At 46.4% G+C, this 288,358-nt stretch overlaps 1 protein-coding gene and 1 pseudogene across 2 annotated transcripts; both read left to right on the top strand.

Moving 5' to 3' along the window:
- The first annotated feature begins 29,360 nt into the window (after positions 1-29,360).
- LOC146869325 (E3 ubiquitin-protein ligase TRIM39-like) lies at positions 29,361-157,857 on the top strand (annotated as a pseudogene). The gene is made up of 6 exons (XR_014980063.1): positions 29,361-29,803; positions 50,782-50,877; positions 90,825-91,055; positions 105,633-105,655; positions 129,872-129,921; positions 155,433-157,857. The product of XR_014980063.1 is annotated as an E3 ubiquitin-protein ligase TRIM39-like (transcript).
- LOC146869326 (uncharacterized) lies at positions 97,819-99,407 on the top strand. Its single transcript, XM_085649910.1, has 2 exons — positions 97,819-97,984; positions 98,285-99,407. Exons 1-2 carry the CDS (start codon positions 97,951-97,953, stop codon positions 99,274-99,276), a joined length of 1,026 nt encoding a protein of 341 aa, XP_085506036.1. The 5' UTR covers positions 97,819-97,950; the 3' UTR covers positions 99,277-99,407.
- Positions 157,858-288,358: the final 130,501 nt, after the last annotated feature.

Raw genomic sequence — 288,358 nt, forward strand, 5'->3', positions numbered from 1 at the left:
CCGAAGTCCGCAGGCGATCCTGTTGCGACGGGGGCCGGCCACGGCCTCACGCACCTTCACCACAGCTGCGACGGCAGCGACGGGGCCCCGGGCTTCTCCTCGGGCCTCGCGACGATGAGGGGCTCTCTTCTGGCCTCCGGGCCGCAGCGGTGAGCGCGCTTCAGCCTCCACGCCACAGGGGGGGCTCAAATTAAGCTGGGGAGCTCCGCGCTCAACGGAGCACGCTTCCGGGGATCCCAGGCCAGGTCAGGGAGCGCAGGGGTCACAGCGCTAAGACCTGGTTGAACCTCAGCAATACCACAATCGGTTAGGCATGTAGTTTCAAGGTTCAGTTTGGACACACAGTCTCAGCATTCAGTTCCTGCAATCAGTTGCTCTAGAAAGTCTTGATGGCGCAGATGTAACTGGCGCCCTTAAGCGGTTCTGTTACAGGGGGTTAGGGAGTGAGTTGGCGACTAGGTCCTTCGTAGTCAGGCTGGGCAGAGGTTACCTGGGTCCTCCTACTGCTGGGCAAGATCAGTGGGCTTTACAGGATCCCTCACTCACTTAAGAGGCAGCACCTAAATCACTCTCAGAGGCATAAGTCCCTGGCTAGGCCCTACCGCCTACACTCCTGCGTGGATTCTCCAGCTCTGCTTTACCCCACTGGCCAACTAACTAGAAAAAGTTCCCTCCCTCACTTAAGTAGCCCTAGGTCAGGTGACCTCTAGCCAAGGCGGCAAAAGTAAAACCACACCTCCCTTCTAGAAGGTTCCAGCACATTCCAGGAGCTTCCCCACTCTACCTATGGGACAAAAAAAGGCGGGCTGGTGTCGCAACATTGTTGTGGGGTTCCAGCCAGCTCCTGGCAGCTAGGGTGCTACTAATAAAGACCACTCTGCAGTAGCAGGGGTCTGTGGCAGCCATCTTGGGAGAAGGGAGCACCTGCACCTTAACACTGATTGGCAATGAAAAGGCGCCCGGAGACCTAAGTCCAACATCAAAATGAGAGTGGAAAAAAATGAGGCACGATCAAAAATAGATGGGGAGACCACCCTAGGGCTGACAGGTCCAACATTTCCCAAGGTGCCCGCAGAGCTAGGGTTCAAAAACTACAGCTTGTCATTTTGCCAAAAAAGGGTCATTTTTCACTGCGAAATTGAGGTGTGACCACGTTGCGTTTTGCGCCGTTTCCTGTCGCGGGCACTAGGCCGACCCACACAAGTGAGGTACCGTTTTTCTCGTAAGACTTTGGGGAACGCGGGGTGGGTGGAAATTTGTGGATCCACGCAGATTCCGGGAACTTTCCACGACAGAAATGTGGGGAAAATGTGTTTTTTTTTGTCAATTTTTTAGGTTTGCAAGGGATTCTGGGTAACAGACCCTGGTGGGAGGCAGTCAAGTCACCCCATCCTGGATTTCCCTGGATGTCTAGTTTTCAAAAATGTATAGGTTCGCTAGGTTCCCAAAGGTGCCCGCAGAGCTAGGGTTCAAAAACTACAGCTAGTCATTTTGCCAAAAAAGGGTCATTTTTCACTGCGAAATTGAGGTGTGACCACGTTGCGTTTTGCACCGTTTCCTGTCGCGGGCACTAGGCCGACCCACACAAGTGAGGTACCGTTTTTCTCGTAAGACTTTGGGGAACGCGGGCTGGGTGGAAATTTGTGGATCCACGCAGATTCCGGAACTTTCCACGACAGAAATGTGGGGGAAATGTGTTTTTTTTGACAATTTTTTAGGTTTGCAATTGATTCTGGGTAACAGACCCTGGTGGGTGGCAGTCAAGTCACCCCTTCCTGGATTCCCCTGGGTGTCTAGCTTTCAAAAATGTATAGGTTTGCTAGGTTTCCCAAGGTGCCCGCAGAGCTAGGGTTCAAAAACTACAGCTTGTCATTTTGCCAAAAAAGGGTCATTTTTCACTGCGAAATTGAGGTGTGACCACGTTGCGTTTTGCGCCGTTTCCTGTCGTGGGCACTATGCCTACCCACACAAGTGAGGTACCATTGTTATCGGGAGACTTAGGGTAATTCAGTTTTGTAAAGGAACTGTTATTATCTATTGACTTTCGATGCATTTCTGCCTTCCAAATGAAAGATATTGTGTAAAAAAGAAGTCATTCTAAAAAATGACTGATAATTCTCATGCTAGTATGAGTATTCCCAAATTCAGAAATGTGCAAATATCTACTGTTTCTAAACTCTATATTTTGTTCTCATTTCAGAAATACATAGGTGTCTTTCATACCAATTTTTCCATGTACACTTTTTTACAGAATTATTACTATATACCCGGTACAAAATAAAAAACCATTGCAAGTTGCTGCTCAGTTTTTGGCTCTGGGTTCGTCGGGTTCTTAGTGAACCTACAAGTCCTATATATCCCCACAACCAGTAATGTCCAGCGGATGCAACGGTATATTGCTTTTGAAGAGCTGTCATAATTAGAAGAAGTTACAGGTGAAAACGTTGACACAAAAGGCTGTTTTTTTCAACTAATTTTCAATTTATCCTATATTTAACTGTTTGTTTCTATAAAAAAACCTTGATGGATCTTCACAAATGACCCCTTGCTGAATTCAGAATTTTGTCTTCTTCTCGAAAATGTATAGTTTTCCAGGATCCATTATTGCTTTTGTACCCATTTCTGCCATTAACTGGAAGGAGGTCAAAAGCTCCAAAAATAGCAAAAATCGTCCCAAAATATGTCCCAAAAAAATGCCAAAACTGTGTAAAAAATGTTGGGTTTCTGACAAAAGTCTGGTATCCCCGAAAAGCTGGGAAAATGATGATTTCAGCCCCACAAACCCTTTTTTGATAACATTTACAGGGAAAATCCCAGATGCTTTCATTTGCAGCCCATTTTTCCCATTTTTCCAAAAAAAAACCAAAATGTTGCTGTATTTTGGCTCATTTCTGTGACCCCTCTGGGAGAATCCACAAACCCTGAGTACCTTTAGAATCCCCATGATGTTGGAAGAAAAGGACGCAAATTTGGCGTGGATACCTTATGTGGTCAAAAAGTTACAGGGGCCTAAGCGCGCACTACCCCAAATAGCCAAAAAAAGGCTTGGCACAGGAGGGGGAAAAGGCCTGGCAGCGAAGGGGTTAAAAAGAACAATAAAAGATGATGGTCTTGTTTCAGTGCAAGGTGCAAGATCAGGTTTGTCTGGAGTTCTTGAACTTTTAATTGTTGTGCTCTTTTCGGTCCCTGATTGATAGGGGTTGTGATGGAGGAAAGTTAAAGTGAAATTGTGCACCGTCCCCCCTCACCCCACCCCCCGAGAACCAAGAAGTTGTTGTCTGGTGAGACTGGTTTGATCTGGAGATGGGGTCTCTCCCCTTTCCTTGATAAGGCAGAGTTTCAATGGGGGAGGAATTTGTTAAGCTCTATCTAAGAGTACCGAAGAAATTGTTAGTTGATGTAGCTGGTTCAATCTGAAGGCAAGAATGTCTCCCCTTTCCTTGATAAGGTAAGGTTTACGGTTGGTAGGTTTGTTCAACCCGGTCGGACGCCTTCTTTAGGGCTCTTTCATCCCCCTGGAGGTATTTCTCTGCTCAGGAGATTGATTGTGGCTCAACTGAATTAAGGCAGACCAGTATTGCTTGTCCGCAGGAGCTCACCCCTGACTGATTCCAGAGAGGACGCAGCCAACGTCAGCAGAGGCTGCGGATAGACTTGCAAAGGTGTATAATGCTACCCTCGACCAGGGGGTGACGTGTAAACTTGAAGGCAAGAACCCAAGTCGGGATTTCACGTATCGGCCTTTTATCCTGCTGTTGAAGGCTTCTCCCAGATATTGCTGTGGTTTCAAGATCCCTAGTCAGCATTTCAAGAATCGGCCTTTAATCATGCCGTTGAAGGCTTCTCCCAGATATTGCTGTAGTTTCAAGGTCCCTAGTCGGCATTTCAAGTATCGGCCTTTTATCCTGCCGTTGAAGGCTTCTCCCAGATATTGCTGTGGTTTCAAGATTCCTAGTCGGTGTTTCAAGTACCGGCCTTTTATCCTGCCGTTGAATGCTTCCCCCAGATATTGCTGTGGTATCAAGATCCCTATTCGGCATTTCACGTACCGGCCTTTTATACCGCTGTTGAAGGCTTCTCCAAGATATTGCTGTGGTATCAAGATCCCTATTTGGCATTTCACGTATCAGTCTTTTATCCTGCCATTTAAGGCTTCTCCTGGATATTGCTGTGGTTACAAGATCCCTAGTCGATATTTAACGTATCAGCCTTTTACCCTGACGTTGAAGGCTTCTCCCGGATATTGCTGTGGTTTCAAGATCCCTAGTCGGCATTTCACGTATGATCGGCCTTTTACCCTGCCACTGAAGGCTTCTCCTGGATATTGCTGTGGTTTAAAGAACCCTAGTCGGCATTTAACATATTGGCCTTTTACCCTGCCGCTAAAGGCTTCTCGCGGATATTGCTGTGGTTTCAAGATCCCTAGTCGGCATTTCACGTATCGGCCTTTTACCCTGCTGTTGAAGGCTTCTTTCGGATATTGCTGTGGTTTTAAGATCCCTAGTCTGCATTTCACATATCGGCCTTTTACCGTGCCGTTGAAGGCTTCTCCCGGATATTTTACTCCCCAAAAACATATTAACTAGAAGAATGTATAAGGTCACGGCCACGGACTGGAAGGCTGCTTTAATTTCAGCCTCGGCCAGTAGCCTTACTGCTTATCCTACAACGGCAGAGGGGTTCTGTAATTGGATTACCAACACACTGGATACTGTTGCTCCAGTCAAATGTTGTGTCATTAATAGAGTCAAACCCTCAGCCCCGTGGTTCTTGGATGAACTTTGTCGAAAGCAAGAACGGAGGTGGCGGGCGGACCCTTGTCTTTGGGAAAAAGTGAAACAGAGATCCTTGCTGAAGGAATATAAGCGTGCCATCTTCCAGGCAAAATCCCGATTTTTTTACTGACAAGATTAAGTCAGCTGATAAATCATCCAGCATGCTCCTCAAAGTCAATAAATAAATTGCTGAACCTCCAGGAGCACCACTACTGAATCCTACCCAAGACTTTTGTGATGATATAGGCCTTTACTTTCAGGAGAAAGTCATGAAAAATGTTCAGAGCTCTCCCCTTCTGAGGAAACTGAGGCTGCCGCAGATCTTGCCTTGGCACCCTTACCTCCTATGCCCAGCCTGGCATCGTTTCCTGCTATCACAGTCACCCGCATAAAGGTACTCTTATTTGGCCTCAAATCCGGTTCCCCCACTGATCCTTGCAGGGTTTGCACACTTAGACTTGTGCCCGAACTTATAGCGGACTTCCTGTGCAAAGTTTTTCATAACATTCTTTCATCTGGGCATTATCCGAACATCTGGAAGGAAGGCAAGGTCTCACCCCTCCTTAAGAAGCCCAATGCCAACCCTTCAGAGTTGAAGAACTATAGACCTATCTCCCTTCTCCCCGCCCCCGCTAAAATGCTGGAAACAATTTATCAATATCAAACTTATTCAATTTATTGAAACTCATGACATCTTGGACAGCTCTCAGAATGGTTTTTGGGCAGGTCACAGCACTGAATACGCCTTGGTTGCAGCCTCAGATTGCATCCGCATGCAAGTTGACCGGGGCGGATCAGCGGTGTTGATTCTGCTGCACCTCTCAGCGGCGTTTGACACCATTTTCCCAGTTCGCATGTGTCAGCGACTGCAGGATATAGGTGTCACCGGGAAGTCCTTGGAGCTTCTCCACTCTTTTATGCACGGCAGAACAAATGTTGTCAGCTTCGGCGGTTTCAAAGCCATGTCCATCAGTCTTCCTTGTGGGGTCACCAGGGCTCTTCGCTCAGCCCAACTCTTTTCAGTCTCTATGTGACCCCCTTGTCTTCATTGGTGAGATCTTTTGGCTCCCAGGTCCGCTCCTATGCGGATGACACGCAAATCATAATATCCATCTCTAATGATTTGCAGCTGGTTACTCAAAGGTTTAATCTATGTATGACCAGCATAATACGTTGGATGAAGGACAACTCTCTTAAAATCAATACGGACAAAACTGAAGTATTGATTTCGTCCCTCAGTCCTTGATCTGGTCTGCCACCTGGTGGTCCGAAATCTGCGGTCCTCTTCCTGTCCCAGTGACAATGGCTAAAAATCTGGGAGTCAGTTTTGATGAGGGCCTGTCTTTTGATGCCCAGGTGAACCGCACAATTAGTACTTGTTTCCATATTCTAAAAACTCTTAAGAAAGTGCTGCCATACATGCCTTCGGATCTACATCGGCCCACCATCATTGCCCTAGTTACCTCTCGGCTAGACTATTGCAATTCATTATACCTCAATGTCAGCAAAGGCTCCTTGAACAAGCTTCTGGTGGTGCAAAATTCTGTGGCAAGACTTATTCTTAACATCCCTAAACATCAGTCCATTAGGGAAGGAATCCGTGCCTTGCATTGGCTTCCGATCAGGAAGCGCATCACCTTTAAGGCTCTGAACTTGGTCTACTAGGCCATGCATTGCACAGGATCATTACATCTTAAAACTTTGTTCCATTGGTACACCCCCCCGGGCGGAACCTTGAGGTCTTCTACTCAGGAAAACCTTGTCTCGCCTAGATTTCTTAGGTCCATGTGGGGTGGCCGCTCATTTTCAGTGGCGGACACTAGACTTTGGAATACTTTGCCTCCCTTTATCACCACGGTGAACTCACTCGAGTCCTTTAAGAAGATCTTAAAGAACTGGCTCTTTGCCTCGAAGTTGGTTATGGCTAGTCTCTCTTTCATCTCACCCAGCGCCTTGATACCTTTTGGTTTTAGTGCGCTTTATAAATAACCATCCTATCCTATCCTATATTGCAGTGGTTTCAAGATCCCTAGTCGGCATTTCACATATCGGCCTTTTATCCTGCCGTTGAAGGCTTCTTCCGGATATTGCTGTGGTTTCAAGATCCCTAGTTGGCATTCCACGTATCGGCCTTTTATCCTGCCATTGAAGGCTGCTCCCAGATATTACTGTGGTTTCAAGATCCCTAGTTGGCATTACACGTATTGGCTTTTTATCCTGCCGTTAAAGGCTTCTCCCACATATTGCCGTGGTTTCAAGATCCCTAGCCGGCATTTCACGTATCGGCCTTTTATCCTGCTGTTGAAGGCTTCTCCCAGATATTGCTGTGGTTTCAAGATTGTACAGCTATCTAATACCATCCAGGCAAGTGTACATTTCTCTAGGGTTGCCCTGTTGCCTAAAGATGACAATATTTTGGACCTTGTGTTGACAGCTCTTTTAAAGGTTTCATAACTCGCTGCTGCAGACAGTAATTCAGCTAGACCAAGCAAATCAATTGTTGCATTGAGATAGCCTCTGGTAGGTGAGTGAGATCAACACTAGGTCATCAGCGTGGAGAGGATTTGAGAGGAGTATGGAGTCAAACTTCGGGGCATTGGAGTTGATCGAGGTCAAAGAAGGGGGACAGTCTGCCAGAAATAGATTGAAAAGTGTAAGGGCCAGGACACCCTTCTGTTTAAGCCCACCAGCCGTTGGAATTGCCCTGGATACGTTGGCTACGCTTACCAGCTTGATTCTGACCCAGGTGTTAGAGTATGGATGCTCAATGGCTCCTGAGAGTACCGTGGGTACAAGCCAGCTCCTTAATTTCCTCCTGAGCCTACCTTGGTTTACACAATTGAAAGCGGCTTTATAGTCGATGTAGCAGAAGTAAAGAGGGATTTTGGCAGCTTTCGAGGACTCAAACAGTAATGACAATGCCATGATGCTTGTCAAAGTACTGATTTTTTTCTAAACCCAGTCTGGATGATCGTGATGATTGAGTTTTTTGCAGCTCAGTCGAGAAGAGGCTTCAGTAAAATGCCTGCATAGTACTTTGCTTCATTGTTGATGAGTCTGTAGTTTTCTGCTTCAGATCTGTCCCCTCTTTGAAAAGAGGCACTATAGTGGAGCCTTTCCAAGATGCTGGTGTCATGGCTCCTGTTAGGGCGTGATTAAATAGTGGGGCCATGTGCTTTGCCCATTTTGTCAGATCGGTCTTGTAGATGGCCTGGGATATTCCGCTTGGACCTGGGGCTCAGGTGGTTCTGCCCTTAGGTATCTGCCGATGTATGGCGTTTGTGATGATGGGCGTATGATGTATGGCGTTTGTGTCAATGATGTGCAAACGATGTATGGCATTTGTGTCGATGATGGGTGAACGATGAATGACGTTTGTGTCGATGATGGGCGTACGATGTATGGTGTTTGTGTTGATGATGGGTGTACGATGTATGGCGTTTGTGTCGATGATGTGCAAACCATGCATGGCATTTGTGTTGATGATGGGTGTACGATGAATGACGTTTGTGTCGATGATGGACGTACGATGTACGGTGTTTGTGTCGATGATGTGTGTACAATGTATGGCGTTTGTGTCGATGATGGATGTACGATGCATGGCGTTTGTGTCGATGATGGGTGTACGATGTATGGCGTTTGTGTTGATGATGGGTGCACGATGTATGGCGTTTGTGTCGATGATGGGTATACGATGTATGGCGTTTGTGTCGATGATGGGCGTACAATCTGCATCTTTGGACTGAGCGGCAGGCGTGCCATTTCCCTCCAGTGGAGCATCCCTTTCAGCTTCTGTTGTTACCACTGTGCCAGTGTGTCTGCAGAAGTGGGCACGCAGGAAGCTGGCCCATGCTTCCTCAGAGATGCTGGATTCCAGATGAGGCTGTGATGGATTTCTTGGGGCATTTACCAATCGCCAGAACGCCTTGTAGTTCTGCTGCTTGAAATCCTGTTGCTCCAGATAAGCCCTGCAGAAACATGTGCAGCTATCACCACAGCTACAGCACCTCGGCACTGCAGAAACATGCGCAGCTATCACCACAGCTACAGCACCTCGACACTGCAGAAACATGTGCAGCTATCAACACAGCTGCAGCACCTCGGCACTGCAGAAACATGCGCAGCTATCACCACAGCTGCAGCACCTCAGCACTGCAGAAACATGTGCATCTATCAACAGAGCTGCAGCACCTCAGCACTGTAGGAACACGGGCAGCTGTCAACACTGCTGCAGCACCTCGGCACTGCAGAAACATGTGCAGCTGTCGACACAGCTGCAGCACCTCAGCACTGCAGAAACATGCACATCTACCAACACAGCTGCAGCACCTCAGCACTGCAGAAACATGTGCAGCTATCAACACAGCTAAGGCACATCGGTACTGCAGAAACATGTGCAGCTGTCGACACAGCTGCAGCACCTCAGCACTGCAGAAACATGCACATCTACCAACACAGCTGCAGCACCTCAGCACTGCAGAAACATGTGCAGCTATCAACACAGCTAAGGCACATCGGTACTGCAGGAACATGTGCAGCTATCTATACAGCTGTAGCACCTGTACGCTACAGGAACACACACAACTATTACCACAGCTGCAGTATTCAGGATCACAGACAGCTATCACCACAGCTGCTGCACCTGGGCACTGCAGGAACATGCACAGCTATACACCCAGCTGCAGCACATCGGCACTGCAGGAAAACTTGCAGCTGTTACCACTGTTCCAGCACTTGTGCACTAGAGGAACAAGTGCAGCTATCACCACAGCTGCATCACTTGTGCACTGCAGAAACATGCACAGCTATCACCACAGCCGCAGCGCTTGTACGCTGCAGAAACATGCACAGCTATCACCACAGCTGCAGCACTTGTGCACTGCAGAAACATGCACAGCTATCACCACAGCCGCAGCGCTTTTACACTGCAGAAACATACACAGCTATCACCACAGCAGCAGCACTCGTGCACTGCAGAAACATGCACAGCTATCACCACAGCCGCAGCGCTTGTACGCTGCAGAAACATGCACAGCTATCACCACAGCCGCAGCACTTGTGCACTGCAGAAACATGCACAGCTATCACCACAGCCGCAGCGCTTATACGCTGCCGAAACATGCACAGCTATCACCACAGCCGCAGCGCTTGTACGCTGCAGAAACATGCACAGCTATCACCACAGCTGCAGCACTCGTGCACTGCAGAAACATGCACAGCTATCGCTGTTGCAGGGATTCTGCCCGGGGACAGAACTATGGTTGCGATTATGGAACCTTAGTATGAAGGGACTGAGTTATTCTACCACCTTAGTACCCATGAGCCCGGGACCGACTAGCTATAGTGTCTCACTTGCTCCCCTACTCACTCCCAGAGGAACAAGTGGTTAGACACCCCAGAACACAACACTCCAGACTCTCTCAGGAATCGCGGTTGCAGGACACACCCTTTCGCTCACGTTCTTGTACTCATCCACAATTAGATCTGACAGAGACACGAACAAGTTTAAAATGTTTATTTTAATTAACGTGCTCTAGTATGCAGTATACATGCCACAATCAGCAGAAAAATGCCTAACACAAATAGGGTCAGCATAGCAAGTAGTCCGTAAATCTAAAAAGGAGATGTCATGGTGAAGGACAGCGTAGCCGTACCTCCCTCCCTTGTAAGGAAGCAAGATGATTATATATTAGAAGATCTCTGGGCGTTATCAGCAGACCCCGTACCTCAGTCTATAGATGGTAGTTCTACATCACAGGTGCTGTCATGGTGAAGGGCAGCCTGGCCGTACCTCTCTCCCTTGTAAGGAAGCAAGATGATTATATATTAGAAGATCTCTGGGCGTTATCAGCAGACCCCGTACCTCAGTCTATAGATGGTAGATCTACATCACAGGTGCTGTCATGGTGAAGGGCAGCGTAGCCGTACCTCCCTCCCTTGTAAGGAAGCAAGATGATTATATATTAGAAGATCTCTGGGCGTTATATATAGATGGTAGATCTACATCACAGGGGCTGTCATGCTCTTCTCCCGGGAAAGGTCCCTCTCCATGTGCGTCTTACCTATCCGTGTACCCTCATATGAATAAAGTATGTGTTCCCAAACAACAGCTGCATCGGCATGCTGTGTCTAGGTGCTAGGGCCTGACCAGAACAGAATAACAAGGGGCATTGTTGTTCGACCTTGTTCACAATGTTCAGACTAAATCCCAGGAACGAGCAAAGTGTAAAAAACAACAGTAGGTTCTATGTGGAAGTTTCAGTGTGGCACAAGCAAAATAAACTCATGTAATAACGTGGGTAAAGAAGCAGACAGTCAGCAGCGTGCTCCTGCTGACATAGGGAAGACGACAATGCCCAGATGGGCCACGTGACACCCTCCCTTTGGTCAGGATGGTAGTACTAACCAGATACACAAGTCAGAGGTAAGCAAAACCAAAGCGTCACTGTCAAATGTTCAAATTCAAAAAATGTGGACAAAAGGTGAGGAAAAAAAACATTTGGGACCAAAAATATATCCAATTACAGCGTATCATCAGGGCCCAATATATAGCTCCCCAAATGGAATACCATAACGTCCACTAAGGCGTCGAGACCTGTTGGAGCTTATGGCCAACTGTTGCCATCTAATTAAGCAAATCTAATGAACAGACATGCTCCTGATTTCCTGTTGTCGTTAGGAGCATTCCCGGACTACCTGTGTCAATTTCGATGAAACTCAGATCACAGCAGCTGAATTTCCTGGAGAAAGACTGCAACTTGCTGATAGGCTACCCACTCTTCTATGGGACTTTCTTCTTCGATATGTTGTTCCTGATCACGGTTCTGCTGTATCACAAGGTACGCTGGTACCTCCTGTATCTCTACTACATGCTCAGGACCTGGTGGAACTATCGTGGGAGAAGCGACAGAAAGAGGCAATATGACTTTGACGCCTTTATCTCTTAAAGCAGCTGTGATGAGGCTTGAGTTGTCCGCGAGTTCCTGCCCAACTTGGAAGAGCGGGGACTGCCGTTCTTCAAAGTGTGTCTGCATGCCAGGGACTTCGAGGTGGGCAAGGACATCTCGGGTAACATCATGGACAGCATTTATTAGAGCCGCTGGGTGGTGTGTCTGATCAGCCTCCATTACCTGCGTAGCCACTGATGCTCCTTGGAAGTGCAGATGACCACATACCGCCTTCTGGCGGAGAGGAGGGATTCCTTGGTGATGGTTTTCCTGAAGAAAGTGTCCATGAGGAGCCTCTCCCGCTACCACCAACTGGCCAAACTGGTGAAGAAGAAAACCTACCTTGAGTGGGAGGAGGACCTGGGTCAGCAGCCTCTGTTCTGGGCCCGACTATGTGAAGACATTGGAGGGGATAGAATCGAACAACAGGACATCATAGTCAAGTGAGATTAACAGGTGTCCTTCAGCCATTGTGATACCAGAAATAGGCATGCTATGGATGGAAGAGGCAAGCATCCCGAGTAAGACCTGGTCAGCACAGAGACCAGTTCCCTCACAAATGGCTGGCTGGGAGAGAGAGAGAAAAAGTCCCTGAAAATTAATGGGATGGATAGCCGAGCAGCAGAGAAGGCTCCAGAAGATACAGAAAGAGAGAGAGAGGCCAGCTTCTCCAAGACGATTGTGCTGGACAAAAGCTCAGCTCATTGAAGGAAACCCAGCATCTGGAAAGTGGACGGTTGGGACAGACATGCTCCCCGGACATTGCACCCAACAACGCATTTATATCTCAGCTATAAAAAATGTTATTGTCAGTCAGTCACAATACTTTATTCGGTATAAAAGAATACCATAAAAGTACAAGTAAAATACATCAATTCAACAATCTAAAAACCTACATAATACATATTTAATACGTCAATCATAATAGTGGCAAATTCATTTTAGCACAATACGTTTCTCTCAATCTTCCATCAGAGAGAGACAAACAAATAGTTATCTTGAAATATGATTCCTATGACAATGGTCTTAAAAACAATATGTTAAAAAAAACAATTTAAAAGAAACCAGTGCACCAAAATTAGTGCAAAGCGCAGCCACTAGAGGCATTGGCACAGTACAACCCATGTTACTCCAAATTCTGCCTATGCCTAACAACTAGTTTCAGAAAATTAACTATCGATTTGGCAAGCGGTTCAGCATCTAAAAATTGAAGGGCAAGAAATGCAGGACGACACCTGCGCAGGCCCCATACTTTTAAAATTGGTATGAGCCACTGTTTCCTCAAGTCCAGATCAAATTTACAAAACAGTGTTATATGAATCGTGGTTTGAGGAGAAATCTCATCACAAGGGCAGGGTTGTAGGAATTTTTCCCAGGTGTTAATTTTGGGAAAAGTGACCAGATGATGGAAAATGTTTAGTCTTAATCTAATTAGCAGGAATCTTTCATAGCCCGAGAAGTTAAAAGTTAAATAGGGCTGAACTGCCAGTGTTGTTTGGATTTGTAACGAGTGTTGCACGGTAACTTTGGAGACCTCACTGGACAGCCTCAAAGATTCTAAGTGCGCCAAACAAACCTTTTTAAGCTGTTTTCTCGGTATTGCAGCAATTAGGGTGGGGGAATAATAATATTGTAACATGCCAAGGTCGCTAAGGAATCTCTTAATATAAGCAATCCATCCGATCTTGTGTGCATTATCTAGGGAAATACAGTCCTCTATGAACCCTCGGCAGAGAGTGGTTTCGTTGGACGACCAAATGCGATGCCATAGGAGCAGGGGTTGGATCCTAATCAGATCTGTTAGATAAGACAAACCCGCTTCCAGATGACATGCGTAGGTCGATGTGCCCCGCGGGACTGCCAATAGAAAACTGTTTTCCACCCTTTGCACATCCGCGACCTTGGCATATCCCCAAACACCAGCCCCATATTTTATGCTGCCTATACATTTTGCCCTATAAATTTCTAAAAGTTCTAGCGTAGGTCGTCTGCCTAATTTGTTGCCAAAATTAGCCAAGGTAACTGTTGTTCTCATAAAGATGAGTTTCCTGGATTCGATAGCATACTTCCAGGAGCATTTGTGGTCAAATACAATACCCAGATACGGATACGTAATTGTGCTCTCTAATTTTTGGTTTTCAATAAACATGGTCTTTGTGTTCTTGCTCCTCGACCCGGCGGACATTACAAAGGTTTTTTTAATGTAAATCTTCAGGTCGAGGTTGGCCATGAAAGTATGGTATTTCACGAGAGCACGCTGTAATTCCATGGGAGTACGAGCTACAATTACAGCGTCGTCCGCATAGAGTAGAACCGGTATTGGGCGATTGTTTATAATGGGGAGGTCCTGTGACCCTGTTACCATGGCTTTTTCCTGGCCATTGGTGTATAGATTGAATAAAAATGGTGCCAGGACACATCCCTGCCTTACCCCGCGCTCTACTCTAAACGACTTTGTTAACTCGCCCCCCAGGCCGTATCTAACTCTAGCTGTGGCATCTGAATATAATTCACACAAAAAAGTTATAAGGGACTCCTCTATTCCCATGTCCGCTAAGATAGTCCACAGTTTAGTATGGTTAACACAATCAAATGCTGCTGAGAGATTGACGTATGCCATATATAGAGCCCCCCCCTTTAGCATTTACATATTTGCCTATTAATAAAGATAGATTAAGGGCTTGTTCTGTTGTTCCCAGGCCCTCACGAAACCCAAATTGCAGGTCAGATAGAGCTTTGTTATCTGATGCCCATTGCTGGAGGTGTTCCAAGATAACACGGCCAGCCACTTTCCCCAGCGAATCCAACAGGGAAATAGGGCGGTAGCAGGATGGTGATTGGCGGTCCCCTTTTTTAAAGATGGGCACAAGAATTGATTGAGACCACGAGTCAATAAGTCCCAAAGCACAAGATGCTTGGAGAACCCTAATTAAAATTGGCAGTCATAAATCCATGGTGAATTTAAAAAGATCAATTGGGACCCCATTGGGGCCTGGAGCTTTACCATTTTTGCTAGCCATTAGGGCGAGCTCCACCTCCTCGTATGATATATCGATAGGCAAGGGGAAGGATGTTGCTTTTGACCCGGATAGAGTTGAATGTGTTTCAGTTGAAGGGAGGCTAAATATCCGCTCAAAATAATCAACCCATAGCTGTTCATCAATCGCAACATCGATGCTAGGATTAATCGGTGTGTCTGATAGAAAGGGGTACTTCACAACCTTCCAGAAGGCGGCGCTGTCCCTCAGAGTACATAATTTATGCAGTTGGTCCCAAAGGTCTTTTTTCAGGTTATTCTTCCTGCATTTTAAGGCCCGATTATAAATTTTCCTGGAAGCTGCAATTTCTTTTGTATTTCTGACCTTTTTATGAAGGGCTGCTTTCAGGTTCTGGTAAGCTTTTGTACAGGAACTATCAAACCATCCCTTAGTTCTATTTTTGCCAGTTTTTATGTTAACAAATAGAATTTCCTTTATTGCTGCTAGCAATATTGCAAAATTTGCCATAATTCCCTCGTTGGTAGTGGCTGGGTCAAGGCATTTGTCAACCACTGGTCTTAGATTTGCAACCAGTGTTGCTGTGATAGCCTTCTGATCCACTTCTTCCCACCTTAAAGAATAGCCATTTAATCTATCTATTGTTAACTTATTTTGACTTAAGGTCGTCTTGATGTTAAACCTCTCACATTTTTTGGTGGTTTTTAGAGTAATACTATTTGGGTAATGGTCGCTAATAGCGATATCATGAGTTTTACAGATGATTAATTCATTTCCCGCTGACACAGAGAAAAAAATAAACTCAATTGTACTTAGCCTACCTCTGCCATTAAAAGTAGGCATGACGGGTATGGGAGGGTTCACCAGATCGTTGACAAGAGCAAGATCCAGACTACAGATAGTTCCATTCAAGCAATGCCCAACTGAAGTGTGGGGAAAATGAGTTACCGGGTCACTATTTTCATCCACAATACCACAAACTGTGTTTGCGCTCTGATTGCAAAGACTTTGATTAAAATCCCCACCCCATATTATAACCAACTCCTTGTGTACCTTATTGGATAATTCTTGGAGGCATAAGTATATTTCCTTCATCGCCTTTATTAAACCATCCGCAGAAAGATTATTATAAAAGTTCACTGTTACAAGGGCCTTAATATTATTCTGATGTAAAATAAGTATTTGGAAGTTTAAGTCCAATTTAATAGGAACTATACTAGTGAATTGAAGAAGATTAGATACAAAGATAGTCAAACCACCTTTTGCTCTACCAGAGGGAGAAGGCAGTGCTGGAGAAAAATATGTTTTATAGCCCTCAACGTGTAGTTCGAATGGCGCCCATGTTTCCTGTAAGCATAAGATGCCAAAGTTGAGAGCGAAATCAAGCCAGATGCCATTCGCAACATTTGCGCGCAGACCAGCAACATTCCAGAATAATATTTTCAGAGATGGATCATCTTTGTTTGTTACAGATTCAAGATCCATTCCCGTAAATTCCTCATAGTGGGTCATCTGGGTAATGTTGGAGGGGGCTTCTTCATTCACGTCACCATCTAGGTTCGAATTATCTAAATATGCACCAGGGGTAGATATATTGATCATAGTATTAGGTAACAGGCCCTCCAGCCGAAGTCAATCCACCCTTTCCAATTCAGAAAGTTTATCGAAATAGTTAAAAGTCGGGTTGTTATATCTGGTTCTAGTCCCTTCCATCAGTTCCACATTTGCTATACCCCTATGACAGGTAGTTGACGATAAGAGGGGAAATTGGGGGTAGAAAAAACTCAAGTCCCTGGTGTGAATTTCGCTCTCACCATAATGAGCGGCCAATTGCATATATGTTGAACCACCCGCCTGTCCCTAAAATTGATGACAATACAGTCCCCCGGCAAATCCTTTCTTCTATGACCCAGCCAACTTAACCTTCTCGCAAATAATATTTCCCCAGATATCTTAGACGGGAGTGGTCTGTTCTTATTTAGCCAATGCACGGCTTTATTTCTTAGCTCAGGGTAGGGGTCTGATTTTTCTTGGGGTAGCTCCGGAACGCCAACTAGCACTATGGTATATGGTGATGATTGTGGGGGTAAATCAATGTGTGCGAATGACCTCTTAGGATTACCAGTCGGGGAGTACTCCTTAGGAACACCAAGGTTATTATACACCTGTCCCGCAGATTCTGTGTCCTTACACAAGTCGCTCACCCCTCTTTCTAAAACCTTGGCTTCAGTTGCCCTTGAAGCCATCTGGGAAGGCCTAACAATAGTTTCAGTATTCTTCGTTGTTTGAGGCAATAAAGGCCTAAGGCCAGATAATGACTGGGTAGTTTTATCGGAACCAGGTTTTTGAGGTCTGGTGCTTGGTTGTGGATCAATGGCCTTCGTGGGTGCTCTATACGTCAGTTGCCCTGGAATAGTAGAGGTGTTTTTCATTATTTTCTCAAAATTATCTATTTTTTCCCCAATGCGTTTTACCCTTTCCAGGAGTGGTATCATTAGAGATTTCATGAGATGGTTAATTTTATCCAAAAGTCCCTCACTGTCTGAGAGAAAAGGTGGTGGAGTAAAAACTTTCTCTGTGGTTACAACATGTGAACCTCTATCATTTGTTAAGGTAGATACAAGGTCAGATACATTATTACTTACATTTTTCCCTTTTGTTGCATTTGATTTAGCAGCAACTTTCTTATGTTTATTACCACCTACGTTCCCCTTAACATTTCTTACAATTTGCCCATCGTTGTTAGTGTCTTTCAACTTACACCTGGCCTTCTGCCCTCTGGTTGTCACCCGCGAGGTGACACTATTTACGCTCAGCGGTGAGGCAGGGACCAAGATTGAACTTGATGGTGTCTCAGAGGACCCATTGGCTGTAAGATCCTCTGCCTGAGCAGAAGGAACAATGATGGATTTATAAAGAAAAGTAGTGGGGGTCAATGATAACCTTGTTGAAAAGGGCAGGAATTCAGGGGAAACATTGCCCGTGGTCGGAGCAGTGTCCTGAATTATGGGTATATGATGGGCCCCTGGAAGGGCAGCAAAGGATGGTGCCAATATCGAGTCCTGGGAGTTAATCGTGAACGTCGATATATTGGCGAAGGGCAGAGGAGGAAGAGAACCGACAGGGAGGGAGAGGCGGCGCTCTGTATTTTCAATGGTATTAGCCACCACCCCAATAGTTTTCTGCAGCATACGGTCAATTGCAGTCAGACTGGGTAGTGGTTGACTTAGAACAACTTTTTGCTTTGAGGCGGGGACAGATAGCACGGGGTTATTCTTCCCCATTCTTTACGACTATGGATAGAGGAATAGATGTTGTGGACGCAGATATCAGTAGGCGAATAAATACAACACTATGTATTACACAGGAAAGATACTATAACATGATAAAAATTAACCTGTGAGCTACAATTGCAATCTGTGTTAATAGCTTTTTTACACTTGCTGCTATTTAAAAGATCATCTATTATACATAACAGATTTAGAAGGCACAAAATCACAAAACCAGGAGGGGTGGCCCGACCCGACCTCTCCCGGCCACTAACGGTCACAAACGGTCCCGCCCTTGTCCCGGGCTTCTCCCGGGACGCTCCCGCTACGCGGGAACACTGGGATAGTTAAATAGTAATATCCTTAGAGGGCGTTGATCATTCCCAGCCCAGGTGTGCTCAGTGGGGGAATCCTGGGACTTGGAGTCCGCCTCCGCTGCTCAGGTGTCGCTCAACAAGCCCCCAAAATCCAAAATACAGGTGGGAGCCCCACGTCACTCTCCCAGAGCCCACAGTCAGAGGGACAACGCTAAGGTCCAAAAATACAGCCAACAAACCTCCACGCTGCGGCACCCTCGAAGCGGGTGCGGCGAGGTCAATTATAGCAGCTGGAGGAGTGGGCGTTGCTCGTTCCCAGCCCAGGTCAATCAATCAATCAAGCATTTGTATAGCGCGCTACTCACCCGGAGGGTCTCAAGGCGCTTGGGAGAGGGGGGTCCGCTACTGCTCGAAAAGCCAGGTCTTGAGTTGCTTCCTGAAGGAGAGGTGGTCTTGGGTCAGGCGGAGGTGGATGGGGAGGGAGTTCCACATCTTGGCAGCCAGGTAGGAGAAGGATCTTCCTCCTGTTGTGGCTCTTCGGATGCGGGGGACGGCGGCGAGGGCGTGGCTGGTTGATCGAAGCTGGCGGGTGGGAGTGTAGAAGGTCAAGCGGTCGTTGAGGTATCTTGGGCCTTGGTTGTGGAGAGCTTTGTGTGCGTGGGTGAGGAGTCCGAACGTGATTCTCTTGCTGACGGGGAGCCAGTGCAGGTTTCTCAGGTGTACGGAGATGTGGCTGTGTCGGGGAATGTCCAGGATGAGGCGTGATGAGGCGTTCTGGATGCGCTGGAGTCGTTTCTGGAGTTTGGCTGTGGTTCCGGCGTAGAGGGAGTTGCCGTAGTCCAGTCGGCTGGTGACGAGGGCTTGGGTGACCGTCTTCCTGGTTTCGGTGGGGATCCACCGGAAGATCTTACGTAGCATGCGTAGGATGTTGAAGCATGATGCGGAGACGGCGTTGACTTGTCTGGTCATGGAGAGGGAGGAGTCCAGGACGAAGCCCAGGTTGCGTGCGTGGTCTGTTGGTTTGGGGGCGCTGCCAAGGGCAGAGGGCCACCAGGAGTCGTCCCAGGCGGAGGGTGATGATCCCAGGATGAGAACTTCTGTCTTATCCGAGTTCAGTTTCAGGCGGCTGTTCGTCATCCACTCGGCTACATCTTTCATCCCTTCGTGTAGGTTGGTTCTGGCGGTGGCGGGGTCGTTGGTGAGGGAGAGGATCAGCTGGGTGTCGTCGGCGTAGGAGATGATGTTGAGGGTGCGATGGCTGCGAGCAGGCTCATGTAGACGTTGAAGAGGGTGGGGCTGAGTGATGATCCTTGTGGTACGCCGCAGATGACTTTGGTGGCCTCGGATCTGAACGGGGGTAGGCGGACTCTGTGTTCTTCCGGCGAGGAAGGAGATGATCCATTCCAGTGCCTTCTCCTGGATACCGATGTTGTTGAGGCGCTGCACTAGGGTGCGGTGGCAGACCGTGTCGAACGCCGCGGAGAGGTCCAGGAGGATGAGGGCCATTGTTTCCCCGTTGTCGAGCAAAGCTCGGATGTCGTCGGTGGCTGCGATGAGGGTGGTCTCGGTGCTGTGGTTGGCCTGGAAGCCGGACTGCGAGTGGTCGAGGGATCTGTTCGTCTCGAGGAAGGTGGCCAGTTGTCTGTTGATGGTTTTCTCGATGACTTTGGCCGGAAAAGGAAGGAGCGAGATGGATCAGTAGTTTTTGAGGTCGGTGGGGTCCGCTGATGGTTTCTTCAGTAGGGCGCTGAGTTCGGCGTGCTTCCAGCTCTCTGGGAAGGTGGCGGTGTCGAAGGAGGCGTTGATGATGTCCCGTAGGTGGGGTGCGATGACGGAGTCGGCCTTGTTGAAGACGTGGTGAGGGCAGGGGTCGGTTGGAGATCCCGAGTGGATGGAGTTCATCGTGCGGATGGTGTCTTCGGTGTTGACTGGGGTCCAGGCGTGGAGGGTGGTGGTGGGGGGCGTTGTTCCGGTCGTAGGGTGCGTTGGCTGTGTGCTGAAACTGTTGTGTATGTCTGCGATCTTGCTGTGGAAGAACGAGGCGAGCGAGTTGCAGAGGTCTTGCGAGGGCGTGATGTCGTTGTTTCCGGCGCTGGGGTTCGAGAGCTCTTTGACGATGTTGAAGAGTTCCTTGCTGTTGCGGGCGTTGTTGTCCAGTCGTTCCTTGAATGCGGATTTCTTGGTGATGTCTTCGAGTGGCGAGCTTGAGGGTGGTCATGTTGTCTGTAGTTGGGTCCCTGCGCCAGGCTTTCTCGAGGGCCCGGCGGTTCTTCTTGGAGCTCTTGAGTTCGTCGGTAAACCAAGATGCTTTCTTGGTGCCGGGTCTGGCGGGGGGGGTCTTCAGTGGAGCGAGGGCGTCTGCGCAGTTGCTGATCCATTTCGTGAGGTTGTTGGCGGCTTGGTTGGGGTTCGCTGATCTGGTGGGGGGGTTCTGGCTCAGGGATGTGGTGAGCTGGTCGGCAGTGATCTTGTTCCAGCTTCTGCGGGGGACCAGTTGCGGGTGGTGGTGAGTCGTGGTCCTTCTGAAGCTGAAGGGGACGCAGCTGTGGTCTGTCCAGTGGAGTCCGGTGGCGTGGCTGAAGGTGATGTCCTTGCTGGAGGAGAAGACGGGGTCGAGCGTGTGGCGGGCGTAGTGGGTGGGGGTGGTCACCAGTTGCTTGAGTCCGAGGTTGGCGAGGTTGTCCAGCAGGGTGGTGGTGTTGCGGTCGTTGTTGTTCTCCAGGTGGAAGTTGAGGTCCCCGAGGAGGATTTAGTCAGCGGAGGGGAGGGCGTGCGGGCTGATGAAGTCGGCGATGTCTTCGCTGAATTGTGTGCGAGGTCCCGGGGGTCTGTAGATGAGGGTGCCTCTGAGGGTGGTCTTGGGGTCGGTGTGGATCTGGAAGTGCAGGTGTTCGGCAGCTGTGAGGGTGTCTTCGGAGTTGGTCGTGATGCGGATGGTGTTCTTGTGGACGATGGTGATGCCTCCTCCATTCTGGTTGGCGCGGTCCCTCCGGGTGATCTTGTATCCGTCCGGGATGGCGATGGCGATGTCAGGTGCTGAGGAAGCGTTCATCCAGGTTTCCGTGAGGAAGGCGACGTCTGGGCATGTGGCGTCGAGCAGGTTCCAGAGTTCCACTGCGTGCCTGTGGACGGAGCGGGTGTTGAGCAGGATGCACTTCAGGTGCTTCAGGTTGGTGCTTGGCTTGGTGGGTGCGGTACGGGTCCGGATGCAGGAGAACTTGCAGGATTGGCAGGTGAAGGGTCCGTGGGTGCGTCTTGGGGTGGCTCTGCAGCAGCCGGGGCTCCGGCCGGTGTTGAGTGCGATGAGAGTGGCAGCGTTGTAGGTCTTGCGGGTGAGCTGGCATCTGCGGGAGCCAGGGGGTCTTGCGCTGGGCGCGGGCCAGGCGCGGACGGGCGCAGACGGGCTTGCCTTAGGCGCGCCCGCTGCGCGCGGCCGCTGCGCGGCCTCCATATGAGTGGGAGAGGGAGGGAGGAGCAGCTGGGAGGTGGGAGCGGGGCGGCCAATAGGGTGCGAGGGGGCGGAGCTACGGGACGCGGCAGCCAATAGGGTGCGAGGGGGCGGAGCTACGGGACGCGGCGGCAGGAAACGGGCGGCGAGGGGGAGACACGGGGAATGACAGAAGAAAAAAGGGACACAATCTGGGCACCAAAGGAGAGGGGAACAATCAAGGCAGCAAAATACACAGGTACAGTGGGGGAGAATCACTCACTCGTGGGTACAGAAGAGAAGGAGGGCACAGTCACTCTAACGCAGGCAGACACAATGCAGCAGCGGTCAGTGGTCACACAGGGGGCTGCGTGGCGGTGAGGGGAGCGACCTGCCTGGTAAACAGGGTCAGAGGTCGCTCTCTCTACCGCTGCGCGGCCTCCATATGAGTGGGAGAGGGAGGGAGGAGCAGCTGGGAGGTGGGAGCGGGGCGGCCAATAGGGTGCGAGGGGGGCGGAGCTACGGGACGTGGCGGCCAATAGGGTGCGAGGGGGGCGGAGCTACGGGACACGGCGGCAGGAAACGGGCGGCGAGGGGGAGACGCGGGGAATGACAGAAGAAAAAAGGGACACAATCTGGGCACCAAAGCAGAGGGGAACAATCAAGGCAGCAAAATACACAGGTACAGTGGGGGAGAATCACTCACTCGTGGGTACAGAAGAGAAGGAGGGCACAGTCACTCTAACGCAGGCAGACACAATGCAGCAGCGGTCAGTGGTCACACAGGGGGCTGCGTGGCGGTGAGGGGAGCGACCTGCCTGGTAAACAGGGTCAGAGGTCGCTCTTGTCAGGTCAGGTGTGCTCAGTGGGGGAATCCTGGGACTTGGAGTCCGCCTCCGCTGCTCAGGCGTCGCTCAACAAGCCCCCAAAATCCAAAATACAGGTGGGAGCCCCACGTCACTCTCCCAGAGCCCACAGTCAGAGGGACAACGCTAAGGTTCCAAAAATACAGCCAACAAACCTCCACGCTGCGGCTCCCGCGAAGCGGGTGCGGCGAGGTCAATTATAGCAGCTGGAGGAGTGGGCGTTGCTCGTTCCCAGCCCAGGTGTGCTCAGTGGGGGAATCCTGGGACTTGGAGTCCGCCTCCGCTGCTCAGGCGTCCCTCAACAAGCCCCCAAAATCCAAAATACAGGTGGGAGCCCCACGTCACTCTCCCAGAGCCCACAGTCAGAGGGACAACGCTAAGGTTCCAAAAATACAGCCAACAAACCTCCACGCTGCGGCGTTATTGTCAATAATAACTTCTTTCTCTGTGCTCAACCAAATAAAACCAAGCAATGATAAATGTTAACTTGTGCCGCATAGAAAGGCATATGTGAAATGAAAAGGCAGATTTATTATAATGACCTCCCATACATAGGTAAATATGGTCTGGTTTTGCAGGTAAGAAGTGCCAAGGTGTTTACTTTATGCAGGGCACTGGTGCATCTAGGCTCATACGTTTGGTATAACTCTCTCACTGCTGCACCCATGCTCAGCGAAGTCCTTCTAAATGGATCAGAAAGCATAACCAGAGGGTTGCCTAAATAAGGAATCCAGGCTTGGGCAGTGGCCCAGCACACTGCCCCAACCCCTCCTCACTCCCTTCAACCACATTCTAACAGCTCCTCAAAGGCTGTGCATCTGGGCACAATCATACTGAGTCTGGTGAGAGTGTCATCGAGCTGTGGGAACAGCAATGGGTATTCAGCGCACTACCTAACTTGAAAACCCAGTAAATTTAGCATTATTACAAACATTCTGCAAGCTCAGCTAGAGGAAACAATTAGACCAACTTTCCCAATAATTATTTAGATCCACAATTATTAGTTAGCTGATGAATACCAGGCTCATTCAGTGATGCTGGAACGAGGGGTGCAGAAGGGGCTGCATCAACCACTCACCTCACGGAAGGAGATTCAGAAAAATGGTCAGCGTGCTGCTTACACATCTTAGGACAACAAAAGTCAAGCACAAGAAAACGGCAAAAATATTTTTCTAACAAAATCATATTTTTTATGATACAGATCTATGATGTTACATGTGACTGGGAGCAAAATCCGAGCAATTTGTAACTTGAGAGCAAACACACAGGCACATGCACAGGAATAGGTTAAAGGAAAAAGTAATTTTTAAGGTTTCCTAAATCACGCTCTTTTATAAACGTGTAGAAAATATTTTAGCATCACTCTTATTGGAAATTGAAATGGGACATGCAACTTTTTAATATGGGAAAACATATTTGAAAGGTCAGCACTAACCAATGTCACCAAGTGTGTACTTTGTGTGATAGTAACCAGATTAAAACCACTCTTTTTATTGTTCTTTTTTAGACATTGCCCATTTCACTGGACTCAACACAATTAGAGATCAACAAATCAATGTACTTTAAAGCATCTTATTTTGTGACATCATAGCAAAGGCATTAATAATGTACATTGTATGTTCGGCATCATATTATGCTACTTTATGATATTTCAGTAAAGCTTCTACCGTGCTGTTGGCATACTCTCTCTGTTTGAGTTCATGACGTGTGTGCGTGTGCATGAACCCACTGAGCCCCACTGAACTACCATGGTGTTAGTAGGGGCTCACCTGCTGGTTAACAGAACCCCCTGGGTCTAGCTGTTATAGTTTAGACAATCCTAGTACTCAGCTACTCATAGGGTCTAGGAGACAAAATATACAACAAATGTTTGCCTACAAGCTCATAATTGGTTACGGAAATGTTGGGATCCTGTTTTAAAAAGTATAGGCTTGCACAGAAAGTATATTTACATAAATATGAGGTGACTACATCGTAAATAGATATTGTGTAGCTTTATGCAATTAGCATACGTTTATCACATTTCGCTGTTAATATGACTCTGCATGCTAAGCACTGAGCACTGATACTACTGTACTCTCCATATGACAAATCTGAATCCTGGTAGGGCAAACACAGTCCTTCATCCTTCTCAGGTCAATGCATTGAGTACCATTATATTTGGTAATACTAAGACATATTTACGCTGCTTGGAACAGGTAAATCAGAGTGTTACAACCTACTTCAAATGTTATCATAAATGCCTTATTACTGTACTTATAAGCGGACACGGGGAGATTCAAGGGGTTGCTCATTTAGCCAGAGACAGGCCCAGCTCAGCCCTTCTTTCTACTAAGGGGCTTTAGTAGTGGCATTTAGACTCTTGCTGGCAGAGCCAGTGCCACAACTAGCCACTGTGCCAGCCTGTGAGGATTCCGACAAGAGTTTTGGGGAACAGACGACCACGCCGGATAAGGTGTATCCCTATCTGAAAAGGCGGACTGAGCAAAAAACAATGCAATGGAATGCGATCCGAGCCTGTGGCAAAGATTCATTCAATCATTCCATTTACCACTTGTATTTCACATTATTTTGGGGTGCCTTACACCATTGCACAACACCACCATGGGCATTGTTTTTAAAGGGTGCTCAGTATTATGTTGCAGTATTGAAGGTTTTGTAAGTGCAACTCCTGCCCTGTAGAAGAAAGGGAAGCAGTAGGTTATTCCATCTGGAGGGTACTCTGTGGGTCCAAAATGAGGGTCTAAATCAGTCTATGAGTTGTCAGTAACAGAAGCATGGATAGATTTAGGTGCTATTAACAAAGTTTTCAGTTTTAACCTGAGAGAATTTACAGTGAGGGGATCAATTATCACATTCATAAGATGGAAGAGCTCTGGGATATCACGAGTAACAAAGATCTCAGCCAAGCTGGGGACTTTAAGTGGCAGAGCTGTGAGGGCTCAGAAGTGGGAGTCTGGGTGAATGAGAGCTTTGCACGACTGGTTTGTGAATCCAGCACTTCATGTGAGCACCTACACCTTTGAGGCACCAGTTTTTTTTAGGTCTCGCGCCTAGCGTTGCACTGCGCAGCAATGCTCGTGCAGTGCGAGACCTTTAGTAGGTGAAAAACGGGGATTTAGCACTGAACTAGGAATCTCACACGCTCGTGCGTGTGCGATTCCTTTTGTGCTACCCCATTAGCCTTTGCGTGCGTTTTTTTATAAAAGACTGCACGCAATTGGCCAAAGGCGGGCGCATTGCTCCGCCCACGGTCTATTGGTGTCTATTACACGCTTGGTGCGCGTAATAGAAACCAATAGGCCATGTGGATTCAATTATCGTGCCCAGACACGAGCGCGATAATTGAAACCACATGGCTTGCAGTGGTGCGTGCACCACTCGCGGGCTTCTTTTTTTTTTTTTGATTCATTGCACATGGAAGCAACAAAAGGCTGGAGTAAACATCAAAGCTATTTTCTTTGCCAGTGCTTGATTTCATGCGTTTGGTCTGCGCTGGACTGGTCTATTACAAGTATGTGGCTACCAAGTTTGGGTAGCAGCATATCTTTTTATTTTTGTGGCATGCTTTGCAATAAGAAATATAAAATATCAATTGCATCAGATTGCTAAGGTCAGAACGCTTGGCTTTGCCGATGATTTATTGTTTTTCTTTGCATTCTTTTAGCTTAGATTTGTTCCTCGTTTTAAATTCTGATGTGTCATAACGCGGGGCAGGAGAATCTATATACGCCAGACTCGGGAGAAAATGAGTTCTCTGGGAGAACCCTTAGATATAAAAGCCATCATTTGGTCTTTTGAAATATTACCTATGACGCCATCACCAAAGACGCAGCGCTTCTGATCTGGGTTTCCATTTAGGATCACATTGCGTTCTGGGAGTTGTAATATTGGTACACATAACGTGATCTAACAGACCCAACAAACCTGAAAACAATGATGTGCAAAAGACATGCCCAGGACAGGCGCATTGCCTCAGCGGTGACGTGAAGCCATCTGGTAACATTAGTATGTCACCTTTTCTAATGGATTCGAAAATGGTCTTGGCGTTACTCCAAAAGCAGGCTTCATGTCGTGCGAGTGTAGCATACTATTATTTCCCGCTGCCTGTTCGCCCCTTCCCTTCCTACAGAAGTACGTGTGAAGTTTCAAGATGGAGGAAGCTTGCATTGCTCAGTCTATAGTAAGTCTGCCGGGGGGTACGCGAATATTTCAGGAAGGGGGATACCTGCTCTCTGATTTCTGGATGAAACCAAACCTTGACTCAAATAAGTGCTAACGTGTTCCCACTTTTCTAGTTATCAGGGCATTGAATTTATCGGAGATTTACCCATTTTCGCCCCGCTGGCCTAAGAGCTCGCGCGCTGCATCTCACTAACTTGCCCCCGGGGCTGAAAAGGCACTTGTGTCGATGTCATGCAAACACTTAAGATGTTGGAAGTGGTGTGCCAGCTGTAATGTGACTCTCATTTCAGGCTCTCGACTCACGGTGGGAGGAGCTCCTCGCCCCTCACCTACAGGTAAATGTGGATTATTCCCAAAGGCACCTGCTTCTAAAAAGTCCACAGGGTTGGCTCCATGCCAGTCGTGTTGCAGCCAGGGAGATCTGCATGCGGCTGCGCCTCCATTGGTCCCGGAGGCTTGCAGGCCTGCGCTCGGCGCGGATACACAGTTTGCCGTCCCTGCCAGGCCTCCCCTTTGACACCGCCCATTTGGCGTGAAGTGATTCTGGTGGTGTAAAGCTTTGAGGGCGTGCTTCAGGAAAGATGAAGGGGCGCGTGGACAATGGCAAAGAAATGTCTTTCCTACTGATGAGGTAATTCAGTGGGTTGAACACCTGCTCCTGTGATCTATGTGTAACCTACAGCCAGTAAACGAGATCTCAAATTGCCCCAATCGCGCGAGGTGTTCTTGTGCTGTCCAAATTTTCACAAATGTGGTACATTCAATACAACATGTATTACAGGAAAAGCTACTCCCTCTGTAACATTCAGAGACATTTTAAGGCGTGGGCACAGTGGGCGCTGGCCAAGGGCCCCAACCTTTCAGGGGCCCCTGATAGAGCCAGTTCTGGACTGCAGAGTCTTGCCCTGATGACCATGAACAATTCTCAAACATATTGATTTCAATACTCTTCTCCTTTCATTTATTTTGAATGTGGGTGATGTGTGGGAGTCTATCACATACAGTTTGCAGAGAAATGTTGTGTTTTTGTTTTATGCAACATCAATAAAAATTTCTTTTAGATCGAAACAGGACCCCGCGCGAGAAACGGGAAGGTGTCACGTGGGTAATTTGTGATATTAGTGAGCTGCTGTTGCGTTACAATAGTGAACACACACGAGACTATCACTGAATTTTAGATGTAAACACATTTCGATTTGGCCCAGTGTGTCTGTGCACTGTCAGTGACCTGCCAAAGAGGGCGCGAAAGAGCTGAAACTAGATCAAAAATTCAAAGCTGTTCGAAACAGGGCCCCAAATATACATTTGTACCAGGGCCCGTGACATTAGATCATCAGGTAGGGATAATCCCCAGTTGTAATACAAGGTATTATTTCCTGCTGCATACTGTTAGACAGAGATATATAGCAGTTGTCATCTGGCGCCAGGTGGCTGCAATAAGTGGGGTTGCAAAACTGCCAGCCACCCGAAACACGAAGCAATTTCAATCCAAGTGTGCAAGGGAACAAAAAATCTGAACGGTTCACCTTGGAGAGGCGGGTCAGTGGCCGCCTGATAGTGCACATGGGGCGCGAGAGGTGACAGGTGGGGCCAGCGAGGTGCGCAACAGTGCACGGGGGAATCCGACGGGGCATGCGGGCCCCTCCATTCTCCTCTCACCCCTCCCCGTTCCCGTCGGCGGCACTGGGCAGGCATCGACACGGGCACACGCATGGTGACGTCAAACCCAACCTGAGAGACTTTGGCCAGGTGAGACGGCTGCGTCCATGGGCGTCCGCAGTGGGGGCAAGGAGGGGCAAGCGCCCCTCCTTGCCCCCCCCCCCCCTGCGGACGCCCATGGCTGCGTCCAAGATTCCTGTTGCTGGCGGCCTGGCCCGCATTTGTTAAAATGTCTGTCATGAACCCCGATTTGCACTACTCGTTTCTGCGTGTACGTGGCACGTTATATTTCATTCTGATGCGATATCTGACTATCTCTCGATCTTTCTATCAACCTGTCTATCATTTAATTTTACAAGTGTTTTCATTATTGTAATTATTAACAAAGCAACTTCAATATTACGCAGCTTAAACCGATTTCCTCCTGCTCTAAAATACGTCCTATTTTTACCCATATCTATGGCATATTTTCTTACTGACAAGGATAAACGTTTAAGTCAGAAATGCAAGCATATAACCAAGTGACCAGTAGATCTTTAGGCAAACGCCACGCCTACAGAGATATTAAGGCACATAGTCACGCATCCACCTATCTACCCCATACCACATAATCCTGGCATTTATCCATCCATGCAACCATCAGTATAACAAGCATTTGCAATGCAATAGGTCTCGCATTATTAAAGTTTCAGCTATTGGCATTGCTAAATAATGCAACACCAATAGCGCAAACTTTAACAATGCGAGACCTATTGCATTGCATATGCTTGTTAAGTGCCAGGTCTTCAGACTTGCAGAAAGTGAGAACAAAACCAGTTCCGTCCTGCTCTGTGACTGTAATATGAACCCGGAAGTCCCAGCGCAGCCAGAGAGGGGCAGACGCACAGACACGCCCACCTAACAAAGAAAGAAACTGAAACTTAAGTTCACTTCCTGCATTTCGGCATCATGGCGGCAGCAGCTCAGCTTGGGAACCTCCAGGAAGAGGCCACTTGTTCCATCTGTTTGGAATATTTTACTGATCCGGTGATGATCGATTGTGGACACAACTTCTGCCGCTCCTGCATCACTCAGAGCTGGGAGGGGAGAGATGGAAACTGCCCCTGTCCACAGTGCAGGGAAATATCTTCTGGGAAAAGCCTCCGACCCAACAGGCAACTGGGGAACATGGTGGAAATTGCAAAACAGCTTCAGCTGCCCCCCGTGAGGCCCCCGGAGGAGAATCTGTGCGAGAAACATCACGAGAAACTGAATCTGTTCTGTGCAGAGGATCAAAGGATGATATGTGTGGTGTGCTGGGAGTCCAAGGAGCATACAACACACTCAGCAAGTCCTCTAGAGAAGGCTGCAGAGGAGTACAAGGTATGTCTATAGGCATTCAGGGATCACAGTTTCACACTATGATCCCCATTGAGGAGCCTGCATATGACTATAGGGGGGGGGAGGGGGTGTGCGTGTGTGTCAATTGAAGATCACAGGGCACAGGCGCGCAACACCCATTGAACAAGGGCTTCAGCCCCCCCCCCCCACCCACCCCCCCCCGTCGTGTGTGGCAGCCCGGGATGAGACCGCTTCCCGGGCAGACACAAAGCCGCGCCCGAGCACTTCACAGGTCTTTAAAAAGACCATGTGCATGTTAATGAGGCCTCGCTGTTGTTTAACCCCTTCTAAGAGCCCCTGCAGCTCCACTATGCCTAGATTGAGCCCCCCCACCCCCGAAATTGTTGGTTAGCCCCCTCCCCCCCCGAAATTTGGCTCTAGTTGCGCCTCTGACAGGGCATGTCTGTGGATATTCAGGGATCACAAAGTCACTGTGAGCCCCATCAAGGAGGCAGCCAGAAAGCACGAGCTATGTGTCACACGTCACTCTGTGTCCCTCATAGAGTCGGCTGCAGAAGACAACAGGGTATGTGTGTGCTCAGGATTCACTAGTGAATACACTCCTGGAGGCCTTCAGAAGTTTCAATGTCTCTGGGTCTTCAGTGATCAAAGGCGCCCTGTGAGTCCCATAAAGATAGTTGTCCAAGTGCACACGTTATGTGAGTGGGTGCTCAGAGCTCACTAATGAAGACATGCAATGAGTCATACAAAGGAATACAAGGTATATAAGGTGGATTTTAGGAAATCACAGGTTGTTCAAGCCTCAAAGAAGGGTCTGGAAAAGAGGACAAGGCACGTCTGTGGGCATTCAGGGGTCACAAAGGCACACCGAGCCCCAATGAAAAACCTGCAAACAAGCACAAGGTGCATGTGGGTGTTTAGGAGCGACAAGTGAAGAGCACAAGGTATGTCTGTGAATATTCAGGGAACACAAAGTCACCTGGTGAGCCACACCAAGGGGCAGCCGGAGAGCACAAGCTGTGTGTGAGTGTTCAGAGGTCAACAGTCACCCTTTGTATAGGGTGACCAGATGGCTCTGTGTCACTGGAACGCCGTTTTTCTTTTCCTGGACTTTGCTTTTATATATCATTTTTATCTGGTGTGTTGAAGCAGTAGGATTCAGTAAAATGAACCAAGACCACAGTGCCTGTGCCTGTGGCATGGCGTCATCTAGTCACCATACCTGTGAGTGTCATTGAGGAGACTGCAGAAGAGAACAGGGTATGTCTGTGGATGTTGAGTGAATCAAAAGTCATTGGAGAGTCCATATAGGGGGCTGCTAAGAGCTCTTGGTATGTCGGTGATTGTTTATAGGTCATAATGTGCCGGTTGGCACACAAAGAGAAGTCTGTGCAAGGAGTGTATGTGGGTGTTCAGGATTTATAAGTGAAGACACTCTGTAAGTTACCCAGATGAAGAATCTGCAGAGGAGCACAAGGTAGGTGTGTTGGTGTTCAGGTACTACAAGTGAAGTCACTTGTTAAGTCCTTAAGAGGATACAGAGTATGTTTTCGGGTGTTAAGAAATCACAATTCACCCTGTGGATCCAATAGAGAAGTGTGCCCAAGAGCACACAGTATATATGTGGGAGGTCAGGATTCACAAGTAAAGACATCCTCCGAGTCTCACAGGGAATACAAGTTACGTATGTCTGCCTGTAGGGATCACAGGTGGAACACTATGAGCCTCATAGAAGAGGATACAGAAGAGCACAAGATATGTCTGTGGGTATTCAGGGATCAAAGTGGACTCTGTGGATCCCCTGGAGAAGACTGCCCAAAGTCACAAGGAATATTTGTGGGTGCTTAGGGATCGTAAGCAAAGGCACTCTGTGAAACCTATATAAACAGGAAAAGAGCACAGTGCGGCTGTCGGAGCGCTAAGACAACAGGTGTATACCTTGAGCCACAGAGGCGGCTGCAGAGGATCAGAAGGGATGTGCGTGGGTGTTTTTGGATCTCACGTGGTACTCAAAGGGTTCAGTGTGGCAGTGACAGTTGTTGGTGTCAGAAGGCTTTATGCAGCAATGTAGGGTGTAGCACACAGGCCCACAAGGGTATCAGACACAGCAGAAGATGTGCATCAATGCAATGTGTAGCACACAGGCCCACAAGGGTATCAGACACAGCAGAAGATGTGCAGCAATGCAATGTGTAGTACACAGGCTCCCAAGGGTATCAGACACAGCAGAAGATGTGCAGCAATGCAATGTGTAGTACACAGGCTCCCAAGGGTATCAGACACAGCAGAAGATGTGCAGCAATGTAGGGTGTAGCACACAGGCCCACAAGGGTATCAGACACAGCAGAAGATGTGCAGCAAAGCAGTGTGTAGTACACAGGCTCCCAAGGGTATCAGACACAGCAGAAGATGTGCATCAATGCAATGTGTAGTACACAGGCTCCCAAGGGTATCAGACACAGCAGAAGATGTGCAGCAATGCAATGTGTAGCGCACAGGCTCCCAAGGGTATCAGGCACAGCAGAAGAGGTGCAGCAATGCAATGTGTAATACACAGGCTCCCAAGGGTATTAGACACAGCAGAAGATGTGCAGCAATGCAATGTGTAGTACACAGGCTCCCAAGGGTATCAGACACAGCAGAAGATGTGCAGCAATGCAATGTGTAGCACACAGGCTCCTAGGGGTATCAGACACAGCAAAAGATGTGCAGCAATGCAATGTGTAGCACACAGGCTCCTAGGGGTATCAGACACAGCAGAAGATGTGCAGCAATGCAATGTGTAGTACACAGGCTCCCAAGGGTATTGGACACAGCAGAAGATGTGCAGCAATGCAATGTGTAGCACACAGGCTCCCAAGGGTATCAGACGCAGCAGAAGAGGTGCAGCAATGCAATGTGTAGCGCACAGACTCCCAAGGGTATCAGTCACAGCAGAAGATGTGCAGCAATGCAATGTGTAGTACACAGACCCACAAGGGTATCAGACACAGCAGAAGATGTGCAGCAATGCAATGTGTAGTACACAGACCCACAAGGGTATCAGACACAGCAGAAGATGTGCAGCAATGCAATGTGTAGTACACAGGCTCCCAAGAGCATCTGTGCAGATGACTCCCAGCAATGCAGGGTTCATCAGGCAGAGGTTCAGCTGGACTGGTTGCTTGTCACAGACCCCGTAGGAGCCAGGTGCCTCTTTTCTGTTGCAAACTCTGTAAGGGGCTGGTGTCTGAATTGTATTTCAGATGCTGGAATGGGTTGGAACCTGCCCTGATGTAAACTCTCTCTGAGGGCAACTACCTGATTCCGGTCATAGGCCCTGAGAGCGGCTGATGTCTGCTCCCTATCTCTTATTGTCTCTTTCTTGCCTTCTACTTTGTGTGGTGTCTGCTGTCTGTTCTCTCTCACAGACCCTGTATGAGGCTGGCACCTGCCCTCTTGATGTAAATGTGTGTTTTCTGTGTACATGGCGCTGGTGTCTGCTCTCTCACTTTGGCTGTCTGTTTTCTCTGTCACAGACCTTTTATGAGGCTGGTTGCTCTCCTGATGTGCCTGTCTTTTCTCCATCTGAGATCCTATAGGAGTCGGGTACCTGCTCTCTCAATATGTCTATTCTCAGTCACAGACCCTTTATGAGGCTGGTTGCTCTCCTGCTGTGCCTGTCTTTTCTCCATCTGAGATCCTGTAGGAGTCTGGTACCCACTCCCTCAATATGTCTATTCTCAGTCACAGACCCTTTATGAGGCCGGTTGCTCTCCTGCTGTGCCTGTCTGTTCTTCATCTGAGATCCTGTAGAAGTCGAGTACCTGCTCCCTCAATATGTCTGTTCTCAGTCACAGACCCTTTATGAGGCCGGTTGCTCTCCTTTTATGCATGTCTTTTCTCCATCTGAGATCCTGTAGGAGTCTGGTACCCACTCCCTCAATATGTCTATTCTTAGTCACAGACCCTTTATGAGGCTGGTTGCTCTCCTGCTGTGCCTGTCTGTTCTCCATCTGAGATCCTGTATATTCTCAGTCACAGACCCTTTATGAGACTGATATCTGCTCTCGTCCTGTGACTGTTCTCTGTCATAGAACCTGTAAACACTTGGTGCCCGCTCTCTCGTTTTTGTTGTCTCTTCTCTGTTGCATACTCTCTATGGGGCTGGCACCTGCTCTGTCACTGTGTCTGTCTGTTCTCTGTCACAGACCCTGCCTGGGGTTGGGGCCTGCACTCTTCCTGTGCCTGTCACAGACTGATCATTTCTTTGGTTGTCTGTTCTCCCTCACAGACCCTGCATGGGGCTGGCACCGGCTCTCTTGCTGTGTTTCTCTTTTCTCTGTCACAGACCCAGCCTGGGGTTGGGGCCTGCACTCTTCCTGTGCGTCACAGACTGTGATCATTTCTTTGATTGTCTGTTCTCTCTCACAGACCCTGCATGGGGCCGGCACCTGCTCTCTCGCTGTGGCTCTCTTTTCTCTGTCACAGACCCTGCCTGGGGTTGGGGCCTGCACTCTTCCTGTGCCTGTCGCAGACTGTGATCATGTCTTTGGTTGTCTGTTCTCTCTCACAGACCCTGCATGGGGCTGGCACCTGCATGGGACAAGGTCAAGAGAGGGTTCATCAGTCAAGAGGGTGCATGTTATGTTCTATCCATTTAATGAAGCTCAATGAAGCACACCTGGAGCTGCATCTTGCCACTCGGCCTGCACATAACTCGCACCTAATAACTGAAACAGTCAGCTTTTCAACAGTTTTTGTAATTTAGCAAAATCCGAGCAGCAGCAGCTATAGAGTGAAAGCTGATTCCATGCTGTCGGACAGTGTAGTAGAACGCTCTGCCTCCATATGTCGAGGCACGAATGCGAGTGTAGGAGAGTAGAATCTGCACTTATGTTGCCCCCACTTTTTTTCTGATGTATACACTGGTTTCTGGCTATAGTCTGGCTGGGACCCTACTAATCAGGGCCCCAGCCTCTCTGTTCTCTCTAAACAACTTGGAGTGCATATTAGATGCACTAGTGATTGGATACTGTGGTACCTTATGAGCCCCTAGTATATGGTACCTTAGGTACCAAGGGCATAGGTACTTCACAGGCCTACGAGGGGCTGAAGCATGTATTATGCCACCCCTGGAAAGCAGACTAAATCTGACACCACAGGCCTGCTACGGCAGCCTAAGTGAGGTAGTGTTAGCACTCCTCACTGAGGTATAGGTTCCCTATATCTCACCTTACACACACATATAAACCTATCAGTCACCCCTAAGGCAGGCCCTATCAATCCTGAGGGCAGGGTGCTTGGTTTCCATGTGAGTGGGTGCCTCTGCCTGAGCTGGGCCCTTCTGCAGCTTTCAGAGTCTATTCTCTGTAGCTGTTTGTGGATGCGGTCAAACCATATACTCTTAAGTGCATTATAACCTAGCGGTAAATGCTAACTTTGGGATGGCTGCATCAAAACATGTTGTGTTTGGTGTAACCACCTTTCAGACAGGATTTAGTGTATTGGGGCTGGGTGGGTGCATTCCTAGAGTGCTTTGAAGTCCTGCACTGGGGGAGCAGTAGGCTCGTCTGTGCATATGCCAGCTCAAACTGGTTCAGGGGCTACCAGCCTCTGCTCTGGCGTGAAACTGGACAATGGAAAGTGGGTGTAACCACCCACTCCCCTGACCCTCCCATAGGAGTGGTCATAGAGCTAGTCCCTCCCTTTCCTTTAGTATAAGATACGGAAACCTTGCCATTGCAAACTAGATCTCCCTGGTCGACATTCTGAAGAAGAATCCTGGACCTTCGACGTTCCACTACCTCTGAAAGACTGAAGAATCTCCCTTGGAGTCAAGGAGTGACTCCCCTGCTTGGCAGGCACCAAAACTTTGCATCAACGGTCGCAAACTTTCCCGCTCCCGCTGGAGTCCGAAGTCCCTGCAGCCCCGGAAGTGGATTTCCTGACTTCTCGACGGCCATTGTAAGTCCCCAGCAAACCTGATGCGAGTGAACCCCACGAGTGACGAGGAGCAGCTATTGTCGAGTGCAACCCCTTCACGACGTTCTGTGAACTTATGCATTGGACAAGCCTCCAGCAGGAATTCCATAGAAAATCAGAGGCCTACCTCGTCCCGAGTGACCGTGGGCTCCTGTGAAGTGAATCCTCCCGAGGTGTCTTCGCGATCCCTTGCCGGTTGGCTTGTGGGTCCCCTGAAGACTTTTTCATCGAACCAAAGGGATCCCCTGGTTGCTCCAGGCCTGACCTGACTTACCCTTGCTGGGTGAGTCCCTCAGACCTTGCTGGTCTGCCCTGCTGACTCTCTTCACATTCCACGAGACTTGCTGTTGCCAAGGCTTGTTGGCTCCAATCCGGTTGCCAACACCTCAGTAAGCTGCAGACTTCGTTGGACACTCCGAATCCAGCTCCTGGTTGTCGTCAACACCTCCTGGACCTCGTGGCTGAAGAGTCAAGACACCCCTGGTCACCTGAAAACACCTGACTTCTGTGGGCATCCAGCTTCCTGGCCCCGGGTCACTGGCAAGTGACTTTGAACTCTGTCTCCACTGCTTTCAGGTCTTCTTTCTTCAGAATCCAGCCTTGGATTCCACCGGACACTTCTCCTGTCTTCACAAGCAGCAAATCTTCTTTGGCTCCCATTGAAAACGACGCAGCGACCCGACACCAAAAGACACCTATGCACCCGGCTTCCCTGGGTGAGGTAACTCAAGTACTCCGGTGCCCTAGTGTGTGTTCGCACTAGAACTACTTACCCTGTAAGTGACTTGCTTGTAGACTCTCCTGAAGTATCCTAAAACTTTAAAATTCCAACCGCGACTTGCTCCATTGAAGTCTATTGGGATCCGCGGCTGTGTTCTCACACTGCATGCGTCTCCCGCGGGTCCCTTACTTACCTGCCTTGGGTGGATTAGTGAGGCCCCAGCGCTTCTGAAGACCTTAGGCCTTCTCCCTTGTCAAGTCATTCTTCTTGTGCCTCTTTACATTCCTCAGAGACTTAGCCTGAAGGCTGCTCTCCACAGCTGCCACTAGGATAGCTTTCTTTAAAAGGTTGTCTTAAACCTATCTACCATAAGAGTCGGATTGGTGCAAGGTGGCCACTTGTAACGTCCTGGCTTTCTCGGGGTTGGGACAAACAGACAACGGACCAGAGAAAGGGAGGTTAAGGAGGATTTAATAAACAGATAAACAACTACAGACAACAAAGAATACCGGTACTGGAATCACCAGTTAAAGTACGATACCCATTCACAGCTCTTCTAACCGTCCTCCGCATGCACACCGGTCCCGGTATGCTCCAACGGAGGGCACAGTGCTAAGCAGTGGCCGACAATGCCACTCGACCGCTGTGAAGGGTAGTTCCAAGGTTGTGGAATATACGGGGGGCACGTGGGAGTCACCCGGCCGGGCTCTCTACCACCTGGGAACAGCCGCTCTACCAGTTTCCCCCAGAGTACTGCCACAACACAAAGACGCTGGGAACACCTCCTAGTGTGCGTCTCTTTTATCCGGGTTTAAGTGATGATACCCAAGGTGGTGCAGAGAATGGATGGGAGCAGCCGCTCTACCTATCCCAGTTCTCCTACGAGTGTCGATGGCTAAGACGCGGAAACACCTCCTGGATAGCGTCTTAGCTCTAAGCGTGTGTTCACCCAAGTAACGAGGGTTGGGAGCTTCGGCTCGCACCAACCTCGATTTCTCCAAATTGTCAGGCCGTTGGGAGCTTCGGCTCTACCAACGGTACTTGTGCCCAATGACGTTGAATACGGCTCTCAGAACGGGACAGGACACGGGCAGGAAGCACACGCCAGCACCTCTCCTCCGCTCCTTAGAATGTTCCTTCCGCCGCTCCACTCTCCAACGGGTCCGTGTACCTCAACCAGGTACTCCGGCAAAGATCAGAATATCCGACGCCGAGTCCCAGTGATCTTCTCCTTAAGTAGTACTCTCGGCGTTGTATAACATGAAAACTAGGCGTTACCCTTGGTGTTATGTAACCAGAACTCTTGAGTTGCATAACATGAAAACTAGGCGTTACCCTTGGTGTTATGTAACCAGAACTCTTGAGTTCCATGAGGCAATTGTTGCCGGAGGGCATTCTGGGAGTTGTAGTCCGCTCTCCTCCAAGCGCACCAGGTTCACGGAAGTGGCATCGTGGGAGGGAATCCATGTGCGGGAGGGGATTCCTGACACCACTTTAACTAGTGACCAGCATATGCCAGGCCAACTTCTCACATTGGTGGGCAGCGTGTGGGATTACAGCTTGCCCCTGTTTTACCAGAAAATCTCTATTTGAATTACTAACTGAAAACCACTAAAGGTACTCAAGGTACATATAAAGTCAAGCTTAGTATCAACAAGTTCTACTGAACTTAGAGCTGTGAGTGAAGGGATAGCACACCCTTGTTACAGCTCAAGCTAGGATCAGTAGGCCACAAACTAGTGTAGGTAGTACAAAACTGCACAACACTAAACTGTCCTTAAGCGTTGGAGCCAGTGGGTCCACCCAGCCTCAGTATAAGGACATTACTTTCTTTGACTTGAAAGCCATGTGTGCTGCAAGGCACCTGAGGATAGGACAGAGTCCCTCCACACTACACCTGATAGATCTGCTGATAGCAGATGATCTTAAGTTAGCTCTAGGAGCTAAGGGGTCTGAATCAGGGAGTGGGTCAGCTATAGTCTCTGGGTCAGATGATGAAAATCAAGATGACCTGGACTCTGTGGTTGAAGGGCCAGATCCACAGGGATCTAAAAAGGACAGAGGAATTCTCCCTAAGAGAACTGACAGAGTGGAGGAGAGGCCTAGGTCCCTTTCTAGGGAATCTGACCACTCATATCACTCTGGCAGAGAATCTGTCCACCAGAGGAGCTTATATCTTCCTAGAAGAGAGACCTCCTCTGAAAGAATGTACAAACTGCTACAGTATGAGGAAGCAAGAGTTGCCCTCAAGGCCAAGCAGTTGGCATTAGATGGAGAAGCCTTTGAGCTCCAGAAAGCTTCTAGAAAAGAGGGTTTAGAACCCCTTGGTGGCAGCAACAGTGTCCCTAGAGTCAGAGATTATATTCCAGACCATAGGAACCTGTCCAAGGTTGTTCCTCCCTACCAGAGTGGGGATGATATCCACAAATGGATAACTGCTATGGAGAGGGCCTGTAGAGTACAACAGGTCCCCCAGAAACAGTGGGCAGCAATCTTGTGGCTCTCCTTTTCTGATAAAGGTAGAGACAAGCTCCTCACTGTTAGAGAAGAGGATGCTGATGATTATGAAGTCCTGAAGAGTGCATTAATAGATGGGTTTGGCGTAACCACTGAACAATACAGGTTGAAGTTTAGAGACACCCAGAAAGCACAGACTCAGGACTGGACTGACTTTGTTGATTGTGCAACCAAGGCTCTGGAGGGTTGGCTGGTTGGTAGTAGAGTTACTGATTTTAAGGGATTTCATAATCTTATGATGAGAGAACAGATTCTTAATAATTGCCAAAACCAGTTGTTGCATCAGTACCTGGCGGACTCTGATCTGACCTCTCCCCAAGAATTGGGAACGAAGGCAGACAAATGGGTCAGAACCAGGGCGAGGCAGAAAACCCAGAACCAAGGGGGTGACACTAAGAAGCAAGATCCTAAAGGCTCAGAGAAAGGTGGGGATAAGTCAAAAGAGCAGACGTCTTCACCAGGGCCCCAAAAATCTGCATCTGGTGGGGATTCACAGTCCAACAAGGGAAAAGGCCAAAAGCAGCCCAGGTGCAAATTCTGTAAACAGAAAGGGCACTGGACTTCTGACTGTAACAAGTCCAAAGACCAAACCACCACCACTCCTGCCCCTAAGGCAACTGTTCCCCCTAGTACAGCTACTGGTGGAGGTGGTAATCAGAATAAGGGTGTAGTAGGGTTGACCCTGGGTTCTGAAGTGGACTCTGGCCTAGTCAGAGTACCCACTCAGGCATTGTTGATTTGTGATGGAGACATTGATATGTCCTTCCTAGTGAGCCCCAGTAATCTGGGCAAATACAAACAACATCCTGTAATAAATGGCAAACAGGCTTTGGCATTCAGGGACACAGGTGCTAGTGTCACCATGGTGGCAGAGGATCTTGTGGACCCTGGACAGATCATCCTGGGCGAAATGTACCAGGTTACCCATGCAAGCAAAGTCAGGACCAACCATAGCCTGGCAGTTGTGAATTTCTCCTGGGGAGGGGTAACTGGCCTCAAGAAGGTAGTAGTCAGTGCAGACCTCCCTGTCGAATGTCTATTGGGCAATGATCTAGAGACTTCAGCCTGGTCTGAAGTAGTTATGGACTCATGCTGAGATGTTGGGCATACCTGCAGAGTTATTTGCTGTGACCAGGTCACAGGCCAAAATGCATAAAGCTGAACCAGCTCTGGATCCTGAAACTATGGACCAGATGCTACCAAAGAGGAGGAGCAGTAGGTTTAAGGCAGTGCCTTCCCCTCTGCCTCAGATCACAGATTCCCCTCCTGAGGGAGGAGAAGCAGATCCTGAAGAAGGAACTGCCCCAGAGGAACTTGAGCCTGATCAGGTTGAGTTCTTGGGGGCAGGGGACCTTCTAGGGAAGATCTGAGCAAAGAACAACAGTGTTGCCCCTCTCTTGAACCCCTCAGATAGCAGGCTGCTGCTGGGAGTGCTAGTGGGTCCCATAACGTTTATTGGGATGAGGGACTCCTATATGCTGCGGCTAGAGATCCAACCCTTGGAGCCACCAGGAGGTTGGTAATACCTCAGAAGTTTAGGGGGTTCCTCTTGACCCTAGCACATGACATCCCTTTAGCAGGACACTTGGGCCAAAACAAGACCTGGGATAGGCTTGTTCCACGTTTTCATTGGCCACATATGTCAGAGGACACCAAGGAGTTTTGTCGCTCCTGTGTCACTTGCCAAGCCAGTGGCAAGTCGGGTGGCACAACAAAGGCCCCCCTGATACCACTACCTGTGTTGGGGGTGCCCTTTGAAAGGGTAGGGATTGACATTGTTGGTCCACTTGACCCTCCAACAGCATCTGGGCACAGGTCTATCCTGGTGGTAGTGGATCATGCCACCAGGTACCCAGAAGCAATTCCCCTGAGGACCACCACAGCCCCAGTGGTGGCAAGAGCCCTCATTGGAGTTTTTTCCAGAGTGGGTTTCCCTAAGGAGGCTATATCTGACAGAGGTACCAACTTCATGTCAGGGTATCTAAAAGCAATACGGAAGGAGTGTGGTGTAAATGACAAATTCACTACTCCCTATTACCCACAATGCAATGGGTTTGTTGAAAGGTTCAACAAAACCCTAAAGGGAATGATTAAAGGCCTTCCAGAAAAGCTTAGGCGAAAATGGGACCTTTTACTTCCCTGCCTTCTATCTGCATACAGGGAGGTTCCACAGAAGGGGGTTGACTATAGCCCTTTTGTACTTCTGTTTGGGCATCCTGTAAGAGGTCCATTATGTTTGATGAAGGAGGGCTGGGAGTTACCTCTCAAACCTCCCAAACAGAATGTGATGGACTATGTACTTGGTCTCCGCTCCAGGATGGCCGAATACATGAAGAAGGCAACCAAAAACCTGGAGGCCAGCCAAGAACTACAAAAAACTTGGCATGACCAAAAGGCTGTGGTGACTGTGTACCAGCAAGGACAGAAAGTGTGGATGTTGGAGCCTGTGGCACCAGCAGCTCTCCAAGACAAGTGTAGTGGCCCCCATACAATTGTTGAACAAAAGGGAGAAGTCACCTACTTGGTGAATCTTGGAACTCCCATGAGCCCCCTTAGGGTGCTCCATGTCAACAGATTGAAACCATATGTTGACAGGGCTGACATGGGCTTGCTCATGGCAACTGATGAGGAACAGGAGGAGGAGAGTGACCCTCTCCCTGGCCTGCTCTCACAGAACCCTGATGATGGGTCAGTAGATGGTGTTGCTTTGGCAAGCAGCCTCACTGATCATCAGCAAACTGAATGCAGACAAGTTCTGCAACAGTTTAGACATATGTTTAGCCTGACCCCTAGTCGGACTACCTGGTGCACCCATGAGGTGGACACTGGAGACAGTCTGCCTGTCAAGAGTAAAATCTGCAGGCAACCTGACCATGTCAGGGACTGTATCAGGACTGAAGTCCAGAAAATCTTGGAGCTAGGTGTAATTGAGCCTTCAGATAGCCCTTGGGCTAGTCCAGTAGTCCTTGTGCCTAAACCTCATACCCAGGGTGGTAAGAAAGAAATGAGGTTTTGTGTAGACTACAGAAGCCTCAATGCAGTCACCAGGACTGATGCCTATCTAATTCCCAGGGCAGATGAACTGATTGATACTTTGACCTCAGCCAAATATCTGAGTACATTTGACCTAACAGCTGGCTACTGGCAGATCAGGGTTAGCTGAGGATGCCAAGGCCAAAACTGCATTCTCAACCCCTAGTGGGCACTACCACTTTGTGGTGATGCCCTTTGGTTTGAAAAATGCACCTGCCACTTTTCAGAGGTTGCTGAACAAAGTTTTGACAGGTATGGAAACTTATTGCTCAGCTTATCTAGATGATATTGCTGTCTTTAGAAATGTTTTCTAGGCCCTGCAAAAAGAAGGCCTCACTATCAAGGCCACTAAGTGCCAGATAGGGCAGAGACAGGTTGTGTACCTGGGCCACCTTGTAGATGGAGGCCAGGTTCAACCTTTACAGAGTAAAATCCAAACCATCATGGGAAGGGTTGCTCCAACCACCCAGACACAGGTCAGAGCCTTTTTGGGCCTGACTGGGTACTATAGGGGGTTTGTTAAGGGATATGGATCTATAGTGACCCCCTTAAATGATCTGACCTCTAAGAAAATGCTAAAAAAGGTTCAGTGGACAGCTAGCTGTCAAAAGGCATTTGAAGACCCAAAGCAGGCCATGTGCACTGCCCCCGTCTTACAGAGTTCAGACTACACCAAAAAGTTCATTGTCCAAACAGATGCTTCTGAGCTGGGTGTGGGAGCTGTACTGTCTCAACTGAATGATGAAGGTCAAGACCAGCCAGTAACTTTTATTAGCAGAAGGCTGACCCCTAGAGAGAAACGTTGGTCAGCTATAGAGAGGGAGGCCTTTGCTATGGTGTGGCCCCTGAAGAAGCTGAGGCCATACTTGTTTGGCACTCACTTCATAGTTCAGACTGACCACAAGCCCCTCCTATGGCTCAAACAGATGAAAGGTGAAAACCCAAAACTTTTAAGGTGGTCCATTTCCCTACAGGGGATGGACTATACAGTGGAACATAGACCTGGGACCCAACATGCCAATGCAGATGGACTCTCAAGGTATTTCCACTTAGAACATGAAGACTCAACTGGTCAAGGTTAGTTTAACGTCCCTGCGTTTGGGGGGGGGGGGGTTGTGTAGGAGAGTAGGATCTGCACTTATGTTGCCCCACTTTTTTCCTGATGTATACACTGGTTTGTGGCTATAGTCTGGCTGGGACCCTGCTAATCAGGGCCCCAGCTTCTCTGTTCTCTCTAAACAACTTGGAGTGCATATTAGATGCACTAGTGATTGGATACTGTGGTACCTTATGAGCCCCTAGTATATAGTACCTTAGGTACCAAGGGCATAGGTACTTTACAGGCCTACGAGGGGCTGAAGCATGTATTATGCCACACCTGGGAAGCAGACTAAATCTGACACCACAGGGCTGCTACTGCAGCCTGGGTAAGGTAGTGTTAGCACTCCTCACTGAGGTATAGGCTCCCTATATCTCACCTTACACACATATAAACCTATCAGTCACCCCTAAGGCAGGCCCTATCAATCCTGAGGGCAGGGTGCTTGGTTTCCATGTGAGGGGGTGTCTCTGCCTGAGCAGGGCCCCTCTGCAGCTCTCAGAGTCTATTCTCTGTAGTTGTTTGTGGATGCGGTTAAACCATATACTCTTAAGTGCATTATAACCTAGCGGTAAATGCTAACTTTGGGATGGCTGCATCAAAACATGTCGTGTTTGGTGTCAAACGCCTTGGAATCATACCCCCACACCAGTAATGGTGTGGGAGTATGATCCTACCCTTCTAGAGGGATAGACATGTACCTACTGTGGAAACACGGTAGAATCCTGAAAGAGCCCTGGCATCACAAAATGGATGCCATCAGCACAGACACTGGGCTGCCCTCCTGCTCCTGACCGAAACTCGCAGTGGAGGAGGCCCAACAATAGGCATCCTGTGACAGGGAGGTGTAACCACCTTCCAGACAGGATTTAGTGTATTGGGGCTGGGTGGGTGTACTCCTAGAGTGCTTTGAAGTCCTGCACTGGGGGAGCATTAGCTCCTCTGTGCATAAGCCAGCTCAAACCGGTTCAGGGGCTAGCAGCCCCTGCTCTGGCGCGAAACTGGACAAAGGGAAGTGGGTGTAACCACTCACTCCCCTGACCCTCCCATAGGAGTGGTCATAGAGCTAGTCCCTCCCTTTCCTTTAGTATAAGATCGGGAAACCTTGCCATTGCAAACTAGATATCCCTGGACGACGCTCTGAAGAAGAATCCTGGACCTTCGACGTTCCACTACCTCTGGAAGACTGAAGAATCTCCCTTGGAGTCAAGGAGTGACTCCCCTGCTTGGCAGGCACCAAAACTTTGCATCAACGGTCGCAAACTTTCCCGCTCCCGCTGGAGTCCCAAGTCCCTGCAGCCCCAGAAGTGGATTTCCTGACTTCTCGACGGCCATTGTGAGTCCCCAGCAAACCTGAGGCGAGTGGACTCCACGAGTGACGAGGAACAGCAATACCCGGGTACCGTGCACTATTGTCGAGTGCAACCCCTTCACGACCTTCTACGGACTTGTGCATTGGACCACGTGTGGTCCAAGTCGCCAGCAGGATTTCCACCGAAAATCAGAAGCCTACCTAGTCCCGAGTGACCGTGGGCTCCTGTGAAGTGAATCCTCCTGAGGCGTCTTTGCGATCCCTTGCTGGTTGGCTTGTGGGTCCCCTGAAGACCTTTTCATCGAACCAAAGGGCTCCCCTGGTTGCTCCAGGCCTGCCCTGACTTATCCTTGCTGTGTGAGTCCCTCAGACCTTGCTGGTCTGCACCGCTGACTTTCTTCACATTCCACAAGACTTGCTGTTGCCAAGGCTTGTTGGCTCCAATCCGGTTGCCGACACCTCAGTAAGCTGCAGACTTTGTGGGACACTCAGAATCCAGCTCCTGGTCGTCGTCAACACCTCCTGGACCTCGTGGCTGAAGAGTCAAGACACCCGTGATCACCTGAAAACACCCGACTTCTGTGGGCATCCAGCTTCCTGGCCCCGGGTCACTGGCAAGTGACTTTGAACACTGTCTCCACTGCTTTCAGGTCTTCATTCTTCAGAATCCAGCCTTGGATTCCATCGGACACTTCTCCTGTCTTCACAAGCAGCAAGTCTTCTTTGGCTCCCATTGAAAACGACGCCGCGACCCGACACCAAAAGAAACATATGCACCCGGCTTCCCTGGGTGAGGTAACTCGAGTACTCCGGTGCTCCTGTGTGTGTTGGCTCTAGAACTACTTACCCTGTAAGTGACTTGCTTATAGACTCTCCCGAAGTATCCTAAAACTTTAAAATTCCAACCGCGACTTGCTCCATTGAAGTCTTTTGGGATCCGCGGCTGTGTTCTCACACTGCATGCGTCTCCCGCGGGTCCTTTACTTACCTGCCTTGGGTAGATTAGTAAGGCTCCAGTGCTTCTGAAGACCTTAGGCCTTCTCAAGTCGTTCTTCCTAAACCTCTTTTTTAGTATATGTTCTGGTACGCCCCTAGGGCCCCAGCCATATAAGTGCTTAATTTGTTGTGAAACATTGATTTGTGCATATGTTCCTGACTTCTAATCGCATAAAGAGATTAGTAGAGTGTGTCTAGAAATAAATACATATATATTTTATATATATACCTGTGTGGTGTCCTTTCATTTGGTAATTCAAGAGATTATAAGGTAAAACAAGCTGCTTTACATTCCTCTGAGACTTAGCCCCTGAAGGCTGCCCTCCACAGCTACCACTAGGATAGCTTTCTTTAAAAGGTTGTCTTAAACCTATCTACCATAAGAGTCGAATTGGACTGGTGCAAGGTGGCCACTTTAACTAGTGACCAGCATATGCCAGGCCAACTTCTCACAGCGAGGAATGGTTAGAGCGCCTTGTCGCTGGTTCTGAGTGTGCGAGCAGGACATTAATAACGTAATGTGCCTTTCAGATACAAAGGAGAAATGCCCATCAAAGCTTTGTGGGTAATGCAGCATCTTTTGAAAACAATGCGCTTTCTGATTGGAAGCCGGTGGAGGGCCCTGTAGATGGGGGCAGAAGGAGAGCCTGATGGGAGGCTACAAACGAAACAGACAGCCATATTGTGCACCACCTTTAGGTTGGACAGAAGGGTATCGCTCTCTGCCATAAGCCAAGCGTCGCTATTATCCAGACAGCTTTTTACCAAAGCCCGGACCAAATGTTTCCTAGCCGGAGATTGAAGTCGGGGAAACACTTTCCTCAGAATCTGCGTGATCGCAAAGCATGTTCGTCTTGTAGTGGCTATGTGGCTTCTCATAGACAATTCCTGGTCTATTTTAATTAGGTTTCTTGCAGATTGTCTTGGGCAGAGGACTGACCCCAGATCAGGAGGCCACCGGTCAGGAGACCAGAGATGCTGGGCTGCAATATTCCTCATACAATCCCGAAATCGGTATATGGCACCGTCAATGTCGAGTCCCAGGGAGATGATCAACTGGGTATGGTCGGTATAAGAAATGTCTTCAAAAGCAGAGGCTTTAACGATCTGAGCCAAAGGAGCGACATAGATGTTAAACAGCGTCGGGCTCAATGATGAGCCCCGCGGTCCTCATTTGGCGATGGAACCAGATGATATTTAAATGGACCCAGGGTGATTATTTGAGTCCGGCCATCTAAAAAGTGTAACAGTTTAAGGAGAATTTCTGTTGCTGGAGGTGAAATTAGCACAAGACACGCAAGATTACCTGTGTATGATGAATACACATTTGAATTCCATTTTAGAAAATGTTTATCAATGATTGCCAATGGCTGTGAGATGTAGACGCTCATATTAATTTTGACATGGCATTGAAGTACGGGTTTATTTATTTTTTATTTTACAGAGTTTTATATAGCACGAACTTGACCCGAATGGGGTATCAGAGCGCTTTACTTAGCACCAGTTGTATTACATGAGGACACATTCATTTTTTGTTAGGCACAGGGATATTAAGTGATTTGCCCAGAATCACAGGATTTTCAGCATCTTTACCGAGACTCGAACCCAGTTCCCCAGATTCGAGGTCGAATGCCCTAGACGTTGGGCAACTCCTCTCCCCTACTACATGGTAGTAGATGGTCACTTTCCTTTTGACATAGGAAAAATGCACATATTGTCACAGGTGAGGATTATTGAGATTGTATGACAAATGTGTGGTATATGTAAAATGGGGACTTTCTGTTTTATTCCGAGCCCTGACGAAGTCGCTGGGCGAGATGCCCAAAATGACAAAACACGTGTTGACAGTGGGCAAGGAAAAGTAAAGAGTGAACATGAAACAAAAATGAACTTTCTATTTGAAATCTAATTGCAGAAATTGCATGTCTAAATTCACGTGTGCCTAAGGCTGTATAATTATCTAAAAGATCGGCCAACCACTGAAGGACAGTACCTCTGACACCGATCTCATGCAGTCTGCTTATCAATATTGCATGAGAAACGATGTCCAAGGCCGCTGAGGGGTCCAGCAGCACAAGCATAGCAGGGGCGGCCACATCCAAAGAACGGCGGATGGAAGCAGTGACTGGGACGATAGTAAGCCAGGTTTTTGGGGTCCACGTTAGTTGTTTTAAGTATGAGGAAGAGCACCCGAGCCATCTTCCAAGCTGCTGGTAATATCGCGGACTCTAGAGAAAGGTTGAATAACGATAGGATGGAGGGAGCGAGCACTGCCGATAGAGTATCAATAGGGATGCTGTGCCGGATCCTGGGAGCATGAATGCAGACGGATTGCTGTCTGTTTTTCCCTTCTTGCGTTGTTCTGTCTCCATTCTGGTGTTATCCATGCTCTTGGTCTTGGGTGTCTCCTGGACGTGGCTAGTTTGTTTGCCCGGCACGCTGGGGGTCTTGTTATTGACGTCTTTAGAAGTGATGCAAAGGATCTGAAGATGATCTGGGCTGGAAGGAGCAGCCAGTGTAGGTCTTTTAAAGTGAAGGTGATATGATCTCTTCAATCCCACGATGAGCTGCGCCGCTTCATATAGGCTACCGTTCAGGGGTGCTAGGGTGGTGTTGGGGCGACCGTTGAACAGGGCCTTGCCTCTATTCCCTTGTGAAAGGACTTGTAAGTGTGTTCTGAAGTCATCTTCCAGGATAAACAATTTCACTTTCTTTAAGAGAGAACATTGAAATCAACCTTTCTTAGTCGTCTTCGCAGTGTGTTACTTGAATGAGAGGTCTGTGCCGCGGGTGGGGGTAAACCCTGGTAGGTTTAAGTCGGAGACCCAGGCTTAAATCTGTGGCTGTTTGAGCTGTTGGGATCCAGAAAGAAGTCAGTCTTTTTGGGGTTTAACTTTAATACATTTGTTGACATCCAAGACGGGCGGGATTTGAGGCTGTGGCTGGGTGAGGATATTTTATGTAGCGTTGAGTATCATCTGCAGGCTGAAGGATCTTGATGCTGCTGTCTGTAAGGATGGATCCCAGAGATCCCATGTAGAGGTTAAAGATGAAGAGAGAAAGGATGGAGCTCTGAGGTGCTTTGCAGGAGACGGGGATTTTCTGTGATCTTGCTGAACCTATTTGCATGAACTGGTGCCAGCTGGTGAGGTTGGATGTGAACCATTTCAAGACCGCGTCTGAAAATCCCACTCGGTTTTTCAGGGTGTTGATCAAAGCTGGATGGTCGTCTGTGTCGAAGGCTGCAGAGAGGTCCAGAAACAGGACCATGATGTCAGGAGTTTTTCTTGTTGTTGAGGAGGAGGGTGTTGTTGTCTGCTTGGAGTGTGGCTGTGTCAGGGCTGCAGCATGATCTGAAGACAGATTGGTCGTCCTGTAGAATATTAGCCATGCAAAGTGCCGCTGTAGAGTATGGCAACTGCTTTCTTGTTGATCTTCCCTATAAATGGAAGGTGGTTAATGGGTCAGAAGTTTGTGAAGTCGGCTGGGCCCAGGGATGGTTTCTTTGGCAGTGGAAAGATCTGACTTCTCTTAACAGTGCTTGAAAGTGTCCTATGGCTGAGGGAGATGTTGACAGTGTGGTAGAAGGGCTTAAGGGCCTCTCCTTGAAGCAATTTGATGATGGATGAAGGAAGGGTCTCGTCTTCATAGGAGGTTTCCTTAGACTAGAGTTTAGGATATTGGGGTGATCCATGCGTGAGACTGGATTGAAGAAGATCCATTGGGTGGCGTGACAATGGGGGATGGTTGGAAGCGGAGCGAGAGTGGAGGTGGTGATAATGTTGATCTGATTTGTTTGATGGCATTGCATTTGTCAACTGATGCAGGGACTGTGGGTTCTGAGAGAGGATTGGTTCAATGCTTGACAGCCTTGAAGAGTTTAGTGTTTTTAGTAGGGTGTTTGGCTTCTCCTGTTTTCATATGGCATGTTTGTTTTCGTTACGCTCTGACATCTGTGGTGGTCTGAAGTGTCTGGCAGGTCATTGAATGTATTACAGAAGGAAGTCTGATGGAGTGGAAGGTAACTATTCTTCTTTTCGATTGTCCTTGATACTCAGGTGTAGTATATGCATTGGTCCAGTTGAGGATGGAAAGGTGGTCGGTCCAGTTGAGAATGGAAAGGTGGTCGGTCCAGTTGAGGATGGAAAGGATGTCGGTCCAGTTGAGGACGGAGAGGTGGTCGGTCCAGTTGAGGATGGAAAGGAGGTTGGTCCTGTTTAGGATGGAAAGGTGGTCTGTCTAGTTGAGAATGGAAAGGTGGTCGGTCCAGTTGAGGATGGAGAGGTGGTCGGTCCAGTTGAGGATGGAAAGGAGGTTGGTCCTGTTGAGGATGGAAAGGAGGTTGGTCCTGTTGAGGATGGAAAGGTGGTCTGTCCAGTTGAGGATGGAAAGGTGGTCAGTCCAGTCGAGGGCTATAGGTGTCTAGCCGCAGATATTGGAAGATGCTGATAGAATGAGGCCTGGTGTGTTGACTTTGTGTTGGGTTATTGATAGCTGTTTAATTTCCACTGTCTTTAGAAGTGTGTAGAAGGCGTCCTTCATGTATTTTGTGTTGGAGGTGGAAGTCTTCGAAGAATGTGCGGTGGCTACGTTGAATGAAGGCAGTTAGTGTATACTAAAGATGCTGTTTTGGAGATTGCTAGAGGTCAATAGTAGGAGAGGAGCTTGAAAGAGTTGGGTCTTGTAGAATTACTAACAGTGAGGGTCAGAATGTCTTGTGTATGACTAAAAGCCTCCCTCGTCCTGGTTTGAGTGTGTGATCTATGTATGGAAGCATCTAATTTTAGGGATGAGGACGCCCAGGATGTGCGTGAAGGAGGGTGTGAACCAGGCTGAAGGTTGAAACTAGGTTGTATCACTGCACAGTATGCATTAATGAACATCAATCAAGAAATGCACATATAATGTACCTTTTTCCATTCTTTTAGCCAAAAATGCTTCCTGTTTATTCTTGATATATGGGCTGCATACATGGTTATTCACTTGTTTGTGTGTTGTTCTAAAATATGTCATAATGTCTCTAGGACAAAGATTGTTTTTTGAAATAGTGCCAAGTCTAAATCTCTCCATGCAGTTAGGCTTAAAGTGAGCACAGTGTCTTTCTAGGCAAGAACAGGACCAAAGAAGTGACACCGTTGTCTGTGTCCTTGTCTGTGATACTGGCGCTGGTGCTCACAACCCTGATATGTGCGACTAGTACTAGCAATGTGCATATGTGTGGCTGGTACTTACACTATTAAAGTAGGATTGGTATATACAGTCTGGGCATGTGTGGCAGATACTGTAGTGACTCTTTTTTGTGAGTAAGACCGCACTCTACAAATATACACTTATATCTTGCAATCTCATCTCTGCAGGTAAAACTTCAAGAGTGGCGGCGTCTTCTGAAGAAAGAGGAGGAATATATTCTGGAGTCTAAAGTCAAGGAAGGGGAACAATATAAAACCATGAGGGTGAGAGGCTGCAGTGAGTGCTGTGTCTCTGTGTGCCTGTATATGTCTGTGCCGTGTGTTTGTGGTGACACAGGGAGGCTGATGAGTCGCCCTACAGAGTGGGTCATGGTCCCCACCAAATAAATATACTGACCGGAGTCACTGCACTTGGATATTGGGGCTGAAATCAGCCAAGGGCTTGTCCTAAAATAAATAAAAACAAGAATTACTCTTCTGACCTTAAGGTAGTACTTGCATACTGGTGTGTGTTAGTGTGTGTGTGCAAAGATATCGCATTAGCTGGCTGTGAGTATATACCAGTGTGTGTGTTTGTGCGTGTACGTGTTTAAATATGTATTCATGTATGGATGGCCCTGGAGTTATTCATGGGAGTGCATGCATGTCTACTCATCTCTGTGTGTGTGTGTTTTTGTGGGCATCAACGAGTGTTTCTGTGTGTCTTCGTATGCATGTATATATGTTGAGCCATAGAGTATCCAGATGCATTTGCTCATATCTGTACATGTGTATTTGAGGGTTGTGTATGCTGCAGTCTGGATTTATTGACTGTGGGTTTGTACTTGCATATGTGAATGCCTGTCCAGGGGTTTGCTTATTGCATAATCTGGTGGTATTTGTGAGTGGGCAAAAACATGTCATCTGTATGTGTGTGTGTCTATGAGCTTGTGTGTGCATAGGTCTGGAATTATACATCAGTCTGTATGTGTGTGCGTCTGTGAGCTTGTGCGTGCATATGTCTGGAGTTATACATGAGTCTGTATGGTGTGTGTCTGTGAGCTTGTGTGTGCACAGGTCTGGAGTTATACATCAGTCTGTATGTGCGTCTGTGAGCTGTGTGTGCATAGGTCTCGAGTTATACATCAGTCTGTATTGTGTGCGTCTGTGAGCTTGTGTGTGCTTAGCTCTGGAGTTATACATCAGTCTGTATTGTGTGCGTCTGTGAGCTTGTGTGTGCACAGGTCTGGAGTTATACATCAGTCTATAAGTGTGTACATCTGTGAGCTTGTGTGTGCACAGGTCTGGACTTATACATCAGTCTGTATGTGTGTGCTTCTGTGAGTTTGTGTGTGCATAGGTCTGGAGTTATACATCAGTCTGTATGGTGTGCGTCTGTGAGCTTGTGTGTGCACTTGTCTGGAGTTATACATCAGTCTGTATGTGTGTGCGTCTGTGAGTTTGTGTGTGCACAGGTCTGGAGTTATACATCAGTCTATAAGTGTGTACATCTGTGAGCTTGTGTGTGCACAGGTCTGGACTTATACATCAGTCTGTATGTGTGTGCGTCTGTGAGCTTGTGTGTGCATAGGTCTGGAGTTATACATCAGTCTGTATGGTGTGCGTCTGTGAGCTTGTGTGTGCACTTGTCTGGAGTTATACATCAGTCTGTATGTGTGTGCGTCTGTGAGTTTGTGTGTGCACAGGTCTGGAGTTATACATCAGTCTGTATGTGTGTTCGTCTGTGAGCTTGTGTGTGTACAGGTCTGGAGTTATAAATCAGTCTGTATGTGTGTGCGTCTGTGAGCTTGTGTGTGCACAGGTCTGGAGTTATACATCAGTCTGTATATGTGTGCGTCTGTGAGCTTGTGTGTGCACAGGTCTGGAGTTATACATCAGTCTGTATGTGTGTGCGTCTGTGAGCTTGTGTGTGTACAGGTCTGGAGTTATAAATCAGTCTGTATGTGTGTGCGTCTGTGAGCTTGTGTGTGCACAGGTCTGGAGTTATACATCAGTCTGTATGTGTGTGCGTCTGTGAGCTTGTGTGTGCACAGGTCTGGAGTGCCACTGGCCCCACTATTCAGACTCTCACTATACACAGATTCCTATTACCACACATGTGCTGCACATCCACTGTACACACGTGCACTGGACATGCACACGGAAGGTTAGCACATGGGACTGGGGCTCACACCAAAGCAGTACAATAGATTGCACTCTCATCGGACATGGAAAGAGGTTGAGTCATAACTAATGATCCACAAAACTTGGTACGCTGCCACCACCACATAAGGTGGCTAACTCAGCACAAGGGAAGTAGCGTCATCTCGGTCATGAGTGCACGCTTGGCGCGCCCCTCCACATCAGCAAACAGGTTCTGAAACTCACTCTATCAAGGATGGGCCAAGGATTCTGCACAAGTTATAGTAGCGGATTACACGGCCAGGCAAGGTCAGGACACCAGTTTCACATACAGTCAGGCACTGATTGCGGGCATACACCCCTGTTTATCATTCTGAAGGGGGAACAACCTTTACAACGCAACTTTTACAACGCACTACCTTTACAACGCATTTTTTACAACGCACAATCCATTACAACGCATGACATTACAACGCAGGACACTACAACGCATTTCTAAATACTACCTTTACAACGCATTCCATTACAACGCATACTACCATTACAACGCATACCATTACAACGCATAATATAGTAATATACTATCCAACACTTACCCTACTGTTGCACCCCCTGGAGTTAGAATAGTAATTTTTACCCCTATACTATCCAACACTTACCCTACTGTTGCACCCCCTGGAGTTAGAATAGTAATTTTTACCCCTATACTATCCAACACTTACCCTACTGTTGCACCCCCTGGAGTTAGAATAGTAATTTTTACCCCTATACTATCCAACACTTACCCTACTGTTGCACCCCCTGGAGTTAGAATAGTAATTTTTACCCCTATACTATCCAACACTTACCCTACTGTTGCACCCCCTGGAGTTAGAATAGTAATTTTTACCCCTATACTATCCAACACTTTCCCTACTGTTGCACTCCCTGGAGTTAGAAAAGTAATTTTTACCCCTATACTATCCAACACTTTCCCTACTGTTGCACCCCCTGGAGTTAGAATAGTAATTTTTACCCCTATACTATCCAACACTTACCCTACTGTTGCACCCCCTGGAGTTAGAATAGTAATTTTTACCCCTATACTATCCAACACTTACCCTACTGTTGCACCCCCTGGAGTTAGAATAGTAATTTTTACCCCTATACTATCCAACACTTACCCTACTGTTGCACCCCCTGGAGTTAGAATAGTAATTTTTACCCCTATACTATCCAACACTTACCCTACTGTAGCACCCCCTGGAGTTAGAATAGTAATTTTTACCCCTATACTATCCAACACTTTCCCTACTGTTGCACCCCCTGGAGTTAGAATAGTAATTTTTACCCCTATACTATCTAATACTTACCTTAAATGCAATTTAATATTATGCGTTGTAATGGTATGCGTTGTAAAGGTAGTATGCGTTGTAATGGATATGCGTTGTAAAGGTAGTTTTTAAAAATGCGTTGTAGTGTACTGCGTTGTAATGTCATGCGTTGTAATGGATTGTGCGTTGTAAAAAATGCGTTGTAAAGGTATGCGTTGTAATAGTATGCGTTGTAACGTCATACATCCTTCTGAAGACATTCCCGTCCTAACATACCCTACCGTACAGATCACTGACTACCTTCTGTGGGTTAACTATGGTGTAGGACATTAATTACCCAATCACGCTCTGGGACCCCGATGGTAGATTTTTCACATTACCAACATATCCCCAAAACTAGGAACCCCGTCCAGACGAAGGCTGCTACAGAGGTCCACAGAGGATAGAAACACCGTGTTCACAACTTGACAGAGAACTATGGTTGCCATTGGCAGTCACCCCTTACCCTATTGCAGGACATTATTAATCCAATCACTCTCTAGGATGCAGATTGTGAACAGGCCCTGAAGCTGGGGAACCCTGTCCTGACGAAGACCCTTATAGGCCCACAGAGGGTAGAAACAACAAGGAAGAGGACTATGAATTCCAAATTGACTATGAAATGGGATTCCTTTAAATCAACAGTGAAGCATATAATTGATATGCCCCCCGCCGGATGTCACAAAAGACCTTTCCTTCATCTTGAGCGGGCTAAAGGTGCCCGCATTACATCAAACTCACAAAATGTTAGTTAATCATGGTGGTGATGAGGTATTCGTTTCTCAACTTAATAACATACACTTTCACAATTACAATTCTGTATGCAACAAACATGCCAATGATACTAAATATCTCTAAAACTATTAATGCAAATGTGTTGTTTCCTTAGATACTATGACTTATCCGTGTTTCTTCGGAAATTGAATTAAGGCTACTTCATTGGCACTACCTGTATACTAGTAAACAGCACAGAAGCAAAACCCTCTACCTGTATACTTATGGCACAGCACAGGAGCACAACACTCTACCTGTATACTAGTGACAGAGCATAGGAGCAGCGCAAGAGCACTACCCTCTACCTATATACTAGTGACACATAAAGGAGCACAACCCTCTACCTGTATACTAGTGGCACAGCAGAAGAACACAACCCTCCACCTGTATACTAGTGACACATTCAGGAGCACAACCCTCCACCTGTATACAAGTGATACTGCACAGAAGCACCGTCCTCTACCTGAATACTAGTGGCACAGCACACAAGCACAACCCTCTACCTGTATATTAGTGACATAGCACAAGAGCACACTCCCCTACCCATATAGTAGTGACACAGCAGAGGAGCACATCCCTCTACCAGTATACTAGTGACACATACAGGAGCACAACCCTCCACCTGTATACTAGTGGCACAGCACACAAGCACAACCCTCTACCCGTATAGTAGTGACACAGCAGAGAAGCACATCCGTCTAACTGTATACTAGGGACAGCACAGAAGCACATTCCTCTACCTGAATACTAGTGAATAATCACAGGAGCTTAAATTTCCACCAGTATACTAGTGAAACGTTTCAGGAGCATAAACCTCCACCTGTGTACTAGTGACACATACAGGAGAAAAAACCATCCGCCTGTATACTAGTGGAACAGGACAAGAGGGCAATCGTCTGCCTGTATACTACCGACACAGCACAGGCGCACAAACCTCCACCAGCATACCAGTGATGCAGTACAGGAGCACAACCCTACCTCTATACTAGTGGCACAGCATAGGAGTGCAACCCTCCACCTATATACTAGTGACACAGCACAGGAGCGCAGCCCTCCTCCTGTATAGTAGTGATATAGCACAGGAGCGCAACCCTTCATCTGTATACAGGTGGCACATCACAGGAGCTCAACCCTCTACATGTATACTAGTGGCACAGCACGAAAGCACACACCTTTGCCTGTATTCTAATAGCATATCACAGGAGAACATCCTCTACCTGTATTCTAGTGAAACATCACTGAAGCACAACCCTCTACCTGTTTACTAGTGGCATATTACAGGAGCACAACCCTCTACCTGTAGACTAGTGGCACAGGAACGCAACCCTCCACCTGTATACTGGTGACACATAGAGAAGCACTAATACTACTATACTATACTACTGTATACTAATGGTAAGGCACAGGAGCTCAACCCTCTATCCATATACTAGTCGCACAGCATAGAGGCGCAACCCTCTACCTTTATGTAAGTGACACTGCACAGGAGCACAACACTCTACAGGTATATTAGTGGCACATCACAGAAGAACAACCCTCTACCTACATAGTAGTGACAGCGCAGGAGATCAGCCCTCCACCTGTATACTAGTCACAGCACTCTACCCTCTACTATGCACAACCCTCTACTTGTGTAGTAGTGACACAGCAGAAGAGCGCAACCGCTTATCTTTATACCAGGGACACATACAGGAAGTTAGTCCTCTACCTGTATAGTAGTGATGCAGAATAGGAGCACAACCCTCCACCTGTATACTAGTGACGGCACAATGCTCTAACGTTAGGTGTGGCTCCTCTATTATCTTTATTTTTTATTTGTTTGCCCGCGCCCCTCCCCTCAGTAGATGCCAGCCTCCACTGTCTACCTTTGTATTAGTGGCTCACCACAGGAGCGCACCCCTTTAACTGTATACTAGTGACACACCACAGGAGCGCACCCCTTTAACTGTATACTAGTGACACTGCTCAGGAGCACAAATGTCTACCTCTATACTAGTGACACAGCACGGAGCACAAAGCTCTACGAGCACAAACCCCTATCTCTATACTAGTGACATATGCAGGAGCTCAACCATCTACCTGTAAATTAGTGACACAGCACAAGAGAACAATTCTCTACCCTTTATACTAGTGACACAGCACAGGAGCACAAACCTCTACCTGTATACTAGTGACACATACAGGAGTACAACCCTTTACCTGTATATTAGTGACACAGCACAGGATAACACTCCTCTACTCGTATAATAGTGGCACAGCAGAGGAGCAGAACCCTCTACCCATATACTAGTGACAAATTGCAGGAGTACAACCCTCTGACTGTAAACTAGTGACAGCACAGGAGAAAACCCTTCTACCTCTATACTAGTGACATATACGGAAGCACAACCCTCTGCCTGTTTACTATTAACCGCCTCCACAAGGGTATGAAGGCCGTCGCCGAATGGATGAGGAGCAGCCGACTGAAGCTGAACTCAGACAAGACGGAGATCCGCATCCTCGGACCAACCCCATCAGCCTGGGATGACTCCTGGTGGCCAGCCACGCTGGGAGCAGCACCAACACCCACTGACCATGCACGCAACCTAGGAATCATCCTCGACTCCTCCTCTTCATGTCGAAGCAGGACAACGCCGTCTCCTCCTCCTGCATGCTCCGCAGGATCTACAAGTGGATCCCTACCGAAACAAGAACAACAGTGACACAGGCCCTCGTCAGCAGCAGACTGGACTACGGCAACGCACTCTATGCAGAAATCTCAGCCAAACACCTACAACGACTGCAACGCATCCAAAACACCTCCGCCCGTCTGATCCTCTACATCCCTCGCCCCAGCCACATCACCCCCCACCTGAGAGACCTACACTGGCTCCCCGTCGACAAAAGGATCACCTTCAGACTCCTCACCCACGCACACAATGCACTCCACAACACTGGACCAGCCTACCTTAACAGCAGACTCAACTTCTACACCCCCGCCCGCCAACTCCACTCTGCCAGCCTCGCCCTCGCTGCTGTTCCTCGCATCCAACGAGCGACCTCCGGCGGCAGATCCTTCTCCTTCCTCACCGCCAAGACCTGGAACACCCTGCCTACCCCCCTGCGGCAGACCCAAGACCTACTCACCTTCAGAAGACTCCACAAGACCTGGCTCTTCGAGAAGTAGCAGCACCTCCCCCCCACATCCTCCTCAGCGCCTTGAGACCCTCGCGGGCAAGTAGCGTGCTTGGCAAATAGATTGATTGATTAACACATCACAGGAGCACAACCCTCAACCTGAGTACTAGTGGCAAAGTACAGGAGCACAACCCTGCACCTCGATATTTGTGACACATCACATGAGCTCAACTGTCCACCAGTCTAGTGACACAGCACAGGAACACAACCCCCTACCGGAATAGTAGTGACACATCACAGGGGCACAACCCTCTAACTCTATTACTAGTGGCACAGCAACACAACCCTCCACCTGTATAATAGTGACACACCACAGCAGTGCAATCTTCCACCTGTATACTTGTGACACATTACAGAAGCGCAACCCTCTGCCTTTTTTTTTTAAATTCTTCAAATTTCTTAGTGCGTGTCATCTTTGCCTTCAAGCCCTGAACTGCAGAATAAAGGATCATGCAATCATCTATACATCAGAGAAAAAAAACCTGCCTCCCTTATTAAGCAGCTGGCTCTCCTTGGAGACCCCGAATAATACTAAGCCTGCTTCTGGGAATATTTTAGAGTGTAAAGTTATCGGGGACCAATGGGTATATTTTATGAAGGGTTACCAGAGTATAATTTTCCATCCAACGAGATAAGAACGACTTTCTTTTAAAATGTGCTGCTCGTAAAGATGTATGCCCTATCTCTGAGAGAGCATACCAATGCCTTTCTGATTAATTGCATTGTGTTCTTTTGAGAACCCTGGACAAGAATCCAGCAAATTATTTTTTCAGTGTCTGGTTCCTAAGCAGTCTATACCAGTTTCCTATTCCCGCCAATTTGCTTTTACAAAGTTCACGACTTGTAGGGCGCATACCTTAGCTGTCCCCCAAAATATTTGCTACCAAGAAGTGGACCATCCGTCCAAAACTTAAAAAGAACTGTTTACACTGTCCCCCACATCTGGAAAGAAGCTTCTCCCAAGAGATACATTTACCTCGTAAAGGAAAATTTCCACATTCTTTAAAACCTATTGAATTCCAAAACTTCATCTCCCTATCTGATAGCGATAACCCTAAAAACTTGCTCTGACGGAGGTGCAAAACTGAAGTATCAAAAATGGCCTGATAAAATTTACTAAGAGCTCACAATCGTCCTCTGAACCCCTGAAGAAGCTTGCATCTAGTCTTTTTGGGTAGTTTAGCTTTTTTAATAAAGCTGGTAGACTTATTTCAGATTCATGCACCATTTTGGTTAAAAAAGAATCATCAATTACCCTGCCCCTATCCAAAACCCTCGCCAACGTGTTAATTTAGGCTGCTTGGTAATCACTCTGCATGTGAGGGAGTGCTGATCCACCCTGTGTTTTTTCTAATTGTAAAACACTCAGATTCACTCTAGATACTTTTTTTTTCCAGACAAAAATCTGTATCAATGCATCTAGCTCCTGAAAAAACCTTTTAGGGATTTTAATTGGTATATTGGAAAAAAAGTAATATTCATAATGGTAGGACTGTCATTTAAATCAAGGTAGCTCGTCCAATTAAGGTTAAGGGAAGCAGACACCATCTTTCCAAAAGCCTTTTGCTTTTGCTAAGCGTTGCCTCACAATTCAAGCGATACAAATGAGCAAAATCATTAGTTAGATATATTCCAAGACACCTTATAGGAGTTTTGAACCTTGTTGGGACTGTAGTTTGGCTGGGAGATCTGGAGCAGCTACATTAAAAAGTAGGCCCTCTGTTTCGCTTCGATTGATCTTATAACTCCCTATTCCTGTAAACTCCTCCGTCCTCTGCATTGCCCCTTGTATCTTTAACTCCTCTGGTTGCAGGTAAAGAGTAATGCCATCTGCAAAAAGCTTGAGCCTGGCTATCCCCTCGATTGGTGCCCTGATATCATTTTTACTTCATTTTTCCAACAAAGGGTCGATAAAAATTAAATGCAATTTAGAGAAAAGGGACACCCTTGACGTGTGCCTCTATTAATTGAAACGGTGCCAACCATTTAATCATTTATCATAACTTTGATATCTGCACCACGATGTAGATTCACCAACATTGTGGTGAATTGTGAGGGGAAATACAAATGTTTTCAGGCTATAAAATAAAGGATCCCAGTTTACAAGATCAAATCTCACATCTCAAATTTTCAGCATCGATCATCATTATTAACGCATTTATGTGGTTAGTTGTAGAATAATCTGTTGCCTGTGTTAAAAACTGTGTGTTCGCTGATCTTTGTGGATTAATGACCACGTGGCTGGCCTTATTTGGGTCGCCCAGACTTTCATCGTCATTTTATAATCTGTATTTAGAAGGCTGATGGGTCTGTACGAATTTATATTTTTCTGATTATTGCCTGTCTTAGGGAAGCTTACAATAGTTGATTCTTTGAAAGAAGAGGGGACTTACCCCACCCTCTGTAATATAATTAAAAAGCTATACCAAAAAGGGCACAAATTCTCTGGCAAATTATTGATAGAATTCTGAGGTTAATCCATCATTTTCGCATGCCTTCGCATTGGGCTTTCTTTGGAGTGCTTCTAAGATTTCCATAGGCGTAATTGTCTCCAGCATTGCCTGAGTTTGGCCATTGGGGAGCTGGATAGAAGCATAGTATTGTTCGATACTGGACGTTAAAACTTCTCCTGTTGTTGCTCCACTGGTAATGGGATTCTCCACGATTTTAATCGTAGCCTTTTCAATTTCATTCCAGGTGGACCAGGCTAAAAACCAGCCTATGTGCTGATTTTCTTCGTATAGCTTGTGCTGGAAAGCGTTAAAATTGCTTATCTCCTGTAATGTAAAGAAATCTTCGAGATTTTGTTTTGCCAAACCTAGCTGTGCAGCACCGGGCGCTATTTCATTGGCCCCCTCACTTGCTCTTGTAGCTTGCTCTACTGCAGCCTGGAGCCCCGCTATTTGCCGTGTACGTTCCCTGGCTTGATTTGCTTTGAAGGCGATAACCCTCCTCTCATTGTGGCCTTAAAGGATTCCCATACTGCAAACAGAGAAGCAGTATTTCTACTGATAAGAAAAAACTCAGAGATGAATCCTTTCATCTCAGTTCCTCACTCTGAATCAGCCAGGAGGGATCTGTTTAGTTGCCTCCTCAGCCTATCTCTTCTGGCTGATCCTAGTTCCACCGCAGTGGAGGCCACCGAGTGGTCAGGAAAGCATTAGCCCAGGTATCAGACTGCACCCTATTTATTGTCCGAGAGGTTAAAAAAATCTAGTCGGTATGCAGTTTTAAGTCAATATGAAAAGCACGTATATTGCGCGAAGCCTGGGTGATTCTCACGCCATGGATCAACAAGCTGTAAGCTTGATTTTAATACATCAATCATTTTTTTAGTTTTTGGTTTTAGCTGCTTCTTTGCCTTATTGGATGTATCCGAAGCCAGATCTTTAATGTAATTAAAGTCTCCCCCCGAGATCAGCAGACCGACTGCCCCCATTGCTATATTATGGATCTGGACTAGTGAGTCAAAATCATCACCTACAGGGCCATAGTAATTGACTACGTTGAAACACAGCCCTTTTACCGCAACTTTCAGCCACAACCATCTGCCTTAAGAATCTCAAATCACTGCCCGGACATCCCAATCAATAACTCGATCTAGATAAATTGCTACCCCCTCACTGCAGCTTGGGCTGATGCAAAGAAGGCCATAGAATATTTATGTGGAATAAAGATCTTTGGGGTATTACATTTGAGGAGGGTCTCCTGTAAAAAATAACTTCAGGTGAAAAAGATGTGAGCCACCTCATTAAGCTCCCGTATTAATGCCTATTTATAATACCGTTGGCATTACAAGAAAAGATCCTGACCTTCTGCATCTCAGTAGGTATTACTCATCCTATCCCCAAGTTACAAATCACCCCCACTAAGAGGGCTGCCACCACCATGTCCCAACATTGAAGAGATACCACTACCAAGCCCTGTAAATACTTGCAAGCAATTTCCCACCCAAATCGCAGCCCGATCGATTCTCTCCTGCTGCCCACACTCTTTCTTGCCCATTATATTTCTGCTTATTGTTTTTTCCTTTAAATAGAACAAACGATTCTGTCGGGTTTAAACAATTTCTTAGATTGATATATTTACTTTAATGAACCGAAACGTATTAATAGCACATATAAAGAAACAATCAAACACACCGACAAACAAAATAGAATCAATCATATATTGAAAAGGGAATTGAATTCCCCTGGCAGTCACAAATACAAATTTAATTGCAGTAAGACAATAAGTGACTGTGGTGAAAGCGTGACATATAGTGATTAGTGAGATAGACAGTACACTGTATACATAACAAATACATTGGTGACATGAACAATTATTTGTTTAGAGTATTGTCCTATATGATTTTACACATGTAATGCAGGAGCCCTTGATGAATCAAATCGTGATCAAGAGAACTGTATGGACATATGTTAAATTTCGACGTTTAACATGTCATTGGTGCAAAATGATGCTATCTAGGATGTAGCTTAACTTTAACTTCAAAACATGATTTTGTTAAGGCACAATATGCATTAATCATTCATCCTAGGCATTCTTGCTACAAAGGTAGCAACTGTGAGGTAATGCTGGCTAGAATGCATCTTAACTTCTAAACGTGATTTTGCTAAGAAGCCACATATATGCATTATCAGCCATCCTTTGTGTTGACACTGCAGCTGCTGCAATAGTTCATTCGCCTGCTGGACTGAGCCTAAAATCTGTATTTGCCCCTTAATAGAACCTTCAACTTTAACTGCTGCACCAAGGCAGCCTGGACTTCCTGTTTTTTAAAAAGTTCCAGCATCGACTTGTGACAACGTGGAGCTGCCACTGCGGACATGTGCGAAAAGATGTTAAATCGAGACCCGTCTGAAGCCTGAAATACCTTTTGCATAAAGCAACCAATAAGATTGATTTGTTTGTGCGGAAGTCTCCAAAGTTGACGAAAAAAGTGCGCGGGTACTTGGCATTGGTTGGCTGATGAAATGGAACATGATGTGCCCTCATGATTGAAAAGTGCTCCATATTGGGAGTACACCCTGGGCATCCATTTTTTTTTTAACCAAATCAGAGTTATGTCCTGGGATCCTGCCCCGTCTCTTGTCCCTCTGGGAGGCCTGTGAAATGTATATTTAGGAGTCTGGATCGATTTTCAAGCTCATCCAGCTTCATATGAACTTCTAGCATCTCCTTTTGATGTTTTACTTCAACAGTTCGAAGACTTTTTTGAGATTCTTCCACATCCGCTATGCTCTGCTCTGCTTGCGCGAGTCTCTGATTTAATTGCAATATATTATTGTTGATTGATTCGAGCTGAGTTTGAACTTCCCTGTTGGCCTTTTATCGTGCACGTTTCAACCCCTGTATCTCTTGCAAAATCGTCTGAAGAATCTCTCCGATCTGAGTTTGTTAAGAGAGGCTTCCCAAGCATCCTTTGCATTCTGGGCACCTTCAAGAGCCCAGGTGGTCAGATGGAAGTTTGAGATGTTGACTGTTCCTGTTATGTGTTCTCAGCTTGCACGACCTGGGGCACTTGGCTAGTGCCTAGAGCCAACGGAGCAGACTAAGCCAAATCCTGCGTTCCTATCCTCGATTCCCCGGGCATTAGCGAGACCTTGGCAACCCTCTTCGAACTAAATTAGGGGTATGTTGGTTTCTCACTAAGGGCATCATTAAGATGGCGGGCGGACAAATCCTTTCGTAGAATGGGATCGCCCGCCATAGGTGCGGGGGTCCCGTGGGTGACATTAGGATGTGCCTGCCACACTGGCAGGCGCATCCTGCATTCTTGACATTGCGGCGGGCGGTGCTCTCAGCATCGCCCACTACAATGCCAAAAAGGCATGTCGTGCAGTTCCATGCACAACCCGGTGCCTGCCATGTTGTGCATGGAACTACAGGGTGGTACCTGTGCATCCCCCACCCCCCAGAATCCCTGGGGGCCTGCTACGGGCTCCCAATGACAAGAACCGCATGCCTTTCCGTGGCGGGAAAGGCGACACCCCGCATGCATCATGATGTGGATGGCGGTGTCTAGCAGACACAACAACCATATTAACTGCTTTTCAGCCCGGTAGGCAGTCGGGCGGGTTGCCTACCGGTGGAAAACCGGCAGACGGTCTTTCCGTCCGCCGGGCTCCCCCCACCATAGTAATATGGCGGGGGAATTGGCATGCTGGCACATCACAAGCGCTCAGACCTCTCCTTGTATACTTATGGCACAGCACGAGAGCACGCACCTTTACCTGTATTCTAGTGAAACATCACAGGAGCACAACCCTCTACCTGTATACTAGTGACACACCACAGGAGCGCAACCCTCCAACTGCAAACTAGTGACACATACAAGAGCACAGCACTCTACCTGCATACTAATGGTACAGCACAGGAGTGCAACCCTCTAGCCATATACTGGTGACCGTGCTGCAGCGTGGAATGCAAAATCCCTCCCTCCGTCACAGATCATAGATCACACAGACACACTCACTCACTACATTCGCTGGTGGGGCCCATAACACCAACATTCATTCTCTGTTAATCAATCAATCAATTGAATTTGTAAAGCGCGCTACTTACCCGTAGGGTCTCAAGGCGCTGGGGGAGGGGGATCCACTGCTGCTCGAAGAGCCAGGTCTTGAGCTGTTTCCTGAAGGAGAGATGGTTCTGGGTCAGTCGTAGGTGGGTGGGGAGGGAGTTCCATGTCTTGGCCGCCAGGTAGGAGAAGGATCTTCCTCCGGCGGTGGTCTTACGGATACGCGGGACGGTGGCGAGGGCGAGGCTGGCGGAGCGGAGGTGGCGGGTGGGTGTGTAGAATGCGAGGCGGTTCTTGAGGAATGTGGGTCCCATGTCGTGGAGAGCCTTGTGTGAGTGGGTGAGGAGTCTGAACGTGATCCTCTTGCTGATGGGGAGCCAGTGCAGGTCTCTCAGCTGAGGAGAGATGTGGCTGAAGCGGGGGGTGTCCAGGATAAGTCGTGCAGAGGCGTTCTGTATGCGCTGGAGTCTTTTCTGTAGTTTGGCTGTGGTTCCAGCGTAGAGGGTGTTTCCGTAGTCCAGTCGGCTGGTGACGAGGGCCTGGGTGACCGTCTTCCTGGTGTCGGTGGGGATCCACCGGAAGATCTTTCGGAGCATGCGCAGGGTGTTGAAGCAGGATGACGAGACAGCGTTGACTTGCTTGGTCATCGTGAGGGAGGAGTCCAGGATGAAGCCCAGGTTGCGAGCATGGTCCGTTGGCTTTGGAGCAGAGCCCAGGGCAGGGGGCCACCAGGAGTCGTCCCAGGAGGGGGATGTTCCCAGGATGAGGACTTCCATCTTATCTGAGTTCAGTTTCAGCCGGCTGAGCTTCATCCATTCCGCGACGTCTTTCATTCCTTATTGGAGGTTGGCTCTGGCGGTGGCGGGGTCGTTGGTGAGGGATAGGATCAGCTGGGTGTCGTCGGCGTAGGAGATGATGTTGAGGTTGTGTTGGCGTGCGATGGCTGCGATGGGGCTCCTGTAGACGTTGAAGAGGGTGGGGCTGAGCGAGGATTTTTGTGGGACGCCGCAGATGACTTCGGTGGCCGTGGACCGGAACGGGGGAAGGCGGACTCTCTGGGTTCTGCCGGCGAGGAACGAGATGATCCATTCCAAGGCCTTTCCTTGGATCCCGATGTTGCTGAGGCGCTGTATCAGGGTGCGGTGGCATACGGTGTCGAAGGCTGCCGAGAGGTCCAGGAGGAAGAGGGCAGCTGTTTCCCCGTTGTCGAGCAGGGACCTGATGTCGTCGGTGGCTGCGATGAGGGCGGTCTCGGTGCTGTGGTTTGCTCGGAAGCCGGAGTGCGAGGGGTAGAGGGATCCGTTGGTCTCGAGGAAGGCGGAGAGTTGTTTGTTGACGATCTTCTCGATGACTTTGGCCGGAAAGGGGAGGAGCGGGATGGGGCGGAAGTTCTTGAGGTCCGTGGGGTCCGCGGTGGGTTTCTTCAGGAGGGCGCTGAGCTCGGCGTGTTTCCAGCTCTCTGGGAAGGTGGCGGATGCGAAGGAGCTGTTGATGATGTTCCGGAGTTGGCTTGAGATGATGGAGTCGGCTTTGTTGAAGATGTGGTGTGGGCAGGGGTCGGTAGGGGAGCCGGAGTGGATGGTGTTCATCATGTGGGTGGTATCTTCGGTGCTGACCATCGTCCAGGTGCGGAGGGTGGTGGTGGGGGGCGCCAGATCGGTGGTAGGGTGCGCGGTCTGTGCGCCGAAACTGTTGTGTATGTCGGCAATCTTGCGGTGAAAGAACGAGGCGAGTGAGTCGCAGAGGTTCTGCGAGGGTGTGATGTCGTTGTTGCAGGCGCTGGAGAGCTCTTTGACGATGCTGAAGAGTTCCTTGCTGTTGTGGGAGTTGTTGTCCAGTCGTTCTTTGAATGTGGTCCTTTGGGTGGTGCGGATCAGTTGGTGGTGTTTGCGGGTGGCGTTCTTGAGGGCTGTCATGTTTTCTGTAGTCTGGTCGTAGCGCCAGGCTTTCTCGAGGGTACGGCAGGTTTTCTTGGAGTTTTTGAGGTCGTTGGTGAACCAGGAGGCTTTCTTGCTGCCGTGTCTGCTGGGGGGGTTCTTCAGTGGTGCGAGGTCATTGGCGCAGTTGGTGAGCCACTGTGTGAGGTTGCGGGCTGCTTCGTTGGGGTCCGTCGTGTTGGTGGGGGGTTCTAGCTGAGGGAGGTGGTGAGCTGGTCGGTGGTGATCTTGCTCCAGCTTCTGCGGGGAACCTGTTGAGGGTGGTTGTGGGTCGTGGTTCTCCTGAAGTTGAAGTGGATGCAGCTGTGGTCTGTCCAGTGCAGTCCGGTGGAGTGGCTGAAGGAGATGTGCTTTCTGGAGGAGAAGATGGGGTCAAGCGTGTGGCCGGCGGTGTGGGTGGGGGTGTTCACCAGTTGCTTGAGTCCGAGGTTGGCGAGGTTGTCCAGCAGGGTGGCGGTGTTGCTGTCATTGTTGTTCTCCAGGTGGAAGTTGAGGTCTCCTAGGAGGATGTAGTCTGAGGAGGTAAGGGCATGTGGGCTGACGAAGTCTGCGATGGCTTCGCTAAATTGTGTGCGTGGTCCCGGGGGTCTGTAGACGAGGGTGCCTCTGAGGGTGGTCTTGGGGTCGGTGTGTATCTGGAAGTGAAGGTGTTCGGCGGCAGTGAGGGTGTCGTCGGAGTTGTTCGGGATTCGGATGGTGTTTCTGTGGACGATGGCGATGCCTCCTCCGGCTTGGTTGACGCGGTCCTTTCGGGCGATCTTGTAGCCATCCGGGATGGCTATGGCGATGTCGGGAGCTGAGGAGGCGTTCATCCATGTTTCTGTGAGGAAGGCGACGTCTGGTGATGTTGTGTCGAGAAGGTTCCAGAGTTCGACGGCGTGCCTGTGGACGGAGCGGGTGTTGAGCAAGATGCACTTGAGGGGGCAGTTGCTGGAGCCTGGCTTGGTGGGTGCGGTGCAGGATCGGGTGCAGGTGAAGTTGCAGGCGTGGCAGGTGTATGCTCCGTGGGTGCGTTTCGGATTGGCTTGGTAGCAGGCTGGCTGTCGGCCGGTGTTGAGTGTGTGGAGGGTGGCGGCGTCATATCTCTGTCGGGTTGGCTGGCTCCGGCGGAGTTCAGGGATTCTGGTACTGGGCGCGGTCCAGGCGTAGACGGGCTTGCCTTTGGCGCGCCTTTGGCGCGTGGCTGCTGCGCGTACGCGCGGTCCCCGCCATATATGGCGAAGTGGGAGGGAGGAGCAGCTGGGAGGCGGGAGCGGGGCGGCGAATGGGGAACGGGTGCCAAGAGAAGGGGCGGGCCGCAGGAGAGCAGTGGCGGGGAGCGGAAGGGGGTGGAAAGAGCAGGAAGACGGAGCGGGAGAGCGAGGGCAAGCCTGGGCAAGCCTGGAGAGCAGGGGCCTTAAGGAGAGGTGGCAGCAAGAGAGGCCAAGAAGGCAGCAGCAGCAGAATCAGGGCACACGGGGGCCGTGCGGAGTGGAGTGACTGGGTCAAGGGTCACTGCTCACTGCCGCGTGGTCCCCGCCATATATGGCCAAGTGGGAGGGAGGAGCAGCTGGGAGGCGGGAGCGGGGCGGCGAATGGGGAGTGGGTGCCAAGAGAAGGGGGCGGGCCGCAGGAGAGCAGCGGCGGGGAGCGGAAGGGGGGTGGAAAGAGCGGGAAGACGGAGCGGGAGAGCGAGGGCAAGCCTGGGCAAGCCTGTAGAGCAGGGGCCTTAAGGAGAGGCGGCAGCAAGAGAGGCCAAGAAGGCAGCAGCAGCAGAATCTGGGCACACGGGGTCCGTGCGGAGTGGAGTGACCGGGTCGAGGGTCTGAAAATCTGTTTTCTAAGGAGGTGATTGTTCCATCCGCTGTAATGAAAGGAAATACCCTTCTCTATTCAATAGGGCCTAAACTTCACCTTTTAGTACTCCTCTCATGGATAGGCCATGGATCAACTAGCTGCAGGTTGAAGTGATTATCTTAAAACTACAATCAATTTACATTAATACATTTTCTCATAATAAACAACCCAACGCAGTTTTTGTAATAATAGTAATTTTATCTAAATAATTGCAAAAGATCGATTGTTAAATCAAGCAGCTGACCATCATATTTACCTATTCTGGCTAAAAGTCGTTTTTCTAAGTCAGAATCTTGGTCATCAGTTCAATCTGTCAGAGTTTCTGGAAACAGCTGTCCTGCAGTGTCACCGTCCTCTCCGTCAGCATAACGTCAGGAAATCGATAAGTACCAGGAAGGGAAGAGATGCAACCTCTCTATTCTATGGCCTTTTGTAATAAAATTACATTCTAAAAGTAACTGATGATATTTTAGAGAGTCTCTGATTGGTCGATGAAATCCGTACCACCACTTTCTCATCCGAAAAATGTGTCTTTACATATAGTTCATGTTTGTGAATTAAAAATGTATCTTCTTTTGTTTCTTTCGGGCATCTGGCTAACATCCCAGAGCGTCCTTGGAGGGCACGGTCGGGTTAGGGTCGTATAGAGGCCACTGTTGCTGACGGCAACGCATGCGCACTTCACCCAAGCCTTGTTCAGCGTTGGCAGTCGGGTTCAGCGCCAGATATCAGCTATCTTTAGGCAGGCCATAATGGACAACTTAAGCAAAGAGACACAAAAACGTAATTAATACATAGAAACGACTAATAAAATGTTATCGCTAATACCCATATGTTTGTGTATTTATCTAGCAGAAGCAACACTCATTGCGGGTTATACTCACATTTATAGAGCACAAGTTACAAATACATCACGGAAGCAACATATAACATGTAAACTTTATTTATCTATGATTAACATGCGTACACTGTTTAGTTCACGTATTAATTAAGCCATGCAAATGCAATTCCCACGTGTATTCTTTGTTAGTAAGATTGATTAAATTCCACAGCAAACCAAATAATTTGATTACTATTAGTTAATTAATCTTATTAATCTTAACATGCAAAATGGTTAGGGTATACACACTTTAATATAAAACCCTGCTCCGGCAATCCCCCCTTTGGTGATTTTATCACCACAGCAACACTAAATTTCTTTACCCCTTTTACAGAAACTCAAAATGTATTCTTGCTCTTATTTATAATTCAGTTTCTTCTTCATCTCTTTTTGCCTTTTTATACATACTTTCTTTCCACTCTTCTAATGTTATCTCTTCTAAATCTCTATCTGGATCCTTTTCTTTTCTTTTCAGTTTTTCTCTTTTTATTTTATTCTTTGTTTTCTTGTTTCTACAACACATACAACCTAATCTTAATATTAATAATATGAAAATCACACATGTTAATGGAAACAATATTTTACCTATAAAAGTACTACCTATTTTAACTAAGAAGTTTTTAATAGCAGCTATTTTCTTACCAATCTTTTCCCAAACACCTTCAACCTCCAGTGGTACAATTTCGTCATGCAATTCTGTAATATTTTTAATATAAATTTTCAGATCTTTACTTTCGTCTGGAGTGTAAGTGCAACAATGTTGAACTTTCAGCATTCCACAGACTCCACCCTCCTTTGCCAATAATATATCAAGGGCAAGTCGATTTTGCATTACCATAGCACGCATGGCAACCATTTCAGTATCTACCAATATAAATCCTCCAGCGGTGCTTGTTGACAAGCTATCCACTACTTTTGATAATCTTCTAATTTTGTCTGCAAAAACATCACCTATAATCTCTGTCCAGGATTCTCTTTTACTACGTACTAAATGACTACCTAAACTATGTACACCATCTTCTCCTCTGTCCATGTGAAAGATTTTTGGAAAAACCAGGCCAACATAACATGTGCCATACCAATGGTCTGGCAAACGATAATATGCCCTGTTCCCACAGATAAAATAAAGTCCAGGGAAAACTGGATCTCTACCACCTTTAAATCCCCATCCACCCATGATTCGGTATGTATCATGGCACTCACTATTACCTACAAAATAATTATCATATGCAGTTTGATTCCTTCTAATACACATCTTCCTTTTCTGAGGCAAATCTAAAGCTATAGTTGGACTAGCTTCACCATTCAAATGTTTTTCTTTTTCTATATCCCAGACTGTTTTCTCCCCTTTTCCTTCTGCTACTTTTCTTTGCATTTTCAATCTGCTTTCTTCAACCATGTCTAAGAATGTCTTTTCCTCTTTCTTCAAACTGCAAGTCAAATTGTTTCTAAAAATATATTCTAATGTTAGTTCTTTTAGTTTCTAAGAAAAATTCACCTAATAACTTAGCAGGTCTTACTTTGTTAAATTTGTTATTAGCAGGTACTTGCGCAAAAATGTTATCTACATCTGAAAAATAATATTCTAATTTACCTGTCTGATAAAATAAACTAGCTATTACACTACATGCTATTCCATAAGTTGCTGGAAGGTGATGATAAGTCACTCCTTCTGAAACAGAGGCAGGTAACTGCATGCATACGTAGCAGTCCCTTACGTCCATTGTTTTTACATACTCATACAATAACTTCGAAAACACATTATTTGAAAAATAATTAATAGACCTATCTTTATGTAAATAATGATTATCTATTCTAGTCGGAACTACCTTTTGACGCGCTCACTCAATTCCAGGCACCAGCACTTTCTTCAGAGACTCAGTCTCCCAGGTGGCATTGCTCTCAGGAGGGAGGCGGCTGCATCCGGCATCGCGCATAAAAGCGCCAACAAACATCGCGGTGCGGGACGCGCTCACTCAATTCCAGGCACCAGCACTTTCTTCAGAGACTCAGTCTCCCAGGTGGCATTGCTCTCAGGAGGGAGGCGGCTGCATCCGGCATCGCGCATAAAAGCGCCAACAAACATCGCAGCGCGGGACGCGCTCACTCAATTCCAGGCACCAGCACTTAATTCAGAGACTCAGTCTCACAGGTGGCATTGCTCTCAGGAGGGAGGCGGCTGCATCCGGCATCGCGCATAAAAGCGCCAACAAACATCGTGGCTCGGGACGCGCTCACTCAATTCCAGGCACCAGCACTTTCTTCAGAGACTCAGTCTCACAGGTGGCATTGCTCTCAGGAGGGAGGCGGCTGCATCCGGCATCGCGCATAAAAGCGCCAACAAACATCGCGGCTCGGGACGCGCTCACTCAATTCCAGGCACCAGCACTTTCTTCAGAGACTCAGTCTCCCAGGTGGCATTGCTCTCAGGAGGGAGGCGGCTGCATCCGGCATCGCGCATAAAAGCGCCAACAAACATCGCGGCGCGGGACGCGCTCACTCAATTCCAGGCACCAGCACTTTCTTCAGAGACTCAGTCTCCCAGGTGGCATTGCTCTCAGGAGGGAGGCGGCTGCATCCGGCATCGCGCATAAAAGCGCCAACAAACATCGTGGCGCGGGCCATGCCCGGGCGAAGCCCGGGCCAAGGGCGGGCCCGTCCTTGCCCGTCATCGCCAGTAAGAGCCAGGGCAGGGCCAGCCCCCTAATTCATGGGCCCCTGTGCTTACACTTGGATTGATGAGTAAGGTACTGTGATCATCTCTGTTGTTTTTACTGTGGGAGCGCTTTTTACTTACCAGCACCTAATGACTGAATGCTGAGAATGGCGCGCGGTCTGTGAGGATCTCAAATAACTCACACGGATCCACACAATAATAACATTGAAAACAGGGTGATAATAGGTGGAAAAGTGACCGGATTGGGGTGACTGTTGAGACTGCTGAGATAGTGCGCAGGTGGGGATATAAGGCAGCGTCATCAAGGTTCTGTGTTTCCTGCGTTTCATGCGTGGGGGGGGGCGATAACATTGACGCTCTCTACCTGAAGGAGGTCTGTGTAGGTCTGTGTAGGACTTTTAGTCCCAGGAGCCCCGTGATTGCCTCACCCGAACTCACCTGAATTTGGGCCTCTCCAACGCCCACTGACTTCCAGTTAAGAGGCTACTTATTCGGCGCGCTGGAGAAAAGCCCGGGGCAAGGGCCGGACCTTTTAAACGCAAGCTTGTGCCCCGGTGTTAGGGGTTGTGTGCATTATTATTATTATTAGTATAATCTGTGTTTTTGCATTGTTTATTTGATTATTTATTCATTATTTGATTATGGCAGGTAGCCGTGAATCAATTGGGAGAAGCTTTAACATTGGTGTTGCTGGGACATTAGATAACTTCATTATAAGAGCTACTTCGGTCCTGGAAAAAGAGATCGCATTAGCGGAACGCCGAGTGTCTCTTGAATTGGACTATACTAAACGTTCCTCGCTGGGGAGATTGGCCAGAGTTCCCTCCCCAGTTCAACCTCCACCTGATGGCCTAATTCAGTCCCACCCGGTTGACTCAGTTCTGTCCCTATCTGATCAGATTGTTCATCCAGCAATTGAGGGACTACCACAGAGTTCTGCTTCAAATCCTGTGACATCACGGGTGTCAACGAGATCTACACCGCATTTGTTACCAAATAAATCTGTGCCCTCCCCCCTAGGTGCTCATGCAGGTAAACGTAAACGGGGTGGAGGCTTATTGAGACAGATAAATGCGAAAGCTGGTAAATCAAACAATGGTACCAAAATAGGGAAAGGGAAGTATAGTGACCCTCCTGATCCCCCTACCAATAATGCCACCCCGGGCTTGGTGCAGATACCCCCACCCAATGAAATAAGGGATGTTCCATCTCTAAATTTAGGTGCTAGATTCTGGGAAGAAATGGAAAATTTGGTCTCTTCAATTGTCTCTCCTCTAAATGAGCGGCTAACGTGTATTGAAGAGCAACTCCGAGCCATTGATATGAGGGTGGGCTCAAATGTTGATGCGGTGAATATATTAACAACAAAGGTGGAGAGTTTATCCGCACCAATGTCGGTGCCATGTCAGCAATCCTCTTCAAATAACCCAGGGCTCCCAGTTGTGCAAGCAGGTGTTTTACCATCTCCCAATAACATTCCTATTACGAGGTTGGTTGCTGCACCTGTTAACACTGATGCAGCGGACAACATATCGCATGAGAATAGGGGGTTCCATCCTTCTGCCCCTAGAGTTGCTAGTACTGGAAGCCAACTGAGCAGTGCTCGAACTGTAGCAAAGCCAAATAGGGTCCTTTTGGACTTACCCCCAGATTGTGCACCCTATGTAGTGGTTTTGTCTGGGGTTCCAGGGCTTGGTAGTAATACCCCAGAATCTTATGACGAACTTAAGAACAAATCCTTACATTGGTTGAACAAACATAGACCCTTACCTTTACATGTGTTTAGTGAGATCATTCATGTGCGTAGAGTAGGTTGGGTGGGAAGCCGAAAGAAGGATTCTACAGGTATTGTTCTCAACTTTAGAGATAAACGAGCTGTGAAATTTATCTGTGAACGGGGAATTGAGGGTATGGCATCTTGCATTAAGTCCCATCCTCTCTCTTATTTTTACCCTCATGGAAATCACTTGGGAAGGCAGAAACGGTCGGCCCCAGCTTACGACACCAGGGAGCGAGAAAGGGGGTGGTTAAACGATTGTTTATATAACATTCCCATAAACAATAGTTTTGGAGTTTTGGATCAGGTGGATTGACTTTCCCTTTCTACAGGGAGTTCTGAACCCAATGTTGGGATGGCTTTTTGTGATGGTGGGGGTGGTAACAGGCCGGAAAATATTGATGGTGAGATTTTTGGTGGTTTCACAATGGCTTTTGGTGAATTAGAAAGGCCGGCCATTGTGATCCCTGTGTATGAGGGTTCAGGTTTGGGAAGGGAAATATCCCAGGGCCAAGTGGTATTGGAAGCCCCCACACAGTCTGTAAATGCTCACTTTTTGCCAGGTCAGAGTAGTTATCCTTCTTTGTTCACGTTTGCTTCCTGGAATATTGCAGGTTTACAGTGCAGACTCCCGGTAACAGTTGTCAGACTTTGTGGAGGAGTATGACATCTGGGCTTTTCAGGAGACATGGGCTGTCAAACCCACTCACCGCTTAGGATATCTAAATTTTTTTAAAGCAGCAGTGAGAGGGAAACTAGGTAGGTCCTCGGGGGTCCTTACACTTTGGGTTAGGCAATCAAACAACTTTTGTCTGGAGGAGATTCCTACAAATAGCCCAGATATCTTCGCTGTTAAATTACACCGACCTGCCCAACAGGATATTCTTATTGTAAATGTATATATGCGAGGGATGCCAGGGGGGCAGAGTTCGAAAACCTTTGCTGATTTTGACTCCTTTTTTGATTTAGTGGGGCACGATTGTATCACGATCATAGCGGGGCATTTTAATTGCACATTTGAACCCCTAAACCATGAAGAGGAAAATATTATGGATGAGGAGGACACCGAGTGGAATATTCCTCCTCTCGATTTACTACCTATAGAAATGGTCAGAATCGGCCTTACAACTGCTGGGCTTTTGTTTGGAACGTGGCTTTAGGGCAGCCAATGGACGATCAACTTCAGACAAAATGGGTAGGGCCACTTTCGATAATGGTCTGCATAGAAGCAGAACTGATTATATTCTAATCAAGATTGAGTACTGGTCTATTTTAGGTGACATGTCTATCCTTGAACATCCAGAAAGTGATCACAATCCTTTGCTTCTTAGTCTCAATCTTATTGTAACGTCGACTGGTAACGAACCAACAGAGGTGGCCACTGCTGATGCCCTACTAACAAATGATTTACGTAGGGTTCGATGGGCAAGAGTGTTTAATGATATGGAGGCCCTAGAAAATATAAGATCAGAGATTGTACGGTCATTGATTATACTGCGATCCTTTAAATCTCAAGCTGAAATTAACGATAGTATCCTCAATATTCATGAAGACCTATTTTTGAGTTTAAAATCCCATTTTTCTAACACCACTAGACACCAGAAAGCAATGAGTCAGTATAGAGATAAATCATGGTGCAATAAGTTGTGCCGTGAATCTTACAAACTTTTGTCTCTGGCAATTAGGTCTAAACTGATGCCCAATATTAGGACGGCCAGGCAAAACTATAGAAAAGTCTTGCATTGTGCCAAAAAAGAATGGGATGAGCAGCATTGGAAAGATCTTCTCGATGCTAGTAGATTAACAAACATGGCCAAGTTTTGGCATATTGTGAAATGGGGTAATGGTACACAATCACAATCCCCCGCAAATTATGTTTCCCCAGACGACTGGGTAAATCACTTTGGTGCCCAGTTTTCCGTGTCAGGGGTAGTGACTGATCCCTTGCTGTCTGACTTATTATTGGAGTTTAATTTTTGTACTCCAACTAATAATCATATTTTACCGTTTGTCAGTAAGGAGGCAGAGGATGCCCTAAATAAGGCCCCCAGCGGTAGGGCCTCGGGCATGGATTGTGTTCCTGTGGATCTTTTCAAGTATGATACTGCCAACTGGGTGCCCTATATAGTATTTATTGCGAATGCAATAGCTAATCGGGCACGCATCCCAGATTCATGGCGGGTAGCCGAGATCTTGCCAATTTACAAGAAGGGTGACCGCTCCAATCCAGGAAATTACCGTCCGATCAGTTTGATCGATTGCATACAAAAAATTGTTGCAAGGATGGTTCTCGCGAGAATACAGAGTTGGATGGAGCTTGACGACATATTGTCCCCACTACAGGCTGGGTTTCGACCATGTGTAGGCACCATCGAGCAAGTCTTTAGGTTTTTATTGATTTATTGGCGTGTGGTGAGCTTGGGTGGTGGTACCTTCTATGCTGCCTTCATTGACTTCAAGTCTGCGTTCGATTTGGTGCCTAGGAGTAAACTATGGAGGGCATTGAGTGAAATGGGGATGCCTTTGGATTTACTGGCCCTAGTTATCAAGCTACATGACGACAATTTCGCACGTGTTCGCTGGGGTCTACAAGGGCAGGTTACAAACAAATTTACTGTGTCACGCGGGGTTAGACAGGGGTGTGTTCTAGCGCCAACACTCTTTTTGTTGTTCATCAACAGGGTAATGGAGCACTTCTCTGCTTTTCCAACGGCTGCTCCATCCCTGGATTGCACCAAAGTACCGTTACTTATGTTTGCGGATGACACTCTCTTGTTATCTAAAACCCAGATGGGATTGCAACGGGCACTGAACAAATTTGAAGAGTTCTGCTCTGACAATGATCTACAGGTTAATATTGATAAAACCAAATTCATGATCCTCTAAGCAAGTGGATGGCTCTGTAACTATGAATAATACCAAGTTAGTCCAGACCAATGTAATGACCTACCTAGGAATTACATTACAGTCCAAATTAAAATGGAAACCCCAGATTGATGTTTTTTCCCTCAAGTTCGCCCAGTTGACAGGGTGTTTAATTAAAGAACAGCGATCGTCCTTGACCAAAAGGATAGGTCCTGCCCTTAAAATTTACAATTCTAGGATTAGCTCTGCGATCCTGTATGGAGCAGAGCTATGGGGCTTCTCTGACCTATCCATGTTGGTTAAGGTTCAAAACAAATTCTTGAGGAATCTGACAGGTCTTCCTGGTTCTACTCCATTAAAGCCCCTCTTAATGGATTTGGGATGTTATTCCATTGAGGATGTGGCACGTTACAGGCCGCTGGCTCTTTGGCGGCAGATATGGATTACCCCAGAACTTGATCTATTTGCCAGGGCAATCCTGGATGTTGGATCAGTAGCAGGTTCAGGAAACATCCCATGGTTTAAGGAAGTTAGAACGCTTTTGGTGGATATGGGGATGAGTAACCTGTGGTTAGATCCTGTTAATAGCCAATTTCCTACAAAAAAGGTCTTTAAAGAAACACACTGGGCACTAGTGTGTCATAAATATATAATGAAGACTGAGGCTACTTCCCTGACTGGACTATTCTTCAAACACAAGATCGTCCCCCTTATGGAGGACTATTGGGACATTATCACTAGGTCTTGTGATCGTAAATTGTATCACCAATTTAGGGTTGGTAGCCTTCCCATCAAAACCTTCACCAAATCTTGGAACGGCCTGCAAGATGATGTCTGCTGCAAATGGTGTATGGGCCAAAAAGAATCTATCGCCCATATATTCTTTGTATGTCCAGCCTACACTGCCCCACGTAACAAGTGGCTGATACCTATTTGCCGAAACTTAGGCACACGTGTAGGTTCTGAAGCGCTGAGGATTCTGAGAACTAACACCCAGGAATCCTTGGTTATAGCGGTTGCTAAATTTCTCGGTTGGATGTGAATTATTAGGGCCGGGAATATACAAACAACAATAATCTAATTTGGGGACTTCCTGATTGTTGCTAATAGAGTTGTTTCTCTGCTCTCATTCTGATAACTGACGCTATAGAACTGATAATAATCGTGTGGTTTTAACTTACCGAGAATTTTTATTAACAATTTTTATCTTTCTATTTGTTTTTAAAGAAATTTGGATCTTATTGTATGGTATTTTTAATCAGGTCTAATATGCTTTATGAACAAACTGGATTACATTGTATGGTATTTTTAATTATGACGATTGTCATTTTTACTTGTTCTCTTGTTATTGTTATGTCTTTTATGATGAAATATCGAAATAAAGACTAATGAAATGAATCTTCCCTACATTAGTAAGGTTATCAGTGTGTCCTTCTAGTGTATCTATAGTAACCTTGAAAGAAATTAGTAGAGCAAGTGTGCTCCACAGAAGCATTAATAATCCTGTACAACAACAACACATTTTACACCATCTTTTCATGAATGTACATCTACTTTTGCTACTATCTGTGTTAGCCATCTTGTTAGAACTGGACTGTGTCTTTTGACTTAGCCTCTTCTACTTCACGACTAGTTTCTACTTTTTGAATTCTTTACATTCTTGATTCTACCAGTTTTCTATCTTTTGACTTTTATTATTTTTCCATCAGTTGCTTCTTGAATTTATTCAGTTTGGCATCTCATCATTTTTCACTTCTTTCTCGTCATCCCAATACAGAAACTCCTGAATTTCCGTTTCTTCTTCTCCGATGTCGGACAAGATTGCTCTCAGGATTTCTGCTTCTTCTTCCTCTTGAACCACTTTTAGTAAAGTCTCCTCTGGATTTCCTTGACTATCTACCTCTTCATCATTTTCAGGCAGAGCCACGTACGTCCATTCCGATGACTTATACTTCTGGTTAGGTTTCCTCGTTCTTTTACTGTCTTTACTCTCAGTTGTTTCTCCTTCTTTCAATTTTTCTTGGCTTGTCACTTCATTCACCTGTTCAGCTCTCGGTGGATGCACTCGTGTCAGCCGATATCTCAATCTCTTTATTTTGTTTGGCCACACCTCATCTCTCTTAACTCTTTTCTGTTTATCTCCTTTATTATTCTTTTCTTCTCTCCAAGCTCTTTTCCTTAATACTCGACCTTCGGGTACTTCATTCTCACTTTCTTCAGACTCTGTTTCAACTTGCTTTGTCTTTTCAACGGCTTCTTCTTCTTCCACCTTTTTTGTTTTCCCTACTTCTGTCCCTCCTCGGGTCTCTGTCACGCAATCTTCCTGCTGACTACTTGTCCCTTCACCTAACTGGGTGTTGCAGTTCCCTACACCTCCTCGGGGGTCTTCCGCAATCTGTCCCTCTCTCTCTGTACCTGTCCCTTGTTCACTTGAATCAGTTATTTCAGGTGGAATCTTTCTCAACCTTTCGTCTGAAACTTCTTTCTCCCGAATTTCTTTTATTGTCTCTTCATTGACTTTTTCCTTCTTCTTTCTGTGTTCTTTTCTAGAACTTTGTGTTCCTTGTTCGTTTTCAGAATCTGAACTGATGTCAGAAATCTGCAATCTTCTTCTCAGAGAGATACTTCCAGGGACCAAACTTTGTTTTGGTTCTGTCTCCCCCCTTTCAGGGTTTTCTTGTGTTCTCTGCTCTTCATTGTCTGATTCAGTACTTGACTCTGAATTGTCATAGTACTCTTTTTCTTTGCTGTCAACTGGATTTGGTATCCTCAAAGTATGACTAGCATGGATCCAGTTTTTCAATCCAGCACACTTCACAGCTGTTGTCGTGGTCAGAATGACTTGTCTTGGTTTTCCCCACCTCGGAACCAAACAGTTTCTTCTTCTGTGGACTTTTATCCTTACCCAGTCTCCTGGGCTTAGATCATGGGCTTGCTTCCTTTCAAGGGTGGTGGCATCCGCTCCAACCTGATGAAACACAGAATGAACTGCGTCAGCCAGGCCTTTACAGTATTCCAACACCATGTCATCAGTTATAGTCATCAGCTTGTTGACTGGAATGAACACATGCTTCATTGCTCGTCCCATGATTATCTCATGAGGACTTAACCCTGTAGTTCTGTCTGGTATCGCTCGAATTGTCATGAGCACAAGAGGCAAGACATCAGGCCATTTTTATACCCGTGGCTAAACACATTTTCCCTATTCTGTTTTTGATCGTACCATTCATCTGTTCAACCACACCAGAAGTCTCTGGTCGATAGGCACAATGTAGTTTCTGTTGTACATTCAATACTTCACTAATCAATTTTATGATCTCATTGTGAAAATGCCCTCCTCTGTCTGATTCAAGGGTTACTGGAAACCCGAACCTGGGAATGAACTCTCTCAAAAGAAGCTTTGCCACTGTCATCCCATCATTTCTTCTAGTTGGAAATGCTTCCACCCACCTGGAGAATAGGCAGACTATGACCAGAACATACCTCAATCTGTTACAAGGAGGCATCTCAATGAAATCCACCTGCATTCTAGTGAAAGGCCCTCCTTCTCGACCTATGGTTCCTAGACTCACCACTGTCTTTCTTCCAGGATTGTATTGCTGACATATTAGACATCTCTGACATAGGCTCTCTGCTACAAGCCTAAACTTGGGGTTGTACCAGGTCTGCTTAAAAGACCTGATCATGGCATATCTCCCTATGTGTCCCTGGCCATGATACATCCGTGCCTTGGTAGACATCATGCTATCAGGCATTATTGGTCTTCCATCTCGATAGACCCACACACGGTCCTTTTCTCTTGGGGCACACCCTGCTTTTATCCACTGTTTCATTTCCTCATCTCCTGACTCTTCCTGCAATTGTCTCACTTCTTCCCATATTCCCACAACGTTAGTAAACATCACTGAGCAAGAAGCCATTTCCCTTTCCTTTGCCCGATTGACAGAATTCTGGTTCCGTGCACAATACTGTGCCATATCATTAGCATACCTGTTTCCGGTAGTGATATAATCACTACCCTGACCATGGGCAGCACATTTCACCACAGCCAATTGTTTAGGCAGCTTTATCGCCTCAATCAATTTTCCAACCACTTCCGCATTTTTAATAGGGGTTCCACTTGAGGTCAGGAAACCTCTTTGTAGCCATATTTGGCCAAAATCATGGACAACCCCGAAGCCATACTGGCTGTCCGTTATCACAGTCACTCTCACACTTTTCCCAATTTTACATGCTTTTGTCAAAGCAACAAGTTCAGCTACTTGAGCTGATCTCACTCCTTTCAGGTAAGATGCTTCCATAACTGCTGCAACCGTGCACACTGCATATGCTGCACTTAGTACTCCTTCATCTGTTCTCAAACATGACCCATCAACGAACAACACAAAATCACTCTCTGGCAAAGGTACATCTTTTATATCTGGTCGTGGCTTTGTGCAATACTCAAGCACGTCCAAACAATCATGATCTGCTTCATCTCTCACTTCCACTTTCTCAGCATCTGGTAACAAAGTTGCAGGATTCACATTCAAACACCTTGCAAGGCTCACATTTGTTGCACCTAATATGACCTTCTCATACTTAGTCAGCCGACTATGTGTCATATACTGAGTACGACTCCTTGTTAAAAGAATCGCCACATCATGAGGTACAAACACTCTCAATGGATATCCCATCACGATTCCTTCACTCTGTTCCAAACTTCGACATGTTGCAGCCACTGCCTCCAAACACCCAGGTAAAGCTGCAGCCACTTGGTCTAGCATTGATGAAAAGTACGCAATTGGTCTTCTCAATCTTCCATGTTTCTGAATCAACACAGAAAGTGCACATCCATTTCTCTCACTGCAATACAACTCAAACTCTTTATCGTAATCAGCCATGCCTAGTGCTGGTGCTTCACACAAACCTTCTTTCAATCGTTTGAATGCTGCCAATTCTTCCTTGTTCAATTCCAGGGGATCTTTTACATCACTCCTGGTCAAACGCACCAAGGGCTTTGCGATCAGGGAAAAGTTACTAATCCACTGACGGCAGTACCCTACCATTCCCAGAAACATTCTCACCTCTCTTTGAGTCATGGGAGCTCTCATTCCTTTTATGATTCTGATTCTGTCTATTGTTATTATCCTCAGTCGTTTCTCAATTTTATGTCCCAAATACTGTATTTCCTGCTTACAATACTGCAATTTTGCGGGGACACTTTCAGTCCTCCATCTGCCAAATGATTTAGTAGTGCTATTGTGTGTACCTCGCAAGCTTCACGTGTTTTCGACGCCACCAAAAGGTCATCAATATACTGAACTAGTACTGAACTTTCGGGCATTTGCAGACTTTCTAATGACTTCTTCAACAATTGGTTGAATATTGAGGGGCTTTCTGTATACCCCTGTGGGATTCGGCACCATGCCAAAATCCGCTCTCCAAACCGAAATGCAAAAAATTGCTGGCTGTCATGATGTAATGGGATGGAAAAAAAAGCTTGGCATAGATCAATTACTGTATACCATTCCGCATCATGTTGAATCTGGTACAAAATCACTGATGGATTTGGCACAATGGGACAACATGGCACAACGATTTTGTTTACCTTTCTCAAATCCTGTACTATCTTGAATTTTCCATTAGGCTTTTTAAGTCCCATTATTGGTGAATTACATGGACTACTCAGTATTTCTCTTAGAATTCCTTGCTTAATCATTTTCTCAATTATTGGAGTAACTCCTTCAATTATCTCCGGTGTCAATTTATATTGGGGAACATTTGGATAGCTTATTCCTTCTTTTACTTTTATTTTCACTGGATCTACATTTCTCAGTAGCCCTACGTCTTCTCCAGTAAAATCCCACACTTCTGCCTTTACAGACTGCTTCAATTCTTTAGGTAATTCATCAGGATTGAATACTCTAAAGGTTCCGGTAACTTCACTTTCTTGATTAGCTATTGTCATTTTGTACAGTACATCCTCATCTGGTGTTTCAAATGCTATTCCCTCTGAAGTACAGAATATAGTGCAATTCATCTTGCACAACATGTCCCTACCTAATAAATTCACAGGACTGGTGTCGCACACTACAAAGCGGTGCATTTCTGAAAATTTCCCTATGCTAACTTTCACTGGTTCTGTAAGGTAAGTTTTAATCTGTCTGTTGGATACACCAACCACTTGGATCGTTTCATCCGAGAGAGGAAGATTCTTGACATCAGCTGATCTAACAGTTTATCGAGTAGCACCAGTATCGACTAAGAAAGTAATATTTTCATTATTAACCTTCCCATCTACAAATGGTCCTGTCTGGTCTACTTCTAGAGTTGCGCCAAGTACGCACTCCTCTTCGTCCCTTCGGCACCGTCAATAGCTTCCTTCTGAATCACTTTCATCACGTTGCAGCCAATACTGTGAAACTGCGCGAGCGCGTGATGGTTTATTTACCTGTTCTTCATTGTAGAATCCTGATTCATTACTATACTTCTGAGTGTTTCTGCTCTGCGGGAAAGGTGGTTTTGGCACCTGATTCTGTGAGGTAACCACCTGCTGCTGTTGCTGCAGTTGACCACTCACCTCATTCTGCACCTGTGGATTCAATGATGGATTTTCATTATTAGTACTCGGAGGATTTTTACACTCGGATTTCCAATGCCCTAACCTACCGCAATTATGGCATGGGAACTTCTTTTTACCTTCTTCTATATTACCTTTCCCTTTGCCTGGGCCAAATCTGGGTTTAGTTCCTGTGTTATTTGCTTGTTCGACTAACTGAGCTTCCTGCCTTTCAGCTACCTTCACCTGTGCCCACATTGCCTTTTCTTTTTCGCTGTTTGGCCTCTATTTCATCACTGAAATATTTGGCATGTCTCAAAACTTCATCTATTTTCTTATTTTGCCCATCTACCGTATGCTGTTTTATCATATCACCAATGTCTGGACGTAAACCATATACAAATCTGTATACGAAATGACTCAAATCCTTATCACTCAGGTTCTCATCTCCACTGAACTGCTTAAAGGCCAAAATTAACCTCTCATAGTAGGCATGTACTGATTCCTTACTTTCTTGATGTGTTCGGTCAATTTTTACCCAATCTGTCTCTTTGGGGGGTACCTTATTTTTCAAAAATACCATAACCTGTTTATATTTCTTCATTACCTCTGGGTCAGGGGCTCCTGTCTTAGGATCCCTAGGGTATTCCTGACTTGGCCAATTAATCATAAGCTTGCACTCTGTCCACAAATCTGCTGGCACTATTATGTCAAATAAGCTATTCAAGTCAATCCATAGTACTTTTGGCAATTTCACAAATCTGTCTACCTGCCGATACCACTCGACAGGCTTTTCGCGCAATCGAGGGAAATCATTTGTGAATGACAAAATGTCCTGTCTTGTCCATGGGACGTGTACATATCCTCCTCCAGGAATCTCCCTCATAGGGTATTCAGTTGCTACTTTTCCATTTTCTCTAAAAGGGAATGCTGTAACTGTCTTGTCTGGGGCATCATCTCGTTTTCGATACCACTTACTTCTCCATTTATCCACGTCTCCCCATTTTCTCAATAAAATGATTATGTCCTTAATCTGACCTATCTGTCCTGTGGTGTTCAGATTCTCAATATCCTTTTCAGTAAAATCAACTCGATAGGGTTTCTGTAAGGCTTTTACCTTATCAATATCTATACCCATCTCATACGCAACTTCTCCTAATCTTTCATGTAAGTTTTTCGCTCTCCATGTCACACTTTTACATAAAAATAATATTTCTTCATCCTGATAGTTTTTCAATTTTTCTATGGGAATAGTCCCTGCTATTAATTCTTCCAATACCATCCGTAACTTGGCTACATCAATTGACTGGGATTCCTTATCTTGTTTCTGTAACCCTCTTAACCATTCACTTAGTTCCTCCACTGAGGGTCCTACTGAGCTTTCTGTGTTACCCTGTTCTGTATTTCTCTGGGGTTCTAACAATGTTTATACTGTCATTCTACTCTTTTCTGCATAATTCTGATTTATAAATAGATTATTTGAAACATGGGGTTCAAACATATTTATTGTCGGTCCCCACAGATTCTCAATTTGACTCCGTTCTGGACTCTCAACCAAATTATGGTTCCTGTATGGTGCCGTCAAACAATGTTCGCTATCTTTTTGCTTCTCAAAAATGGGCATTACTGGACCTATGGTCACTGGAACTGTTACAGCTTCTAAATTTTTAGTCAATTCTCTTATTTTCTCGGTTAATTCTAGAGTAGTTATGGCCAATTCTGCTGAATTTTCACTACTTATCCTATTCTCTGCCTTCTTTTCTATTTCTCTATTGGAGCTACTCTTTTCTAAATCTGGTGACATAGTTTCAGTTTTAACAATTCGTAATGTTTCTCTCATTGGGGCACTTGGTGTCAACATTTCTGGGTCTGGTCGGTACGGTGGTGGATTTTTATAAAACCCATCATCCAGCAGATCATCATCTGATTCATTCGCTCCGTAACCTCTTGATTCCACATTATTCCTTTTTTCCACACATTTTCTTCCTTCATTCTCTCCTATTGTTCTTACAGGAAACACACCCTCAGTCATACTTGCATTTCGCCACCTTTTCATTCGATCATCATGCATTTCATGCCCAAATCGTCTACTAAATAGATGTCTGTAGCCTTTAACATTTCTTTGTGTCTCTCGTTCATGCATTTCGTCTTCCCATTCCATCAATGCCTCAAATTGCGTCGGTCTAGGTCTTGGTTCTAGACACATCATCGTGTCCCGTAAATTCCTTAAAACAGCCAAATTAAAGGAACCATGCTCTGGAAATGCCAGGACTCCATCGTCCTTGGTATATTTTACCCAATTGTCTAACCAAATACAAGTATGGTACCCATATTTCGCAATCATCAAAGATGCGGGGGGTTTCGGTGGAGGAAGTAACTGTCCTTCCCTAGTCTTGACCTGTTTGTCTTTCTTAAACACTTTTTTATTTTACCAAACCACGACTTTTTCTCCTTGTCTGGCGGTTGGTAATACATTTTCTTGGTTTCCGTGTATCGCTATTCTTCTCTTACAACGGTACCGTTATTCTGTCCACTCACAGCGCGACTCACACTAACGCACCAATCAGGAGCGTTTACGTCACCCTGTATTTCTCCACTCCTAGCGCGGCTTTACACTATCACACCAATCTGGAGCGTTTTACAGTTCTGACCAACTGTCCAATCCCAGCGCGGTCGTTCTGACGTCAGCAGCCGCTGCAGCAGCTCTGCTTCTGTCTACCCCTCCTTTACAAGTCCGCTCAGTGAACTCGTATTGTAACTCTTACAATTCTATTAGTAACAACACAAAAATATCTCCATTGTCCGCTTCGCTAACCAAAGAATAGCAATAGACCTTTCTCACGAGAATTCCGTCTTTACTGAGAGCAGCGCTTACCTCTGCCCTACTACGGAATCGTTACTTCCGTTGATAAAGTAGCGCATCCCTCTACTTCACCCTTCTAGCAAGCATCAACTAACTGTTTCTCTAGTATTTAAGACACATAATTGGAGACCTAATGCTCCTGAGAAATAAAACCAGAGTTTCGCAATTAATCGGAATGGCTTTTCATTCACACACTTTCATACAGAAAATGTAGTACATTCACACAGAATCCTGTCTTTCCCGAGAACAGCGAACAGTCTGTCCTACTACAGAATTATAACACTCGTTAACAAAGCAGCGCTTACCTCTACTTTGTCCTTCTAACAAGCTCAGAGAACACCTGCTACCTTTTCAGTGATAAGCGTTATCGGTATGCCATTTGGTTTCCTGGTTCTTAAAGACCAAAATTTCACAGGTAACCATCACTATCATACACACTTCTCTCAATACAGAAAATATTTCTAGTGGCAACACACGAGGATGTCACCGAATCGAACCCAGACAATGCGCCGTGCAACTTCAATTGTTACACGTTTTCTCCTGTGTACCTACAGGATAACCACAATTCCGTCTTTCCCGAGAGCAGCGCTTACCTCTGCTCTACTACGGAACTGTTACAAACTTCCGACTCCCTACATCCCAGAAGCCGTGCAAACAACATATAACTTAACGTAACTCATCATAGAGTGTTAGTACATAAATCAATACCAATCAGTAATCAAAAATCAATAAGCTATTTACAAGCAATGATCACCAAACCACAACAGTAGTAAACCATTTCTCTGCTACCAGGAAAAACTGCTGCAGCGTGGAATGCAAAATCCCTCCCTTCGTCACAGATCATAGATCACACAGACACACTCACTCACTACATTCGCTGGTGGGGCCCATAACACCAACATTCATTCTCTATTAATCTGTTTTCTAAGGAGGTGATTGTTTCATTACAGCGGATGGAAGGAAATACTCTTCTCTATTCAATAAGGCCTAAACTTCACCTTTTAGTACTCCTCTCATGGATAGGCCATGGATCAACTAGCTGCAGGTTGAAGTGATTATCTTAAAACTAAAATCAATTTACATTATTACATTTTCTCATAATAAACAACCCGACACAGTTTTTGTAATAATAATAATGTTTTTATCTAAATAATTGCAAAAGATCATTTGTTAAATCAAGCAGCTGACCATCATATTTACCTATTCTGGCTAAAAGTCGTTTTTCTAAGTCAGAATCTTGGTCATCAGTTCAATCTGTCAGAGTTTCCGGAAACAGCTGTCCTGCAGTGTCACCGTCCTCTCCGTCAGCATAACGTCAGGAAATCGATAAGTGCCAGGAAGGGAAGAGATGCAACCTCTCTATTCTATGGCCTTTTATAATAAAATTACATTCTAAAAGTAACTGATGATATTTTAGAGAGTCTCTGATTGGTCGATGAAATCCGTACCACCACTTTCTCATCCGAAAAATGTGTTTTTACATATAGTTCATGTTTGTGAATAAAAATGTATCTTCTTTTGTTTCTTTTTGGGTATCTGGCTAACATCCCAGAGAGTCCTTGGAGGGCACGGTCGGGTTAGGGTCGTATAGAGGCCACTGTTGCTGACGGCAACGCATGCGCACTTCACCCAAGCCTTGTTCAGCGTTGGCAGTCGGGTTCAGCGCCAGATATCAGCCATCTTTAGGCAGGCCATAATGGACAACTTAAGCAAAGAGACACAAAAAAGTAATTAATACATAGAAACGACTAATAAAATGTTATCCCCTCGCTAATACCCATATGTGTGTGTATTTATCTAGCAGAAGCAACACTCATTGCGGGTTATACTCACATTTATAGAGCACAAATTACAAATAAATCACGGAAGCAACATATAACATGTAAACTTTATTTATCTATGATTAATATGCGTACACTGTTTAGTTCACGTATTAATTAGGCCATGCAAATGCAATTCCCACGTGTATTCTTTATGTTAGTAAGATTGATTAAATTCCACAGCAAACCAAATAATTTGATTACTATTAGTTAATTAATCTTATTAATCTTAACGTGCAAAATGGAGAGGGTATACACACTTTAATATAAAACCCTGCTCCAGCAACCGCACAGGAGCACAGCCCGCTACCAGCAGTGGAGACATAACTGACTCTACAGAATTTCTGAGTCCAGTCCTTCTTGGTGACGGCAGCCTCCGAAACTGCGGTGTGACATACCTCACCTGGTAACACACTGGTTCCTACTCAGTGTGACATACATCACCTGGACCCGGGCACGAGAGGCGTTCTATAGGTACCGAATGGGTGCCGAGCAACGAGGGCGGTGTTCCATATGCTCCCACCCTTCTCCCGGGATCCCTGAGGCTTCATACGGATATGCCTCTGAGATAAACTCGTTTCTCTCCACCACTATAATTGTTGGCGGGTAATTTTTAATATAATTTTTCACACTCACAGTCCTCGGCAGGGTGAGCCTTAGCGCGCTCATACCACCGGGACTCTGCACCGCCACATAGTGAATCTGGTCTTCTAATTTTTGACCCTCACTCTTCTCCCTTTTTAATATTTCCAATTAGCAAAACAAATAAAATTGCCTTTTTGACTCAATTGGAAGCTTTTAAATTCACTGTCACCTCACACGAACCCCGCTCCGCAGTAACCTGGCGTTGCACCACACTGGGATGGCATTCGGCCATACCCAGTGGAGCCCGATGATGAAGCATGTCACCAACCAGGTTGGCGAGTGAGGGCTTTATATAAAACCTATTTAGGTTTTCTCTCCTTAAACAACATACAGTGTTATTTTGAGTCAGCAGACTTGTGCTCCTTTGACCCTAAGAGGTTGTGTATAAACCACACGGACTTCGTTGTTTTTTGAGATTTATCCCTTGAGGGGAGTAGTCGTGTTGGGTTCCCTTCCTCTCTCGTTGTTTTTGTGTATACCTCACCTGACAACACACATGCTCCTGTCCTAATCCACAGTGTGACACAGCTCACCTGATAACACATAGGCTCTTGCTCTGCGCTACAGTGTGACACACCTCACCTGATAACAGTCAGGGTCCTGCCCTAATCCACAGTGTGACATACCTCACCTGATAACATGCAGGCTCCTGCGCTAAGCTACAGTGTGACATACCTCACCTCATAACACACACGCTCCTGCTCTAGGCCACAGTGTGACATTCCTCACCTCATAACACACAAGCTCCTGCTCTAGGCCACAGTGTGACATACCTCACATGATAGCACACAGGTTCCTATGCTACAGTGTGACAACCCCACCTGATAACACACCAGCTTTTGCTGTAAGCTTCAGTGTTACATACCTCACCTGATAACACACAGGCTCCTGCTCTATGCTGCAGTGTGACATACATCATCTGATATCATACAAGCTCCTGCTCGACGCCACAATGTGACACACCTTACCTTATAACACACAGGCTCCTGCTCTAGGCCACAGTGTGACACACCTCACCTGATAACACACAGGCTCCTGCTCTAGGCCACAGTGTGACACACCTCACCTGATTACACACAGGCTCCTGCGCTAAGCTACAGTGTGACATATCTGACCTGATAACACACAGGCTCCTGCTCTAGGCTGCAGTGTGACACACCTCACCTGATATCATAAAAGCTCCTGCTCGGTGCCACAACGGGACACACCTCACCTGATAGCACACAGACTCCTGCTCTAAGCCACAGTGTGACATACCTCACCTGATAACACACAGGCTCCTAGCTAAGGTGTGACATATCTCAGCTGATAACACACAGGCTGCTCTAAGCCAGTGTGACATACCTCACCTAATAACACACAGGCTCCTAGCTACAGTGTGACTTACCTCACCTAATAACACACAGCCTCCACTGCTGTGATGTGACATACCTCACCTGAAAACACACAGCCTCCACAGCTGCGATGTAACATACCTCACCTGATAACACACAGCCTCCACAGCTGCGATGTAACATACCTCACCTGATAACACACAGCCTCCACAGCTGCGATGTAACATACCTCACCTGATAACACACAGGCTCCTGCTCTGGTCCTGCTCTAGGTCACAGTGTGACTTACCTCACCTAATAACACACAGCCTCCACAGCTGCGATGTGACATACCTCACCTGATAACACACAGGCTCCTGTTCTAAGCCACAGTGTGACGTACCTCACCTGATAACTCACAGCCTCTTATCTTAGGATTGGAGAAGATTTCTAACCAAACTCCTCACCCATCTTCTATAGGAATTGCTGAAGTACCTGCAGATATCGGTGCAGTACATTCATTTATCTGGTAGTTCTCCATCCAATAACAGAATACACATAATTTGTTTATGATTCTGAACATGAAATAACCACACCAGTGATTCCCCCTCACTCTGAATGGGGGCCATAGTAGAACACACCCTCAGCATCTCCTTCTGGGCGAACACATCCAGTGTCCTGGCAGGACAGTGGCAGCCTGCACACCACCTACATCTACTCTTTCATCCCAAGTGCTCAAACTTCCCGCCCCCCACTCATTTAAATTCTTTTGTGCCAGTCATACCCACTCACACTTGACTTCAGCCAGTTTCCACTCAGCCTGTCTCTGGGTCTTTGACTTTGTCTGTGGTGGGTTCGCTTCCTTGCAGTTTCTTCAGTGATCTAACTCTCTGCAGCCTCTCAAATTCTGACCTCCCCACAGCTTGTGAGGTGTCTGAGGAAAGGGGGAGGGCAGGAGTGGGAGAAGGACAGAAGACGGTAAAAGGGAAGGTAGTAAGAGGCTGCAGTTCAGAAATTGGGAGAAGCACGCTTCCCCCATAACTCCCACTCTAGGGACAGCTTTTAGGAAGCTATTTAATATCTAACCAGCTTTTGTGTTTTTCTTTATGATAGGACAAGTTAAGAACCGAGAAGAATAAAATTGAATCTGGGTTTGAAAAACTGCGGCAACTCCTGAAAGAACATGAGCAAACACTTTGTGAAAAATTGGAGGAGATGGAGAAGAAAATCACCATGGTAGAAAATGAAAATATCACCAAATTGTCCAATCAAATCACCTCTCTCAGCGCCCTGATAACGGCAATAGAAAAGAAGTGTGAGGCGCCAGCGTGGGAACTCCTGAAGGTGAGATATCAATCAATCAATCAATCTATGAACTTGGATTTGTAGAGCACGGCTAATCACCCGTGAGGGTATCCAGGCACTGGGCTTTTGCTGGGATCAGTTGAAAAGCCAGGTCTCGATTCCTTTTCTGAATTCAGGGAAAGAGGATGATGTTCGGAGGTGCAGGGGGAGGTCGTTCCAGTACTTTGCAGTGAGGTAGGAGAAGGAACATCCTCCACTGTTGCTACTTCGGATGTGGAGAGTGTGAGTGAGGGCGAGGCAGGTGAAGGGCAGGTGTCTGGAGGGTTGGTGGAAGTTCAGGCGTTGGTTGATTTATGCTGGTCCTTGGTCGTGGATGGCCTTATAGGCGTCAGTCAACATCTTGAATTGGTATTTTTTCTGGATGGGGAGCCAGTGAAGGTTCCTGAGGTGGGGGGTGATATGGTTCCTCCCGGGGAGTTCCAGGATGAGTCCGGCAGTTGAGTTCTGTATCGTCTGGAGTCTCAGGAGTTGTATGATGAGTCCTGCGTAGAACGGGTGGTCGTAGTCCAGTCAGCTGGTGACTTGAACTTGAGTGACAGCTTACCTGGTGTTGATGGGGAGCCAGCTGAAGATCTTTTGGAGCATGTTGTGGGTGAGTAATCAGACGAAGGAGACTGCATTGATCTGGTCTTTCATGGTGTGTTTGCTGTCCAGGGTGATGTCGGTTTGGGTGTGCATCAGAGTTAAGAGGGCCATCAGGTGTCGTTCCACAGGGAGGTGTTATTCCCAGAAAATCAGCACTTACGTCTTATCCATGTTGAGCTTCAGGCAGTTGGTCTTCATCCAGTCGATGACGCTCGTCATGCAGTTGTGGGAGTTGGTCCTGGTGGTGGAAGGGGTTTCTGTGAGCGAGAGGATGAGCTAGGCATCGTCTGTGTAGGATATGAAGTTGAGGCAGTGGGTTCTGACGATGTTGGCCAAAGGCGTCATGTATGTGTTGAACAGGGTGGGGCTGATTGAGCTGCCTTGAAGGACGCTGCAAATTATGCTCTTGGGTTTCGAAGCGGAGGGTGGTTGGCAGATCTTTTGGGTTCGTCCTGTGAGGAAGGATGTGTTCCATTTGAGGGCGTCTCCCTGGATCCAGATGTGGTGGATTGTTTTGATGAGGGTGTCGTGTGATACGGTGTCGAATGCTGCTGAGAGGTCGAGAGGGATCATGGCTGCTGTCTCCCACGGTTGAGGAGGGACCTACTGTCATCGGTGGCGGTGATCAGGGCAGTCTTGGTGCTGTGGTTGGCGTGGAAGCCAGTTTGGGAGGTGTTCAGCAGATTGCTGCTCTCCAGGTGCTCGTGAGTTGATCCCCTTCTCAAGGACTTTGGCTGGGAAGGGGAGCAGAGAGATGGGGCGGTAGTTTTTGAGTTTGCTGGGGTCGGCGGAGGGTATCTTGAGGAGCGGTCTGACCTCTGCATGTTTGCATTGATCAGTAAAGGTGGCTGTGTTGATGAGTGCGTTGAGAATAGAGGTGGTGGGGGCAGAGGTCTGTGGGTGCTCCAGAGTGGATGGAGTTCATGATGGCTGTGGTGCTCTGTGTGGTGAGCAGTTTCCATGTGGTGAGCGGATGGTTGGGTGTGGCATCAGTTGACATGAGGAGGCTGTAGAGGTAGTTGTTAATGCAACACACCAGGCAATTCCAGTGAAAGTTATTAACATGGAAATGATATAGCAAATTGTGTAAAAAGCTGAGCCAGCGTCTTAGAGAATTGAGAAAAAAAATCCTCCTTTTTTAAGAAGTTTGAAAATATTTCAGTTCTAAAGCAGTTACTTTTTTCCTGAGACAGATAGGCACTTACGTTTGCGTTCACCGATCTTTTGTTAGGGTGAACAGCTACATAACTAGGCATTTGGAATAGATAATGACACGCTCACTGTTTTTTTTCAGCTCCAGATAAAGATTGCCACAGAAAACGCTTTAGATTGAAGAAGAGTGACAATTACATATCACATGTAACCCTTGGTCATATTACAGAGTGTGTGACATGAAAGTTCGCAAATTTCTTCCCGACAGCACAAGAAATTTGATTTATAACTGGATTATCATGAAACCGTGAACGGCAACCAAATTCCTCACCAATTTGGCTTGGGGTGGGATTAGAGGGATAAACCTCCTCATTGTGGTCATACGCTGTCACTTTTGACAGTGATGCTCTGCTCAAATAAGTTGATTAGTTTACAACCCGGAAGCTTCCTGAGAAATCGCTCCATGGAAAGGGCACTAGATGAGGGTGACAGAGAGCATCCAGGACATCCCTCCGAGGGTGAAGGAGAGCATCCCCCCGACGGCAACAGATCACATCACTCAGAGATTGACAGAGAGCATCCAGAAGATCTCACCGAAAAAGACTGGGAGCATCGCCCCCGAGAGCGATAGGGAGTATCCCTCCGAGGGCGACTGGGAGCATCCCTCCGAGGGCGACTGGGAGCATCCCTCCGAGGGCGACTGGGAGCATCCCTCTGAGGGCGACTGGGAGCATCCCTCCGAGGGAGACTGGGAGCATCCCTCCGAGGCCAACAGGGAACATCCCTCCGAGGGTGGCAGAGATCATCCCTCTCTGGTTCCACAGCCAGTTCTGAAACAGTCTAAGTTGAAGTAGTTTATAATGACCACCAATGTAGCTAAAGGTTTGGCGTATAGTTTTGTGTGAGTGATGAGAAATGAAATGGGACCAGTAAGACCCACAGTCCAGGGGAGGCTCATCCGTCTCACAAGAGAGGACCACTCTTTCCTCCTGCTAGAATGATGGACCTGGACCCATTGATAGGACCTCGCAATTGAGTCTAGGATGCTCTCCCGTGACCTTTTGATGTAGCCTCTCTTACAGTTACAGGAAGAAGACTCCTGACCTGGTGATGAACCTCTTGTGCCAGTTGAGGACGGTGGCCCATGACCTGCTGATGAACTCAAACGGTCCTATATATTTGGGTTATCTGATGATAGTGGTCCTGCGCTTGCCACTTCCCTCTAAGTCAGTAATTCTGCTATCTTAGAATTTCAATAGACAATACACAGATGTGGGGAGAAGTGCCCTACAACAGAAGGCTCCTCTATTCTACAGGCAGCTGACAGCTCCTCTGTTCTATAGGCAGCCGACAGCTCCTCTATTCTATAGGCAGCCTACAGCTCCTCTATTCTATAGGCAGCTGACAGCTCCTCTATTCTATAGGCAGCCTACAGCTCCCCTATTCCATAGCCAGCCAACAGCTCCTCTATTCTATAGACAGCCGACAGCTCCTCTATTCTATAGGCAGCCGACAGCTCCTCTATTCTATAGACAGCCGACAGCTCCTCTATTCTATAGGCAGCCTACAGCTCCTCAGCTCTATAGGCAGCCGACAGCTCCTCTATTCTATAGGCAGCCGACAGCTCCTCTATTCTATAGGCAGCCGACAGCTCCTCTATTCTAATGGCAGCCGACAGCTCCTCTATTCTATAGGCAGCCGACAGCTCCTCTATTCTGTAGGCAGCCGACAGCTCCTCTATTCTATAGGCAGCCACAGCTCCTCTATTCTATAGGCAGCCTACAGCTCTGCTTGCAGGGGTTCTTTCCAGGTTGCCCTCACCTGTAAGGAAGCAGCAATCGGGGATCCTGGCTCTGGAACTGGTTCAATGTTTACAACTGTGAACCCCGTGTGCGCCGTTGCTATAGTGATTCACAATAAATGACTACACCTTGACGACCACTGTCAGAGAACCAAGATTTGTGATATAATACTCTGTGACATCAGAGCTTTTGGGGAAAGCTGAATATAAGTCTATCATAGTAATTCATGACCATCAATGATGTAAATGGTGTTTTAGGTTCGATATGATTCAGAATGTGTCAAAGAAAAATATCTTTCTAGTAAAGATTGACTTTTTTATACCTAAAAAACATATTGTTTCTTATTTACATGTTTCTCTAAAATTCTACGCTATTTATCTCTATCAGTGCTTTGTGGGTCTCGACACCGGTCAAAGAGACTCCTGGCGCAGTGACCTGGGTTTCTTACCAGTATTTGTCCTAGTTTTTTTAGATGTAGATGAAACTTCGAGAGCTCCATCTCTGGAGCTGGCTTCAGGGAGTTCTGACATTTTATTCATTGGCACAGACTGGTCAGGCTAAAGTCTTTGTCACTCAGTCTTGGCAGGAAGAGAGAGTGGAGCTGGGTGTGCCGTGACAGAGGAAACTAAGACAAAGGCTCAGAAGAGAGGCCTTCCCTCCCGGCTGCTGCACAGAACTGCATTAACTCTTCTGGGGATAAAGAATGCAGGAAGTGGGCAGCGAACGACCTTCAGAGCATCAGTTGTCTCCCCCAATCCTTTCCGTTCACAGAAGTCTGGTCCACTTCAAAGACCTCAGGAAGGTTTCCACAATCTACCTCCTTATCTGTCAGGCTCCCTCCATCCTCCATCATATGTACAATTCACACACAGGGGATCCAAAATGGACTCCTGTCCCCATACATTTAATCACAATAGACACACTCTGAGCTCACCCTAACCCCCACATGTAGCACGCTTGTATCATGCACTGTCTCCGTTGGTGTCTAGGTGCTATAGATTACAGCATGTAGCTAAATTGTACAAAGATCATAGTGTATGAGACTCCATTAGGATAACTCACATCACTGCAGAGGTCCAAATACCTGTATTCAAAGCGTGACAAACAGAGTGTTCATGGGAAGAAAACAACTTCCATTAGCTACTCTAGCTGAGCTCTCACTGTGTGTGATATCACCTGTAGGTCATGTAAAATGTCTCCTCTCCAGGTGGAAACCATTCATGATTTATAATATTATGTGAAGTTCTCCATGTCCTGGGTCATGTGACACAGATTAGAATATAACAGACAATGCAGTGTCATGTGACCCCATTCAAAATATCACAGACTGTGTCATGTGGCCTCATTCAGTAAATCCTACACTGCACTGCTTCATGTGATAACATTCAGAATATCACAGATTGTGTCATGTGACTTGTTTTAGACTAGCAGACTGCGTCATGTGAAATTATTCATCTCACCCACTGCTGTATCATGTGACCAGGGACGTTGAGTCTAGGAGTGGACGGCAAACTCCGCTTCTTTGACACAGTTTTGCCACATCCTGTGCTCTGCTTGGAGCATGGAGTTTGGCAAAAACTCGTCCTGCCGCCGGCAGAGCAGAGTTTGGCGCCCGCCCTACCAACACTGCTCAGAAATCAATCTGCTCCCAAGTATGCGAGTGGGAAAACTAGCTGCTTACATGGGCTTTGTGGGCTTTGTGCATCTCTGAAAAGCCCGAAAGCTGTAAAATGCCTGCATCCATCCGTGCCCACACTTTCCAGTTACAGTCCGAAAACTATGCCCTTTAACGTCCTTCAACGTCCCCTTTCATTCTCGCGACAAACTTGAATTCAGAATATAAAACTTCTGCTTCCACCAGTAACACTGAAGATGGTGCTGAAGTACGGCAGGATTTGCAGTTGCTGAGGTTACAGTGTTACAGAGTTGTTACAGAGTGCTATAGCCGTTGGCCTGAGACAGGTTCAACTTCTCTTAATAAATAGGTAAGTGGTCCCCGCTTCCTCCCGATGCAATGCCCCTATAGGCCAATACTTAGTCACAAAGGGTGCTTCGTGTTTTTTGTTATTATCTGCTGGTAAATAATATGCGCAGTTCACACAGCATGTCGCAACTTGGACAATAACATCACAACATTGGAATTCTCTATAGGAGGGTGACACAGGCAGCGGACGTGTGCGGAATAGGAGTACGACTGTCCCTCTTGCAAATCCTGCTCGTTCTACAGTGGTAACTTTTTACTGCATGAAACCGTTAGTGCTACCAGTAATCCGTGTACACCAGGGGTCTCCAACCTTTTCTGTAGAGAGAGCTACTTCTGATCAGTAAAATCATTGGTGCTACTAAAGGCCGAGCAACTGGTGCATTGCTCCCAGAGTCCACCCCTAGTACCCATTAATAAAGTACCGCTTGCAAGTGGTCCCTCGGCACAAACCGGAGGCAGGAACCTATTTTACATTTCTCTCATTATTTTATTAGTTTATAATGCTTCCAGTGAGGGTCTTTAGGCGCTGTCCATAGGCCGTAGTCGATAGGAGATTAAGGGGCACATGCATCAAGCAAACCAAAAGCGATTCCTTAATAGCGAGAAATAAGGAATCGTTATTAAGGAATCGCTTTTGGGCATGCATCAACAGATTCGGTAAATCCTAGCGATTCCTTAAAAATCGCTATTTCCACCGATTAAGCAATAGCGGGGCATGCAAACTCCGAATAGCTAATAGCGAGTTCGGTAATACCGAATTAGCTAATAGCGAATTCGGTAATAGCGAAATCGCAATTGACCGCGTCGCACCGGGAACGTGCAGATGACATCACCAACCAGGAAATACTGCAGCCCCACCCACATTGCATCGACAGAGGAGCAAACAGGAGCTGTGACTGAAGACTGCCTGTGCAGAGTGAAGCCACAACAACTGTGCCATCCTCAAAACAAATACCTGATGGAGAAGGAAGCACCATCCAGCGCTGAGGCTGCACGCAAGCGCAAGCGCAAGTTCTCCGACAGGGAGCTGGAGCACCTGATAGAGGGAGTCAGCAGCAAGCACGATCGCCTCTTCGGTAAGCTGTCCCTCAAGGTGCCTGAGCAAGGGAATCGCCGCATTTGGCTGCTCATCCGGGAGAGGGTGAATGCTGTAGGTGTGACGCCCCGCAGCATCGACGACCTCAAGAAAAGGTGGTACGACCTGCGGAAGCGTGCAAAGTAGAGGATTTCAGAGAGGCTCCGGGAGGCAAGCAGAACCGGAGGCGGCCCTTCCACGGTCCAAGCAAACACTGCCCTGGAGGATCTGGTGGAAGGAACAATCGAGCGGGAAGCAGTCGTGGGAGTGACCCAGATGGACACGTCCGGCGCAGCCACAAGTGCCCAAGGTAAGATGCATGCCTGTGCCCATACCCAGCATAGCGTAAATCCGTTTCCATGCCCCCAGCAAGATCTGAGTGTGTATGCAGCTTTGGCACAAACAGCTTTACTCCTAACACTAGTGCATCATGGGAGTTGTAGTCTAGTAAGCCCAGTGTGCATGTACAGGCGTAAATGCAATGACCATTCACCACATCAGTTGAACATGGATAGAGACTGTTTATTTAGTGGATCACAGAGGGACATGTATGTGTACAACACTACGTAGGTGTAACTATCCCACTAACCATGCACTGTTTCACACACAGATGCATCTCCTGGGGATTCGGACGACAGCGGGCGGCTGATAATATCCGAGACACCTGTGGATTCCGACCTGGAGACAGCGCAGGATGCGCATACATCACCTCCACCTGCCACCCCACCAGCACCACCACCACCAGCACCACCAGCACAGGCACCAGCGCCACCAGCACCAGCCACACCCTCTGCAGCTACAACAGCCACAAAAGCGCAGAGGCGCAGGTCCAAAGTTGCGCCCTTGCAGGTGATGGAAACACCCTCCACACAATTGGGACACAGTCTGCGCACCATCACACCACCTGATGCACCACCTGAACGCGCAAGACTCACACAGCGGCGCAGGGCTCGGCCAAGTTCCGTCTCCTCAGGCGACCTGGATCTCCCACACACTTCTGCCATCGAGGAGAGGATGCTGCATGTACAGCGCCTGCAGGGACGACACATGGCAAACATTAGCTGCAATATCGTGCGCCTTGCTAGAGAAATGCGTGGCATGACTGCGGCGGTTACGGACATGAGCACGGTGGTTAGGGACATGACCACTGTGGTGGCAGAGGGCAATGCTCACCTCAGGGAAGACATCCATGAGCTCACCCGTGCCATGAGGGAGGGCCATGAGTGCGAGAAGAGGAGGCATCGACAGCAATTGGTGCGTTCCGCCGCCGCTACAAAGGCGATCACACGTCACAGCAACAGTACCGCAGTGTTGGCACGCCGCTCTGTGTCCTTGCAGGTGGACCTTGGGCACTTCTGCGGGGATGTTGCCAAGGCACTAGGGCAGATGACCACTGCTGTTGAACACCTACAGGGCAGCACATGCAGTGCTGCTGCTTTGGGAGGGGATGACGCCAGTGAGGCTGCCTCCAGTGTCAGCAGCGTGTCACTGGCAGAGGCCAGCACCAGGCGCCGCAGTTCGCGGGCCTCCACGGGGACAGGCCGTGGTGAGGCATTGGAGACACCTGAGCGGAGGCTTGGGGTACGTGGCAAGCGCCACTAGACAGATACACAGACATGCCGGACCATGGTGGGGCAACCATGGACCTCCCCTTTCTGAGTCTGCACAGGCGTGACTTTAACGCACATTTGGTTTTACTTTTTTCCTGTGGAGCATTATTTCCATTGCTTGTTTTGTTGCACATACCGCAGTGCTACTGTGCATTAAACAGTTGCACCCCAAACAAACTTGTAATGTTTCATTCTCACCTGATTCTGAAATGATGTTGCATGATGTATGTCCGCCTCCTGTGGCCCTCTGCTGTGTTAGGGACGTGTGCCTGTCGTTGTTGGGCGGGTGGTTGGTCATCCCGGTGGTGGTCATTCCTGTCAACCTCTATGGGTATCCCCCTTCTGGTCGCAATGTTGTGCAGCATTGCACATACAGCAATAATCCGGCAGCAGGTTTCAGGTTTGTATAGCAAGGCGCCGCCAGTCTTATGTAGGATTCTAAAGCGACTCTTCAGAATCCCAAGTGTCCTCTCTATGACATTCCTAGTGCTTATGTGTGCTGCGTTGTGGCGGTGTTCCTGTGGGGTTGCTGGATTGATGTATGGGGTGAGTATATATTCACGCAGGGCGTAAGCACTGTCACCTAGAAGATAGAAGCAAAGACTTAGCATTGGTGATGTCCATACATGTGTGGTGTTGGTGTGGGGAAGCGTAATTTGTACGTACCAAGCAGGAGTCCCTCTCCAAATTCTCCGTTGATTAGACGCCTGTGGATTCCACTGTGGTGGACTATGTAGGAGTCGTGTGTGCTCCCCGGGAATTGTGCCACTAGGTCCATTATGATGTGATTGGCATCGCACACAACCTGCACGTTGATTGAGTGGTAGGACTTGCGGTTCCGGAATATGTACTCATTTGCTGCGGGTGGACATATGGGGATATGCGTACAGTCGATGCATCCACTTACATGGGGGAATTGTGCCACCTGGTAGAATGCCTGTTTGTTGCGGTCCAACTGCTGTGGGGTTGTGGGGAAGCTGATGTGGGTGTGTAGCATTGTCAGCATGGCATCTAGGAATTTCTTGAAGAAGCGTGAGAGTGCGCTTTGCGATACGCCTCCGGCTACCGCAATTACCCCCTGGAAACTCCCTGAGGCCAGTAGGTGCAGGCTGCATAGGACCTGGACGTGCGCAGGGATTGCATTGGTCCGGTGTGTCTGGTGCTGCAGTGATGGTTCCAGGTCTGCAATGAGGCGCATGATCATGGCACGTTTAAGTCGATACTTCTCGTACACCTCGTCCTCGTTCTGCCCGAGCAAGGTGATGCGCAGTCTGACAACTCTCTCCTGGACCCTTCTCCTGCGCTGTCCTGCCGCATTGATACGCATCCTCCTTGCAAGCACGTAGAGGGCTGCCATTTTGTGGTAGCCAACAGGGTCTCCTGGGCCACATTTAAGGGTTTGGTCATTGGCACAATCAGTTGCACATGTTGAAAGTGTTTTTTTTTATTCATGTGACTTTTTTTTTACTTTAACTCCAGGTTCTGATTCCCCTTATTTAGCTCAAGCAAAATAGCGATTTTGGGGATTTTCGGTATTTGCGACTTTTGTTGCATTGGGGTGCGATTCGTTATTTGCCATTGGCACTTTCCGGGAGCTAATAGTGATTTCGGTATCTGCTCATTCGGTATTTAGCGATTCGGTAAATTTGCTTTCTGGTTATTTGCGATTCGGTATTTTACCGGATTTATTTTGCGATTCGTTATTGGCTCACATTTTGGGTTCATGCATTGGAAATCGTTTTTTTTTTATTCGCTAACGGGTGTTATTAACGATTCGGTATTTTACCGACTGGATTTTTGCTTGATGCATGAGGCTGTAAGTCATTTGCCCAGAATCAGAGGATGTGGAGCCTATGCCGAGACTCGAACCTGGATCCCCAGCTTCGAAGTCGGCAGCTCTGGCTCTTATGCCACACCCTCGCAGTCATTCAAATTCAATGAAAAGAAATGTAAAATAATGTTCCTGGCTCCGGTTTATGGCCAGGAATGACTCAGATCACTTTATGTATTTAAAAATAAAAGCTCTGTGCGAAACGCTGCTTTAATTTACATGATCAGGCCTCGAAAAATTTAAAAATGCAAGTCTAGTGACCTGAAAAGAGTGCTGCTAATAATTAAATAACGCACACACAAGCCGCAGCTGGCGCGTGGGGGTTTCTGGGATGGGATTTTGCGAGAGGGATGCTATAGGAACACCCCAAACAACTCTGTATGCTCACGTTTCCAGTTATCTCCGGACACAGAGTTGTGAACATGCACCACCCGCTCGCCCAACAGTCAGCCTGCACTGCCAAAAGAACGAGTATTTAAGGGGCCTTTCCCGAGATAACAGTATAATTTTTCTTTTAGTTTTACTTAGCGCGAACTCGGCCCGAAGGTCTCAGAGCTCTTTACATGAGCACCAGTTACATTACAGACGGGCTCATTCATTTCACGGGGAGATTGACTGATTTGCCAGAATCACAGGATGTTGAACATCCCTGTCGAGACTCAAACCCGGTTCCCCAGCTTCGAGGTTGACCGCTCTAGCCGTTAGGCCACATTATGTCCCCTAATTGTGTCACACTCCAGAATTGTGAAGCTGCCTCTGTTGTTTAAGATGTGGGAGCTGGAGCGGATTCCAGGGTCGTGCAAGTGCCATCTAATATAAAAGCTTTTAGCTAACGGGGGCTGTTGTTGGTTATTCATTTTGGCACCCAGAAGGTCATGCTGCAGGGTGCTGAAGAGGAACCCCCCCATCATGTCACTTGACTCTGAAGAGAAGGGCACACTGCACTGACGGAAACTCACCAGCACAAATATGCAGACAAAAAGGCTTTTTAAGTGTATTCATGTTTACATTAGACTTTTAGTTACCTGAATTCAACGATGAGGGGCTGCAAGCGTGTCAAGCTATATCATTTCCAGAGAAAGGCTTGGTGGACTGGGTGTTTGTTTGTTAAGTGCGACTACTCACCCGTAAGGGTCTCAAGGCACTGGGGGGTAGGGGAGGGGGGTCGCAGGTTGCAGTCCATCAAGGAGGGGGTCCGCCAGCTTCTATTTCGAGAAAAAGCTTCAAATCCACAGGCGCCGCACTAGCGAACCTATCAATCAATCAATCAGGAGGTTTACAGAGCGCGCTACTCATCCGTGAGGGTCTCAAGGAGCTGGTGGGGGTAGCAGCTCCGGATCAGTCGAATATCCAGGTCTGTAGGTCCTTCCTGAACTTGTGCAGGGTCGGGAAGCGTCTGATGTTCACCGGAAGCTTGTTCCATGTCTTGGCTGCGATGTAGGAGAAGGCTCTCCCACCTGCTCTGTTTCTGCAGATGCGGGGACTTCTGCCAGGGTTAGGTCGGTGGAGCGGAGGTTCCTCTTGGGTACGTGGAACGATACTCTCTCATTGAGGTATTTCGGTCCGATGTTGTAGAGGGATTTGCAGGTGTGGGTGAGGAGCTTGAAGGTGATTCTCTTCTCGACGGGGAGCCAGTTAAGGTCTCGTAGGTGTTGGGTCATGTGTTCGTGACATTATTCAAGCGCTGCAGACAGAGCGGCAGCACACAAGGGCTGGTAGAGGCAGTGTAAAAACATGCCGCCTTGTATATCAGCCAATGGGAAGCGGCCATCATGGACTGGAAGCACACCAGTCACTTACGGTGGGCAGTCTAAGACTGCTCATGCGGGACTGACGTCACTCGCTTTGCCCCCACTCCCCACCGAAACTTAATAGCCAATGGGAGCAGTTGGTGTGTGCGACAGCGGGCAAGAATGGACAAGAGACCAAAAAGGCCCAAAAATAAACAAAATTGCAATGACAGGATACAAAAGTGGGGTCAGGCTGTGAGGTACTGACAGGTTGTCGGCGAGCCACCTCTAGCTCGCCATCGACTGGTTGCAGACCTCTGCTTTAAATGTTTCTGGATTTTCTCCCCCATAATTCTTGATAGTAATTTCATTAAAAATTAGCCAACATACGACCACGGGACACTTGCTTATTATTCTGAAATTTTACCATCCTGAAGTCGTACTTTAATGTACCAACATACAACCACAGGACGCTTGCTTATTATTGAACATTTATCATCCTGAAGTCTATCCTGAAGTCGTACTATATTACCGTTTTAGTGCCGCCTGGCCTTCCTAGATCGTCTCCGAGGTTGCATGGATACTTAAATGATGAAATTTACATTTTACCAATCAGAAATTGTATATTTTTGTGCCTCACTCATCTGGCTTCCCCTTGTGATTTTATTTGTATCTCCTTTTTTGTTTATCTCTCTACACCCTTCAATTTCATGGTCTGTTTTCATTATGTTTTTTACCATATTCTGAACATCTTCTCAGGTATCTCTAATATCTGTTTATCAGGTTAATTTTCTGTCTTGTAAAACATCTTAAGAAAAGATTAATCCTGTTAAATATTTTTTTACCATAACCGTTACTTACTCGCAGCGCTTTTCGCTCTCGTCTTTGCTACTCCCTGGGCTGCGCATGTTGATGACGCAGGAATAGTAGAGCGACTGAAGGGAATGCAACAAGAGTTAGAAAATGACCCATCACTGCATGGGTTCGTAATAAAGCCATGCTGTGATTGGCCATGTCCTTCTGTAAAGCCAAACCTGCTTCCTCCAAGACTAGGCCAACTCTTCACCTCTTGAGCCAATCCAGAAGCTGCTTCACAGCAGAAGAGCAGCGTTGGGATTGGCTGGAGCAGGCGATGTCAGTGCTCCTTAGGAGACTGGGAAGGCTGCGGATGTGATCCCTGGCTCACTAACTTTGTGCAGGTAGGAGAGGTCTTATGTGTGCATGTCGGGTTGGTCATAGGAAGACACCTGTCCAACCCGACATGCGCACTTGCACATCTTTTGACCCAGACACTCTTCCGGTGCGGTCTATAATGATTCCCCACCCCCTCATAAATTGAAAGTCTGCAACTTGCAATGTGCAGCCGGCCCGCAGCTGTATTATAAGCACCACGGCCAAAACTATAAACTATCTAAATGCATATTAGGGTCCAGGGGGGCAGCAAATACAGGGGGGCAACACCTCCATAGAGAAACCACTGCTTGGTGGATTTACATCTAGTACATCAGGGCTTGTTGCTTCCGTATGTCATGGTTTTCCTCCCTTATACCAAGAAGTATCTCCATTGAAGTAGTTCCAGTATTTTGACACAGTTACCCCCTATGCCAACAATTTCTCCAGTCTGCCAGTAGCATTGGTTTTCACAGCTGCCTGCCCCTGCCAACATTTACCTCCAGTATTCCAGCAGTAGAATTTTTCCATAGGTCCCTCTATAAGCCATGAATTACCTTCAGTATGTAAGGGCCAATGGCAGACTAGCAAGCATTACATCATATTCTCACTTACATTTATTCAACCACATTCAATCATTCATTCTCACCTAGTCTACCTCACTCTCACTCATTCGTACTCTCACTCCGACATACTTACTCATACTCACTTGCTCTAACTCCTTTATTCTCAATCACTCTGTATCACTCATTCTCTCTCCTTCATTCACACACACTCTAAGTCTTACTCACTCATACTTTTTCACTGGTGCACTCACTCTAATTGTCGCTCATTCAGACTCACTCACGCTCACTGCCACTCATTCTCACTTATTCTCACTCCCTTTTAGTGGCTCTCTCACACTACCTGTCACTGACACTCACTTTTACAACCACACACTCATGCTCACACGTACAAACATTCTCACAAAGCACGTACCCAACATACATTTAGAAGCATTTTTTTATTTAAGACATCTGTCACAAAAGTTCTCATTCTAGATCCCCGTGCCACACTTTTTATTACACTAACAGTGAATAATAATCTATTATTCACTATTAGTGTAATATAAAATTGGCGGAAAACAAAGGTGGAGCACGGCTCCCATAAGGGTGAGCTTCCTCTTTGTTCTTGGTACTCATTTTGCTTCCTCTGAAGCCAGAGGTCGCACAAGCAGTGCTAGGGGTCACAAGGGGCAAGCCAGGAGTCACAGCTGCAACCCCTGGTAATCCCTAAATGATGTAAATGCATGTGACCCTGTTGAGAACGTCATACAATGTGCCAAGTGACCTCATTTAGAATATCAGAATGTGCTGTGTTTTGTGACTCCATTCAGAATGACACTGTGCTATGTCATTACCATTCTGAATATCAGTTTCTGTTATATCTTGTGACCTCATTCAGAGCATCACAGTTTGTGCTTAGTCATGCGATACCCCAGTATGTGCTGTTTCATGTGACTCCAGTCAATGTTTTCTAACCATACATAGTTAAGTGTTTCACTCCTAAAAATACTGCTATATCTTTAACATCTCCTGTGGAAACTGAATTCACTCTATTTGTCTCTCTGTTTTGCAGGATGTCAGAAGCACCCTAAGCAGGTAAGGCTGGTTTATTATCCTCCTGTCAGTGTGTAAGGAGCAGGTCTCAATGCTGCTGTGTGTGAGCTCAGTAGTGGCTTTTACACAAAGTGTTAGGAAACTTTCAGATCCTCATAAAATCACTTTGCATTCCCCAAAAAAAGCTTTACGTCCTCAGAAACCTTCCCTGGGTCATCAGGAAACTCTTCAATTTTCATAAATCCCTGCAAGTTTTCAGCAAACTCTTTTGAGTCTTGAAAAAATTGCCACAGAAATGAGCTGCTGTCCTCACAAAACATAAGGAGGAATCTATTTAAAATATATACAATTGTATGTATATGCGACCATGCTGAGTAAAATATAGTACTGTGCGGAAAAGTAAAAATTAGTACATCGTAAGGAGAGCGAAGTCTCCTGAGTAGTAGAAAGGGAAGTTCATATAACAACATATAAAAGTAGACCAGTTTAGAAAGGAAACTGGTCACCCAGGTGAAACGAGGGAAGTGATCCCATGTGTAGTGGAATGCAATGCAAAGGGCCTATGTATGAATATTTGTCTTGTGAATATCCTAGTGGAGTGGGAAATAAGCAAGAAGCCTATTATGACTGACTGGTGGTGATCGGTTAGTATAATACTAAAAGAATAGTCAGTCCTCATACCGGACGCAACCATGAGGACTGAGCATTTGTACGGATCATTGACAGACTATCAATATTAAAAATATCGATGATCAATATATAAAAAAAAATATATTAACTAAAAAAATATTGACTCCAATACCTTAACAGGTAAGTACACAAATATTGAATCAAAAATATAAAAGTTAAAAATATAGATGTAAAAAAATATTAATTTAAAAATACAATTAAAACAATATATTAAATATTTATAATATTTTTAAGAAAATTTGTTACATTTAATATATATTTTAACTAAATATAAAGAAATAAACTAATTAAAAATATATAAACACACAAACATAATATTTTATACATATATTTACTTTCAAATAGTTTAATCACTATTATCTTTATTTAATTTTCAGTTTTAAATGATATAAAAATAAAATATATATATATATCAATAATTTATAATAAAAAAAACATTTTATAATTAATTCAAACATTTAACTATAAAAAAATAATTAAAACGTACATTTCACAAAACAAAAAATACAACAGTAGAGAAAATGATGGATAGCTGAATAATTAAATTTACTATTCCAACTCCAGTGAGTGCAACAGTAGGGAAAGTGTTGGATATTTAGGGGTAAAAATTACTATTCCCACTCCAATGAGTGTAACAGTAGGGAAAGTATTGGATAGCAGAGGGTTAAAAATTACTATTCCCACTCCAGTGAATGCAACAGTAGAGAAAGTGTTGGATAGCGGAGGGGTAAAAATTACTATTCCCACTCCAGTGAGGGCAACAGTAGGGACGGTGTTGGATAGCAGAGGGGTTCAAATTACCATTCCCACTCCAGTAAGTGCAACAGTAGGGAAAGTATTGGATAGCTGAGGGGTAAAAATTACTATTCACACTCCAGTTAGTGCAACAGTAGGGAAAGTGTTGGATGACGGAGAGGTAAAAAATACTATTCCCACTCCAGTGAGTGCAACAGTAGGGAAATTGTTGGATAGCGGAGGGGTAAAAATTACTATTCCCACTCCAGTTAGTGCTTCAATAAAGGAAAGTGTTGGATAGCGGAAGGGTAAAAATTAATATTCCCACTGGAGTCAGTTCAAAATTAAAAACAAACAAAATATCAACAACACAAAAGATATAACAAAATAAAAAACACATAAAAATATTAAAAATGGAAACATATTATAATGTTCAATAGATGTGACATATCTAAAAATATTATATTAAATAAATAAAACAATTTTTTACAAACAAAGAACTTTTTTTAATTAGAGTCTCGCTCGGGTGTTTGTGAGTCCCCAAAAGATCTGATTCTGTGTTTGAGGAAGAAGCAGAGGTAACTGCCTCTACTAAGGTACTGGCTGCTTCTCGCTCCTGTCATTGTTTTGGTAGGTCCAGTGTACCATCAGATTGCACCTCGCTCTTGTGGCAGATCTGGAACAGCGTCTACATCAGCTTTATCTCCTTGGAGCAGCCGAGGGGCCATTGGAGCAGCCGAGGGGCCATCTCCGTGCCACAGTGAACCCTGAGCCCATCCCGTGGATGTCGAAGGCTGACATTCAGAACTACGGACCTCCAGCCAGCCCCGAGTGTTCTCTGGCGTTATGAAAATATGAGAACGTCCATCCAGCAGCACCTTCAGTTTGGTGGGGTCTTAGCTTTTGTTTGACACTACCAAAGGACTGCCGTTGCAATTGGACAGCTCTTGTGTAGTCTGGGAATATTCGTATACTGCTATTTTCAAATATCGGGTCTCCATGGCTCCGAACCCCTCATAGAAGTTTATCCCGGTCTCTGTAGTTCAGAGATTTCCCTAAAATAGTTCTGGGTGGAGCTCCTGGTTCCGGCGTTGGGGCCAATGACTTCTGGGCCCTTTCCACCACGAAAAATAGTGGGCATGCCATCTTGATCTAGTCTTCCATGAAGGTCTCTGGGAGGTTACCCTCGGCGCCCCCGGGGAATCCCACAAATCGTAAGTTACATCTGTGGGACCAGCCGTCCACATATTCCATCCGTGCCTCCAATCGACTCAAGCAGATCTCCTGGGCGGCCACCGTCACCTTCAATGTGCAGATCTCCCCCTGCACTTCCCTGACCTGTGTCTCTGTTTCCACTAATCGCTCCTCTACCGTGCGCAGGTCGGTGCGGAGGAGGTTCACGTCTATGGCCATGGCTTCGGATTTGTTCTGAGGCTTCAATTGATGCCAGAATCTGGGCCCCCGAGGGCTCCATCGCAGGTTTTGTCGCCTCTCCAAGAGACTGTGATGTGGTGGTACCCGCTCCCTGTGCCTTGAACTGGTCAATCCTTGCCTGCTTGGTGCCCCTGCGCAGTTTGTCCTTACCCATGACACCGTGAGGGCCTGCAACTTTCTCTCACTCAATATCTCCAGGGTTCCTGGCGGAAGAGCTGCAGTTGAGGTTGCTCCCCACACCTCAACCACATTTGTAAAGCGCGAACAATCACCTGTAAGGGTCTCTAGGCGCCGGGGGCCGTCGGGAAGATTAAGCAAGCTATTGCCCAGAGTCACATGGTGCTGGGCTAATCTGCCGCCGGCGCCGGGGATCGAACCGTGATCCCCAGATTCCGGCGTCAGTCACCCTGGCCGCGGTACCACACCTCTTCCTGAGGTGTGTCTTCCTGTTGTGTGTCTAGAATGGATGCCACCAGTGTTGCCAGTCCAATTCCCCACAGGCAGGCTGTGTGAGGCACTCCAGGAGTAGCGGTGGGGTGCAGCAGCACAAAGGATGCAGAGTTCTCACCTCCTGGTATCACCTACAGCTCTGATTCAAATCCAGGGTCCTGGAGTTCAGATGCATGAGCAGGGATGGCGCCAGGCAGTCATGTTACTGTGGAGGCTATGCTCTTAGTTCAGAACTAGTTAACCACGAAAATCCTACAGGAGGAGAATGCCAGGTGCTATGTTGGGGGGTCTCTCTGTGGCGAGCCAGTCACTAAGAGCAGAGGCGTGCCGGGGCTCCATCCCAGGCTGCAGGTGCTAACAGCAGGCCGTTCCCACCGCTATCGGGGTATCGGCTGCCCCACTCTACCGCCCACACTCCGTTCACCTCCTTGCGGCCGCTCCCCAGGTCCGCCCCACAGCTTTGCAGACCGCCTGGGCGCCGACAGAGAGGGAGTGCCACATAGGCCTCTCTACGGTTTGTGTATCAGCGCGTTGGAGATAGCTCCAGAGGTGTCACTATTTCCATGCCGCCTGGCGCCGCCCTATCTGGAGATCAGTTTCAAGATTTTCAGAGTCGAAGGGGCGGCAGGAGGATGGAGTATGCCTGTGTCTGGGCTGAGCGCCCGGCTATCTTGTTGGCCACGCCCCCCCAATTTTATCTACCATTAATAAAATGAATGGCCATGCAGATCCTATGGATCCCCCTTAGGATAAATGAACAGCTTGATCCTATGGATGCCAGAACCAAAGATGAAAAGAAGAATCTTAGTAAGCAATAGTGCCTCGAGATTACAGCGTATAGTGAGATGACTTCTCCTCTCTGCAGAGGTAGTATGGTGCACTAATCCCATTTAAAGTTCTAGAACAGGGAAGACAGGGTTTACAGTGGCAGGGATTGTGTGTTTATTGGTCCAAGGTTCTAGAGCACCAATGAAGGGGTTTAAAGTTGTAGGTATTGTGTGATAATCCCTTCAAGGTTTTAGAGCAGTGATTGTGATTACAGTGTTAGCGGTTGTGTGCTAATCCCACCAAGGTTCTAGAGCAGTGATGATGGTGATTACAGTGTTAGCGGTGGTGTGCTAATCTCACCAAGGTTCTAGAGCAGTGATGATGGTGATTACAGTGTTAGCGGTGGTGTTATGTTATGTTATTTTCATTTATACAGCGCACAGCTACTCGGAAGTGTCCCGGCGCTATAGACCACTGGGGAACCCGTCCTGGCTATCCCTGTGAGATGGTCCCTTTCTGGGTATCTCCAAGGTGAAACCAGGCATCCCCTGCGTCTGTGGGGGGCCGTTGTAGAGATGAGGCAAGCTTAATGCCCAGAGTTGCCGAGTGTGTTCCTGGTTAGAGTAGGTACCGAGGCGAGAATTATCGAGTCCGTTTTGACCCTGGTCCACGACCCTGCCGCATCGGGAATTGAACCCTGGTCCCTGGCCGATTCTCTGCTTACAGATCTGCCACCTCTAACCCGTGAGCCACACCTCTCCACACTGTGCTAATCCCACCAAGATTCTAGAGCAGTGATGACTGTGATTACAGTGTTAGCGGTTGTGTGCTAATCCCACCAAGATTCTAGAGCAGTGATGATGGTGATTACAGTGTTTGCAGTTGTGAGCTAATCCCACCAACATTCTAGAGCAGTGATGATGGTGATTACAGTGTTTGCGGTTGTGTGCCAAACCCTTCAAGGTTTTAGAGCAGTGATTGTGATTACAGTGTTAGCGGTTGTGTGCTAATCCCACCAAGGTTCTAGAGCAGTGATGATGGTGATTACAGTGTTAGCGGTGGTGTGCTAATCCCACCAAGGTTCTAGAGCAGTGAGGATGATGCGTTCAGTGTTAGCGGTTGTGTGCTAATCCCACCAAGGTTCTAGAGCAGTGGTGATGGTGATTACAGTGTTAGCGGTTTTGTGCTAATCCCACCAAGGTTCTAGAGCAGTAATTGTGATTACAGTGTTAGCGGTTGTGTGCTAATCTCACCAAGGTTCTAGAGCAGTGATGATGGTGATTACAGTGTTTGCGGTTGTGGGCTAATTCCACCAACATTCTAGAGCAGAGATGATGGTGATTACAGTGTTAGCGGTGGTGTGCGAATCCCACCAAGATTCTAGTGCAGTGATGATAGGGATTACAGTGTTAGCGGTTTTGTGCTAATCCCACCAAGGTTCTAGAGCAGTAATTGTGATTACAGTGTTAGCGGTTGTGTGCTAATCCCTCCAAGGTTCTAGAGTGGTGATGATGATGATTACAGTGTTGGCGGTGGTGTGCGAAACCCACCAAGATTCTAGAGCAGTGATGACTGTGATTACAGTGTTAGCGGTTGTGGGCCAAACCCTTCAAGGCTCTAGAGCAGTGATTGTGATTACAGTGTTAGCGGTTGTGTGCTAATCCCTCCAAGGTTCTAGAGCAGTGATGATGGTGATTACAGTGTTAGCGGTGGTGTGCTAATCCCACCAAGGTTCTAGAGCAGTGATGATGGTGATTACAGAGTTAGCGGTGGTGTGCGAATCCCACCAAGGTTCTAGAGCAGTGGTGATGATGATTACAGTGTTAGCTGTTGTGCGCTAATCCCACCAAGGTTCTAGAGCAGTGATTGTGATTACAGTGTTAGAGGTTGTGTGCTAATCCCTCCAAGGTTCTAGAGTGGTGATGACGATGATTACAGTGTTGGCGGTTGTGTGCTAATCCCACCAAGGTTCTAGAGCAGTGATGATGGTGATTACAGTGTTAGCGGTGGTGTGAGAATCCCACCTAGGTTCTAGAGCAGTGATGATGATGATTACAGTGTTAGCGGTTGTGTGCTAATCCCACCAAGATTCTAGAGCAGTGATGACTGTGATTACAGTGTTAGCGGTTGTGTGCCAAACTCTTCAAGGTTCTAGAGCAGTGATTGTCATTACAGTGTTAGCGGTTGTGTGCTAATCCCTCCAAGGTTCTAGAGTGGTGATGACGATGATTACAGTGTTGACGGTTGTGTGCTAATCCCACAAAGGTTCTAGAGCAGTAATGATGGTGATTACAGTGTTAGTGGTTGTGTTCTAATCCCACCAAGATTCTAGAGCAGAGATGCTGGTGATTACAGTGTTAGCGGTTGTGTGCTAATCCCACCAAGGTTCTAGAGCAGTGATGACTGTGATTACAGTGTTAGTGGTTGTGTTCTAATCCCACCAAGATTCTAGAGCAGTGATGACTGTGATTACAGTGTTAGCGGTTTTGTGCTAATCCCACCAAGCTTCTAGAGCAGTAATTGTGATTACAGTGTTAGCGGTTGTGTGCTAATCCCTCCAAAGTTCTAGAGTGGTGATGATGATGATTACAGTGTTGGCGGTGGTGTGCGAAACCCACCAAGATTCTAGAGCAGTGATGACTGTGATTACAGTGTTAGCGGTTGTGTGCCAAACCCTTCAAGGCTCTAGAGCAGTGATTGTGATTACAGTGTTAGCGGTTGTGTGCTAATCCCTCCAAGGTTCTAGAGCAGTGATGATGGTGATTACAGTGTTAGCGGTGGTGTGCTAATCCCACCAAGGTTCTAGAGCAGTGATGATGGTGATTACAGAGTTAGCGGTGGTGTGCGAATCCCACCAAGGTTCTAGAGCAGTGGTGATGATGATTACAGTGTTAGCTGTTGTGCGCTAATCCCACCAAGGTTCTAGAGCAGTGATTGTGATTACAGTGTTAGAGGTTGTGTGCTAATCCCTCCAAGGTTCTAGAGTGGTGATGACGATGATTACAGTGTTGGCGGTTGTGTGCTAATCCCACCAAGGTTCTAGAGCAGTGATGATGGTGATTACAGTGTTAGCGGTGGTGTGAGAATCCCACCTAGGTTCTAGAGCAGTGATGATGATGATTACAGTGTTAGCGGTTGTGTGCTAATCCCACCAAGATTCTAGAGCCGTGATGACTGTGATTACAGTGTTAGCGGTTGTGTGCCAAACTCTTCAAGGTTCTAGAGCAGTGATTGTCATTACAGTGTTAGCGGTTGTGTGCTAATCCCTCCAAGGTTCTAGAGTGGTGATGACGATGATTACAGTGTTGACGGTTGTGTGCTAATCCCACAAAGGTTCTAGAGCAGTGATGATGATGATTACAGTGTTAGCGGTTGTGTGCTAATCCCACCAAGGTTCTAGAACAGTGATGATGGTGATTACAGTGTTTGCGGTTGTGGGCTAAGCCCACCAAGATTCTAGAGCAGAGATGCTGGTGATTACAGTGTTAGCGGTTGTGTGCTAATCCCACCAAGATTCTAGAGCAGTGATGACTGTGATTACAGTGTTAGCGGTTGTGTGCCAAACCCTTCAAGGTTCTAGAGCAGTGATTGTGATTACAGTGTTAACGGTTGTGTGCTAATCCCACCAAGGTTCTAGAGCAGTGATGATGGTGATTACAGTGTTTGCGTTTGTGTGCTAATCCCACCAAGGTTCTAGAGCAGTGATTGTGATTACAGTGTTAGCGGTTGTGTGCTAACCCCTCCAAGGTTCTAGAGTGGTGATGACGATGATTACAGTGTTGGCGGTTGTGTGCTGATCCCACCAAGGTACTAGAGCAGAGATGCTGGTGATTACAGTGTTAGCGGTTGTGTGCTAATCCCACCTAGGTTCTAGAGCAGTGATGACTGTGATTACAGTGTTAGTGGTTGTGTTCTAATCCCACCAAGATTCTAGAGCAGTGATGACTGTGATTACAGTGTTAGCGGTTGTGTGCCAAACCCTTCAAGGTTCTAGAGCAGTGATTGTCATTACAGTGTTAGCGGTTGTGTGCTAATCCCACCAAGGTTCCAGAGCAGTGATGCTGATGATTACAGTGTTAGCGGTTGTGTGCTAATCCCACCAAGATTCTAGAGCAGTGATGACTGTGATTACAGTGTTAGCAGTTGTATGCTAATTCCAGCAAGATTCTAGAGCAGTGATTGTGATTACAGTGTTAGCGGTTGTGTGCTAATCCCACTAAGGTTCTAAAGCAGTGATCATGGTGATTACAGTGTTAGCGGTTGTGTGCTAATCCCACCAAGGATCTAGAGCAGTGAGGATGGTGATTACAGTGTTAGCGGTTGTGTGCTAATCCCTCCAAGGTTCTAGAGCAGTGATGACTGTGATTACAGTGGCAGGATTTGTGTGCCTGTCTGCCTCTGTAGTGAGGGTGTGTGGTCAAAGTTCTGCAGCTTTCGATCATTCATCTTTGCTGTTCATAAAATAGATATTTTCCGCTTTGATGGTGAGCAGTGACAACCCGACAAGGATGAAAGGATGAGATTGCCTTGCTGGAATTCACAGTTGTGTCTTACTGGTCAAACAGCAATTACCTCACTGAGCCCTCTTGTAAACTCAGGGATATATTTTTAGAGGGGTTTCTGCTCTAAAGTTCTAGAGCAGCGATGATGGAGTTTGCAGTAATAGAGGTTGTGTGCTAATCCTCCCAAGGTTGTAGAGTAATGGTTTACATTTTTTGTCCTCGTATCACCATCCAGCAAAGTAAGCTGTGAGCCAAGACACGACCACCTGGAGTGTCCAGCCTATGTGTCTATTGAATATTTCTTATAGTTTTCCCCTTTTGTAGGAAGGAGAACGGCCCATTTCTCATCAAGGCAGAGGACGTTACGATTTACTTTGCCATATCACAAAGGGACGCCATTTTTCCCCAACTGAGGCCGACGTTTGGTCCAAATCCAGTCTACTGACATCTCTACAGATCTGACCCATTCTGGTACCTTTGGCGAATTGGTAGTAATCATGTCTTACAGATTTTCTCTCTTGCTAGCGATATCAGAAAATATATCAGCGAGGTCTGATCCGAGTTTAACTCGTCCCTGTAAGGGCACAAGTCCATCCCAAATAGGATCAGGCAAGGGCTTACCTTAACTTCGCAGCCAATAATTTCTCGAAACACCTGACTTACCTACCCCTAGAAGAAGGCCAATAACGGGCAGTCTACGAACATGCGTATATCATCCGCCTCTGTGTCACCGCACTTCTTATATTTTGATGGTTCCAATGTGATCTTAGCCAGCTTCGTTGGTGACCAATAGGGTCTATGGATAGTAAACAAATGATTCTTTTTAAGCGGTACTGTTTTGATCAGTGTGTATAACAGATTTAAAGATACTCGCAATAATTTCTCTTTAGCTAGCGCCAGAAGATCCTTTTCCCAGTGCAGGTATGGAACTCCCAATTTCTCATCAGTTGCGGAAATAAATACCCAATACCACTGGGAAACCTCTTTTTTAGGTTGTTACTTAGCCCTTACCCACTTGAGAAAATCCTCCTGCACCGAACCACTCACCTCTGACTACGTTTGGGATTCCACCAAGAACAAAGCTGCAGGCATTTACATTTTGAAAGCCCCCCTTCAAAAGTTCAGAGAGCTCTTTTCATGTTACCCCAGGTGGAAAGATTGCTGTGCTGGAGAGGGTAACTAAGTTTATCTTGAAGTCACTTGGATGTTCCAGGAGAGCCCCAAATTGGTGCCAGGTCCACATAGCAATCTATCCCGAGAATTTTCCTAAAGGATTCCCTCAACCGTACCTTTAACCTACCTTGTTTAAAAACTTTGGGTCCCTAAACTTAAAAAAAAAGTTTTCAAGCCTAAATGCTTCAAAGTAGCTCTATACAATTGACCCATGTGAGAATTATCTAACTCTCCAGCCAAGAGCCGGGAATTCTTGAACTGGAAAGCATAACAATAGGCTTGAAAATCCAGGAGAGCCAGCCCCCCCTTGCTCCAGTCTCATCCGGAGTTTCTTTCATGAGATCCTGGCTCCCCTGGATGCCCATATAAAGCTGCCGACCCTCCTTTGCTTCAGTCTCCTGTGGAGCTTCTTTCATGAGATCCTGGTTCCCCTGGATGCCCATATAAAGCTTCTGACACTCCCTCGCAATTTCTGCAAACGTTTTTTATTAAAAGGAAGTGGTTTAGTGTTAAACAAGAAGAACCAGAATCTTAATGATGTTCACCCTTCCATAGATACTGTGGGGCAAATTTTCCCTCCATCTTGTAAGGAGAGCATTTATATCACGGTGTTGTTTGAACATGAAATACCTTTGAAAAACGAGACGTTTGGCAAAACAGGAACAGTTCGTTTAATTAAACATAGCGTCAGGGAGAACAGTTACAGGCACAGGGTCTGAGGAATGTCTCAATTTACAATCGATCTGTATCATTCTTATATACAATTCAATAAATATAGGCAATAAAATGTTTCTGGGGATCCTTGTAGGGAGAGGAATGTAAGTTGCTGCCTATAGAGTCATAAATACATTTTTTTTTTTTTTGGAAACCTTTATTAAAGATTTCAAGAGATATACAAGTATGGGCCTACAACCTTCAGGCCGGCCGCTAGTAGACAGTGAGACCATGAAACATATTCATAAACACAAGCAGTAAAAAGTCCCACGGATCAAAAAATCATTTGCGGCCACATTGCCCAAACATCCCAAATGGCGGTTTCATTTTAAATGAAAAAACGAGAAACAAACCCACAAGGCGGCAAAAATCTAGGCAACAGTATGTACTCCCCTCGGGAGGGCTCTACCAACCTACAAGAATAAGAGGGGTGGAAGGGCAGGGGCAGAAACAAAGTGGTTACGGTAACACAGAATCAAGAGAATGTGCAGACTAGGGAGACAGGGCCGCCGCCAGGTCGGGCGTCAGTGGCGGGGTACAGATCCCGCCGCGGTAGGAGTTCCAGGGGCCCCACACCTTTACCCATTTCCCAGGCTTACCTCTCGCCACATACACAACCTTTTCTCGGAACATACACCAATCCATATTCCAATCCATATTTTCCTTCCATACTGAAATCGTGGGTGACCTCTGGGAGCCCCACAATTGTGCTATGTCACGCTTGGCCACCATATATCCCAATGTCACCCACCATGTTTGCGTCACCGTATAATCAGTCGGCTCCCACACATTCAGCAGACACCTCCTAGCCTCGGGGAGCAGCGCAACATGCGTGACCGCTTGCAACACCTCATGCACACCACGCCAGAATCGAGTCACCTCCGGACATTCCCACAAAATGTGGAGGAAGGTCCCTAACATGCCACACCCACGCTTACACATCCCATCCACCGCGTATCCCATGCGCATCAGGCCCGGTCCCGTAACGTAAACCCTGTGGAGTATTTTGAGCTGGACGAAACGAAGGCGGGCCGGTATGGCCACCTCTTTCGGGGAGGCCACCGCAGATACCCAATCCTCGTCGTCCAGCTCCAATCCATCAGCGACCCATGCCTCACGGAGGGCGGCCAGCAGTCCCGAGTGATCGTTGATGAGCTTTTTATAGATCAATGAGATATTGCCGTCCGGTACATGCCCATCTAGCACTCTATCCTCCAAGGGGGAGCACTCCGGGATGGACGCGACCTCCGGGAACACGGAAGACAACGCGTGGCGAACCTGTACATACCGGAAGTACTCCCTGTCATGCAACTGGTATTCCGCTTTCAGCACATCAAACGTTTTAAATCCCCCCTTCGTCCAAAGATCGCCCACCCTGCTAATGCCAATCGTGTCCCACTTCTCGAAGCCTTTCGTCGTCCACAAACAACCCAGTCGTTCAGAGGCATACAGTGGCGTCGCCCGGGTCAACCGATCTTTCCACCCCATCGCCGAGTTTGCCGCATACCACACCCGTACCGCGACCCGTGTCGGACCAGTCAAACGTGCGTCGAGCGATCTAGAGTAGAGCGCACGATTGTAGTCGCCACCCGGCAACAACAATTTGTCCATTTCAAAAGCCGGATTAAGGGCGGGCCCATAAAGCCCGTGGTTTATCGCAGCCAGCTGGGAGGCCCAGTAATAACGTTTGATGTCGGGGAGGGCGACCCCCCCATCGTACCACGGGAGCGTCAGCTTCGCGAGGGCGATCCGCGGCCTCCCATCCCAAAACAGTTGGCGTTGCAGACCCTCCACCTCCCGGAAGTAACTAGCCGGAACGACATCCATCGTGTTTTGCAAGGCATATAAAAACCGTGGCAACGACATCATCTTAAACAGCGCCGCCCGGCCGAGCGGCGAGAGCGGCAAGCGCCTCCAACGCGCCACATCCGCCTTCAAACGTTGGAGGGGGGGGGAGTAGGTTCTGTGTGTATCGGGCCGCAGAGTCCAGGGTAATAAAAATACCCAGATACTTAAATCCCTGTGGAGCAACCTGGATAGGACAACCCCGCGGGAGGATAGGGGCCTCCCCTGAGAGGACATATACACAGGATTTAGCCCAGTTGATGACTAGGCCTGAGTTACGGCCAAAGGAATTCAGCACATCCACTAACACAATCAACGATTCACGCGGGGAAGCAAGATACAAAAGAATATCGTCCGCGTAGAGAGAGACTCGATCCTCATACTCAGGAGTCAAACGGAGACCACGAATCGAAGGGTGCCACCGCAGCCACTCCGCCAGGGGCTCCAAGGCGAGCGCAAAGAGGAGAGGCGACAGCGGGCAACCCTGTCGCGTGCCCCTACCCAATTCAATAGGAGCCGACACTCTACCATTCACCACCACCTGGGCTAGCGGTCCGGAATACAACAATTTCACCCAGCCAATGAATCCCGGGCCAAACCCAAACTTCTCCAGCGTCGCCCAGATATATGGCCACTCAAGCGTGTCGAATGCCATAGTGGCGTCCAGGGACGCCAAAATGGCTGGCTCACGTATGAACGCAACCCTCGAGAGCACCCCATGCAGACGCCACAGGTTAAGCGCGGTGTTGCGATGAGGGATAAAACCGGACTGGTCCTGATGGATCAAGTCGCACACCACGCTGACCAGCCGATTAGCCAGCACCTTGGCCAGAATTTTTGGTTCCGCATTCAAAAGCGAAATGGGCCTGTAAGAAGTGATCCGATCACGCGGCCTCCCCTCCTTGTGAATAACCACAATAGTGGCTAGACGCTGGTCCAGCGGGAGGGAACCCGCCGCCCGGGCCGCGAGGAACATATCACGAAGATGCGGCGCCAATGTATCCGGCCGCAATTTGTACAATTCAATGGGAAGGCCATTAGGACCCATGGCCTTGCCAGAGGCGACTGGACGTATGGCCAGAGCGATCTCCTCAGACGTCGGAGTCGCGTCCATCAACGATTTATCCTCCTCCGAAAGGGAAGGCAACGCAATATCTTTAAGCAGGTCGCGGGAATCCTCTTCCGAGCGAGAAGATACCGGGGAATACACCCCGCGAAAATACTCTGCGAAGCAATCAACAATTTCACCCGGATCAGTAACATACACACCCTCCACTCTCTCAACCAGCGGAACAACTCGACTCGCTCTCTCCTTTTTATCCAGCCACGCGATCAGTTTTCCAGCTTTATCACCCATATCATACAGTCGCCCCTGCTGCTCCCTACTCAGGCCCCTGGCTGCCTCGGTGACTAGGGCCTTGTAGTCCGCTTGTTTGATCCTGAGAGCATGCAGTTTGTCGTCCGTGACACCACAATCCAGGTCACCCTCCAACTCCGTTATCTCAGACTCGATACGGGTCACCTCCTCCCGCTCACACCTCTTGGAGTGGGAAATGAGGGACAGGGCCTCCCCCCGGAGTACCGTTTTGAACGCCTCCCACAGAGAAACAGCAGACGACACTGATCCCACATTATCTCCAAAATATTGCTCAAGGGATTTAATCAAATCTGCGCGAATCGCGGGATTACGCAGGTACCAGGGGTTGATCGGGACCACCCTCCCCTCCACCCCCGGGACAATATCAAAGTGCAACAAGAGAGGGGAGTGGTCTGAAATACCCCGAGCAAGATGCCGCACCTCCCCGACCCTCCCTGCCTGTGCCGCTGGCATCAGAACATAATCAAGTCTCGAAAGACTACCATGAGCCCCGGAATGAAAGGTGTATTGTACCTGCGCAGGATGTTTTAGCCGCCAACAATCCACCAGACCCAGGGTATCTAAGAGGCCAGACAACCAAGTTTGGGCCCGGGGGAGATCCCTGGGTGGGTGACGATCCTCAGTTCCGGAGACCACAGCATTAAAATCCCCACCAACCACTAAGATACCCTCCGGCAGCCCAAGAAGAAGGCGCCCCAAATCAGCAAAAGTAGTCGTCTGCAACCCCGGCGGGACATAAACAGAAACCAAAACAACTACTTTACCCTTCCATCTACCCACCAGAGCCGTATATCGCCCCCTGTCATCATGGAGCACCTCGTCAACCTCCAACGGGTGCGAGGTTTTAACCATAATGCCCACACCCCTCGAACCAGAGGTGAAGCCCTAATGGGCCACAAGGCGATAGCCCCGCCTATTCATAGCACAGAAGGAGTTACCAATAAGGTGTGTTTCTTGCAAGAACACAATATCAGGTGAAATCCGTTTTAAGAACTGCAGGACCACCCCCCGTTTTATCCTGTCCCCCAGTCCGTTAACATTCCAGGAAAGAAGTCTCAGTCCCCTACCCCCCATCACAGCCAAAACCAATCTGTCCCCTCCCAGAGAGCACCTTGAATAGAACACAACAATATGTCTGCCTTGTGGTACAAACAAACAATACCCAACCCCAACCCAACATTCCAAACAAAACTCCCCCCTCCCTGCACCCCTGCATGAGCCCAAACAGCCCCCCCAACTTGCAGTGTGCCTGTCGCCCCTGCATGAACTAAACTACAAAGACCCCCTAGAGGAGGAAAGAGAACTCCCTCGAGACACACCACAACCTCCACGGGAGGGGGAGCAAAGCACGACAGTCAAGAAACCCTGAGCACAGCCGAAAGGTGGCATCATCAGGAATTAGCCCCAGTATCAATACCGCTGGCCCGGTCCAGTGGGCACTCTCCTCCCGCGGCCCCCACACCCTCTCGATCATGTCCCCTAGGCAAAGTGTCCAACCAGTCCCCGACCGTCTCCGGACGGTCAAAGAAATGAGAGCGACCCTCGGACTCCACACGCAGTCTGGCCGGGAAAAGCATGGCGTATTTCAAGTTCATATCTCAGAGCCGCCGCTTAACGCCCATGAAACCCAGCCTCTGCTTCTGGACCGCTTGAGTAAAGTCAGGATAGAAGTTCACCTCCACGTTCTCCAGCTTAAGCGGCCCCTGCACTCTAGAAGCTTGTAAGATCGCATCCCTGTCCCGAAAGTTGAAGATACGGGCAATAAGAGGCCGCGGGGGAGCTCCGACCTTCGGCTTGCCACCAGGAACTCTATGGGCCCTCTCCACCGCAAAGAATTTACTCAAACCTCGAGGCTGCAGACGATTAGAAATCAGATCCTCCACAAAGAGATCCGCCGCCGAATCCTCCAGTCCCTCTGGCACCCCGATAATGCGAACGTTGTTCCTCCGGGCCCGACTCTCGGAATCCTCCAGTCGCCGATCCGTGAGCGCACTGGCCTGCCGGAGCCGACGTACCTCCGTCTGGGGGGCCGCCACCTCAGTCATGAGGCCCGACGCGGTGTGAGCCAAAGAATCCACCCTGTCATTTGTCTTGGAAAGATCTGCCCTGACAAGGTTAACATCGATGAGAACCGCGTCGAGTTTGTGCGCCAGGGTATCAAATTGTTGACCCGCCGAGGTCTTCATCTCCGCGATGGCGCCCATGATGTCCTGCAAAGTCAGATCCGTCGGCAAATCCGGGGCATCTGCGGGGCACTCAGGGGACCTATGCGACCCGCCGGGAGAACCCTTCGGTAGGGTATAGCGATCCATAATGTTGGCTTGAGTTGCAGCACCACGCCGGGTCAATTTGGCCTTTGGCCTCTCACCATCCTGCTTCGTCGCCATCGTCCTGTATCCCGTACACCCACGAGTCCTACCGCGGAGAGCGAACAGTCGAGGCCAAGGACCCCAGAGGTCGCCTCAGAAAGGCGGAGCAGGTCCCCGCAGGGCAGGCAGGGTCCCCCAGCGAGGCAACCACCACACACAGAAGGGCAGTGATCCCACTCGCGACAATGGCAAGAGGGCTCAAAAGCGAAAGTGAAAGTGTGGGGTACGCGACTCGCCAGGCTCGTCCCGCCGTTGTTGTTCACTTCTCCACTGGATCACCCCCCAACTCTAGTCCGGGGTCAGGAGAGGAGCAGGCCGCAAACTTCAATCGATGCCCAGCACGGCACACGGGGTCCGATTGAAATACGGAAAACGGGTACCACCTCGGCTCAGGTTCACCAACACAGTCCACTCAACCGAATCAGGATGAAGACAGGATAAATGTAGGAGGTCGCGGAGGTCCTCGGGAGCCTCGCACCTACGCGGCCATCTTGGTTGCGCGCTAGGCTCCTCCCCCCCATAAATAAATTTTAATTGATAATCCAGTTGGGCCTCGACCTTGCATGGACAAAATGCGGCCAGTGGTTAAAGTGTCCTGATGTCTGGCTTGGGGAGCACTTGATCACTGCGTGTTCTGTGTTCGGATTTTCTCTATGTTCCTAACTCATGTGGCATCTGACTTTATGGTGTTTTTGGAGCATGCGTACCCCCTTCAGCCATGCGTGCTTTATTGGGGGCCAATCTCCCTTAACCATTGTAGTGTCGCTTCACTAATCTGTGGGATTGATCTCTGGTTTCCCGTCCATGCATTTGTCTGCAGACTATGTGGCCTGTCAATCAGTAAACTTGGGACTAGGTCTCAGTGCTTGCCGGACTACGTATTTGCGAGTCGAGGTTGATGCGTCGTTCACAATGGGCGAATTTGTTAATAAGGTCGAGATGTTGCTCACATAAATGAATGTATCATTTGTCATATCAGGATCGATCTTTTTCAAAATTTACAATGGGATACCTTAAGTTTACATCCGGTATTTCCTCCAAACTCTGAGTTACGATGATCCCAGGATTCCTAATCTGGTTTCTGGTTTGAAGCCCTACCTTCTCTTTAGCCGATTTCATAATCTCTGTCTTCCCCTATTGATTAGATACCCTGACAGACTCCCAAAATCATGCATCTCAAGCTGTGGAACAGAGAGCTCTGGCTTCGATGCATACAGAACTATGTCATCAGCATGCAGTGCTAGTCTGGTTGGTAACCCTGCAGCTTCAAAGGGAAGAATGGTCTAATCCTGCCAAATCATCTGGGAAAAGGGCTCAATATATACACAGAACAGAATTGGTGACGAAGGACACTGCTGTCTAGTTCCCCTGGATATCTGAAACGAAGCTGTAAGTTCGCCATCAAAAATCTAAGCTGCCGGCACCATATATAGCATTTGCACAACTTCAGTAACATTGCTGTTGAAACCATAATCCTGCAATACCTCCCAAAGATGGACACGATCAACCGTATCAAATGCTTTAACAGCATCAATTCTTGCCATTGTCAACAGGAGATTAGAGGCCTCGGCCATATCATTCGCACCGACAAGTCATTGGGTTCATTCATACAGCTTCCTTCCAGGCACAAACCACTTTTGATCGAAATGGATCAACTTTTGAAGGACATCTGATAACCTCTTAGCCAAGATTCCTGTAATCATTTTGTAATCACAGTTCAACTAAGATAGAGGTCTATAGGAATCTGCTAACCTGGCGTCTTTACCCGGCTTAAGGATCATAACTACAGTTGCCTCATATTAGGAAGGTGGAATTTAACAGCCTTCCAGAGAGATCTCATTAAAATAAGATACCCAGAAAGAGACCAAAGAGTTCAACAATTTTTATAGTGTTCAGATGGGATCCCATGTGGGCCTGCTGCTTTCCCTTTACTGAGCCTCCTAACCTGTTCCCTTATCTCTCCCTCTGTGATCCCATCTGGGCCTGCTGCTTTCCCTTTACTGAGCCTCCTAACCTGTTCCCTTATCTCTCCCTCTGTGATCCTTCCCCAACGGCCTAAAATCTGCGTACCGTAAGACGTGGGAGTTTTTGTTTTGCAACCAGTTTTTCATTACTAAGCGTCTGGGTTCAAATCTTTCTTATATATCCCACTAAAGCTACCCAACATCTTGGTTGTAGAGGAATGGTAACACGGTGTGACACGGAGCCCGGCCCCGACAGAGACTGCTCATGCCCGCCTCTCATTGACTGTGTGTCCCCCTTCATGTCCCCTCTTTCCCTCCAGCACCCGGTGTCCCGGGACGGAACGACAGCCTTCGGAGGCCCAGGCTCTCCTGGAGAACACTGTTTCTTTAATTGGAGTGAACTAGCAGCAGACCACGCCCCCGTGGAGGACGTCACTGATACGGAGCCAACATATCCCGGAAGTCGAGTACGAGAGGGGTGTGTGATCACAGGAGAGGAGAAGCAGAGAAGAGGAGCGGAACGAGAGAGGAGAGAACCGAGGGAAGAGCGTAGAGGAGGAGACGACGGACGAGACCAACGGACATCGAGCAGCGGTGCCGGTAGCAGAGCCAGGAGGCCAACGACCCTGTGACTCGCCCCGCCACGTTTCCGTGGGAGAAGCGTGGCATCACCAGGTACGGGCTCGTATAGCGGGCTGGGCAGGACGCCGTAGTGAGCCTAGAACCTAAAAAGAACCGTATCCCCGACTGTACCCTTCCTCACTACCTTCGTCACTTAGGTTAGGAGTACTGAGAACGGTGAACCTCCTCCACTCCCTGGCCCCTTTCTCGGGATTTGTTGTGAACGCCGTACTGACACACCTTTCCCTTCTGTCCTTTCTTTACCCCCCCCCGTCCTGAGGACCGGATACGCGCCCTGTCCCGAAGACCTCGGCACCCTGGAGCGGAGTCGGAGAGGGAAGACGCCCCCTACCCATCGCCGGACCCAAGACCTCGAAGAAGAGAACACTTTGCCGTATTATCGCCCCATGATAGAAAGGAAAAGTGTGCTTAAAAAGAATAAAAGAGCACGAGAAAGCACTACTGTCTCCGAGCCTCATTGCATCCCGCGACAAGTGCTGGAGAATGCGGGCATATTTCCTCGCCCCTTTTCTCACCAGCGAGGCACAAGCGGCCTATCAGGTGGCCAACGCGACCGGCACAGTACCTTACGTCACTATCAAGGCCATAATTTTGGACCATCTGGGGCTAGATGCCGAAGCGTACAGAGTGCGTTTCAGGAAAGAAAGAGGGAGACCCGGCGAGAACCCCAAGACTCTGTTCTTCCGCCTAAAAATGGCTGCTGACAAGTGGTTGACTCCAAACACCAGCACAAAAGAGGATATAATGGACAAGGTGTACCTTGAGCAATACCTGGAAGCTCTACCGTTCAGTACCCAAAGGTGGCTACGACAACAACCACTCTTGACCGTGGCTCAGGCCATTGAGATGGCGACGTCATACGCTCGAGCACAACCACGGAACGCTCCATGGGAGACCGAGAAACCAACACGCCCCGCGCCGTTGAAACCGGAGAGAAAACCACGCCCACTCGGAGAAAGCCTCCCTCTAAAGCCCTACAAACCCGAGACCTACCCCGTCAAAGGACCGCAGTGTTTTGAATGTGGGAATTGGGGACACATCGCCCGCTTATGTCCTCACTGCAGGCCCACAGAAGAGCCCATGGAAGTGGGATATGTCCCCAGATCGGTCTTGTATACCGCGGAACTTGGGAGTTCCTTCTACGTAAGTGTTAGGGTGAATGGGAAAGCGGTCCGGGCTCTCCTTGATTCAGGGTGCCGACAGTCAGTGATACAAGGGAGGTGGGTAGAGCCCAAACAGCTGGTTCCCCAGTGCGTTGTGAATATCAAATGTGTCCATGGGGATGTCAAACCCTATCCGGTAGCAACCCTAAGTCTCGAGCTCCCGGGAGGGGCCCAACATAGAGTAAAACTGGGAGTCTTAGAGTCCTTACCCGAGGAGTTGATTATAGGGACAGACAATCCCGAGTTTCTGGATCTCTTTTCTCGGTCCACCGCTAGGACATGCTCCCCTACACTGACCTCCCTACCTAAGGGGCAAGCCCACCCTGCGTATGTTACACCAGAACCTTGGGTGGGAGACAAAAACTTCAGTTTCGCACAAGCAAACGACCGCTCTCTCTTTAACGCCTGGGAGCAGGCTCACCAGTCGAAAGACGACCCCAACCCCACATACCCACGGTTCACCATCAGGGAGGGATTGTTGTACAGAGAAGGGAAGAAAGACGAGCCCCCACAACTGCTAGTACCCTCCCCCTTTCGTGAGCAAATAATGTTCTACTCCCATTCTCATCTCCTTGCAGGACATATAGGGAGTGAAAAGACGACCCAGAATGTACTAAGATATTTCTATTGGCCCGGGGTCTACAAAGACATCAAACTGCATTGTATGGCCTGTGAGGTTTGTCAAAAGAAAAACATACAGCGCCCACCCCAAGTTCCTTTGCAGAATTTACCTATTATAGGGACCCCCTTCGAAAGGGTGGGCATGGACCTAATAGGACCCCTGCCAAAAACCAAAAGGGGGAGCCAATACGCGCTGGTCATAGTCGACTATGCCACCCGCTTCCCCGAAGCCTTCCCGTTGCGCAACCCCACCACCCGCGTGATAGCTGACAAGATGATCGAACTGTTCTCCCGAGTGGGTTTCCCGAAGGAAATACTGACGGATCAGGGTTCGCCGTTTATGTCCCGCCTAATGAAGGAAGTTTGTCAACTAGTAGACCTACGTCAGATAAGAACATCCGTCTACCACCCTCAAACCGACAGCCTAGTTGAACGATATAACGGGACCCTCAAGACCGTCATAAAGAAGATGCTCGCAGTGAGTGGGAGAGAATGGGACGCTATTCTTCCGTTGGCCCTGTATGTCATTCGAGGGCAAACCCAAAGCAGCCTGGGATGCTCGGCTTTTGAGATGCTCTACGGGCGGCAGCCGCGTACGCTACTAGAGATGACCAAAGAAGCCTGGGAGAAAGATACGGGGGAAAACCATGGAGTACTGGACTACACACAAGACCTGAAAAATAAGCTGGGAAAGCTACGAGAACTGGCCTACGTCCACCTGACCCAAAGCCAAACCCGACAAAAGCACTGCTATGACAAAGGAAAAAAATGGAGACACCTAATGATAAACGACTGGGCTTTGGTGTTATTACCTTCGGCCACCCGACGATTTCACACTGAATGGATGGGACCGTATAAAGTCACCGCCACCATTGGAAAAACCAGTTACCGATTACAAATAACGCCGAGGAAAACACAAGTGTACCATATAAACTTACTAAAAAAATGGATAGGCCCTCCTCCCAAAGACGTACACTTGGCGAGTACGCCCACCGGTACGCTAGATTCTACGTTGGGGGACCTGAACATAAACGACGAGCTTACTCTCCACCAGAGGACTACGTTGCTCGATACTCTCAGTCCATATGACCGTTTGTTTTCGGATGAGCCCGGGAAAACCACTGCGATAGAGCATCGAATCGATACCCCTCCAGGAACCTTAGTGAAAAAAAAACCGTACCGTATTCCAGCCGCCAAACGACCGGCTATACGGAAGGAGGTCCGGGAAATGTTACGCCTTGGGATCATACGGCCGTCCAGAAGCGAATGGTCATCACCGATTGTAATGGTACCGAAACCTGATGGGAGTACCAGGTTTTGTATGGACTTCCGGGCCCTAAACCAACTGTCAACATTTGATGCCTACCCCATCCCACGGGTGGATGAACTCATCGAGCAATTAGGTGAAGCCAAATATATCAGTACGCTGGACCTAACAAAAGGGTACTGGCAGGTACCCCTGAGGGAGGAAGACCGCAAGAAAACGGCGTTTGTAACCCCTGATGGGTTGTTTGAATTCAACGTCCTTCCTTTCGGCCTGCATGGAGCCCCCGCAACATTCCAGCGGTTAATGAATGAAACGCTTCTAGAACACTCCACCTTCACATCAGCATACCTTGATGACATTATCATCTTCAGCACCAGCTGGGAGGAACATCTTCGTCATCTATGTTTAGTCCTACAAGCCCTAGAGAGAGCGGGGCTACACATAAATGCAAAAAAATCCAGAGTAGGGTATCAGAAGGTGAAATATTTAGGATACATACTGGGCCACGGGGTCATCGAACCCCAGATCGAGAAGGTCAGGGCTATTTCAGACTCTCCTTTTCCCACCACCAAAAAAGAAATGAGGGCCTTTCTCGGGCTGATAGGCTATTATAGAAGATTCATCCCCTCTTTCTCAGAAATAGCTGCCCCTTTAACAGACACCCTAAAACGACAATATGATCAACAGGCTTTACAGACACCATCACCGTCAATGTGGAAAGCCTTTAATACCCTTAAAGGGATCATTACCACAAACCCGGTATTGGCATCCCCTGACTACAACGAGCCCTTTATACTTCATACGGACGCCTCAGACTATGGGGTGGGGGCAGTGTTATCACAAAAGACCGACGGAGGGATTGAGCACCCCATACTGTACATCAGCAGGAAACTGTTCCCCAGGGAGGTGAAATATCCCACAATAGAAAAAGAGTGTTTGGCTATCAAGTGGGCGGTGGACAAGTTGAGGTATTATTTGGAAGGACACCCATTCACCCTTTACACGGACCATGCCCCATTACAGTGGATGAGCCGCAACATGTCGAATAACCCCAGAGTATTACGCTGGTTCCTGTCCCTACAGCCCTTTTCGTTCACCGTCCTCCACCGTAAGGGTATTGAGAACTGTAGCGCGGACTTTCTCTCACGGCACCCTCTCCCCGATCGGGAGAATCCAAGGGGGGAGGTGTGTGACACGGAGCCCGGCCCCGACAGAGACTGCTCATGCCCGCCTCTCATTGACTGTGTGTCCCCCTTCATGTCCCCTCTTTCCCTCCAGCACCCGGTGTCCCGGGACGTAACGACAGCCTTCGGAGGCCCAGGCTCTCCTGGAGAACACTGTTTCTTTAATTGGAGTGAACTAGCAGCAGACCACGCCCCCGTGGAGGACGTCACTGATACGGAGCCAACATATCCCGGAAGTCGAGTACGAGAGGGGTGTGTGATCACCGGAGAGGAGAGGAGAAGCAGAGAAGAGGAGCGGAACGAGAGAGGAGAGAACCGAGGGAAGAGCGTAGAGGAGGAGACGACGGACGAGACCAACGGACATCGAGCAGCGGTGCCGGTAGCAGAGCCAGGAGGCCAACGACCCTGTGACTCGCCCCGCCACGTTTCCGTGGGAGAAGCGTGGCATCACCAGGTACGGGCTCGTATAGCGGGCTGGGCAGGACGCCGTAGTGAGCCTAGAACCTAAAAAGAACCGTATCCCCGACTGTACCCTTCCTCACTACCTTCGTCACTTAGGTTAGGAGTACTGAGAACGGTGAACCTCCTCCACTCCCTGGCCCCTTTCTCGGGATTTGTTGTGAACGCCGTACTGACACACCTTTCCCTTCTGTCCTTTCTTTACCCCCCCCCCCCCCGTCCTGAGGACCGGATACGCTCCCTGTCCCGAAGACCTCGGCACCCTGGAGCGGAGTCGGAGAGGGAAGACGCCCCCTACCCATCGCCGGACCCAAGACCTCGAAGAAGAGAACACTTTGCCGTATTATCGCCCCACGATAGAAAGGAAAAGTGTGCTTAAAAAGAATAAAAGAGCACGAGAAAGCACTACTGTCTCCGAGCCTCATTACATCCCGCGACACACGGTTTACACTGGCAGGGGTTGGATGTGATAATGTTGTGTTGTGGGTGCTGTCAGGAATTCACGTGGACCTCAGGTAAGAAGGTATTTATTAAGTATATACATAAGACCCGACCAGGAGCAGATGTAACCTGTTAGTCAGCCCCCCTTTCACTGAGCTAACCACTGCTCCTAGAAGACCCACACAAGGCACTCCGTGGCATCACATGAAGCGCACTTGTCTCACCGAGCTATCTGACTTAGAACATCCACATCCTGTCATAAGATGTTAAAGGTACTTTTGTATATAGTTAGAGCTTTGACTGTTGTGTATGAACAGTAACTCACACTGAGCTCTAGTCCGCAGGCGCTGCTCTTAATACTGAATCTTATTTCAAATACAGGTCTTATGTGATGTTCATCCTTTGTTTCTGTCGCTGTCATTGCTCTTTAATACAAAGATGATGTGTGTGTTATTACAGGTGTAATAATGTGAAGATTCAGAGCTCAGAGGTGGTGAAGAGTTATAAAGGTAAATACCATTGCGATGATTAGCTCTGAATATTACTGTTCATGGAAATTATATGGTATTGTGTGGTGTGCTATGGTAAGGTGTCGTATGCTATGGTATGCTGTGGTGTGCTATGGTGTGGTGTGGTATGGTGGGCTATGGTATGGTGTGGTGTGGTATGCTATGGTATGGTGTGGTGTGCTACGGTATGGTGTGGTGTGCTACGGAATGGTATGGTATGTATGGTATGTTATGGAATGTTATGGTGGGATGGGATTGGATGGGATGGTGTGGACTGGTATGTTATGATGGTATGGTGGGTGTAGTATAGGGTGAGATCATTGTATAATATGGTATAGTGGTATGGGATGGTGGTAATGGATGGAATGGGATGGCGATATGTATGGTATGGTGTGGTGTGGTGTGGCATGGTATTGTATGGCATTTAGTGGTAACGTACACTCACGTCAGGGTAGTTACTTGATTTGTCTCTAAACTTTGTCTTTTCTATAGTTCTACTTATCTCCATTCTGTATACGTGCTGCCACATTTCCTTTGTTTAAATCATTCTTCCCCTTGGACATTCATGCTAAGTTTATTGGAAATTCAGTGCGTTAATTTCACACCTCACATTAATGATACTGTTAGGCTTGACAACTGCGAGCAATTCAGTTTCTGCAGTATTCTGGGACTAGTGAATGGGAAATTACCTCAGAATTTGGTATTTACCACATAACACATTCTATTTTCCAGAGTTTTAGCACCAACAGGGACCTAGACCATGCATCTACTCTGACCTAACGCATGTACCTACACTGAGCTAGTGCATGCACCTGCACTTACTTAATGCATGCACTCACACTAACCAAGCGTAAGCATCTACTCTGGCCTAGTGCATACACCTACACTGACCTAGTGCATACACCTACACTGACGTAGCACATGTATCTACACTGACCTATCACATGCATCTACACTGACCCAGTGCATGCACCTACATTGAGCTATCACATGCACCTACACTGCCTTAGCACATGGATATACACTGACCTAGCACATGCATCTACACTGAGCCAGCACATGCACCTACACTGATCTAGCATATTTTCACCGACACTGACCCAGCATGTGCACCTACACTAACCTAGTTCATGCACTCTCACTGACCTAGCGCATGCACCTACACTGACCTAGCACATGCACCTACACTAACCTAGTGCATGCACTCTCACTGACCTAGCGCATGCATCTACACTGACCTAGCGCATGCATCCACACTGACCTAACACATGCACCTACACTGACCCAGCGCATGCATCTACACTGACCTAGCACATGCACCTACACTGACCAAGCGCATGCATCCACACTGACCTAGCACATTCATCTACTCTGACCTAGCACATGCACCTACAGAGACCTAGCACCTGCATCTATACTGACTCAGCGCATGCACCTACACTGACCTAGCACATACACCTACAGTGACCTAGAGCATGCACCTACACTGACCTAGCGCATGCACCTACACTGACCTAGCACATGCACCTACACTGACCTAGCACATGCACCTACACTGACCTAGCATATTTTCACCGACACTGACCCAGCATGTGCACCTACACTAACCTAGTTCATGCACTCTCACTGACCTAGCGCATGCATCTACACTGACCTAGCGCATGCATCCACACTGACCTAACACATGCACCTACACTGACCCAGCGCATGCATCTACACTGACCTAGCACATGCACCTACACTGACCAAGCGCATGCATCCACACTGACCTAGCACATTCATCTACTCTGACCTAGCACATGCACCTACAGAGACCTAGCACCTGCATCTATACTGACTCAGCGCATGCACCTACACTGACCTAGCACATACACCTACAGTGACCTAGAGCATGCACCTACACTGACCTAGCGCATGCACCTACACTGACCTAGCACATGCACCTACACTGACCTAGCACATGCACCTACACTGACCTAGCGCATGCACCTACACTGAACTAGCATGTAGGCACTTACACTGACCCAGCACATGGACGTACACTGACCCAGCACATGGACGGGACTGACCCAGCGCATGGACGTACACTGACCCAGCCCATGCACCTACACTGACCAAGCACATGCACGTACACTGACCCAGCACACGGACGTACACTGACCTAGCACATGGACGTACACTGATCTAGAGCATGCACCTGCACTGACCTAGCGCATGCACCTACACTGACCTAGCATATTGTCATCTACACTGAACTAGCGCATGCATCCACACTGACCTAGCATATTGTCACCTACACTGACCTAGCGCATGCATCCACACTGACCTAGCGCATTCACCTACACTGACCTAGCACATGCACCTACACTGACCTAGCGCATGCACCTACACTGACCTAGCGCATGCACCTACACTGACCCAGCGCATGCACCTACACTGACCTAGCGCATGCACCTACACTGACCTAGCGCATGCACCTACACTGACCTAGCGCATGCATCTACACTGACCTAGCACATGCACTGACACTGACCTAGCGCTTGCATCTACACTGACCTAACACATGCGTCTTCACTGACCTAACACGTGCGTCTACACTGACTAAGCTCATAAACCAACACTGACCTGGCTCATGAACCTACTCTGACCTCGCTTGTGACCCTACACTGACCTAGCGCATGCACCTACACTGACCTAGCGCATGCATCTACACTGACCTAGCACATGCACCGACACTGACCTAGCGCTTGCATCTACACTGACCTAACACATGCGTCTACACTGACCTAACACGTGCGTCTACACTGACCTAGCTCATAAACCAACACTGACCTGGCTCATGAACCTACTCTGACCTCGCTTGTGACCCTACACTGACCTAGCGCATGCACCTACACTGACCTATTGCACGCACACAGTTTATAAGATCTTCCCTCACAGCCCACACTCACACCATGCACTCGCAAATTAGGCCTGTCACATTACGCACATATGCACTCATGCACTCATGCCATGCTTGCACGCACACAACACCAGACAACAGTAGAGTACTGCTGCACTGATTTCTGCAGATAATTCCTGAATGCTATTTGTCGTTTTCCTGCTACAATTTCTGTAATTTCTGCCAAAGTGGATTGTGTCACCTGTAATATCTGGTTGAGTGGAACTGCATGTGGTAATACCGTATGTGGTAATACCGTATGTGGTAATACCGCATGTGGTAATACCGCATGTGGTAATCCTGCCTGTGGTAATCCTGCCTGTGGTAATACTGCCTGTGGTAATACTGCATGTGGTTATGCTGCACATTGCAATACTGCATGTGGTAATGCTGCATGTGGTAATACTGCATGTGGTAATACTGCATGTGGTAATACTGCATGTGGTAATACTGCATGTGGTAATACTGCATGTGGTAATACTGCATGTGGTAATACTGCATGTGGTAATCCTGTATGTGGTTATGCTGCACATGGCTATACAGCATGTGGTAATCCTGCATGTGGTTATGTTGAATGTGGCTAAACTGGTAACAGAGCTACTCCAAGGTATACAGTAGTAGTCAGTACACTGTATTAGATGGTACAGAGTGATTGGGCTACTAGAAAGCATACTGTACTACATTGCATTAGATGGTACAGAGTGACAGCTACTCGAAGGTGTACTGTACCAATTAGTACACTGTATTGGATGTTACAGTGTGACAGAGCCACTCCATGGCATACTGCAATTGTCAATACTCTATATTAGATGGTACAGGGTATCAGAGCTACTAGAAGGTATACAGTACTATTCAGTACACTGCATTAGATGGTACAGAGTTCCTTGAAAATATACTGTACAACTTAGAATAGCTCTATCACTCTACACAATCTAATGCAGTGTACTGACTAGTACCTTATACCTTGGAGTGGCTTTTTCACTCTGTACCACCTAATGCAGTGTACTGACTAGTACAATACACCTTCTACTAGCTCTGTCAGTGTACTGACTGGTCCTTTATCCCTTCTAGTAGCCCTCTTATTCTGTACCATCTAATGCAGTGCACCGACAAGTACTGCATATCTTAGGGTAGCGTTGTCACGCTGTGCCATCTAATGCAGTTTGCTAACTAGTCCTTTATCCCTAATAGTTTGGTAACTAGTACAGTATACCTTGGAGTAGCCTTGTCACTTTATACCATCCAATGGAGTGTACTGACTACAATGCTGTGTACTGATCAGGATAGTAGACCGTCTAGTAACTCTGTCACTCTGCCATATATTAGAGTGTACTGACTAGTAAAGATTATCTTGGAGTAGCTCTGTCTCTCTGTACCTTCTATTGCAGTGTTCTGACTAGTGCAGTATACCTTTCAGTAGCTCTGTCACTTTGTACTATCTAATGAACTGTACTGACTCCTACAGTATACCTTCTAGTAGCTCTGTCACTCTGTATCATATAATGCAGTGTACCGACTAGTACTGTATACCTTTCAGTAGCTCTCTTACTCTGCACCATCTAATGCAGTGCGCTGATTAGTACAGTATACCTTCTAATAGCTCCAATCAAGAGTATATTCTTATTTAATTTCAGGGGGAGTAAAAACAGCCAAACTGATCTATTACAGCCCTAATCCATTTATCCATTTACAAATCTCCAAAGAGCTAGGGAAGATTGCAATTATTAGACATAGGTGTATAAAAAGATAATCTACCAATTCCCTGGGTTCTATGAATAGCACTCCATACTTTAGAGGCACTAGAAAGAGTTTTAAAGCAAACTTTTTTGTAATAACTGTCGTATTATTGTTGCCAAAAACATCCTCCCGTCTCTCCCCCCAACATAAGTTCAAACTGAGAAGGAACCTGCATTCGTCCTGAACAGCTTGCGACTATATATCATTGTGGAGGCCCAAAAGTATAGTTTCAGGTTCGGGTGAGCCAAACCCCCCTTGTCCCTCGGTAGGATGAGAAACCTAAGGGCTCAGCGAGGTCGCGGATATACCCTTTTAAACCGCGAGAATATATTTTCTATTGCTATAAACCATTGAGGAGTGAATTCTAAACAGATGGCCCTAAAAAGATATACAAATTTTGGGAAAAAGAGCATTTTTATCTCACTACACCTACCCCTATGGATAAATGTAGGTTATTTAACCTTGCAAGATCTTTTTTAGTATTCTCCGTTAGAGGCTCCATATTGTCTTTGACCACATTATCCAAACTGGAGATTATACTAATACATGGCCTTTTCGACTACCCGGTTGTCTATGTCATGTTTTGACCACTTGAATAAAACCCTCCCTAATACCAATTCTAGACATGGCCGTCCATAGATATTGGGAGGAGACCCTATCAAAAGCATTTTCTGCATCCAATTGGATAAGAGCCATAGGGTGTCCCGCAACATTGGTGATATCAAATAATGCGATAACTCTCTGGACATGGTCAGTTGTAGATCCTAAAAAATGGGAGCACCTGCACTTCATATTTTACAAATTAAGCACTGTTTCAAGCTCAGCGTATTCGAAAGAAACATGTAGTTCAGTCTAGCATGAGTCATATGCGGGTTAGAAAAATAAGTGTACCCTGGGTCGTTTGGTTTTATCAGGTGCCAGCAATCAATCAGACCATGGGATAGATTCCTTAATGCCTGAAATGCTTTTGGTTTCCTACCTGTATATCTCCATCAGGCCTCTAGGGACAAATCACTGGGTAAGTTAATATTATAGTCCCCGCACAGAATAAGTGGGAGAGGCCAATGAGCAAGTTCACTGGAGATGGTATCAATTACACCAGGATCGTCGCCATTACATCCATATACTGTACATAGTGTCAGTTTCTTACCCATACTATATTGACATTCAGTAATCGCCCACCGGCCAAACTTATCAGAGCATGACCGTGTGCATTGGATCCCGCCTCCTTGAGCCAATATAGAACACTGGCCCCCGCGTTGTTGCACTAACCACCCTATACCCCAGTGTTTTTAATACATGCAATTGTGATCCTTCGATATGTGTCTCTTGGAGACAAATAATATTTGCCACAAACGCTTTTAACCCAACCGCTGCCCTCTGCCTTTTATTGTTGTCACTGAGACCACAGATGTTGATAGTTGCGATTCTAAGTCTGCCCATGTCGGCTTATAACATTAACCAGATTCTGGCACCCCATCACTGTACAGCAATCCCACCACACCCATCCCTCACTCTTTTCATCTAATGTGACAAATGTGATAAATGTGACAAAAAACACTATTGAACCAGCCCCTTTTATCACCCGTCTGAGGATCGCATTCCCCCCCTTTCCCCACCCCCCCTTCCCCACAACCTAGGGAATCGGGCTCAACCATGAGCCTGCGTGAGGACGTCCAGACCACTCCTCTTCTCCCTCCACCTCTCCCCCCCCCCGCCAGTGATCAAATATACATAAAAAAATACAGCCCTCCCATAAAGAGGAATCTCCAGCGCTTTCCCTAGAATGCTACAGACTTATTTTTTACCACTGATGGCCCCTGCTAAGATATCATCCAGTAGCTTCTGGGCTTGGATTTCAGACGTCAAGCTAAAATTCTGGCCCTGAAAGACAACTTTCAGCCTAGCTGGATTCTGCAAAAATACTGCAGCCCCTGCTCTCTGGAGAGGGGTTGTAAGCTGTCTAAGCCGCCATCTCCTCTCAACAGCAGCGTGTGCGAAATCTGGTTTGGCAAAAAAGGAGAAACCCTCACAACTTCTTTCAGCATTAGGTCTGGCTAGGTCATACACAGCCTGGCATAACAAAACATTTCCAAAATAGACCAATATAGCACGGGGCAGCGCCCGCTCACTGGACGAGGGCCTTGCAGGTGATAAGGGAAATCGATGGACACATTGTACTTCCTTGTCCCAATCCCAGTGAGAAAGTTCGGGTAGGGAACCTTTCAGCCGGGTGCAGAGCGAAGATGTCCACAATAGATCAAATTTTTGGGTTACAACTATTACATTGGAAGCCAGTGTGTATAGAGGGTGGCAGCCTCTAGCTAATTTTTGTGGACCTATCTGCATCTGACTTGGTGCTGAGGGACAAACTGTGGGCTATTTTATTGGACTTGGGGGCTCCACCTTAACTTTGTCACCAGCTGAAACAACTGCATGAAGGCAATTTTGCCCAAATTAGGTACAGCAAAAATGGTGAACTTACTGCTCCCCCATACCTGTAGACAGAGGTGTACGCCAAGGCTGCGTCTTGGCCCGACCCTTTTTTGCCTTCTTATTAATGGCCTAGTTGAGGCTTTGATTGCTGGGAAGGATATTGATGCCCCTAACCTGGCGAACCGTGAAGAACCTGCCATGATGTTCGCAGACGATACCCTTCTGCTCTCAAAGTCAACTATGGGAATTCAGAGGGCCTTAGACAGCTTTTATGTTTTTTGCAAAAATAGGGGGTTGGAGATCAATTTTCAGAAAACCAAATACATGGTATTTAGTGCAGGTAATAGTGTTCGGTCAAATCCTTGCCTAGATGGGAAACCCCTAGAGAGGGTGACCGTCTTTGAATATCTTGGAATCACGCTCACCGAAAAAATGGACTGGGGTGCCCAAATCAAGAAAGAAAAGTTAAAGCTGGCCCAGACAATGGGGAACTGACAAAGGTATACAGAAGTTGTACCCATAAATCTGTTGGGCTGGTGGTGGAAGTCTACAAAGCACAAGCTAGGGGTGCTGCCCGGTATAGGGCTGATATATGGGGTCACTGTCCATCTGGCTCTATAGAGAAAATTGATAATTATTTTGCCACGCAATTGTTGGGTCTTCCCCCAAGCTTACTGCTTACACCACTTCGCATGGACCTTGGGATTAGACCAATTGCAGACGATGCCGCTCTTAGACCACTTTTATTCTGGCGACGTCTGTGTAGTACCCCAGAACTGGCTGTATACAGGGAAGAGCTGAGCGAAGTGTTGAGCTTACAAGGTGCGAGCAAACTACCATGGCTTGCCTTCATCAAGAGTGATTGGTTGTTTGTGTATATATACCATTTTGGTGCATTTTGTATTGAGACACATTTTTTTGACTTGATGTTTGGGCTCTTTGGATTTGCAACTCTGAGTCAGATTGTGTGATCTCGATGCTGTTTGAGAGTGGATGTGAATGGTTTCATTTGATCGGCTTCCCAAGGGGATTGTTTTTTTTACTCTGACCACAAGATGGCCGCCACTGTTGACCTCACCACGATTTATTTCGACTCCTGGACAATCAAACAACTGGTCATCGACCAGACCTTGATCTTAGCCCTCAACCGACCTGGATCCTGCACACCCTTCAGGACATTTACCCTGTGAACTTTCCCTCGACAGCTGAGACCTTGCTACCAGACCGATGCCCGGTGGAGCTACCCCGATAGCTATAGGGGAGATGGACTGTGGATTCCCTCTTAGGCCGTCACCTACCCAGCCGGACATTGGGCAGACCTTCCTTCGTCTCTCCTGCCATTATCTCCCTCCTTCCACCTACACCCTTCCCCTTTACCCCCTATCCGCCCTATTTATCCTTCCTCCATACTATTTAAATGTGTTTCGTATAACCGATGTAACCTGTAACTGATTTTAACTGTGTAATAATGTGATTCCTAATGTAAAGCACTCTGATACCCACGTGTCTAGCCAGCGCTTCTAGTAACTTCTAGTAACTGAGGTAACGTGTAACTGATGTAATTTTGTAATTTCTGTGGAACCTTATGTAAAGCGCTCTGATACATCCGGGTCTAGCCAGCGCTATATAAAACTCTCAAAATAAATAAATAAATAATACTTTTGCGGCCATAGGAAGGGGTAATTTGTGGAACAATGCAGAAATCTGCCTGATAACATCTAGGAAGGACCTGATAGAGAGTTACATGGAGCACAACCTTACCCGGGTACAGGGGAGTTCTGTAACTAGCTCATTAATTGCAGTGTTTTTAGAAATAAAAAAACAGTATTGATTAGAACCTGCCTTGGACGATATCCAGCTGGCCCTTACCAAGAAGTTATACCTGCAGTTTAAGCATGGGTTACTCCCGTTGCATGCTTTCACAAATAAATGGCCGGGTTCATCCAATTTGGGACGTCCTGCATGTAGCAATGCAGTGGAGACGGAATATCATACAATATTTTTCTGTCAAGGGTATAAGAAGGCGAGACACCGATGGCTATTACAGCTATACAGAAATCTGGGAACTAAGCACTGTGCTGAGGTTTTTAGGATTTTTAAATATGACACCCACATGCCCATTGTGTATTCAATATCACGTTTTTTATTCTACATGTGGTGTGCACGTCCAGCTATCCTAAAGATGAGCCCATAGGTTCTGCCTGATTATTTTATCATATCTTATCAACTAGGTTTGGTACTTTTTAAATTAGCATTTTTTTTAAGCTTAAAAAAACTTTTTGTATCTGTATATTCTTCTAAATTTCTGATCATGTGACGGCTGTGATGTTAGCAACACAAACTTTGGTTTCTTGGATATTTTGTCAAGGCCTAATATTGCTCATGTAATGCACACCCATTTTTATTGGTATTTTATGAAATAACAATGTAATGCACATGCACTTTATGAATAACTCTACCCCTTAGAGCAATGAGAGTTTTTTACCTTCATGGAAGGAAAATTCAATCGAATGAAATGTATTTTATTTTTATCTGTGCTTTTATGGTCCTACTGACCGAAATAAAGATTTCTATCGCTCTCTCTCTCTCTCTCATATTAATTATAAATTTCCTTATGTCATTGCCCTCGCACTTTTCGGGGATCCCTAGCAACCTTAGATTATTGTGGCGCTGGCGATTCTCATAATCCTCAAGTTTCCACATAACATCTTTCAGGGGGCTCTCCTGCGATGTAGCCTGAACCTTCAGCGTGTCAACTGTATTTTCTAATGCCTCAGTACATGTCTCTACTATATTTAATCTCTCCAAGATATCAGTACAGATTTTCCCAGTCTTGCGTACAGATCCTTGGAGTTTTTGAGAGGCCAGCCGTGCTTGACAATTATCAGACTTGACATCATCCTGGAATAGTCGCAGGGATGGTAAGATTAAAGCTAGGGAGGATTCATCCACCTTTCTATTGTTTGATTGCTCAACTTCAGCCCCTGGATTCCCAATTGATAGTTTTTCTTTTCCATTTACACCTTCAGGGGGTAACAGTTGTGCAGCTGAATAATCCCAACCCAATTCCTCCTCAACCTCATTATCACCTGGGTTTTTCTTGAACTTTCCTCCCAGATGTCTGTTTGGGTTTCTTAGAGATGGCACCGTTCTCTTGTCGGCTACTGTTACTGGAGAAAGAGCCTCCGCCATCGTTAATAACAAATAGGCTGGTGTCAGATCCCTCTGATTCCTGAGTTAGAGAAAAAAACTTTGCCAAAAATCTGGGGGTAAGCAACCAGTCTCCATAGTTTTTCTTTGAGATTCGTTCCCTATAGATGTGCCATGCTTACTTTTGCTCGTCATATCTGGTGTACTAACACCCTTCTCATCATTTGATTTATTAGTAGGTATATCGGGGGCAGTTATCATTACTTCCAGTCTCATCCGCCGGGCAAGTATGTGAATGTGCTTCCAGAATAGTATTATCACAGTTTGTCAGCCAAGGGGTCACCCTTTTAGCTAGGGGTTTCTCATTTTCCTCCTCTTGAATACCGGGTATTGCAGTCTGTGTAGGGCTGTTCACAAAGTTACACACATCCCCATTACCATCACCATTTCCTTGATTTTGCTGTCTTTCCTGCCCAACCTTTTCCCTAATGTCTAGTGGTAGAAACATGCTCGAGATGGAAGGTTGCGACCTCCCTACCTCTCCGGACGCCTGTAAGCGGCGGGGAATTGTCTTTACATAAGACTCTATTTTTTCCTTTTCCTGCTTGTCCCCCTTACCACCACAAGGGTCTCCCTTCCTACCCTCCAATTTGGCATCTGCCCCTTTACGCCGTGATTGTATGGAGGTGGTAGCAGGGGCCGCCGTCCATGGTTTCCCTTTTCCTCGAGCAGCCATCCTCGCTAACTCTGCTGTCTGCGTTCCAGCCTGTGGAGTATTGCTGTATCCAGACAACCAGGACAATCGGAATCCGTCAGCGTGCGCGGCCTCAGCAGCTGCCGTCAGCAGCAGGCGTGTTAGAGACTCCCAGCGGCCGAAGCAGGAGCCCGGTCTTTCCCAGCACAAGCGTGTCCAGCGCCCTCCTCATTGTTCTGACGGAGTGGGCCCGTATAGATCTCCGGTCAGATAATAGCCCCAGTGCATAATCCAGTTTCAGGGCACGGAGAAATACCTAGCAGGAGAGGAGAGAGGCGAGTGGTGGCCTCACTCAGATGCCAACTTGCCTCCTTTGTTCCAATAAAACTTCAGCAGTCTGTTCCCGCGTCGTCCTCGCAGGAAGCAGCCCCTACTTTATAATAATATACAGTATCCCTCTAGACCTATTTTGCTTTGATTAATGTGGGTTCACAAAGGAAGTACAACCATCTAACAAATACGTTATTTTTTTATATTTTTTATTTAATTTCTTTTGTTCATTCTTTAAATGTACCAATAAAGTTCATTTCTCATTTTTATAAAAAAACATACAAGACATTTAAACATTTGTTCCTATTATTGTGTATACAGATTTTTACAAAAAACACATAGTACGCTTTGTATGTATATTTTTAGATTTTACAGAAAATAGAGTTCCTACAGAATGGAAATGGATATTGTTCTGTAACAACATACAAATTTTGTATAAAGCATTACTTCAGAGAATTGAATTCAAAAAGACAAAACATGTCACCCCACCAGTCATACCTCATCATACTCCTCATTCATATCACTCTCATACATAACACACACTCTATACCCACCCCAGAACCAATCAGCATGCACAGACAGACCAAGACAGGGGTGAACTGCTCAACCCTCTGATACTGTGCTGAGAGCTGGGGTGTATTCAAGCACACTGGTCGACGCGCGTTTCGATGGCTTATTCTCCTTTAGTTGCCATCTTTATCAAGACCTGTTACTTCTCAGTTAGGTAACGGGCATGGATGGGGAAATACAGTTTCTGCAAAGACAATATAGGAAGTTAATTATATACATTTTACAACGATTATGATGGTGTGTTCATAACCCACAAGAGAATTTTTAAATTATCTCCAAAAAACGTTAAAAAACGTTTAAAAAAACTCAAGAACATCCGAGCTGTTGGCAATACAAATGTGCCCCTAAAGAGAGTGCATTAGTTACGAATAGTAGACCACCTCCCATATGAGAACATAGAGAGACAAAAATTCTTAAGAATAGTAAACATTATAGGGACTCCTAGTTATGTGACTATTCTTGGTCATCAAACTGCTAACCAGATTCATGTAAAAATTAAATGAACTAAACCACAATCTACGTTTGTTATCTGTGCACACATAGCTCACACACCTTTATTTCTGCGTTGGCCTTCTTACAAGTATTTTTGAAATTTGAGGATTAGGATGATTCGTTCCGCTTCACAATACTTGATATGAATCTTATCTAAGCAGGTTCCGCTTAAGATACCGACTTTCTTATATTCATCTTGGATCTGCATCTAACGACAGGGAATATTTTCGCGAGTAAGGTTATTACCTTCACAGATAATCTGATTTGGGTCATAATTTTTACAGCAAAGGTCTATGTTTTTTTTTAATTATATACGAATAGAACTAGTCATCTACTTACTTGTATAAGGGTTGCTCGTGTATTCCCTTATCTAGTTTCTTTTTATTCGTCTTTTAGTTGATCCCAACGTGATGGTTATCGTCCTGTGTGTCAGTGCTTCTCATCTGCTAGGTGAGCCTATTGATGATCGAACGAAAGAGAGGGGGGGGGGGGGGTTTGCCTATTATTCAGTTGAAATTTACAACAGAGCTAAAAGAGGGTGCTAATAACATTCCTGTGCTCCCGCTTCGTTGGTAATGTTTTTTTTCCCGTAAGAAGAGCTTTTAGTTATCTGTCCTGATAGGTTCCATACCCAATACGGATGGAGTCTTCCCCTGTATATCAATAAACCTTTATACTACCCAAAACGGTAGGGTTGTTTACTACGCCTTTCTAATAGACTTTTTATCTTTCAATCTCCATGGGTAACTGCAAAATTAATCAGAAACCCATCTATATGTAGTCTCTCCCGCATATTGTCCCGTCTCTTACTTGCAATAGTCGGTAATCCTTAACGCCGTAACCGCATGTAGTCGTTCTGCCAAGATCCAAAGGGTAGTGAGCGCTGTTTTTATATGTTTGGTGACGTTCTGAATCAATTTCAAATGTAGAACACCTGCAAGGCATTATGACGTAATGCTATTACGACAACTCACTCTATGTTACCTATTAGTTATTGTATTACCATTGGCGCCATCTTTGAACGGATGTTATAAAGCCAGAATGTTGGTCGATCCTTCTATTGATATAGTGATAGACTCATTAAATTATCTGATTTTCTTCTACTATTGAGTATAACCGAAAAAGAGACACATAAATTCTTCATCGATGATTTGGCAGAAAAAGATCTTAATAACAGTTAATATCATCGGGCCCGCAATAACTAATTTGTCGAATCCCTTAGTATGTGTTCCACGCCAACATGGAGTGGATGTGTGTACCAGGAAGGAAAGCGTGTGGGTACTTCAACAATGATTCTCCCGAAGGGAGGTCAACGACAGTTCTTATCATCAAAAACGTGAAGGCTAATTGGTTCTAGCATTTTGTATATGTTCCACGCCATCTTGGAGTGGGTAGTGTAAAAATACTCGGTATTCAATCGCCTATCCTCAGCCACGCTGTGATTGTTTGATCTAATATAGACCTTCCCCGTCAGATATGTGGGTAAGAGTTACATATGGCTTTTTTTAAAAACTTCCATTTTTCATAGGCCGGATTGAAATGGATGTTAATCTTGTCACAGGAAAAGTGGATTAATGTTTGATTTTCATTAATAGAAAATTTGCGCCATCTTAGAACGGTGCAATTGTCATTGCCCTAGACTGGACTGTACATCGTTATCTTAAAGTGGCATGTTTTTAGGTATCACATACCGAATGTCCAATGATGTATTCATATTACCATGGACCGAACCTATAATGGACACAGAAGAGGCTTAGATTTCGGATCAAATCAGCAGATGGTTTGTTCGGTAACCTTGAAAAGTTCCTCTCATCTTGGAATGATGTAATCTTAATATGTTACCATCACTGTTACTACTAGGCCTTACAAAGAGGTATGTTGCCATCGCTGTAGTTACTGGACCTCACAAGGATATGTCGCAATCATTGTTTCTTGAGGCCAATTGTGCCGATACTGGTGTGTCTGTTCTGTATGGTGTCATGCCAATAGTATATACTGCTCAGCCAGCCTATGCACATAGTCTAAAATGTAAGAAAAGCACACTATTATGCCCTACTGTGTTTTACAGTTTTTACGTTGTGTGCCATATTATTTCCTCATTAAGACCTGTCTTGACTGAGTCTAGGGTATAGGTCCAATAAGTTTCCCGTGTTTTGCGTACTTTTTTGATGTCTTGGCCTGGGATGTGTTTAACCTTTTCTGGGATTAGCCATTTCAACTCATTTTCACTATGCTTAAGGTCCATGCAATGTTGGACCATGGGGCATGCTAGTTTCTTAGTTTTTATCGCTGATCTGTGTTCACTATAGCATGTTCTAAACTCGCCCCTACTTTATACCTTCTAGTATAAACTGAGAAGTCCGTCTGTCATGGCCCAGCAGAGGGGGCGCCGTAGAGCAGGAAGGGCGTGAATGCGTATGACTGAGGGGCCGGTACACTACAACTCCCACAGTGCACTGGGAACCACAGCCGTCAGTATATAAGCCCCGCCCCCACGCAAGGCGGTGCTTGACACTCAAGTTCCGAATCTATGCCGTGAAGCTTCGCTTCACGTAACGCTGTTTACCTCGAGCCAACAAGGAAGGAACCGCAGCACGGAAGCCTGCTAACACCCGCACCTGCTTCGCACCACAGAGACTCTCCCGCCGCGCGGGAGAACCGCGATACCTGAACCCTGCCGATTCCGCCACACTGTCCCTGGAAGGCGGTTGGCCTCCGCGCACCCTTGACCCGACGGGACGCAGAGAAACACTCTCTCCCCGGCGGGACTCGCAGCAGGCTCTTCGAACAGTAGGAGAGCGCTGCGCATGCTCCCCGCACCAGTCATTACTCCGCTACCTCCACCGCCCAAACTTCAGACGGAAGTTGGGTGAACTCCAACCTGTGTCCCCACACTTTATTCTTTACTGGCATACCGGTGACAATGCCCTGGGAGAATTGAACTTCCCTGCCGGAGACTCTCCCAACGCGACACTGCCACGGAGTCGCGCTCTCCCCCCGCAAGAGCCCCTGGTTGTCAGCGTCCCCTTTGCCAGAGTGCTGTTAACCTTGGTACAGGAGGGACTGTTCTTCACATGGTGCGCTTATGATAGCGCTGGATTTCAGCTGGAAGAAAGTCAACGTCGGTGCCAGACTTGCCGAGCTTGGCGTGATTGGATAAGTATCCTGCAACTTCCTTATTCAAGACTGTTGTCTAAGTCTAGTGCTGCATTATTGATCCTAAGAATTCGCCTGTTTCTACGCCTGCTTCCTTGCAAATACACATTGTGAGCTATAGTCTAAAGAGGTGGGAGGAGGTTGGGAAACGCTTGATTGTAGAACTTGCTGAATGTATGTTGTGCTCTCATTTCAGAGACTAGAGGGAGGAGCTGAAGCAAGACCTCATCCTTCCCGCCAAGTGCGTCCGCAGTGCAGGCGACAAATCTATTTTTTGTTTCCTTTGTCCCTTTTTTCCCTTCCCCGGTAGGAGTGTTATCTGTGCCGCATATATATACGCTGCGCGCAGGTGTCACTTCTGAGGGGAGGAGATTACCTAGCATCGTTCCTGCTGTATCCGGCTGTCAGGTTAGTGGCACTCAGTTATACCTGACCACGACAGAGTGTCAAGCCCACGGATATATACAGCCCGAACGATGGACACTAACACCGTCCTCACGTCAGTATTAGAGACCATGACCGCCCTCAGGATGGAAGTAGATGCGTTTAGGGGGGATGCGCTAGAAATGCGTAGTGAGATGAGCACGATGCGAAGAGAGGTTGCGGGGCTATCTCGCCCAGGTCCCAGCACGCAGAGAGGAGCGCAGTACATTAGGCAATGGACCCTACCTCCGCCTCACACTAGCAGTTCCCATGCAGGGCATGCCTCACAGACAGACGGGGGTACAGGAGGCCCGGCTACCATCCAGGTTATTCAGGCCGCACACTTGCCTTTAGCCCCCCCTGAACGTTTCTTTGGGGACCCTAAGAAATTTGGTAATTTCATGGGGCAGTGCAAACTCCATTTCATGTGCAAACCTGCTGTATTTCCAGATGACCAGACCAAAACCGCCTTTGTAATGTCCTATCTAGGAGGAGACGCGGCCAGCTGGTCCTTCCCGCTCATAGAAAGAAATGACCCGGCTCTGAGAGATTTTGACTCCTTCTGCGAGGAAATGCGCAAATTGTTTGATCGGAAGGCCCATGCCCTCTCACTAGACCGAGAACTAATCACCCTGAAACAGGGGAATCAAGAACTATTGACTTACATTACCTCGTTTAATAGACTGGTTTCCGAAACAGATTGGCCTCAGGAGAAGCGCACATCCTTATACTATCAGGGGTTACGAGGCGAATTGAAAGATGTCCTCGCGCAGGTGGTGCATCTCCCCACTTCATGTGATGAACTCATCGATCTCACAGTTCAATTAGATCATCGCTTACAAGAACGGCGAGGGGATAAAACCCGCCTGGAAACCCGTTATACTACCCCGCGACCTCGACCTATTAGCACCGCTCCTACCCCGGTTATGGACGGGGTAGAACCCATGCAAATCAGTGGTATTCGTGGCCCTCTAAATCAAGAAGAAAGGGAGAGACGGCGGAAGCTACGTCTGTGCCTTTATTGTGGAAAATCCGGGCATTTCATAAAGGAATGCAAGGCCAGAACCCGGGCCCCTTACAAAGACGTAAAAAGCCCACAAAAAGTGAACACCACAGACACCCTGTTTGAACCGTCGGAAAACTAGCCAGCTCAGACAAGAACCAGACCCCTTGTTTGAGGCCCGGAGAGAGAGAGGTCTGTCCTGCCCTTGCCAATACTATCCAAAGTGCAGTAGCTCACATGAATGTATGCGTGGAATTAGCAGCTACGGAGGTCGGAGTGGTCTCAGTTCACGCCTTACTTGATTCCGGTGCAACCGGGAACTTTATGGATCAGACATACGCAAAAGAAACAGGGTTTCGAACTGTAAAAAATCTATCCCCGAGATGGTAAAAGCCGTGGACGGCACAGAGTTAACCTCTGGACCAGTGGAGTATCACACACAAACTCTCGCGATGACCATAGGTGGGAATCATCGTGAAGACATTCAATTTGATTTGATCGATGCCCCTCAGTTTACCTTGATATTAGGGATGCCCTGGTTAACTCTCCATGACCCTCTCATTCAATGGGCCGCACGCACAGTATCTCTGAATTCAACGTATTGCAAAGAACACTGCACTCTCCGTCAAAAGGAAGGACCGGCAAAGAAAGACAACCCTGCAGCATTCCTAGCTAGCGGAAGTAGCTCCCCCAATATAGGCTGTACGTCACAAGTACCCCCAGAATACCACAAGTATCAAGACGTGTTCGATGAGCAAGAAGCCAACAAACTACCTCCGCACAGGGCCTATGATTGTGTCATTGACTTGGAACCAGGGGCCAGTATCCCGTGTAGCCGCATTTACGCTCTAACGGAAGCGGAAACCACCTATCTACAGCAATATCTGAATTCGTTACTGGCCAACGGATTCATCAGACATTCCTCCTCCCCTGCGTCATCTCCTTTATTTTTCATTCCGAAGCGTGAAGGAGGATTGCGGGCCTGTATAGACTATAGAGCCCTAAACAGGATTACCAAGAAGAACAGGTATCCTCTTCCCCTCATTCCGGTACTTCTGGATCAATTAAAAGGAGCCAAATTCTTTACGAAACTGGACCTCCGAGGAGCGTATCATCTGGTCAGAGTGCGGCAGGGGGATGAATGGAAGACGGCATTCAGAACAAAGTTTGGCCTATATGAGTACCAAGTCATGCCCTTTGGTCTTTGTAATGCCCCTGCCGCCTTCCAATACTTCATGGATGAGGTATTGAGGGGCCTCTTAGATGTATCCTGTATCGTCTACATTGATGATATCCTCATCTACTCAACTTCATTAGAGGAGCACAAGCGCCACGTAGCAGCGGTATTGGAGAGGCTCCAGAATTCCTCACTGTATGCCAAACTAGAAAAATGCTTCTTTCACACTCAGGAGGTGGAATTCTTGGGTTATGTCATTGGGCCCAATGGGGTGTGTATGGATACAAAGAAAACGCAGGCCATCCAAGAGTGGAATTCCCCTTCTAGCGTTAAGGCCTTACAGAGTTTCTTGGGGTTTGCGAACTTCTATAGAAGGTTCATACAGAACTTCTCTACCCGCATCCAACCCATGACCTATCTACTGAAGAAAGGAGCTTCCTTCAAGTGGACAGCTGAAGCAGAAGAAGCCTTCCAAGACCTAAAAAGATGTTTTTCCAGGGCCCCGATTCTGAGACATCCGGATGCCCAACTGCCCTTCATACTGGAAACAGACGCGTCCTATTACGCGTTAGGAGGAATCCTGTCTCAAAGACATCCGGACACCGGGCAACTTCACCCCGTTGCCTTCTTTTCGAAGAAATTGTCAAGCTGTGAAATCAATTACAGCACCACTGATAAGGAGCTGTTGGCCATAAAACGCGCCTGTGAGGAGTGGAGACACTATCTGCTAGGGGCTAAGCACACCGTTGAAATCTATACGGATCACAGAAACCTATTGTTTTTGAAGAGTGCTAGGGCTTTAACCCCTCGACAGCTACGATGGTCCCTGTTTTTCGCGGATTTCGATTTCCTCATTAAATACCGACCAGGACCACAAAATGGAAAGGCAGATGCCTTGTCGAGACCCGTGCTCGAGGGTCCTTCAGTACCTGAGACTGTAGAAGAGCCTCCTATCATTTTACACAAGGCGTCATTCCCGACGATGTCCACGGCTGCTCTCTCTACCCAGCTCTTCCTTACCGAAGTAAAAAGACAGGTGATGGCTATGGATAGAGCCGCCTGGGTCCAGAAAGAGCCTCATCTGAGAAAAGACATGGATGATCTACTATTTCAAGACGATAAACTGTATGTTCCCAGTAAGTCGTTACGAGAACAAGCCTTACACTGGGTCCACGACACTGTTTTAGCCGGTCATGTCGGAAGACAAAAGACAGAACAAGCGGTGTCACGCTATTTCTGGTGGGAGACATTACACCAAGACACCGCCACCTATGTGGCAGACTGTGCCGTGTGCACCCAGGCCAAGGCATCTCACCAAAGACCCAGCGGTCTTCTGAGACCTATTCCCACGCCCCCGGCTCCTTGGCACACCATATCCATGGATTTTATAGTGGAAATGCCGCCCAGCTGTAACAACAATACCATCCTGGTGATTGTAGACCATCTCACCAAGATGGGGCACTTCATTGCCCTCCCCAAGTTACCCACGGCAGCAGAAGTGGCCTCCGTCTTCCTCCAACAAGTGATTAAACTACATGGAATACCTGCTGTCATCATCACGGACCGAGGGACCCAATTCACTTCCAAATTCTGGAAAGAACTGTGTGCCATACTGAAAGTAGACGCCAGACTATCTTCTAGTTATCACCCCCAAACGGATGGGAAAACAGAAAGGCTCAATCAAACCTTAGAGCAATATCTCAGATGCTTCACCTTGATACACGCAGAGGAATGGAGTACACTCCTATGGACAGCGGAGTTTGCATACAATAATGCCACCCATTCCTCCTTAGGATGCTCTCCGTTCTTTTGTCTTTTTGGCTTCCATCCCAACATGTTACCTTTCGTCAATCCCGTCATCTCCAGACTCCCTTCCATTCAAGAACATCACGCACACCTCAAAATCGTGTTGGACACAGCTAAGGCACATCTCGAGGAAGCCCGGATACGAGATAAATCGCAGGCTGATAAAAAACGGACACCTGAACCCGCATACACTGTCGGTGATAAGGTCTGGTTGAGCACTAAACATCTGAGACTCAAGGGTAATAGTAGACTAGCTCCCAAATACATAGGTCCGTACCCTATCAGCAAAATCATCAATCCTGTGGCCATGAAACTCACTCTGCCCTCCTCATGGCATATCCACCCCGTAATTCATGTGTCCCTTCTGAAACCCTGCCGTGCCAGCACACGACTTCCCGATAGGCCTCCAGCTATAGAAGTAGACGGGGAGGATGAATATGAGGTGCAGGCTATTCTAGATTCCAAGATCCTACGAGGTCAGATCCACTATCTCATAGAGTGGAAGGGTTATGGGCAAGAAGACAGGTCCTGGGAACCCAAGAAAAACATACATTGCCCCGGGTTAGTGAGACGTTTCCATAACCAACATCCCTCTAAGCCAGGAGGTCCGCCGAGACGGCGGACATTGAGAGGGGGTACTGTCATGGCCCAGCAGAGGGGGCGCCGTAGAGCAGGAAGGGCGTGAATGCGTATGACTGAGGGGCCGGTACACTACAACTCCCACAGTGCACTGGGAACCACAGCCGTCAGTATATAAGCCCCGCCCCCACGCAAGGCGGTGCTTGACACTCAAGTTCCGAATCTATGCCGTGAAGCTTCGCTTCACGTAACGCTGTTTACCTCGAGCCAACAAGGAAGGAACCGCAGCACGGAAGCCTGCTAACACCCGCACCTGCTTCGCACCACAGAGACTCTCCCGCCGCGCGGGAGAACCGCGATACCTGAACCCTGCCGATTCCGCCACACTGTCCCTGGAAGGCGGTTGGCCTCCGCGCACCCTTGACCCGACGGGACGCAGAGAAACACTCTCTCCCCGGCGGGACTCGCAGCAGGCTCTTCGAACAGTAGGAGAGCGCTGCGCATGCTCCCCGCACCAGTCATTACTCCGCTACCTCCACCGCCCAAACTTCAGACGGAAGTTGGGTGAACTCCAACCTGTGTCCCCACACTTTATTCTTTACTGGCATACCGGTGACAATGCCCTGGGAGAATTGAACTTCCCTGCCGGAGACTCTCCCAACGCGACACTGCCACGGAGTCGCGCTCTCCCCCCGCAAGAGCCCCTGGTTGTCAGCGTCCCCTTTGCCAGAGTGCTGTTAACCTTGGTACAGGAGGGACTGTTCTTCACATGGTGCGCTTATGATAGCGCTGGATTTCAGCTGGAAGAAAGTCAACGTCGGTGCCAGACTTGCCGAGCTTGGCGTGATTGGATAAGTATCCTGCAACTTCCTTATTCAAGACTGTTGTCTAAGTCTAGTGCTGCATTATTGATCCTAAGAATTCGCCTGTTTCTACGCCTGCTTCCTTGCAAATACACATTGTGAGCTATAGTCTAAAGAGGTGGGAGGAGGTTGGGAAACGCTTGATTGTAGAACTTGCTGAATGTATGTTGTGCTCTCATTTCAGAGACTAGAGGGAGGAGCTGAAGCAAGACCTCATCCTTCCCGCCAAGTGCGTCCGCAGTGCAGGCGACAAATCTATTTTTTGTTTCCTTTGTCCCTTTTTTCCCTTCCCCGGTAGGAGTGTTATCTGTGCCGCATATATATACGCTGCGCGCAGGTGTCACTTCTGAGGGGAGGAGATTACCTAGCATCGTTCCTGCTGTATCCGGCTGTCAGGTTAGTGGCACTCAGTTATACCTGACCACGACACCGTCAATGCACAACTAACGAGATTCATCGGAGAAAACTCCATCCTCCACCCCTCCCAATTTGTATTCCGCAGCAACCACAGCACCGAGACCGCTCTACTAGCCGCCACAGGTGACATCCACACCGTCCTCTGTAATATCTAATATGGAGTACTGGCCAGCTATGCCAGCCAGCCCACCATCTCCTCCTGGACCCCAGGCATGACTGAAGACAATACTTCAACCATGAAAGGCATCCACTCGGGGTCCCCCAGAGACCCCTGCTTGCCACACATCTACCACAGAGCCGCCACCACCATTGCTCCAGAACTACAATGCACCATCAACGCCACCTTCAAGACTGGCATCTTCCCCGACGACTGGAAACGCGCAAAAGTCAGACCCCTGCTCAAGAAGCCCTCCGCAGACCCCACGGACCTCAAGAACTACCGACCCATCTCCATCCTCCCCCTTGCAGCCAAAGTCACCCAGAAGACCGTCAATGCACAACTAACGTGATTCATCGTAGAAAACTCCATCCTCAACCCCTCCCAATCCGGATTCCGCAGCAACTACAGCACCGAGACCGCTCTACTCGCCGCCACAGACAACATCCGCACCCTCCTCGACCAAGGACACACCGCAGCCCTGATCCTACTCGACCTCTCGGCAGCGTTCGACACCGTCTCTGACTGGATCCGCTCATTCCTTACCAGCAGAACCCAAAGAATCAGACTGCCACCCTTCCTTTCTGAACCCACAGAAATCAGCTGCGGAGTACTCCAAGGATCATCGCTCAGCCCCACGATCTTCAACATCTACATGGCCCCCCTCGCCGCCATCGTCAGACAGCATAGACTCAGCATAGTATCCTACGCCGACGACAACCAGCTCATCCTCTCCTTCACCACCATACTCAGCTTACAGGAAGGAATGAAGGACGTTGCATCCTGGATGAGCAGCAGCTGCCTAAAGCTGAACTCGGAGAAGACAGAGGTCCTCGTCCTTGGACCCTCCCCCTCTGCATGGCACAACACCTGGTGGCCCACCGCGCTCGGCAGCCCTCCCACCCCCATGGACCGCGCCCGAAACCTCAGCATCGTACTCTACTCCTCCCTCTCCATGAACCGTCAGGTCAACGCCGTCGCCTCCAGTTGCTTCAAAACCCTACGCATCGTCCGAAAAACCTTCAAATTGATCCCCCCCAAATCAAGAAAGGCCGTCACCCACGCACTTATAACCAGCAGACTGGACTACGGAAACACCCTCTACGCCGGGATCAACAAGTCTCTGGTCCGCAAGCTTCAGACCATACAGAAAACCGCAGCCAGACTCGTCCTCAGCATCCCTCAACATGAACACATCACCTAACTCCTGCGGAACCTCCCCATTGAGAAAAGAGTTACTTTCAAGATACTCACCCATGCCTACAAATGCCTCCACTACATCGGACCCCAATACATCAACGAGAGAATCTCCTTCCACGTACCCAAGAGAAACCACCGATCTGCCGCCCTTGCCGAAACCCCATGCATCTGCCGAGCCAGAACATCTCCTACATCGCAGCCAAGACCTGGAACGAGCTCCCGATCTACATCTGGCGCACCCCCATCCTGAACAGCTTCAAGGAAGACACTCAAGATCTGGCTCTTCGACTGAACGGAGCTGCTCACCCCCTCCACCCCGCACCTTGAGACCCTCACAGGTGAATATTGCGCTTACAATTCCCCTGATTGATTGATTGACCAGTACAGTATGCCTTGGAGTGACTCTGTTACTTTGTACTATCTAATGCTGTGTACTGACAAGTACAGCATTTATTGGAGTGGCCCTGTTTCTCTGTAACATCAAATACAGTGTACTGACTAGTACAGTATTCCTTCAAGTGGCTCTCTTACTCTGTACCATCCAATGCAGTGTACTGACTAGTGCAGTTTATGTTCTAGTAGCTCTGTCACTCAGTACCATCTAATGCAGTGTACTGACTAGTACTGTATACCTTCTGGTAGCTCTTCTACTCAACACCGTCCAATCCTTTGTACTGACTAGTACAGTATACCTTGGAGTAGCTCTGTCACTTTGTACCATCTAATGCGGTGTACTGACTAGTACAGTATAAGTTCCAGTACCTCTGTCTCTCAGTACTAACTAATGCAATGTATTGACTAGTACTGTGTACCTTCTAGTAGCTCTCCTACTCTGCACCATCTAATGCAGTGTACTGACTGGTACTGTTTACCTTGTAGTAGCTCTGTCACTCTGTACCATCTTAAGGAGTGTACAGTACTGTGTAACTTGGAGTAGCTCTGTTACTCTGTGCCATCTCATGCAGTGTACTAACTAGTACTGTATGACTTCTAGCAGCTCTCTCACTCTATACAATCTAATCCAGGGTACTGACTAGTACTGTTTTCCTTGTAGCCACTCTGTTACTCTGTACTAGCTAATGCAGTGTACTCAGTAGCACGGTATACCTTCTAGTAGCTCTGTTACTCAGTACTATCTATTATAGAGTACTGACTAGTGCAGTACACCTTGGAGTATCTCTTTCACTCAGTACCCTCTAATGCAGTGTACTGACTAGTACTATATACATTCTAGTAGCTCTCCTACGTGACACCATCCAATGCAGTTTACTGACTGGTACAATATACCTTCTAGTAGCTCTGTCACATCGTACCTTCTAATGTAGTGTACTGAATAGTACATTACACTTCAGTAGCTCTGTTACTCTCTGTCATACAATGCAGTGTACTGACTATTACTGTACGCGTTCCAGTAGCTCTCTTACTCTGTACCATCCAATGCAGTGTAGTGCCTTGTACCGTATACCTTGGAGTAGCTCTGTCACTCTCTATCATATAACACAGTGTACTGTCTAGTACAATATACCTTGGAATAGGTCTGTCATTCTATACCATCTAATGCAGTGTACTGACTAGTACTAGATACCTTCTAATAGCTCTGTCACGCTGTGCCTTCTAATGGAGTGCACCAAGAAGTACAGTACACTTCAGTCCCTTTGTTACTCTCTGTCATCTCATGCAGTGTACTGACTAGTACTGTATTACTTCTAGCAACTCTCACACTCTGTACAATCTAATCCAGGGTACTGACTAGTTCTGTTTTCTTTGTAGCAACTCTGTTACTCTGTACTATCTAATGCACTGTACTGAGTAGTACTGTATACCTTCTAGTACTTCTCTTACTCTGTACAATGTAGTAGTTTTGTCAGTCTGTACTAGCTATTGCACTGTACTGAGTAGTACTATATACTGCGGAGTAGCTCCGTTACTCTGTGCCATCCAATGCAGTGTACTGACTAGTACTGTATACCTTCTAGTAGCTCTGTCACTCCGTACAATCTAATGCAGTATATTGACGAGTGCAGTAAACTGACTAGTACAGCATACCATGGAGTAGCTAGTACAGTGCCCTACCTGCTGTCCTCTCTATGTAGTGCTGTTCTGTGTAGTGTGTGTTCTAGATGAATGTGCGCTTTAGTGTAGTGAGCAGTCTAGTGCCGCACGCTTTAGTGTAGTGAGCATTCTAGTGCCGCGCGCTTTAGTGTAGTGAGCGGTCTAAGGCTGCGTGCTTTAGTGTAGTGAGCGGTCTAGTGCCGTGCGCTCTCTAGCGCCATGTGCTCCTTCCAGATGTGATGTAAACTAATCATTCGTAACACAGAAGCAGTAATAACAGCCTTTATTTGTGTCATTAAATCTCTAATTCTGAATCTCTTCTCTGCAGTGATGGTGACTCTGGATCCTGACACAGCTCATCGACTGCTTCTCCTGTCTGAGGGGGGGAGACGAGTGAGAGTCGCAGACACAGCACAGCCCCTGCCGGCCACCCCCAAGAGATTCTCCTACAACTACAACTGTGTGCTGGGGAGCGAGGGGTTCACCTCCGGCAGACATTACTGGGAGGTGCAGCTGCTGCAGGAGGGGGGGGGCGGTGGCATGTGGGGGTTGCAGCGGAGTCTGTGAACAGGAAGGGAAGGATCAAATGGTCACCTGAGGGGGGAGTATGGGCTGTTCAGGGGGAGAAGGGTCAGTACTCTGCTCTCACCTCCCCTCAGACCCCTCTGTCCCCTCGTGAGAAGCCCCTGAAGCTGGGGGTGTATCTGAACTACGAGGGGGGACGACTGTCCCTGTACAATGCTGACTCCATGGAGCTTCTCTACACCTTCTCGCAGGCCCCCTTCACAAAGAGGCTCTTCCCGTTCTTCCGTCTCTATGGAGCGGAGATGAGGCTGGTGTGAGAGCTGCAGGAAGCTTCAGCCCCTCATCCTTCCCCTCCCACCCCCCTACAGGGGAGGAGCGGAGCTGAGGCTGGTGTGAGAGCTGCAGGGAGCTTCAGACCCTCATCCTTCCCTCCCATCCCTACAGGGGAGGAGCAGAGCTGAGGCTGGAGTGAGAGCTGCAGGGAGCTTCAGCCCCTCATCCTTCCCTCGTACCCCCCAACAGGGCAGGAGCGGAGCTGAGGCTGGTGCGAGAGCTGCAGGAAGCTTCAGACCCTCATCCTTCCCTCCCACCCCTCCCTACAGATGGAGGAGCACTGGTGTGAGAGCTGCAGGGAGCTTCAGACCCTCATCCTTCCCTCCCATCCCTACAGGGGAGGAGCGGAGCTGAGGCTGGTGCGAGAGCTGCAGGAAGCTTCAGACCCTCATCCTTCCCTCCCTACAGATGGAGGAGCACTGGTGTGAGAGCTGCAGGGAGCTTCAGACTCTCATCCTTCCCTCCCACCCCCTTCAGGGCAGGAGCGGAGCTGAGGCTGGTGCGAGAGCTGCAGGAAGCTTCAGACCCTCATCCTTCCCTCCCACCCCTCCCTACAGATGGAGGAGCACTGGTGTGAGAGCTGCAGGGAGCTTCAGACCCTCATCCTTCCCTCCCATCCCTACAGGGGAGGAGCGGAGCTGAGGCTGGAGTGACAGCTGCAGGGAGCTTCAGCCCCTTATCCTTCCCTCATCCTTCCCTCGTACCTCCCAACAGGGGAGGAGCGCTGGTGTGAGAGCTGCAGGGAGCTTCAGACCCTCATCCTTCCCTCTCACCCCCCCCCCCCCTACAGGGGAGGAGCGGAGCGGAGGCTGGTGTGAGAGCTGCAGGGAGCTTCAGACCCTCATCCTTCCCTCTCACCCCCTCCAGCAGTCATAACAATGTGACCAGTAGCACAAGCAGAGACGCTTTTGAATAATGCAATGCTCCCGTGACTGGAAAAGGAGGTTTCTTTAATGTAGATTTATTAACGTAATGAGATGTGCAGAGCCCCGCCCCCCTTAACTGTCATCTACAGTTCAAACACCAACATTTCAAAGAATCTTCAAACACCAACATTCCAAAGAATCTTCCAACACCAACATTCCAAAGAACTTTCTTCACAACAACCCTCCCACGTCGCCAAGACAACCAGAAGCCTCACGTGAAACTATGTATCTCTTTTCCTTGTACATTTTTAAACAAGGGCAGACAATGTTTGCCGTGTGAATCATGCACCAAACCGCATGTAACATATGATAAAGTCTCTGCAGAATTAAACAAGCATTGGCATAGCCAATAGGTCTCGCCTTTGGGACCTTAGAAGTGTTTAGCCAGAGCTTTTGGCTTTGGCAATGTTTTTAAGGTATGTTGTAGATCAGTGTGGCTGCTGTGCTCCGTCCTGCAAATTTAATGTCTAGTGCAGTGACGTGGGGCAGTGGCATGGTGTGGAATGTAGTGGCGTGGTGTTATCAGGCCCGGACTGGCCGTAGCGGGCACCGGGCAATCCCCCGGTGCGCCGCACAGGTGGGGGCCGGTTTTGGGCCCCCGGGGGCCGTTTTTGTTACAGGGCCGTTTTTGCAGCATAGCTGCAAAATCGGCCCTGTAACAAAATCGGCCGAAAACCGGCCCCGGCAAAGAGCTTGGCGGCACCCCCAAGCACTTTGCCAGGGCCGGTTTTGGTTCCCAGTCCGGCCCTGGGTGTTATAATGTGTGTGTTAGGTGTGGATGCATGTTGGTAGTATGCTGGGGTGCATGTGGGTGGTATATGCATCTTTACAACAAAAATCACCAATTGTAATTAGATTAATAATGTGTGTCTGCAAACTATTAAAAGGGCAATAAGGGTAAATGTAATATGCATGGCCCCATGGGCCAATCTAACATGTTTATAATAGTAAAACATCAATTGAAAACAACGAAACTGTCTGTAACTCTTACGTTTACTGTTAGTGTGGGAACAGTGTATTGTACGGTTGAGCTTAGAAGGTGTGATGCAGTGACTTATGTAATGTTGTATGGTTGGGACAAAGTCAGTTAGTTAGGAAATAAGTAAGCACTTTTAAATGAGAAAACAAATAAATATTGAATGTTAATAGCATCGCTCGCTGTTGGTTTTCCCCGTGCCTACCGTGTAAAATAGGATGCGGTGAGGGGCTCCTGCAAGGGGTACCGAAACAAACACATACCATAGTTGACTGAGGGCCTTTCATTCCCAAAGCAATCAGAAACGAGAAAAGAAAAAGAAGTGCAAAACGCACCAAAATAGACAGAGGGGGAATAACACTTGTAACAGGGCCAGTCACCAGCGACTGAAACCACCCACCAAAAGGAGAGACAAATGCCTAAATGAACCACTGAAAGGAAGGGTATTAAGACAGACACACAAAGGAGCTCAGAAGAGAGTGGTGGGGCAGGGGAGGGGTGGAAAGGAGAGGACAACAAAAACAAGCATTTGCAATGCAATCAGTCTCGCCTTTGGGACCTTGTATGTATTTAGCTATGCAGCCTGGGTGCTGAAACATCTACTGTTCTTTAACATGGAGGGAAAGTAAGCACAAACTGCGTGATATGCATGGAGTTCCAAAACTGTCTCCACCTTCTGCTCGTACACAGACTTGGTTGAGCCTTACAGAGAGCATCACACAAAGAAGCAACACAGTAGCCCAACTCCTAACCCGAGTACACACACAGCCAGCACCACTTCCCTTGCCACTCCTCCTCAACTAAACACTTACACCAATGTAAAGAAAACACAATACGCCACCTGATACGTCCCTCAAGCCTTTTCCTACCAATCAAATGGTACACTTAGGAGGACCCATAAAGCTCCCCCTTGCTGCTCTCTTCTTGTTCCTCCAGCTCACCCAAGACCAGCATCCCTGTCCCTGTAGTGCCCTTTTTTTCCCCTAAGGAAACTTTCAACTAGCAGAGCTCCTCCACTCGCACTAATCCACCGCAGGTTTCCTCTGCTTGTCACAATGAAGTTTGGAAATCCACCGCAGGTTTCCTCTGCTTGTCACAATGAAGTTTGGAAATCCATCTCAGGTTTCCTCTGCTTGTCACAATGAAGTTTGGAAATCCATCTCAGGTTTCCTCTGCTTGTCACAATGAAGTTTGGAAATCCATCTCAGGTTTCCTCTGCTGGTCACAATGAAGTTTGGAAATCCATCTCAGGTTTCCTCTGCTTGTCACAATGAAGTTTGGAAATCCATCTCAGGTTTCCTCTGCTGGTCACAATGAAGTTTGGAAATCCATCTCAGGTTTCCTCTGCTGGTCACAATGAAGTTTGGAAATCCATCTCAGGTTTCCTCTGCTTGTCACAATGAAGTTTGGAAATCCATCTCAGGTTTCCTCTGCTTGTCACAATGATGTTTGGAAATCCATCTCAGGTTTCCTCTGCTTGTCACAATGAAGTTTGGAAATCCATCTCAGGTTTCCTCTGCTTGTCACAATGAAGTTTGGAAATCCATCTCAGGTTTCCTCTGCTGGTCACAATGAAGTTTGGAAATCCATCTCAGGTTTCCTATGCTGGTCACAATGAAGTTTGGAAATCCATCTCAGGTTTCCTCTGCTTGTCACAATGAAGTTTGGAAATCCATCTCAGGTTTCCTCTGCTGGTCACAATGAAGTTTGGAAATCCATCTCAGGTTTCCTCTGCTGGTCACAATGAAGTTTGGAAATCCATCTCAGGTTTCCTCTGCTTGTCACAATGAAGTTTGGAAATCCATCTCAGGTTTCCTCTGCTGGTCACAATGAAGTTTGGAAATCCATCTCAGGTTTCCTCTGCTTGTCACAATGAAGTTTAGAAATCCATCTCAGGTTTCCTCTGCTTGTCACAATGAAGTTTGGAAATCCATCTCAGGTTTCCTCTGCTTGTCACAATGAAGTTTGGAAATCCACCGCAGGTTTCCTCTGCTTGTCACAATGAAGTTTGGAAATCCATCTCAGGTTTCCTCTGCTTGTCACAATGAAGTTTGGAAATCCATCTCAGGTTTCCTCTGCTTGTCACAATGAAGTTTGGAAATCCATCTCAGGTTTCCTCTGCTTGTCACAATGAAGTTTGGAAATCCACCGCAGGTTTCCTCTGCTTGTCACAATGAAGTTTCAAGTTTATTTTTTAATTGATTTTGACATACCCCGCGGTCTACAATCAGCCTATTAAAAAGATTGGTAATAAAAATATATAACACGTTCCTCATCATTCATAAGTCCAAATAATAGTACATCCATTCAATAAACAGGTGAAAAACATTTTTTAAATGTGCACACTACAAAACACACAAATTTATTTGGTGGATTTTGCAGCAAGTCCATCAAATCCTTAGGAGAGTCCAACGTAAATGTTCATATTAAAGGAAGCAAATATGCATCTCTAGCCTCTTTCAGTGCTGGGCAGTGGACACTATCAATAGACATTAATAGAAGTTATGCACGATAAACATTCACAGATAAGTCTAAGGTGTGTGTTCAATCTCTGCAGCAGCCTACTACCACACAGCTCCCCCATTCATCCTCCAATTAAAGAAAGTTGGAGATAAAGTCTTGTATATTGCTCTGCTTTGCCATAAAGACATCTGTTTTTTCCACTACATACTAAACCCATCTGCTAAATCCCCCATTACTGCACTGTCGGCTGAGCCATCCTCATTCTCTGAAGTTTGCTACACTGCAAGTGCTGGGAAACTGAAGTATTTGTTAGAATCACGATGATCGAATACATTATGGTGCCGGGAAGGTCTATATCTACCAGCGATAAAAGATAATAAATGTAGTATCCAAAAGCTAACCAAACGGTCAGCACAGTGCGTTTTCAAGTTATCGTTATTTGCATTCGACGTTTTTGGCTGCATGTTTTTGTATCTCTCCATAAACCATTATCTGACTGTCACTCTGTGTCCTAGTTCAACAGCCAAACAGAAGAGGGGTTTGGGGCAGCAAAATGGTACGGGTGGCCGCCAGAGAGGAATAGGTGGACAGCATAGAGAGATGGGTAGACTTGGAGAGAGGTTTGGGGCCGTAGAGTGGAATGGGTGGATGCCAGAGAGGAACTGGTGGATGTTTTAAAGATATGGGTGGAAAGTAGAGAGGTTTGAAGACAGCAGAGAGGAAAGGATGGACAGTAGAGAGAGGTGAATGGACTATTGGGTAGGATAGGTGGACATTGTCAAGAAGGCCAAACGGAACTCTCCACAGAGGCAGAATGAAGATAAGTTCCCAATGCCCTCCTCCCAGAGCTCACTGCATTAATTCAGCTGCTCCAGGCAGGGGGAAAGGGGAGTTGGACAGAGAAAGAGACACTCGAGCTGGCCTGGCTCCCTCCTCAATCTTCAGCGGGATTTCTGGGAGACCTAATGCACAGAAGGAGACAGAATGCCATTCAGTACCCTTTCTAACCTACTTAACAGATCTTGTTCACTCGCTCTCTCTCTCTCTCTATCTGAGCTTTTCTCCTACCAGATCTTTTGCTTGAGTATTGCCTCTCTTTATATTGTTCGATGTTGTTCTGGTTACGGCTTTCTATAACCTGTATATGCACAGAAAAACCCTGGGTTACTCTCCACTTACTTCCTTCAAGATTCCACCATAACATTACTCTTCTACTCTTTCTTACCAGTCTATGTTCTTAGCAGATATGACAATTCGTAACCGTAGTTCTGAGAACCTGTAGTTCTTACTTCTACTACAAGTCTTTGCTGCTTGGAAGGATGGTTGCAGTGAAGTCTCAAGTCTCCCTTGCTCTCAAGGTAACGCGCAAAAAGGGACAGGGAAGGATAGTCAGGAGGAAGGGAAAGTTCAAGGAAAAGCGCATAGGGCGGTAAGGGGAGACAGAGCTTGAGACGAAGCAAAGTTCTGCTGAATGGAGAATGAACTGGACACCAGTCTCTCTGAATCTGCTACTTGAGATAACTGAGTGAACACTCTCACCGTATCTGCTGCCGGTCTCCAGGCGGACTCCTTACTCAACGGTAAGCCTACCGGAGGACGAGAGACCCTGGATATTCTGAAGTTACTCTGGAACTCTGATACCACTTCTCCTTACTTCCGCGACTCTGGTTCAATTCTCCAACTGACTAAGGTTATTTCTCTCTCAGACTTTAAGTCTACAATTCTCTCTGAGATGCGTCTCCATCCGCTGACAACAGTCCTGCGGAGACAAATGAATTTCCTAGTGCCAGGAGTTCTTTTGTGAGGAGCGTGAACTAATGCTCCCTCACACGACTATGGTTAAATTGAAGTGCGCAGCAAGACGCGCTTCGTGAGGAGACGAAGTCTCGTGATCCCGCGAGACTTCAAACGCAATGGGCTAGTCAGGAAAACTCGGCGGCCATCTTTGAACGAAATCTAAAGCTCTAAATACTTGTCCATAAATTGCAGAGGGAGGGCTTAACCCAAACTCGATGCAGTCCTAACGAACTGCGCGGCGTGATTGTAGCATTCAGCCCCATCCTGACAGTACCCCCTCTCAAAGACCGATCCATCGGTCTAGGTTTCAGGGGATGTTGTGCATGAAATCGTCTAATTAGTCTAGGAGCATGTACATTCTTTGCGGGTTCCCATGATCTCTCCTCAGGACCAAACCCCTTCCAATCCACTAAATAGTGTAGGGTTCCTTTGCTTCTCTTGGAATCTAGCACTCCCTTTACTTCATATTCTAAATGTTTGTCAAACATCACTGGGGGGGGAGGTTTGTTTAGTCTGAGGTTAGGAGCTGTCTTCTTTAGAAGGGATACATGAAACACTGGATGAATTCCTAACTGAGCAGGTAATTTTAATTTGACATTGACCGGACCCTGAATTTGTTCGATGACAAAGGGACCTATGAAGCGAGGTTGGAACTTCCTATTTCCCTTTAACCTAAGATGCTTTGAAGACAACCATACTGAATCTCCAACTTGATACTGCTGTGTCTTCCTCCTGTGTTTGTCGGCCTGTTTCTTGTAGCCTGCCTTAGCCTGGTGTAAGTTGGATTCTGCAGATTTACGAGCCCTACTCAGATCTGTGAATAAATCACTGACTGCTGGAACTCCAAAATCTCCCTGGTTACTAAAGGGATTAGGATGCAGCCCAGAGTTTAGGTAGAAGGGAGAATAACCTGTGGAAGCGTGTTTGGCATTGTTATGCGCAAATTCAGCCATCCATAATAAATCTGGCCAGTCACCTCCCTGATCTAAGAGAAACAGGCTCAAGTACTGTTCAAGCTCTTGGTTCACTCGCTCGGTCTGACCATCGGTCTCAGGGTGATAGCTAGTAGATAGTCTGACCTCCACTCCCATTCCCTTCATGAACGCTTTCCAAAAGTGTGACACAAATTGGGGTCCCCGGTCTGAAATCACTATCTTGGGAACTCCATGGACCCTTACAATGTTTTGCCTGAAAAGACGGGCTAATTCAGAAGCTGAAGGGATCCCTTTGACTGGAATGAAGTGGCTCATCTTGGTGAAGGTGTCTACTATTACTAAGATGGTGTTGTAACCCTTACTCAGTGGAAGGTCTACTATTAAGTCTAATGTGACAGTGTGCCAAGGATGCGGTGGTGTGGGCAAAGACTGTAACAACCCCTGTGGAGCGTGCCTACTAGCTTTTCCCCGGGCACAGATCTCACAAGACTCTACATATTTCTTTATTTGAGAAGTCATATTAGGCCATCAGAAGTATCTCTGAACCAGATCAATGGTCTTCATTGCTCCCTTGTGACCAGCCAACGGCTGATCATGGCAGTCTTTCAAAACTTGTTCTTGGATCTCCTTAGTAGGAAGGTATAGGGCCCCGTCTTGATAAGGCAAGGAATTGATTACTTGCCGACCTTCTTCTTGACTGGCCCACTCGGCCATCTCTGCTTCAGACATTAGCTTTCGGATTGCTTCTTGATAATGGGCCTCAGAAATGGAACACACAATCTTGGATTCAGGAATTATGGGTTGCGGAGTCACTGAATGTTCGGTGTCTTCGGTTTGAATACGGGTCAGGGCATCCACCTTCCCATTCTTGTTTCCTGGTCGATAAGTTATCACAAAGTCAAAAGCTGCGAAGTATAGAGACCATCGTAGTTGACGGGGAGTTAACGTTCTTGCAGATTTTAGAAATTGAAGATTTTTGTGGTCGGTAAACACTGTAACGGTGTGTCTGGCCCCTAACAAATGATGTCTCCATTCGACAAAGGCGTCTTTCACAGCCAGCAGCTCCTTTTCAGCGATGGTGTAGTTTACTTAAGCTGAATTCAATTTCCGAGAATGATAGGCCACTGGATGTAGTTGCCCAGTTGACTTGTGTCGTTGAGACAAAATTCCACCAATTGCTTGATCAGAAGCATCAGCTTCCACAAAGAAAGGTTCTGTAGGGTCTGCATGAAGCAGGATGGGAGCAGAGGTGAAACTCGTCTTGAGAAACTCGAAAGTATGTTCTGCCTCCACTGTCCAGTGGAACTTCACTCCCTTCTTCAGCAGTCTGGTAATTGGAATGATCTTCTGCGAGAATCCCTGGATGAATCGCCGATAGAAATTAGCGAATCCTAAGAATCTCTGAATCTCTCTCACATCCTTTGGTGACGGCCAGTCTACCACCGCTTGCACCTTCTTTGCTTCCATGGTGATTCCTCCTGGAGATAACACGAAACCTAGGAATTCCACAGTTCGCACATTGAAGGCGCATTTCTCCAGTTTTACAAAAAGTTGATGCTTGCGCAATCTCTCCAAGACAGCCTTTACATGATTTGAATGTTCTCTTGGGTCAGCGGAGTATATTAAGATGTCATCCAAATAGATCACTGCGATCCGATCCACCAAATCTCCCATAATATCGTTGATGAAATGCTGGAAGGCTGCTGGAGCGTTACACAAGCCAAAAGGCATGACTTGATACTCAAATAGTCCGTACTTCGTCCTAAAAGCAGTCTTCCATTCATGGCCTTCTTTCATGCGGATGAGATGATAGGCCCCTCGAAGATCCAATTTTGTGAAGATTTGAGCGTCCTTTATCTGATCTAGGAGGACAGAAATCAGAGGCAAAGGGTAACGGTTCTTGACCGTTACCCGATTGATCGCACGATAATCGATGCAAGTTCTCAGAGACCCCTCGTTCTTTGGAATAAAAAATAGTGGCGAAGACACTGGGGACTGAGATGGTCAGATAAATCCGTTAGCCAGGTAACGATCTAGGTATTCTTTCAGATAGCCGTTCTCCGCTTCCGTTAACGCATAAACCCTACTGCAAGGTAATGCAGCCCCAGGTTCCAGATCGATGGTGCAGTCGTAGGAACGATGTGGAGGGAGTTTCTCGGCCTCCTGTTCACTGAAGACTTCTTGGAATTCTTGATACTCTGCTGGAATTTCCAAGGTATTTATTACTCCAATAGACTCTCCACTAAAAGACAGCAAGGTGGCCAAAGATGGTTCGGAAGGTTCGCTCACTGAAGAAAAGCAATGGTCAGCACAATAGGCGGAATCCATCTCGATGGTTCGATCTTCCCAATCGATGGTAGGATTATGCAGGGTCAGCCAAGGAAGTCCCAAAATTATCTGAAATTGCGGGGCATCAATCAAATTGAACTGTAAAGCCTCACTATGACCATTGGACTGAATCAATTCCACCACTTCGGTTTGATGAGTGATCGGACCTGACGAGAGGTTAGTACCATCAACAGCCCGGACTGATTCCTTCTGCTCCTTACGCATTGCCAGGATTCCCATCTTCTTGGCAAATTTTATATCGCAGAAATTGCCAGTGGCACCTGAATCGATCATTATTGCCACTCCTGGCCGCTCTTGCCTCCTAAATCTTAATTTCATCTGTAAGGTTAAATGTGGTGCCCGAGTCTGAAGGGTGTTCGAAATTTGGTGATCTCTTGGAGTCTGATTTTTCTCCTTCGCCATCTGAGCGACTCCGCCTACAGATGGTTTTGGGAGTTTACCGGATTTGGGGTCTTCGGCCTCTTTGGACACTCTCTCACAAAATGCCCAGATCCCCCACAATACATGCATAGTTTCTTCAGTCTCCTTTGATCCTTCTCTTCCTTACTCAAAGGGCCTCGAACAGACCCAATCTGCATTGGCTCACTTTCTACCGTTCCACCAGTAGACTTGCTGGGTTCTGTCTTCATTCGATCAAAGCGTGGATAATTCCAGCGAAAGTCCTTCGTCTTCCTTTCTCCTCTTCTCTCTGCGCTGCCGAAATCGATTTCTAGAACTAAATCCACCAGCTCCGAGAATTCAATAGGTCGCTTTGGAATCTGTGCTAAGGTATCTTTGATGTCATCACGTAGGCCTCGATAAAACAGAGCTGATCTCTTCTCCTCTGGCCAATTGGTCTCCACCAATAGTTTATTAAACTGAGTTAAGTAAGAGATAAGATCCTTATTACCTTGACGCAGTTCTAAAAGTTCATTGTCTGTAGCCTGAGATACTCGGCGCCTGTCAAAGATTCTGAGGAATTCTGTCTTGAACTGTTCTAAATTATATAAAAAAGGATCGTCCCGAGATACTAATGGCATGGCCCAATTTGCAGCATCCCCTCCCAAATAGGACAAAATAAAAGCCACTCGTGATTGAGCATCTGGGAATAAATTGGCACGACACATAAAATGTAAGGAACATTGGGTGAGAAAGAGCTGCGCCTTCTGAGGGTCTCCACAATATCTTTCGGGGGGGGCCAAAGGAATGATGGGGGACACAGAGTGTACAACCTGAGCTACAGTGCGTGGGTCTTGTTTTGTTTGTGCATCACTAGGAAAGGTTTGAGCGGAGGTTGCCCCTGAGGATATCTCACTAACTCTCTGGGACAATAACAGTGTCTCCTGTCTAGAAGCCATAACCTCCTGCCTTAAACTCTTATTTTCATCACTTAGGGTGCCTAATTCCCTCTGAATACCCTCCAACATATCCCCTAAGGCCTTTAAACTGAAACCCTCCGCCATTCTGCCCAGGTGAAGGAAACTCGTGGGCACTTCAATCTGTCAAGAAGGCCAAACGGAACTCTCCACGGAGGCAGAATGAAGATAAGTTCCCAATGCCCTCCTCCCAGAGCTCACTGCATTAATTCAGCTGCTCCAGGCAGGGGGAAAGGGGAGTTGGACAGAGAAAGAGACACTCGAGCTGGCCTGGCTCCCTCCTCAATCTTCAGCGGGATTTCTGGGAGACCTAATGCACAGAAGGAGACAGAATGCCATTCAGTACCCTTTCTAACCTACTTAACAGATCTTGTTCACTCGCTCTCTCTCTCTCTCTATCTGAGCTTTTCTCCTACCAGATCTTTTGCTTGAGTATTGCCTCTCTTTATATTGTTCGATGTTGTTCTGGTTACGGCTTTCTATAACCTGTATATGCATAGAAAAACCCTGGGTTACTCTCCACTTACTTCCTTCAAGATTCCACCATAACATTACTCTTCTACTCTTTCTTACCAGTCTATGTTCTTAGCAGATATGACAATTCGTAACCGTAGTTCTGAGAACCTGTAGTTCTTACTTCTACTACAAGTCTTTGCTGCTTGGAAGGATGGTTGCAGTGAAGTCTCAAGTCTCCCTTGCTCTCAAGGTAACGCGCAAAAAGGGACAGGGAAGGATAGTCAGGAGGAAGGGAAAGTTCAAGGAAAAGCGCATAGGGCGGTAAGGGGAGACAGAGCTTGAGACGAAGCAAAGTTCTGCTGAATGGAGAATGAACTGGACACCAGTCTCTCTGAATCTGCTACTTGAGATAACTGAGTGAACACTCTCACCGTATCTGCTGCCGGTCTCCAGGCGGACTCCTTACTCAACGGTAAGCCTACCGGAGGACGAGAGACCCTGGATATTCTGAAGTTACTCTGGAACTCTGATACCACTTCTCCTTACTTCCGCGACTCTGGTTCAATTCTCCAACTGACTAAGGTTATTTCTCTCTCAGACTTTAAGTCTACAATTCTCTCTGAGATGCGTCTCCATCCGCTGACAACAGTCCTGCGGAGACAAATGAATTTCCTAGTGCCAGGAGTTCTTTTGTGAGGAGCGTGAACTAATGCTCCCTCACACGACTATGGTTAAATTGAAGTGCGCAGCAAGACGCGCTTCGTGAGGAGACGAAGTCTCGTGATCCCGCGAGACTTCAAACGCAATGGGCTAGTCAGGAAAACTCGGCGGCCATCTTTGAACGAAATCTAAAGCTCTAAATACTTGTCCATAAATTGCAGAGGGAGGGCTTAACCCAAACTCGATGCAGTCCTAACGAACTGCGCGGCGTGATTGTAGCATTCAGCCCCATCCTGACAGACATTAGGAATGGATGAGCTGACTGTACAGGGGGGAGGTGGACAACAGAGAAGATTAGGTGTACAGCATAGAGAGATGCGTAGATGAAATGAAATGAAAAGAGGATTTATTGAGCGCGATGGCTACCCTGAGGCGTCCCAGCGCTAACGGACAGGCATGTGGGTGAAAATTGAGACACTTAATCAGATTTATTAAAGAGCAGGGTTTTTAGCTGTTTACGGAAAGAGAGCAGATTGGGCTCTGATCGGAGATGAAGGGGGAGGGCGTTCCATAGTTTGGTCGAGTTGGAGGAGATTGAGCGGCCCCACATCTGACTCTTTTGATCCTGGGGATAGTGATGAGGAAAGAGGAGATTGATCTGAGATGTCTGTTTGGTATGTAGGGGATAGCCAGTGATTGATTAATGAGAGCGCCGGTTTTCCAAAAGGCTCGATGGATGATGCATAGGCTCTTAAATTCAATTCTTTGCCTTACTGGTAGCCAATGAAAATTCTTCAGTCCGGATTTGGTGGAGAGTCGATGAGGGATCTGGAGGAGAGTTCGGGCTGCACAATTTTGGATGACCTGGAGCTTGTGTAAGGTGGCCTGAGGGGCCCCCAGGTAAAGGGCATTCCCAAAGTCGAGGCGCGACAAAATTAGACCTTGGATCAAGGTTTGTCTTGCCTGGAAGGGTAAGAGAGGAAGGATTTTCCGAATGAGCCTGAGCAAACCAAAACACGTTGCTGAAATTATGGCTGCTTGGCAATTAAAATTAAGAGATTTGTCCAGCCAGATGCCTAAGCTCTTGATTGAATCCTTGGTTGTGGGGGCAGATCCGAGGCAGGTGGGCCATAGATGATCGATGGTAGGATTGGGGGCGTTACCTAGGAGCATCAGCTCGGTCTTGTCTCCATTCAATTTGAGACAAGACGATGTCATCCATGAGTATACTGCTTCCATACAGTCCCTCAGATGGTTGGGTGCGGTGTGTAGTTGGTTAAGGGCCACCACTAGCTGAGTGTCGTCTGCATAGGTGATTATTTTTATTCCAAAAGGACGGACAATCTCAGCTAGGGGGCTCATGTATATGTTAAAGAGCGTAGGGCTCAAGGAAGAGCCCTGCGGCACTCCGCACCCGAGAGGCTTACTAGGGGAGATGGTTTCGCCCTCGAAGACCCTAAATGAATGATCTGACAGGAAAGATTTGAGCCAGGCCAAGGCGTTCTCGGAGATTCCTAGGTTCGCGAGTCTTAGCAGTAAGATGGTGTGATTTACCGTGTCAAAGGCAGCACTTAGGTCAAGGAGGATGATGACGGCAGATCCTCCTTGATCCATGATCTTCCTTGCCTCTTCTGTAATTGCAATGAGGGCGGTCTCGGTCCCATGCATGGGACGGAATCCCGTCTGGGAGGGGTCGAGTAGATGATTATTTTCTACAAATTCAACCAGAGCGTTGTTAATGTGTTTATCGAGGATCTTACTTAGCCATGGTAGTAAGGAGATTGGCCGGTAGTTCACTGGGTTGTCTGGGTCCAGGTTGGATTTTTTAAGGAGAGCTTTCACCATGGCCTGCTTCCAGGGGGGCGGGACAGTCCCGGTGGACAACGAGGCATTAAGCAGGTTGAGGATGGTAGGTAGGATGTGGTTGGTTACTGTCAGCAAATTGTATGTAGGTGCTGGGTCGTTGGGAGAGCCGGATTTCACCTGACGCATGATGATTTCTAGCGAGGTGGAATCAAGATGTGGAAGGTTCCTGAGTGTTACTGGGGTACAAAGTCCCAGCTCACGCAGCTTGGTGGGTGGGAAGGGGGGTTGGATGTGGGGGAATGAGGTGTAGATGGTTTGTATCTTTTGGAAAAAAAACTCAGCCAGGTTATTACAGCGAGTTTGTACATTAAGGGGGTTAAGGGGTTTGTCTGGCAGCTTAAGGAGGGTTTTCACGATTTGATATATTTCCTTTGGTTTAGAGGTAGCTGTATTGATTTTATTTTCGAAGAAGGTTGCCTGCGCGGTGTGGATTTCATTTTTGTAGGTTCTTATTGCGGCTCTGTAAGTTATTTTCATGGAGGGAGAGTAATCCATTCGCCATTTCCTTTCAAGTTTTTTACAGAGGCGTTTCTTTTCCCGTAAGCCAGGGGAGTACCAGGGGGTGGTTCGAGTACTGCGTTTGGACTCCGTGCGTTTTAAGGGAAGCACGAAGTCAAGTGAATTCGAGATCCATTTATTATAATTTTCATTAGCTAGAGTGGGATTAGAGGTGTTGGGTGGTGTGGAGGTCTCGAGACTCGTTACCCAATCAGACTGGGAAAGTTTTGGCCAGTTGCGTTTCGTGTGGATGACTGTAGTGAGGGGAGAGTGGGAGAGTGGATTTAGCCAGGAGAAGGGAATGAGGAAATGATCTGTCCAGGGCAGAGGGAGAGGGGTTCCTACTGAGAGCTCTGTGCAGTTACTGAAGATGGGATCAAAGAGGTGCCCTTTGGCATGGGTGGGTTTTTGCACTAGCTGTTTAAGCTGAAGTGCCGAGAGGCTGATAGACAGTTCTAGGGCGGTGTGGTCCGTGGCATCATCAAGATGGATGTTCAGATCTCCAAGGAGAGTAAAGTTGGATGTGTTAAAGGCTAGATTGGCTAAGGTGTAGGGCAGGGAGTGGAGGAATTGACCCAAGGACCCAGGGGGGCGGTATATAAGTATCCCCGAGAACGTGCTTGTGGGTGAAAAGTCTATGGAAGAGGAGAGGCTTTCACAGTCAGGTATAAGGTTAGTATAGCTGCGGCACCCAAAGGAGTCTTTATAGATGACTGCTAGGCCACCACCTCTTCCCGTTATGCGGTCTTCACGTAAGATTTGATATCCTTGGGGTAGAGCCTGAATAAGGTCAGGTTCTGAATCGGAGTGAAGCCAGGTCTTGGTTAAAAATAGGATATCTGGTTTAAGTTCTTCTAGAAGCATGGATAACTCTGTGGTGTGCTCGGGGAGCGACCTGCAGTTAAGGAGGAACATATTCCGCTGTGAGGTTTTGATTGGGGGATCAGGTAGAGGCAGAAATCCACAGTGTGGGCAGACTGTGTATTCGCATGCCGGGTTCCAGGTAGAGAGGCAAGGAGTAGTTGCCTTAGCTCTTAGTTTCAGTAAGGAGTCGGGGCTGTAGCTTCTGGTATGGGTGAATACCCGGGCAGGGGTTATGGCCCCAGGCCCCGAACGGCCGCTGACGGGCGCAGATGGGCTTGCCTTTGGCGCGCCCGCTGAGCGCGTCCGCTGCGCGTGGCGTATGGCATACAGCTTTTATACAACTGAAGATCAGAGTGCAGGATATGACGTTGCGCCCTCCTCCCCTCTAGCCCGGAAGTTGTTGCTATGACCGCGCTCCCTCCACATCAATCGGGATGAATTCCCGCGGTGGACCGGGGAGAATGCAGGTGTTGGGTGTCCAAGGGTGCAGGAGTGCGAGTAAGTGATTCAATGGTTTTGACAAATTAGATTTTTAGACAGTTTAAAAAAAATAGTTTGGCGATTGTTTAAAAAGAGCAATACATGAAAAATACACAGAGGAAGGTACCGTGAATGATACTATATGAGAATTCTGTCACAGCGCGCGTCCGCTGCGCGTGGCGTATGGCATACAGCTTTTATACAACTGAAGATCAGAGTGCAGGATATGACGTTGCGCCCTCCTCCCTCTAGCCCGGAAGTTGTTGCTATGACCGCGCTCCCTCCACATCAATCGGGATGAATTCCCGCGGTGGACTGGGGAGAATGCGGGTGTCGGGTGTCCAAGGGTGCAGGAGTGCGAGTAATGATTCAATGGTTTTGACAAATTAGATTTTTGACAGTTTTAAAAAAATAGTTCGGCAATTGTTTAAAAAGAGCAATACATGAAAAATACACAGAGGAAGGTACCGTGAATGATACTATATGAGAATTCTGTCACAGCGCGCGTCCCGTAGATGGAAGTGAAATCTGGGGAAAGCAAAGAGGGATGCGTGGACAGTGGGGAGAAGTGATGGACTTTACCAGTGGGTGGGCTAGTTGTACAGAGGGACGGGTGGAAAATAGGAATAGAGAAGGGGGTATACCGAGCAGAGGTTGGGGAAACGTAGAGTGTGATGGGTTGACAGTGCAGGTAGGTGAAAAGTAGAGGAGATTGGGGGGGAGTAGAGTTCATGTGGCCTTTGAGATTAAAGGTGAGATAAACCGATCGTCATGGATCGAGGGAATGACATCCGGGACCAGGGGGAGATAGGCAAAGAGAGTGGGCCAGAGGCAGGCTATGGGCAAGAGACAGCAGCAATTAGTATGTAAAGAGGAGTGAGGAAGACCACTGAAAGGAGGGGTTGAGAACAAACACCCTGCCCGCCCCTCCCCCAAACCCAGTCCCCAATAACCCTAGAAGAAAGGCAGAGAACTGTAGCTCGGGTGAAAAGGTGGATTGTGAGCAGCACGCAAGAACAGAAAATACTGTTGAAGAGACAAATAAGCGGCAGAGGGTGAACTAACTGCATGCTATAAGAAGGAGTGCCGAAAAAAAGATAAAGGGCATCCCGGCTAACATAGCAGCATGGAAAAGAGAAACCAAGGATGGGGGATGAGAAACAACAACAGGAAATTGAAGACAAAAAGTCAGAGAACTCCTGGGTGACGAAAGAGACAAAAACAATAATAGGACCGATAAATAATAGGGAGAGTCATTAGGGCAGAGAGATATAAACAGAAGGGAAAGAGAAAAGTGTGGGGGAAGCAGATGGAGGAAGAGTGACAGATATGTTGAATCATAAAGGGTACCAGCAGAGGAGACAGAGTGCAGATGACGGGCGCCAAAGGAAGAGCAACTGCAGGATGGGTCAAGAAGTAGCTAAGGGAGGGTGCAAGAAACAGCAGAGCTAGACGGCGGGGAGTGATGGGGGAAACTACAGTAACAGGAAAGATATAGAACAGCTGGGAAGACGAGGTCACAATAGGGAAACTGGAAAGTTGGGAGGAAAAAGAAGAGAGAAGGTGAGCGAAGATGTGGCGTAGTGACAGAGCTGCTGCTTTTTGAACTGGGGAACCACCAGATTTGAGTCTTGGCGTTGACTCAACAACCTGTGATTCTGGGCAAATCACTTAATCTACCCGTGCCTACCAAAAATGAACATGTCCTTGTGTAATGTAACTGGTGCCCATGTAAAGCACTCCAATACCTTCGGGTTGACTTTGCGCTATATATAAAAACTGTAAAAACAAATACGGGGGCGGACTATAGGGAAAGACCGAGAAACAGCAATGGGGGGAGCAAAAGGAGAGGCAAATGGGGAGGGGCAGAAACAGCTGGGGGGAGTGCAACGGAAAGGACAGAGAGAAAAACGAGAGTGGCTGATGCAGTGAGGTAATAGCGGAGGAGAGCAACAGTATAGGATGAGCTAAACCAGCAGTGAAAGAGACGCTATGTGAGAGGTAGAAGCTGCAGGTGAAGAGAAACACAGGGAGTGGTGGGTAAGAGAAAGCAAGAGCTGACGCAGAAGCCGGAGCTAAAGGCAGAACAGTGGGGGAAGAAATGCAAGAGAAGAGTTAAAAAAACAAAGGGCAAGGATAGGGTGAAAGGGGTGACAAAGGCATAATGAGAACATCGGGGAATGAAAGGAGGGATGGGTAAATTCTACGGAAAGGAGAGACAAACAAGAGGACATAGTAACAACACAAGTCGGTGAGCTCCAAAGAAATAGAAAGTGGAAGCACGGAAAGCGAACCAAATATGGGTGTAAGTGAAAAAACAACAATAATATGAGAAACGGTAGGCGGAAACAAGCGAAACCGCAAGAGAAGAACCAATAACACTCACAAGGGTAAAGTAAAAGAAATAGCAGGGGAAATATCATCTAGGAGTACTGCATATGAGAAAGTAAGTAAAACAACAGGGAAGAAGAGCAACAGCATGTTTAACAGGAACATGGGGAGAGGAAAAGAATGCTAGAACCCCAGGTGGTAAGATCATCTTCAAAGAGTAAGGCAAATGAGAGAATAAGAAAAACATCTGGATGAGGAAGAGAAACAGAAGGGCTTAGAGAAACATGGGGTAGAAGATCCCCTTTGGAGAGTAAGGCAAATAAAAGAGTAAATGACACATCGGGACGAGTAGGAGAAACAGCAGGGGTAAGATCATCTTCGAGTAAGAATAAGCCAAACACCTGTGTTGGGAGGAGAAACGGCATTGTGAGTAAGAGAAACACTGGTAAAGTGATAAAGTACGAGAAACAGTAGTAAGTAACATCACCTTCGAGTAAGGCAAATGAAAGACTAAGGAAAATATCTAGGTAGGGAGGAGCAACTGCAATGTGAGCAAGAGAACCCCTGGGAGAGTGACAGTACAAAAAATGGTTGGGGGTAAGATCCTCTTCTAGACGTAATTCAAATGAGAGAATAAGGAAACATCTGGATGAAGAAGAGAAACAGCAGCGGGAGAGTAACAAAAACAGGGGAGTTGAGAGAAACACAGGGAGGAGAGAGTGCGAGAAAAAGCAGTGAGCAGGAACCAGTTCAAGGAGTAATTATTTTAAACAACAATGGTCCCTAGAGAAGTTCAAATAGGAAACCAAGCAATAAATATAGACTCAATCATTGCTATATTAAGTGGACATGTCCAGCTGGACAAAGGTCTGATATTTACCTATAAATAAATAAACAGTCGTTAAACATTAATACATAAAATGGGACACAAGCCTGTGTCCTACTTAACCAATTGAGTACAGAACAAGAAACGAAAGAGCAACAAAAGGAGGCTCAAGCAAAACTCGTGGTTTGTTACATAGGAACAATTTCACAGTGTCAGAGAGCAAATCGCAAAGAGCACCTTTACAATTTACAAACCGAAAATTTTGAGCGTATAAGGTGTTTTAAAGTGTCGACGGCGTTTCGATCCATTGGGGAAATATACGGATCATCATCAGGACATTCAGTTCATGCATGTTAGATAGAGCCTTATTAACCTGGGAGAACAAGGTAAGGAACGAAAATACATGAACGAAGAATTAGGAGAGGATTTAGGAATGCATGGGTACGCATTTATACTGGTATTCAATTGGTGACAACGCAGCATGAAAGTCAGGTTTAGGAGAGTGTGGTGGCGCTTGATGATGCCAATATCAAGTGGTCAATTAGGGAGGGCCAGATAAGTGATTGGTACATTAATGTTGCCATGTGAAAAGTATAGGGATTGTGCGTAATGGGTCTGGTAGTGGTGGGATTGTAGTGATCCTGGATGGACCAGCGGAGCACTATCAAGCTGTTAAATTTGGAAGGGGCGGAGTCAGTGCATGTAACAGTGAGGTAACACTGTGGAAATTCCAAAATCTATCGTTCATCGGCCGGAGTGGACCATTTAAGGGATCAGGGCCTACAGGCGCAAAAAAACAATGTTGAAGAGAAGACAGTTAACCAGAGTAAGAATGCTAAGCATATAACCAGTGCCATGAATTAGAAGAATTTACAATGTATAAGCATTTAGATGTAAGATACACGAACAATTTCAGCCCATCTATGAAAAAACTACATGAAGAACAGTACAATAAAACAATTGATTTCCGGTGCACAGTACTGTTAGTAATTGCAAGCAAGGTACGTTGGTGAACAAGTGCGGTCCTAAAGACTACATGGTAATAATGACACATGTTCTGTCCATGCCGATCAGCGTAGTGGTGAAAAAGGAAGAGTGCACAATGAAAAACGGAAGACATGCTGCATGAAATTGGAGCGTTCAAACGGGGTATGGAGTTGCTGCTTACCGACAAGTTTGTGGCGGAGAACTTGGGGTAGGGAAAGAGGGCTGCGTAATTGGCGGCTCCTGTGGGAGAGAAATGACCAGGTTACGATATAAAACAAGCATTAAGAGAGGGCGGGCGGTCGGGTGTCGTGGTGCGGGACTCACCAGAATTAATAGCAGTTAAGGTCACGGTGTGCTTGGGTGGAGCCGCTTGTGCGTACTCTGGCGGCACAGTAACCTGGAAGGAAGGGACGGATTAGTTAGACAATATTTGTGGCAATGTCGGGCCGCATATAGCTATTACGGGCCAAGGCATACCGATGTGAAATTAAGGAGGGCTGGATAGCGGGATTCTCCGTCCGGCAATGCTGGAAAAGACGGCATGTAGAGGGCGTGTGTTGTACCACTATGTGTTCATAAAGATATTCAATCACACTTGCTAGCACCACACAATGTTAATACTTGCTGGTTCCATTGTGACGTGCAATGGAACTTCGGGAAGGTATAAATGTGACGTCATTGAATGCATGCGGGTCTTTCCCTGTCAGCTGTTCACCTGACAGCTGCGCTCCTTGCCGACTGCTTGTAAGCCTTTTTAGTAATTAAATAAATACATTTTACCATTACTACCGCATCGCCTACCTGAAGCTGTGGATTTTGGGCGGACTACACCTCCCAGGGGGCCTACTGCTATCGCCCGCACCTGGTGTCACTTGGCTCTCCTGCCGGCGCCGTTAAAGCGCCTCGCCGCTCCCGCTGCCGCGGGAGCCGCATCGCCTACCTGAAGCTGTGGATTTTGGGCGGACTACACCTCCCAGGGGGCCTACTGCTATCGCCCGCACCTGGTGTCACTTGGCTCTCCTGCCGGCGCCGTTAAAGCGCCTCGCCGCTCCCGCTGCCGCGTGAGCCGCATCGCCTACCTGAAGCTGTGGATTTTGGGCGGACTACACCTCCCAGGGGGCCTACTGCTATCGCCCGCACCTGGTGTCACTTGGCTCTCCTGCCGGCGCCGTTAAAGCGCCTCGCCGCTCCCGCTGCCGCGGGAGCCGCATCGCCTACCTGAAGCTGTGGATTTTGGGCGGACTACACCTCCCAGGGGGCCTACTGCTATCGTCCGCACCTGGTGTCACTTGGCTCTCCTGCCGGCGCCGTTAAAGCGCCTCGCCGCTCCCGCTGCCGCGGGAGCCGCATCGCCTACCTGAAGCTGTGGATTTTGGGCGGACTACACCTCCCAGGGGGCCTACTGCTATCGCCCGCACCTGGTGTCACTTGGCTCTCCTGCCGGCGCCGTTAAAGCGCCTCGCCGCTCCCGCTGCCGCGGGAGCCGCATCGCCTACCTGAAGCTGTGGATTTTGGGCGGACTACACCTCCCAGGGGGCCTACTGCTATCGCCCGCACCTGGTGTCACTTGGCTCTCCTGCCGGCGCCGTTAAAGCGCCTCGCCGCTCCCGCTGCCGCGGGAGCCGCATCGCCTACCTGAAGCTGTGGATTTTGGGCGGACTACACCTCCCAGGGGGCCTACTGCTATCGCCCGCACCTGGTGTCACTTGGCTCTCCTGCCGGCGCCGTTAAAGCGCCTCGCCGCTTACGCGCAGCGGACGCGCGCGGACGTCGCCGGACGAAGCCCGGACAAAGGGCGGACAGTCCGGGACAGGAGCGGGTAGGAGCGGGTTACTATCTTTTATATATCGCTGGTCAACATATGTACGCAGTTAATTAGTGTACCAGCTTTGTGTTTATTGTTATTGAATGTGCACCAGTCGGTATTCATAATGCCCAAAGCTAAACCAGCAGCTGCGTCGTCCACTATGGATAATTATTTAGTAAAAATGGTGGACAAAATTAACCAGGAAAGGAGAAAGTCCCTAGGTCGACCGGGGCCACTTAGTTTAAGTCATTGTCCTCCTACCGAGTCAGTTTCCCAGCCATCTTCCCCCCTAAATGGTAGTGTCCATACGAATTTATCAAATAGCCCTAATTTGGGAGATCTTAATGACTCTATAAGTGAGAATACAGATACTACCACGCCCACAGTTGAATTAACATCAGCCGTGGATCTGTCTCTAGACCCAACCCCAAATGCGCAGGCCCCTAGGACACAAAGATCATTACGTTCTTGTAGAACTAACAGTAAAACCAATCAGCCTAAACGAGGGGGGAATCACCCCGTGAAAAGAACTGACCCCTCAACGTCTAATATCCAGCATGTCCTAACTAAGCCACAGGAAGGGTCCACGATCAGTTTGGATAAGGGGCAACTAGACTTTTTGCTGAACGCTCTAGAGGCTAAGCTCGACCTCCTTGTTAAACCCCTACTGACTAAACTTGCTACAATCACTAATGAAGTAGCTAGACTGGGCGGTTTAGTGGATACCCTTATAAGCTCAGTAAATACCATTAAGGCTGTATCTGTAGTTGACAAAGAGAAAGCATCTGCTGTGGTGTCTTCCCATCACCAAATATCTGACACAATGATGATCAATCGCAATAATGCTAGTTCTGAGAACGCTCGGGTAGCTACCCCTGCTGTACCGGTTATACCTAACTCCCCTTTGCAGCTGCCGGCTCAGACTAAATCCACTCTTAATCAACTATCGAGGAAAAATATGGACCCCAATTTAAGTAATAACAGTTCTAGCAGACCCCAGCCAGATTTACCACCGTCCTGTGCACCATTTGTAGCAGTTTTAACAAATGTCCCCCCTATTAATACCTCTGGTAGCAACCACGGGTTTGTTGAATCACATTCATCTTTAAAGAACAGAACCGTGGATTGGCTCCATAGGCACTGTGGTTTCCCAGTTGCACTTTCGGGGGATATTCTAAGCACTAGAAGAACGAATTGGGTGGGGAAATCACCCAAGACTTGTGGAGGGGATTGTGTCGTTATTAACTTTCGGAACCCCCAACTTACATCTACAGTGCTGATTAAAGCTGCTTCTCTTCCGGCCCTGGATGGAGGAATATCCTTGCGCCCTTTGGGGTTTTTTTACAGGGATTTTAGAATTCAACCTGATGTTGAGTGTCGTCAAGGGAGGTCTAGTGGCCTGAACATGTGTGATGGCCCCAGTATCTCTTTGTTTAATAGATTCCAGCCCCTGAGTGGCCTTGACTGTAATGACTGACTGGGGTTACCTTTGGTGGTTTCAGAACCTGCTATTGTTTCCGTGGGAAGTGGAAATTGTAGCCCGATCGAGGGGGCCCATGAACCAGCTGACACCATCTGTATAATAGACCCTAATGTCAAACTAAACGATGCCCTAGTGGACAGCAGAATTGTAAGGCCTGACAATGGTGTTACGGACAGGACTGACCAAACTACGCCTACCGCATTTGACGATAGAGGCCGGTGCACTATTGCATGTTGGAATGTTGCTGGTCTCTCGCAAAAGGATACTTGTTTAGGATGGTCTGATTTTATTAATAATTTTAGTATTATTTGTTTTCAGGAAACCTGGAGCTTGGTACCCATTAATTATTCTGGATTTGTTTCCTACAACTTGCCGGCTGTGGCATCCACTTCAGGCAGAGCAAAGGGTGGGCTTCTGACTCTGATTTCTGTAGAGGTGCCACTTATTGTAAAGAAACACGTAACCATTGGGGTCCACTCCCAGGTTTTATGGCTTTCTGAGGAGCTGGGTAGAAATATCCTTTTAATCAATTTTTATAATAATGTGTTTGACAACACTAGACAGGAGGTGGCTTCTGCTTTAGAATCCGCTCTGGCGGACATAGTAACGGGTAACAATGTTATGTTTGATTTTATCTGGTTAGGGGATTTTAACTCTGCTGTCTGTCCACCTCTGGTCCAAAGGGCATGTGGTTTTGTTAATGGTTGTGGGGAAGATGTTTGTCATTTCCCCCACAATTTATACGGAGAATCACTTAACAAAATCCTGATGACATATGATATGGAACCATTGGAGAATTTGACAGGGGACTCTGGTGAAACTATCCCCACTTTTACGGGCCGGAACGCAAACACTGTGATTGACTTTATTTGCATCTCATCCAGCCTTAACCAGTGGTGTACAGCCCCTCTGATAGTGGAAAATTTTATCAGTGATCATAATTGTTTAACTATGGAAGCTGTACTCTGGAAGGCGAATAAGGGTCCTAAACCTAACATCATTGCTAATATTGAACCCCATCGTCCTAATGGCATTAGAATCAGGTGGAAAGGGGGGAAAGCAGATATTTTGTCGAACTCCATTATTAATAGCTGTTTGAATGATATTACTGCTATTTTAGAGAACAAGGAAGTACCGGATGTAATCATCCCCACGTTTATTAATATTAACACTGTCATAGATGCCAAATTTACAGTGTATCTTAAGGGAAAATCATGCAGGTCTAGAGGATGGTTCGATCATGCTAGTACCAATGCACTTAAGGGTCTCAAGGAGGCACTTGCTGCTAAGCCTAGGGACATTAATTTGATAAGGGTACTCAGAGCCAGCTATCGGTCTGCAATCAATAAAAGGAAGGCCGAATTAAGATCAGAGGCATGGGATAATTTAGAACAAGCTGCTGAAACTTCAGACTCTTCCCTATTCTGGGCTACTGTTAACAGTCCATTCCTTAAAAACGAGGAAATGCCAGAGCTGACTGCCAACGTCAGCGTGGAAAGCTGGGTCTCCCATTTTTCAATGATTTTTGAGTCTAACATAAACCCGGATGTAGAGCGAATCGACTGGTCTGCCATTCCCTTAGACATCTCCATCACTGAGGTTGTGACCAGTATCTCTGCCAGCAAGGGAGGAAAGGCCCAGGGGCCAGACGGGGTACCCATCGATGTCTACAAAAAAGAGCCAGAGATCTGGGGCCCGTTATTAACGACTGTGTTTAACGCAGCAGTCTCCCTCGGTGTCCCACCCACATGGGAGGAATCTATCATAGTTCCAATATACAAGAAGGGGGATAGAAGTGATGCTAAGAACTACCGCCCAATCTCCCTTCTAGATTCCTCCGTGAAAATCATGAGTAGGGTGCTCTTGGTTAGACTTGAAGAATGGGCTGATTCTAATAATATCCTGGCCAATTCTCAATATGGTTTTAGGAAGGGACGGGGAACAGTAGAACAGTGTCTTAATCTTGAACTTTTAATAGGGAAATACACGAGGGCAAAGAAAGGATCTCTTTATCTCTGCTTTGCAGATCTGAGCAGCGCCTTCGATATGGTGAACCATAAGATCTTATGGGAGAAACTCCTGGAAATGGGTGCACCTGAGGGCATTGTTCACTTCCTGGCCCGGCTTTATGCCAACCTTAGATCGAGCGTACGTTACGGCTCGGCTGGGGAATGTACCCCTAAGTTCCCCATTAGACGAGGTATCAGGCAGGGTTGTGTATTGGCTCCCCTGCTTTTTACACTCTTTATTAACGAGGTTGATTCGGTCTTAAAGACAGTTGCGGCCGATACCCCTAAAACCCCCGATTTTGATATTCCTGTCCTACTTTATGCAGACGATGCCGTTATTTTATCTAGGACCCCCATCGGTCTGCAACGTTTAATGGACAGATTTTCTCTGTTCATTAAGGACAGAAAGTTAAAGATTAACAAATCTAAAACCTTTGTCATGGAGTGTGGCAAAAGTTGTAAAAAGCCACATTCCTTTTTTATTGAAGGGCAAAAGGTTTTAACAGTGGATACTTTCAACTACCTAGGTATTACCTTTTCTAAATCTGGTAGTTGGACTAACGAGATTAATTATGTAAGGGGTAGAATGGCGAAAAGTGCCCATGGGGTATTTCAGTTCGCTTCTAAATTAGGGGATAAACGGCTCATGGACATGTTAAAAATTTATCAAATGAGGTGTCTTTCTATTAGTCTCTATGGTGCCGGTATCTGGGGGCATGTATCAAGTAGCAGTCTCCAGGTGGAAGAAAACACCTTTCTCAAAAGACTTTTAAGTCTACCTACTTCGGCCTCCACTGATCTGGTGCACAGGGAGTTTGGGATCCAACATCTCTCAGACCATGTTGCCCTTAGACCGCTTATGCTTTGGCGTGCAATATGGATAAAGGAAGAGACATCTCTAAATAGAGCCATTATTGAGGATTGTCTCACCGCCGATAAGCATCTATTGATCCCATGGGTAAAATTTGTTTCTGAAAGTTTTTCTAAAATTTTTGATCTCAATATATCAGAGGATCATTATGCAGCCTCTAGTTTTACCAAAAATGAGCTGAAAACTACTTTTATGAATCACAGAAATGAGAAGCGTGGGAGGACTAGTGACAACTTAATAACCTGTCGTTTTTATGGAAGTTTTAGTGAAACGATAGGGTCTCAACCTTATCTGAGTTTTGTTTCTAGACCCTCCCATCGATTTGTATTGACAAGGCTCCGTTTTGGTATTGTTCATCATCTGGTCGCATTTCCAAGCATTAAGAAACACCCAACAGGCCCTTGCCCATGTGACCATATTACCGCACAAAGTACTGTACACTTCTTATTGTTCTGTTCTTTTTATGGAAACCTCCGATCAGCTTTTTTAAAACCTGTTTTTAAGAAACATGGAGTCAGGACTGTAAAAGACACTATGAACCTGCTATTTAATATGCCACCTGATGTATGTTTTTATACTGCCACTTTTCTTTTGCGGGCTATCAAAGCAAGGCCTAACCTGTCATTTTAAATTGTTTTTAACGTATCTATTTATTGTATTGTTAAAATGATGAAGTTTTTTATGTATGTTTTGTGCTTTTATGGACTTTGTTTTTAAGCTCCGAATAAAGCCTTATGAACTGAACTGTTACTAAAATCTCCAGTACTTTACTTATTACCCTCCGATACTTCAATTTGGCGACTAGGACTTTTTTCGGAAATTATATGGAGGATTCTACAGGCCCGAAACAGTCTTCAGAAGGAATCTACACTACAGAATCTACGTTCACAAGAGAAATCTTTCAGGCGAGTTACTACATTATTTGTTCTTCAAAACAAACATTCTGATGCTAATTGTTGAATGCGTTCTGTATTCAATTTCTTTCTGTCACTAGATACCTGTGAAGACGTTAACAGTTGATGCTGGCAGTTTGTTTATGTTAACTGCCTCTTCGCTTCTCAGCTGTAACGGTCAGGTGACATATTTGCATAGAAGTCTATGGACGCAATGCACGCAACGTGATGTGCGTGACTCCATTTTGTTCAGGCACTTGTAAGTATTGCATACGGAGACTGCCTGTGTGTTGCATACAGAGACTGCCTGTGTGGAAACTATTTAAAACAAGTGAAATACTGGAAGCTTAAAAGAATCGTAAAAAGGAATTCAGATATTTATTGAACAGAGTATTGTTGCGATACACTGCTTTTATCTTCGGCAAAATATTCAGCAGTATTTGTGCTTTTCATAGCCACCAGAGGACGCTCCTCCCTAGTTAATACATTTCATTGCATTTGAGTGTTGTGTTGTCACTAGACTGAGCAAAATAATAGTTTTAAAATATTAGATTCAAAATTGCGTCCACTATTAAAGTAGAAAGAGACTTTTGTGCAGTTAACATGTCTCAGAACTCAAACATAAGTGCTCCAGTACAATTTTTACAAGAACCTGGCAAACCTTCAATGAAATGGAGGAACTGGTTACGCGCATTTGAAAACTATTTAGTGGCAATTGATGGGTAAAAATACGAACCAGAAAGAAAAAAAGCCATCATGTTCGGGTTACTAGGAGTTGCAGGCCAGGAGATTTTTGATAGTTTACCCGAGTATGAGGTTCCAGCTGGTCAGTTCATTCCGTTAGATGAATTTCAAGAAGCAGTTAAACGTTTAGAAAAACAGTTTGATGAGGAACCCAATATTATGATAGGCAGGCACAAATTTGCTATGAGAAAACAACATGAAAACTAGAATATTGAAGAATACAACGCCTGCTTGAGGGTGTTAGCCACAAAATGTGAATATAGTGATATGGTAGATGTATATATTAGGGATCAATTTGTCTTCTATTGTTATGAGAAAAAGATTCAAGAAAGACTGTTGTCATTAAGAAATCCAATGCTTCAAGAAGTAATTGACATTGCCAAAAGTATTGAGCTCAGTAAAGCTCAAAAGAACTATCAGCTACTCAGAATCCGAAAACAAATGTATTTTCCCTACAGGATAAAAAGAAATATGGCCAGAAAAATGAGCCAGTAAACAGAACAAGTAATATTGCAGATTCTAAAACCTTTGTCTGTTTCAGATGCGGATCAAAATTTCACAAAGCTGATTTTCCGGGATGCCCAGCGATTGGTAAGAAATGTACAAAATGTTACAAGTTTGGCCATTTTGCAGGTGTTTGCAAAAATTTTAGACCAGTTAATTTTCAAAAAATAAAAGTGAGTAACGTTGAAGAATTTGATGAGGAGATATGTTCGAACATTGTACTGTCCAGTCTTGTGTCCATTCTTCTTCTCAGTATAGTTTAGATGCTGTTCTTGGAAAATACGAGTCGTTATTCGAAGATCGCATTGGGTGCGTAAAAGGTTACGAGCATTCTATCAAGATAAAGAATGCCATACCTATCAAACATAAGGTAAGACCAGTACCTTTGTCAATCAGAAAAGATTTGCAAAAGTTACTTGATAAATTAGTTGAGGAAGAGATCATTGAACCAACGGAATCTTCCGAATGGTTTTCGGCTATTGTTATCATTAAGAAAAAGAACGGCGAACTCTGCCTATGTGCCGACTTGAGATCGCTCAACAAAAATATTTTGGTGGATTGCCACCCATTGCTAAAAATTCAAGAGATCTTAGCGGCTACCTCTGGATCCAAATATTTTTCTCTGATTGATCTGAAGTCGGCCTATCATCAAGTTAAACTCTCTGATGATTTCAAAGACTACACTACTTTTGTGACCCCGTTGGGAGCATTCAGATTTATTAGACTTCCCTTCGGATTGGCATCATCCGCCAGTGTTTTCCAAAAATTGATGGAAAATATCCTCAAGGGTGTTAAAAAATTTCAGGATGATATTTTGATTCATGCTTCTACAGTTGATAAACACAACTACATTCTTGATACCGTTCTTAATAAGCTCAATGAGAGAGGTATGACCGTAGCTAAAAACAAGTGCACATTTTTACAACAGGAGATTGAGTATTTAGGCCATTTTATCAGCGGAGAAGGCATCCGGCCCAAACTAGATTTAGTAAAAGCTATCTCTGATGCACCCAGACCAGATGATAAGGATTCACTTAGGTCTTTCTTGGGCCTCAGTGACTACTAAGCACGATTCATTGAGAATTACGCGGACAAAGTTGAACCGTTAAGGTGCCTACTACGTAAAGGAGTCAGATTTGATTGGTCCTCTGAACAGGATTTGGCTTTTTCAGAGATTAAACTTGCCATTGTCAATGCCCCTAATCTACACCCATTTGACTCTGAAGGCACAAATATTGTTACTGTGGATGCTAGTGCTGTGGGTATAGGAGCTATATTCACACAAAAGGTCAAGAATTCCGTTCATACTGTGGCTTTCATTTCCAGGAGGTTAAATGATTCCAAGAAGCACTACAGCCCGATAGAGAGGGAGAATTTGGCCTGTGTATGGGCAGTTGAGAAACTGAAAATGTACCTGTGGGGTAAGCAATTTGAATTGATCACTGATCACAAGCCTCTCACTTATATGGTAGACGGATGTGGCAGAGGTAACGGTAAGGCCACTGCCAGATTGGTTAGACTTATTGCTGGACTCAAGAGTACAATTTTACCATGAAGCATATAGCAGGCAAAGATAATATTCGTGCAGACTTTTTGTCTAGGTTACCTATCATATCTTCAGAACTACAACTGGAAGAAGACACAGAGTGTGTAGTTGCCGCAGTTGATATTGTGACAAACACAGAACAAACTTGTAATGAATCTGAGTGGTTAGAACTTGTCAACAAAGATTCTGTATTGAATAAAGTCAAAGAGTTTATTGGAAGTAGATGGCCACCAATAAGAAACTTGACCTCTGAGTTGAAAGCATTTTGCCAAGTCAAAGATGAGCTCAGTCTTGTGAATAATTTTCTCTTTTGGGGCGATATGTTAATTCCGCCATCTGAGTTGAGAAAAAGGTTAATTGAGATAGCACATAGAAGCCATCCTGGGTCTACCATGACTAAAAAGATGTTAAAAATGTACTATTGGTGGCCAGGAATGGATACTGATGTAGACTTGTTTGTAGATGGTTGTGTAGTATGTTTGAAATCCGATAAACATTGGAAACCCAGGGTAAATGAAATGCAAATTGTATCCATTCCTAATAAGTCTTGGAACAAAATTGCTATCGATTTTGCCGGTCCATTTAACTTGCTGGAAATTGATTGTAGATTTTTGATTGTTATTACTGACTATTACAGCAAGTGGATTTATTTTGACTTTGTTACGACCATCGACACCAGTACAGTTATATCATTTTTAGAAGGATGCTTTGCCATTGAAGGACATCCTTGTACTTTGGTATCCGACAACGGAAAGCAATTGACATCGGAAGAAATGGTTTCATTTCTAAAGAGCAATGGCAATGTTCAAGAAAAAACTCCCTTCTTTTCTCCTAAATCAAATGGACAAGTTGAGAGGATCAACAGATTTTTGAAAGAAGGAATTCAACTTGCCATTGTATCCAAACTTCCTGTTAAAAGATTCTTACAAGGGAAAGTAAACATGTACAATTTTACTACTAATAGATTTGCCAGCCATTCTCCTTTTTTCCTATGAGAGGCAGGTTGTGTAAGACAAAGCTTACCCCCAATCTTGCTTGCTGTGAGAGAAATCAATCCAGTGTGTGCGCCGGCAAAAAACTCCTTACCAGTCCCATCCTTCGGATTTGGAACTCTCAGAGTATGACTTGCATGCACCCAGTTTTTCACACCGGCACACTTTACTGCAGTTGTCGTAGTCAGAATAACCTGTCTTGGCCTTCCCCACCTTGGAACCAAGCAATTTCTTCTTCTGCGTACTTTAATTCTCACCCAGTCTCCTGGACTCAGATCATGAGCTTGCTTCTTCTCAAGTGTGGTAGCGTCTTCTCCAACCTGGTGAAACACAGAATGAACTGCGTCAGCCAGGCCTTTACAGTAATCCAAAATCATGTCATCAGTTATTGTCATCAACTTGTTGACAGGCACAAATGCATGTCTCATTGCACGTCCCATTAATATCTCGTGCGGACTCAAACCTGTGGTTCTATCTGGAGTAGACCTAATAGTCATCAGCACTAGAGGCAAGACATCAGGCCATTTCATTCCAGTGGCTAAACACATCTTACCAATTCGGTTTTTTATTGTGCCGTTCATCTGTTCAACGACGCCAGAAGCCTCTGGTCTGTATGCACCATGTAGCTTCTGCTGTATGCTCAATGCTTCACAAATTAAACCCATGAGTTCATTGTAGAAGTGTCCACCTCTATCAGACTCAATTGTCACTGGGAACCCGTACCTAGGAATCAGCTCTCTTACCAGTAACTTTGCAACTGTTATTCCATCATTCCTCCTAGTTGGATAGGCCTCCACCCATCTTGAGAACAAACAGACTACCACCAGAACATACCTCAATCTGTTCACTTGGGGCATTTCAATAAAATCAATTTGCATTCTGGTAAAAGGACCTCCTTCTCTGCCTATTGTTCCTAGACTCACCACTGTCTTTTTCCCAGTATTGAACTGTTGACAAATCAAACATCTCTGACAGATGCTCTCTGCAATTAACCTGAACTTTGCATTGTACCAGGTTTGCTTGAATGACCTAATCATTGCATCCCTCCCCAGATGTCCTTGACCATGATACATTCTTGCCATTGTCGACAGCATGGAGTTGGGCATGACTGGTCTACCATCTCTATAGATCCAAACATGATCTGTCTCTCTTGGGGCACAACCTGCCTTGATCCAATCTCTCATTTCCTCATCTCCTGCCTCATCCTGCAACTGTTTCACTTCATCCCACGTTTCTAGGACATTAGTAAACATCACAGAACAAAAAGACATCTCCCTTTCTCGTGCCCTATTAATCGAATGATTGTTCTTTGCACAATACTGTGCTATGTCATTGGCAAAACGATTACCAAGAGTAACAAAATCATCTCCTTGTCCATGAGCAGCACACTTCACCACTGCTAACTCTTTAGGCAGCTGTATCGCCTCAAGCAACTTTCCAATCACTTCAGCATTCTTTATTGGAGTCCCACTCGACGTCAAGAAACCTCTCTGTAGCCAAAGCTGGCCAAAATCATGAATGACTCCAAATCCGTACTGACTATCAGTCATCACAGTCACTCTCAGATTCTTTCCAATTTTGCAAGCTTTTGTCAATGCCACCAATTCAGCCACTTGAGCAGATCTTACTCCTTTCAAAGGCGAAGCTTCCATAACTTCTGAAACCTTGCACACCGCATATGCTGCACTCAGCACACCATCATCAGTTCTTAGACATGATCCATCCACAAACAGCACATGATCACTCTCTGGCAATGGCAAATCTCTTATGTCTGGTCTTGGTTTCGTGCAGTAGTCAAGCACATCCAAACAATCATGATCAACATCATCTCCAACATTCACATTGTCAGCATCTGGTAACAACGTTGCTGGATTCACATTCACACATCTCTCAAGAGTCACATTTGATGCTCCCAGAATGATTTTCTCATATTTAGTTAACCGACTATGTGACATGTACTGAGTCCTGCTTCTTGTCAAAAGAATTGCCACATCATGAGGTACGAACACCCTTACAGGATATCCCATTATTATGCCCTCACTCTGTTCCAAGCTCCTGCATGTAGCAGCTACCGCTTTCAGGCAACCTGGCAAACCCACAGCTACGGGGTCAAGTGTCGATGAGAAGTACGCAATCGGCCTTCTCAGTTGTCCATGTTTCTGAATTAACACTGAAAGTGCACATCCATTTCTCTCACTGCAATACAACTCAAACTCTTTCTCATAGTCTGGCATTCCCAAAGCAGGGGCTTCACACATTCTGCTCTTCAACTCTTCAAATGCTGCCATTTGTTCTCCATCCAGTTCCAATGGGTCTCTCACCTCACTTTCAGTCAACTTAATCAGTGGCTTTGCTATCAGGGAGAAATTACTTATCCACTGACGACAATAACCCACCATCCCCAGAAACATCCTCACCTCTCTCTGGGTCATCGGAGCTCTCATTCCTCTGATAATTTTGATCCTGTCATCAGTCACTTTTCTCAGACCCTTTTCAATATTGTGTCCAAGATAATGCACCTCTTTCTTGCAAAATTGCAATTTGGCTGGAGATACCTGTGGAGAAGTGTAGCTCACTGGTTAGAGGAGGCATACCCTGAAGCAGAGATCAGACCCGGGACCTGGGTTCGATTCCCGACGCGGCAGGGTCCAGAACCCAATTGTTCACGGACTCGATAATTCTCGCTTCGGTGCCCACTCTAAGCACGAGTTCACACTATGCAGCTCTGGGCAACAAGCCTGCTTAATCTCCACAACGGCCCCCCGCGGCGGGATGCCTGGCTTTCACCTTGGGGATGCCCAGTACGGGTTATCTTACAGGGAAAAACCAGGATGGGTTCCCAATGCAAGCGCCAAGATGCCCGTAGGGTGATAGCTGCGCTCTATAAGTACCTCAATCAATCAATCAATCAATACCTTTAACCCTCCATCTGCCAGATGATTCAGTAAAGCTATGGTATCTACTTCACAAGCTTCACGTGTCTTCGATGCCACAAGTAAGTCATCGATATACTGCACCAGTACTGAGCTTTCAGGCATGATCAAACTCTCCAATGACTTTTTCAACAACTGATTGAATATCGAAGGACTCTCTGTATACCCCTGTGGGATACGACACCATGCTAAAATACGCTGTCCAAACCGAAATGCAAAAATCGGCTGGCTGTCATGATGCAATGAAATTGAAAAGAAAGCATGACACAAATCAATCACTGTGTACCACTCAGCATCATGAGGAATCTGATACAAAATCACTAAAGGATTTGGCACAATGGGACAACATGCCACCACAATTTTGTTAACTTTCCTCAAATCTTGTACAATCCTGAACTTTCCATTAGGTTTCTTTAGCCCCATTATCGGTGAATTACACGGGCTACTCAGTAACTCTCTCAAAACACCCTGTTGAATCATCTTGTCAATTATAGGGGTTATTCCCTCAATTATTTCCGGTGTCAATCTGTACTGAGGAATATTAGGATAAACAATCCCCTCTTTCACTGAAATCTTCACTGGATCTACATTATTCATCAATCCCACATCTTCTCCAGTAAAATCCCAAACTGCTGTTTTCACTGTGTGTCTCAACTCCTGAGGCAAATCACCTGGCTTAAACACAGCATATGTACCAACAATCTCACTCTCTCTATTATCTAGAGTCATCCGGTACAAAACATCCTCATCTGGTGTCTCAAAAGCTATTCCATCCGGAGTACAGAAAATTATGCAGTTCATCTTACACAATAGGTCCCTACCTAACAAGTTCACTGGACTGGTGTCACAGACTACAAATCTGTGCATGTCTGAAAATTTCCCTATTCTTACCCTTACTGGTTCTGTAAGACGAGTCTTAATCTGTGTATTGGCTACACCAACCACTTGGATTGCTTCGTCCGAGAGAGGAAGATTTCTAATATCTGCTGACCTGACAGTTGATCTCGTCGCTCCTGTGTCTACCAAAAAAGTAACCCTCTCCCCATTTATTTTCCCATCTACAAATGGTCCTGCCTGGTCTATTTCTAGAGTTGCACCAAGTATGCACTCTTCCTCCTCTCTTCGGCACCGTCAATAGTCCCCTTCAGACTCACTCCCCTCATTCTTTAACCAGTACTGCTGTACCAGGTTAGAACGTCTCGGTTTGTTTACCTGCTCATCATTGTAGAATCCTGAGTCCTGGTTATACTTTTGGGACCCTCTATTCTGCGGCAAGGGCGGTTTTGGCTCTTGACTCTGCTGTCTGACAACCTTCTGCTGTTGCTGCTGTTGATTACACCCCTCGTTCTGCACCTGTTGATTTAAGGGTTTATTTTCATTACTCACTAATGGTGGATTGGTACACTCGGATCTCCAATGCCCCAATTGTCCACAGTTGTGACAAGGGAACTTCTTTTTGGCCTCTTCTAAATTCCCCTTTCCTTTTCCCACATATCTGGGCCTATTTCCTGGATTATTTGCCTGTTCCACCAACTGTGCTTCTTGTCTCTCAGCAACTTTCACCTGTGCCCACATTGCTTTCTCTTTCAGCTTTCTTTGTTTTGCCTCAATCTCATCACTGAAGTACTTTGCATGTCTCAGGATTTCATCAATCTTTTTACTCTGCCAGTCAACTGTATGCTCACGTATCCTTTCACTGATTTCAGGTCTCAAACCATATACAAATTGTTGGAAAGGCGTTCGCCGGAGAGGGGCTCGATACCCGTCTTGCCCACCCCTTTGACCCACCTCTCCCAAGTAGGCAGAACCAGGCGCGCACACCCTGAGCTTACACTACGAACAGAGGGACACCACACGTGTTTCTTCGTAAGACGATAGGTTCTTTTATCGAAGGGTTCAAGGGATCTTTATGATCCAAGTTGCAAGTAGTACATCAGTGCCACAAGAGACTACAAATCGGTGGTAGGGGAATGGGGGTAGCGGGACAGTCTTTGAATATAGTGTCTCTGCAAAGTACCCTGCGGACAGCTCACAATCCTCGAGCTGGAGGGTGTTGTTTCTCTTGGCGATCTCTTGCCAATCTTCCTTGAGGGGAGAGCCGCGAGTCACTCAGCAGGCACAGGTAGTTCAGGGTTCGGGAGCCGCGACCTCGTCAGCAGGGCTCAGGTGGTGCAATGGTCGGGGGCCGCGAGTCACTCAGCAGGCACCGGTGGTTCGGAGTTCGGGAGCCGCGACCGCGTCAGCAGGGCTCAGATGGTTCAACGGTTGGAGGCCGCGAGTCACTCAGCAGGCCTAGGTGGTTCGGTGTTCGGGAGCCGCGACAGCATCAGCGGGGCTCCGATGGTTCCAGGTCTTCTCTCCCGTTCGTCCCTCCGGCACCCCTTATTATACTCCCCATGCCCTTTGAAGTCCGGAGTCCTCGCAGAGAGGGGTCTTGGTGACTGAGGGGGTTCGGCGGGATTTCCTGCCGCTCACTCCTTTGGTCTTTTCAGGTGGGTCTGGGAGGGACCCCAGACGCTCGGCAGGTGAGGCGCCTGCGCCACAGGGGCCTGGTGGCCGATCGAGCCCTCCCGGGGGAAGGCGATCCGAGGTGTGACTGGGCTGGCGCCTCTCGGTCTGGCTCGGGGGGTTCCCGCTCCCTTGGTCGGACATGCGTGGTAGGGTGTCGAGTCTGGCGGGGGCTCTGGCCGGCCCTCGGGTCAGTGTGGCTGGGGCGGCCGGAGTCGGAGATGCCGTGTCTTGGGGGTGGTTGCAGGTTGGCTGGATGATCGGGAGGGCCTACGCCGTGAGGCCGGTCTCACACAAATCTGTATACAAAATGACTCAAATCCTTGTCACCCAGATGTTCATCTCCACTGAACTGTTTAAAAGCCAGTATCAGCCTTTCGTAAAAAGCATGAACTGATTCTCTTGCTTCCTGATGTGTTCGATCTATCTTAACCCAGTCTGTCTCTTTCGGGGGTACTTTATTTTTCAGGAACACAATTACCTGTTCGTACTTCTTCATTACCTCTGGGTCTGGTGCTCCCGTTTTCGGATCTCTTGGGTACTCCTTAGCAGGCCAATCTACAACTATTTTACACTCTGCCCACAAGTCTGCTGGAACAATTATATCAAACAGACTATTCAGGTCAATCCACAGCACCTTTGACAATTTCACGAACCTGTCTACCTGCCTATACCACTCGACGGGCTTTTCTCTCAGTCGAGGGAAATCATTCGTAAATGACAAAATATCCTGTCTAGTCCATGGGACATGTACATATCCTCCTCCAGGAATCTCTCTCATAGGATAAGCATCCACTGTATCCTCTTTTTCTCTCATGGGAAAAGCTGAGTAAGTCCTGTCCACTGAATCTTCCCTTTTCTTGTACCACCTATCCTTCCATTTTTCCACATCACCCCATTTTCGCAATAAGGCAATCATTTCCTTAATCTGTCCTGTTCTGCTAGCACCATTTAGATTTTCAATATCCTTGTCAGAGAAATCCACCCTGTAAGGCTTTTGCAAAGCTTTCACCTTATCCATGTCAACTCCTTGTTCACTCGCTATTGCCCTTAACCTGTCATGTGTACTTTTAGCCCTCCAGGTGATACTCTTGCACATAAATAACAACTCTCCATCATGATGGTTTTTCAGTATATCTGTAGGAATTGTTCCTGCAATAAGCTCCTCCAATTCTATGCGCAACCTGGCTTCATCAATTGCCTGTGAATCTTTATCCTTCTTTTGAAGAACTTTCAACCAATCATTCAAATCTTCAGCTGTTATTTCAGTAGACCTTTTCACTGCACCCACTTGTTCTGTCATCCTCTGTGGTTCCAAAATCGTTCCTCCCAAACAACCAGTATTTAATCCTGAATTAGGCTGTACATCTAATCCTCCACTACATGTGTCATGTCTCGACTGTCTCAAATTATTTTCTCCCGTTCTCATTCTTTTTTTTGTTTTTTTTTTTGAAAACCTTTATTGACAGTTCAATAGAGAACAAGTATGGGCCTACAACCCCCCGGGGCCGGCCGCTAAGCAATCAGAGCAAAAACAGGCAAGTGCAAACACAGGCAGCACATCGGGTAGCAGAATCGTGATGCTAATACTGTGAACAGCGTAGGTAGGGCACCAGGAGAAAAAGGTTTTCTTTTATAATGAAACGAGGCAGAAGGATCAGGTGCCAGACAATTTTCAAACAGCAATTACAGGTATGCAGAGTAATAGACGTAAACGATTTACAGCAATCTATTAGGTCAATGGCGCAAACACAAGAACATCAGGATGAGGAAGAATATCATAAGCAGTTGCGCCTGCAGTCCCCCGCCAGAACTCCCGGAGAGCACCCCGGAAATTGTGGTACACATGGAGCGGCAACGAGTCATAGCAAAGGAGGTGTATCACACTGATCCCAGAAAAAGAAAAACAGAAAGAATCAGAGAAGAAAAAGGAGGCCATGGAAAAAGAGATAAAAGACGAAAGAATCCCCTCCCCCAACCCCCCACCCTGCACCTCTGCAGATGAGTACGGCCCCCCCCCCAGCAGTGTGCCTGTCGCCCTGGAACCAGACCCGAAATATAGGAGAATAGGGAAAAAGAAGTAGGAAAAGAACCCCACTAGACGGGGGGGTAGAGAAAGTATTAATAAACTGGAGGAGGGCCTTCAAAACATACCCCCGGCTTCTCCCTCCCGCACGGTAAGTTTCCCCCAAAGTGAACAATAAACAGCACAAAAGCGATCTTCTCAAAGAAAGATGGGGAGCATTGTGCACCTATTATGCTGTTAGCTATGTCAGGAGAGCACGCAACCCCTGAGCCCGCCCGTCCACTAGATGACCACCCCTGAAGGATCAGCCTTATCCCTGACCACTCTTTGGAATTCTGCCCATGCCTACCCCTCGACCCAGCACCATATCCGACGTTCCAAGGTAGAGGATTGTCAAAAAACGTCCGAGAAGCGACGCACACAGGTGGGGTGGAAGTCTCTGAGCATCAACACAGTCCGCAGCGTGGAGAAACAGGCTTCCCAGTGCTGCCCCAGGATATGCACTGCACTCAAGGTCCAGGAAGGCAGAAGCAGCCAAAGCAGACAATAGTTGCTGGAGTTGTCCCTGGGTCGCAGGAGGGCACGTACGGGACGAGGCTACCACATCCCACTCAGGTCCAATGCCTCCAGGACAGATCAGGCCCTCAGCCGGACGAACACACTGTAGCATACTGGCCTGAGTGTCCAGCCGTGCACTAACCTCAGGGGTGGCCGCCAAAGTGTCCTCCTGTGCGCAGTGTGGGTAGTCCCTGTGTACGTGCGGACAGGCGGGCCGCCATTGCCCCAACGCCGACGCCACACCGTCGAGCTTACCCCCAAGACCCCGACACCATGAATCAAGGAGTAGTGAAGAGCACCAAGGGCCTCGAGGAGGTCGCCGTACCCCAGCACAGCTCTCTGCGATCGCGCCGCCACACTCCCAAAAGTCGCACTCTCACAAGCCCGCTGCGACCCAGCGGACAGGATGGTAGGCTTCATCGCAACAAGATGGCCGCCAAGTATGCCCGACCCTCACCGGGGCCGGGACCCTGGGACAAGCGTCTCGATGGCCACGTCGCTGGTGACCGGGTTCCGGGGGCAGGCGAAAAGTTATCCGTTGCGTGGTCACGGGCAATAGTCGTCCCCACTACGGACCCGCTCCCGTAAAAATCCGGGGGCGGCCCGCAATGATCAGGGCAGGATACGGGCGGCGGCCGGGCAGCTCACCATCAAAGGCAGGGGCAGCCACCGGAGGATCTTAGAAGTGCACCCACGGGCATGCACTCGGTCCGCTACACTTGACAGTAGAAACGACCACGACGAAATGTAGGCCGAGTTTGGCACCGCTCCGGTGGACCGCCTCCGCCCAGTCACAACAGGCCGCTGTTGTTGAACTGCCACCCGGCCACGGCGTCCACTTGAGGTCCCGGCTCCAGGGCCGCACAGGCCGCAAAGTTCAAATGAAAGTTTCTCCGGCGATACCGCAGCCAGAAACCTCGGAGTCACACAGTCGGGTGCCACTCTCCTTCAGAAACACGACCGCGTAGCACAGGTTGAGGATCTCGTGCAGGATATCCGTGCGGGATGCGGAGGTTCACGGAGCCGGGAGTCCCCCGTTCTCATTCTTGATTCCTCTAAAGTACAAGTACCAACCAAACCATTTCCAACATAGGGAACTGTCAAACCATTTTCACCCATTCTTTGTTTATCAAAAATAGGCACAACCGGACCTATCGTTACAGGCACTGTAACTGCTTCAAGATTTTTCGTCAGCTCTCTAATTTTCTCAGTCAGCTCAGATGTAGTTCTGGCTAATTCTCTTGTTTTCTCGTCACTGACTCGATTCTCTCTCTCTCGCTCTCTCTCTCTCTCCCTTTCCGTGAAAGAGCTATCACTTTTCAGATCAGGTGTCACAACCTCAGTTTTAATAATTCGCAAAGTATCTCTTACAGGAGTAGCAACTGGCGTGCTCTCTTCTGGTTCTGGTCTATACGGAGGTGGTCTCTTGTAAATCATGTCATCCAAGACCTCATCCTCATAATCATTAGCTCCATACCTTCTCACTTCTGCATCAGGCACCTTTTCTGCACCTTTCCTCCCTTCCGCTTCTTCAACAGTTCTCATAGGATATAATCCCTCTGACATACTAGCATCTCGCCATCTCCTCATTCGATCATGATGAGTCTCACGATCATATTTCCTCCCGAACATATACCTATAGTTGCCTCCACTCCTCTGCTTTTCTCGCTCATGCACCTCATCTTCCCATTCCACCAACGCCTCGAACTGTGTCGGCCTTGGTCTAGGCTCTAGACACATCATTTTTTCCCGTAAATTTCTCAACACGGCCAGATTAAATGAACCATGTTCCGGGAACGCTAAGACACCATCTTCCTTAGTATACTTAGCCCAGTTATCTAACCATATACAGGTATGATACCCATATTTCGCAACCATGAAGGATGCAGGAGTTCTCGTCGGAGGTAGCAATTCACCCTCTCTAGTTATTATGTTTTTATCCTTGTCGAACCACCTTTTAATTTTACCGAACAAGGATTTCTTCTTCTTTTCCTCAGGTTGGTAATACATTTTAACGTTTACCAATATTCTCTAGTTCCTTCCGCAACTGTACGATCTTTTTGTCCAATAACAGCGCGACTCACCCCAACGCACCAATCCTGGAGCGTCTACGTCACCCTGTACTCCTTCCAATCCCTGCGCGGCTCACACCAACGCACCAATCCTAGCGCGAACACTGTTCTGATCCACTGCCCAATCACAGCGCGGTCTGTATGACGACAGCAGTCGCTGCAGTCGCTTCTGCTCCTGTCTTCTGTCACTCGTCTACCCCTCCTTTACAAAGTCTTCTCAGTAGACTTCGTTTCAAATTCTACAAAATCTATTAGTTACAACATATAAACATCTCCATTGTCTGCTTCGCTAACCACAGAATAGTAAAGAAATTCTTTCTCACAAGAATCCCGCTTTTCTCTAGAACAGGGCTTACCTCTGCTCCACTACGGAATAATTACTTTCGTTGACACAGTAGCACATCCCTCTACTCTGCCCTTCTAACATGCATCCATTAACTGTTTCCTCTAGGACTGCTCCAAAGAGTCTTACAATCAACTAAATGCTCATACATTCACGCACTTTCACACCAGAAAATGTAGCACATGCACACAGAATCCTGCCTTTCCCGAGAACAGTGATCAGTCTGTCCCGCTACAGAATTATAACATACGATAACCAAGCAGCGCTTACCTCTGCCCAGTCCTTCAGACAAGCTCAGAGAATACCTATTACTTCTCCCGCGATAAGCTTTAACGGCGAACCTTACGGATCCCTGGGACTTAAGACCAGAGTTTCACAGATAACCTTCGCTACCATACACACTCCTTTTATACTGAAAATATGTCCCTAATAGTAACACACGACGATGTCACTGATTCCGAACCCAGACAATGTGACGCGCAACTTCAATTGTCACACGTTTTTCCCCGCATACGTACAGGGCCAACAATCCCGTTTTTCCCGAGAGCAGCACTCACTTCCCTCTGCCCTACTACGGAACCGTCACCAGCTCCCCACGTTCCAGAAGCCGTACACACTACATAGAACTCAATACGACGACCTCAACATATAGTATTAGTACATATACCAACATCAACCAATAAATCAATGAATCAAAAGCCTATGTACAAGCAATCTATCAGATCAAGACATAATCTAAAACCATCATACTGCTACCAGGAAACTGCTGCAGATCGGCGCATATAAAATCTCCCTACTTCCACGGACAGAGTAAATCCACAGTCGCACGCACATACACTCATCATACGCTAGGGCCCATCACACTAAATTCACACTATTACTCTATCCACACTGAATATAGGAGAGAAACCTAAACCAATCTGCATCTAAACGAGGTCAATGCGACCATAAAGAAATTGCCCTGAGTCATGATTTTAAACATAGGAAATACATTTGAAACTCAATAAATGACAAAGAAATAACCACCCGACACTGGAATTCAAACAAATGCTTATTTATTTAAATTAGTTCTAATGAAAGTCAATCAATAGCAAAATCATTATTCTCATAGTTACCTATTCTAGCTAAATGGGTCAGGACAGGTCTCTCAGAAAAGTCTCTCGAGCTGCCGTCCTCAGCATAAGTTCAGGAAGAAGTGGCCTCAAAAATCCAAAATGTAATGACCGCAAAGAACACGGACCCTCTCTAGTCTAGTATATTTATACCAAAACTATCGGAATAAAAGTTACAAACAAATTCTGAATATCCGTTGAGCCGCTGAGCAGAGCGAGCAGGAAAGGATGTCACTTGGTAACATTTAGAAAACCTCCGCTCAGGAAAAATCACAAAAATAAAAACACGGAAGAAGGAAACTCGAGTTTGCAAGTGTTTCATTTATGAATGCTCTTCCTTGGTACCATAGCAGAGCCACCGCAGGCTTATCTGTGTCCATTGTGGCTTCATTCTTCTCCAAGGACAATTGGAATCATGCCCAGAGCTGCTGTCCTCACGGAAACTTTTAAATCAGACAGAGGCTGTGGTCAGGTGACTTTCAACCATGTTCAGCAAGGCCTCTCGTCAAAATACAATCACTCGAGCGCAGGCTGTGAATGGCAGCCATCTTTGTTTAGGCCAAAACAGACCATCTTAATTAAAAGAAACACAAAACAACGTTACCACATCATAATGATTATACAGTGTTAATCCCCACTAATACCCTTATGTGTATGTAATTACCTAGCCGTCTGCAACACAAAGAAGCATTAGCACACGTTATTTTAAAAGCGTAAACTCGAAACAAATAGCACTTTTACGACACTCATTTAATAAAATTGCACATTATTAGTAAGCAACATATATGCATCCCACGTGTGGTTTCTCTCATTAGTAATGTTGATTAATTTAGACCTTCAACAAAACAAGTAATTAATGATTATAAATTTGTAATTTTAAACATAACATATAGACAAATCTGGAGCTTAAAACTCGATAAATTTTCAACAGAAAACTCTGCTCCAGCAATCCCCCCTTTGGTGATATATTATCACCACAAAAACCAACCCAAAAAAAAATTTAGTCCCAATTTTAGGAGAAATTGAAAATGTCTTTTATGACACAACATTAAACACCAGACTCTCTCACATCATCCCTCTTTGACTCCAAGTAAACACACTCCCTCAATTCTTCTAATTCTATTTCTTGTGGGTCTCTCCTTGACCTCTTTTGTTTCTTTTCAGTATTTCCTCTAATTATTCTCTTTTTCCCTCCCCTGTTTTTACAACACAAACACCCCAATCTTAATATCAATAAAGCACCAATCACTATTGTCAATGGAAATAATATTTTACCAATAATGGTACTACCTATTTTAGCAATAAAACTCTTAACAGCAACTATCTTATTAGCTATTTTAGTCCAGATACTTTCAGCTTCCAGTGGTACTAATTCCTCATGCAAATCAGTAATATTTTTGATATACACCTTTAGATCTTTGCTTTCGTCAGGAATGTAAGTGCAACAATGTTGAACTTTCAGCATTCCACAAACTCCACCCTCCTTGGTCAATAGAATATCAAGGGCAAGTCGATTTTGCATAGACATGGCACGTACGGCAATCATCTCCGTATTTACCAAAAGAAACCCTCCAGCGGTACTTGTCGATAAGCGATCCACCACTGTTGACAGTTTCCGAATCCCATATGCATTTAAAGAAATTCCCACTGCTGGAATTAAAGCTCCAAAAATATCACCCACAATTTCTGACCAAGTTTCTCTCTTAAAACGTGTTAGTAAATTAATGTGCTCTACATCTTCTATCCTATCTATATGAAAAATCTTTGGAAAGAACAGGCCCACATAACACGTGCCATACCAATGGTCAGGCAACTTGTAATAAGCCTTGTTCCCACAAACATAATACACTCCTGGGAAAACTAGATCTTCTCCACCTTTAAAACCCCATCCTGTTGCAATGAAGTATGTATCATGACACTCACTAGTCCCAACAAAATAATTATCATATTGGGATTTCTTCCTGGTAATGCATAGTTTACCCTTCTGTGGTGCATCTAAAGCTAAAGTTGGACTAGCCCCATTCCTCAATTCTTTTCCCATCTCAATATCCCAAATTGTCTCACTCACTTTATATTTCCCTGCCTTTTCGTGCATGCTCATTCTCCTTTCCTCTACCATGTCTAGGAAAGCCTTCTCCTCTTCTTTCAAACTGCAAGTTAAATTGTTTCTAAAAATGTAATCTAATGTTAATTCTTCTTTCTCAATAAAAATCTCACCAAAAATGTTAGCTTCTTTAGCTGGATTCAGCTTTTTATTCATAGGCAATTGCCCAAAAATATTATCTTTGTTAGACATCTCATAATCTATTTTCCCTAATAAATAAAAAACACTACTTAGCACACTACATGAAATTCCATACGTAGCTGGTAAATGGTGATAAGTAACACCCTCAGAAACGGATGCAGGTAATTGTATGCAGACGTAGCAATCCCTAACTTCCATTGTCTTTACGTATTCGTACAACAACTTTGAAAAAACGATACTAGAAAAATCATTAATTGACCTATCTTTATGTATGTAAATGTTACTAATTCTAGTCGGAACTATTTTCTGTGAACTCTTCTCTATGTTAGTCTCATTTTCAGCATGTATTCCAAAAGTACCTATTGTAACTCTAAAAGTAACTAGTAAAGCTAGTACACCCCATAATAGCATTAATAATCCAGTACAGCAGCAGCACATTCTACACCATTTCTTCAAGAAGGCACATCTACTTTGATTATTCTCTGTGTTAGCCATTTTACTACTTTGGCAGTGTCTTTTGACTTAGCCTCTTCTACTCCACTACTGAAACACTAAACTACTAGATTATTTCAAACAGCTAATTTCAAATTTTCTTCTTTTCACTTTTCTCCAAATGACTCCTTCAGTTCACTCAATTTGGATTTTCATCACTTTTCACTTCTTCCTCAGCAACATCAAATTGTATCAGATCTTCAACAACATCCTGAGCATCCGACTCTTCTCCAATGTCAGTCAAGATAACTTTCAGGATTCCAACAGTTTTCTCCTCAACCACTTCTCGTACGGTCCCCTCTGGATTTCCTTGACTTTCTGCCTCTTCACCTTCAGACAGTGCCACGTACGTCCATTCCGGTGACCTATACTTCTGGTTAGGTTTTCTTATTCTCTTGATCTCCTCTGGTTCTTTTGTGACCTTTTGTTTTTCACCTTTTGCTTGATTCTGACTCGACACCTCGTTCACCTGTTCAGCTTTTGATGAATTTGCTTGTGTCAGTCTGTACCTCAGTCTCTTTATCCTGTTAGGACAAAGATCTCCTCTTACAACCCTCTTTGGTCTCACTTCTTTATTATTTCTTTCTCCGATCCAAGTTCTCTTTCTCAGAACTCGACCCTCTGATTTCTCATTCTCACTCTCATCTGATTCTGTCTCAATTGCCTTTTGTTCAACAACAGTTTTCTTTTGCTCCACAGTCTTTTCCACCACCGATTGAGATTTACCTATTTCTGTCCCTCCTCAGGTCTCCGACACGCAATCTTCTTGCTGTCTGCTTGTCCCTTCACCTAGCTTATCAGGAATGTTCCCTACACCTCCTCGGGGGTCTTCCGCAATCTGTCCCTCTCTATCTTCTTCTGACCCTGCTTCTTCAGGTGTAATCTCAAGTGGATTTTCAACCTCCTCATCTGATTCAGGTGTAACCTCTGTTGAATTGCTCTTTTCTCTTCTTTCTTCTCCACTGCTTGTTGGAACTTCAGGCACTCTTACAGAATCCGATCTCTCCTCTGAGACTCTCAATGTTTCCCTTGAAGCCTCTCTTGGAAAGAAAAAAGAATCACCTGACTCTCTTTCTCCTTCACCCCTTTCAGGATTCTTTTTTCTTCTCACTGGTTCAGTTTCTGCATCATCACTGGAATCTGACTCTTCAAAAAACTCCTTACCAGTCCCATCCTTCGGATTTGGAACTCTCAGAGTATGACTTGCATGCACCCAGTTTTTCACACCGGCACACTTTACTGCAGTTGTCGTAGTCAGAATAACCTGTCTTGGCCTTCCCCACCTTGGAACCAAGCAATTTCTTCTTCTGTGTACTTTAATTCTCACCCAGTCTCCTGGACTCAGATCATGAGCTTGCTTCTTCTCAAGTGTGGTAGCGTCTTCTCCAACCTGGTGAAACACAGAATGAACTGCGTCAGCCAGGCCTTTACAGTAATCCAAAATCATGTCATCAGTTATTGTCATCAACTTGTTGACAGGCACAAATGCATGTCTCATTGCACGTCCCATTAATATCTCGTGCGGACTCAAACCTGTGGTTCTATCTGGAGTAGACCTAATAGTCATCAGCACTAGAGGCAAGACATCAGGCCATTTCATTCCAGTGGCTAAACACATCTTACCAATTCGGTTTTTTATTGTGCCGTTCATCTGTTCAACGACGCCAGAAGCCTCTGGTCTGTATGCACCATGTAGCTTCTGCTGTATGCTCAATGCTTCACAAATTAAACCCATGAGTTCATTGTAGAAGTGTCCACCTCTATCAGACTCAATTGTCACTGGGAACCCGTACCTAGGAATCAGCTCTCTTACCAGTAACTTTGCAACTGTTATTCCATCATTCCTCCTAGTTGGATAGGCCTCCACCCATCTTGACAACAAACAGACTACCACCAGATCATACCTCAATCTGTTCACTTGGGGCATTTCAATAAAATCAATTTGCATTCTGGTAAAAGGACCTCCTTCTCTGCCTATTGTTCCTAGACTCACCACTGTCTTTTTCCCAGTATTGAACTGTTGACAAATCAAACATCTCTGACAGATGCTCTCTGCAATTAACCTGAACTTTGCATTGTACCAGGTTTGCTTGAATGACCTAATCATTGCATCCCTCCCCAGATGTCCTTGACCATGATACATTCTTGCCATTGTCGACAGCATGGAGTTGGGCATGACTGGTCTACCATCTCTATAGATCCAAACATGATCTGTCTCTCTTGGGGCACAACCTGCCTTGATCCAATCTCTCATTTCCTCATCTCCTGCCTCATCCTGCAACTGTTTCACTTCATCCCACGTTTCTAGGACATTAGTAAACATCACAGAACAAAAAGACATCTCCCTTTCTCGTGCCCTATTAATCGAATGATTGTTCTTTGCACAATACTGTGCTATGTCATTGGCAAAACGATTACCAAGAGTAACAAAATCATCTCCTTGTCCATGAGCAGCACACTTCACCACTGCTAACTCTTTAGGCAGCTGTATCGCCTCAAGCAACTTTCCAATCACTTCAGCATTCTTTATTGGAGTCCCACTCGACGTCAAGAAACCTCTCTGTAGCCAAAGCTGGCCAAAATCATGAATGACTCCAAATCCGTACTGACTATCAGTCATCACAGTCACTCTCAGATTCTTTCCAATTTTGCAAGCTTTTGTCAATGCCACCAATTCAGCCACTTGAGCAGATCTTACTCCTTTCAAAGGCGAAGCTTCCATAACTTCTGAAACCTTGCACACCGCATATGCTGCACTCAGCACACCATCATCAGTTCTTAGACATGATCCATCCACAAACAGCACATGATCACTCTCTGGCAATGGCAAATCTCTTATGTCTGGTCTTGGTTTCGTGCAGTAGTCAAGCACATCCAAACAATCATGATCAACATCATCTCCAACATTCACATTGTCAGCATCTGGTAACAACGTTGCTGGATTCACATTCACACATCTCTCAAGAGTCACATTTGATGCTCCCAGAATGATTTTCTCATATTTAGTTAACCGACTATGTGACATGTACTGAGTCCTGCTTCTTGTCAAAAGAATTGCCACATCATGAGGTACGAACACCCTTACAGGATATCCCATTATTATGCCCTCACTCTGTTCCAAGCTCCTGCATGTAGCAGCTACCGCTTTCAGGCAACCTGGCAAACCCACAGCTACGGGGTCAAGTGTCGATGAGAAGTACGCAATCGGCCTTCTCAGTTGTCCATGTTTCTGAATTAACACTGAAAGTGCACATCCATTTCTCTCACTGAAATACAACTCAAACTCTTTCTCATAGTCTGGCATTCCCAAAGCAGGGGCTTCACACATTCTGCTCTTCAACTCTTCAAATGCTGCCATTTGTTCTCCATCCAGTTCCAATGGGTCTCTCACCTCACTTTTGGTCAACTTCATCAGTGGCTTTGCTATCAGGGAGAAATTACTTATCCACTGACGACAATAACCCACCATCCCCAGAAACATCCTCACCTCTCTCTGGGTCATCGGAGCTCTCATTCCTCTGATAATTTTGATCCTGTCATCAGTCACCTTTCTCAGACCCTTTTCAATATTGTGTCCAAGATAATGCACCTCTTTCTTGCAAAATTGCAATTTGGCTGGAGATACCTGTGGAGAAGTGTAGCTCACTGGTTAGAGGAGGCATACCCTGAAGCAGAGATCAGACCCGGGACCTGGGTTCGATTCCCGACGCGGCAGGGTCCAGAACCCAATTGTTCACGGACTCGATAATTCTCGCTTCGGTGCCCACTCTAAGCACGAGTTCACACTATGCAGCTCTGGGCAACAAGCCTGCTTAATCTCCACAACGGCCCCCCACGGCGGGATGCCTGGCTTTCACCTTGGGGATGCCCAGTACGGGTTATCTTACAGGGAAAAACCAGGATGGGTTCCCAATGCAAGCGCCAAGATGCCCGTAGGGTGATAGCTGCGCTCTGTAAGTACCTCAATCAATCAATACCTTTAACCCTCCATCTGCCAGATGATTCAGTAAAGCTATGGTATCTGCTTCACGTGTCTTCGATGCCACAAGTAAGTCATCGATATACTGCACCAGTACTGAGCTTTCAGGCATGATCAAACTCTCCAATGACTTTTTCAACAACTGATTGAATATCGAAGGACTCTCTGTATACCCCTGTGGGATACGACACCATGCTAAAATACGCTGTCCAAACCGAAATGCAAAAATCGGCTGGCTGTCATGATGCAATGAAATTGAAAAGAAAGCATGACACAAATCAATCACTGTGTACCACTCAGCATCATGAGGAATCTGATACAAAATCACTGAAGGATTTGGCACAATGGGACAACATGCCACCACAATTTTGTTAACTTTCCTCAAATCTTGTACAATCCTGAACTTTCCATTAGGTTTCTTTAGCCCCATTATCGGTGAATTACACGGGCTACTCAGTAACTCTCTCAAAACACCCTGTTGAATCATCTTGTCAATTATAGGGGTTATTCCCTCAATTATTTCCGGTGTCAATCTGTACTGAGGAATATTAGGATAAACAATCCCCTCTTTCACTGAAATCTTCACTGGATCTACATTATTCATCAATCCCACATCTTCTCCAGTAAAATCCCAAACTGCTGTTTTCACTGTGTGTCTCAACTCCTGAGGCAAATCACCTGGCTTAAACACAGCATATGTACCAACAATCTCACTCTCTCTATTATCTAAAGTCATCCGGTACAAAACATCCTCATCTGGTGTCTCAAAAGCTATTCCATCCGGAGTACAGAAAATTATGCAGTTCATCTTACACAATAGGTCCCTACCTAACAAGTTCACTGGACTGGTGTCACAGACTACAAATCTGTGCATGTCTGAAAATTTCCCTATTCTTACCCTTACTGGTTCTGTAAGACGAGTCTTAATCTGTGTATTGGCTACACCAACCACTTGGATTGCTTCGTCCGAGAGAGGAAGATTTCTAATATCTGCTGACCTGACAGTTGATCTCGTCGCTCCTGTGTCTACCAAAAAAGTAACCCTCTCCCCATTTATTTTCCCATCTACAAATGGTCCTGCCTGGTCTATTTCTAGAGTTGCACCAAGTATGCACTCTTCCTCCTCTCTTCGGCACCGTCAATAGTCCCCTTCAGACTCACTCCCCTCATTCTTTAACCAGTACTGCTGTACCAGGTTAGAACGTCTCGGTTTGTTTACCTGCTCATCATTGTAGAATCCTGAGTCCTGGTTATACTTTTGGGACCCTCTATTCTGCGGCAAGGGCGGTTTTGGCTCTTGACTCTGCTGTCTGACAACCTTCTGCTGTTGCTGCTGTTGATTACACCCCTCGTTCTGCACCTGTTGATTTAAGGGTTTATTTTCATTACTCACTAATGGTGGATTGGTACACTCGGATCTCCAATGCCCCAATTGTCCACAGTTGTGACAAGGGAACTTCTTTTTGGCCTCCTCTAAATTCCCCTTTCCTTTTCCCACATATCTGGGCCTATTTCCTGGATTATTTGCCTGTTCCACCAACTGTGCTTCTTGTCTCTCAGCAACTTTCACCTGTGCCCACATTGCTTTCTCTTTCAGCTTTCTTTGTTTTGCCTCAATCTCATCACTGAAGTACTTTGCATGTCTCAGGATTTCATCAATCTTTTTACTCTGCCAGTCAACTGTATGCTCACGTATCCTTTCACTGATTTCAGGTCTCAAACCATATACAAATTGTTGGAAAGGCGTTCGCCGGAGAGGGGCTCGATACCCGTCTTGCCCACCCCTTTGACCCACCTCTCCCAAGTAGGCCGAACCAGGCGCGCACACCCTGAGCTTACACTACGAACAGAGGGACACCACACGTGTTTCTTCGTAAGACAATAGGTTCTTTTATCGAAGGGTTCAAGGGATCTTTATGATCCAAGTTGCAAGTAGTACATCAGTGCCACAAGAGACTACAAATCGGTGGTAGGGGAATGGGGGTAGCGGGACAGTCTTTGAATATAGTGTCTCTGCAAAGTACCCTGCGGACAGCTCACAATCCTCGAGCTGGAGGGTGTTGTTTCTCTTGGCGATCTCTTGCCAATCTTCCTTGAGGGGAGAGCCGCGAGTCACTCAGCAGGCACAGGTAGTTCAGGGTTCGGGAGCCGCGACCTCGTCAGCAGGGCTCAGGTGGTGCAATGGTCGGGGGCCGCGAGTCACTCAGCAGGCACCGGTGGTTCGGAGTTCGGGAGCCGCGACCGCGTCAGCAGGGCTCAGATGGTTCAACGGTTGGAGGCCGCGAGTCACTCAGCAGGCCTAGGTGGTTCGGTGTTCGTGAGCCGCGACAGCGTCAGCGGGGCTCCGATGGTTCCAGGTCTTCTCTCCCGTTCGTCCCTCCGGCACCCCTTATTATACTCCCCATGCCCTTTGAAGTCCGGAGTCCTCGCAGAGAGGGGTCTTGGTGACTGAGGGGGTTCGGCGGAATTTCCTGCCGCTCACTCCTTTGGTCTTTTCAGGTGGGTCTGGGAGGGACCCCAGACGCTCGGCAGGTGAGGCGCCTGCGCCACAGGGGCCTGGTGGCCGATCGAGCCCTCCCGGGGGAAGGCGATCCGAGGTGTGACTGGGCTGGCGCCTCTCGGTCTGGCTCGGGGGGTTCCCGCTCCCTTGGTCGGACATGCGTGGTAGGGTGTTGAGTCTGGCGGGGGCTCTGGCCGGCCCTCGGGTCTGTGTGGCTGGGGCGGCCGGAGTCGGAGATGCCGTGTCTTGGGGGTGGTTGCAGGTTGGCTGGATGATCGGGAGGGCCTACGCCGTGAGGCCGGTCTCACACAAATCTGTATACAAAATGACTCAAATCCTTGTCACCCAGATGTTCATCTCCACTGAACTGTTTAAAAGCCAGTATCAGCCTTTCGTAAAAAGCATGAACTGATTCTCTTGCTTCCTGATGTGTTCGATCTATCTTAACCCAGTCTGTCTCTTTCGGGGGTACTTTATTTTTCAGGAACACAATTACCTGTTCGTACTTCTTCATTACCTCTGGGTCTTGTGCTCCCGTTTTCGGATCTCTTGGGTACTCCTTAGCAGGCCAATCTACAACTATTTTACACTCTGCCCACAAGTCTGCTGGAACAATTATATCAAACAGACTATTCAGGTCAATCCACAGCACCTTTGACAATTTCACGAACCTGTCTACCTGCCTATACCACTCGACGGGCTTTTCTCTCAGTCGAGGGAAATCATTCGTAAATGACAAAATATCCTGTCTAGTCCATGGGACATGTACATATCCTCCTCCAGGAATCTCTCTCATAGGATAAGCATCCACTGTATCCTCTTTTTCTCTCATGGGAAAAGCTGAGTAAGTCCTGTCCACTGAATCTTCCCTTTTCTTGTACCACCTATCCTTCCATTTTTCCACATCACCCCATTTTCGCAATAAGGCAATCATTTCCTTAATCTGTCCTGTTCTGCTAGCACCATTTAGATTTTCAATATCCTTGTCAGAGAAATCCACCCTGTAAGGCTTTTGCAAAGCTTTCACCTTATCCATGTCAACTCCTTGTTCACTCGCTATTGTACTTTTAGCCCTCCAGGTGATACTCTTGCACATAAATAACAACTCTCCATCATGATGGTTTTTCAGTATATCTGTAGGAATTGTTCCTGCAATAAGCTCCTCCAATTCTATGCGCAACCTGGCTTCATCAATTGCCTGTGAATCTTTATCCTTCTTTTGAAGAACTTTCAACCAATCATTCAAATCTTCAGCTGTTATTTCAGTAGACCTTTTCACTGCACCCACTTGTTCTGTCATCCTCTGTGGTTCCAAAATCGTTCCTCCCAAACAACCAGTATTCAATCCTGAATTAGGCTGTACATCTAATCCTCCACTACATGTGTCATGTCTCGACTGTCTCAAATTATTTTCTCCCGTTCTCATTCTTGATTCCTCTAAAGTACAAGTACCAACCAAACCATTTCCAACATAGGGAACTGTCAAACCATTTTCACCCATTCTTTGTTTATCAAAAATAGGCACAACCGGACCTATCGTTACAGGCACTGTAACTGCTTCAAGATTTTTCGTCAGCTCTCTAATTTTCTCAGTCAGCTCAGATGTAGTTCTGGCTAATTCTCTTGTTTTCTCGTCACTGACTCGATTCTCTCTCTCTCGCTCTCTCTCTCTCTCCCTTTCCGTGAAAGAGCTATCACTTTTCAGATCAGGTGTCACAACCTCAGTTTTAATAATTCGCAAAGTATCTCTTACAGGAGTAGCAACTGGTGTGCTCTCTTCTGGTTCTGGTCTATACGGAGGTGGTCTCTTGTAAATCATGTCATCCAAGACCTCATCCTCATAATCATTAGCTCCATACCTTCTCACTTCTGCATCAGGCACCTTTTCTGCACCTTTCCTCCCTTCCGCTTCTTCAACAGTTCTCATAGGATATAATCCCTCTGACATACTAGCATCTCGCCATCTCCTCATTCGATCATGATGAGTCTCACGATCATATTTCCTCCCGAACATATACCTATAGTTGCCTCCACTCCTCTGCTTTTCTCGCTCATGCACCTCATCTTCCCATTCCACCAACGCCTCGAACTGTATCGGCCTTGGTCTAGGCTCTAGACACATCATTTTTTCCCGTAAATTTCTCAACACGGCCAGATTAAATGAACCATGTTCCGGGAACGCTAAGACACCATCTTCCTTAGTATACTTAGCCCAGTTATCTAACCATATACAGGTATGATACCCATATTTCGCAACCATGAAGGATGCAGGAGTTCTCGTCGGAGGTAGCAATTCACCCTCTCTAGTTATTATGTTTTTATCCTTGTCGAACCACCTTTTAATTTTACCGAACAAGGATTTCTTCTTCTTTTCCTCAGGTTGGTAATACATTTTAACGTTTACCAATATTCTCTAGTTCCTTCCGCAACTGTACGATCTTTTTGTCCAATAACAGCGCGACTCACCCCAACGCACCAATCCTGGAGCGTCTACGTCACCCTGTACTCCTTCCAATCCCTGCGCGGCTCACACCAACGCACCAATCCTAGTGCGAACACTGTTCTGATCCACTGCCCAATCACAGCGCGGTCTGTATGACGACAGCAGTCGCTGCAGTCGCTTCTGCTCCTGTCTTCTGTCACTCGTCTACCCCTCCTTTACAAAGTCTTCTCAGTAGACTTCGTTTCAAATTCTACAAAATCTATTAGTTACAACATATAAACATCTCCATTGTCTGCTTCGCTAACCACAGAATAGTAAAGAAATTCTTTCTCACAAGAATCCCGCTTTTCTCTAGAACAGGGCTTACCTCTGCTCCACTACGGAATAATTACTTTCGTTGACACAGTAGCACATCCCTCTACTCTGCCCTTCTAACATGCATCCATTAACTGTTTCCTCTAGGACTGCTCCAAAGAGTCTTACAATCAACTAAATGCTCATACATTCACGCACTTTCACACCAGAAAATGTAGCACATGCACACAGAATCCTGCCTTTCCCGAGAACAGTGATCAGTCTGTCCCCCTACAGAATTATAACATACGATAACCAAGCAGCGCTTACCTCTGCCCAGTCCTTCAGACAAGCTCAGAGAATACCTATTACTTCTCCCGCGATAAGCTTTAACGGCGAACCTTACGGATCCCTGGGACTTAAGACCAGAGTTTCACAGATAACCTTCGCTACCATACACACTCCTTTTATACTGAAAATATGTCCCTAATAGTAACACACGACGATGTCACTGATTCCGAACCCAGACAATGTGACGCGCAACTTCAATTGTCACACGTTTTTCCCCGCATACGTACAGGGCCAACAATCCCGTTTTTCCCGAGAGCAGCACTCACTTCCCTCTGCCCTACTACGGAACCGTCACCAGCTCCCCACGTTCCAGAAGCCGTACACACTACATAGAACTCAATACGACGACCTCAACATATAGTATTAGTACATATACCAACATCAACCAATAAATCAATGAATCAAAAGCCTATGTACAAGCAATCTATCAGATCAAGACATAATCTAAAACCATCATACTGCTACCAGGAAACTGCTGCAGATCGGCGCATATAAAATCTCCCTACTTCCACGGACAGAGTAAATCCACAGTCGCACGCACATACACTCATCATACGCTAGGGCCCATCACACTAAATTCACACTATTACTCTATCCACACTGAATATAGGAGAGAAACCTAAACCAATCTGCATCTAAACGAGGTCAATGCGACCATAAAGAAATTGCCCTGAGTCATGATTTTAAACATAGGAAATACATTTGAAACTCAATAAATGACAAAGAAATAACCACCCGACACTGGAATTCAAACAAATGCTTATTTATCTAAATGAGTTCTAATGAAAGTCAATCAATAGCAAAATCATTATTCTCATAGTTACCTATTCTAGCTAAATGGGTCAGGACAGGTCTCTCAGAAAAGTCTCTCGAGCTGCCGTCCTCAGCATAAGTTCAGGAAGAAGTGGCCTCAAAAATCCAAAATGTAATGACCGCAAAGAACACGGACCCTCTCTAGTCTAGTATATTTATACCAAAACTATCGGAATAAAAGTTACAAACAAATTCTGAATATCCGTTGAGCCGCTGAGCAGAGCGAGCAGGAAAGGATGTCACTTGGTAACATTTAGAAAACCTCCGCTCAGAAAAAATCACAAAAATAAAAACACGGAAGAAGAAAACTCGAGTTTACAAGCGATACATTTGTAAATGCTCTTCCTAGCAGAGCCACCGCAGATTTATCATTGTTCACTGTGGCTTTATTCTTCTTCCAAGGACAATTGGAAACATGCCCAGAGCTGCTGTCCTCACGGAAACTTTTAATTCAGGCAGAGGCTGTAGTCAGGTGACTTTCAACCATGTTCAGCAAGGCCTCTCGTCAAAATTCAATCACTCGAGCGCAGGCTGTAAATAGCAGCCATCTTTGTTGAGGCCAAAACGAACCATCTTAATTAAAAGAAACACAAAACAACGTTACCACATCATAATGATTGTACAGTGTTAATTCCCACTAATACCCTTATGTGTATGTAATTACCTAGCCGTCTGCAACACAAAAAAGCATTAGCACACGTTATTTTAAAAGCGCAAACTCGAAACAAATAGCACTTCTGCGAAACTCATTTAATTAAACTGCACATATTAATAAGCAACATATATGCATTACCACGTGTAGTTTCTCTCATTAGTAATGTTGATTCATTTAGACTTTTAACAAAACAAACTATTTATTAGTGATTACAAATTAGTAATTTTAATCATAACATATAGACAAAACTGGAGCTTAAAACTCGATAAATTTTCAACAGAAAACTCTGCTCCAGCATCTCCGCCGTCTTCATCCAGTGTCTTTAATCCCTTGATGTGAGAACTATTTCTGGTAATCCGGAAGGGAGCCTATGCAGCTGATATCATTGTTCTATTGACATTTATTATTGTCAGTGGTTCATCTGAGAATGGACTGTCTGATTTTCTTGATTGTCGCTGACGCACCAACACTGAGTCCCCTTGCTTCAGGTCCAATGCCGCTCTCAATGCTGCCAGGTAAATCTGTGAGTAGCTAAACCAGTCCGTTGTTCTCCTCTGCATTCTGGGCCTCGTAGTCTTTGTCTAATAATGAGCTAAACATGGCCAAAATGTCAATATAAATAGTCGGACTGAATGAGCAGTTTGTTGGAAATAGCTGCGAAACGCAAGAGCTCGGCGCCAGTTATTTTCAACTGCGGAAGGGGCGTTAAATCCCTTTAAGGCTGATAAAATTGACAACCTGGGTGGATAAAAGCAAGGGGCCGCCAGTGTCCCAGCAGGGGCTCTGACTGAGCTCTATGAGCGCGCCAGGCCATTCCCTGAATGCCCCCAGTGGAGACCAGGCTTCATGGGACCCCCCTCTCCCGCCCCCGCTGCATTACAATGGCTTCCTGTGCAGCTCTGAACAAGTCAAATGTCTGCATTTTAAACACTTAAATTACAAACGTTTCAATTGGAGATAGCTGGGGTGGTGTTTATTTGGTGGCAAAATAGCAGTAAAATTAGTGGCCCAGTCTGGCGACCTCTCAAGGCTGATTTGCCATCGGTTGGTAGTACACAGTTTTGAAAGAGATAAGAGTCCAGCAAGTACACTGCCTGTTGTGTACTTTGGAGAGCTGGCTTTTATAACCAGTGTCTCCTCACTTGCCCGGTGTTATCCTCTGCAAATAAATTCATGACCATTTGTTACACTCGAACTGAACAATGGGTGTTGGGGATGCAGCTGCGCACGCCGCCCATGCAGTATTGAAGGATAGTTGCAGCCGCCGGGCAATATTTAGCAGTTTATATAACTCTTGATTTTAAGCAGTGACATGCCCTGTAAGGGCAGCACGCGTGCTGCTTCCGCGTATCGATCTCCATGTCTGCAGAGCAAAGCTGTGTACAAACTAAAAGGAAGGGCTATAAATTTAAAAAACTTAAAAGTTCTAGAAGCTACATCTGCTTATTGTCTAACATTCTAATAGCTAGCATCATGAAGTAGCTGGTGGGCGCATGTCAGCGCTGTAATACAAACAGTCCTGAATTCCGCGAGGCGTGTACACACTTGAGAAAAGTGGGAGGGGGCAAACATAGAGCGCAGGCTGCTAATTAAAAACAGCAGCTCAAGACAAATGATGAGGGCAGGCACAGGAATGCAGAAGGCTTCCTGCGCACGCTGCTGCTCGCTCCCGAGACCCCTAGGCTATGGGAGTGAAAGTTTAGATGGAAGGTTGGACTTGCACCCGTCTTTGGCCATTTGCATGCTTTTATTATTGAAAGCCACACACAAAGGCCAATGGAATGTGTGGGAGGAGGCCGACCCACATGGAGAAATCTCTTGAAAGTCTGAAGTGATTCCAAGAGGCCCTCACCTAGTGTACCGCATGCGTGCTGCACTAGGCGAGACCTAAAAACGAATTGGATCTTCATTTAAATTGTTTATCATTATTGAAGTAATGCTGCTATCTAGGGGCTACAGGAGGAATCACTTGTTGACACATTTTGATCACTGACTTTGAGAGGCTAAAGTACCAACACTATGTATCAGTGCTTAATTTGTAAAACAATATTGTAAGTGTAGGTCCCATTGTGTTCCTCCGGTGTCTGTCACTAATGCAGCGAAATGCAGGTGTTGCCAACTACATAGGTTGCCCAGCAGTGGTGTCAGGACCCTAAGGCAAGCAAGAACAAGCATTGTAAAAAGCCAATAGGTCTAGTCTATGCAAGATCTATTGTCTTTCTTAATGTTTCTTTTTAGCCCTGCTATACAGCAGCACAGCTGCTGTGCATCATAGCTAAAAGGAAAAAAAAGAACTGCTATGATGTGGTCAATGGTGGCCACATCATATCCATTTTCGTTTTTAACTTTTAACCATGCTGCACAGCAGCCACATTGCTGTACAGCATTGCGAAAAAAGCACATTTATAAAGCCAAATGGCTCTCATACATGCAAGAGGTATTTGTATTTGTCCCAAAAAAAATTGCTCTACTTCTACTCCCCTGCAGCTCTCCTACTCATCCTCCCTGAAGAGTAAATTCAGAGCCAGTTCTCAGGCATTGCATGGGGCCCAACTCACAAAGAGTATCCACAGTCGTGGCGTCATGGTGGAGTCTCCACACTCCAGTTTCTCAATGCGGAGATTCCACCACGAATGCGGAGAGTCTGCACAACTTGGAGCGTCCCCCGTGACTGCAGAGACTCCTTCATGCCTCAGAGCCTTTGCCATGCCTGTGAAGACTCCACCACGACTTGGAGCCTATGCCCCCACTGCAGAGACTCAACCATGACTTAGAGCCTCTACCACGACTGCTGAGACTCCGCCATGACTCGGAGCCTCTGCCACGCCTACTGAGACTCCACCATGACTTGGAGCTTCTGACATGATTGCAGAGACTCTGCCATGACTCAGAGCCTCTGCCAAGTCTACGGAGACTCTGCCATGACTGCGGAGACTCTGCCAAGACTCTGAGCCTCTGCCACGACTGCGGAGACTCCACCATGACTTGGAGTCTCTGGCACGATTGCAGAGACTTCGACATGACTCGAAGCCTCGGCCACGCCTACTAAGACTCCACCAAGACTTGGACCCTATGCCGTGACTGCAGAGACTCCATCGCCTGCTTAGCATGGAGAAGTTTGTCGCTTTGTCCCGCACGCATCTGTAGATCAGCGCATCATCCTCTCTTGCGGCAAGGATTCAACGCATCGCCGGTCTCGCGTGAGGAAAATCATCGCTACAGCTCCTTTGCGACATTTTGGTTGTTTTGCTACAGAATCCAGGTACTTTGTAAGTAAAAGGGTCGCAGAGACCACTGCTTTGACCTGAACTTCTCTTTGCACACTTTGAACTATTTTTGCAGCATTTCAAGAATAATCCTATTTTACAGTAGTGTGGCTTTTTACCGTTATTGGAATGGAATGGAATGGAATGGAACGGGATTTATAAAGCGCATGGCTGCCCGAGAGCGTCCCAGCGCTTGTGTCTTGGTCTTGTGTCTTGGTCTTGCGTCCCAGCGCTTGGTCTTGTGTTAAGTCTATATAAAGATACTTATTTTTCTATACTTATTTGTATGGTGTCCCTTTGTAGTGTTCTTCACTGTGTTACTGTGTATGGTCATAAATGCTTCACACACTGCCTCTGAGATAAGCCTAGCTGCTCGTGCTACGTTACCACAGGGTTGAGCAGGGGTTATCAAAGGGTGTAGCCCCCTTACTCTGACTTAGGAAGAAGGGTCCTTTAAGGTCTGGTTGAATCGCTCCACTAAACCATTACCATTGTGGGTGGTAAGGAGTTGTGAGCTTGTAGGTCAACCCGCACTCCTCCCACAGGGATGACATATACTTGAATATGAAATTGGTTTCACGGTCAGATACCACCTCTCTTGGGAAACCCACATGGGAAAAGGTCCCCATTAACACCTGGCCTACCACTGGCGCCGTCGTTGTTCTGAGAGGGATAGCCTCAGGGTACAGGGTTACATGGTTCAACAAGACCATGGGGATCCATTGGCCCCACAATGTCCATCCCAACCCTCTCTCTCAGATGAGGTTCCTACTGCTGGAAAAGGTTGCAGAGGAGCCTTACACTTCCTCCCACTCTCACCACTTGCTTGGCAAGTTGGACAAGAGCTGCAATGCGCATCTGACTGCCTTTCCCTTTGGGGCCAAAAGAAGTGGGTGACAAGCCTGTCAAAGGTCTTGTCCTACCCCAAATGTCCTGCCAAAAGCATGTTGTGAGCCAGACCCAGTAGAAAGGTCCTGAAGCTGTGGTAAATAAAATATACCGGACTGAATTTCATACGGGATCTTAAATAAAGTAAAATAGCTCAAAATAACAAGAGGCAGAATCCGTGGTATAAGAGGTTTTCTAAATGGGCTTTATTCCATTCAAAATGGCCGACTCGAGTCGCGGCCTTCAGGTTCCGTCACCACGAGGGTTCAGGAAGTGAAGTACAATAATTTATTGACAGACATGTATTTTTATAATAAGTGCATTACAATGAAACGAATGTAAAAGGCGTAACATTTGATAAGAAAAATGACGTGACAGTGACATAATCGAAACTAGGCGTAACAAGGAATAAAAGAAACATGATTGGTTTGCATTATCAGACATAGGTGGATCTATAAGATAATACTTGGCATAGATGCGCGCGCAGCAGCATGACGTGTAATTGACGTGCAACTAGGGGGTGAAGGGGACTTGACATTTAGCTCTACATGTGGAGACGAGAAGTCTGGGGGGTCAAGTCAACCTAATCCCAAATCATATCTACCATCCTATGTTTGGAGAACTATGTTATCCACAAGGAAGGACTCTCGGACAGAATCTATTCTATACTAACTGTGTGTGCGTGTACAAGCGTCTAAGTGTCTATATGAGATGCGAGGGGCAGAAAACTTTCCATGGCAGCAGGACTATGAATCACTTGCAGGAGGACGGAAAGGCTGAGTCCTTGCTTGTGAGCTAAAGGAAATGTTTACCTAAATCACTTGACAGGAATGCATCGGCTGAAGAGCAAAATAGATAATTCGAAGGTGAAATACAGCTTCTTGGCAGGCATGCGAAAACTGGCCGAGGCAGGCACCGTTAGCTGCACAGGGAGTAGGACAAAGTTCATGGATACAGATGCGAGCTCAAGCTGAAGCTGTCAGAGACAGAGAGCAGGGAAAGGCTTTGAGGACAGAATCGGGCCTACTTGCCTGAACTGTAAAAATGGAGTAACTTAGCCATATAAAGTCGGTGGCCTTTCATACCTAGGGATCGAATATCCAGCCCATTGATGGCGGATCTGACAGAGAACATGTCGACGGAAGACACACATATGTTTGCGTCTTAGAAACTGGAACTGGAGGGAACATACATGTACTTGTAACATGCATATAGAACCGTTGGGGTCCAAGATAGGGGACATAACTGATCAGGAAAATCCACATTTCCACATTCCCTCCTTGTCCCCTTCTTGCCCTTCAAGAGACATCAATCTTCATTATTCCATCGATTTGCTCATGGAGCATCATTTCTTCTTCCTTCTTCTTCCGGCATTCTGAACGAGACCTTGGTGGGGGAATACACGATGTGGCACACAGACCACAAATCGCTGGTCCACATTGTAGACATAGACAGCAACTGAATAGTATGAGAAGGCCAATACCTAGGAAGGATAGAACTCTCCATCCCCAGGCTGATATCACACTCCAAAACCACCCGGACCACGTCCAAGTGCCTGGATTCTCGTGTATCTGGCTTACAATCTTATGAAGGCGTGTTATAGCTTTATATACAGATGGCGAATTTTCTGGTATGAATATGCAGCGGCTGGATCCGATGACCCTGCAAGCTCCGCCCCTATCGGCCAGGATGACGTCAAGGACAAGACGATTCTGGAGAACAACAATTCTCATCACTGATTGTTCCTCTGTCAGATTGCCTAGGGCGGCTATAGTCTCGTTTACTACAGCTTCAAGAGTCTTGGTGAGTCTGCGTATCAGCTTACTATTTGATATAGTACCTATATAGGGAAAGATACCTTTATTGAAATCTACATATTTGTCCCATGCTGTCTCAGTATAATCGACAACTGGGAGATCTCTTCGCTCTCTATTGTGTACTAAATGAACATTTCGATAATAATCAGGGGGAGCTAGGAAAACAGGTGGCAAAAGGAATGCTATGTAACAGGTACCATCCCAATCTAGAGGCAGACGCATATATGCCGTCTGGCCACATATGAAGTAAGAATGGCGAGAAGCTCTAAATGAAGATTTACCTTGATCACTATATTCTACTATAGTAACGCATTGGCTATGGCCCATATGTATGGAACCAACTTTTCTCACACATAATTCACCCTTAACTGGAAATACTGACATAGTGGGCAGAATTAGTTCAACTTCGGATTTGACATTCAAAATCATAAGATTAGGCGTAAAATTACCTAATTTATACACTTCATTTTCTAAATCAGTTCCTGTTCTACTGGGGTGACCCTCCTTATTAGGGTGACAGACTTTGAATAAAACTAGATTCAAATTTCCCCATATCCAATGTTGTTGATAAACTGCTGTGTCTGGGTCTATGGAATTTAATAAACTAAACCATGCTCCACAGGAGCCATTGTGTGTGAACGGATGTGGAAAGAAAGGCAGAACTCCTTTGGTATTCTGATAGGGAGGGAGTCGGCCACACACCCAACAATTGGTGGCATTACTAGTCTGATGGGAATGATGTAACATACTAATGAATGTGTTATTACGCAGCGCAAGTCTATAGGACAACTCATGTGGCGGTAGGTCACTAAAAGAATGTTCATCAGTTATATTGAAAGCACGTTTAGAAACAGGATAATACATATGCAACAATATACTTGCAGTAACTATTAAAAAACTCAAGAAAAACAAAATTAATAAAGTCACAATACAGTGGCTACGCAGTGATTTACAATAAGCATGTCGTTTCATTATGATTCTGGACTCTACATGATTCAGACCTAAGGGATACATGTCGGGACAGATTCAACCGCTTCACCTTGGAGAGGACTTAAACAATCAAATCGTCCGACATTTTTAGATCTGGACCTGAGTTTCTGTTTATAGAGTTCGGTGCTACTGGCCTCAGCCAAAGGTAGCTTTGAGTCAATGGGGGAAGACACACGGGAAGTACTGTTTGTGTCAGGAGGAAGTCCATTAAATTTTTTTATATGGGTGGAATGCACCCATCCTTTTCTTCCTTCGATCTTCACAGCTGTTCTGGTCGTCAGCAGGACCAACTTAGGAAGCCTCCACCTTGGCTCCAGTTGGGTTTTCCGATCAAAATTCCTGACGAGAACATAATCACCGGGAATTACATCATGAGGTTTCACCTCGGTGTTGTCGGGAAAAGCTGCGACTACCTGTGAACGACAAGATTGTAGTGCAGACATCAAGGAAGCCAGGTAATCTGTCAGCATATTACAGTCAACATCAGTTATTTTACGGGGTATAGGCGTCCCCCACATATTCGGTGGCCTACCAAAGATCACCTCATAAGGCGATAGCCCTGTTCGAGAGTGTGCTACCATCCTCATGTAGAATAGCGCAACTGGTAAGGCTACTATCCAGTCCACACCTTTTTCCTGACATATTTTAGACAATCTGATTTTTAAAAGTTGATTATGTCGTTCCACGAGACCTGCTGCCTCGGGGTGTCGGACACAGTGGAATTTCCACTGATATCCCAACAAGAGTGAGACATGTTTCATTAATTCGGATGAGAAAGGCTGACCGTTATCTGAATATACAACACGTGGTAAACCGTACCGTGGGAAGAATTCTCGAACTAGCTGCTTGGCAGTAGTCGAGGCAGTGTAATCTGATACGGGATACGCCTCTGTCCAACGGGAGAGAGCGCAGACAACTACGAGAACATATTTGAATCCTCGACAACGTTCCATCTGAATATAATCCATCTGGAGGACTTCAAAAGGATGGTCAGGAGGCTGAAATCCACCCTGCTCTACGGGAACACTCTTTCCTGGATTAAACTGACAACATATCATACAGGTACGAACTTTTTGTTTAGCTGCTGCTCGTAAATGTTTATTGAACCAAATGTGCTGAATGCTGTCTAGCATAGCCTTCTCTCCTAAATGTGCTGGACTGTGAACTGTAGCTATAATGGCTTGAACCATGGAATCAGGGAGAAACCATACAGATTTCTCCTTCGTCATCCATCCTTGATCTGTCTGGATCCCTCCTAGTTCAGTCCACTTCTTTATTTCTTCTGCTGTGGCATGTGTCTGTATGTCAATTACGTCAAGTGCGGGATCCTTAATTGTCATACACTGTGTTGGTGTCTGAACTATTGGCTTTGTCATGTCTAATGTGCGATTCTGAGCAGTCTGTTTAGCTGTTTTGTCAGCTAAATCATTGCCTTGAGAAATGGTATCAGTAACCTTCGTGTGTGCTTTACATTTCATAATCGATATAGCAGTGGGTAGATGTATTGCGTCTAACAAAGCATGAATGAGGGGTCCGTGCTGAATGTGGGCACCATGGGAGGTTAAATAACCTCTCTCTCGCCACAGCACGCCGAAGTCGTGTACAACTCCGAATGCATAACGTGAGTCAGTGTATACATTAACTTTCTTATTTGTGGCTTGAATACAGGCTTGTGTTAGAGCAATAAGTTCTGCTGCTTGGGCTGACAAAGTATCTATACAATTTGTTTCAATAACTTCAGTGTCTGTTGTGACTGCATACGCGGCCACTAAATCTCCTGTACTTGTTCTCATGCACGATCCGTCTACATACAACGTCAGGTCTGGATCTAACAATGGAACGTCTGTCAAGTCTTGTCTAGGTTTCGTCTTTATTTCAATGATTTCAACACAATCATGAGCTAGTGGGTCTGTTCCAATTACAGGTAATAGTGTAGCAGGATTCAATGTATTACACCGTCGGATCTCTATGTGTGGTTGAAACAATGTCAGTTCATAACCGGTAAGTCTTGCTATGGTCAAGTGTTGTGTTTGTGTTCGGTTCACAAGAACCTCTACTGCATGTGGTACTTGTACTGTCAATGGGTGTCCTAATACTATGGCATCGCTTTGTCTGATTGCTAAAGCTGTCGCTGCCACTGATTTCAGGCATGCAGGCAAAGCCTGAGCTACGGGATCTAATGTACTGGAAAAATAAGCACATGGCTTGCGTGATCCTGCTTGATCCTGAGTGAGTACTGACAAGGCAGTACCTTCGCGTTCTGTAACAAAAAGTGTAAAATGTTTGCTATAACATGGCGTTGCTAAAACAGGTGCTTGACATAAAGCTTTCTTTAAGCTTTCAAAAGCTTGTGTATGTTCCTGAGTCCAAGGGAGAACAGTCGATGTGGCTGCCTCCTGTGTGGTTAACTGAATGAGTGGTTTTGCTAGAAATGCGTACTGAGGGATCCACTGCCTACAATATGAAGTGAGGCCTATGAAAGCCCGCACCTCCTTCTGTGTCTGGGGTACTGACATGTTAGCAATTAACTGGATGCGATCTGGTGTAAGCTGCCTTCCCTCCTTGGACAGCGAGTGACCAAGATAAATAACTCGCTGAACACAGAATTGCAGCTTAGAAGGGGACACCTTGTGCCCCTTGTCGGCTAGGAAATGTAAAACCGTCAGAGAAGCCTTTTCACATTCTGGCTCGCTTCTTGCGGTGATCAGCAGATCATCGACATATTGAAGCAGTGCAGTATTGACTGGCATGTGGATACTGTCAAGTTCTCGTTTCAGTGCTTGGCTATAGATGCTGGGGCTTTCTGTGAATCCTTGGGGAGCGCGTGAGAATTTAAAGCTGCGCCCATTTAAACTGAATCCGAACAAGTATTGGCTTTCCGGATCTATTGGGACGCTGAAAAAAGCATTCTTGAGATCAATTACAGTAAAGAATGTTGCTTCGGAATCAATTGCTGTCAACAATGATGATATATCAGGGACCACAGGGAATTGTGGTACAATACACTTGTTTAGTTCACGCAAATCAATAACCAATCGGTATACTGGTGGGGCAGTAGGGTCAGTTCGTTTAAGAATCGGAATTATCGGTGAATTACATATATTGGAGTCTGTTTCTATAACTACTCCCTGGGCAATCAGCTCATCAATGATTTTCAGCAAAGCCACTACAGCATCATGCGGTAACTTGTATTGTCGCATTCGTGGTAGTACCACTCCTGCTTTCAATGTAACTCGATAGGGTGTAATGTTCATGCAGCCAACATCCGTAGGGCCTTGTGCCCATAGATGTACTGGTAAAGTCTGTAGTCGGGGATCCATGTCTCTAGACACATAGTGACCTTTAAAATCACGTAAAAACAACCTTACTCCTTCTGGAGAACAACATATTATGGCTCCTAGTGCTTTCAGAGTTTTAATTCCTAACAGATTTTCTGGGCATGATTTAGTAAGCAATAAATCTGTAGTTCGTGTCAAAGGTCCTATCGCAAGTGGTAGAGGCTGTGATACTTCATTAACAATAGGTTTTCCCGAAAAACCAAGGGAAACATTTTGAGAGCCTGAGAGGGGTGCCCCTGGAACTTCACTACGTTTTATAGTTGTTCGACTTGCCCCTGTATCGAGTAAGAATTTTCTATCTTGACCTAATAATTCACTATGTACATAAGGTCCTTCTTGATCTACAGGAATCTCGATAAGCGGTAAGTCAACTTCCCTCTCTAGGCTGGTTCATGCGTAATGCTGATATTCAGGGTATTCATACTGTGCAGTCTGATACATTTGTCGTGTCGTTGTTTGTGTGGCAGTAGCAGGCAACGGTGGTGCAGCTGGCACAAACTGTATGGGTTGCTGTGAGGCTGGCATGGACTGTTGCTGAACTGGCATGGACTGTCCATGCTGCATAGCTCCTTGTTCATTCTGATCTTGTCTAACTAATCGTGGTCTCTCTTTTGCAATACCCGTAGCTATATTACGTTTCAGGACTGGACAATCGTGTACATAATGGCCTAGTTGTTTACAGTAATTGCAGGTTCCTTTTACAGGAACTGCAGAATCACCAGAATGTGTCACACCCTTTTTGTGACCATCTGCTGGTACTGTCTGAGAAACTAGCATTTTCATTTTTGTATCCTTCATGCGTCTATGCTCGTGTTCTTGTTCATCCCTAATTCTATTGTGATGATACTGTAACATTTGTAGCATTTGCGACGGAGTGTTACTTTGCCAGGTACTCTCGAATTTCAATATTCTATTCTTCACTGGAGGCAATGCATTTTCCACCAATTTTGTCACAAATAAATGTGGATATGAGTCACTACTTGCTTTTATACCACTATTTATACCAAAACATTTTTCAAATCGAGCATAATAATCGCTTGTGTCTTCATCTTGCTTTTGTTTGCAGGCTGTGATTGCACCCCAATCTTCCTTTTTTGTAGTTAATAAACGTGGCAGTACCTGTACTAGTAAACCTGGTAACAGTTTAACTTTATCCCCGAGCCCCGAACCTGCAGTTCGGCTCCTTTCTTCCTCTGCTAATGCTGTCCAGTCTATCTTTTGGTCTCCTACTTCCCACTCTTTTTCTTTCAGTTTTTCATAAATGCCAGCAGGCAAAAGCACCTTTAATATCGTCATAATATCAGGAAAGGTGTACTCTCCCATCAGTAACATGTCTTTAATTTCTCGGTGGAAACCCGCTGGGTCTTTGTCATGACTAGGTACTACTTTCTTCATTTCTAATAATTCCATTTTTGATATGGGTGTGTAAACAAATACACGGTGAAACTCATTGTCTTCGCCTTTTATTGGGTGCACTTCTCGTAAAGGATTTTGTCTATCCATATAGTACGGCGTTCTTTCTCTGTGGGGCAGCGAGAGAGAATCCGGACTTACAAAAAGGACATACTGTTTACGTGACACTAATATCTCTTTAATTAGTTTATTACTAGAACCTCTCCATCTGTTTGTGAGTAGTTCCGTTAATATATCAGGTAAAGGACCAGGGTCAGCATGTTGGCACTTATATAATATGAGGAGTTGCTGAATCATATAGATTCCAGCTAAGCGTTGTTCATCTGTACTGAGATTGAGAAACGTGTGTGCTACGGTCTCATCACCGTATTTTTCAGGACTGTCAATCCAGTGAACGGCTGATCTGGCTAATTCTTGCTCATCCATGGAATCGAGGAGGTGGTAACCCCTTCGTTCTCGTAGTATCTTATCTGCGGCTTGAAACGAATGTTCAGGAGACTTCAGATTTATTACAGGCGTCGGATACGTTCTGCTGTTTTTTGGGCATACAGAATGTATTGGATCAGGAAAACATCTAGTATTTTCACAGGATCTTCCTCTGCCTACATAGGCTATGGTCTCTGACTGTCTTGCGGAATTCCCTGATTCGGACACTTCATCTTGCTCAAACTCGTCTGTTCCCAATCTTTCTTCATGAATACGCTCTATTTCTTTACGTATTTTTCGGCACATGGCTATTATACAATTTTGCTTATCGTGTCTCCCTTCTGATATATTCTGACTCCATCTTGTAAGAGTAAGCATTGCATTCGGGTCTACCCCTGGACGATCTTGATTTCTGATCATACAGTTTATGAGGAAACGTAACAGTTCCCCCTGTATCTCTACTTTCTGGAATTCCATAGCTCTGTTAATACATCCTGGATCTCGTCCTGTTTGAACAAAATGATATATGTTGTCTAGATGCGTAGTCATCCCTGGTAACCTCGCTAAATACTCTGCGGCTCGCCTGATACGTAATGATGCCAGGACCATTTCATCCTCTTTACCAACCACCGGGTCATATCTACAATTTACAAGGAGTTCTTTAAGCGTACGTTCACTTACGAATTTAGGTGTACGTGAATGTGCTGACTCTTGAAAGACAAGTTTATTTATTCTAGGTGGTGTAAAAGTACTGCTAGCACCTCCCGTGGCCCTATCTGGGGCGTCGGGTGTGAATGGGTTCGTTGAACGTGACACAGCAACTATGGGTGTCGATACCTCTGTAGAGTCGACTGCGGAGACAGATGCGGAAACAGATGTGCTTGCCGACGCTTGTGTCGGAACTTGCTGTTGCACGGGGACAGATACCTGATCCTGACGTTGAACCCCTCCGCCAGACGGTCTATGTGGTGCGGCGTTAGCATACTCGGGAGCTGCGTCATCTAGATATGAGGAAAGAAAAACATCTTCTGCGGTTCTGGGAAGCCCCTTTGGATGCACCTTAATTGGAAATAATGGGGGTGGCAAGTCTTTTGGCATCTCTGGATCAGCCTTAGGTAGTCCTTCGGCTAGAAGGGGATACATACCATTCATAAGAGCATTTCTTTGTCTATTTACTTGTTCTGATCTCACTCGGATACCTTCCTCAATTAATAGATTTTCTTGAACTTTATTTGAACTTTCTTTACTCCTCTCTTCTTGTCTACGTGCTTTTTCTGTTCGTCTATGAGATTCTTTACGCCATAACTCAACAGCGTCTTTCTGTGACTGTCTGACCTTTCTTTTCCATAACTCTTCCTCCACTTTCATGATGCACTCTGCATCCCAGGTTCCCGCTATGGGCCACCTTTGACTTTCCGGTAATCCCTTGGTATAATCTACCCATAGATCAAGAAACAATATGGCATCTAAGCCATGTTTATGGTACATGAAATGCCCTGGAGTGTCCCTAGGAGGAATAGGAACTGCTTCTTCAAGCACCCCTTTTCTGGTAGTAATCTGTCTTAACTTCGAAAAGAGCGGCATATTTACAACTGATCTGATACTTACTCTTGAATTTTCTTAATACGAAAAACACAATAGATGAACAGTGAACAATGAACAGTCATTCATACCACAATATGCAAGACATTTCTGAATACTTTAAACATTAAACATTAAACATTATAACAATGATCGACAATGATGACAGTCTGCCTAACTAATCACCACGCTGAATTCTTGACAATAACTGAATACTTCGGAATACTTGATATACTGCTAAACAGTACATATACACTGCTAAACAGTGCAGACCGGATTTGTGTACCCAAATCCGTCTTGACCGGCACAACCTATGTGCGCGTCAACACGCCTCCCCGGCGATGGTACTCACCGAGTAGCTCCTTGAAACGGAAGGCCTCAGAGAATGGACAGGACTCGATGACTGCGGACAGCGGACCCTCTGGACATCGGGATTTCGGAAAACCTGGTGGGCCTCTGTATACCTCGGATCTTGCTCTCTCAGCTAGGCTCTGGTCGGGATACTTCGCACTTCTCACCGCCTCGTCTGGGTTGATCGCAGCCTCAGTCGCCCCCGCTTGACCGGAGGGAGCTTACAGGAAATCCTGCTGGTACGCGTTTATGGTCCGTCCAGCTGTGGCAGGAGACCGGGCCTGCAACGCACCGCCGGCGCGTGAGATGAGAAAGTGTCCCTATTCGGGCGCCATTCTGTGGTAAATAAAATATACCGGACTGAATTTCATACGGGATCTTAAATAAAGTAAAATAGCTCAAAATAACAAGAGGCAGAATCCGTGGTATAAGAGGTTTTCTAAATGGGCTTTATTCCATTCAAAATGGCCGACTCGAGTCGCGGCCTTCAGGTTCCGTCACCACGAGGGTTCAGGAAGTGAAGTACAATAATTTATTGACAGACATGTATTTTTATAATAAGTGCATTACAATGAAACGAATGTAAAAGGCGTAACATTTGATAAGAAAAATGACGTGACAGTGACATAATCGAAACTAGGCGTAACAAGGAATAAAAGAAACATGATTGGTTTGCATTATCAGACATAGGTGGATCTATAAGATAATACTTGGCATAGATGCGCGCGCAGCAGCATGACGTGTAATTGACGTGCAACTAGGGGGTGAAGGGGACTTGACATTTAGCTCTACATGTGGAGACGAGAAGTCTGGGGGGTCAAGTCAACCTAATCCCAAATCATATCTACCATCCTATGTTTGGAGAACTATGTTATCCACAAGGAAGGACTCTCGGACAGAATCTATTCTATACTAACTGTGTGTGCGTGTACAAGCGTCTAAGTGTCTATATGAGATGCGAGGGGCAGAAAACTTTCCATGGCAGCAGGACTATGAATCACTTGCAGGAGGACGGAAAGGCTGAGTCCTTGCTTGTGAGCTAAAGGAAATGTTTACCTAAATCACTTGACAGGAATGCATCGGCTGAAGAGCAAAATAGATAATTCGAAGGTGAAATACAGCTTCTTGGCAGGCATGCGAAAACTGGCCGAGGCAGGCACCGTTAGCTGCACAGGGAGTAGGACAAAGTTCATGGATACAGATGCGAGCTCAAGCTGAAGCTGTCAGAGACAGAGAGCAGGGAAAGGCTTTGAGGACAGAATCGGGCCTACTTGCCTGAACTGTAAAAATGGAGTAACTTAGCCATATAAAGTCGGTGGCCTTTCATACCTAGGGATCGAATATCCAGCCCATTGATGGCGGATCTGACAGAGAACATGTCGACGGAAGACACACATATGTTTGCGTCTTAGAAACTGGAACTGGAGGGAACATACATGTACTTGTAACATGCATATAGAACCGTTGGGGTCCAAGATAGGGGACATAACTGATCAGGAAAATCCACATTTCCACAAAGCGCTGGGGTACCACCAGCACACAGACTGACCCAGGCTTAGCGACCTTAGGCTGCTCTACAGGAGACCATTATCTCAGTATATCCAGTGTGATCCAAACTGATCACCAGCTCCCTGTTTTGCAGCCCACCACCGCATACCCTCTAGAGAAGGGCATTTTTTCTGCACCCTGCAGAATTCTTCCCTGGTGGGAACACTCTCTTGCTGCCAACAGGTCAGCTCAGATACGTCCCTAGTTCAACCACTTGCTCTCCTGTAGGTGTTGGGGCATCCCCCTTGAGGTCAGCCTCCTCCCGGACCATGGGAACCTCAGGGGCATGTTTCCTGCACCCCCTGCCCTTGGCAGAACTTGAGCCAGTGTTTCAGGCTCCAGGTCCTTCTGATCACTCATACTGGCTGCCATGGCTGAGTGGTTTTGCAGGACCACTCTGGCAACCCAAGAATCTCCTAGCGACACCTGAGCTCAACATCCTTCCACAAGGACTGCTCCAGGTTGTCACCTAGCAGACAGTCTACAAGAATGGTAGATCTCACAACCACCCTCAAGGGACCTGAAACCACCACCATTCAAAGGCAACCTGTGCCACCATACACTGGTGCTCTGAGTTGTCCACAGCAACTACTTGGTGGAATGCCCCGGGGACTACTTGCTCCTCAGAGACCAGGTGAAACCGGACTGAGGTCCCACTGGCTCCAGTATCTCTGAGAGCCTCTACCCATCTCCCATTGATGGTCACCCAGGCACAGTATTTCTTATTGTTAGCAGGCACATGGTTTCCTGGGATCATCTCACCATGTCCTGGTGCGACAAAGGTCATCTCTGTGGTATCCCCACCCTCCTGTGGGTTCCCCTACTCCCTAAGTGCTACACTAGCCAACACTTTGGACTGCCCACTAGTGGGTAGCTGCGTCCTCTAGGGACACTTGGGGTCCTCTTCAAATGACCCACCTGCTCTCAAGCATAGCACTTGCGGGGGCCGGTCTCTGCAGGCTTCCCTGAAGAGACCCCTTGTTTCTTATATCCTGGGGGATGGGAACCTTTTCCCTGGGTATTAGTTTGGAGCCCTTTGGAGAACTCCTGTGATTTACACTTGTCCCCCCCCACTCTTCTGCTGGAGACCCTGCCCACCTTTGGTGGAGTCTCCCCCATATACCTTCTTGTGGACCCTGGTACCCTCCCAGTGGTCTGCCTCCATAGCAAGCTTCCTGGGTTTAGCCATCTCACTATCAGACAAGTGCTGATGCAGCTCTGCAAAACATAGCCTGGACAAGTGCTCCCATGCAATCAAATTTTAGAGCCTCTGAAAATATGTCACATTACTGCTCTTCACCCAACCATCCAGTGACCTGCATAAAGAATCCTCACATTCCAACCAAGTGTTTTCATTAGTTTTCCTACTGAACCTAAACTGATCCCTGTACTTGTCAGGAGTGAGACCTACCTGTCGAGAAGGGGCTCGTTCATATCAGCGTAGGTGAGGCTTTGGCCCTTACCCAAAGCCACTTAAGTATCCCTCCCCTCTTCTGGGAAAAGAGGCCATAATCCTGCTTCCCGATTCTATTCAGGTATCCCATTAACGTGTATATTTGCCTCATAACCCTGAAACCACCTTTGTAGGTTATCCCCCTTCTTGAATTCCTTGCCTACATTCTTGGGATGTACACAATTCTATCTGCCTGCACTGAGGAATTGCTGCCCCCATCTGTACTGGACCTACTTCTTAACTCCAGCTTCTTAATACCACGCTCATGATCCAAGATAATCTTCTTTTCATCCATGGCTATTCTTTTGTCTTACCTCTCATTCTCCAGCCAGAGTTTTTCTAGTTCAAACTTCTTTGCTTCCCGTCCGTACTCCAGCTCCTGTGGGGACACGCCACTTCTGCCTGGTCTGTAGGGTTCCCCCTCCCAAAAGCACATCCACCCTAGGAATAGGCTCCTCTGCCTCCACACTGAGATCTCCAGAATGCTCACTGGCATGTCTGGCTGCTACCTAGGCACTAGATACCTTTTGTAGGTCCTCTTTCCTGGTGAGGCCCCTGATTTGGACTTTGAGGTTCCTGCAAATAGCCTTCAACTCCCTCACATGTAGGTTTCTAACCTATCCTCCTCAAAGGCCACTTCCAAGGATGCAACAGATGATGCTCTTGACTCAGGCATGATGCAATCGAAGGTTTAAGTAAAAAAACAATGGGATCACAAAAATAGACCAAAAAGAAACAGTTTGTGGTACGTAGTGGTCTGTGGTAAGGTAGTAATGTACACAAATCACTGTAGGTCAAGTGAAAACGCAAGTTCAATCCTCACCGCTGAGAACCAATGTTAGAAATAGGGGTCTCTAGCTGGCAATGGTTTGCAACTTTGTGCAAATAGGGACCGTTCCTTCTAGTCGGGATAAGGGAGAAACACTACTGAAAGAACCACTGCTCATCCCCTTGGTAGCTTGGCACGATCAGTCAAGCTTATCTCAGAGGCAGTGTGTAAAGCATTTGCACATAACGTACAGTAGTACAGTGAAAACGCTACAAAAGGATATCACACCAGTTTTAGAAAAATAACCAAAATGTATCTGTGCAAACAAGACCAAAACAATAAAAGACCAACATACAGTAATCGGAAATATGCACTTTGCAAGAATGACTTTGAAATGCAGGGACATATTTATAAGGGAAGTGGCTCAGTGAGGCGTTAGCCTTCCTGGCTTAACGCCTCACTCCGCCACTTCGGAAACACAGGGCTGCACCATATTTAGAAAAACATGGTGCAACCCTGCACGTCCCCCTGCGCTGGTGCTACACTTAGCAGAGTAGCACCAACGCATGGTGCAAGGGTGTCTGCATGCAGGGGAAGATTGTTTATGTGCACATAAACAATCTTTCAATGCAGTTTCGTAACTTCTATGTGTGCTGCTTAATGCACATAGAAGTTCCAACATTGAATTGTTTTGCAAATTATTGTTTATGTGGAGCAAAGGGTACCTTCCTGCACATAAACAATTATTGGCCTTTTGTTGTTTCCATGTGTGTGCACAATGCAACACACATGAAAACAGCAAAAAACGAGGAGAAATTAAAGATTTCTCTTTGTTGGGCCAGGGTAAAATCAGGTTTTCCCTGGTCTTAATTCTGCAGCTGCCTCCTATTTATTCCTCCCTTGTAAATAGGGAGCAGCTTCAGAATCCATGGATGTTGTGGTGGAACACTCACAGCAACACGTATTGCCCTCCCCTTTCACGCTAAGCATAGTGTGAAATTGGCTCTTATTTACAAGCCAGCATTGAGCCATATTGAACTGCTTAACGCTGCCTTGTAATTAAGGCGAAGCCCCTATCGCCACAGGAACATCGTAAAAAGTGGCTTTCCCATGGCGATAGGGGCTTGTAAATATGTCCCCAGTTCCTTAAAGCCGGTAGCTCTGTCCGGGGCTACCGTGGTGCTGAAAACAACAGAATTCAACAGTTTTGGCGGAACACATTGGTGTGGGCTGGTCATGGCAACCATTTCGGTTGGTTTTGAGTCGTGTGGTGCTCTCAAGTCACGGTGCAGGCAGCGACTCAGTGACGGTCGTCCAGCAGCATTGGTGAGACAAGGGCTGCGGTGCAAATCAGGGCTGTGCTCGTTGCGGTGCTGACAGGTTACGGTGCAGGCAGCTGTGCCGGTTGAGGAGAGCTGGTGTCAGTCGGCCCGTGTGACTTACGAGCGGTGTCCCCAAACCACGGAGCAGTCACGGGTGTTGAGGTCAGCGTGCAGCGATGTCGGCAGTGAGCCCAGGGTGGCGGAGTGAAGCGAGGCAGTGCAGTGCCCACAGGTGGCGGTGCACACAGAGGCTCGGTAGCGGTCTGCAGCAGCGGTGTGACCAGGATTGCGATGCAAAATGTGGCGGTGTCTTTTGCGATGCCTTCAGGACACGAAGCAAGCAGTGGTGTCGGTGATGGTGTTGGCTACTTTCCTCCTCTGTTGCAACTGAAACCCACAGTTCCAGAATCGGTACTCAGAGGTAAGTGAAGGCTTTGCTGTCCCTGAGACTTCATGAACAGGAGGCAAGCTCTATTTCAAGCCCTTGGAGATACTCAGCAACCAGTGATGAAAGCTCAGTCCAGTCCTTTCACTGCCCAAGGAAGAAGCAGCGACTGCAGGCCAACCCAGCAGAGCAACAACATAGCAAAGGGGCAGTACTCCTCCTGGCAGCTCTTCCAGCTCTTCCTCTTGGCAGGTTCCTTAATCCAAGTGAATTCTAAAGTTCTGGGGTTTGGGCCCCAATATTTATACTCAGTTTCTCTTTATTCTCCTTGGCAAAGAATGTCTGTGCTCAGTCCAAACCAGTTTGGTCCTCTATGGCCCAGCTTCCTGGCAGGAGTTGGAGACATCATTGTCCAAGGCAGGCCAAGCCTATTCAGGTTCAAGGAAATCTCCTCCCACTGCTATAAATGCAGCCCATGTCCATTGAGCTCAGCCCTGACACATCGAGGAAAGGCAAGAAACACCTCAACCCCCCGTGAATGTCTGAAGAGAATGCGCATCCCCAGCCCCTGTCACTCCAAAGCCAGACAATCAATCCACAACCCAGCAGAGGTACACAAAATGGCTAAGCAAGAAATTGTTTTCTAAAAGTGGTATTTTTAAACACAGAACATTAAACTCTTCTTTACCAAAGATGCATTTCTACAGTCTGAGTTCAGGCATACTAAACTCTATGTCTCCATCGTGTCCCAATGGCAATATATACGCCTAAAATGGTACCCAGTACTACCAATTCTATCCTATGGCACAGTTAGCCTTTCAATAGTGAAAACAAAATATACTGTATTTCTCTATCAGGACAAGTAACACATACACCAGTACATGTCCTACCTTTCAAATACACTGCACCCTGCCCATAGGGGTACCTTGGGCCTACCTTATGGGTGACTCAAGTGTAATAAATGGGAAGGATGGGGCTTGGTAAGTGGATGCAGTTGCCAGGTCAATATAGCAGTAAGAACTGCATGCAGACACTGCAGTTGCAGGTATGAGAACCCTCTGAAAGGCTGCTTATGTGGGTGGTGCAGTCAGTGCTGCTGCACACTAGCAATATTCGACTTACAGGCCCTGGTACTCTTAGTGCACTTTACTAGGGAATTGCCAGTAAATCAAATATGCCAATCATGGTAACACCAATCCGTAGTGCAACTTTCAATAGGAACACTTGCACTTTAACACTGGACCGCAGTGAGAACGTGCGCAGAGACACTAAGTCAGCAAATACAGGGCCACAATCAGGAGGTCAGAAAGCAAAGAGACTGTGGAAACATGCCTAAAGATGCCAGGTCTAACAAACAGTGTTAGACTTCCCTAGGGATTCGTTCTGAATATATAGACAGCACTGACTACTGCTTGCAGGCACTCCCATCTTTGCACCACATTTGAATAATGGTACCTATTGAGAAAGCTCATTTTAAACCCTGCTGCGCAGAGGCAGTTGCTCATATATGTCGGTCGACACCCAAAGTTTTGCATACTATCACTATACATACATGCAGGAGATCTTCAGGTACATTCCTCACCTTGTAAGTCCGCAGGGTGGCCAGCGGAGCTCAGACCCACAACTATCCCCAGCACCGATGCCAAAAACCCCTCAATTATAATCAAAAGCAAACTGGACATGTCTGCACAAGTTAACACCATCACTGCATCCTGCTTCCATACTGCCAAGTTACTGAATAAAATCTTCAAATTGCTTCCATGCTACACCAGAAAAACAGCCACTCATGCCCTCATTTTAAGCAATCTGGATTATGGAAAAATCCTATACACTGGCATCACCAAGCAAAACACTAGGAGACAATAAAAGATCAAGAATTTGGCAACCAGAACCATCCTCAACATCCCACACAGAACTCACATCTCACCACACCTCAGAGAGCTCCACTGACTCCTAATTCACAAATATACACCACTGAGCAACTTAGGACCTAACTACCTGGACAGCATATTCTTCCACCAACCCACCAAACACATCTGGTCAGCAGAACTTGCACACTTTCTCCTCATACACAGAACCGAATCTGGAATTAGGACCTTCTCATGCATAGCTCCTGAAGCATGGAATGATCTACAACATCACATCAGAGCCTATTCATCTCTTTTTAAATCCTGCTTAAAGCTGAAGACCTATCTATTCAAGATGCTTTGGGCAGGAACTGACACTCACGCAGACTATCACCAGGATACCCTCACTGGTGACAGCGCATTTTAAACATACATAACAACCATAACACCAACATAAATTCCAAGGCACTATCCACCTTCCTTGCAACTCTCTGTGACACTGTTTGCTATCATCTTCAAGTAACTCAAGAAATACAAAGGGGCATATTTAAAAGAGAATGGAGAAGCGTGGCATTAAGGAAACATTGCTAACGCCACGCTCCTCCATTCTAAAAATGCAGGAGTGCGCCATATTCACAAGAATGCGGCACACCCCTGCGTTTCTCCTGGCACTGGCTCTGAGTTCAGCTGCCTAGTGCCAACGCATTGAGGGAAATGATTATTTATGTGCAGGACGGTCTCCCTTCCTGCACATGAGCATTCATTCATGGCGCTGTAAAACTTCTATGTGTGCTGCTTAATGCAGCACACATAGAAGTTGCAAAACATCCTTTTTTTAATGGCACTTTGCAGTTTCTATGTGTGCTTAAAAGACAGCATGCATGGAAACAGCAAAAACGAGGAGAAATAAAGCAAGAGTTAAGCGGTAAGAGTTGGTGGCAGCTACTCCCCGCTGGGCGCCGAGCACGAACATTCTGTTAATGTAACTCGCTTTTCAGAGGCTAATAATTGTTTTAAACGCACATTGTGCAGTGACACTGAGCTGAAGCTCGCTTTTTTTTAAATAATTGAAACTGTTGTTGTGTATATGTTGTTTTTAGATTCACCCTGAAAATAAGAGCACATACTTGCACTCACCAGTGACATTCTATGTGAGCCGTGGACTGTTTCCGCGTAGTTTAGAGGCAACCGGCATCCTAGCCAATCGCGGTTGTCGAGGGCGGGACAGGGGCGGCACCTGACGGAGTGTCGAGCGGTTAGCGCTCTAGACCTCCGCTTCCTGGAGAGTATTTAGCCACTCGGAGGCCCCCAGCGCGCAGCGATGGCGCGCAGGGTAGGCGCCTTTGACTGCGCCAAAGACGAGCCTAAGACCAGCCCGTCTGTGCCCGTCCGGGCCAGGCCGGGTCACGGGGCAGGAAACGCTAGTCCGGGTAAGATCACTGTGGATCAGTTAAGGTCTATGCGCCCAAGTAGCAATAGTAAATGCTCTGTCCTAAAGCCTTCCCTAACGGGTATACAAGTATGTCCTCACTGTACATTTGCTCTTACAAATGTTCAGCCCTACCCAGAGGTATCACACAAACCTAAGCCATCAACTCAAACCTCTGTTTTAAATTCTCGCACATTCACATTCTACACTGTGAATTGTAGATCACTGCCTCAACATAAAGCTGATATCTACCACCTCCTAGCTGAAGAAAAACCTTGTGCGCTATTTCTAACAGAGACCTGGTTGCAAGATGGTGCAGGTCCCGATGTAGCCGCTGCCTTACCCTCTAACTATGCCATTGTTAGAGTAGACAGAGATAAACAAGTAGGAGGGGGCATCGCTGTGATCTTTAACAGGGATTTTAATTGTGATTTTGAAACAGTAAATATTCCTGGATGTGAAGCAGCTTTTTTTAAAATTTCATTGAATCCAAATTTTATGTTTTCTGGATTTCTAATTTATCGTCCTCCGGGAAACAGCAGTGGTTGGGCTGCGAACTTGGCTAATTTCATTTCGCCTTACTTTCTGAATGCCCAAAACTTGACCATACTGGGGGATTTAAATCTTCATTTGGATGACAAATCTAATAGCATAGCTGTTAACCTGTTAGAGGACTTTAATACTTTGAATATGTCTCTACGAAATGAGGGTCCCACTCATAAAGCTGGGCATCTGTTAGACCCCATTATTTCTAGTGTACAGGAGCTAAAATGGTTGAAAACAGACCCTATTTGTTGGTCGGACCATTTTTTAACGCTTTTTAGTATTACTCTTGAACAATTTAATTCGCCAGGCTCTGCTTGCCCTCCAACTTTTATGAGAAATTGGAAAAAGCTAGATCTAACTGAGTTACAGAACGCGTTACAGGCATCCCTCCCTGTTCTGGGTGCTGATATGGAAAGAAATGCGCTGGAAGCCCACACTTGGCTAGAGAGAGCAGTTGATATCTGTCTGCCCGCTACCAGGTGTAGAGGGAATGTCCATCGTCCCCCGGCCCCCTGGTATACGGAAGCACTGAAACTAGAAAAAACCAAGTGTAAGGGACTTGAGAGGAAATGGCGCAAACAGTATGATCCTCTTAAAAAGGAAGCATATCGTAAGGCCAGAAACCTCTATCACACGGCCTGTGCTAGAGCTAAAGCATCCTACGTAACAGAGACCATTAATACTGCTGCCAATAAAGCACGGACCCTTTTTAACACAGTTAAAGAATTAGCCGGAGCTAATTCTATGGCAGTTGCACGTCCCCTGACCCCTCAAAAATGTCAAGACCTTGCCACATATTTTGTGGAAAAGATCGAGACTATTCTTGCCAACATTAATGTTCCAGTGAGGGATGACAGGAAAGTTCCTCCCTTAGAAAGCCTACCAGGAAACCGGCTTGTCTCCTGGCCATCCATCTCCCTGGACACCTTGAAATCTTTAGCCACCTCTATCAAGTCGGGCTCTCCATGTGACCCTCTCCCAATTAATATTCTGAGCCAACTGGACGACAGTGCTTTGGGGATTATTGCCGAGACACTAAACGCCTCCATTCATCTGGCAACTGTCCCAGCGTCCTGGAAGCACGCCATGGTCAGCCCTCTGTTGAAAAAGCCGTCAGCTGATCCAGAGGTACTGGCCAACTATCGTCCGATTTCCCTGCTGCCAGCATTCTCAAAAATACTGGAGAAGCACATCCATGGTGTACTTTCAACTTACACAGAGAATAACAACCTACTCCATTTTTCCCAATCGGGTTTTAGGGCAGGCCACTCCACCGAATCTGCCCTCCTGGGAGTCACGGAGAAGATCAGGGGACTTTTGGACGACGGGCAAACGGTTGCTCTTGTTCTGCTTGATTTAAGCGCAGCCTTCGACACCATCTCACACAACAGACTGCTTGTCAGGCTGAGTGAGGATGGTGTCGGAGGGGCAGCGCTGGACTGGATTAGATCCTACTTGAGCAACAGGACGTTTCAGATCTCGTCCTCAAAGGCCCAGTCGGACATTTTTCTGTCACCCCACGGTGTGCCTCAGGGCTCAATTTTGAGCCCGCTATTTTTCAATCTGTATCTCCGCCCCCTCGCCGACTTGGCAGAGCGGGTAGGTCTAGAACTTATGACCTATGCGGACGATTCGCAGATTATTTTTTCCCTTACTAACTCAGAATCTTCATCCCCCTCTGTGCTGAAACTAGGCCTTCAGGAAATTTTCAGCTGGATGTCTACGAACCAGCTAAAGCTCAATGGGGAGAAGACAGAGATTCTTCTCCTGGGGAAAAATAAAGATCTGTGGCAGGATACCCATTGGCCACCATCTTTGGGCGCCTTCCCCACCCCGGCTACCCAAGCTAGAAATTTGGGGGTGTGCATTGATGATTCATTATCAATGAAACAGCAGGCCAACAAAGTGGCTGGTGTCTGCTTCACGATCCTTAAATGGCTGCGGAAGATTATCTGGATGCTGCCTGTGGATACCCAGAAGACCGTAGTCAATGCATTAATTACATCTAGGCTTGACTACGGTAACATCTTATACCTGGGTTCCAATCTAGTCGTGATCAGGAGATTGCAGCTGGTCCAGAACTCCGCAGCCAGGTTGCTGTGCAAGATTCCTAGGACAGCAAGGATCTCGAAGCATCTGAGGAACCTGCATTGGTTGAGGGTAGAGAACCGAGTTCGGTTCAAAGCCTTGACATACATGTTCAAGATCAGGGCAGGAACTGCACCAAAATACCTGCAAAAATTGGTTAGGCCCCATGTTCCTACACGCTATCTCCGTTCTTTAAATGGAGCAAATTTCGTGGTTCCCAGGTTCAAACTGGCCCGAATAGGGGGGAAATCTTTCTCCCATCTGGGACCAGTTCTTTGGAATTCCCTCCCCTTAGCCTTACGGAAGGAGGAGAATTTTGCCAGTTTTAAGAAAAACGTTAAAACTTGGCTTTTTAATAAATAATTGTGGTCCTTGTCAGTTACTGCCTCTATGTTTTGACCTCTTAGCCCTGGCGCCGGGAAACCCTTTGTGGGTATCTGTGCGCATTACAAATGCAAAAAATAAATAAATAAATAAATAAATTTCTCCTCGTTTCGCATGTTTAAGACCAGGTATTCTCAGTTCTCAATTTTGGAACTGCATCCTATTTACGCTACTCTTGTAAATAGGGGGCAGCATCAAAATCAATGGGTGTTGCAGTGGAACGCCCAGCGCAACACCCATTGCCCTCCACTTTCACGCTAAGTACAGAGTGAAAGGCTTCCTTATTTACAAGGCACCGTTCAGCCATGTTAAGTGGCTTAACGCTGCTTTGTAAATAAGGCAAAGGCCCTATCGCAAACACAACATCACTAAAAGTGATGTTGTGGTGGCAATAGGGGCTTGTAAATATGCCCCAAAGTATCCTGATTTGGCAGGAAAGAGTCACAATCCTCAATGACCGTACCCATTAGAGAAATATGGGTTACTAATTCATACTGCATTGCACTGTTGGCTTGTCTTTTATTTTTGCAGACTATTCTAACCATATACCAGTGTTTAAACTCATCAGAGCTATGCTATTTTTAGATCTTTGTGTACATGCAAACTTCGGATTTAGAGAATACTGTATTTTGCCAAGGGGTATCGTTTCAGGACCATGTACTGTTTTGCATTTGCTGTGCCTGTATAATTTGACCTCACTGAAGATAAACTATCTCTCAACAGTCTCCTGATTAGTGAATCATTACTGTATATAGTCTGTACATTATTATGTTTCGTTTACTTTTCATTTGGACTGAACTGTTTATACTGCAAAAATATTTTAGATGTTAAGAGTTATTTATCAGATGTGTGCATACAACCTTGACTGAACCTTTATACTTTTGTTGTTTCTTGGATTACAGTGCTGTTCAGTACACACCACGGAACCACTCTGTTTACCCATGTTATCCCAGAGATTAAAGGATGCTTAAATGACCCCTACTTTCTGTTGTTGACCATGTACCTTGATTGTTGATTGTGATAACGCCGGATTCTTATCTTATCTTACCATCTCTTACCACTCTTAAGAAACCTCGGCCACCTGGACCTTTTTACCTGCTGTGGAGTGTAAAGGGGAGAGAACTAATTCATTCATATAAGACCAGTAACCAAACAATTCCAACGCTAAAGAATCACTAACTCCGAGTTAAGTTTTAGGGGGTTTATTACAAAGCCAAAACTAATGGACATACAAGCACCTCATGATGAGGTTAAGAAAGTACATGGGCACAAATGCAAAATTTTACCTACGCAACAACCTAATTCGATGAAGCATAACAAGGATAATGAACTCTAAAAATATCAAACAAAAGTTAACTGCTCCAATATCTAAATCGGTCTTCATAGATACCTACAAATAAATTGTTTAGTCTGTCCCTACTCTACCGCTAAGGTTACATCCATTTTAAGCATTTGCCAAGGAAAGATCAGGAAAAGGTGTCTGCTCGTGAATACTTCCTAAGAAGTACACTCACGTTCAAAGGGTTAGTAGCAATAGCCACCAAACTTGTTCTAAGTCTCCTTCCTCAATATCGATCTCTTCCTTCTACCCTCTTCTGCTCCTTCTCTCTTCTGACTCTCCTCCCTCGGGGCACTGTCCCTAATACAAAATGCACAACATGGAGGACACGCCTTCGTTACACCTCTTCTGGCTGGACACCTCCTGGAGGTAATTTTCCATTGAAACCTGCACTTCGTCCAATAACGGTTGAAACGTCCTTGAGTCCCAGGCTGACCATTTGATGTTACATTAAATCACAATAACATTCAATTGTCTTGAAATCGAGCCAAGAGGCCTTGGTAAAGCACCCATTCCCAACTGCATTCATTAGAATGTTCTTCAAACTCCAATTTGATAATTGGTGGAAACTGTACAATAACACAGCAACTCTCAGAGGACTGCAAACAGTTTATAGCTTATGAACAACACGGGACCTATTAGCCGTGGGTGATTTGAGTATCGTTAGCTTTATCCCTAATGTTTAATTACTATAAGATGCAAAGTTGATGATCTGTGCTCCATACTCATTAGTCATTGATCCCTGCAAGATTTAAAACTTCTAATTGAACTGAGATGTGCGTCTACCGTGGAAAATTAACCCTGCGTTCCCATAGATATTCAGCCTCCCAGAGTTGTTTAATTGGAAAAATAGTTTTTAGATGTAATGATTAGAAATCAGAACTTTCCACTGTCCGTGCATCTAGAGACAATTGAACGTAATTCTAAATCCGTCAAGTGATATGCCCTGACAAATGTATGTGATTTGGTGGTCGTAGTTTCACTGGACTTCCGGAGTTGAAACTGGCTCTTCTGGAGAGCGCATCTCCGTCTAAACCATGTGCACCTTTAGTGATAACGGGTTTGTTTTAACACAAACTTTCTGTCAATGGGTTGTCGTTTATCCTGCGTTAGTCAACAGCCAGATATTCCAAACGCCTATTGCTTAGCCCGTGATTCCCATTTCTGATGTCTGACTGGATATTTTAAAATAAATCCATTTTACACTTTTTCATTGCAAGCACAATATTGTTGAATTGCGGAGCATCTATGTAAAATGTCCTACAAACAATGCCTTAACAATATAAAGCCTCATGTTTCCAGTGTGTACATTTGAAAAACGTGTTTAACAAAACCTAAACCAGTTTTTGGCGATATTGTTGTTTTGAAATCGAAACTAATTTGGGGTAAAAATAATTTGAGGGAAAAAAGATATAATAGGTGACTCATAACCATGAACACTCTTCCGCTGTTGGGAATAGAAACACGTCTGTGAACAGGCCTTATTGGGCTTATTTTATATGTGAGAAATTGGCGTGTTGTTTGAGGGGCGGGTATAACCATACTCAAGCAACAGCCAATATCCTTGTGGAGGGGAACACCAAAAAGTCACTCAATTAACCTGTGCTTAACCCTCTCATAACTTGACAAAAAAACTGTCAGACTTTACTTAGAGGTAATGTGTAAAGTATTGATGCAGCACTCGAACAGAAATAAAGTGAAGACACAACACAAGAAAAATCCCACACCAAGTTAGGAAAATGGAGTAAAATGTAGTAAGTTATTTGACACCAAAATGACAAGAATACAATCAATAGAACCAGAGATATGCAAATTTAAAGGTTTATGTAAAAATAGGGCTTAAATACCCAAAGTGCCAACTGGGGTTATCTGGTCACGCCTGACCGAGACAAAGGGCCTCATTACAATGGTGGCGGTTCCTGTTCAGGCACCGCCATAGGGATTACAATGAAAGTTTCCGCCTTTTAAACCGCCATGAAAAGGCAGGCGGAGAGTGACTTGGGGGCCCATAGCGACCTCCTCTTCCCCCTGGACCTCCCACCCATGGTACCTGCCACATAGTGCAGGGATGTTTGAGATATGTTTTTTTGTATTGCGGAGTGTGCTGCAGCCCACACCACACTCCGTAATACAAAAGATACACATTGCGACCGCCTTCAAGGTGGATGAATCCTAATAACTATGATGGTACCACCGACAGATAGTCAGGAGGTCCCATTCCTGACAGGATGGCGGTCGGACGAGAGTCACGCCTTGGTGAATTGTACTGCATTTGTTCTGATGAGGAGCTGTGAGGGATGCTTCAGGTTGCATTGTGCTGCATTGGTTCTGATGGGGACCATAGCATGGCTGGCAGAGCAATCTTATCCCCACTTCCAAGGGTATAGCACTGAGAAGGCACCACTTGGAGGGTTAGGACTCACATCAGGCAGAGGTCAGGTGCAGGGTTCAAAATAGTTGGAGTCTTTTCTGTCCCTGAGGTGCTAATCAGGAGGCTAGCCAACTTGCCCTTGGAGTCACTCTGGTGGTCTTGGGTTCAAGGTGCAGGTCCAGTCCTTCTTACTCAGGCAGCAGGCCAGCAGAGCAGCAGAACAGTCATTCTTCTGAGTCCTCCACAGGTCCAGAAGTGCTCTGACGGGTGGGTCTGAGGGTCTGCTTTTATATCTGGTGCCTCCTTTGAAGTAGGAGACATTTCTAGAAGTTTTTCTTTACAAAGTGCTTGAAATTGCCTGTCTCCCTGCCCTGGACCCACTCAGTTTGCAGGTAGAAAAGGCTAGTGTCATTTTTTTTGTGTGAAGGCAGGGCAGGGCACAGCCTATTGACTTGCAGGTGGAGCTCTACCACTCATCCTGCCTGGGATGGCCGGAGATTGCCCATCAAAGCACAACTAATCCTTCCATTGTCTGGCTGTCTTGAAGTAATATACAAAAGCCACCTGCCTGCCCTGGACCCACTCAGTTTGCAGGTAAAAAAGGGTAGTGTGAAGCTTTTTGTGTGAAGGCAGGGCAGGGCACAGCCTATTGACCTGCAAATGGAGCTCTGCCACCCATCCTGCCTGGGATTGCCGGAGATTGCCCATCAAAGCACACCTAATCCTTCCATTGTCTGGCTGTCTTGGAGTAATATACAAAAGCCACCTGCCAACTGCACCCAATCATGTAACCCAGGAACAGGCTGCAGGCAGCAAATAGTTAACAGAGGAAAGAGCCAATGTTCTAAAAGTTACATTTTCAAAATATGACTTAAAATTTTCGGTTACCAAAAGGATTTTATATTACAATTTCTCAGACACCAAAGACAACTTTCCCACCTGTTCCCAATCAAAAGTTAGCACGTTTCAAATGTTTTAAATTAAGACAATGTTATCCTATGGGAGAGGTAGGCCTCACAATAGTGTTAAACAAATTTGGGTCCTTTTCACTACCAGGATATGTAAAATTTCAATCTAAATGCCCAAAGTTTAATTAAAATGCACCCTACCTATGGGCTTTTTGGGGCCTACCTCATGGGATACTTATATATATATATTAAAAATGGAGTTTTAGGTTTGTAATGGGGGGGTATTTAGCCAAGCCATATTGGTAGTTAGAAACTGCTAACAGTCTGCAATGGCAGGCCTCAGGCACCGTTTAAGGGCCTACTTAAGTTCGTGGAACAATAAGGAATGCAGGCCCACTAGTAGTATTTAACTTACCAGCCCTGGGTATATGGTATATTACTTTAGTAAGGATGTACACGTGAATTAAATATGCCAATTTGGTGTAAGCCAATTTTACCATGCTTTAGGGAGTGAGCATAAGCACTGTGGCACATGTTTACAGTGGTAAAGTCCTAAGGCCAACAAAGACAAATTTGTTAAAAATAGAAGGGGTGAAGAGAAAACGTTTAGGGGAAGACAACCTGACTGAACTAACAGTGCAATTTTCTTTTTACTTTAAACACCTTGTAGTCTTGACTTTCATTCATATGGGAAATGTTTGATCTAGATTTATGAAAAAATATACAATTATTTTACATCAAGGTTTAACATTAAAATACTTGCACTACATTTTTTTATTATTGATGCCTACAAATTAATTTTCAACTTAAATATTTTTTTTATAAAATGCGAAGTTCTCCCTAAACTGCTGTAATAATATAGAGAAATTTATAAATACCATTTCTCTACCTATTAGCACTTTGGCAAAGTGATAATAAGTAGGGAACAACAATAAAACCTTCTGCTTACACAGATCTAAGACCCTAACCCAGAACGCAGCGACACGCAGAATGTAGAATGGAGCCAAAGTATGCTAAAAACAACATGACTGCTACCTCCGTTTGGTAAACATAGTCATTAGGCAATCACATACAGCCTTTTCATGTGCATGTACCGTGGTATACAGATAATTTCCTTCACTCTATGATACTTCACTGTACTCTATTCTATTCTGCGCAACTCCACTCTATGACACTACATTCTATGCTACGCCAATCCTCTGTACTGTACTACACACTGCACTATTCCACTGTAAGACACTCCACTGTACACCACTCTATGCTATGCTATTCCACTATAAGTATCTCTGCTCTTTGCCACTACATTGTACTCCAGCAACACTCAACAGTATCCCACTATACACCACTCCACTGTACGCTATTCCACTCTAAGCCACTCCACTCTACTTCACCCCACTCTACACCACTCCACTCTATGCTATTCCACGATATGCCACTCCAATCTACAACACTGCACTCCACACCACTACACAGTACGCTCTTACACTATATGCCACTACAGTCTACCCCACTACACTCCCACCACTCCACTCTTCAACACTTCACTTTATGGTATTCCACTCTACAATACTTCACTCCACACCACTTCACTCTAAGCGAATCCACTCTATGCCTCTCTACTCTACGCCACTCTACCCCACTCCACTGTATGCTATTTCAGTGTATGCCACTTCAGTACATGCCACGCCACTCTACGCTATTCCAATGTACTCCTCTACACTGTACCTCACTCCACTCTTCACTAGTCTGCTCTACAACACTCCCCTCTTCGCCACTCTTCTCTATGCCACACCACTGTACTGTACTCTACTCTATTTCTCTGTATGCCACTTCCTTGTACACCACTCCATTATACGCTATTCCACTGTATTCTGCTGAACTGTATGACACTCAAATCTATGCCACTACACTGTATGCTACCCCACTGTACACCACTCTAATAGATGTTGTTCAACTGTACTCCATTCAACAGTAGGGAAAGTGTTGGATAGTGGCAGGAGAACATTTAATATTCCCACTCCAATAATTGTAAAAGTAGGGAAAGTGTTGGATAGTGGAGGGGTAAAAATTACTATTCCCACTCCAGTGAGTGCAACAGTAGGGAAAGTGTTGGATTGCCGAGGAGTAACAATTAATATTCTCACTCCAGTCAGTTCAAAATTAAAAACAAACTACATTTTGACAAAAATAAAAATATTTAAAAAACAAAATAAATTAAAAAATGTATAAATATGTTAAAAATTCAAATACAAATATATTTAATATTAAACATATTATAATGTTAAATACATATAACAAATACCTACAAATATTATATTAAAAGAAATAATAATAATTTCCAAACAAATAAACATTTTCAATTACAAATTAATTAGAAAAAATATGAATTATTACATAAATTTACTTTTTTATTTCCTACCCTATAACATGACACAATTCACATCCCACATCTAAATTTTAAAAAATGACTTCCTTAACTAACATAATTAATTACCAACTAAAGAAATATTATTTATTAAAAAATAAATTAAAGCTCATAAAAATTATTTTATTATGAATGACTCCTCGGCGCCTGACATCGCCATAGCCATCCCGGACAGCTACAAGATCACCCGCAGGGATCGCGGAATTGGAGGACGTCTAGCCATCGTCCACAAATCCACCCTCCAGTGCTACACCCACGCAGACGACACCCTCAACAACGCCGAACACCTGCACTTCCGAATCCACATCGACCCCAACACCACCCTCAGAGGAACACTCGTCTACAGACCGCCCGGACCCCGAGCTCAGTTCTGCGACTCCATCGCCGACCTCGCCAGAACCTACGTACTCGCCTCCACGGACTACATCCTCCTCGGGGACCTGAACTTCTACCTCGAGAACAACAACGATGCCAACTCCGCCACCCTCATCGCCAACCTCACCAACCTTGGCCTCAGACAACTCGTCACCGCACCCACCCACGCCGCCGGCCACACGCTTGACCCCGTCTTCGCCACAAGCACCCACGTTGCCTTCAACCACACCACAAACTCCACTGGACCGACCACCGCGGCATCCATTTCACCTTCCAGAAACCAACCACGCACCACCGCACCCAACAGCTGCCCCGCTGCTGCTGGAGCAAAGTCACCGAAGACCAGCTGACCTCCACCCTCGCCCAGAACCCTCCCACCAACCCCACCAACCCAGACGCCGCCACCAGCAACCTCAGACGATGGATCGACGACTGCGCCAACACCCTCGCCTTGCTCAAGAAAGCCTCCGACAATCACACCAGCAAGAAAGCCACATGGTTCACCGAGGAGCTCAAGACCTCCAAACGCACATGCCGGAAACTGGAGAAGAAATGGCTCCACGAACGTACATCGGAAAGCCACGCAACCCACAAGGACGGCATCTGCAGCCATCACCACCTCATCAGAACAGCCAAGAGATCCTCCTTCAAAGCCCGCCTGGAGAACAACGCACACAACAGCAAAGAGCTATTCAACATAGTGAATGAACTCTCCAACCCCAGCGCTAACACCAACGACATCCCGCTCTCACAAGATCTGTGTGACTCACTGGCCACCTTCTTCCACCACAAGATAGCCGACATCCACGACAGCTTCAACACCACGACCACCCCGACAACGCCAGACTCGACATCCTCTCGAACACCACCAGCACCAACCACCTGAACTTCTGGTCCAACGTCAACGACGACAAGACGCGCATGGCCATGAACTCCATCCACTCAGGATCACCATCGGACACCTGCCCACACCACGTATTCAACAAAGCGGACGCATCCATCGCAGCCCAACTACGGAAGGTCATCAACATCTCCTTCAAAACAGCGACATTCCCGGAAAGCTGGAAGCACGCCGAAATCAACGCCCTCCTCAAGAAGCCCAAGGCGGACCCCAAGGACCTCAAGAACTTCCGGCCCATCTCCCTGCTCCCCTTCCCGGCGAAGGTCATCGAGAAAATCGTCAACATGCAACTGACCTGCCACCTCGAGGACAACAACATCTTAGACCCGTCCCAGTCCGGATTCAGACGAAACCACAGCACCGAGACAGCCCTCATCGCCCCCACAGACAACATCAGGCGCTAACTTGACAACGGCGAGACATCAGCCCTCATCCTCCTGGACCTGTCAGCCGCCTTCGACACGGTCTGCCACGGCACACTAAAGACACGCCTCCAAGAAGCCGGAATCTGAGAGAAGGCCCTGGACTGGACCACGTCCTTCCTCTCCGGCAGAACCCAGAGAGTCCGCCTCCCACCCTTCCGATCTGAAGCCACCGACATTATCTGCGGCGTACCCCAGGGCTCATCCCTTCAGCCCGACCCTGTTCAATGTCTACATGGCCCCCCTCGCACAAGTGGCCTGCCAGCACGACCTCAACATCATCTCCTACGCCGACGACACTCAGCTCATCCTCTCCCTCACCAAGGACCCGCACAGCGCCAAAACCAACCTCCACGAGGGAATGAAGGCCATCACAGAGTGGATGAGGAGCAGCTGAAACTGAACTCGGACAAGACAGAGGTCCTCATCCTCGGCCCCACCCCCTCTGCCTGGGATGACTCCAGGTGGCCGACCACACTGGGTACAGCACCGACACCCACGGACCACGCACGCAACCTAGGATTCATCCTCGACTCCTCCCTCTCCATGTCAAAGCAGGTCAACGCCATCTCCTCCTCCTGCTACAACACCCTCCGCATGCTCCGCAGGATCTACAAATGGATCCCGACCAAAACAAGAAGAACGGTGACCCAAGCCCTCGTCAGCAGTAGGCTGGACTACGGCAATGCACTCTACGCAGGAATCCCTGCCAAACACCTACGACGACTACAACGCATCAAAAACGCCTCCGCCCGACTGATCCTCAACATCCCTCATCACAGCCACATCACCCCCCACCTGAGACACATGCACTGGCTCCCCCTCAACAAGAGGATCACCTTCAAGCTCCTCACCCACGCACACAAAGCACTCCACAACACCGGACCTGCCTACCTGAACAGCAGACTCAGCTTCTACACCCCCACCCGCCAGCTCCTCTCCACCAGCCTCGCCCTCGCAGCCGTCCCCCGCATCCAATGAACAACCTCCGGCGGCAGATTTTTCTCCTTCCTCGCCGCCACGACCTGGAACACCCCCCCTACCCACCTGCGACAGACCCAAGACCTGCTCACCTTCAGAAGACTCCTCAAGACCTAGCTCTTCGAGCAGTAGCAGCACCCCCCTCCCCTCAGCGCCTTGAGACCCTCACAGGTAAGTAGTGCGCTTTACAAGTGACTGATTGATTGACTTCCCACACTTAACCCCTGTAATCCCCACAACCCAGAGCTAAAATTAAACTGTAAAAAAGCTAGTTACACAATTAAAACCTATTTTCAATTAAAAAACTAATAGTATTTAGCAACTGATTATAAAGTAAGTAAAATTAATTTACTCCCCACTCTGTACCCCTATAACCATAAATCCCCCACACAAAACATATAAACAAATACCCTAATTAAATATAAATTAATTGATTAATATTAATGATCAACTAATTTTGAATTAATTAATCAAAAATTAATTCCCACCCTTTACCCCTATAAACCTGACAAGCCACACCTAAACTTAATTACACACATTTTGATATTTAATTTTCAATTAATAAATTAATATTAATTAACATCTAATTATTAATTAATTAAACATAAATTACTTCCTACCCTCTACCTCATAAACCCCACAACCCACACCTAAAATAAATCACACAATTACCATAATTAATTATCAATTAATTAGCTAATATAAACTAACAACTAATTATTATTTAATTACACATAAATTACTCCCCACCCTTTACCCTTATAAACCCCACAACCCTCACCTAAGATTAAAAAAACAATTTCCATAATTAATTTTCAATCAATGAATTTATATAAATTAACAACTAATTATTAATTTATCTGCCCTCCTCCTGGCCTGTCGGTTCCTTGGTGCCACTCAACCTTGTGTGTTTGTGTATACATCACTTGGTATGACCTTCTGCTGATGTGCGGGCGGTAATGCCATTTTGCCATTTAACAGCTATTAAAACCTAGAACCGCATACCGTGGGTTTCACTGCAGGGTAGGATTGGTTTGTTTTGGGAGAAGTTTTAGGGCATCATTAGGATGGCGTAAAAAGAGACCGCCTGCCATAAGGGCGGCAGTCCCGTGGGGGTGATTAGGATGCGCCCGCCACACTGGCGGGCGCGTCTTGCATTTTTAACATTGCTGCGGGACGTGCTTTCAGCATCACCCACCGCAATGCCAAAAATGCATGTTGTGCATATGCATGCACAACGTGGCAGGCACCGCGCTGTGTTGTTGCTGCACATCCAGGGGGGTACCATACGTACCCTCCATGTGCCCCACCACCCCCTCAACATCCTGGGGGCCCGCAACAGGCCCCCAACTTCAAAATCCACATGCCTTTCAAATGCTGCCTCCCACCTGCATCTTGATATGGATGGCGGTGTCTAGCAGCCACCGCCACCATATTAAACCCTTTTCCGCCCGGTCGAGTCATCGACCAGGCGCAAAAGCAGCGGACGGTCTTACCGCCCGCCGCGGTATCCTCCGCCATACTAATATGGCTGGGGAGAAATGGGTGGCGGGCGGGGAAGGATGTTCCTAATCCTAGTGGACCACCTAGTGTTTTGAAACCATCCAGCATAAGATCCCATTCCATGGAGATCGGGCGTTTTCATAGTCCATGTGCCTCTTCGTGCCTAATTGCGCGCTTTCGGCACCACACCAGCGTACAACCTCTTCCTGCCACGTAGGTAAGGTAGGGCCTCTAGCGGATTTCCATCTCATGGTGATAGAGTGTATAGCCAATATGAGAGCAAGATCTAGGAAGCTCAGTTGCACTTTCAAAGCCCTTGTGCAATTGCGGAGACCTAACAAACACTCCATTATGTTGTCCTCAATATGCAAATGTGTGATCTCCCCAAGTGCGGTTCGGACCCCACCCCAGTAATCACGAAGTTGAGGGCAAGCCCAAGAAATAGTGGTCTGCTGACCCCAGCAGGCCACCACCGCTGTGATTATGTACCCTTCCACACGGGTCCAAATTGTGACAGTCCTGATGAATATTGATGAGGAAGGTCAATAAGCACAAAATTCTATGTCTTGGATTTTTTTTTTTGCGAGAGTATGGCTGGTGGACCGGTCACAGCCTAAATACAGAACAGACCCTACTACTAACACCCATATGAGAGGACACACAGCAACTGTTTGCTGCACAAACGGATGGGTGTATGGCCAATCTAATTAGCCTCTCGTCCATCTTTCTGCCCCAGTCCTAACGTTATGAGCAGGTCTCCTGCGGGCAGAAACATTATTACCTAACCAGACCTAAAAAGTTCTCCCTACATTGCTCAAGTCACATGATCGTAGAAAAAGGAGAACTTAACAAGACGAAATCCTGTTTCTTTTTTTTCTCCAAATGAAAGCTATTGCCACCCGACATCAGAGGAGTGAATTTTCTTTAATATAACATGATCACTTTGCTTTTCCCCCCTTCTGAGACTTGCCGATCAGTCTCTAAGTATTATCTTACTGCCTTGCTGAGCAGGTGAGACAGTTGCACACAGAGGACAAGACTAGTAGGCCTCTTTATTTCTTATTTTATATGTTGGTTGGTTATTTAATGTGCCATTTGAATATATTACATTCGCACTTTATAATGCTGGGCGTTGCCTCACTATTAGAGGTTTAATCTTTTTTTCTGGGTATCCTGAACAAACGCGCCTGACTTAAAGATGGAGGCTAACGCCAGATCCACCTGACTCCGTGGCCTAGAAATGCAACAAACTCAGCTAGTGTTCATCTTTGTGCAGGCAGCGTGGATTTAAAAAAAACAGCTATGAACATGGAAAACCATCTAGGCCCGTCCTCAGAGTTTCATTCTATAATAGCACATCAACAGATTGTGCAGGCAGCAGTTTAGGGTCCTCTTGACAAAATTCCTAGAACTTAGGTTGATGAACCCACTGTAATTGACTCGGAGAAGGAGGGCATAAAGTCTTGCTTTGTGCAGGTAGGAGCACTCACTGAACTTTTTCAACATTTAAGAGATAACTTAGGGGTCTATTAGGATGGTGGACAGATGGCCGCTGCCGGGACGGCGGTGGCAACTGCCGGACCGGCGGCGGACATCCGCCCGCGATCGCAACCCTGAAAAACACCGGTCCCATTAGCATGGCGGTGACGACCCTGGCAGTGAGAATCTCCGCCCGCCACTTTTCAGCCGGTACCAGTCCGCACGCATGCTTAGCGGGCGGAGCTGGACCGCTACAATGATGCCGGTGCAGGGCCAGGCTTCGCTGCATGATTACGATGCCGGTGGTAGCTAGCCTTTCCGCTGCACTGGAACCGCCATGGAAAGGCATGCGGAGAATGTCTCCGGCGGCCCACTGCGGGTCCCCAATGCTTTGGGGGGTGTGTGGGTGCTGTGGAAATGTGGATTTTCCTGATCAGTTATGTCCCCTATCTTGGACCCCAACGGTTCTAATTGCATGTCACAAGTACATGTATGTTCCCTCCAGTTCCAGTTTCCAAGACGCAAACATATGTGTGTCTACCGTCGACATGTTCTCTGTCAGATCCGCCATCAATGGGCTGGATATTCGATTCCTAAGTATAAAAGGCCACCGACTTTATATGGCTAAGTTACTCCATTTTTACAGCTCAGGCAAGTAGGCCCGATTCTGTCCTTAAAGCCTTCCCTGCTCTCTGTCTCTGACAGCTTCAGCTTGAGCTCGCATCTGTATCCATGAACTTTGTCCTACTCCCTGTGCAGCTAACGGTGCCTGCCTCGGCCAGTTTTCGCCTGCCTGCCAAGAAGCTGTATTTCACCTTCGAATTATCTACTTTGCTCTTCAGCCGATGCATTCCTGTCCAGTGATTTAGGTAAACATTTCCTCTAAGCTCACAAGCAAAGGACTCGGCCTTTCCGTCCTCCTGCAAGTAATTCATAGCCCTGTTGCCATGGAAAGTTTTCTGCCCCTCGCATCTCATAGAGACACTTAGACGCTTGTACACGCACACACAGTCAGTATAGAATAGATTCTGTCCGAGAGTCTTTTCTTGTGGATAACATAGTTCTCTAAACATAGGATGTTAGATATGATTTGGGATTAGGTTGACTTGACCCCCCAGACTTCTCGTCTCCACATGTAGAGCTAAATGTCAAGTCCCCGTCACCCCCTAGTTGCACGTCAATCACACGTCATGCTGCTGCGCGCGCATCTATGTTAAGTATTATCTTATAGATCCACCTATGCATGATAATCAGAGCCAATCATGTTTCTTTCTACTCCTTATTACGCCTAGTTTCGATTACGTACCAATATGTCATCTCTCTTATCAATTGTTACGCCTTTTGCATTCATTTCATTGTAATGTAAGACCTATAAAAGTTACTTCTTGTCAATAAAGTATTGTACTTCACTTCCTGAACCCTCGTGGTGACGGAACCTGAAGGCCGCCACTCGAGTCGGCCATTTTGGAATAAAGCCCATTCAGAAAATCTCTTATACCACGGATTCTGCCTCTTGTTATTCTGAGCTATTTTACTTTATTTTAGATTCCGCATGAAATTCAGTCAAGGTAAAAAAAGAATATTTACCACATAATGGCGCCCGAACAGGGACACTTTCTCATCTCACGCGCCGGTGGTGCGTTGCAGGCCCGGTCTCCTGCCACAGCTGGACGGACCATAAACGCGTACCAGCAGGATTTCCTGTAAGCTCCCTCCGGACAAGCGGGGGCGACTGAGGCTGCGATCAACCCAGACGAGGCGGTGAGAAGTGCGAAGTATCCCGACCAGAGCCTAGCTGAGAGAGCAAGATCCGAGGTATACAGAGGCCCACCAGGTTTTCGAGATCCCGATGTCCAGAGGGTCCGCTGTCCGCAGTCATCGAGTCCCGTTCATTCTCTGAGGCCTTCCGTTTCAAGGAGCTACTCGGTGAGTACCATCGCCGGGGAGGCGTGTTGACAGCACATAGGTTGTGCCGGTCAAGACGGATTTGGGTACACAAATCCGGTCTGCACTGTTTAGCAGTGTATATGTACTGTTTAGCAGTATATCAAGTATTCCGAAGTATCTAGTTATTGTCAAGAATTCTGCTTGGTGATTAGTCATGCAGACTGTCATCATCGTCGGTCATTTTTAAAATGTTTAATGTTTAAATGTTTAAAGTGTTCAAATGTCTTGCATATTGTGGTATGAATGATTGTTCATTGTTCACCGTTCATTATTGTGTTTTCCGTATTAAGTGAATTCAAGAGTAAGTATCAGATCAGTTGTCGAGATGCCGCTCTTCTCGAAGTTAAGACAGATTACTACCAGAAAAGGGGTGCTCGAAGAAGCAGTTCCTATTCCTCCTAGGGACACCCCAGGGCATTTTATGTATCACAAGCATGGCTTAGATGCCATATTGTTTCTTGATCTATGGGTAGATTATACCAAGGGATTGCCGGAAAGTCAAAGGTGGCCCGCAGCGGGAACCTGGGATGCAGAGTGCATCATGAAAGTGGAGGAAGAGTTATGGAAAAGAAAAGTCAGACAGTCACAGAAAGACGCTGTTGAGTTATGGCGTAAAGAATCTCATAGACGTACAGAAAAAGCACGTAGACAAGAAGAGAGGAGTAAAGAGAGTTCAAAGGAAGTTCAAGAAAATATATTAATTGAGGAAGGTATCCGAGTAAAATCAGAACAAGTAGATAGACAAAGAAACGCTCTTATGAGTGGTATGTATCCCCTCCTAGCCGAAGGACTACCTAAGGCTGTTCCAGAGATGCCCAAAGACTTGCCACCCCCATTATTTCCAATTAAGGTACATCCAAAAGGGCATCCCAGAACCGCAGAAGATGTTTTTCTTTCCTCATATCTAGATGACGCAGCTCCCGAGTATGCTAACCCCACACCACATAGACCGTCTGGCGGAGGGGTTCAACGTCAGGATCAGGTATCTGTCCCCGTGCAACAGCAAGTCCCGACGCAAGCTCCGGCAAGCACGTCTGTTTCCGCATCTGTCCCCGCAGTCGATTCTACAGTGGTATCGACACCTATAGTTGCTGTGTCACGTTCGACGAATCCATTCACACCCGACGCCCCTGAAGGGGCCACGGGAGGTGCAAGCAATACTTTTACGCCACCTAGAATAAATAAACTTGTTTTTCAAGAATCAGCGCATTCACGTACACCCAAATTCGTAAGTGAACGCACGCTTAAGGAACTCCTTATAGATTGTAGGTATGACCCGGTGGTCGGTAAAGAGGACGAAATGGTCCTGGCATCATTACGTATCAGACGAGCCGCAGAGTATTTAGCGAGGTTACCAGGAATGACTACGCATCTAGATAACATATATCATTTTGTCCAAACAGGGCGAGACCCAGAATGTATTAACAGAGCTATGGAATTCCAGAAAGTAGAGATACAGGGGGAACTGTTACGTTTCCTCATAAACTGCGTGATCAGAAATCAAGACCGTCCGGGGGTAGACCCGAATACAATGCTTATTCTCACAAGATGGAGCCAGAATATATCAGAAGGGAGACACGATAAGAAAAACTGTATAATAGCCATGTGCCGAAAAATCCGTAGAGAAATAGAACGTATTCACGAAGAAAGATTGGAAACAGACGAGTTCGAGCAAGATGAAGTCTCCGAATCAGGGAATTCCGCAAGACAGTCAGAAACCATAGCATACGTAGGCAGAGGAAGATCCTGTAATAATACTAGATGCTTTTCTGATCCCATACACTCTGTATGTCCAAATAATAGCAGAACGTATCCGACGCCTGTAATAAATTTAAAGTCTCCTGAACATCTGTTCCAAGCCGCAGATAAACTACTACGAGAACGAAGGGGTTACCACCTCCTCGATTCCATGGATGAGCAAGAATTGGCCAGATCAGCCGTTCACTGGATTGACAGTCCTGAAAAATACGGTGATGAGACCGTAGCACACACGTTTTTTAACCTTAGTGCAGATGAACAACGTTTAGCTGGAATCTATATGATTCAGCAACTCCTTATACTATATAAGAGCCAACATGCTGACCCTGGTCCTTTACCTGATATATTAACTGAACTACTCACGAACAGATGGAGAGGTTCTAGTAACAAGTTAATTAAAGAAATATTAGTGTCACGTAAACAGTATGTCCTTTTTGTAAATCCGGATTCTTTCCCGCTGCCCCGCAGAGAAAGAACGCCGTATTATATGGATAGACAAAACCCCTTACGAGAAGTGCACCCAATAAAAGGCGAAGACAATGAGTTTCACCGTGTATTTGTATACACACCCATATCAAAAATTGAATTGTTAGAAATGAAGAAAGTAGTACCAAGTCATGACAAAGACCCAGCGGGTTTCCACCGAGAAATTAAGGACATGTTGCTGATGGGAGAGTATACCTATCCTGATATTATGACGATATTAAAGGTGCTCTTACCTGCTGGTATTTATGAAAAACTGAAAGAAAAAGAGTGGGAAGTGGGAGACCAGAAGATAGATTGGACAGCATTAGAAACGGAAGAAAAGGCCCGAGCTGCAGGTTCAGGGCTCGGGGATAAAGTCAAAGCCTTACCAGGTTTACTAGTACAAGTACTGCCACGTTTGTTAACTACGAAAAAGGAAGATTGGGGTGCAATCACGGCCTGTAAACAAAAGCATGATGAAGACACAAGTGACTATTATGCCCGTTTTGAAAAATGTTTTGGAATAAATAGTGGTATAAAAACAAGTAGTGAGTCGTATCCACATTTATTTGTAACAAAATTAGTAGAAAATGCATTACCTCCAGTAAAGAATAGAATATTGAAATTCGAGAGTACCTGGCAAAGTAACACTCCGTCCCAAATGCTACAAATGTTACAGTATCATCACAATAGAATTAGAGATGAACAAGAACACGAACAAAGACGTATGAAAGATACAAAAATGAAAATGCTAGTGTCTCAGACAGTATCGGCTGAAGGACATAAAAAGGGTATGACACAGTCCGATTCAGCAGGACCGGTAAAAGGGACATGCAATTATTGCAAAAAGCCAGGTCATTACGTACACGATTGTCCAGTTTTAAAACACAATATCGCCATAGGTAAAACACAAGAAAGATCACGGCCACTCAGACAAGATCAGAATGAACAAGGAGCTATGCCACATTCGGCACATTCCCAGGCCATGCCAGCCGCACAACAGCCAATACAGTTTGTGCCAGCTGCACCACCGTTGCCTGTTACTGCCACACAAACCACCACACGACAAATGTATCAGACCGCACAGTATGAATATCCTGAGTATCAGCGTTACGCATGAACCAGCCTAGAGAGGGAAGTTGACTTACCGCTTATCGAGATTCCTGTAGATCAAGAAGGACCTTATGTACATAGTGAATTATTAGGTCAAGATAGAAAATTCTTACTCGATACAGGGGCAAGTCGTACAACTATAAAACGTAGTGAAGTTCCAGGGGCACCCCTCTCAGGCTCTCAAAATGTTTCCCTTGGTTTTTCAGGAAAACCTATTGTTAACGAAGTATCACAACCTCTTCCACTTACGATAGGACCTTTGACACGAACTACAGATTTATTGCTTACTAAATCATGCCCAGAAAATTTGTTAGGAATTAAAACTCTGAAAGCCCTAGGAGCCATAATATGTTGTTCTCCGGGAGGAATAAGGTTGTTTTTACGTGATTTTAAAGGTCACTATGTGTCTAGAGACATGGATCCCCGACTACAGACTTTACCAGCACATCTATGGGCACAAGGCCCTACTGATGTTGGTTGCATGAACATTACGCCATACCGAGTTACACTCAAGGCAGGAGTGGTATTACCACGAATGCGACAATACAAGTTACCGCAAGATGCTGTAGTGGCTTTGCTGAAAATCATTGATGAGTTAATTGCCCAAGGAGTAGTTGTAGAAACAGACTCCAATGTATGTAATTCACCGATAATTCCGATTCTTAAACGAACTGACCCTACTGCTCCGCCAGTATACCGACTGGTTATTGATTTGCGGGAACTAAACAAGTGCATTGTGCCACAATTTCCTGTGGTCCCCGATATATCATCATTATTGACAGCAATTGATTCCGAAGCAACATTCTTTACTGTAATTGATCTCAAGAATGCCTTTTTTAGCGTCCCAATAGATCCGGAAAGCCAATATTTGTTCGGATTCAGTTTAAATGGGCGCAGCTTTAAATTCTCACGCGCTCCCCAAGGATTCACAGAAAGCCCCAGCATCTACAGCCAAGCACTGAAACGAGAACTTGACAGTATCCACATGCCAGTCAATACTGCACTGCTTCAATATGTCGATGATCTGCTGATCACCGCGAGAAGCGAACCTGAATGTGAAAAGGCTTCTCTGACAGTTTTACATTTTCTAGCCGACAAGGGACACAAGGTGTCCCCTTCTAAGCTGCAATTCTGTGTCCAGCGAGTTATTTATCTTGGTCACTCGCTGTCCAAGGAGGGAAGGCAGCTTACACCAGATCGCATCCAGTTAATTGCTAACATGTCAATACCCCAGACACAAAAGGAGGTGCGGGCTTTCATAGGCCTCACTTCATATTGTAGGCAGTGGATCCCTCAGTACGCATTTCTAGCAAAACCACTCATTCAGTTAACCACACAGGAGGCAGCCACATCGACTGTTCTCCCTTGGACTCAGGAACATACACAAGCTTTTGAAAGCTTAAAGGAAGCTTTATGTCAAGCACCTGTTTTAGCAACACCATGTTATAGCAAACATTTCACACTCTTTGTCACAGAACGCGAAGGTACTGCTTTATCAGTACTCACACAGGAACAAGCAGGATCACGCAAGCCATGTGCTTATTTTTCCAGTACATTAGATCCCGTAGCTCAGGCTTTGCCCGCATGCCTGAAATCAGTGGCAGCAACAGCTTTAGCAATCAGACAAAGCGATGCCATAGTGTTAGGACATCCATTGACAGTACAAGTACCACATGCAGTAGAAGTTCTTGTGAACCGAACACAAACACAACACTTGACCATAGCAAGACTTACCGGTTATGAACTGACATTGTTTCAGCCACACATAGAGATCCGACGGTGTAATACATTGAATCCTGCTACACTATTACCTGTAATTGGAACAGACCCACTAGCTCATGATTGTGTTGAAATTATTGAAATAAAGACGAAACCTAGACAAGACTTGACAGACGTTCCATTGTTAGATCCAGACCTGACGTTGTATGTAGATGGATCGTGCATGAGAGCAAGTACAGGAGACTTAGTGGCCGCGTATGCAGTCACAACAGACACTGAAGTTATTGAGACAAATTGTATAGATACCTTGTCAGCCCAAGCAGCAGAACTTATTGCTCTAACACAAGCCTGTATTCAAGCCACAAATAAGAAAGTTAATGTATACACTGACTCACGTTATGCATTCGGAGTTGTACACGACTTCGGCGTGCTGTGGCGAGAGAGAGGTTATTTAACCTCCCATGGTGCCCACATTCAGCACGGAACCCTCATTCATGCCTTGTTAGACGCAATACATCTACCAACTGCCATATCGATTATGAAATGTAAAGCACACACGAAGGTTACTGATATCATTTCTCAAGGCAATGATTTAGCTGACAGAACAGCTAAACAGACTGCTCAGAATCGCACATTAGACATGACAAAGCCAATAGTTCAGACACCAACACAGTGTATGACAATTAAGGATCCCGCACTTGACGTAATTGACATACAGACACATGCTACTGCAGAAGAATTAAAGAAATGGACTGAACTAGGAGGGATCCAGACAGATCAGGGATGGATGACGAAGGAGAAATCTGTATGGTTTCTTCCTGACTCTATGGTCCAAGCCATTATAGCTACAATTCACAGCCCGGCGCATTTAGGAGAAAAAGCTATGCTAGACAGCATTCAACACATTTGGTTCAACAAACATTTACGAGCAGCAGCTAAACAAAAAGTCCGTACCTGTATGATATGTTGTCAGTTCAACCCAGGAAAAAGTGTTCCCGTAGAACAGGGTGGATTCCAGACTCCTGACCATCCTTTTGAAGTACTCCAAATGGATTATATCCAGATGGAACGATGTCGAGGATTCAAATATGTTCTGGTAGTTGTCTGCGCTCTCTCCCGATGGACTGAGGCATACCCAGTATCAGATTACACGGCCCCGACTACTGCCAAACAGTTAGTTCGAGAATTCTTCCCACGGTACGGTTTACCACGTGTTGTATATTCAGATAACGGCCAGCCTTTCTCATCCGAATTAATGAAACATGTCTCACTTTTGTTGGGATACCAGTGGAAATTCCACTGTGTCCGACACCCCGAGGCAGCAGGTCTCGTGGAACGACATAATCAAATTTTGAAAATCAGATTGTCTAAAATATGTAAGGAGAAAGGTGTTGACTGGATAGTAGCATTACCAGTTGCACTATTTTACATAAGAATGGTAGCACACTCTCGAACAGGGCTATCCCCGTATGAGGTGATCTTCGGAAGACCACCAAATATGTGGGGGACGCCTATACCACGTAAAATAACTGATGTTAATTGTAATATGCTGACAGATTACTTGGCTTCCTTGATGTCTGCACTACAATCTTGTCGTTCACAGGTAGCTGCAGCTTTTCCTGACAACACTGAGGTGAAACCCCATGACGTTGCTCCGGGGGATCTGGTGTTTGTGAGGAATTTCGATCGGAAAACCCAATTGGAGCCCAGGTGGAAAACACCGAAGCTAGTCCTGCTGACCACAAGAACAGCCGTGAAAGTGGAGGGCCGCAAAGGATGGATACATTCCAGCCACGTTAAGAAATTTCATGGACTATCCTCGGATATAGACACTGTGCCCTGCACTCCCTCACAGACTGATTCAAAACTTCCTTTTGTTGAACAGAATGACTCTCAGTGCTATAAATTAAAGCTTAGGCCCAAACAGTCGAGCAATTTGATTGTTTAAGTCCTCTCCAAGGTGAAGCGGTTGAATTGTCTCCGACATGTATCCCTTGGACCTGAGTAGAGAAAATACCCGAGAAATGTTGAAACGACAGGCGTATTGTAAATCACTGCGTAGCTACTGTATGAGGACATTATTAATTTTGTTTTTATTGAGTGTTTTAATAATTATTACGAGTGTGATTTTGCACATATATCATCCTATTTCTGGACATGTTTATAATGTTGCTGCTGAACATTCTTTTAGCGACCTACCGCCACATGAATTATCTTATAGACTTGCGCTGCGCAATAACACTTTCATTAGTATGTTACATCATTCCCATCAGACTAGTAATGCCACCAATTGTTGGGTGTGTGGCCGACTCCCTCCCTATCAGAATAACAAAGGAGTTCTGCCTTTCTTTCCACATCCGTTCACACACAACGGCTCCTGTGGAGCATGGTTTAGTTTACTAAATTCCATAGACCCAGACACAGCAGTTTATCAACAACATTGGATATGGGGAAATCTGAATCTAGTTTTATTCAAAGTCTGTCATCCTAATAAGGAGGGTCGCCCCAGTAGAACAGGAACTGATCTAGAAAATGAAGTGTATAAATTAGGTAATTTTACACCTAATCTTATGATTCTGAATGTCAAATCCGAAGTTGAACTAATTCTGCCCACTATGTCAGTATTTCCAGTTAAGGGTGAATTATGTGTAAGAAAAGTTGGTTCCATACATATGGGCCATAGCCAATGCGTTACTACAGTAGAATATAGTGATCAAGGTAAATCTTCATTTAGAGCTTCTCGCCATTCTTACTTTATATGTGGTCAGACGGCATATATGCGTCTGCCTCTAGATTGGGATGGTACCTGTTACATAGCATTCCTTCTGCCACCTGTTTTCCTAGCTCCACCTGATTATTATCGGAATGTTCATTTAGTACACAATAGAGAGCGAAGAGATCTCCCAGTTGTCGATTATACTGAGACGGCATGGGACAAGTATGTAGATTTCAATAAAGGTATCTTTCCCTATATAGGTACAATATCAAATAGTAAGCTGATACGTAGACTAACCAAGACTCTCGAAGCTGTAGTAAACGAGACTATAGCCGCCCTAGGCAATCTGACAGAGGAACAATCAGTGATGAGAATTGTTGTTCTCCAGAATCGTCTTGTCCTTGACGTCATCCTGGCCGATAGGGGCGGAGCTTGCAGGGTCATCGGATCCAGCTGCTGCATATTCATACCAGAAAATTCGCCATCTGTATATAAAGCTATAACACGCCTTCATAAGATTGTGAGCCAGATACACGAGAATCCAGGCACTTGGACGTGGTCCGGGTGGTTTTGGAGTGTGATATCAGCCTGGGGATGGAGAGTTCTATCCTTCCTAGGTATTGGCCTTCTTATGCTCTTCAGTTGTTGTTTATGCCTGCAATGTGGACCAGCGATTTGTGGTCTGTGTGCCACATCATGCATTCCATATCAAGGTTCTCGTTCAAAATGCCGGAAGAAGAAGGAAGAAGAAATGATGCTCCATGAGCAAATCGATGGAATGATGAAGATTGATATCTCTTGAAGGGCAAGTAGGGGACAAGGAGGGAATGTGGAAATGTGGATTTTCCTGATCAGTTATGTCCCCTATCTTGGACCCCAACGGTTCTAATTGCATGTCACAAGTACATGTATGTTCCCTCCAGTTCCAGTTTCCAAGACGCAAACATATGTGTGTCTACCGTCGACATGTTCTCTGTCAGATCCGCCATCAATGGGCTGGATATTCGATTCCTAAGTATAAAAGGCCACCGACTTTATATGGCTAAGTTACTCCATTTTTACAGCTCAGGCAAGTAGGCCCGATTCTGTCCTTAAAGCCTTCCCTGCTCTCTGTCTCTGACAGCTTCAGCTTGAGCTCGCATCTGTATCCATGAACTTTGTCCTACTCCCTGTGCAGCTAACGGTGCCTGCCTCGGCCAGTTTTCGCCTGCCTGCCAAGAAGCTGTATTTCACCTTCGAATTATCTACTTTGCTCTTCAGCCGATGCATTCCTGTCCAGTGATTTAGGTAAACATTTCCTCTAAGCTCACAAGCAAAGGACTCGGCCTTTCCGTCCTCCTGCAAGTAATTCATAGCCCTGTTGCCATGGAAAGTTTTCTGCCCCTCGCGTCTCATAGAGACACTTAGACGCTTGTACACGCACACACAGTCAGTATAGAATAGATTCTGTCCGAGAGTCTTTTCTTGTGGATAACATAGTTCTCTAAACATAGGATGTTAGATATGATTTGGGATTAGGTTGACTTGACCCCCCAGACTTCTCGTCTCCACATGTAGAGCTAAATGTCAAGTCCCCGTCACCCCCTAGTTGCACGTCAATCACACGTCATGCTGCTGCGCGCGCATCTATGTTAAGTATTATCTTATAGATCCACCTATGCATGATAATCAGAGCCAATCATGTTTCTTTCTACTCCTTATTACGCCTAGTTTCGATTACGTACCAATATGTCATCTCTCTTATCAATTGTTACGCCTTTTGCATTCATTTCATTGTAATGTAAGACCTATAAAAGTTACTTCTTGTCAATAAAGTATTGTACTTCACTTCCTGAACCCTCGTGGTGACGGAACCTGAAGGCCGCCAGTCGAGTCGGCCATTTTGGAATAAAGCCCATTCAGAAAATCTCTTATACCACGGATTCTGCCTCTTGTTATTCTGAGCTATTTTACTTTATTTTAGATTCCGCATGAAATTCAGTCAAGGTAAAAAAAGAATATTTACCACAGTGCACTGGGGGTACCCATGGTACCCCCCTCCCTACATGTCCCTGTACCAGGTGGCAGGCACTGTGCAGTGGCTGCCACGCAGTGCAGTGACATGCATGACATGCTCCTTTTCACACCGCGGCGGTGCTGCTGGCAGCTGCAACTGCCATAATGTTAATCGCCAGAATCCGACTGCCGCGGTCGGATTTCGACTGTGGAGCATCCTAATTGGACCGGCGGTTATGCTGCGGTCCTTGCGGGTGGTCTTTTCCCGCTACCAGGGCCGACGGGGAGAATTTCCGATCGCCATCCGAATAGGTCCCTTAAATTTCTGTGCACCCACATCCGGGGGTGATGAGGATGATTTCTTTACCCTTTATAAGAGGGTGGTCCCAGAATCCTTACCCCTCCATAGCGCAGTATGCCGGGTGCTCATGCATGTGTGGAAAGATATTGACAAGGTATCTTTGCCACAGTTCCTGTCTAAAAGGTATCCTTTTGAAGAGTTCTCGAAGGAGTTTCCCCCCTCTGTTGAGGTCGATAGTCTGATTCTGAGACTCTCCTCCCAATGCATGCTGATGTACGAAGATACCCTTCCTTCTGACCAGACTGTGAGAAAAGAGGAAAGTGCATACACAGAGACAATCATCTCGGTTCGAGCCAATGCATAGGTGATCTATAGTAAAGTACTTTCAATCCTTGACTGGTCATATGAATGAGAGAGATGACACCTCTGCTCTATTATGGAGCAGCAAGTTCGATTTTTCTCTAAAATTTCTTTGGACAACCTGTGAGCCTTTGCAGCTGCTTCAAGAGCTCATATTACAGCCAGTCCCACTTACGCTTACTTTCATGGAAAGGAGACATCAGGCAAAAAGCAGTTCTGATAAAGTTGCCTAATAAAGGTTCTAAGATCTTCGGCCACAGCTGGGAGAGATGGTGAAGCAGTCAGTCGAGAACAAAAAATGGATGGCCCTATGCACGCTTTTTCTAGAGGCAGAGGCTTTGATTATCAGTGAGCTTTCGAACTAGGTCTATCTTGGGGAGGTGCCAACCCCTTTTGGGGTAAGGAAGGAGGCTGGGGGCCATACTGCAGACAAATCCCAGTCCACTTCCGCTGCCACCTCCCCTCCAGCCCATCCAAAAGCATGACTATGCCAACCTGCCGGTGGAGGGGGAGGAGGGGGGGGGGGGGTTCTTTTATTTCTTTCTTTTCTTTTCTATTCTACTAGGTTTTCCGCAAAGGGAAATGTACAGTCAATACAGCCTGTCATGTTATATAAAGATATTAGAGGTGTATACAAAGGACGGATAGGTATGTATGCAATTCAGAGCGTCAACAGTATTGCAACACATAACATGACCATGGATATAGACAATTTTACGAAATTCCTGTGAGCCGCCAAATTCAATGGCATCAAATCCGGGTCAGGCAATACACCCTGCACTCCCTTGTAACCCCCAGCTTCTATCCAACTTTTACCTCAGGGGTCTATGAAGTGTATGAACAGTCCCCATACGTCCTCAAACATTGGGAGTTGATCCTGCAGTTTATAGTTGCTTTTCGCCATGCTCTGTCAATTTATATAGTTCTGACATCCAGTCCGAGAATGTGGGTGGCAATGCCATGGGATACATATTGTTGCTATAGTCAGAGCTGTTGATATGCACCTTTTCCACAAGGAAGTTGTGTCCTAACGCGTTTGACATGCAAAATGTCTAGCTTTGCCGATTCAGTAAAGGGGAATAGACTGGGACTGTGTAGCATGCAAACACAAGGAGATGATGGACGGTGCGCTGAAACTTTTCAGACACTCACCCTCAGTCACAGATCTGGGTTGAATCCATCATCGTTCTTTAGCTCAGTTCGCCACCCCAGTTCAGACCCAGCTAAATGCAAATCAGCCTTGTCCCTGTTCCTCATGGGAACAGTCCAGCCTGAACTGCCAAGCCAGGTCTTCCCTGGACTGGAAACAAGAATCCTGGTACAGGTTTCGAGGTAATACCCCTCATCAGCTATGCTAGCTTGAATCCAGTGACAAAATGAGCAAGGGACCCACGTCTGGCCATACCCTGTTAACTTAGGGGGTACAAAGCAAACACAAGGAGATGATGGACAGAGCCAGAACAAAGCAAACACAAGGAGATGATGGATGGAGCACTGAAACTTTTCAGACACTCACCCCCAGTTACAGATCTGAGTTGAATCCATCATCGTTCTTTAGCTCAGTTCGCCACCCCAGTTCAGACCCAGCTAAATGCAAATCAGCCTTGTCCCTGTTCCTCATGGGAACAGTCCAGCCTGAACTGCCGAGCCAGGTCTTCCCTGGACTGGAAACAAGAATCCTGGCACAGGTTTCGAGGTAACACCCCTCATCAGCTATGCTAGCTTGAATCCAGTGACAAAATGAGCAAGGGACCCACGTCTGGGCATACCCTGTTGACTTAGGGGGTACAAAGCAAACACAAGGAGATGATGGACAGAGCCAGAACAGAGCACACACAAGGAGATGATGGATGGAGCACTGAAACTTTTCAGAAACTCACCCCCATTTACAGATCTGAGTTGAATCCATCATCTTTATCGGCGTGGACAAGTTGGCAATGAGTGCGGACGCGTAGCACAGAGCTCCACAACAGGCTGCCCAGAGATCCTGACAAATACCTGCCTATGCTTGCTTCATGTTGTTAGGTTTGAAATTCCCCTTCCCGTTGTGCACTTACACAAGCTATATTAGGTTAGCAATATGTGGCTAAATAGATGCCATTTGTATTCACGTTATGCAACCCACTGTGTTATCCTTGCAACATGTAAGCTTTAGTTAGCTTGTGTGACTCCATTTTGTATTTCGCAATCACTAGAAGACTGCTTGGGCTGTGCTCATACTAGGTCTTATTTCTACTTCTCGCTTGCCTCAGCAAAACACTGTACTTCGTTATTATTTTCTCTCCTGTTCAAGGCTGTAACTCGACTTGCTAATGAACTGATACTCTTTCTCTGCATTCCAATCTCAATGTGTAGCTCTGCTCCCACGTTAGGAGACGCTGAGACTCGACACAATGGCCTTGGAGTACTGATAGTGCACCCATCTGGCAGGTGTTGGCTCATCTCTCTGTACTTCCTTTGTTCATGCCCGGCTCAAGCCGGTAACTTTCCATTAGAGGCGTGGCTGAAGTCTCCAGAAGGGTTTATTATGTATTGGCGTACCCTGGTGAGTCAGTCCCCTCGGCAGACATCTTAGGGTGAAGGCCAGACTGGGCTCCTCTGCAGAGTATATACTGAATAAAGTAAGTTTGCATTCTCTACTGTCTGAACAACTCTTCATTTGGGGAAGGCACAGCAGGTGTTTTATATAACCCGCGTGGCCCTAGAGGGCCATGTCCTTCAATGTCTGAATATTTAAGGTGCAACATCGCCGGACAGCGTGGCACTCTCCTACGACTCAAGATAAGCCGCAGCCAAGCTCGGCGAGCGTAACCGGAGGAGCAGCGGATCCACGCCGCACAATCCTGTGAACTGCGACACAGCCCTGCGAGCCTAGCTGCGGGAGTAGTCGATATCGATTGGACCCAGTTGCAAGAGCCGATGACAGACACAGAACTGACTGTGGCTGGTGTTCCGCCCTTTCAGAGGGCCGATGTGGTATGGATTGGTGTTCAGGTGCTAGATGCCCACCACACATGGGTTTTCTGCTCTGGGCCTAGCTTCACTGGCCTACACCGAGGGACCTGGGATCACCAAATGCGGTGGGACGGCGCTTGGTGGCTCGACCTCTGCTCCCTCTCTGCCTGCATGGACGAGTGCGGTGCTTCCCGAGGGGGACGAGTACCGCTGCCATACTCAACTCCTGAACAGGGGCACACGCCGGGGGGTGCGGAACAGTGACTGGTTGGGTCTTGAGCAACTTTGTAGAGGCCTACATCCAGGACTACGACACCATGTACTGTGTGAGCACACACAACACTTAGGAGACTGCTTGATATCAGCCACGAACATCGGCGGTTGACGTGGAACAGGCCGTGTCTAGAGATCTGTCCCGGGTGAGGGATGCCGGTCGGGTGCTGGACGTGCACCGCATGTGAATTGACCACCCCTGGCCTAGTCTCACTAATCTGCACATTGAGCGCAGGGATTGCCGGTGTTCTGTCGGGCCCCGCTCCCCTCCGGTATGCGCTCCCCATAAGCATTTGCACATGCGTATTTCAACGCGCACGACCAACATCAAAAGTTTGCATGTTTTTCTGCGCTCCCCAGCACAGATTTCAACGCGCGCAAGCAGCAACAACACTTTGGCGCGTTATTCTGCGCTCCCCAGCACAGCCGCTAAGTATGCTCACACGCACAACAAACATAAAATGTTTGGCATGTTTTTCTGCGCTCCCCAGTACAGCCGCAAACTACCGTCATTGGTCAGACGTTCCGATGACGTCAAGCACTACGGTGAAAGAGCCATAAATGATCCTTGACAGCTACCGTTACCTATCAGATGTATTAACATATATTTCTCCTCCTCCGCGCTACCCTCCCACCCCTCTCGAAACTTCTCAATGATGCAGTCACACCCTCGCACAAATTTCCACACTCCGTAAAAAGAATAATTAAACTTTCCTTTTACTTCAATTGCAAGGTGAGTTTTTATTCCTTTTTCCTTTCTTAATGTGCTTAATTTTACTCTTTTTTTACCTGAATTGCTAATACTCAATTTCATGTTTCATTTTTAAACAATACTTAAATAAAGTGTTGTGTTTTGATTACTCAACTGTTTTTCATTATGAAACGTTTTACCTTTTCTGTTGCCAGGGCTAATTGCTTATACTATGTCGGTATACAAACATTTGGTGCTGTGTTAACTGTTAATGTTACAGCAATTGAAGCATGGCAACTTCCCTTCACTATGTAATTTTTTTAATAATTCAGTGGCCATCTAAATTGAAAGAACGTGAGGAAGTAGGAGCACCTATGTTTTACAGTGCCACCTAAATTATTTTTTCTCGTTATACGTAAAAACTGGAAATGTTCATTTTTCAATATCAACAATGCTGTGGATTATTGTACTGTATATTTTTTTAGCATTTATAAAATGCTTCCTTCTCTTTAAGAGTTCACACAGAGTTCTGATTTGTTTTTGTAGTCCATACATCTTTGCATACTACATGGTGTTTATGGTGCTGAACATGTTTTACCCTAATTTATAAGTTTCTTGACGTGTGTGAGTAACAAAGAGGCTTCAAACATAGTACAGCACATTTTTCTCTGCATAAGCTAATGGTGTTGCACAGTTTGTGCAAAACAGCCATGCATACTCATGCGTTACATTGATGTCTTTCTGCGACTGAGGTTGTTTTACGCCTCCTCATGCCTTACTGAAATTGATATTAGTAATACACAAGTTATTTTTGAACTTTCATTCAATCAGGGTTTTGTACAGCGCACTACTTCCCCGCTAGGGTCTCAAGGTGTTGAGTGTGTTGTCTTTTTTTGGGGGGGGGCTTTGAGTAGCTTCTTTGTGATTATTCGAAGTGCAAGGTCTTGAGGTGCTTTCTGAATTTGCATTGTTTTTTGCTTTGGTGGATTTGGAGTTCATTCGGAGTTCATTCCAAGTCTTGGCTGCGAGGTAGGAGAAGGATCTTCTATTTGCTCTTGTCCTGTGGAAAATAGGTCTGGTGGCTAGTTCGAGGTCAGTTGAGTGGAGGTTTCTGTGGGGGTGGGGGTGGAAGGAGGTTTGGTCATTCAGCTATTGTGGTCCGTTGTTATGGAGGGCTTTGTGTGCATGTGTGAGCACCTTGAAGGTTATTCTTCTTTCTATGGGGAGCCAGTGGATGTCATGGAGGTTTTGGGTAATGTGGTTGTATTGTGAAATTTTGAGGATGAGTCTGCCTGTGCGTTCTAGACAGTCTGGAGTTAGCGGAGGAGTTTTTTCTTGATTACCTGCTCAGAGAGTGTTGCCGTAGTCAATTCTTCTTGTGATGAGTGCATGTGTGAGGTTTTTTCAGGAGTCAGTGGGATCCACTTGAATGTTTTGCAAAGTATGCATAGGTTTTTGAACCTTGCTGAGGATACGGTGTTGATCTGGCAATTTATTATGAGTGAAGAGCTCAATATGATGCTGAAGTTGCGTGTGTGGTCTTTTGGGGTGGATGGTTTTCTAAAGGCCAGTGGCCACCAGGTGTTGTCCCATGCGTAGGGTGTGCAGCATAGTATTATGGCTTCTGTATTCTCCGCGTTGAGCTTCAGCCAACTGTTGCTCATCCAGGTTGCGATGGCTTTCATCCCTTATTTGAAATTTCTCCTGGTGATGTCAGCCTACTTGGTGAGTGTGAGGATGAGCTGGCTGTCATTGTTGTACAAGGAAATTTTTAGTCTTTGCTTTCTGACAATGGTCGTGATGGTGGCTATGTAGACGTTGAAGAGTGTGGGGCTGACGGAGGATTCTTGTGGTACTTCACATCTGATATCTTTTGTTCCTGAGAGGAAGGGCAGGATTTGTATTCTCTGTGTTCTGCCTGAAAGGAAATATCGTATACAGTCGAATGCTTTTTCCTATATGCTGGCATCATGGAGCCTGTTGACTATTGAGCGGTTCGATATGGTTTTGAAGCCTGCTGATAGGTCGAGGAGGATGAGGTCTGCTGTGTGGCTTTGGTTGAGGAGCCTGCTTATGTCATTAGTGTCAGTGATGATGCTGTTCTCGTTGCTGTTGTTGTTGTGTAATCTGGATTGAGAGGTGTCTAGGACATTTTTTTTCCCTATCAAATGTGCTAGCTTGGTGTTGACGTTACAAAAGGGGGTGGTGATGGACGGAGCATCAGAACCAATCAAACACTCACACCCAGTCAACAGATTTGGGTTTGATCCATCACCGTTCTTTAGCCCACTCTGCCACACCAGTTCAGACATGGCCATATGCAAATCAGTCTGACCCTGTGCCTCATGGGAACAGTCCAGCCCGAACTGCCAAGCTATGCCTTCCCTGGACCGGAAACAAGCTTCCTAGGACCGGTTTCTGGCATTTCAGCCGTCTTCAGCCAGGCTTGCTTGAATCCAGTGGCAAAGTGAGCAAGGGACTCACGTCTGAGCATACCCTGCCAACTTATGGCGAACAAAGCGGTACAAAAGGGGGTGGTGATGGACGGAGCATCAGAACCAATCAAACACTCACATCCAGTCAACAGATCCGGGTTTGATCCATCACCGTTGACTTGTTTTGGCATGGTTTTTGTAAATCCTTATTTGTGTGGGAGCTGCCGGGCCCTCACCATTATAACAAACATTGGCAAAAGCAAACATTGTTTTTTGTCTCTAAAAGCACACATTGCCACAGTTGTTCCTGGCACTGAACAAAATGACTGTGTAGATATGCTCCTTGTGAAAGAATAGAATGCTGTTACTCACAGTAAAGCTAGCCGATAGACAGAATTTAATAAACACAAAATGTCATGGTTAACACCCGACCTAATTATGAGACCAATTATTAAATAAAGTCTCAAAAGTGCCTCCATGTCCTTGTATTAAGTGCAGATATACGGCTTTCCTGAATTCGCAAGACTCTACTGAAGTAGGCCAAGAAATAGTACTCCTAGAAAATATTTGTGAGCTGCATTGTAGCATGAGCAATATGCAGGTGTAGATTCTTTTGTGCCCCGCTGCCCATTTTGCCTTTTGTTCCCCGTTCTCTTGTGTGCCCTTGTTCCTTCTGTGCCCCGCTGCCCATTTTTGCCTTCTGTGCCCCCTGTTGTGCCTGCTCGCCCCCCTCGCCACTCCTGTTCCCGCCGCTGCATCCCCTGCAGCCCTGCCCCCCTCCGTGCCCATTCGCTGCCCCCGGCCCCCTGCCTCCCGACTCCCAGCTGCTCCTCCCTCCCACCTCCCCTTAAAATGGCGGCCGCATGCAGTGGGCATGCCTAAGGCAAGCCTGTCTACGCCCGTCCGCGCCTGGACCGCGCCCAGCGCCAGAACCCCTGGCCCCCGCACCAGCCATGAAGACCGCCTCCGATACGACGCCAGCACCCTCATCGCTCTCAACCCAGGATGGACCCTCACCTGCTGCAGAGCCACCCCGAAGCACACCCACGGTCCTTTCGCCTGCCGGAACTGCAGCTTCTCCTGCATCGAAGATGCAGAGACACCCGCCATGACAGAACACAACCAGCTCCGATGCATTCAACACTCGCTCAGCATGCAAACACGCCATTGAGCTCTGGGACCTACTCGAAACCGCATCACCAGATGTCGCCTTCCTGACCGAGACCTGGGTGAACGAAGCCTCCTCCCAAGACATCGCCATAACCATCCCCAACGGATACAAGATCGCCCGCAGAGACCGCACCAACTGAGTCGGAGGAGGAATCGCCATCGTCCACAAGAAGACCATCAGGGTCTCAACAAACACCGACGACACTCTCAGCACCGCCGAACACATGCTCTTCCAGATCCACACGGACCCCAAGACCACCCTAAGAGGCACCCTCATCTACAGATTGCCCGGACCCCGACCACAATTCTGCGACGCCATCACGGACTTCATCAGTACGCACGCACTGACCTCCACCGACTACATCCTCCTCGGAGACCTGAACTTCCATCTGGAGAACAACAACGACAGCAACTCCTCCACCCTGATAGACAACCTCGCCAACCTCGGACTGGAACAGCTCGTCACAACGCCGACCCACATCGCCGGACACACACTCGATGCCATCTTCTCCTCAAGCCCCCACGTCTCCTTCAGCCACGTCTCCGAACCCATCTGGATCGACCATCACTGCATCCACTTCACCTTCCAGAAACCCGTCGCACATCACCACACCCTACAGATCCCCCGTCGCTGCTGGGGCAAAATCACCGAAGTGCAACTACAGACAAACCTGGCACTCAACCCACCAACCAACCCCTCAAACCCCGACGATGGTGCGCGCACCCTTAAACGATGGATGGACGACTGTGTCAACACCTTAGCCCCGCTGAAAAAACAAACCCTCAGAGAGACCAGCAAGAGAGCCAACTGGTTCACCTCGGAACTCCTAGTGTCAAAGCGCACCTGCCGGAAGTTGGAGAACATATGACACAGCGAAAAGTTGCCGGGCAGCCGCGCAACCCACAAAGACGCCATCCGCAACCACCTCATCAGGACAGCCAAGAGGACCTCCTTCAAAGACCGCCTCGACAACAGCGCACACAACAGCAATTAGCTCTTCAACGTCGTGAAGAAACTCTCCAACCCCAGCTCCAACGCCAACGACATCCCGCCGTCACAAGCCCTGTGTGACTCCCTTGCCACCTTCTTCCACCGCAAGATTGCCGACATCCACAACAGCTTCAATCCCCGGATGACCCTAACAGGCCCCAACACGCTGGACCCACCACATCCCACCGACCACGACCCCCTGACAACCTGGGCCAACGTGAGCATCGAAGACACAATCAAGACCATGGGTACAATCCACTCCGGCTCGCCGTCTGACACTTTTCCACAACACATCTTCAACAAAGCCGGCAGCTCCATCGAACCCCACCTGAGCAACATCATCAACCTCTCCTTCGAAACCGTGACCTTCCCTGAGAGCTGGAAACATGCCGAGATCAATGCCCTTCTGAAGAAACCCAAGGCGGACCCGAGCGAAATCAAAAACTTCCGGCCCATCTCCCTGCTTCTGTTCCCAGCTAAGGTCTTCGAGAAGATAGTCAACATCCAGCTCACCCGCTACCTCGAAGACAACTGCATCATGGACCCCTCCTAGTCAGGATTCCGCAGAAACCACAGCACTGAGACCACCCTCATCGCCGCCACAGATGACATCAGGATCCTACTGGACAACGGCGAGACGGCGGCCCTCATCCTTCTGGACCTCTCTGCCACCTTCGACACCGTCTGCCACCACACACTATGCACATGACTCCACGATGCAGGGATCCAAGGCAAGGCCCTGGACTGGACCTCCTCCTTCCTCTCCGGCAGAACCCAGAGAGTCCGCCTCCCCCCGTTCCAATCCGAAGCCTCTGAGATCATCTGCGGTGTCCCGCAGGGATCCTCCCTCAGCCCGACGCTGTTCAATGTCTACATGGCGCGTCTCGCATACATCGCCCGACATCACAACCTCAACATAATCTCCTATGCCGACGAACGCAACTGATCCTCTCCCTCACCAAGGACCCCCTCACTGCCAAATCCAACCTCCACCAGGGAATGAAGGCCGTTGCCGACTGGATGGAGGATAGCCGCCTTAAGCTGAACACAGACAAGACGGAGATCCCCATCCTCGGGCCCAACCCCTCAGCATGGGACGACTCCTGGTGGCCCGTGTCGCTGGGGACAACCCCGCACCCACCAACCACGCACGCAAACTGGTAGTCATCCTCGACTCGAAACTCACCATGACCAAACAAGTCAACGCTGTCTCCTCCACCTGCTTCAACACCCTCCATATGCTCCGCAAGATCTACAGATGGATCCCGACAGACACAAGGAAAACAGTCACCCAGGCCCTAGTCAGCAGCAGACTCGACTTCGGAAACGCCCTCTATGCCGGAGCCCCGACCAAGCTCATCAACAGACTGCAAAGAATCCAGAATGTCTCTGCACGCCTGATCCTCGACGTCCCGCGCCGTGACCACATCACCCCCACCTGAGTAACCTGCACTGGCTCCCTGTCGACAAAAGAATCTCCTTCAAGCTCCTGATTCACGCACACAAGGCACTCCACAAGACCGGCCTAGCCTATCTCAACAGTTGACTCTCCTTCTACGTAGCTAACAGGAAACTCCGCTCCGCAGACCTCTCCCTGGCAACCGTCCCACGCAGCCGTAGAACCACAGCCGGAGGCAGATCCTTCTCCCACCGCGCCGCCAAGACCTGGAACACCCTCCCCCTCATCCTACGACAAACCGAAGACCTTCAGGAGACAACTCAAGACCTGGCTGTTCGACCAGTAGCAACAGCACCCCCCCCCTCTCCCCACCCCCAGAGCCTTGAAACCCTTGCGGGTATGTAGTGCGCTTTACAAATTATTTGATTGATTGATCGATTGATTTGCTCATGCGAAAATCTCAGTGTTAGCAAGTTCACTTTCACTCAACCACTTTTTTCTCAACCCTGCAAGAAGTTTTATGTCTGCCATTGTCAGGAGTAAATTTCCAACCTTTCCCAGTATGGGAAATGATTAGAGGAGAGTTGGTGAAAACCCTTAAAACATGCAAGTTAGTAGGTTTGCACAGACTCAAAAGGGCATTCAAACCCTAGAACTATTGCTTAACATTAACTTCAGCCTCAGTATTTTGGTCTGCGGAAACGTGACAACATAAGGCAATTGCTAGTATTCAAACCCTACTATCGTAGGAGCCCTGACATAATCAGAGCTTTTATAGAATGAGATTGCTGCCACAATTTGCCACCGCATTACATGGCACAAAAGGGACAAGTGATTTTGTTGTAGGACAAGTAGATTTATGAAGCAACCTGCCCCATGGACAAGTAGATATTTCATTAATTTCCACACCCCTGTCCCCAGGTGAGAAGGGTCAGGTGGATGGCGTCATTGGTGGTATGGGTTTGAGGCGCTTTTGTTGTCTTGGTTCTCAAGGTTGTCTTAGAGCATTTTGAGCTTGAGTTTAAAGAAGGAGCTGACTTTGTTGCAGCGGTTTTGGGAGTGATGGACGTCGGAATTTTCCCGATTGGGTTTTGAGAATTCCTGTATGGTGGCGAAGACTTCCTTGGAGTTTTGGTCGTTGGAGAGGATTCTGTCCGGGATGAAGTTTTTCTTTGTCTATTTGATAATTGTTGACTTGGTGGTGTGCTGTGATAGCTTCTTTGTATGCGGGGTGTCAATCTGGTGTTTTGCTCTCTTCTTCCCCAGTCTTTGGAATGAGTGCTTGGATTCCCCTAGATCCTTTTCAAACCATTTGGCTTTCTTTTTGTGTTGTCTCTTGGTCTTCTGGATGGGGCTAGGGTGTTGGCACATTTGGTGATCCATTTGTGGAGTTGGCTTGCGGCTATATTGCTATCTGTTGTAGTTGGGTGAGGAGTTCAGGTGTTCTTTGTAGACTTTGTAACTGGTTCTGCTTCTGGTGCGGAACGTGTGTTTTGACATTGAATAGATATGTGCAGGACTGTCCATTTGGCTTTTAAGTTAGAAAGTAGTCTTTTACGCCTGATTACATTTTGACAACTCTATAGTGTTTGTCACATTAGTGGATCGCTGTGTGTAGTGAGCGTGTGATGTGAGCGAGGTGGGAAGCCTCGTCATTCCTTTTTGGCCGCATACTTGCATTTTAAAATTTTAAACTTACTCACGGGTATATTTGATCCCGGGCACACTCATCCTTCATATTTCTGTGGCTACGTTATTGTGGCGCTGCCTCCCTCTCGTCTTTAGATCTTCAACAGAGAGGGAGGACTTTGCTGGCTGTTTGGGCACGCCCCCTGGCCTGACGACCGGACGTATTTTAACACCCGGATGCTAGCGCGCAGCGCTCGCGCGCAGCGGGCGTGCCGGTGGCGCGCTGGAGGCGCGCCAGAGGCAAGCCCGTCTGCGCCCATCCGCGCCCTGGAGCGGCCAGTCAGTATGCGGCTTCGTACATGAATAGCGGCTCGACTTATAAGTATTCTGCCTCTGATCTGCGACGGTTACATGACACCTCCTTACACTGTAACCATATGGACATGAGTACCATCTGTTATCGTAAGTGTCCTCAATGCAATTGTTTTGTGAAACCTAAAATAAACGGACCACTGTCCCAACATTTGTCCCCTAAAACCCCCAGAGATTCTGGAAACGTGACCATAAAGCAAATCAGTATTAACTGTCGATCTCTGCCCAAAAACAAGGTCCACATATTTGACCTCCTTCACTCAGAACAGCCCGATGCAGTGTTCTTGACTGAAACTTGGCTTCACTCTGGGTCTGGCCCTGATGTGGCCATTGCCCTTCCTTCGGGCTATGTAGCGGTGAGGTGTGATAGAGCCTCTGGTAGAGGTGGGGGTATTGCAGTAATCTTTAAATCTAGCTATGTATGCACCCTTGAAGCCCTCTTGTTTCCCATGTGTGAAGCTGCTCTTTTCAAACTAACAGTCACTCCCCAGTGGACATTCTCGGGTATACTGATGTATCGCCCCCCCGAATAACTCCACGAGTTGGCTATCATCACTGGCAGAATTAGTTGCCCCTTTCGCTCTAAAGTCGGCCAATTTCACCATTGTGGGGGACCTTAACCTACATTTGGAAAACACGCAAGACAATTTAATCAGCGCTGTTTTGACGGATTTGGAGGCATTGAACATTTTCTTACGTAATTATGGCCCGACCCACCAGGCAGGGCACTTTTTGGATCCAATTTTCTTCTCTACCCCTGACTACGCATGCAGCCTGTCTACCCCCTTGGATTGGTCTGATCATTATGCCATCCATTTTAGTCTGCAGATTAAGAGATCTGCTCCAGTCCACAGCTCAGACTCGATCAGCTATTACAGAGCATGGTCAAAATTAGACCTCCCTGGTTTAAATACCTCTCTACTTGCCTCTCGTCCAGACCCTGATCTCCCTCTCTTGCCTTTGAACCTAGCAGTCTCTTCGTGGCTGTCTTCTGCCATAGACCTTCATCTGCCTTTGCGTCGTAAATGCAGCCTAGGCCATCACCCCCCGGCACCATGGTTCACGGATGAGTTAAAACTCATGAAGTCTGAGTGTAAGCATTTGGAACGTAGGTGGAGAAAGAGCTACAGCCCTCATTGCAAACTTACCTACAGAGCAGCACTTGGACAGTATCATCTGGCCTGTAGGAAAGCAAAATCCATCTTTGTAATAGACGAGATAAATATCTCTTCTAACCGCCCTCGGGCACTCTTTGCTATGGTCAAAAATCTGGCTGGTTCCAAGGCCTCCCCATCTCCACCTTCGCTCGACGAGCCTCGCTGCAATGAGATTGCAGACTTTTTCACCACCAAAGTAGAAACTATCTACCGTTCCCTTTTGGGACCTCAGCCTCCATCTTCTTCTTTGCAGTCTGTACCATCACTGCCAGTCCCTGTCTCTGCCCGCCCTTTGTTACTCAAATGGCCCAGGCTGGATCAACAAACTCTATCTGATTGCTTATCCAAGGTCAAATCCGGTTCCCCTCTGGATCCAGTTCCGATGGATATTCTTCGTCAGGTCTCCCCTGATTCCCTTCTTATTATTCAGGCCCTCTTAAATGCCTCCCTTCGAGAATCTACTGTCCCTGAGGACTGGAAGCGGGCTATGGTGGTCCCTCTTCTTAAAAAGCCTACAGCGGACCCCAAAATTCTTTCAAACTACCGCCCTATTTCTTTGCTGCCTATGTTCTCCAAGATTCTTGAGAGAAATGTTAACACCCATTTGTCGCTGTACATAGAATCGTCCGGTTTTCTCCATCCCTCTCAATCAGGCTTTCGTTCGCATTTTTCCACCGAGACCACGCTACTAGGAGTGTCCGAGAATCTCCGCTCTCTGCTTGACAGGGGAGAATCGGCGGCTCTTATCCTTCTGGATTTAAGTGCCGCGTTCGACACTGTGTCGCATTTCATCCTATTGAACGCCCTCAGGTCTGCAGGGGTAGCGGGTTCAGCCTTGGCCTGGTTGGCCTCCTTTATACAGAATCGCTCCTTTAAGATCTTTTCACAAACTGCCTCATCTTCTATCTGCCCATCTGCATATGGAGTTCCCCAGGGGTCCTCACTTAGCCCTCGGCTTTTCAATATCTATATATGTCCTTTGGCGGATATTGTGGAGACCTCTGGCTTAGCTCTTTACTCATATGCAGATGATACCCAGATTATATTTTCACTATCAGCGGGAGAGGAAAGTTCTCCCTCCTCGCTTCAGCTTGGTCTGGGTAAGGTGGCGGAGTGGATGCAGACTAATCTTCTAAAACTAAATGGTGAGAAAACGGAGGTGCTGATACTAGGTAATAACAAACACCTTTGGGGCCCCCAACATTGGCCTACTACAATGGGTCCTCTTCCCCAGCCAGTGAAGCAGGTGCGGAACCTCGGCTTTATTATGGACGATCTACTCTTGATGCGGCAACAGGTGGTTAGTGTTGCAGCTACCTGTTTTACCATTTTGAGATGGTTACAGAAGATCCTCTGGATGCTCCTGGACTCCACCAAGCGCACAGTAGTTCAGGCCTTAATTACATCACGCCTAGACTACAGGAATGTACTATACTTGGGGGGCAGCCAGGAGATTCTGCGGAAGCTGCAGTTAGTCCAAAATTCAGCGGCCCGCCTCCTGTGTAATATTCCCAGGATGACCTGCGTCTCTCCTTTTCTTCAAGATCTACACTGGCTGCGTATAGAAAATCGCATCAAATACAAGACCGTGTGCATAATGTTTAAAATTAAACATCAGACGGACCCCTGCGTACCTGCAATCTCTCATTCGTCCTTACGTTCCTGTCCGTTCTCTCAGATCCTCTTCTCAGGGCAACTTTCATATCCCCCATTTTAGGCTGTCCAGAATGGGCGGCCGCTCATTCTCGTGCATGGCACCTTAACTCTGGAATTCACTACCTCTGTCATTAAAACTGGAACCTTGCTTCCATAACTTCCGAAAGAACTTGAAGACCTGGCTCTTTCCTCGCCAATAAATCTTAACCACAGTGATCCCTTTTTCGCCATGTCATCGGCGGCGCCGGGAGACCCCATTGTGGGTAGCTGTGCGCCATAGAAATGAATATAATAAATAAATAATAAATAAAAATAATGATTGAAAAACCTAAAAATGTTACTACGCTTTGCATGGACAAATATTATGATGTAGGCAATTTTTTTCCCCAATCTTTTTCTTCCATAAACTGTTGTAATACATTTTTATTTAGTGAGTTTCTGTACATATTTTTTACATACACTAATATTGGGAGTTTACTAGCCCCTTTCCTTTATGGTGGTTTGCTGTACAGTTATTAAGTTAAGACCAACTGTTTAGTCATCTTCCTTTTCCTTTATTATACTTTTAGTATCCAAATACTTAGTAAATTAAAACCATAAACTTTGCAAAGGACATACATAACCTAACACATAAATTAAAAATAAATTGTAATATTTGTTGGCCATCATGATCAAACCATATAATTTCTTCTTGATGAAACAAATTTAAAATGTTACTAACCCTCCTTTTTAAAAAAAATAATGTGCCTTTATGTAAAGTTTCGTAAATGAGCCCAAAATTCATTAAAAAATTAATTCTAAACATATACCTTGCATGAGACATACACAATACGTCATGTACCTACAAATCTAAAAATACATGTCAATCCTAAACAGATATTTTTATTTTGTGATTGAGAAGCACATACAAATGGACTATAAAGTTAATTGAATATTTTTTTAATAAAATGCCAGTATGCAAGGTTAGGGTGACAGGCCTGGAAAAAATATACCATGTGCAAATACTACATAGAGGAAATCCTATTATTCAAATTCATGCCGAGAAGTGAGGGGTGTGCAGGATGTTCGGAGATACTGCCACAAGTTTTACGAGATAATGCTATTGTGTTCATGCGTTTATGCTTATTGCACTAAAAGTGTGAAACCTCTGCGAGCATTCCTAAATGAGGTTAGACTGATAGATAGAATAATGGAATGGTAGGCAGGTTAATATGAGGCGCCAAGAAAGGCTAGCCAATCAGCATATGTTACATTGTGAAAAGCATATTGTTGAAATTCTTCTTTGTAAAAAAAGGGGTTGTGGGGTATGGTAACACTGGTATAAGCATACCAACTGACTTGATTGTGTTTATGCATTTATCCTGATTGCACTTAAAGTGCTAAACCTCTGCAAATACAATTAAATTGACTTTTAATTGGGACATGGTTTAAAGGGATAGGCATCAACTCAAGTCTGTTTCCCTAGCATCTGTCAATGCATAGCGAAGCACCCCATAAGTTCCTGTCAAGAAACCTTTTTATTACTAAATTATGTACCATCGTTAAAATTTACTATCCAACCCATCTAAAATATTCAATGAATTGCCAATTGCCGTGGTTAGATTAACAGGCCACAGACTATGCAATGTGTAAATCTTACATAGAAGATACCCCCTTGTGCAAATTCATGCCCGGAAAATGGGGTATGTTGATATTGGTACAGGTTTTCAGAGCTCAGGTAATCATGTTAATGCTTTTTCGCAAATTGCATTGAAAGTGCTAAACCTCTGCGAGCAGACATAAACAATGTTTTAATGATATCTGTCTTGACGGGTTAGGCAGCGGCTTACGACCATTTTTCTAGCAGTCAGTTCATGCATGGATTTCTATTGGCGCCTCTTTGTATCACCCCCCCAACACCAACAATGTCAAAGCCTTTATACCAACCATGGTTTAAAAAAAGCCCAGGAACTGTACTATTCTAATGTTTAGCATTGTCTTTCTTGCGTCCAATTAATCCATCAGTGTGTTTCTACAGTTCCTGACTCCTTGCTTCTTAAACTCTTTTCTTAACAAACTTCTTCTCTGTGTTGCCATAGCAGGACAAATAGCCCTTTTGTATACCCACCAGGCTTCTAACGAATATTGTTTCATTTCTGCTTAGTGCAGGACTGTTTTGATAGGCCCATAGTTCTCTGATTTCCACTGCTTGCCTTGCAGAATACCATCTTATTTTTTTTATCACATTTTGTATGGTGACAGCCAGCTGTTTTGTAAATATATTTTTTTTAAATATTAGTCATTCCCTGTAGCATAACTTGTTTAATCTTAGTCCCAATTATTCAAACTTCAGGTCTATTCAGGAGCTTTCATTCCTACCTTCAATAAACTTGTTCACCCTGCCTTTTTTTGTGTAGTCATCTATTTGGTTTTGGATATGTATATTTGAAGACACCAGTCATGCCAAAATGTATTACAACTATCTATCACGGTTTGCAGTCACCTTCTTGTTTTAGACAACCATAACATGTCCTTATGAAAGAAGAGGTATGGTTTTTTGAACTACTGCCAAGCAAGATCTAATCGTTGACACAATTTTATTAGTAAGCAATACAGTTGGTATTAAATTTGAGGAAGAACTTTGGGCCATGGAGGCATACCTTGCTTAGTTACCTTTACTTTCTAATTTATAAAGTGTCTGAAACCCCCGTTTATCTCCGCACTACGGAAGTGCAACTGTTAGCAAGAAGAAGAGATTTCTGAGAGCTAAATTTAGGTGTTTTCACAATAGTAAATAGTCTGGGCAGTTCAGAATGGGACTGGGAATTGTTTTCCAGTAGGAGGTGGGCTAGGTAATAAAAGGCATTCCAACCAGTGCATGATTTTTCAAAACGAGGGTCCCAAAGTTTGGACATGGAGCCAAACGTAGTCTTCTGGATTGCTGTTAACGGGTAAGCCCAACTGCTAGGTAGCTAGGGCCACTGCCATTGAGGGCTTTGTGAACAATGCAGCAGAATTTAAATTTCAGCTGCTTGTGTATTGGCAACCACTGTAATCCTTGAATTTGGGGGACAGGTGCAGTCTAGCGGGAGAGTTGGCGACAAAGCGGGCCGCTATTTTTTGAACCACCTGAACTCTATCAAGGGAGGACTCGTTAGCTTAAATCAGAAGACCATTGCAATAGTCTAGGCGGCTAATTACTAATGCTTGGAGAAGTGTTTTATGCACATTCAGAGTGAGAACATGGAAACCCCTCAGTAAAAGGCTTAGTATATGGAAAAATGCGACTGCGGCGGTATGGACGTGCTCCTTCATATTAATTTTTTTGTCCATTATTACCCTCAATTTTTAATCATTGTTTAATGAGCTGTTGCGGCATGCATTTAAGTGGTCCACCATGCTGGAGACCAGAGGGGTGTCTCTTTGAATATCATAATCCTAGTTTTCCCTGCATTTAACTGCAGGAAGGCGTTCATCATCCTAGCATCAAAGTCAGGCATGCCTTTTGAAAAGGTCAACTGGATGTTGGGAGAGTTTTTGTCTAAAGCCCCTAAAACCTTGGTGGCATCAGGGTATGATATTAGAATCAAGCCTCGTTCCCTGACTATCTGCTAAAGTAGCCACGTAAATTTTAAACAATATGGGACTAATACAGGACTCCTGTGGTTCTCCTTAGGGAAACTTCAAGTTTTGAGATTTAAAGGCGCCTTCCTTGATGGTTAGGGTGCTGTGACTTAGAAAACATCATAACCACTGAGAGGCTAGACTGTGGATTTCCATCTCCCTCAGTCTTTTGAGCGGAATGGAATGGGATATTGTGTCAAACGCCACTGACAAATCCGGCAGCACCAGTAGTGCTGCTTGTCCGATGTCCAGCGAATGTCTTAAATTGACAATAACGGCAATCAGTGTGGTCTCTAATAAACCTAGGCCGAACCCCACACTGGGAAGGGTTGCGGCTAACTGGTACTTCAATGTACTTGGTGAGGTGTTTATCAATGTGTTTCTCCAAGACTTTACACAAATACGGTAACCAAGAGATGGTGCGGTAATTACATTGATCATCCTGCGAGGCATTATGTTTCTTCTAGATAGAGATTATTTGTGCGGCCTTCTATTTGGATTGCAAATGGCCCTTGCTCAAGTAGAGATTAAGGATTGAGTAGATGGACGGGGAAAACTGTTTATTCAGTAATGAATATTCTTTAGCTGGATGAATGTCCTGAGGCAAACCTTACTTTATCTTTTCCTTTAAAGTTTCCACATTATCAGATGTAATTGGGTGGGAAGCCTTCCTTAAGAATTCACATTAGGTGAAAGTGAGGGATGGTGGATAGAAATATCAATCAACAGGTCCCTCACTTTAGATTATTTTGTAATAAATAATCTGAATTTTCCAGACAAAAGTGAATGGCTATCTTATCACTGAGTTCTTGTCATGGGGTACTTCATTGTGACATGCTTCATGATTTGTGAACGAGTTTTGAATGTAATTGAGTTCTTTAGAGGAATTCCCCACATGACAAAGTTGTGACTTAATGTATGCTTCCCTAAATTCCAGTCAGGAAAAACCGAAAGAAGAAGAAACGACTGTGAATAAAGAAAGTAGAAAAGCAACAACAAAAAAAGCACACGGCTGGATAATCCTTAACGACTATGGTACATTGCAAACACAGGCATACCTTAATGTTGGCATGAACTTAAAAAAGAAAGAAAAATTCCTAAAATTGCGCTTGGGCGTAATCCCGGTATTTCCTCATTTACCACCTTGGATAAGGAAAAATCTTCAATCACAATGCCGCCTGTGCAAAGCCGGAAAGGAAGATATTGTCCATGCAGTGTGCATCTGCCCCGAATTGAAAGATCTGAGATATAAATTCCTGCGAGACGCCTTCAAGACTCATGGTGTCCGGACATGCAGACAGGCAGTCAAACTTTGTTTCAACCCCAGCAAAACAAAATTAAACTGTCAATTCGTAAAAATGTTTGAACTTGCTGGGGTCAGATACACGAGAGCCTGAGGATTGTTGTTTTATGGGACAGACAGAAGTTTTAAAAAAAATGTTTATCCGATTTGTAAAGATTTTAATTAATCATGCACAAATAAATTACTTACTTACTTAAGTAGAAGAGCAAGGAAGCCTAACCAGAAGTATAAGTCACCTGAATGGACATATGTGGCTCTGCCTGAAAAGGGAGAAGAGGCAGATAGTCAAGGAAATCCAGAGGAGACTGTACTGAAAGTGGTTGAAGAAGAAGAAGAATCAGAAATCCTGAGAGTTCTCTTGTCCGACATTGGGGAAGAAGAAACGGAAGTTCAGGAAATTCTGTATTTGGATGACGAAAAGGAAAGTGAAAAACGATGAGATGCCAAACTGAATAGATCCAGAAAGCTGTTGATGCAGAAATAATAAAATAAGTAAAACATAGAAACTGGTAGAACCAAGTAGGTGCTTAGAGCCTTGGGGCTAGAAAACTAGTTGTGAAGTAGAAGAGGCTAAGTCAAAAGACACAGTCCGTTTTAGCAAAAATGGCTAACATAGATAGTAGCAAAGGTAGATGTACATTCATGAAAAGATGGTGTAAAATGTGTTGTTGTTGTACAGGATTATTAATGCTTCTATGGAGCATACTTGCTCTTCTGATTTCTTTTAAGGTTACTATAGACACACTAGAAGGACATAGTGAAAACATAACTAATATAGGGAAGATTCAAAAGGTAGTTCTGACTAGAATAGACAACAGTCATTTACATAAAGACAGATCTATAACAGATTTTTCTAATAATGTGTTTTCAAAATTATTGTATGAATATCTAAAGACAATGGACGTAAGGGACTGCTACGTTTGCATGCAGTTACCTGCATCTGTATCAGAAGGAGTGACTTATCATCACCTTCCAGCAACATATGGAATAACATGTAGTGTAATAGCTAGTTTGTTTTATCAGATGGGAAAATTAGAATATTATTTTTCAGATCTAGACAACATTTTTGCGCAAGTGCCTGCTAATAATAAACTAAACAAGGTAAAACCTGCTAAGGTATTAGGTGAATTTTTCTTAGAAACTAAAGAATTAACATTGAATATATATTTAAAAACAATTTGACTTGCAGTTTGAAGAAAGAGGAAAAGACATTCTTAAACATGGTCGAGGAAAGGAGAAAGAAAATGCAAAGAAAGGCATCTGAAGGAAAGGTGGAGAAAACTGTCTGGGATGTAGAAATGGAAAAACATTTGAAAGGTGAAGCTAGTCCAACTATGGCTTTAGATTGGCCTCAGAAAGGGAAGTTGTGTATTAGAAGGAATCAAACTGCATATGATAATTATTTTGTAGGGAACAGTGAGTGCCATGATACATACCGAATCATGGGTGGATGGGGATTTAAAGGTGGAAGAGATCCAGTTTTCCCTGGACTATATTTTATTTGTGGGAATAGGGCATATTATCGTTTGCCAGACCATTGGTATGGTACATGTTACGTAGGCCTGGTTTTCCCAAAAATCTTTCATATGGATAGAGGAGAAGATGGTGAACATAGTTTAGGTAATAGTAAGAGAGAATCTTGGACAGAAATTGTGGGTGATATTTTTGGAGCATTGATACCAGCAGTGGGAATATGTCTGAATGCTAAAAAGATTAGAAAATTATCAACAGTAGTGGATCGCTTGTCAACAAGCACCGCTGGAGGATTCTTATTGGTAAACACTGAAATGGTTGCCATGCGTGCTATGGTGATGCAAAATCGGCTTGCCCTTGATATACTATTGGCAAAAGAGGGTGGAGTCTGTGGAATGCTGAAAGTTCAACATTGTTGTACTTACATTCCTGATGAAAGTAAAGATCTGAAAATTTACATTAAAAATATTACAAAATTGCATGACGAAATTGCACCACTGGAGGTTGAAGGTGTTTGGGAAAAGATCGGAAAGAAGATATCAGCTATTAAAAATTTCTTAGTAAAAATAGGTAGTACATTTATAGGTAAAATATTATTTCCATTAACATGTGTAATTTTCATAATATTAGTGATAAGATTTGGTTGTATTTGTTGTAAAAAGAGTATAATTCAGAAAAGGTTAAAAAGAGAAAATCTAAGGAGAAAAGACAAGAAACAAGAAAGGGAATTTGATGAGATAGAATGAGAAGAGTTAAAGGAGAATATGTACAATTCGGCAAAAAGAGAAGAAATAGGGGAAACTGAATTATGAATAAGAGCAAGAAAGCATTTTAAAATTTCCGTAAAAGAAAATACAAAATTTTGATGATGTGGTGATAAAATCACCAAAGGGGGGATTGCTGGAGCGGGTAATGCAAAATTTTGTATACCCTCCCCAATTTGCATGATCATACTAATTAGAATAATCAATTAATTATAACCATATTAATTGTTTGAAGTGACTATCTAATCAATCTTACTAATGTATGAATTACACGTGGGATTTGCATGGTCTAATAAATACGTAAACTAAAATATGTACGCATACTACTATTAGAGAAATTAGAATATTGCATGTTAGATGTTGCTTTTGTGACGTAAATGTAAGTTGCATTAAATAGTGAGTATAAATGCTTTGAATGTTGCTATCCTGCTAATTACATACACATAGGGGAATTAGTGAGGGTTTAACAATTTATTAGCCATTTCTATGTATTAATTATGTTTTGTGTTTGTTTTGCTTAAGTTGACCATTTGGGCCTGCCACAAAATGGCCGCCTCCTGCACTCGACATGACACGAGGTTTTAGGTGAAGTGCGCCTGCGCCAACGCCAGCAACAGTGTCCTCGTCTTGACCCTAGCCAGACTGTACCCACCAAGGACATCCTGGGAAACTTGCCAGGACCATGGGAACAATGGACTGTCTTTAAAAACCGGAACCAGCAAGTGTGATGATCTAATGGACTAGATTATGTGAGAACTTTACCGGACGACCCCAGATTAGCCAATCAGAACAGCCTAAAACACATTCTTGTTACATTTTGACGTTGAAATCACTATAAATTATGGTAGAATAGTGAGGGGTTGGGCTTGCTCATTCGCTCTTTTGATTCCTGACGTTATGCTGATGGAGAGGACGGTGACGCTGCTGGACAGCTGTTTTCCTGAATCTTTGACAGACTGAATGGCGGCTTGACTTTGACGAATTAGAGATCTTCTACGATTTGACTGATTTAGAGGACGACAATTAGCCAGATTAGGTAAATATGATGATCTGTGACTTGACTAATGATTTATTAAAGATTTGTATTAACTAGATAAAATGTATTAATGATTACATACAAATGATTTGAGTTATTTATTCATGGGGGAATGTTTAAAATTTAAATGTGAGTTAGAGAATTGTATCACCTCACCCATTCCAACTAAATTAGATCCATCGTTAAGTGGAAGGAATATTTAGGAGTTCAGGTATAAGATGTGTTGAATTGAAAATACTTGAGATATATTTTCCGTTAGTTCAGAAGATATTCCTTTCACGTCAGCGTTTGGAACATTCTTATCTCAGAAAGGGCAGACCAATGATGTGTGAATGTTGGTGTTATGGGCCCCCCCAGTGAATGTATTGATTGAATGTGTTAGTGAAGTATTTGGTCTGTGATGAAGAGAGAAATTTGGATTCCACGCTGCAGCACTGGCCACCCAGTCTACCTCGAATTTTAACTGTTTGATGCTCTGGGACGGTTTACTAGAGGCGTAAAAAGAAAGTCCACCATGCGGTCTGCCGTACTTGCACTGTCTTGAGACAGGAGACATAAATTCCAGATAGCCTTCGATAGGAATACTGGATACTGCCCAGGTTTCTTGTAGAAGTATTATATTGTGCTATTTTTCATAACGCCCAGAGTATCTGGAGATTGAGATTTCATCACAAATCAGTTAATATTCCCAGAGCATTTTATTAGTCCATGGTCGGTGGTGTTGCAATCATTCCGACTCCGGGATAAGGCTCCTGGTAGCCATGACCAGTCTGCCCTTTGGGTAACTTGCCGATTGTTTTTTTGCTCAAGGGTAGAAACTGGCAAGCAGCTTCTAGCTGACTTTAATACAGCGAAAGGAGCTGGACATGTGCTGAAAGCGTCAGCCTGTGTATTTGCTAGTATTGATGGATAGCGGGTGACGCTAGATTTTTTTATCATTATGCCCCAGTTTTTAAATTGGTCGGCTTTTGACTGAACCAATTCCCGGATTACTGAGGACGCTAAAATAATTTGGGTTAATTCTCCCCCTTGGGTGCCTTTGCTGGGTATAAATTCAATGGCAATTATGTGTTTTGACTCCAAGATGCTTAGGTCCAGGAACGGTTTAATGAGTCTAAGGATGTTCCCACGATTTAAAATTTTGTGCAGGCCTCTGGGTATTTATTCTGGAGATAACAGCAATTTTATCACTGAGCTATTAATTGCTAGATGGTAGATTTCCTCTGCTGTTAGAGACTTAGTTGGCTCAGAGATTACCTCTGGTGCCAGCTGGATAGTACATGTGACAGGCAGAGGGGAATTCAATTCTCAGAGATGGTTGGTTGGTAATGAGGTTGGGGGTGTTTTACAACTAGCTGCCGAGCATTGTTGGCTAAATGAAGTTGGCGGATACAGACCGTCGGACGCCTTGGCTGCGTGTTGCAAGCCTGGTCTGCTGATCCCCGCTTCAGGTGGAAAAGAGTTGGCTTTCTGAGTATTACGGTCATGGCTGGTGTGTTGCCAATTGCGGGCTCCTCTGTGGGTTGTAATTGGTTAAGTCTGAGTGTAACTTGAGGTGATGGATGCAGAGGGAGCCTTGAGGCGGCTCTGCTATTGATGAGCCGTTCAATTTTAAATATTCTTTTTGGGGCGTTATAGATTGCACTGCTGGTAGCAGACTAGAATTGGCCCCGGGCATAGCAGGGAGGCCCTGTGATGTCAATAGGTTGTTCTTTAAGAAATAACTGGTAATTGCATTTTTAGTTTCCAGTGTGTGCCTGTTTCGACTTTTCCACAGGCTATTTTTTCCCGTATTGAAAGCCGATGGGTATTATGATGGTGTGGTGCTTCAGAGAATCTGCTGGTGCTTTGATTAGTGGGGAATGGGCTCAGGTTTGCGCTGGCACGGGAGTTGGCCCCTCTGCCTCGTTGGACTGAATACCTGGGACAGGGGATCGGAGAGCCCCGATGACTGTAACTTCTTGATTTCTGATAATACTGAGGAAAGAAATTGTGGTAGTGAAGATAGGGAGTCAATGATGGGAGAGCAGCAGCATACTGATGTTGGACTTGAGATTGGGCTTTTGGATGAATAAATTAAGTGCCTCTAGTTTTTGGTCAATCCCGGCAGTGTATACCGCGAGAGTATTCAAGAGGTCCAGCTGTAGGTCCATTTTTTCTGAATGGTAGGTCAGTGCAGTCGCCGTGGTTTGGAGGGTTTGAAGTAATTGTGACCAAAGGTCGTTTAAATCGGGCGGTGAAGGTTTTTCCTGAAAGGTGGACCTTTTAGGTTCATTGATGAAAAGGGACAGAACTAGGGAAGTATTGGTCTTAGTGTCATGTGTCCCAGCTAAGTTATCCTTTTGGTGGCATTGGTTAACTATCTTTGCTGAGCATGCTGGGCGACATTTTAAGATTGCGTGGGTGGGTGCTTGCCAGAGTCATGACTTGTGGAAGCAAGACTTTAGAGCTCCCTGTGAGATAATCCATTGGAGTAGGGGGCTTAAGTGCTAAGTGAGAAATCTGACTTGGATTCTGAGCTGACTGGAAAGTTGGTAAAAGGGCATCTTTTGGGATGGAAATTTGGGGAGAAGCCAGTACACCGGAGGGGTGAGCGACTAGTGAGTCAAAAAGTTGCTGATCAGAGGC

Source organism: Triturus cristatus, chromosome 1_1 (assembly GCF_964204655.1).
Source record: "Triturus cristatus chromosome 1_1, aTriCri1.1, whole genome shotgun sequence".
Lineage (NCBI taxonomy): Eukaryota > Metazoa > Chordata > Amphibia > Caudata > Salamandridae > Triturus > Triturus cristatus.

Bases quoted from the DNA above. Each gene is read 5' to 3' on its own strand.
- LOC146869326 (XM_085649910.1), top strand. From the start codon at position 97,951: ATGGACACGTCCGGCGCAGCCACAAGTGCCCAAG. The intron at 97,985-98,284 runs GTAAGATGCATG...TTTCACACACAG, and splicing joins CGCAGCCACAAGTGCCCAAG to ATGCATCTCCTGGGGATTCG.